Source organism: Lissotriton helveticus, chromosome 11 (assembly GCF_964261635.1).
Source record: "Lissotriton helveticus chromosome 11, aLisHel1.1, whole genome shotgun sequence".
NCBI lineage: Eukaryota > Metazoa > Chordata > Amphibia > Caudata > Salamandridae > Lissotriton > Lissotriton helveticus.
Genome location: NC_136072.1, coordinates 488,629,209 through 488,917,566, shown reverse-complemented (window position 1 = coordinate 488,917,566; position 288,358 = coordinate 488,629,209). Strand labels below are relative to the sequence as shown.

General features: G+C 44.9%; 1 protein-coding gene and 1 pseudogene across 1 annotated transcript; one reads left to right on the top strand and one right to left on the bottom strand.

Annotated features, from left to right (window-relative positions):
• The first annotated feature begins 77,395 nt into the window (after positions 1 to 77,395).
• RBP1 (retinol binding protein 1) lies at positions 77,396 to 234,201 on the top strand. The gene is made up of 4 exons (XM_078666101.1): positions 77,396 to 77,915; positions 148,852 to 149,030; positions 193,413 to 193,514; positions 233,888 to 234,201. The coding sequence occupies exons 1-4, from the start codon at positions 77,843 to 77,845 to the stop codon at positions 233,939 to 233,941; spliced, it is 408 nt and encodes a 135-aa protein (XP_078522227.1). The 5' UTR covers positions 77,396 to 77,842; the 3' UTR covers positions 233,942 to 234,201.
• Positions 234,202 to 242,960: 8,759 nt separating this feature from the next.
• LOC144790827 (xaa-Pro dipeptidase pseudogene) lies at positions 242,961 to 243,724 on the bottom strand (annotated as a pseudogene).
• Positions 243,725 to 288,358: the final 44,634 nt, after the last annotated feature.

Below are 288,358 nucleotides of genomic sequence, written 5' to 3'. Positions count from 1 at the left end.
ACTGTTTGTGCTGTATCCTGGTGTGTGAGAGAAACAAGCAGTGCTGTTGTCAGTGCTAGAATATTCAACATGAAGGAAGCTTGCACAGCTGCTGCCTGTGTTGTAACAGTTGTCTATGCAGAGAATGGTGTTGGGGTGGGGGGAGTGTGTGTGTATGTGTGCATGCACACCCTGCTGCTGTCTGTGCTGCACCAGTTATGTAAGGAATTCTTGCACTGATGCTGCCTGTGTTATATCTGTGTGTGTGTGTGAGTTTGAAAGAGAAGAAACAAGTAGAATTTCTGGCTGAGCTTTACATGTTTTATGTGTGAAGGAAGCTTGCATTGCTCCTGCCTGTGCTGTACCTGTTCCATGTATGAGGGACGCTTGCACTGCTGCTGCTTGTGCTATACTTGCTCTGTGTGTGAGGGAAGCTTGCAGTACTGCTGCTTGTGCTGTACCTGCTCTGTGTGTGAGGGAAGCTTGCACTGCTGCTGCTTGTTCTGTACCTGTTCTATATGTGAGGGAAGCTTGCACTGCTGCTGCCTGTGCTGCACTTGTTCTATATGTGAGGGAAGCTTGCATTGCTGCTGCCTGTGCTGCACTTGTTCTATGTATGTTGGAAGCTTGCATTGCTGCTACCTGTGCTGTACTTGCTCTGTGTGTTAGGGAAGCTTGCACTGCTGCTGCCTGTGCTGTACTTGCTCTGTGTGTGAGGGAAGCTTGCACTGCTGCTGTATGTGTTCTATGTGTGATGGAAGCTTGCACTGCTGCTGCCTGTGCTGTACCTACTCTGTGTGTGAGGGAAGCTTGCACTGCTGCTGCCTGTGTTGTACCTGTTCTGTGTGTGAGTGAAGCTTGCACTGCTGCTGCCTGTGCTGTATGTGTTCTATGTGTGATGGAAGCTCGCACTGCTGCTGCCTGTGCTGTACCTACTCTGTGGGTGAGGGAAGCTTGCACTGCTGTTCCCTGTGCTGTACCTGTCCTCTGCATGAGGAAAGCTTACTTTATGTGTATGTTTATATGTAAATTAAATGTTTGTTTTTAGCATTTACAAAAGCTATTTCTTACAGTTTGTTTGTGTTAAGCGGATGTACTGTAATCTAATATGTTTATTATCATTTTTTTACAAACTATGTGATGTGGAGAACTTTTTTGAAGGTGGGAAAAGAGGCAAGTAAAACGGAAATAATTGCTAGCCCTTAGAACTATATTTTTAAAGAGGTTGTCATTTAATTTAAATGAGAAGTTAGGTGGATGTTTTTGACGTGTAAAAGGTGAGAGCTGTTGCGTTTGAGGTAGCGTGATAAAGCAGGGTAACCTTATGTTGTTGTGAATTTGATATTACGGAGATAAGTTATTATTTGTGAGTTAATTAGTAGCGAGAAAGCAAAGGAGTGAGTAATGGAGAAGTACAAAATCTAATGTTTGGAGTTACACTAGCTTGCTATTTGGTAGGGTTATTAGTTTATGGCAAGGTATTATGTTACTCAAGATAAAAAAAAGGAGTAGGTGTTAATGACTGGGAGTACAAAACGACTTGCAAAGAGGGAGTGTGTGTAATGAAAGTAAATGGTAATAGTGGACTAGAGGCAGCTTGTAAGTATTGTAGAGTTATTAATAGTTTAAATGTAAGACTGTTTGCTGTTGTAATAAAATAATATTAGAGTGGCTAGTAACGCAAGTAAGAAAAGGCATCAGGAAGTTGTAAATAAGAATAGCAAAGCATAGTGCACAGAGATAATGTAGTAAATAAGAAAGCACGCTAAATGAATGGCAGTCTTCCAAATATAATTGTAGCAGGTAATAGTTAACGTATTTGTATAATTTACTATGCAAACAAAAGTATTTTACAGCTAACTCCAAAGTACATTAATGTTATTTGAAAGGCATACAAATGTAAATTTGCATTACTTTACATACTAATTATTTACATTGCAAAAACAATAATTTGAATGTATTTTCCAGTATTTTTTATTTGCATAACGCAGCATGTACAAAGTGCGACATAAGGTGAATGGATGTGCGGGCTTTGTACGTTGTAATATGTAACGTTAAGAAATAATGATTGAAAAAAAAGGGTACTAGGCAATAGGGGTGGGTTGTATAATAGTAGCTGGAAACGTAGAACGAGGCGCAAGAAAAAGGTAGATAATGCTGTGCAAGTGAATGTTAACAGTGGGCGGGGGGCAGACCTCTGGAGCATTCTCATTATCCGGCTGAACTGTGCCTCAATTCATCAACACTGAAGGATGAAGAGCCGGGTAGGCCACATCCTGCAGTAGCCAGAGGACACGCGGATCTGTGTAGGTGGGGCATTAAATACCTTGGCTAAATTCAAGATTAATGATGGACGATCTTCAAATAGGCATTGCACCGACACTGCATACGAAAGCGGTTAGGAAACGGGTTTTGCTCCGGCCGTTTTTAATGCTTCCGTTTGAGCACACACACTGGTGCTCGCCGACAATTGCACCTTGCACAACTCTGTATACACTGCAGGCCAAGCTTCAATGGAAGCGTAACGCATCCATATTTACAAAGCTCTGAGGCGTTCCCAGTGTGGTTTGTGACTGAGCTGTTTTCATAGCAATTAACCATGGAGCGTTCTCATTATCCGGCTGAACTGTGCCTCAATTTATCAACACTGAAGGATGAAGAGCCGGGTAGGCCACATCCTGCAGTAGCCAGAGGACACGCGGATCTGTGTAGGTGGGGCATTAAATCCCTTGGCTAAATTCCAGATTAATGATGGACGATCTTCAAATAGGCAACTATTTCCCTAAAACATTCTATTATTAAATTTAAAACAGAGACAGGCGAGCCTGCCATTACTAGCAGCTGCCTCATTTACGTCAAGTTATGTGAAAACCAATGCTTTAACATTTGTTGTGCGCGATGCATATAATTTGGTGCTGTTGCACGCGCAACTGTATTTTTCAACCTTTGAACATTACATTTTAAAGAAGCAATAGTATTAGATTAACACCCCCTTCGCATTACGACATTTTTGCACGAATAAAAAGGAAGCTAATTTTTAGAACTGCGAAGAACCCGTTTCTGGAGTGCACACGTAAATGGCAAACTGAAAGTAATGTAGCTAAAGTGTTAAAAATAAGTGTAAAATATAGTAGACTGAAAAAGATAACTAAAAGCAATGGGTAAATTAACTAAAAGCAATGGGTAAAAAGGTAGAATTTTGAGGACGTAAATAGCTATCGTACATGTAGTTTCCCTCAGTGAAAACAGCAATCTAAAAAACTCTAATGTGAATATTTCTGCAGTAGTTTAAAAAACATTGTATACTTTGTTAAAAAAAACAGGAACAGGTATAGATTTTTGAAAATAAATTATTTCAAGTACAGAGAGCAAAGGAAGAAGTACAAAGAAATGCAAACACGCTAATACGAGAGCCTATTTTCTTTTACCAAGGACAAAGTTACTTACTGTTTTAGGTAACACGAATAAGTCCGCTGTCCCGAAGTATACCTGGCGGTGTCCTTTCCAGAAAGGTTTCCGACGGTTGCATTACAGGTTTAAATAGTGTGAAATGAAAAAAAATGTCTGTTACTTAAATTAAATAAATTACCAACAGCTGCCTCATTTACGTCAATTACGTCAATTAAGGTGAAAACGAATGTTTTAACATTTTGTGGTGCGCAATGCATCCTTAGCGATAAAAATGCAGAAAGCAGACAAAATGCAGTGTTTAGCACCTATTCGACACCACCATGTTACTTTAAAGGCAACAGCAGAAAACGAAAATAATGAAAGCCCCAAAAAGAAAAAAAGAAAAAAGCGCATGTTCATTACTAGGCACCTTTCTGACTCTGCACGCTTTTCCCCCTCCTGAGGCGGAAGCCGGGAGGTCTCTTGCCTATCCTCTGTGTTTTTATTGATTTTAATTGCAGCATCTTGCATTTTGCACTTCGCCTCACCTGAGCTGAATAGGTGGGACTTTTATTGTACATTTGTGCTTTGGACCACCCAGCGCTCGTTGCGCTTCAAGTCTCCCTCTCACCCCCTCCCCTCTTGCACCGGACCTGCTCTCGGCTGAGTATCGACGCCGAGGGCAGAGCACCGGTTTTTGGCCGCCATCTTGGGTAGGGTTGGGCTTACTGACGCGATTTCAGCGTCATAAAAGGGACGAGAGGGCGAGTGCAGGTAATTCTGACTCTGCACGCTTTTCCCCCTCCTGAGGCGGAAGCCGGGAGGTCTCTTGCCTATCCTCTGTGTTTTTATTGATTTTAATTGCAGCATCTTGCATTTTGCACTTCGCCTCACCTGAGCTGAATAGGTGGGACTTTTATTGTACATTTGTGCTTTGGACCACCCAGCGCTCGTTGCGCTTCAAGTCTCCCTCTCACCCCCTCCCCTCTTGCACCGGACCTGCTCTCGGCTGAGTATCGACGCCGAGGGCAGAGCACCGGTTTTTGGCCGCCATCTTGGGTAGGGTTGGGCTTACTGACGCGATTTCAGCGTCATAAAAGGGACGAGAGGGCGAGTGCAGGTAATTCTGACTCTGCACGCTTTTCCCCCTCCTGAGGCGGAAGCCGGGAGGTCTCTTGCCTATCCTCTGTGTTTTTATTGATTTTAATTGCAGCATCTTGCATTTTGCACTTCGCCTCACCTGAGCTGAATAGGTGGGACTTTTATTGTACATTTGTGCTTTGGACCACCCAGCGCTCGTTGCGCTTCAAGTCTCCCTCTCACCCCCTCCCCTCTTGCACCGGACCTGCTCTCGGCTGAGTATCGACGCCGAGGGCAGAGCACCGGTTTTTGGCCGCCATCTTGGGTAGGGTTGGGCTTACTGACGCGATTTCAGCGTCATAAAAACGGGCAGGGATGACTCCGCGCAGCGGACGCGATCAGCGGTCGCGCCGGATCCGTGCCGGAGTCGTGCCAGAGTCCTGCCCGTCTGCGCCCGTCCGCGACACGGCAGCGGTCGGCACAGCGGCAGGCTCTGTACTTAGGCGTATGTACTCTGCTGAGGATCTGCTCTCATTTAACCCTAACACCGCCACTTGTCGGTATGTGTTCCCCGGCCGCTTTAAAGGTAAATGCTGCTGCCCAGGTTGCGGTTGGTATCCTAACATTTACCGGGCTTCTGAGGGTTCCCGGCCATCCCTGTCTAATCAGTTTAAGTGCTTACTACTTAACACCCGTTCATTGCATAGGCACGCCTTGGACATATTTGAGCTACTTACCTCTGAGAAACCACTCTGTCTCATGCTCACAGAAACATGGCTCTGCGATTCGTCCAATCCAGACATCGCGGTAGCCTTCCCGCCAGAATATATTGTTTACAGACAGGATAGGACAGTGGGAAAAGGTGGTGGTGTTGCACTTGCAGTCCTAAAATCTTTTGCCTGCTCAATAATTCCATCTCTGTCCATTCCTGGCTGCGAATCCCTCGCCTTCTCCATTGTACTCTCCCCGCATCAATCTTTTACTGGGCTTCTTGTTTATAGACCTCCGGGTCTGCGGGGTTCCTTCTTTGAGGACCTTCAATCGGTTATCACTTCTCTCTGCTTGAAGGTGGAAAACTGCATAATGTTAGGGGATTTTAACATCCATATGGACGTCGAGTCTGACAGTGAAGCGATTAAAATCATGGACATTACTGCTCCTCTGGGTCTAATTCCTCACATCTCAAGTGCAACGCATAACAAGGGTCACACGCTTGATCAAGTGTTTTCCACCTTTCCCCTTGTTATGTCCCAGCCCACCCCTGTTCTCTGGTCTGACCACACATTGATCAGTTTTTTGATCCAGGGCAGAAGTAAAACTACTTATACTAACTCAGACCACCACAGACATCCCAGAAGACCCCTACATAAAATTACTCCTGAGAATCTGGCTCAAACGCTCCAGGATTATCCCTGTATCCAATCCGGCCATCTGGAGAGGGACCTTGAAACCTTCCATGAGTGGTTAACGGACAGGCTTGATGATCTCGCGCCTCTCTCCACCCCTTCTTCATCCGTCAAGCGTAGTTCGGCCCCTTGGTTTTCTAAATCACTTGCTCTAGCACGCCGTAATTGTAAGGTAGCCGAAAGACTCTGGCGGAAGCATTATGATCTAGAAACTAAGTTTGCTTATAAACTAGCTATTAAATCCTACCATTCTGACATTCTCGAGGCCAAAAAAAACTATTTTTCAGATAGAATTGAGTCTGCGGCAAACTCCAGTAAAGAAATTTTTTCCATTGTCAAAGAATTTACCTCTCCTAAATCGAGCATAGTCCAGCACAAGTTCTCTGAACCCTGGGTTAGGGAGATGGCCATTTTCTTTAACACTAAAATCAAATTGATTCAAGAATCCTTTCCACCTGCTGTTCCAACTGCTTTAATGTATGAATCTAATTTGATGTCTTCATCCCCTGACCCCTGCCCCACTCTATCGGAGTTTCCTCCCTTACTGGAATCCAATTCTCTGGATCTTTTACTCAAAATCAAATCTGGCTCCCCGCTTGATCCTTGTCCGGCGAGCTTTTTAGCTAGGAATGCCTTGACCCTGAATCCCATAATCTCCCCCATTCTCAACCTTTCTCTGTCCAGCGGCACTGTTCCACCAGCCTGGAAGAAGGCTATGGTTGTTCCCCTTTTAAAAAAAACAGGCCTCGATCCAGAGATACATGCCAACTATAGGCCCATATCTCTCCTACCCACCCTGGCTAAGATCGTCGAGAAGCACGTTCACCTTGTGCTGTCTTCCTTCCTTGAAGATCATGGGTTACTCCACTCCACCCAATCTGGCTTCCGCTCCAATCTGAGTACTGAGACCGCTCTTTTGGAAGTTAGCGAAGCCATCAAGGAAGTCCTCGATGCAGGCGGAAGAGCAATGCTGGTGATGCTGGACTTGTCGGCGGCCTTCGACACCGTCCCGCATGAGGCCCTCTTGAGAAGACTTCACGAGATCGGTCTCAGAGGGACGGTGTTGAGCTGGCTGAGATCTTTCCTAGCGGGTCGCCGTCAAGTGGTCTGGGCCCCCCCGTACTCTGCTGAAGTTCCGCCCATGGATGTCGGAGTCCCGCAAGGGTCGGTGCTGAGCCCGACCCTTTTTAACATCTTCATGACTCCATTGGCGGCCCTGGCGGAGTCAATGGGTGCCCAGATCATATCATACGCTGACGACACCCAGCTACTCTTCACCTGCAAGAAGGGCACGGAGTTTGACGGGGAGAGCATCCGTGGTTGCCTTGGGGCTGTCTTCAACTGGTTTCAGCGAAGCAGCCTCAAATGCAACCCTGATAAATCTGAGGTGCTCTTCTTCGGATGTCCGGCAGAGCCGCCCTGGCAGGAATGGTGGCCAGCGAGCATGTCCCCCCCTTCCTCCTCTTCTTCGGTTGCAAAAAACCTGGGGGTTAAAATTGATAACACCCTTGCTTTGAAAACGCAGATCACAGGCCTCACAGGTACCTGTTTTGGTCTGCTAAAAATGATTCGTAAATTCCTTCCTATGCTCCCCGCTGCCCATAGGAAGTTGACAGTACAAGCTCTGATTTGTTCCAGGCTTGACTATTCTAACATCCTCTACCTGGGCTTGCCGGATTATCTTTTGCACAAACTCCAGGTTGTGCAAAACTCTGCGGCTAGAGCCATCTTCGGCCTACCCCGGCAAGCCAGAGCTTCTGAGTTGCTAGTCTCCCTGCACTGGCTTCCGATTAAAAAACGAATCATATTCAAAGCCCTCACACTGGCCCACAAGGCACTCCATCTGGTAGGGGCTTCTTACATTAGGAAACGGCTTTCCTTTTACAAGCCCACCAGATCTCTCCGGTCAGAAAATCTTGGCTTGGCAATGGTGCCTCCCATTAAGAAAGCCAGAATTGGTGGACGTTCCTTTAAACATCATGCCCCCAGACTATGGAACTCTCTTCCCGTTGGTCTCCGCCACATTTCCAATTTGTTTTCCTTTAGAAAGGCCCTGAAAACGTGGCTTTTTAATCAATAATACTGTTATGTCTGTTATCCTTCTTCTTTTTCAGTAATGGGTCAGAAAGCGCCGGGACACTCCTTGGAGTAGCCGTGCGCTATATAAGTTACCCATTAACATAACATAACATAACCTTGCAAATAATTATTTAAAGACTGCTTTGGAAATCATGCAAATATCGAGCATGTTATTCAAAAGCCAGATTTACCGAAAATGTTAACAGCAAGCGTGTTCATTGTAAGCCTGCCTCGGGAAAACGAAACTAATGAGAAGCTAATTGTAAGCCAGCCTCGGGAAAACGAAACGCGAAACTGACACTGCACAAACAACAAGAAGCACGTTCACGAGGTGAAAACTGAGCTACTCTCCGCTCATGCACCCTTCCTGTCCACGTTCACGAGGTGAAAACTGAGCTACTCTCCGCTCGTGCACCCTTTCCTGTCCACATTCCCGAAAACGGGCGACATAAGGTCTTTCGCTAACGCGAGACCTAAAAAGGCAATAGACAAGACCCGGTGTTCTATCGTCACATATAACTTTTAAATTACCTGGTTAAAGTCGTCGGGCGCATTATGATCGAGAAACTTCAGGATTGGGCAGAGGAAAACAAAGATATCTCTGAGCTGCAGTTCGGGTTTCGAAAGGGACTGGGACCCATAGAACAAGGCTTAAACCTGAATGTTCTTATAGGGAAAAATACCCTCGCAAAGAGGGGCAGATCGTTTTTAGCCTTCGTCGATCTTACAGCAGCATTCAATTGCGTTTGGCATGAGATGCTCTGGTGTATCCTTAGGGACATAGGTGTGGAGTCCAATATTATACTTTTTTAAGACAATTATATAGTAATGCCAAGGCAAGTGTGCGCTATGGAGTGAATGGAGAATGCACGGATTTGATAAAAATTAAGAAGGGTGTAACACAAGGCTGTGTGCTGGCCCCCTTTCTTTTTAACCTTTATATAAACAAACTAGGACATAAATAAATGTCAAGACCTCCTCCAAATAGAAGGGGGGACCAATACCACCTTTACTCTCTGCGGATGATGCCACCTTGATGGCGCGCACCCAAGTGGGCTTACAAAGAATTCTGAACAACTTCTCGGCCTCTAAGCATGATTTAGGGTAAAGGGTAAATGCAACAAAAACCTTCAGAATGAGATGTGGCACTGGCACTCAAACATGTAGAGAAATGAACATAGATTAGCAAAAGATAGATTTTACAAACAGATTTAGCTATTTGGTCTTTCTATTTGACCAAAATGGTTCCTGGACCCATGCGGTGCAAGCCAGAAAACTGGCTTTGATGAAATCAAAAGCTGCCTTAGCTAATTTTGCAAACAAATTGGGTAGGAGACCCCCGCGTGAGCTATTACGAATATGACTTGTTACCAGCCGCGGCCGGTAGTGGGAGTACCTGCCGGGTGGTGACGTGGGGTGGGGGGTAGTAAAGTATGGATTACGGACCTTAACAGGTAAGTAAACATATAAATAAATAAAACAAATTTCATTGCGTGCACTGCATCGCATTTGGTGTTGCAGTGCACGCAACAAAATTTGTTTTATTTATTTACTTACCTGTTAAGGTCCGTAATCCATACATTATTACCCCCTACCCTGCCCCTCCCCCTCCCCACATCACCGCCCGGCAGGTACTCCCACTACCGGCCGCGGCTGCTGGTTACTACGTGAGTCATTACAGCGACCGCATTGTTACCATGCAATGCCATTACTACGCAAGTCATTGCTTGCAGTCGATGGCGTGCTAACATTAGAAATGTATAATTTACTATTCCAACTCCAGCCTACGCAACAGTAGGGAAGGTGCTGGAATAGTAAACTATGCTATTTCTTATGTTAGCACGCCATCTACTGCAAATCGATGTAATGACTTGCATAGTAATCGTATTGCGTGTTAACAACGCGGTTGTTGTAACGACCGCGTTGTAATGTCATCGCGGTGTAATCACTACGATGCAAAGATGTTTAAGGCTAAGAGTGTGTCGGCTGCCTTATATGGCCCTGGGATCTGGGGACATTCAGAAGTTGCGGCTCTTCCATCTGTTGAAAATATGTTTATACGATTTATACTGGCAGTCCCGGCCAGTTCCGCATCATATGTTTGCCATTCAGAACTGGGTGTCCCTCATATTTCTGATGTAATAAAAGTGAAACCAATCTTGTTATGGCACAGAATAGGGTCTTCTGCAGAAACTACCCTTAACAAAGATATTTTAAATGACAGTCTAAAATTGGATGGCGCTTTAAGAATTCCATGGCTAAAATATGTGCGGGATTTAATGAATGATTTAGGCCATTCAGAGTTTTATACTAAATCATGCACAATGGACACTGACAAGAAAAGAGCTGAAAATGATATGTCTAACTCACCCTGAAACACTTAGACTAACAGTGGAAATGCAAAAGCCCACAGTATTGTACAATCAAATGATTCTTACTAACAAGATTTAGACTTGGGATACTGCATAGGTTAATGAGTTTGTCAAAGATGAACGATTGGTCGAAAGAGTTGCAACCATGCCTGTGTGACAATCATTCAGTGCAAACTAGACTTCATGTGGTTTTATTCTGTAACTTTTATCAAATGCAAAGAAAAAAATGGATTTTACCCTTTTTGAAAAAGTCTGGCTTTTGGCAATGTCGTCCCACCTTTTTAGCACTACAGCTTTTAGATCATAAGAATATTGTATGGCTTATAGCAACGTACTTAAAGAGCATAATGAATTGTAGGAAATCCATAATAATGTGACTGCCCATAGGACCAAAATCTAAGGCTCCAAAGAGGTTCGAAATAAGTGATTTTCAAATGTATGTGTATCATCGGAAATATAGTGCACGAAGCTTATGCATTTTTATTTTTTCTTGAAGTTCGACCATGTATATAATATTGATGTGATTTTATTTGCTTTAATGATTTTCTAAAAATGAATCGAATAAAGGTATTTTTTACTTTACTTTGACACTACATTTTGTGGTTATTCTCAGGCATAAAAATTGATGGTTTGTGTTCCAAACGTTTCTGACTGCCATCTGATGTATACTTTGCTGCTGTATAGCACAGCAAGACTGCTAGCTGCGCAAGGGGAGAGTGGGGATCAATTTGGAATTGGAAATGTGGCATGCCAGCCTGTGACTCTGATGCAGAACACTCCTTCACAAAGAATTTCTGTGTATGTGCGATTGATAGATGTGCAGCATGGCCCCATGAAGGTCAACAAGTCTGATGACATGGTTGTTAAATTTTGAGGCCTACTCCTAGTTGATGTATACCGGGACTGTGACATAAAAGAAAAGACAAATAATGGATTTTGGGCCAGATGTAGGTGTCCAAAAACCGGTCGGAAACGGCCGAAAATACAGATTTTCGGCCGTTTCGGACCGGTATTTGGACATTGGTATGTAGGGGCATGTAAAATTACAGAATCTGTAATTTTACCGAATCTGTAATTTTACCGAATCGGTAAAATACCGAATTGGTAAAATTACGGATTGTGTAATTTCAGATGTAGGTAGCACTATTTTCAGTGCTACAAGGGTTTAAGAATTCTTAATTTACCACCAACTAATAGTTGGTGGTAAAATAAGAAAACTATTTAAAAAGCATTTTTTTGCTTTCTAAACAGTGCCATGTTGCAAACACACATGCCCTAAGGGCATGTATGCCAGCAACATGTGCACCCATGCGCAATTCAGGTGTCAAAGTGACACCCTGCCACCCTTCAATATTTCCCCCAATTACCGAATCGGTATTTACCGATTCGGTAATTGACATTGATTCCTATGGGCCTCAAGGCCCATAGGAAACAATGGCAGTTACAGACTCGGTAAATACCGATTCATTAATTACCGAATCATACCGATTCGGTTATTAATTCGGTAAATATACCTACATCCCGATTGCCAGTCCTTTACTACCGAATCGGTATGATTCGGTATTTAAGAATCAGTAATCGGGGATTACATACATCTGGCCCTAATACTTTTATTTGCATGTTGAACCTTCATTTTATGTTACTTCATCCTCCTTCACAGTACATGTGCTTCAGGCGAGAAATGTTGTGCAGCGTGTTTGCATCGCCTGTTAGCAGCCACTGTATTCTGGATGTTTCCACCATCCTCCTCCTCCTCCATTGGATCCTGCTCTTGATGGTCCCCGTCCCCCAGGACATTAGTCCACACACAGATATTGTTTAGAATGTCAGAGACAAGTATCATCTTGCACACCATAGGGGGCGAGTAGAGCAATCTCCCCCCTGACATGTCCAGACATCTGAACCTGGACTTAAGCAGACTGAAGGTTCACTCAACAATGTTGAGGGTCTTGCAGAGTGCCTGATTATAATTTTTCTGAGGCTCAGTCTGGGGATGTGCCTATGGGGTCATGACCCGTGGCTGGAGACTATATATTTGGCTGAAAGTTAAAAAGAAAGGACAACTGTCAATGCTTTTGCTCACTGTTAAAGCTACATTCCTGCCCATGTGTGTTATATATAGTTAAGTAGTCATTCGCATTGCTGATGGTATTTCACAATATGTGTTACTCATACAGTTCGTCATAGGTTTACGTGTTTCTTCCATTACTCTGTGTAATGATAAAAAGCTGATCATGGCCTGATACATCGCACACTTCTATTTCATGACGCTCATAGTGATCCAGTAGCTTTATGCGATGGCTATTTGGAGATGCTCCTGACCACTCTATGGTATGTGCTCTCTTACATGTTTGAAGTGACAGATTGGTGACCAGATACTTGGCTAGTTGATCCTCCCTAGGTAGGTAGTGACATTGCCTTCATGTTTTACACTCACACATGCATATGTCCATGGTAATCCACAGATGCTGTTGTTTGCCTACATGACATTGGCACAGCAGTTTCATTGTACACTTACTTGACTATGTGATTGTGGGTCATACATGTGGTGCAATTCACACATGTCACATTGACTGTTATGCTATTAATTGTCAGTCTTCAACTATTGTTTTTGGCAGAGAAGTGTTCATGGTGCACTTTGCTTAAAACATCTATTGCAATGTGGGCCATGTTAATTTGGGACACACTGATGTTGTTACAAGGGGCTGTGTACTACAAAAGTGGACACAATACATTTGTTTGTTCACATGTATGTGTAGGACTTTAACTTGTAGGGGCTTGTGTAGTTGTATGCCTTGAATTTATCCTCATTGCTGTTGCAAATGAATGTTGAGATTGTCATCCTGAGTACATTGTGGTGCATTGTCCAGGTTGGATATTATTCTATGTTGATTGACTGTTTTATAACATGTTTGACAGCGTTGTGTTTGACTTTGTGAGTTTCACATTGCTGGATTCATACGCTTTTCCTTTGGCCTACTGACTACACAGAACAGGTGAACCATCACATTGCTGACATTCGTAAATGCCTCTGTCTGCCTACATGTACTTGTGGACATGGACAGTCAGTTTTACTGTAAGATATGTTTGTTTTGTACTGTTGGTGTCACAATGTTATCCAGGATTGATATATAGACTTGTCTGGGCCCTACACTAAAATAGCATGCCATACATTGCATTTCCACATACTTCATCCTGTGTTGCTCCTGAAACTGTGGTCAACATACAAGCATACTGCCATGTCTAACACACCTGCTGATTTCCACAGTATAATCCCCATCGGCTACCAACCCTGTGCCAATGACACCACAGAGAATAGCTTCAGGTTTGAGATACTTCAGGGCAAAATTACTATTATTTCATGCCGTGCAGTGCAGCAAGCTTGGTTGCTGCTCAGCGATGCATCAAGGGGGGAATGCATAACAGGGCTATATTTACAAAGGTATAGTCCTGCTGTTCTCTTCCCAAGTGCTGTTGTACAATCAGCCTGCCTAGCTCCACACACCACAGATCTTTGCACCTTACCCTTCCAGTACAAAACTCTATGCTTAGACTAACTTTAACACTTTTCCCACTTTGTGTATGTGCTGTACAGTGCAGCACACATGCAAGGTTTGAAAACTTTAGAGAAATAAAATCATTTTTCCTACTATGTGCCTCCGTTGAGGACACTTGTTTCTATACGCAAAGCCCTGCCTACCATTGTTAGGAGATAGAGTTTTGCTTTAAAAACCATGAGTAAAAGCATGAGAATGTTCCTGCACGCGAGATGGCCGCGTTTTAGCTCGGCTCCGTTCACTCTCCTGTCTGCAACGAATATCCTGTACTTTATCCTGCCCTGGGAAGTATTCTACGATGTGCAGTGGAACGACGATACCTCGCAGGCACTTACCGTTTGCTCCGGTGGTTCCTGGGTGTCACGGATCCTGAGTTACGCCCCTGTCTGCTTCGGAGCCTCCGGAGCGGCCGGGCCTGGCACTCCTTGGCGGCGCCCGGGCTGGACGGGGCGCGGTGGCCGGCCCTTGGTGGTGGTGTGGAGTCGGTCGGAGAGGCCGATGTGCTAATAGACCGATTGCGGCCCCCCGGGCCTGGTCCGGCGGTCCTGCGGCCTGGTGTTGGGGCGCTGCCTTCCATGGACGGGGTTAACCGTACATCGGGCTCGTCTCCCCTTTGTTCTCCGGCCCGGCCATTTTGAGTTCCTCCGCCCGGGCTCGGAGAACGGTGCCGGCGGCGTGTGGGGTTCTTCTGGTGGCCCCCCCTTCCTGCCCTGGTGGCACCTCCGCTGGTGGATGCCGGTATCCTGTTTTGCCCCGCTGGTATCCGGGCGGGGGTCAGTGTTCGCAGCGGCCCCGCCGGGCTTCTAAGATGGCGGCCGGCCCCATGACTCTCGGCCTTGCTGGGACTGGCGATGCGGGTCCGCCACACGGCACGTTTTCTGAATACTGCAAAGGTGAGCCTACGCTTGGCGACATCCTCGCCGCCCTGCGCTCCTGGGGGGCGCCCATGACCGCACCTATCGCTATCCTGGAGAGAGGTCCCTTGGCTGGGCCTGCCGGACCCCCCCCCGGTTTGTGCGGCTTCATCTCTGTTGTGTGCTGCTGGAACTTTCCTTGGGGTCGTGGACATGGAGGCTGCTGTTGGTGTGGATATACGGAAGTCTGCTGCCCTTCTTCATCCTGTGCCTCCTTCTGCTCCGGAGGTTCGCCAGCCGGACCCCGTCTGGACCGACCTCGATGGGTCTCCTTTTCCTCTTTTGCCTCACATGGCCGAACGAAGATCCTGTGACTGTGCCGCTGGACCGGCTTTCTCTGTGTTCTCATCGGAACTGTGCCTGCTCTGCCTGAGGTGGTTACCGTACTTTCTGGATCATCCGGATCGCGATCGCTATGACTTGAGTGTATTTTTGATTCGACTCCCTGTTATTCACCTCCGGCTCCATGTGATCTGGTTCCTGGTTCGTTGGACTACTACAGTTTGCGAAAAACGAGGACAGGGTTGAGCTGATCTTGCCTCTGTGGACTGTTATTCTGTGGTATGGTTGGGTGATCCGTTTATAATTGTATGATTATGTTTGATACTTCTTTACGTTCCTGGAGCTTATCCGTGTGTTTACTATCTTCCCGTGGGCTCTGAGTATTTTCGGGCGGGGGGGTGGGAGCTTATGGGGTTTTGATTATGCGGCTCCTCTCCCGCTGTTTTTCCCTGTTTTCCCTTCCCCCCCTTTTTTATCTAAGTGATTCTTTCTTTCCATATTCTTCTATATTTCGGGTTCTGATTAGGGCGACAGGCACGCTGCTAGGGGGTAGGCCATAGCCTTCTGCAGGGGTGCAGGGTGGGCTGTGCGGGGTGGTGGGGGGGTCTGTTTTATTGTATCTTCCCTTGTTCCTTTTTTGGTTCTATGGCTCTTATGTATCCCCTTATTTCGTGGCGCGGTGTCGGCACGTCGCCCCCCGGGGTGTGTGTGCTGGCATGGCCCTTTTGGTATGTCTGCTGTCACGGTTTACTACGCATTCATTTCTCCTGTTGCCACTAGTTCCTTGTGCCGAATTAGTATTGGGTGCTTTGTTAGCCGTGGGGGGCGTGCACTGACGCTGCGCCCTCACTTTCCCCCTCCTTTTTTCCGATGTCCCCTTCCTCCCTTATTTTCCCTTTCCCCCCCCCTTTTTCTTTTCCTCTCTTGGGTTGTCGTAACGGAGGGCTTTTAGTTTTGTAAGCGTACTTTTCGCTGTTTTACTATTATGTGCCATGGTGGTGGTGGGAGGGCGTTGAGCAGCGACTGTGATTGTAATTGATGTGGGACTCACGTTCTGCCTTTGCCAAAATGTGACTGTTCTTTTGGTCTTTTCCTGTATTCGAAACTTCGGCTTGCTCACGGCCCACCGCGGCCCTCTGGACTTTACAGATTGTCATTATCCTGCGAACCCCTTTTTTCTATTATAAAATTAACCTACTCTTATCCTGTCCGTGATGGCGGCTCGAAGACTTGTTACCTTTGCCTTCATATGAGCTATTTAGAAATCCTGTTGTCACTCCTGTATTGCCTCGTATGTCTCTTTATTGTGGTGGCCGGCCCGATGGGTTGTAGGCCCGTATCTGTGAGCGCCTTTTGTACAATAAAGGTTTTAAAAAAAAAATAAAAAAAATAAAAAAAAAGAGAATGTTCCTGCACCACGCATGTGATACCCCCTTGACATGAAGTAATACAAGGCAGCGCGTACTGCTACATTGTGTTTACACTGCATAACTTATTGATAAATCTGTCCCTTTCTCTCAACCCCAGCCCTGGAAGCATCTGTACCCTTCAAGCAGGAACCTCTTTCCCATGGGTACCTGCTTCCAACACAAACCTCATGGTATTTGGATAGATGTGCTTTAGAATATCTACACCCTACTCTCAAATGTATATTGCTACTAGGTTGAATGTGAGCAGGCCCTCTCAGTTCCACTCACCCATATTCAAAGTACTGGGTATTTATTTATTTATAAAGTTTTGTATAGCGCGAACATGACCCTAGGGGGTATCAGAATGCTTTTCATGAAGGGGAGGTAGGGTATGATTGTGAAAACAAAAATTAGTCACATATATGAGCGAAGAACAAAACATTGAGGATAGACAGAATAATAAGCCTGACCTCTAAGGTATTCTGCAATTTAGTGGTCAGATATCATAAATGAATAGCAGGCATGAATACAATCAATAAACACAAAGTGTTATCTTAGGGCAAAAACGTATTAATCAGAAATGTTTTTACTTATTTTTTGAAGGAGGCAGTAGATGAAATTAGGCAATTATATGGAGGCAGCAAGTTCCAAATCTTCTGGGCGACATACAAGAAAGCTCTGTAGCATGCTTTCTTTTTAAGGAAACATTGTGGTTTCAGTGGTAGGAATCTATGTGAAGATCTGCAACCTTGGATATTTCTAGCTTTTGAGCCACATATCTGGGGGTATTTAAATGTAGGGCTTTATGAGTCATGGACACAATCTTTAGTTGTATTCTTGCCTCTTAAGGGAGCCAGTTCAGGGATTTTAGAGCCGGGGAGATGTTATTATTTCTTTTTGTTCCAGAGACAAGTCTGGCAGCAGAGTTAAGGGAGGCTCTTAGAGGGGCCAGCTTATACCTAGGTGGCAACTTTGTAGTCTAGTCTTGGCAACATAAGAGCTTGCACAGCATACTTGAGGTCGTCCTGTGGGAGGAAGGGTTTAAGTTTCGGTAAAATGCTCATCTAGTAATTCACTTCTTTAATGACCTACTGATGTGATCCTGCATATTCAGGTGTTTGTCTAAAGTAATTCCTAAGGCTCTAGCAGAACCTTTAATGTGAGGAGAATAGTTGAGGGCTGTTGGATGCTTCATTCAAAGATTGATCTTGGAAAATGTTTTTCGAGGGAGTAATTAGTGGGATTTCTGTTTTGGCAGCCTTGAGCTTGAGATGGTTGCTAGTGAACCAAAGCTGCGTGTTTTGTAAAGTCGAGTTGAGGGATATGATGTCTTCGGGGGATGAGATTTTGAGATACAATCGAGTGTCATCTGCATACATGTGATAATGAATGTTAGCAGATTTCAAGGAGTCTGCTACAGGTTTCAAGAATAGATTGAAGAGAATGGGTGAGAGGGCTGATCCCTATGGAACACCAAGAGTGACTGCCGAGGGCTTAGAAAAGAATTGATTCATCTTGACTCTTTGGGATCTGTTGTGGAGGAATAAAGTAAACCATTACAGGACGACCCCTGATAAGCCCATCCTCCATCAAAGTAGGTTCAGTAGACTGTGGTGTTTAACAGTGTCAAAGGCAGAAGATAAGTCAAGTAGTATCAGAAGACATGATTGATTTAAGTCCAGTATTTTTAATATGTCATCCGCAATGTGTGTGAGTGCTGATTGAGTGATGTGGCATTGACAGATGCCTGATTGGTGTTGGTCAAGGAGTTGAAAGTTGTCTATGTGGTTGCAGAGTTGGATCTGGACACATTTTCCCAGAAGCTTCGCAAGAGTGGGGATGTTGGAGATATGGCAGGAGTTGCTGATATCTGAGCCATCTGAATTAGGTTATTTTAAAATGAGGTTACCAGTCCTACTTTTAGTCAGTCGGGGATACTGCCTTAAAGTAGCAAAGCATTTACAATCTTAAGCCATTAGTGGAGAATATAGGCTTTGATCTCTTTGAAGATCGTCAGAGGTAGAAGGTTGATGAAGTGATTAGATCTGTTTAAGGATGAAAGAATGTTGTAAATGTCACCTTCATTGATTGGTGTGAAAGTGTGCCAGGAGGCGTTGTTCTTGGGGGCCTGCCCTGGGGGACCATTTGATTCAACAGTTTGGGAGGAGCGTGGAAAGATGTGCAAGGCAGCCGGAAGTCATTCTCTCACTGATTGAAAGTCTGAGAAGAAGGAAGCCAACTCCTCACAGTTTGGGAGAGTGAGGGACCCAATGCCATGTGGGTTGGGCACTCTGCGTGATTGAGAGTTTTTAAGATGGATTTATGGATTGGTCAAGCTGGGTTCTAAAGAAGTTGGCCTTCGCCTTTCTGACACTTCTGTTGTATGCGTTCCTCACTGATCTTAAGAATTTTATCAGTTCCCAGGAGGGTGAGGATGTCCAGTCTCATTCTGCTAATCTTGGATTCCATCTTTCCGAGTTCAATTTGTCATTGAACCAAGGTTTAGAGACTTTGTTGGATATGTTTTTTTGTTGAAGGGGGTGATCGAGTCAAAGACGTCCAAAATGGAGGTATTGTAGAAGTCTGTGAGGTCATGGACATCAACAATGCCAATTTGAGGAGTCAAGGAGTTGTTACAGCAGGTAGATAAGTCATTAGGGTTTATGTCTCAAAGATTCCTTTTCCTTTGTTTTGTTTTCTTTGGTTGCGCTCTCTTCGGGGTCACCACCAAATTGATGAGGAAGATGCTATAGTAATGAACTGTCCAGTCACTGGGGCTAATAGACTCCAATGTGATGTTGTCCATCTTGGCAATGATCAGGTCCAGCATCTCACCCTTGTTGTGAGTCGGGCTATAACAGATTTGGGTCAACTCCTGGTCTGATAGAAAGATTTAAGGCTGTGTACTGCATACTCATGCAGGTCATTCCAGTGGAGGTTAAAGTCCCTGAGGAAGAGCTAGGTCATTAGAGAGTCATCATTAGTTGTGATGACTTCCATGATTTGTTAAATGCATAGCAGATTGTTTCCAGGAGGGTGGTAGAAGGCGTATCATTTACAACTGAGATTAATTTTGCTAATGATATTGATGGAAAGATATTCCCATGCAGTCTGGGTGGTAGATTCTGACTGAAACACAGAGAGGGTGTTGCTGTAGATGCAGGCTATTCCCCCACCAGATGTTTATCTAGTCGAATGATCCCGTGACTAGGAGGGACTAGTAGGAGGAGAAAATAGGAAGAGATGAGCTGTTTAACCAAGTTTCTGTGAGGATAACGATATTGAACTTTTGGGTGAGGATGAGGTCATAAATATCGTGCACATGTTTATTTGCCGATCTGCAGTTGAGGAGCATACACTTCAGTTGGCTGTTGATGTGAGGAGAGCATCCAAAAGATATGCTAATGCACTTGAGGTTGTTATTGTTTACATCTCTGTGATTGTAGCTAGGTTCTCTGTAAAGTTTAGCCTGAATGGCTTTGATTTGATCCTGAGCTGCCTTATTAGTACTTTTCATTTGTGAGTAAGAGAGGACGAGGTTGTTGATATCACTGTCAGATAGACCATCATTCGATCTCCTAGGTCAAGAGGAGGTGTTGTGGAAGTGTACTGTTTTCGAGCTAAGATGAGAAGTGTGAAGGACATGTGATGGTAGCATGTCTGTTTGGGAGTCGGTCCGATTCCTCATGGTACTATTGGGTCTATGAGTGAGCAGTAGCTCTGAAGTGATGGATGTAAGTCTCTAGAAATCTTCCTTGAGACGGAGCAGGCTAAGAGAGATCTCATCAAAGTGTGCCTCCCAAGAGGTATGGATACAGGTAGCTATAAGTTCAGTGGTGAGGCCCAGTTAAGGGGGGTGGCCACATAAGAGGCAAAACTGAGGGGATAGGCCGTTAATGCAGGCCTGGGGTACTTGTGAGTCATGTAGAGGGCCTGACTGAATAAAAATGGATACAAGGGGAGGGGTAGAAGAAGGGGTGATTATGAGCTGGGCGGGGGACCTGGTGGGCTTATGGGTAGTTAATTTATTGAATATTGATTTTGAACAGGTAACACTTCTGGGCACAGGGGGACACTGTGGGAGCACCTGGAAGAACCTCGCTAGAGAGCTTAGAGGAAGGGAGCGAGTGCGAATTCTGAGGGAAAGGGTCAAGGGATGAGGAAATCTATGCTTATAGGGGCAGGGGGAGCAAGTACACTGGGTCAGCAAGTCACAGAGGTAGAATGAGTTTAGCTGGTACAGGATCTAGCCGTTGACAGTTCATTTTATAGTATAATTTCTTGTGACATCTAAAACAAGTAAACCTTTTTGGCCTAGAAGCAGATTCATATCCTCCACTTTCCTTGTGTTAAATCATTGAACCATAGCTCCCTCTTTACCTATGTCCTCTTATGGACCCTTTGGAATTGGTCACGGATTTGTGAGCAACCTGTAGAGTTGCACTGCTCCAGACTTTTGGTAACCTGTTGGCTAACCGCTAGTCAGACACCACGGGAAGCTTCTCTAGATCCTCCTCTGTCAAGGCAGAGAGATATTGCCTAAATGGCTCTTGAGTCACTCTTTCACCATTAACTGGTTATGGACATGAAAATCCTAGCCCTGCATTCCTCTCACCCACTTATTCCAAAATCCAACAGACCATGAGTCCAAGTTTCAAATGGGACTCCATTGCTCATTTGCTTTGTTTGTTGATCCCAGTGCTTACCTTTACAATATAAGATACGTTAGTCACACAGCATAATTTAATACTACAGTAAGCTCACAACAAAAATAGTATTTACATTATATATTTAATTGAAGTGAAATGAAATGCAGTGATATATAAACTTTGGATGTATTTACATAATGTACACAGGATAAGCATGCATCACACCAAAGAGAATATCAGAATTTCAAATGTCTAATTACTTTACATATCAAATATGGAAATGCTATAAAATGTTCAAATTATCTGCTATTTTTTCAAAAAGATATACATTTGGAGTTTTAAAAACTGTACACTTCTAAACAGTTTTAAAGGCCTAAAACTTCCTTTTATTAAAGAAGCCTATTGTTAAAAATGCCTTGTTGAATGCAAAACATCTAGAGATGTCTAAAAGTTAAAGTTACATTACCTTAGTCACCATAGTATGAATCCTTTTTCCAACTATCATATATGAAACGAATAATTTTTCAAGTATATCTTTTTGATATGTTTGGATAGTACACTACAAATACCACAATGCATCACAATAGCAATTTTCAGGCTAGGAAGGTTTAATAACTAAAACATTTCTGAAATCCCGGAGAAACAGTAATATTTTGCTGGTTAGTATGGACCTTTAGCAAGGCTGTCACCATTTTAAGCTCCAAGCTGTTGGATTGTGTATAGCACTAAGAGATCCTTTCAGGTTAAATGTATTGCCCTCCATATATTATGATAGATAAACATGTTTATAACTACTTTTAAAATCTATCCAGATTTTTTTTTTAAATATACTTAAAAAATTCCATTTATCAGACACCCGTCATTCTAAACTTTGATGAGGGGAGTAAACCTCTACTAAAGATGACATCACAAAAATGGAAAGGAACGTCTTATAGGAATGTCCATATCAACAATTTATTATTGTATTTCTTCAGCAAACAGTCAGCAGGCCCAGTTCCAATAACATATTCCAATTTGTGTTCCAAAATTGTTGCAGATGAATCAATATGTTACATATTCATGAAGTCTTTTCAGCCTACGTGTTTCGTCCTATACAGGACGTCATCAGGGCTCTTCATTCAAATACTACAACCAGTATTGATAGATTTCAGTCTGAATATTCATTCAGTTGGTTTCATCTTGTACTCCATTCAATTAAGTCTAAATGATGAACAATTCTAATTATATGCATTAATCTTTAATTATTCGGTGAAACTCTTCTGGCTCTCCAGACAATTCTAGCCAGAATAATATTCAATTCTAATGAATAGGTGTATTAGCTTATACTCTATTCCAGCTTCCTTGGTATTCAAGTCCAAAGAGCCTCAATATATACACATAAATATTCGGTCTATGCAAGTAGTTTCCCACATTATCCACGGCTCCACGGTATCTATTCGTTCCTAGTTTTGCATTATCAGCTAAGGCCACGATAAGCCTCCTCCATGAACAGCCCGTCCGATAATTCATGCTGTCACGAGGCTTTAAAAAGTAGTTATTCAACATGCGGCACAATCTAAATGACATTTTGAATCATTTTTTGTACAGTCAAAAAAACTATTTTCTGATAAAAAACTATGACCCGTCCGTACCTGTCGAACTTTCTCCAGATTGTCAGTAAAGATTAATATATATAATTAGAATTGTTCATCATTTAGACTTAATTGAATGGAGTACAAGAAGAAACCAACTGAATGATTATTAAGACTTAAATCTATCAATACTGGTTGTAATATTTGAATAAAGAGCCCTGATGACGTCCGGTATAGGATGAAACACGTAGGCTGAAAAGACTTCATGAATATGTAACATATTGATTAATCTTCAACAATTTTGGAATATTTTATTGGAACTTGGCCTGCTGAATGTTTGCTGAAGATATTCAATAATAAATTGTTGATACGGACATTACTATAAGACGTTCTTTTCCATTTTTGTGATTTCATTTTGAGGGTTGTGGCCAGGAGCGGTGGGCTAGGGAGAATTGAGCGTCTTCTTTGGATACTTTGAAGAAAAGGACTGAACAGTGAGTATAGTGCACACTTCTTTTTGTCCTCACCGCCTTGCTTTTGGTACTCTTCTAAAGATGTTTTTGAATTGCAAAAAGTATTTACCAAATGAAGTCCTCAACCTCTCCGGTCCCCCAAAAATTGTACTTAAATTCATTATATGCATTTTTAGGTCTCACCTGCAGACCGCTTTAGTTGTTTGTTGTAAAAAAAAAAACTTCTAGTGTTCAGCACCAATGCTTAGAGTGGGCTTTAGGTCAATCCTTTGATTATCATGTTTTGTCCCTTCAAGTCAACCTCATTTGCCATGAGTTGTAGCCTTCCACTGCTTACAATCCGGGAACCACTTTTTATTTTTGTTTCAGCACTCCATAAGACTACATGTTTTTTTTCTTTATTCTACCCTGTGTGCTTGTTTTGTTTTATATTTCTGACATCCTTTTTGCTGTGTTTGTTGACTTTCCTTCATTTCCTCCACAACTGTCCCAGTCCTTCCCGCTTTTTTGAATGCATTTCTTTTTCTTTTTAGCAATCCATGGAAGCACGTATTTCATTGCGCTCCCTCGCCCCATCTGCTTTTTCCACCCACATCCATGCATCTGCCTCCCACCTCCTCTCATCCATCCCTCCCCCACACAGCTTCATTTTTTGCTTTATTTAAAATTTTCCTTTTTATAATAAAAATACACTTTTTCTCGGAGGGCTCAGAAGTGGCACAATAATACAGGGTTATTCACTTCTTTTCTTTTTACTCTCCTGTGCAGCTTTTTTTTTTAAAAAACAACAATTTAATTTCCCACTGGAAAAATGTCTGTTGGTAATCTTCGAATAAAGAATATACTTAACAAGAATAAGCCAAAATAATGGCGAGTGCGTCACAACAAGGGTGCAATCATTACTCCATCACAACAGATGCACATACACTGGTGGCCAGCTTGAAATGCATTATATTTCAGAAAACACATTTTAAGATCGCTGCTGTGCATCACAATATATACACTAGTCATGACACAACAGCGTTCATCTTGGAACAGATTTTGTTTAACCAAAAAGCATTACAATATGGACTCCGGAACATGCAAATGCATTGGGCTTCCAGTGACCCTTTTGGGAGAAAAAATATATATGTATTTTAAACAGTGCTTTGGAAGCAAGCATTGGCAAGACCAATAGATTGTGCACTTGTTAGAATGACACCTTTTGCCTTTACCAATGCTTGTTAAGTCTGCCAGTAGCCAAGAACATTTTCTTTTAAAAAAAACATTTAAAAAAACACACATGCACATATATACATGCAGGTGCTTTCACACAACCCTCTGCATCAGTGGTATATTTCAGTGCCATTCACATTTTGTTTCCACTCACCGTAGCATAACTCATGGAGAACAGGGAGGCCCTCTTCAGCCACTGCTTGCTTCCTCTGTGAGTGACAGAATTCTGCCCAGATATAATATGTCATCAACCACAATGTGTGTGTATATATATATATATATATATATATATATATATATATATATATATATATATATATATATATATATATATATATATATATATATATATATATATATATATATATATAGCTTTTTAACACTATCTTCCTTGTGAGAGGGCCTGGTAGCTCTCAGACACTAAAACTGGGCCCATGTTGCTACATGCAGTGCTCTGCATTCTGCGAGTACACTGCTAGTTGTCACCAATTTGGAAGTCGTTTTTGTCATGATGCACAGTGACATTTTATCAAGATGGCAACTGAGGCACGTGCAGGTGTGCAAATATGCGCACCCTAGATGCAATTTTTACTTGATAAAATAAACAATCCAATCTAGCCACCCATGCATTTGCATGCACGATGGAACTTTTTTAAATAAAATGTATTACAAAAACTTTCCAAGATGATCCCTTGTTATATGCACGTGTGCAGACGAACAAGGTGGGCGTATCTTTGAATAGTTCATTTAAACTTTATTACAAAAACCGTTCCAAGATGGTCAGTTGTTCATGCACATGCCTTTGTTCATGTGGTCCTCTTTAAATTATTTTGGAATGACGTTGTATAAAAGCATTTCCATTGGAAGGAAACACTTTAGCAAGCAAATAGGTTTTCAATCAAATCCAGACCTTCTGGTTTTGCAAAAGCCTGTTTAACAATGTCACTGCCCTAAGGTGTTTTAAAGTGCATAATTTTCCAAAACATTTCCAGATTGTGAGAGGACTACGGAGAACCTCTCATTCTGTAACAATCTATCCAGTTTTAAAAGCTGTTTATGGACCATGGTGTTTCACATTTACCATGCTTTGGTAATTTTCCCAAATAGTGTGTTAGGCTAATACCAGCAATTGATAAAAATGAGGCAAATGTTTTATGCTTTTTAAATGTTCACCATATTACATAATTGTGTAAAAACAACTTGATGTAAGAAACCAGTACCACTTACCAAACACCCTTTTTAAGATGTCAATCACAAAAGCCTTACTACGAAAACATACCCTGCTGTCTTCGCACCCTGCCTATACACTCAGGGCCCAGGGCTCAGGGAGAAGCGTGGCTCAGTGGTTAGAGGCGGCAGAACCGGAAGCTGAGATCGGCCGTGGACCAGGGTTTGATTCCCCACCTCGGCGCGTCTCGGGCTCAAAAACAAAAATTCCACGGACTCGATAATTCTCGTTCTGGTGCCTACTTGACTCACAGGGTCACACTCTGCGACTCCGGGCAATAGCTTGCTTAATCTCCACTACGACCTCTCGCGGCAGGATGCCTGGCTTTCACCTTGTGGATACCCTGCCGGGTTATCTCACAGGGGAATACAAGGACAGGTTCCCTAAGCAAGCGCTTAGATACCGTGTCGGTGGTTTGCGCTATATACATACATGTACATATTTACAAATGCTTTATGTACGGTTTGCGTTACTTTTCTAACACAAACCAGATGCAAAGTGTACTGGTGGGATCTACGGTCCAACGCAAATCGTGATCTGTTTTGGATAGTAACCCAAAGTAACATGGAGTTGTGCACTGCCCTGCCTTGTGTTACTTGCCTCAAGGGGGAGTTCCATTGGTGGTGCATGGGCATGCAACCAGCCATGAATTTTGATTCAAATCTCTATCTAGTGTGGGGTCCCTCAGGGCTCCTCACTGAGCCCGACGCTCTTTAACATTTATGTCGCTCCTCTCGCCAAGTTTATAAGATCCTTTGGGCTGGAAGTTCTTTCCTACGCCGACGACACACAGATTATGGCCTCCATCTCCCAATCTGTGAGCTCCATTGCGCATAACTTCAAAAACTGCATGGAGTCGGTCGCCGGATGGATGGTCAAGAACTTCCTTAAACTGAATGGCGAGAAAACTGAGGTCCTTGTTTTTGTGGGGAAAAGTGAAATTTGGTCCTTGGACTGGTGGCCGTCTGTTTTTGGGGCTTGCCCTGTGCCGACGTTCTCTGCCCGCAATCTTGGGATTATTTTGGACACCTCCCTTTCCCTGGACAAGCAGGTTAGTAGGACTGTGTCCACCTGTTGCAATGCCCTGAGGATTCTTAGAAAGATCACTCATTATCTCTCCCCTGGGGCACGCAAACAGGTGGCAATAGCAGTCATTACCTCCAGACTTGACTACTGCAATGCCCTTTACCTCGGCATTAGCAGCGGTCTTATCCAGCGCCTCCAGACCGTTCAGAATGCGGCTGCCCGGTTTGTTGTAGGTGCCCCTAAACGTTCCTCGGGCACTTCCATCAGAAAAGACCTGCACTGGCTTCCTATGCAGGCAAGGATCAATTTCAAGGCCCTATGCCTTACTCATCGTGCCCTGAATCAATCTGGACCGGAGGCAATTCGTGCCCTTGTGGCCCACTATGTCCCCAGTAGAACACTGCGCTCATCCAGCAAAGGCCTACTCACTGTCCCCCGTATTGCCAAAGCCAGATGGGGTGGAAGGTCTTTTCGCTTCCTTGCGCCCAGACTCTGGAATACGCTCCCCAATGACCTCAAGGGGATCTCTTCTCACATACATTTCCACAAGGCACTCAAGACGTGGCTATTTCAAGAAGCCTATCTCTAACTCTTCCCTGGCTGATATTTGAGCTTTCTGGTTTTCCATCCTCAGCGCCTTGATGCCTCCGGGTTTAGTTGCGCTCTTTGCATATAAATTCCCTTTAATAATAATAATAATAATATCTACAAAGAGTTATAGACAGAGATTTGCACCCAAATTCTATGACTCCTCAAGGCAGGCACAATGAGGAGAAATGTGTCATTATTTCTCCTTTTTCCACTTTGCCAGTGTACTACATTGTGCAGCACAAATACATTGTGGGAAAAGCCTCAAAGCACGTGTTTTGTACTGGAACAGACTGCGCCAGGAGAGAGCAGAACAGTGCCACACCCTAATGGATATGGCACTCTTCTGCTTTCTCCTATTTACACAACGCAGTGCAGCACGGTTACTTGAACCCTTGCTTTGTATGACGTCTTGATAAATTTGAGGCCTAGTTAATACCTTTATCCCACAAGAGCATGCAGGGCCTCATTCCCAAAGGTAAACTTATTCTTTTGTGTAAGTTTACACTAGCTGTAGTAGCTTTACTGTTGTTTTGTTATTCATGAACTGTGGCCTCATTCACAGAGGTAAACTTGCATTTCGGGCTGGACTGCTCCTACTGGAGCAGGGTCAAGACTGATATGCACATGGCTGGGTCCAAACTTAGGTGGCATGTTGTGCAAAATAACAATGGATTGGGATGCGGCCTAAATGATTACCAGTGGTTGAGATGAATTCAAGCATTCCATCCATCACTATTTTGTATACTTATTATTTTGCCCTAAGTGGGAGGGGTATGCCCAGATGTGGGCCACATGACCACTGTGTAAAGTAAAGTAAAGTCCACATTTGTAAAGCGAACAATCACCCGTAAGGGTCTCTAGGCGCTGGGGGCCATCGGGAAGATTAAGCGAGCTATTGCCCAGAGTCACATGGTGCTGGGCTAACCTGCCGCCGGAGCCGGGGATCGAACCGTGGTCCCCAGATTCCAGCGTCAGTCGCCCTGGCCGCGGCGCCACACCTCTTCCCTCACTGGAACCAAGCTGTACCCAGCTGATGAGCCCATAACTAGGGCAAAACCGGTCCTGGGTTTCCTGTGTTCCGGTTCAAGGAGGACCGGGCTTGGAAGTTCGGACTGGACTGTTCTTATTGGACCAGGTTCAAGACTGATTTGTATATTGCTGGGACAAACTGAGGTGGCATGGTGTGCAAAATAAGGATGGATTCATCAGCACCAGTGATTACCAGTAGCTGAGATTATTTCACGTGTTTATCCATCATTGTTTTGTATACTTTTTGTATTGGCCTAAGTGGGGCAGATATGCCCAGATGTGGGGCCCGTGAACACTGTGTCACTAGTACCAAGCTGTACCCTGCTGACAAGCCCATAACTAGAGCAAAATTGGTCCTGGGTTTCTTGTGTTCCGGGTCGGGGAGGACCTGGCTTGGTAGTTCGGGTTGAACTGTTCCTATTGGAGGGGGGTCAAGACTAGTTTGCATATAGCTGGGTCCAAACTGAGGTGGTATGGTATGCAAAGAAACAGTGATTTGGGATGTGGCCCCAAGTGATCGCTAGTGGCATGTATTAATTCAAGCATTTTATCTATCACTGTTTTGTAGACTAAATTTCTGCCCTAATAGTTGTGGCACTGTCCTGCTCCCTCCTATTCAGACAATTCAGCACAGCAAGTTTACTTGTAGCCTTGTGTGACTTCTTAATACATTTGTGCCCTAGCTAATACTTTTATCCTACCAGTGCATGCAGGGCCTGATTCACAAAGGTAATCTTATTTAAGTTTACACTTGCTGTTGTACTTTTACTAGTTTTTGGTATTCACAAATTAGGAGTGTAAGTGGTAAAATTACACTCTATGGGGCATATTATCAAGGACGGGTGTTAAAATTATCGCCGCTTTAGCGGCAGAAAAGTGCCGCTAAAGCAGCGATAATGGGCTTGATAATATGCCCTTGAGAATTCCAATAGAAGCCCATGTTGACACCACAACATGGGCTTCTATTGGAATTCTCAAGGGCATATTATCAAGCCCATTATCACCGATTTAGCGGCAGTTTTCTGCCGCTAAAGCGGCGATAATTTTAACGCCCGTCCTTGATAATATGACCGATAGTGCCATACTCACTAAAAGTAAGCTTACACTTTTGTGTAAGTTTACACTTGCTGTAGTAACTTTATTATTGTTTTGGTATTCACAAACTGGGGGCCTGATGCACAAAAGGAAACTTGCCCTTTTGTGTAAGTTTACGATTGTTTGCTATTCACAAAGGTATTTTACTAGTAGTATCATAACGTCTGCGGAGTCTTCACATGTAATACGATAGAACTTTCATATCTTTTTATGGCCGGAGACTACAGTCGTAAAGAAACCACTAGTAAAACACCGTTGTGGATAGGAAACAATTTTAGTGTCGCTTGCTATTTTTGCAGGTAAGTGTTTTGCGCCCCGTAGAGAGGTAGTAAACACTTAACAAATGTCACATGCGATACAATACTATCTGACTCATTTTCAAGTTACATTTCAAGTTTATCGTTTGCTGAACAGTGGGAAGGAATAGAACGTGGGAATGTGTTTCGAGGTCACACATCACGAACAACAAACATACTGTTGTATCAGTAAAGACTCTCTTAACATAAATAAGACGGATACTTTTGAGCCAGAAACTAAGCTTCTTATCTACTTGGTATTGCAAGCTGTAAATTTTTTCTTAATGAGCTACTGACCGATTTGAGGAAGGGACGTTTGAGGGCCTTTTTGCTAAGTTCAAGGCCTACAGAATTAATGATCAGAACAAGGCAGAGATTAGATGTGGGAGCACAAAAGTAAATTCGCTCGGTTATGCAATTTCCTGCAGATTCACAAAAACCCCTCTGTGTCCTTATGCTCCTGTCACTCTTTGCTGCAATAATTGCAAAAAGCACCCAAGTAAAAAATTACTGTGAATCATGGTATCTTTTCTTTACTTTTTTTCCACCCAACAGAAAGTCTATTCATATAGAAATTGAGGGGGCATATTTATAAAAAGTTCAAGCAACACAGGTCAGCGAGCAGAGTAGATTCGCTGCACGGCATGAACAGAATACAACTCCATTATCTATTAAGATACAACGCTCCTCAGCTCTATTTCTACCTTGGCGCACTTGAGGTTGCCTATCGCCAAAGCAGGCACTCTTACACCATAGTGCAAGGATGCCTGTGTTACTGGTAGGATTGTTTTTGTTCAGAAAGCAATACCTTCCTGCACAAAAATAATTCTAAGAGTCAGTTTCCTCTTTCTATGTGTGATGTACAATGCATCACACATAGAAAGAGGAAGTGACGAGGAGAACTAAACGTTACGCCATGGTTGGGATGGGGTACCACTTTTGGGCAATACCTGGTTTTCTGATTTCATTAACTCTGGGACTGTGCCAAATTCAATGGGTAAATGCATGGGAATGCCCATGCTCGACCCATGGAATGGTAACGCCGACGAAATGTGACGCAACGCAGTGCAAGCCGCAGATTTGCATTACATCTCTTTACCAAGTCACAAATGGTGGCTCAAATCGCCACTTTTATGGCTTTGTATATCCTACTTAAGCCTTTGTGCCGCCTCGACTTGGGCCAATGCAAGGACAATTCAAAGGCTTATTAAATATGGGCCAAAGTATTCATAAATAGTTGTGCACGTTTTTTTTTTTTAACCAACAAAGCTGTCATTTATTACAGCCGCTCAAATCAAATCTTTGGCATGGTGTCAGGCCCGGACTGGCCGTTGTGGGCACCGGGCAATCCCCCGGTCGGCCGCAAGGGTGGGGGACGGTTTTGGGCCCTGGGGGCCGTTTTTGTTGCAGAGCCGTTTTTGCAGCATAGCTGCAAAATCGGCCCTGTAACAAAATCGGCTGAAAAGCGGCCCTGGCAAAGCGCTCGCCCCCCTCCCGCCCAGGGGGGCGGGGGGGGGCGGCCGAGCACTTTGCCAGGGTCCGGTTTTGGTTCCCAGTCCGGCCCTGCATGGTGTATAGTGTTTGAGGGCATGAATTCTACTACTTAGTGGCTTTACGAGCTGTCCCTTTTGAGATGAAAGAGGCTTATAAAAGTGAAAATCTATTCAGAAATATAAGTGGGTAATAAAAGTGAATACCTCTTGCATGGCTTGGTTAAAGGGCATAATAAATATGAGAGGTAGAACGTTTGTGCTCTCCTTTCCCCAGCCTGCTTTTTAATATGTCTCAACGCAGTCATTACATGGCAACATCCTTTACAACGCATGTCACTACAATACGTCCATTACATTGCATGTCACTACAATGCATGACAATACAATGCATGTCACTACAGCGCAGGCATTACATCGCATGTCATTACAACGCATACCATTACAACGCATAGTACCCCTACACTATCCAACACTTACCCTACTGTGGCACCCCCTGGAGTTAGAATAGTAATTTTTACCCCTACCTTAAATGCAATGTAATGGTATGTGTTGTAATGGTATGCATTGTAAAGGTATAATGCAATGTAATTGAATGTGTTGTAAGTGTACTTTTAAAACATTTGTTGTAGTGGAATGCGATGTAAATGTATGCATTTCAAAGGATGTTGCGATGTAAAAACTGCATTGTAAAGGCATGTGTTGTAACGTCATACATTCGAATGTACCACCTCAGCCATCTGCATTATTCAAGACCTATATCATCTATGATGTTTAGAAGTGAAGCTGCAGGTACAGATGGGATTCTCATGGTCCTCCACATCAACACTTCATGGGGAAGGGGGCGTGGCCAAGATGGCAACTGGAGCAATCTCCTGATCACGAACTCCATTTGAGCCCTCGTGATATTCTGCCTCATCCTGGATAAAAGATTCCTGTAGACCCTAGTGGGGTTGTAGCACCTCCCCCATGACTATTACAGCCTTGGGGCTCCCTGGTGGTCAGGAAGACCTTGCAGTTGGCAGCTGGTGGCGTGTCTGTAAATGCGGCCATGAAGGTGCTAAGATGGCAGCAGCAGTTGGAAGCAGAGAGGATCCCCAACTTTGGTGATGGTGCTTGGGGGGTCCCCATAGTTCCTGCGATGCCCTCCTGACACAGGGAGTGAGACCCGGGAGCAGGCCAGGAGGCCCCCGAGAGCAACATTGCGGTGAGTGGCCCATGGAGGCCTTGGAGTGCTGACATCTGGGCCCTTTGGAAAGGGAGAGGCTTCAAAGATGTCATTGTGTGGGTTGGGGGCTCAGTCCCTGGGTTTCCCCGTGGATCTGCAGGGGCTGGAAGTGTGACACTGGGTGCCCCAGGTACCCAACCTTCTTGACATCCCTCAAGAGTGTGGGCTAAAGACATCAGTGGGAGGACACTGAGGTACAGGGAGCCCCTGGACATTATTGGTCCCTGGGGCTAAGCCCCTGAACGAGGCGCTGCGGACGGGGACCTGAAGAGGTGCTGCTAATCATAATAATGTGGACACAGTGAGTGGCGGGGGGAATGCCAATGATGGTGAAGCCTTAGCCGCTTAAGACATCCTCCCTGCCTGAAATGGGCCCTGCACCCCAAGATGGAGGGTTAGCACAAGCTGATAGTGTTCTGCCCCATCTGGAAGACACCCTAGACAGACATTCAGGGCAGTTTGAAAAGTTATTGCAGGCCATACTAGACACAAAAAGCACCCTGGAGCCGAAGATTGATGCTGAGTCCCTGGATGTGGGCTTGCTCACACTAGATCACTGGAAAATTGTAAGCATGGGCGGATTTTGCGGATTCGCAATTCGCGAATTTGCGGATTGTGAAAATCCGCAAAATCCGTGAATTCTCGCGGATTTTGCAGATTTTTTTGGGGGTGTGTGTTCGCACTGGTTTCTGCAAGTTCGTGAGGGTTTTGTACAATTTCGCAAATTGCGAACTTACTTGTCGGGTCGCCAGTTTTGCGAACTTGTTGTTTCTAGCCTGTTTGCAAGGCTTTCTTCATTACTGCCACCCTCTGTCACCACTGGCACTCTCTTTGTTCACCCATGCCACCCTCTGGCTCACCCATGTCACCCTCTGTGTCATCACAGCACCCTCTGGTTCACCAGTGTACATTATTGGGGCAAAGCAAAGCTCTGCCATCCTCTGTCAACACTGGCACTCTGGTTCACCCATGCCACCCTCTGGCTGGCACACCCATGCCACCCTCGGTGTCATCACAGCACCCTCTGATTGACAAGTGAGTGTACATTATTGTGGCAAAGCAAAGCACACCTGCTAAGTGCTTTAAGTTTTGCAAACAACAACACCTGCCCTACCCCAACTGACATTAATGAAGGCTGGCACCTGCTTGTCTGCTCCCTTTCCTTTTTGTTGCAATGTAAAAAAAATTTAACAGGATGCAATGGCATACTTGTAACTATTCTGTGACTGTCAGAGCAGGGTCACACAATAGTTGCAAGTAGGCAACCGGATTCTGGAGGGCCCCTTCAGGAAGCACTACAGGGAAATGGTTACAAATGATGAGCTCGAACTTTTGCACCTGCTCGTTGGTTTTGCTTTTGCAAAAATCATTTTTCGGTAATTTCGCCCTATTCGCGAGGCGCGGCGTCGTGCGAACGCGACCTTGGAAGACGCGAACTCGTGCGAGTTACCCCAAGGTTGAGTACGGGCGCCGCCATTTTGTTTGCGTGACGTATTTTCGTTTCCGCCCGCTATGTGTAATCTCGCGGCATAAGCGCCTTGCGAATGCAAGTTCGCGAGAGAAATCGCGTGCGAACTTACTTACGCCCACGTGATCGGTCCGCCATCTTGTTTTTCATTCATTCCTATGTGTCTGGGCATGGTGTTTCTTTCCTCTCTATATCTCCGCCATCCTTTGCTTGTTTTAATATTTTTTTTTATCTATTTAACTTTTTTTCTATCCCTCTAGTTTTCTAGGTCTATAATTTTGTGTTTTAGGCTACTTTTGTTTACTTTTCAACTACTTTTTTAACCCTTTAAGTGCTGCCGTCGGCCAACGGTCGTCACGGGCACTACCTTCCCAGTGCTGCGTGCGACCGTTGGACGTCCAGTTCAGCACTGGATAATGGACAGCGCAGCACTGGGGAGGTTTATTTACGAAGCTCCTAAGGTGTTAAACTTTTATTTTCTTCTTCCCTAGTCTTATTCTTTTTCATTTTGTCTCCTTGTTCCTAACACCTGCCCAGACCATGGTGAAGACAGCTGTGAAGCTGACAAGACGGGCCCCGCAGCCCGTGCCCGGCTCCCGTGTGGCCGTTTGAGGGCGGAAATGGTGGTGCCCAGGGAGATCTTCAGCCCTGAGGAGGTGGGCGCACTCGTTTTCTATGTACAGCGCCGCCTCCCCAGGACCATCGCGGCAGGCGGCAGGATCGCTGGTGGCTACACCAACCGCCAGGAGCGACGGAAGCGGTGGGAGCAGGTGTGCCGGGCCCTGTTTGACATCTCAGGGGTCCAGCGCACCTACAACCAGGTGACCCACCGCTGGACCGATATCCTGGACCGAGAGCGCGACCTGCTCGACCTGCTGGGAGTGGAGGTCCCCGGGCTTGGTGAGTAGTAGTAGCAATTTTTTCATCACTCACTACTCTGTTTTTTCTCCTGCTCTGTGTGTTATATTGCAAATGTTTTCTTTAACTTTTTTACAAAGAGCAATAATGCTGCCGATTACATTGATAGGAGAGGTAAATTAATATTTCAACATTTTCTGTGCATTTCAGGTGCACTGCTCTCCTTCTCTGTGGCGGTGCCACTGCTTATTTGTTTTCTATTTTGTGTTCATTTAATTGGGCTGAGTAATGTATGAGTGTACTTTACAGAACTGCGTAATGCTAGACACAAAGGGGCAGATTTACAAGCCCCTTGCGCCACGTTAACGCTGCCTTACCTGACGCACAGCGACGTAAACGTGGCGCATCCCTGCGAGTCATGTACAACGTGATGCATCTAGGGAGATGTGCCACGTTAAGGCCTGGGCCTGCGCCACAATGGGTGCGTTCCCACGCAGGGGGGGGTGGGGGGTGGCGGTCAGGCAGCTGTGCGCCTCGCAAAAGTGCCTGCGTGAAATCTACAAGATTTAACGCAGGCACTTCCGCGACGCTGCTACGTCAATTCTTTATGCCTGCTTGCTTGAAGCAGGCGTAAGGACTGATGCGGTATGTTGAGTATTGGGCAGCCCTGAGCATTGCTAGAGTTGCATCGCGCCTGCGACGCGACTCTAGAGATGCGCCCCTCTTTCGTCACGAGATGCGTCACGCATCTGCCTACCCTTGCGCCAGGGTTTGCCGCATTGTAATTGCGGCGCATCTGCCGTGACGCAAGGTTAGTTTTGCGTTAATCATTTTTTCTGGTGCACCTCTGGAGGTGTGCAGCCCAGAACTCGTAAGTATTGCCCTAAGTGTCAGATTAGCAATTACCTGCGCATCCCTGCAAAGTGTGCGGCACGCCAGCACCACCCATGGTGCGCCGTATTTACAATGCGGCACACCATGGTCCCAAAACGTCACCGAAGCGTTACGCATCGGTGCCGTAAAGGCGGCTCATTGATGGAGTTGCGTTGCAACGATGGCGCAGCTCCAGCAATGCTGCGTCAAGCCGTACGTCTGCTTCATGCAGGCGCAGGGTTTCAGTGACGCATCATTGTCCTAAATGACTGATTGAAATTTTATATATTCCCCATAGCCACTTTTAGCATGTGTTCCTGCGCAGGAACGCCCTCCCTTGCGCTGGAACGCTCCCTTATGGCGCAGGGCTTTAGAATGGGATGCATCTCCCATATGCGTCACGTTGTTGATATACGCCACACCATGGCGCCTCTCTTGTTGTGGCGCTGCGTCACAAAAGTGACGCAAGAACGGAGCAAAAGAGCTGCAAGGGGCTTGTAAATCTGCCCCTAGAGTAGAGGCTCAGGTGCAGTCCTTCCTTTGTAGCCCTCTTTTTGGCTGAAATAGTTGGTTCTTGTTCTTTCTAAATGTTTGATTTGGTTGACAAGGACATCGACAAGCAGCAATCATCAATGTTTTCTGTTCTTTCTTTCATGTTGTACGTCAGGTCCGCCCAGGGGCAAGCGGACGGAAAAGGAAGATGCTGTGGCTTCAAAGGAGGAGGATGCAGGCCAGGGCGGCGAGTGCTCCTTTGCTGGCCCCAGTAAGTTTTCATTTAAATATAGAGGACCTATTGTTGTCCAAGCGTTCCTAATTTAATTTTTTCGAAATAGTGTTTAGATAGGAGCAAAATCCATAATACTACTGTTGCAGGGACAATTCTCCACAAACCGAACTATGGACACCAAAGACCAGAGTAATAATATTTCAGAGTGGCGTGTTTGGCACACTGTATAAACCTGGTAGTGTCAGCGGCACGGACTGCTCCTTGCAACAATTGCAAAACCTTTCGCTCAGTCACTCTAGTCTGGAGGACCAAAAACCACAGAGTCTATTCAAGTTTAAAAGCTTTATTAAAAGTTAAAGTAAACACATATATTAAAATAAAGTTAGCTGGGAAATGGAAATGGAAAAGTGCTTGGTGCTGAGTTGATGAGTAATGGAACACATTTCTTGTGGTCGAGCCGAGCTTTCACCTGGTTTGAAGTTGATGTTGCTCTTGTCCTTAGAAGTCCAGCTTCTGTCTGTTCAGAGAAAAATGGTGTGTGTTAAAATTAAGCAAGCATTCATCAATTGTGACAAAAAAGTGCAGCAAGACAACAGCCTTCCCTGGAAGGAGGGACATTTTTACTTTAGACTAGAGTAGACAGTCAATTACTTTTTCTGTTGTTTTCACATTCTTCATTCCTAGACCAAATACTAGTGAGTGGTGTAATCTAACATTCTTAAATCTACTTTGTAGGTGGAACATCTGGTGGCGGGGCCAGCTCGGATGTGGTAATAGTGATCGACTCCGAGTCCGAGGACCACTCTGGGGAGGAGGCGGCGCAAGAGGCCCAAGAACATACTGTGAGGAAGCAGACAGTGGTGGTGGCGGGTACAGGTAAGCTGGATCATGGTACTATCTGACTCTTAGATAGCATATGATGTGTATCTACAGAGAGTAGACGGTCACTGGATGAACTACGAACATACTATGAAATGTTTCCAGGGGAGGGGTGCAACATCATCACCATCTCCTGAGTCCTACTCCTGACATGATTGAGCACAAGTATTAAATACATTTTTTTTAAATCTAACACGACATAGAGCCTAAATAAACAAAGAACCCCATAGGGGGAAGAGAAAAATCTTGTGCGGCACCACAGCAGACGACCTGGCAACTACATTAAAACAGAGGGAAAAATAAAAAATTGCCAGAAAAAAACAATTCAATCTAAATCAGGAGGATGTGGTTATAGAGCATGGGTCCTCACAAACTTTCTCTCGGGGCCAAATTGACAGTGTGGTTTGTGGCCAAGGGCCGCACCGAAGGGGGCAGGGTCAGTGGGGGAGGGGGGTGGATCTAGAGCAACAAAAAAAACTATGACCATGAGGTTGAACTCATGCCCCTCCCTGCGGACGCCCATGATACTGGCCTGAATAGTTTTGTACTGCGCTGGCTAGTTGCTAGTTGTACTGTGACACAACTTCCTGCTGAATCATTTTGTGTTAATCATATTCTTAAAGAGCATTGGTTACAGATTATGTCTTTCTTTCTTCATATAGTTGGTCATACTAAAACATCAAAACCTACAAGGAGTATGCAGGCTGTACTGGCCCGGCAACGGAGGCTGGATGCTACTGTTGCCCAATATCGGCGGCTGGTGGAACTGGAGGGGGACGACACACAGTCCAGTACATTGAATGGGACATCTGCATCCTCCTCCGTGACCCCACGTTCTGCCGGTCATCGCAGTGCTCCGGCGAAACGGAGCCGTGCTGTCAGACGCCACCGCCGAGCAGCAAAGGCTGCACCTCACAGTACTGTAAAGGCTCGCTTGCGCCGTGCAATCCACAGAGTGTGCGACCTGGAGGCGGAGGTCCGGAAATTGAAAGAATACCAAAATTTGTTGGAGGGCCTCCGCTTAGATCACGCCACCCTCCGGGAGCAGTACGATGCCCTGGCCCTAAGGCATGATGCCCTGGAGGCCAAAGTCAACACCATGCATCCTTAGAGTGTCCCTTGCCCCTTTTTTAGTGACTTTTGGGGGGTGGGAATTGGGAGTTGGGGTTTTTGGGGACTTTTGAAGGACTATTTATTTGTTGGGGTTAGGGAGGGTCTTGCGGGAGTTTATTTTGTTAGGGATATAAAAATGCACTTTTTCAAACTTTATCTGAGCATACTTGTTTTTTACTACTTTAGAGCCTGGTGGGTGGTGGTTTTGCAGTAAGTTCGTTTTACTGAACACTGTCATCGTGTTGGTTCACGTGTAATTGGCCAAATGTTTTCCAAAGTAAATGCCTTTCACAGAGTTTGTTAATTCAAGAGTCCTAGGACTTTACTACTAGTACCACTGTCACTCTCTCGCCTCTCCTAATACTCCATTATACTACCTCCCTTCCAAACGCTTATCTTACCTGTAATTTGTGTTTGAGGGCTGGCTCCACCTGGAATTCACATTGTCCTAAAGCGTTCTGCAGCAGGGCCCCAACTGGAGTTTCCCGGCGTGGATTTTCTGCAAAACAAAAGCAATCAACATTATAAATGTGGCAGCGGTGCTCACTGACCCCAAAAACCTACAAGCCCCACAGACAGCACCCCTAAGACAGGCAAGCGAGCAATAATACCACCTAAACGTTCACGTGTAAATGACCAAATGTTTAACAAAGTAAATGCCTAACCAATTTCATCCCTTAATAGACCTTGCCAGCAATGGCCCAGCCAAGACCCGTAAACCCAAGCGCAAACAAGTTTGACACCCCCCAAACAGGCAAAAAGCAAATCGGTGAAAAAAAGTCACACTTAGCAAAATGTATTTAAATGAGGACTCACTACTTCCAGTCCCTCTTTAGGGGACTCGTCAACGTAAGTTTCTTCATTGTGCAGAATCCAGGCATCAGCATTACGGGAAACAAATGGATAGGGTGAGTCTGGAGGAGGAGGATAGACGACCAAGACTGAGTTGTCAACTAACTGTTGTGAACCTGAGGAATGCTGCGGCATCAAAATCAAGACAGTTCTGCTGATGGGCTTGTTGTTTGATTGGGTGATGACAGTTTTGTTGTGAATGTGATGAAGCACTTGCTAAACAAAGAAAGACAGACACACAGGAATAAAAGTGAATAAGGACGAAAAATAAAATTAATGAATCATTGACTCATTTTCAGAACTCGCTGTCAGGGAAGCAGAGCTCGTCCTCAAACTCTGCAAATTGAGTCGGTAGTACTTCTGGTAACTGATGAAAACTTTCCTCAGGTAGGTCGGTGTCCTCTTCTTCCTGCGTGCATTCTCGTACTTTGTAATCTGGTGGTATGAAGTGCTGGTTCATCTTTATCATGGTGAACCGCTCCACATTTGCGGGCAAGAGGCGGGACCTTTTGCAAGTCACAATACCACCAGCAGAACTAAAAACACGTTCTGAAGACACGCTTGCGAGTGGGCAAGACAAGTAATTGATAGCCAGGTTGGTGAGCTCTCGCCATATGTTTCTTTTCCCATGCCAATACGCCAATGGGTCCTCAGTAATATTGACCGCTGTTGAGTCATCCAGATAGGCCTGCACCATTGAAACAATGTTCTCCCGGATTCCTGTACTTTGCACTTCTGTGTCCTTTCTGGGACAAGGAAACCCTAGCTCACTTAGCCAATCCGCTTCAGACATATCGCCTGTGACTGGTGCAGATGATACGGTTGCTGGTGTGATTAACGGCTCAGAGGAAAAGTCACTCACTTCTGCCACAGGCACAGATGCAGAAGTGTTTTTTTGGGACGCCTGATGGCCTGCTGATTCACTAGTAGTACTGTCTTCAAGTTCTCCTACAGTTTCCTTCCGCTCTCTTTCAAAACGAATGGCTGACTGAGCTAGCCAACCTTTGTACTCTGTAACATCTGATGTTTCAAAAGGAATTATTACTTTGCCAAACAATGGCTTTTTGTAACGTGGATCCAGAATAGTAGCACAAATGTAGTGCTGTTGTTTCTTGATATTTACAAGCCGTTTATTGCTAACTAGGCGTTGTAATAATCTCTGCGCCAACTCATATGCTTCATTCTTTCCAGCATCTTTTAATTCTGAAGACACCACATTGACTTGGTGCTCGAGCTTCAGCAACAATGGGATAGCTTTGCTCAAAGAACAGTCCTCCCTGCTGACGTCACGCGTGAAGACCTCAAAAGGACGAAGCATGTCTGTCAGGCTTTTAACTAGCTGCCATTGCTCCACCGCTAGCATCATTTCTGTTGTATCACCACCCAGGTTGTAGAAATACTCATTGACTACTGGAAACAGCTCATGCAGATGCTCAAGCATGTAGAAGGTTGAGTTCCAACGTGTTGCCACCTCCTGGATAAGTGCTTTCACTGGCATTCTACGTACATTTTGCTGGCGCCTCAGCTCCTTCCGGGCCTTAAAAGAATGGTTGAAATGTGTGCATATTCTTCTGCAGATGGTCAGTATTTTGTCGACTGCAAGTTCTTTTTTCAAGAACTTTTGCACGACAAGGTTCATACAGTGCGCCAAACACGGCACTCTGAAATAGTAACCGTTCTCCATGGCCTTAACTACATTGCTGCCATTATCAGTAGAAACATAACCAACCTTGCAATTTCTTGGGGGCAGCCATTGCGATATTTTTTTGTTAAAGTCATCCAAAATGTTGGCTGCAGTATGAGTTTTCTCCATGCCAAACATGGCTAATGTTGCATGTTTACGAGCACCCTTAAAAATCTCGACCAAGTCACCACCTGCATTTATCTGTTTTGCAACCCCTGAAAAAGAGACCCAGTGTGCAGTGATGCACATGTAATTGCGATTCTCATATTTACATGACTAGAGAATCTGGATTTCATTAAAGACTCGGAGGCTGACATTATGCATACATCTTTAATGCAGATCCCAGCAGCCGCATCATAATATAACAGTTCCAAAACAGAACAAAGGCAACAGCTAAGAGCCATGAGCCAACAACACACAGCCTCTTTTACATGAGGAAAAAAAGTAGAAAAGTTCAAGAAGAGTTCAAAGGCTTGAGTAGAAACTCCACAACGATGGAAGGCAGGACATCACGAAACTTGACTGTAGAAGGTAGAAGGAAGAAATCCAGGAAGGATGTTCCAGGAAGTTCTCTTGAGAGACGTATTCAGGATCAGGCAACATCTGAAAGGACAAAGGAATTAGTCCAAGAAGCCCAAACGAAACAAATCCAAACATGTCATAAGAGGAAAAACAAAGGCAGTAAGCATTGCAATAAATTACAATAAATTGTACATGGTAAAATGCAAAATTGAAATGCCTCCGGTGGAGGGAGGGGGGGATAATGTCAGCCTCCGAGTCTTTAATGAAATCCAGATTCTCTAGTCATGTAAATATGAGAATCACAATTTCATTACAAGACCGGAGGCTACATTATGCATGTTGGAAGCTTCCTAAAACAGCATCAGACATGTGTTGGATAGGTTTACAATAATGACGAGCAAAGGTACCGGCATTGGACCAGTCAGCAGCTTTCAAGATGTCATCCAACCTACCTCCAGACCAGAGTGATTTGCTAGCCATAGCACCTCTAAGGGAGTGAGCTTGAAATTTGGTCAAATCCACTCCAGCTAAGCTCATAACGGATTTAATCCATCTAGCAATAGTGGGGGAGCTAATAGCTCTATGAGGTCTAACAAAGGAAATAAGTAATTGATTAACGCCGACTGGATGAAGTCCAGACATTCTAAGGTCATACTCTTTCATGCAGTCGACAACGCAGAGTTTAGGATGAAGGTCAAAACGAGGATAAAAAATTGAGTCAGACATAGTTTTTGTCCTCCTGTGGACGTCAAACTTAACGCCAAACGGGTTATAAGAGCGATAAGTAATATCCAGGGAACGAATGTCTGAAGACCTTCTGCAAGAAACAAGGCATAGAAGGGTAGCCAGTTTAAAAGAAAGATTCCTCCTGTTAAGGAGAGAGTTAGAGGGCCAGTCAGAAAAGAGACGAAGAATCAAATCAACGTCCCAAAGGACGTCATACTTGGGTCTAGGAGGCCTTTTGATACGAATAGCCTTCATGACCCTACAAATAATGACATTTTTACCAATTGACCTACCATTAACAAGGGAATGGCCTGCAGAAATTGCAGATCTAAAACAGTTAATGGACCTGTAACTAAGACCTTTCTCGAATTGCTCAACCAGGAAGTTGGTCACATCAACAATAGGGGCCTCCAAGGGATCCAGGTTCCTTTCCAGGCACCAACAAACCCAGAGTTTCCAGATTCTATTGTATCTATAATGGGTGCCTGGGGCCCAAGACTCCCTGAGGAGGATTGAAGCTGAGTCCGAAAGGCCTGAGATTTCGTTAGATCTCCTGACACCTTCCAGGCAAGAAGGGATAAACTCCGATTGAGGATAAGAGGGTGAGTGCGACCGTCCGAATCTATGAGGAGATCTTCCAGCGGAGGGATCAGGAAGGGAATGCTGCAAGTCAATTCCAGAGCAGTGGGAAACCAGGCCTGGGAGGGCCAGAAAGGGGTTATTAGAAGGAGGAGACACTTGTCGTGTCTCACCTTCTGAAGTACTCGCTGAATTATTGAAAAGGGAGGGAAGGCATAACCCCGGATATTGCCCCAATGTTGGAGGAAGGAGTTGAATGCCCGAGCACCCGGGTCGGGCATCCAGCTGAAGTAGTCTGGAAGCTGGTAGGTGAGTCTGCTCGCAAAAAGATCCACCTCCAGGGGGCCCCAGATCTGATTCAGGGCCCTGAAGACACAAGGATTCAGCTTCCAATCGCTGAAATCCACGAGGAAACGTGAGTTCCAATCCGCGGATGAGTTGGCAGCACCTGGAAGGTATTCTGCCCTCAGAGCAATCTTGTGTTCTAGGCAGAACATCCAAAGCTTCTTGGCCAGGTCCGAAAGGTCTGCAGACTTCGTGCCTCCAAGGCGATTGATATAGGCCACCGCTGACATATTGTCCATCTTCAAGAGGACAGACCTCCCCTGAAGAGAATTCCTGAAGCTCATAAGAGCATAAAGATCGGCGGTCAATTCCAGGAAATTTATGTGGTGGAGAGATTCCTCCTGAGACCAGAGACCTCCTGTGTTTTGATTCAAGAGGCAAGCGCCCCAGCCGTGCAGGCTGGCATCCGATTCCAGGACGAAATCCGGGGAGGAGCCAAAGATGGCTTTCCCGTTCCATGCCTCCAGGTTGTTCAGCCACCAAAGCAATTCTGAGCGAGAATCCGAATCCAGAGAGATAAGGTCCCCATACCAGAGACCTGATCTCAGGGCTCTTGCTTTGACCCTCTGAAGAGCCCGATAGTTGAGTGGGCCTGGAAATATTGCTTGAATTGAAGATGAAAGAAGACCCAGGAGTCTGGCCAGGTCCCTGAGGGAGAGATTCTGACGGCTTAAAGCATGCTTTATTTGCTTCTTTATTTTTGAGATTTTCTTGGAGGGAAGAAGGAGGAGGCAACGAGAGGTGTCGACTGTGAAGCCCAGAAACTCTATTGATTTTGAGGGAGTCAGAGAAGATTTCTCCTTGTTTATGATGAAGCCTAGGCTTTCTATGAGTTTCATAGAAAAATCCAGGTCCTGAATTAAATGCACTTTTTCCTGCGCCATAATGAGAATATCGTCCAGGTAGATAATGAGACGAACGCCTCTTGATCTTAGGTGAGACACAACGGCCCTCATAACCTTGGTGAAGCACCATGGTGCGGAAGAAAGACCAAAGGGCAGAGCTTGAAACTGGTATAAGCGATCTTTCCAGAGAAACTGGAGGAAACGCTGATGAATCTTGGCCATGGGAATGGTAAAATAGGCGTCTTTGAGGTCTACCTTGACTAACCAGTCCCCTTCCAGAAGAAGGTCCCTCAGGAGGTGAATACCTTCCATCTTGAAATGTCTGTAAGAGATGAATCTGTTCACTTGGCGGAGATTTATAACCGGCCTCCAACCCTTGTCCTTCTTTTCGACTAAAAAAAGCTTGCTTACGAAACCCATGAGATCCATGGGAACCTCCAGTATTGCACCTTTCTGAATCATTGAAGAGATTTCCTCTTCGATGATGCCTTGTTGAGCCGGGCACATGGGAATACTCATCGGGAGTGAAGTCTGGACGGGTTCGGACTCGAAATCTATTGTAAAACCTCTCACGGTGCTCAGAACCCACGCATCTTGAGTGATGCATTCCCAATTTTTTAAGAAATATTTCAGTCTGCCCCCTACCTTTAAGGGGAAAGAAAGGGAAGGAAGGGGGTGAGCACTCACCTGAGGGATTATTCTGGATGCTCGATCCACGAGATCTGAAGCCTCTGCCACGCTGTCCCCTACCTCTCTGGGGGTAGAATTGCGGGCTTGAGTATTGTTGGTACTGCTGAAATTGCTGGTATCCTCTGCCAGTTCCACGTGTTCTGAAGTTGGGCCTCTGGAAGTAGCGGCCGGAAGGTTGGCCTCGTCTTCCGGCCCTTCCGAAAAGGTTATTGCCTGAATTAAAAACTTTCCGCATGTTTTGTTGTGCCCTGTCGAGGGCCGTAAAAGTCGAGACATATTTCCCAAGAGATTTAATTAGATCTTCTCCAAAGAGGAGTCCTTTCTGGTTTTTAGTAGGTTCTTTATCGGCAAGATCACTGAGCTTAGGGTTAATCCGAGTGAGAACCACTCTACGCCTTTCGGCGTTGATGCCTGCGTTCGCATTTCCCAAGAGGATAATGGCCCTTTGGCTCCAGCCCCTGATTAATTCGGCATCGAGGCGAGTGCCTTCAATGTGGCTCTGTTCTGCAGAGTCGAGAATCCTCGTAAGGGGGCCAAGGACGTCGAGCAGACGATCCTGGCAAACTTTCAGGGATTTCTCCATACCTTTCCTGGGGTCACGCCCCAGTTTAAAAAGAAATTTAATTAGATCAGGGTCGAGATTAGGGGTGTAGCAGGACTTATCACCCACAGAAGGTCTAGCGCATTCTGCTCGTAGAATGTTGCGAGTCTCATTCTCCAAGGGGAATCTGATCCATTTTTTAACAAACTTCGCAACGTGTTCCTGAGGGAACCATTCAGAGCTTCGGGGGTGTTTTAAGTTTTGAGGAGAGAGCATCTCCTCGCCCAAGGGGTTACAGATCACATCTTTCGAGGAGGGTGTTCCCTCTTCAATAGGGTCTCCGAAGTCATGATCCTCATCATTAAGGTCGAGGACATACTCGTCAAGAAATTCGGAGTCATCCGATCCAATATCATCATAGCTATCGTGAGCATCTGTTAAGCGTGTGTCGCTTCGGACACCTTGTTTCTTTGTGCCGCCAGGGACACCCAAAGTCTTTGAGGTGCAAGGACCTCTTTCACTCCTTGAGGTGCTAGGACCTCCTTTATCCAATGAGGTGCAAAGACCCTCCAAGCTCAATTCATTATAATTATTTTTCTTCTGTCTCTTGCCCCGGGCTGAGCTGTCTTCTTGAGTGGGGCGCTTAGAACTAATGATCTGAGAGAGCCCCTCCCCCAGACAGGTTTTCATCTCCCTCTGGAGCATTTTGTTAAATTTGATGTTGGCCAGGTCTTGGGGGGGGGGGGGGCGGAAGCCTCTTCTGAGCCTGAGCTAGACATGAGGCTAAATGATAGTATGGTCCTAACAGGAATAATATGGTTCCAGCAACAGAACCAAATATATGTAGGCAAATAACCCACAAGTAGTGTGCTTGACTGAGGCACAATAAGTGAGATTCGCAGAGAAAAGGGACTCGGGTCCAGTAATCCAAATGTAATGTTTGGCTAAGTATTTGAGGAGAAGGGGAAGTTCGCCGACAGACAAACTGTCACTCGCGCTAACGAGCGAAATGCGGAGACGAGGGGTTGCCAAGGAAACTCCAATGTTACGGAGCGGAGCATTTCCAAGAAAATGCCCTTGGCAACGCGACTACGCGGCGTCGCGGTTGCCAAAGGTCATTCCTCTAAGGCTCCGAGTCTCTCGTTAAGAGCGCGAGAGACTCTGAAATGCGAGAGTAAACAACTACGGGAATAATCAACTACGGGAATAAACAATTAAGAACACCTAAAGAAAACGATGGTCATCGCCAGAGGAGACGTGCGAGGCACGTTAGGGGTGAGTCAAAGACATGGAGAGTCTAAATAAAAAGGCTCTGTACGAAGGTCTCACGCATCGCGATAAGCGCCACCCACACTCGGAGGAGGGGGGGGGTCGCGAGGAGGGGAATTTCCATAGATTGGAAATTGGTGGGAAAGGGTGTGAGGTATTGCGGGGAAAGGAAAGTACCACGCTATCAGAGCACACCATACCAAAAGGAGCAGCTAATACAACAGTAGCTAACTAGAACAGTTAAATACAACAGCATAGCGATAATATTAACAGCAATATAATAATAATTACAAGTTTAAAGTCTAAAGAGAGATAAGACAGAGACAAGCTAAAGTAAAACTTATCTGCTTGGGAGCCGCATTTAAAAGAGGCTGTGTGTTGTTGGCTCATGGCTCTTAGCTGTTGCCTTTGTTCTGTTTTGGAACTGTTATATTATGATGCGGCTGCTGGGATCTGCATTAAAGATGTATGCATAATGTAGCCTCCGGTCTTGTAATGAAATCAAGGGCTTGGCAACTGGTCCACATGTCTGTTGTCAGGTGTATAGTGTGAACAGCACTCTTCTGCAAAGCTGCCCCAACCAACTCAAGCACCTCTTTATGTAGTGCTGGAACAGCAACCCTGGCAAAATAGAACCGGCTAGGAACCTTCCATTTAGGGGCCAGTGTTGCCACGAGTTCAAGAAAACCCACACCTTCGACAAACGAAAAAGGGAGAAGGTCCACCGCTAGCATTTTAGCCAGCTTAGTGTTATACAGGCGTACAATTGGGTGGTTGCGTTGAAATTGCGTATCTGAGGACAACATTTTTATAATGGTGCGCTGGACAAATTTACTGGATGATGCTGATGCCTTCTTCGACCCACTTCTGCTCAGTGTTGACATTTTCTGCATTGGTGTGTCTCCCAGACTCTCAGTGTGCCTCCTATGTGTTCCGGAGGGTGTGGTGCTGCCAGGGGTACTGGGTGCAACCGGACAAATGTCTGACGCTTCTTCTACCTCCCCGTCATCTTCAGATGAAACACCTAGTATGGGTATATTTTGGCCACTTGCCCTTTGGGATTGCTTTCCCTTGATGTTTGCTAGGTGCGCAAACCATTCGACAGCGTGCCTTCTTTTAAGATGACCTATCTGGCCTCCGGTTCCATAGTTGGTACCAGTCTTACCACGGCTAACTCTAGTCTTACAAATGCAACAAACGGCTATGTTATCATACTTTGCATGGACACTAAAAAAGTTCCAAACTGGGGACTGGAAACTTCTGGTTTTGCCGCACGAGATGATACTGCCAATGCCAGATGAAGCAGGGGTGGATGAGCCTTGCAGACATCTACTGGGTTGTGCAATTATTGCAGCAACCCTACTTGAGGGAGTCGAGCTGGATGGAGTCCCCCTCTGGGGAGAAAATATGGGAGCTGTAGGTTTTTTTGAACTTGTTGTACTACTTGACTGCGTTGGTGGTGCTACCAGTGCCACGTCGCCAGGGTCACGCTCTGCATGACGTCGGGATAGGGTATAAATGTCTGTCTGCTGCATGGCCGGTGTGGCTGGAATGACATGTGTGATGACTAGGTCATTGCTGTCATCCTGTTCATCAACATCAGAATGCACCACTTCATCAAGTCCGGCGTTCGGATCCATAAGTATGAGCTTTCCGGGGCCCTTCCTTTTAACATTTGATACCTTTCGCAGCGAATGGTGTGCCTCCCTCTCAGACGTCGGAGATGGTTGTCAATCTAGATCCAGATCATCTGATGAGGCGAGGCTTGAAGAGGAACTTCTACACACACTCCTTGATCTTTTCCTTGCTGGGGAGCTGGAACAAAATGAATCATCAGGAGGAGTGCCTTTGTCTTCCTGACATGATACCCCGGCTCCAAAGTCAATTTCCTCCTGTGCCCCTACTCCTGGAAGAAGAACCATTGTGGGCACTTGCACCGCTCCATGCGCCGCTACATGGGCCTCTTCACTGACCTCTACTTGCAACTCTCCATGGACCTCTCCTTCTCGGCCTTCTCCTTCTCGGCCTTCTCCTTCTCGGCCTTCTCCCTCTCGACCTTCTCCCTCTCGACCTTCTCCTTCTCGGCCAGCTCCTTCTCGGCCAGCTCCTTCTCGGACAGCTCCTTCTCGGACAGCTCCTTCTCGGACAGCTCCTTCTCGGACAGCTCCTTCTCGGACAGCTCCTTGCGCATGTACTTGTGCTTGTACTAGTAGCCCATGCAGTTGTTGTTGCAGCTTTGGTTGTTGAATAGTACTTGTGAGATGAGTTACAACCTGTGTTGATGGTGTGCTGCTACTTTCTTGCGATGAGCCAACATCACTGGTCGTTGGTGATTGAACCACTAAACAGGCTACCTGTGCAGCACTCATGGTGGGCCTTTGTTTTTTCCACAAAAATGTAGTGGTCGAGCCACCAGTCTCCTTAGTAAGTGGTGCCACTTGCTTCTTCTTCTCCTTAGTAGAGACATCTTTCTTGCAAGAGGAACTACGGGCACCTCTTTTTGGAGCCATCTTCTTCAGATGTCGGAACAGCAGGCCGCAGCAGGACTTCTTCCTGGCACTGATGCTCAACGATGATGCGGAGTTATTGACTTTGTGCACCTAAAAGCAAACGAAGACAGAGGAACATCAGTAAATATATGTTGCATATGTAGCGCTTCAATAAATAGTTTGCAAGTAGGCATTTATGAATACACACGTGCACACCACACAATATGGAAATTTCAAAATTAAGAATTGCTAAATTTTTGGGAAACAGGAATTTAACATTGATCCAAGATAGCACACACACAGAGGGTTATAGTTTCATGTACCACTGACTCCCCCTGGGCACAATGGGTGAAAGCAAGGCAAAATGGGTGCAGGCCTATAGCACAAAGCTCACTGCCTGCCTTCAAAATGGCCGCTTGACCCCCATCCACATGGCCAGGACCATGCCTCAAAATGGCCCCCACCAACATAGCCAGCCCCCAACCCCTACTCCAAAAAGTCAAAAAACACAACACCAATCAAATCACCACAATCCAATGCCATCCATCAAGTTTCAGAAGGTTTATGCTGCCTGCTGGTGGTTTTCTGGTGCAGAATTGCAATTTTTGCAATTTCGCGAGTGCGAGGTTGTTGCTTCACGACGCGAACGTGGCGAAAAACCAGCAAAATCCGCGAACAGACCGATTCTGGGCCCCCTGGGCATGATAAAATCACAGCACACTGGGTGCAGGCCTATGGCCTAAAGCACACAAACTGCCTTAAAAATGGCCCCTAGACCCCCACCCACACAGGACCAGGCAATAAAATGGCCCCCACCCACATAGCAAGCCCCCAACACCACCCCAAAAAGTCGTAAAACATACAAATATCACCACAATCCAATGCCATCCATGCCCTGTCCAGAATCATGTTAAAATTCAACAAAACAGTTGTATCATGCATGCATCCATAACTAAGCCTGGTAGTTTACAACTCATGTGCAGAATTGTAATTTTTACAATTTTGCGAGTGTGAGATTGTTGCTGCGCGGGACGCAAGCAGTGCGAACACAGGCAAACATTTTTTTTTTAAATCCGATTTTCGCCTGGGCATAATGAAAAAAATCAGAGCAGACTGGGTAGCCCTAGGGCACAAAGCACACTGCCTGACTTCAAAATGGCCGCTTGACCCCATCCACATGGCCAGGACCTGCAGGACCATGCCTCAAAATGGCCTCCCACCAACATAGCCAGCCCCCAACCCCACCCCAAAAAGTCGAAAAACACACACAAAAATCACCACAAACAAACAACATCAACTTATCAACTTACTTGTGAAATCAAATTTCGAATCCAAAAGTAATCCAAAAGGCCTCAAAGCCAAATCTCCAGCAGCATCCACAAAAAGTAATCCTTCCCAGTCAAGATCGAATTCAAAGTGGCCAGGAAATGGACTAAGCAATGGGAGGAGCTTGCTGAACAGGAACAGGAAGTTGGAGACTGGGCCACTTCCTTCACCCCTCCCCAATTGTAATTTTTGTAATTTCGCGAGTGCGAGATTGTTGCTGCCCGCGCCGCGGACCGCGAGCAGTGCGAACACAAGCAAAAAATCCGCCGCGCGCGGATTTGCGTATTTTCGCTACATCCGCGAGAGTTCGCGGATTGCGGATTTACCGAAAATCCGAAAAATCCGCGAGCGGAACGGATTTTACGCCCATGCTTAGAAAATTGTTTGCAAGGGTGGACGACATGGAGTCCGCTCTGACCTCGATACACCCCACGGTGCATGACTACAGTCTCACATACAGAGGATGCGTGAGGACATTAGTGCACTGCAACGGTAGGTGGAGGACATTGAGGGCCTCTCATGTCGTAATAACATTTGCTTTCTGGGCTTCCCATATCGGACTAGAATTAGTACTTTGATTTACACCTGTTTGCAGTGTTCAGAATGTTTGTACAATGGGTGGACACTACTCGCTGCCAAGACAAGGTGGGTGGTAGGGGGGGTTTCTTTAATTGGTTCATATATTGTAGGAGTTACACACATGTCCTACGCTGACTGACACTGACACCACTGCGCGGACATACACCTGGATGGAGGGAAGGGAGGTTGACACCGATGCACACATATCATGGCTGCGCCCCAGTGTACCCTGACACCACAATATAATATATGCTGTCATGGAACGTGAGGGGATGGCTACCCCTACCAAGAGGTACAATATTCACTCCTACCTTAAACAACGCATTCACACACATAGTGCTGCTCCTACAGTAAACTCACATAATGGCAACAGAATTACACATACTATGCACAAAATGGAGGGGGGCAGGTATACGGGTTGGCATCATCAGCTTATGCAACTGGAGTACTGATCTGGATCGCACCTGGGGACCTATTCGAGGCGGTAGCACACAAGGTGGACCCCGAGAGAAGGCACATGGCAGTGGAGGGTCACTTGGATGGCATGCCCTTTGCTTTACTTTCTATTTATGCCCCGAATGCTGGCCACTCTGCATTCTTAGATGGCCTCACTCCGTACCTCGCAAACGAACGACACACCCCCACTATCTTAGGAGGTGACTTTAATTGTGATTGTTAATTCCCTCGTTGTGGGAGCAGGTTGTCATAAAACGAACCAGCACTTTCAGGGATGGCTGACGAATAGTAGATTATATAACATATGTCGCCTACATTACCCTGAGGACAGTACCTCTCCTTCTATTCCCCAGAGTATAACCTGCAGGCTAGGCTATATCTTTTTCTATGCTGCGCGGCGATCAGCCTTATGATTCCTCGACTCAGTACCTAGTACGGACCTTGTCTGATCACTGCCCGCTCATGCTGACCCTGTGGTGGGGGTAAGCTTCTACTCCCATCTGACTGCAGACAGAGGCCTCCTCGGATGTCCCCTTTCATGGTGCATTGGCCGCACACATTACGCAATGCGTTGGTTAAGAGGAGAACACCGCTATCTTGAAGAGTGGCTGGGGAAACTGAATTATAACTTATAAGTAATACTGGGCCCTCTTACACGGCGAAAGAGATAAAACATCTGCTGACGAGGCTGTTCTGAGACGGTTGCTCATGTGCTCCGATGAGATCTTTAAGGCTGGAAGTGGGACATACTGTCAATACTCAGGAGGACATAATTGAAGCCTTTGCCGGTTTCTACCAGGCCCTGTATGCGCATTTGCCACACTTTCTGCTGATAAACTAGGAGACGTCTTCCGTGGGCTCCCCCTCTCCTCGATTAGACCACTGCAATGGACGAAGCTTGATGCTTTCCTACAAGTTGGAGAGATCTGTCTGGCGACAGTGCAGATAGCTCCCCTAAGGCCCCAAGCTCAGATGGGCTTCCTACAGATTATATTATGCTGCCTTCAGTGACACACTGTCTCCCAGACTGCTAGAGGTGCATAATCAAGTGTGGGAGAGGGCACTCTCACAGACTCCCTCTGAGAGGCCCTCATAATGGTACTCCCCAAACCAGGCCAGGATCCGCCAGACCTACAGTCCTAATGACTGTTGTCACTCTTGAACATCGATTACATAATCCTAGGGAACGTTCTGGCGAACCAGCTGCTGCGTTCATACATGTGGAACAGAATGGGCTCATCCCACCTTCCTCAACATCTGTCGCCTTTTTGGGCTGTTGGGGGAGCCCCCCCCCCGTGGTGTAGGGGTTCCAGTGGTGGTCTTTATTGATATTGAGAAATCTTTTAACACCTCGGGGTGGGGATACCTATGTTTGACTTTAGAAACGTTGAACTTCTGAGGTGCTACTTGTTCCACATGGACAACCAATGGTGTGGGTCAAGACAGGGCAGCTGATATCAGATGGTTTTGACATACAATAGGGCACTCGACATGGGTGCCCTTTATCACCAATGATCTTCACTTTAGCCATGGATCCACTGGCTTTTAAATTATGTTTGAGCACACCATTGTGGGGAATAGAGCCACATGGTCTCCACCACATAGTCTCCTTATTGGCTGAGGATGCCCTTGTCTACCTGTGCAATGTTGGAGCCTCGTTCTTGGACCTGATGGTCCTACTTTAGGAATTTGGGGCATTATCAGGCCTTAGAGTGAATTGGCCCAGGTCTTGCTCGTTCCCCCTCACCCGATTCCAGAACAGGAGAGGGGAGACTGCCCATTTCTGGACCTAAATCGCAGTTCAACATATTTAAGTATCTTGGCATATAGGTTTTCCACTCTGATGCAGATCTCTGTGACGGAAATTTGGGCAGGGCTCTGAACTCCAGCCGAGGGTCCTTACCGTTCTGGACTTCGCTGCCTCTCTCCTCTGTGAGTAGGGTGCCATTATCCAAAATCCCATGCCTGCTTTACTTGTCCGCGGCACTGCCCCTCGACCTTCCCACCTGCGTCTTTGCAGGTCTTAATATCATATTGGTGGAACTCATTTGGGGAAATGGCAAGCACCAAGTAGCGCTTTCTGTGCTCCATAGGCCCATGCAGTAGGGGGGGGGTGTCTAGGCTCCCGTAATTATGAGATTTATTATGCTGCGGCCTAGTTGCAGGGGCTGCTGCGAGGGCTGGGGACTGCCCCTACTCAGAGTGGGTTATGGTGCGTGGCTTTCTCGATGGGACACCTATGTACAGCTGTTTCTCCTCGCTGGGACCTTGGCCCCCTAATGTGACGTGTCAGATGCAGGTTGCACATCACTGCTGGCAGAGGCACCTAGGCTGCAAGGTGTCTTTGCTACCATACTCCCTACTGCTCCCTCTCTAACAAACAGCAGCGCTTCAGGGGAAGTCCTCCAAACCATGAGATACAGGGCTGGCGTGAGATGCTTGCAGTGAGTCCGCAGGCCCTATTTGGGGAGGGGAAATGTTTATCCTTCCAGGAACTTTGGAACTCCCGTGGTATTCTGGCAGGTCCTGACATACAATGCAATATACCTTGCAGTTGCTGCACACTGGGAGTGAGCCGAGCCGTCCACAGCTCTCCCGCTACACACAACCCTATCTCACGGGGTGCACTCCGACTCATAATGGCCCTTTACACGCTTCACCAACTCAACTGTGCCATCCAGGCACTCAGGTGCACGAGCAATGGGAGCTTGATTTGCAAACACCCCTGACAGACAAGCAATGGGATCGAGAAGTGCAGCAGGTTCGTGGGACATCTTGTAATCCACATCTCCGCTTCACACATGTTAATTATGTAAACCAAACATACCTTACACCACAACGTATCGCATACATGTTCCCCGAATGACTCACCTGCATGCCACCGGTGCGGACTGTTGGACCCGGCTTCATTTACATGATGTGGGAGAGCCCATAGCTGCCAGGGACATGTGCAGATGTTGTTGGGATGACCTCGTTGCTAGTGGACGGAGTGGTGCCGATTATTTTTGAATCACACTTATTGGGTGTATGTCCCAGGGTCAAAAGGGACAAACACCTACACAGATCTGGCACTTGTACTATTCAAAAGCCAGACTGACATGTCCTTGAAATCACGAGCCCCCCCCCCCCCCCCCGTAACGCTGTGCTGGTTTTGCACGCACATGCGGAGGAGGATGTACTTGCTGAGGCCCACAGACAAGGTGGGCATCAGTGGCGTAACGATAATTGAGGGGGCCCCCCTGCAAGGTTCGTGGAGGGGCCCCCTCCGGACTCTATTAAGAGCTCTCCGGCCGAAGTGCAGAGCTGAGGTGGCCCCCTTGAGGGCCCCTGTGCTCATCCATGCTGAGGGCGGCAGTGAGAACCACAGACTTGAGTGAACGCAGCCGCAGACATGCCCAGAGACCTCCGGAGAAAGCCTTCTTTGAGGGCAGGGGCCGAGGCGAAGAATGCGCCCAGAGGGACGGGTCGCCGGCCCAGACACTTGAACTGGCAGGAATATCTCCGAAGGTGGTGGGGGCATCAACTATGAGGGCAGAGGTTTCGCTCTTCCCAATGGCCATCTCAGACACCCAATTAATCAAAAATACCGCCAGCTTTCAGTTTTCATGCCCATGAACGCACGGCCTTGGGGAAGCGCCTGGAAAACATTTTCCTTTGTGGAGTGCATAGCACATTTAATGGCGCGCTTTACAGTTATTAGACAGATACACCAGTTTGTTTTCCTCCTCTTTGTTCTAATCTAAGTGAATGGTCAGTGGGGCTTTGGGACTTCTCACTTTGACCTCATGACCTTGACCTTCAACATATCCGAAATGTACTCGGTCACTGACCCTCCCCCACGCCCCCCTCCGCGCAGCTACAAAGAGGCCCAAGAGCTGCCTCTCTAAGGGGAGACACTCCACGGCGCCAGTGCTTTGAATGGAAAAAAGAAGTGCTGGCACTCACCAAACGTTGTACGATACCAAGATGAGGGACATTTAATGGGATTGCCAGGTTCTCTCGGTGTGCAGGCTCATTTCTGATGCAGCTGAACTTCAAACTCATTTTACTCGTGTATAAGCATAAGGGCCGGTTTACAATCATCTTGTGCCCAATAATCCTCATCAAAGACGCCCCCATGCCCAGAATCCCTCAAGTCTTACTCTGCCGTGCCACCTCTCCCCCCAGCACAGAACCTTACCTACACCTGCCACCCACACCACTAGAAAATGCCACCCAAACGGATTATACTGCCCCAAGCCAGGCACAGTAACACCTGAACTTTCATTGCATTCTGGTACTTGTATCATGCAAACAAATAAAACTACCACTACCAGAATGCCAAGTGGAATCCACGGGTGGAGGAGGGCCGTTGTAGAAAGGTGTATGTGCTTGCTGCGCACAAGTTCCAATGCCATTTATATTGCTTATTTATTTTACCAGCGACAGAGAGGGGCAACCTAAGTGGATGGATTGCAGCAGCATTAAGAGAGTAGTGGTGGGCTGCATGATGACTCGTCACTTTATTTATTTATGCGTTTTTGAGCGCGGACTTTACCGTAAAGTTCGCGCTCAAAAACGCATAAATAAAGTGACGAGACATCATGCTGTGTAAGGCGAGCGCTTCACAATAGGAACAAAACTGATACATGATGAGCGTGCGTTACACAGTACGTTTGAAGTGCCTTAACACTCAGAGCTGGAGAACGCACTCACCTGATCTTAGAGGACTGGGGGCCTGCTGGGCCTGGCGTCGCAAGGCGTGCTGGAGGCGCAGATGGGCAGAAGGCAGGCAGGGCAGCTGAGAGGGGAGGCGGGGGGCAGCGCAAGCCTCAAGGCTAGCCAGGTGGTAGGGGGCGGGCAATTTAAATGAATGCAATTTGCAAATAAAGGCCCCGCCGGAGATGAGTCCTGACGTGAGCGCCAACGGTCAGCGTGGCTTCCTTTGTCTTGTGCTGCGCGCCCCTGATGCCACACCTTACAGTAACGCGCGTATTACGTGTGTCTTGATTAGCTCATTGCGCAATGTGTTGTCCCTGCCCCCTAACAAATGTAATTAGGCCATTGGTCACCAGCCAGCCCCCCCCCTGCCCAGTGTCCCCGCGGCGCGCATACGCGTCCGGAAGGCCGGGCGGAAAGGAAAGTGAAAGTCAGCAGGACTTGGAGAATGAGGAGTAAACAACCCTGTCCCGCCGCCATTGATCCACCCACCACCATTAAGACTACTGCTACTAGTAGTCACACACCGTGTCACCCGGCCGGGGCCCGCCTACCCATTTGTATCAATTTCAGGGGCCCCGGCAGGGACCCCGCACGCACCATTCATTTCATCCTCAGGCTGCAGTGGCTCTCAACAACACTTCAAGAGGCAGCAGAGAGCCGAGCCTCACGGGCGGCGGGCACCATTCCTGCTGCAAATAATCTATCCGGATTGTCTCACACACACTCCGGGCCCGGCCGGGGCCCCGCCTGCACCATTCATTTCCTGCAGCCAGCCAGTGCTGCAGCTGCAGCCTGCTGCCAGCCTCGGCCCACCATTCCTGCAGTGCTGCCAGTCAGTGGCAGTGCCAGCCGCAGCCACTCACGGACGGGCCCCGGCCGGGACCCGCACATTCTTGCAGTGCTGTGCTGCTGCAGCTCAGCTGTTGCCAGCCAACCTCACTCTCGGGACCCGGCCGGGGCCCCGCACCATTAGTGCGCAGCGCACTAGCTAGCCACTAGCTCAAGTCAGTAGCAGTAGTCCCGGCGCTCAGCCTCAGCTGCTCACACGCCACGGGGGCCCCACTGCCCGCACCGCACCGCACCATTCTGCCTGGAGTGCCTGCTGCAGTGCCAGCCCGCCGGCGCCCAGGACTAAGTCCGCTGCCCCCCCCCCCCCCCCCCCCCCCACCGCCGCACCATTGATTCCAGTCAGGCAGGGCAGGCTCAAATCAAGAGGCAGAGAGCAGCAGTCAGCAGAGCCGCTCAGCCGCTGCCAGCCACACGGGCCCCGGCTGGGGCCCCGCACCACCATTCCTGCTGCCAGCCTCGCTCGCTCACGGGCCCCGCACCATTCTGCTGCCAGCCTCATGGGCCCCGGGTCCGGCCGGGGCCCCGCACCACCATGCCTGCTGCCAGCCTCGCTCACGGGCCCCGGCCGGGGCCCGCACCATCTACTGCCAGCCTCATGGGCCCCGGCCGGGGCCCCGCACCATTCCGTCATCAATGTATTACAGTGAGGGGCCCCGGCGGGGCCCCCTGGAGCGCGAGGCCCCCCCGCAACGCGGGGGTTGCGGGGGCTTGTGTTACGCCCCTGGTGGGCATGAGACCGGGGGCATGCTCCAGGGCCTGAATTTCTGAAACCTGGAGGAGAGAGATGACTTGCGCTCCTGAATATCCCAGCCACTATCTACTGTTTTAGTTGGACATGTGCATGATGATTTCCATGCATGTGATACAATATTGCATTGTATGTTGCTGACACTTTTGGTTGTTTGCTGATTATGGTACAACTTGTTAACTGTGCAACTCTGATGTGTTTGTATTCAGGCCCAGTTTGGGCATCAAATTGTGTGGTGTTTGCAACACAATTTACGGTTTTATTTGCTCTGTGTTTATTGAAGAATAATAATGAAATGGAAAAAAACACTCCATTGGGGAAGAGTCCTGTTATTTTGTTTGGCATGCATCTAAGACTCATTAAGACAGGTGGAAATGCTTCAGGGCAGCTGAGTGAGGTGGAGGCATATACCTTAGCCAGTCTGAATTTCAATTTGCTGGCAACCTATTCTACTACTCCAGATGCTTCTCGTCTGTAACTACAAGGGAATTTTTGGTCGATCCCAAGAACTAGACAGAACAGCTCCATGATATAATTTTTTAATATGATTCAAAAGAAACAGGCAGGCCAAAAAAGATAGCAACTGTTTTAACCAGTAGAGGGTGGTGTGCCATTAATCGCAGGGGCGGGGAGGGGCAGGGGGGGATGAAGAAAATTGTGTAATAAAAAGTTTTAAAAAATGAATTACCTGCCACATTGCGTCCACCGAGATGCCGGTCATCTGTTTCTTCCTCTCTGCAGCACTGGCTCCCAGCCTGCCTTGCGGCCAATCCTGATGTTACTCTCATGCATGAGAGCCACATCAGGATTGGCCTGAATGCCCTCGATTTGCGCTCCCAGGAAGACTGGGAGCCTGTGACTGCTGTCTCCAACAGAACAATGCAGCTAAGGTTCGAGAGAGCTTCACTGCGCAAGATGCTTTGTCCGACCTGAGAAGGCCAGCCAAACCTTCATGCACACTGAATCACATTTGCGATGGCCCCGTCCCAAGCCTCATTCAATGCACACCCTACCATCTCAGTTTAGACCCAGCCATATAAAAATCAATCTTGGCCCTGATCCAATAGGAATAGTCCAGCCCAAACTACAGGGCCAGGTCCCCCCAATACAGGACACTAGCAACCCTTTACCAGTTTTCCCCTATTCAAGTCTTATTGGCCACATAGACTGGCACACTAAAGCATGCAAAAAAGCGATGGATGGAATGCTTGAATCAATCGCAGACCCTGGTAATTACTCGGGCTTCAACCTAGTCCAGCATTATTTTGTACACCATGCCACCTCAGTTTGGACCCAGCCATATGCAAATTAGTCTTGACTCTGCTCAGATGGAAACAGTCCAGCCTGAACTGCCAAGCCAGATCCTCCTTGTACTGGAACACAAACAACCCAGGACCGGTTTCACCCTAGGTATGGATCATCATCTTGGTATAGATTGGTTCCAGTGTCAGAATGTCCACTGGGGTCATGTCTGGGCATACCCGATCCACTTAGGATGACACACTATAGTATACAAAAAAGTGGTGGATGGAAGACTTGAATTATAAACTCTTCAGCCAAAGTCTCCATTTTCTCATTAATCTCACAAGTTTGTCTAACAGCTTCCTTGTTTAGATATCTCAACTCAGTTACATCATATGTATCAAACTTCTCTCTTGCCAATAGTACCTTTTAGAATCCCTTCATACTCGGTTTTCAATTTGACACATTCATTTCTTTGGCTGCAGGTTCTCTCTGGATGTACGACATTACAACGCATGCTTTTACATCGCATGCTTTTACAACGCGGTTTTTACAACGCATACCATTACAACGCATAGTGCTTTTGGGCGCTGGATAGTGAATAGTTTAATTTACTATTCCAACTCCAGTCCCCGTGGATAGTAGGGAAGGTTATTGGATAGTAAATTAACCTATTCCCTATCCTAGAGCGCCCCCAGCGCAATGCATTGTAATGGTTTGCGTTGTAAAAGTTGTGATGTAAAGGCACTGCGTGGTAAAAGTTGCGTTGTAAGTGATGTTTCCCGTTCTCTCTGGGTAGGCTGTGATTCTCTGATTGCAACACTGGTGAGAGTAGATGTTGCACTCACTCTAGAAGATGTGGATGCACCTGATGCACTGGGAGTGATTTCTTTTTGTCAAGGAGTACTCAGGAATGTGGCTGTACTCACTCCCTCATTTATACCTAATTTCTCAGTCAATGAACCTTGTAGTGCTGCACTACAATCAGGGTCACAACAGGGGTGGCTGGTGACATTTGAAAGTGGTGAGGCGTAAAAGTTGGGTATGACTTTTATGTAGCGAGCAACTCGAGCAAGCTTAATGGACAAACGTGGTGTACAGATTGGGTCCTCCTCCCGATTAAACAGTTGAAAAAAGATTGGCAAATGGTACATTTGAAAGGAAATGAACTTTGTGATAAAGCAAGGCTTATCAAGCAGTGGAAATGTATAGTCTCGAAATATTAAACACATTAAAAACTGCCCCATATCTTACTGCAGTAATATTTTCAACAGTTAATGTAACGAGCAAATTGTACAGCGCAAATTGTACAGTGCGACGTCAGCCCGTGTGTGCTTGTCTAGTGTCTTGCACTGCATGTGGATTCAAATTTGGAACAACATGCTCTAACCAGGCTTCGGGATGCACCAACAGCTTTTGGTCTTGCCTTGTAAATATTTTTACATCTTGGTTCCCCTATCACACACATTTCCACAGAATTTCAATTGCAACTGGAATACTTGACCATTGTTCTAAGTGCTCTGCAGCGAGGCCAACCCACTGACAGGCACTTTGCTTTGGCTTCAGCCTTGGCGTCAGAGTTCTCAATCAAAGCACCTCATAAACACCTGGCACACTCAATGTATGCACTATGCAGGAGGAGCAATAAGATGTACAAAAAAAATACAGAAACACAACATAATAAAACAGCTAACACTCTTGGGGAATGCAAGATTAAATAAGAGGAACTAAATAGTTGACATGCATCGCTCTAACGTTTTTAACATTCATTGTTCGTAAATCAACCCAGGTTTTTGGTATTAATGTTAAGAGCATGAAGATAGGGACAGTTGTATTGCCATTTTCAAAGTCAGTTTTTATTTACGGCTGCGTCCAATTGAGGCGCATTAGCAGAATAGTTTGTACGTTACAGTGTTATAACTATTTGGGTCTAAGGAAGGAGGTGTCTTGGCAGAGCTGTGTGAGTTCTAGTGCCAAAAAGTATGGGGTGCGACTTCTATTAAAAATTCCCAACCGTGCATCTATTAAAGATTCACAGAAATAGTTACACTGGCTGACTGTCGAGACAAGAATAAAGTTTAAGTCACTCTGTATGGCCTATAGAGCCATCAATAAAAAAGGCCCACTAAAGCTTACACAATTGATGTCCAGGTACACTCCGACAGACATTTAAGATGTTCCCAGCAACAGCTCCTCAGGACAACCAGAGCCAAAAGAGCTAGGTGGGGAGGCAGATCATTCGCCCTTCTGGTGCCAAGTATGTGGAATGCTCTTCCATTTGACGTCAGAACCCTACCTAACGAAAACTCTTTCAGAAAACATCTTAAAACTTAGCTGTTTCCCTTGTAGGTACCAGATAGACAGAGCTCTGTAAACAGTACTCTCTAGCGCTGGGAAGGCTCTGGGCAGCCATGCACTCTACAAATCCTAAATATAAACACATAAACATCTGTCTCATCTTCAATGACTGCTTGTGCTTGATGGCTCACACATCCGTGACAGAGACTGCTTTGGGTTGCTCCACAACAAGTAGATCCTGAGGGGCAAATGATTCCACGTGTAGCTGCAGTTTAAATTGGGGATTTGGGTGGGAGGGGAGAGTCTGCCCCCGGGTTATATGGTGAAGTGGAGCAGTCAGGTGACCGCTCTGGAGTTGGGCTGTCTTTGGGCTACTTTTGTAGCCCATTGACATTTAGCCAGTCATTTTATTGTGCCAGCCACCATTTTGTGGGTAACATGGTGGCTGGTATTCAGGCAGCTTAGATTTTGCAGAGTGGTACTCAGGTGAGATTGTGCAGTTAGTTAGGATTTAAGTACTTGCTGCTTACTTACTGAACGATGGCTCTGTGGCGGGACAAAATGATGGCCCGGCCATGCGTTTGTTGTAGGCAGCAGGTCCCATGGATCTGCTGGTGGAGGGGGGTTGCAGCAGCAGTTATGGTGTGTTCCTTCCAGCGCCAGGCCCCCAGTCGTATTGGTGTGTAGGCAGGCAAGCGGGCCGTGTCAGGAAAGTGGCCCCGGTAGTGAGAGGTTCGGTGGGCGGGCAGCGGGAGGCGAGGGCCGGCTTGGCTGGCATATCGGCTGTAAAGCCAGGGGAAGAAGAAGTGTGTGCTGAGTGAGCTGCCCCAGGGGTGGGGTGCGAGACCTCAGTGAGCCGGCATGAGGCCTCATGTTTAGCAATAAAAGGCAGGGATGCTGTCCACGCGAGTGCGACATCAGGCAAGGGGAGGGGGGAGTTCAGGAGCGTATGCGGCCAGGGAGAGGCAGGCATTAGCGCGTGGACTCACACTGTAGGAAGAGGATGCCGGAGGGGAGAGGGGGGCCGTAATGGGGGCTGATGCAGGGGAGATACTGGAGGGGGAGGGGCGTGAAATAGACTTCGGAGAAGTCTACAAGAAGTTGTTGAGGGAGGGTGGGGAGGATCAGGTGCATGGCAAAGGGCATGGGGAGGGGGGAGCATGGCCTAGGATAAAGGTTGGGGTGGCATCCACAAGGTGAGGGGGCTTGGCACAAAAGCTGAGCGAGAGAGGGCCACCCTAAAGTGGGCCTGACTGCAGTGGCAGCAGCAAAATTAGTTGGAGCGAGGATGAGGGGGAGGACACAGGTTGGGTTATAGAAGAGATTTTTGAGCCTTGCACATGTTGGGCGAAGGGTGGAGAGGGGTCTCGGCCCCTATTGAGAGTTTATGGTAGAGCAGGTCAAGTGAGGGCTGGGCAGGGCAGTGAGGCAGGTGAAGCGGTTTCTAGCAGGAAGGTGTGCAACGAGAGGGAAGGGTTCAGATGGGAGCGGAGCCTGAGGGAGGGTCAGGGTGGTCAGTTGTGGAAACATGGCAGCACACCAGCCCTACATTTTCACTTGCAGGTTACCTCGGAGCCTGGTGGTGCAGATTCTTATGAGCTTCGTACGACTCAGCAGCCTACAGGATAAGAGAATGCTCGGCACCGTTCGGCTAGCTGGAGGGCCTCACTGGACCGCAAGATCACCATGCCAGAAAGGTCTGCTACAATCTCAGTGGTGCAACGGGCAGGACAATTGAACTGAAACCCGGAGACCACTACCCTAAAGAGGAGTAGGTCTGTGTCGGCTGAAAGGCTGGGAGGGCAGTACTTGGCCCCTCAGCATTGGTGCTCACAAAATGCAGAGGTGCAGGAAACTAGTGTGTTGGATTTTGATGACGAGAGTCTGAAAGAGGGTGAAATGCGTGTCATCGAAGAGGTGCAAATCATAGAGGAGGAGGGAAGGTAGCAACAGGAGGGTCAGGGGGTGCCACAAATAGTCCTGGCTATAGTGTCTTGCAGGTGACAGGTTTCTGGCACGCTCAACATGGATGCGGTGGAACCCGGTGAGGACCGGATTTGGCGAAGCGGGCGGGCCCCTACAATGGCACTGACTTTGGCACCAGGTAAGACACCCTGCACTACATTTGCCCCCGAGTTGGTGTCGAGGATGTGAAGGCTAAATCGCAGCCGGGCAGCGGGGAGGCCAGGTTGAGTAAAAGTCGCTACATAAGGGATACAGGTGTGGGCACACACGACCACTCATGGGACACAGGGGCTGCAAGCGCAGGGGTGCAATGCCAGGGGAGTTCTGGAGGGGCAGAGCCAGTGGAGTCTGGCAAAGTTAAGGCAGGGCTTCCTGGTAAAGGGCCTGGCAAAGAAGCAGCTGTAGGGAGGGAGATTTCACAGGAGAACAAGACAGAAAGCGGGCAAAAACAGATAAGCTGGAGGGCAAGGAGATGAGACTTAAGAAACTCTTGTATATGGGAACCTCCAAACCTTTAGGTGCGCATGTAATATGGAATATGGAAAATATGGAAGCGCAAGTACCTTGAAATGATGAAGTTGCTGCACAGGGAGGTATGGTCAAAGAGGGGTCTAAGGAGAAGGAAGTTGAATTATTAAAGTGGCCCAAGGTCTCGGTCACTTTCAAGAATTCTACGGCAGCTTTCCTTATCTATGCTAGCGGATAATGCGCAATGTTGAAATATTTGGATTTATGGTTTGTTATTAGGAAAGCGCACATTAATTAAGGCAGTTATGCATGGGTCCAGTACGTTGAGGAGTTCAGGGCCCGTATGGCATTCGATACAGAGGCACAATGGGGCAAACTTGCCATGGATTTGTGGCAGCACACAAGGGGCCCTGCCAAATTTGGCAAAACCATTTTCGCGGCAAGTATGTTACTGGTCGCTTATCGGCCCTTTCAAAGGCACCCCACCTAGGGAGGGGTGGGGGGAGCAGGGAGAGGTCAGGCCAATGCCTTCGGCACATGCTGGGATTTTAACAAGGGGAGCTGCATGAGAGAATACTGCAAATTCCGTCATGAGTGCTCCAAAAGTGCAGGCAGGCACGCCTTGGTTAATTGTTTTGGGGCAGGGGTTGGGCAAGCCTCAAACTGGCAGAGTCAACAGCAGGGTTACTGAGGGGGGCAACAAGGGCAAGCAGGTGGTTAGAGGGCAGGGAAGGGTGGTCAGGGACCTGCAGGGAAATGCTTGTGTGCTCATTAAACTAGACAGGCTGGGTGTTTCGCCTTTGACATATGTCAGAAGGGATGATGCTCGGGTCTTGTTACAGGGGTTCACTTGGGGTTTTAGACTGGGGTACCAGGGCCCAAGGATGAGACAGTGGGCAGACAATTTGAAATCTGTCAATGAACATAGGCCAGTCAGTAAATGACTTTATTGCTGAGGAGCAAGGTGTCAGTCACTTACTCATCGGTAGACGTGACCTTATCCCTGGTGAAAAAAGTGGGAAGGGGCACTGATCGCAAAGAGTGACATTAGGTCGGCCTTCCGTTTATTGACAGAACACCCTGCCGAATTTCAACTGTTGGGCATACAGTTTGAAGGGAAGCGGTTTGTAGATAAAGCACAACCCATGGGCTGCTCTATATAGTGCACCCTGTTTGAATGCTTCAACACCTTCTTGCAATGGATGTTTACCAAATCTACGGGCCATGTCGATTTGGCACATTATCTTAATGATTTCTTTTTCGTGTGGAGCCCCGCGACCATGACCTGTCAGCAAGTGCTGGCAAGGCTCCAGGAGCTGATGGGGGATCTGGGTGTGCCATTGGCACCCGAGAAACTGTGGGCTCCAGTATAATGATCTCATTCCTAGGGGTCGAAATTAACTCTGTGGGGTTGGAAGCCAGGTTGCCCGAAGATAAGAAATGAGCCATGCAGCAACTGCTGGGCACGATACTGGGGAAAAGGAAAGTGACAGTTAAAGAAGTGCAGGTGATTTTCGGACACTTACATTTCCTGTGGAGGGTGGTGAGAGCAGGGAGGACTTTTTGTAGGAGGTTGGAACTGGCTCTTTCAGAGCTCCCACTGTCTGCAGGGGTGAAAGAAGACCTGAGGATGTAAAGACTCTTTTAATGGGATCCCCTTGGCGTCCTTGACAGAATTCAAATGGGATGCACACATTTTCTCTGATGCGCCGGGTGCAATTGGTTTTGGCCTTTACTGGCAAGGGCATTGTGTGCGGAGGAATGGCTGCAGGCCTGGAAACAAGGTGGCATCAGTACTGCCTTTTTGGAATTCTTCTCGTTGCTAGTGGCAGTACTGCTGTGTGGCAACCAATTACAGCGTAAAAAAAGCTGTTTAGGGTGGATAACATGTCAGTGGTGCAAGTCATTAACAGGCAGTCCAAGAGGGTATTTGTGTTGCATTGCCTATAGCTTGATGTGATATTTAGAGCAATGCATGTGCTAGGTGTGGACAATGACATTGCAGATGCTTTGTCTTGTTCACAGTGTTCACAGTGGGAGAGATTCCAAGGACTGATCACTGAAGCAGATAGTGTCAGGACCATCGGATGATAATGGTGTAGAAGAATTTGAAAAGAGTTTACACACGAAACAGTATACACGACCAGTTGCTGGCGAATATACTAAACATTCTCTGCAATATTTTTCACCATTAGCCCATTTGGGATAGAACAAGCTTTTCGAGCAATATCTGTCTTGGTTTGCAAAAAGCTTCTTTGATTTTTCAAATGAGCCATTTGAGTGCTGACATTCTGACGGACCTTTTTCTACCCAGTATAAAATCTCATCTTTACTTAAATCACCCCATACCCCAACATCATTCTGTTTGTTTTTTGATGCTGAATCTTCTGTGCTTGTACTACTCTCTGGTTTATAAATCTTAATATTTGTTGCTTCATTCGTTGAAGTACATTCTATACTACTAGATGTACCAGGCTCTGTATCAGGAATAGGGTGAATATCCCGTGACTGACTCACTGTGGTAGAGGCTTTTGGTTCATCAGGCCCCATATCTATCTTCTTCTTTGTTAAGAAACTATCTAATTTTGTTAACTTGCTAAACTCTTCTTCAGCTCTCTGCTTCTTTTTCCTCTTTTGAGCTCCACTTTTATAACTTCTGGTTGACATCTTGAAAACTGTGGGCAGAATATTTAATATAACTATAAACATACTACATTTAAAAGTAATATAATGCATGACATTTTTTTTTCATGGAAAATTTCCTGTGATATTACCACTACTTACCAGCAAGCGATATTTTTATAATAAATAAACATGCAAAGAGAAAATTAACAATATCCTCTCAAGTTTTAATATTAGTTTAATTAATTAAATTAACGAAGAAAAAAAACAATTAACATATACATTAATACTTCATTTAATACAATCAAAACAAAATAATATGTATTTTTTGATGTGCAGTTCTTTCAAATATATATTTAATAATAACAAATTGTAAGTTTATATATTAAACTTACAATTTGTTATTATACTGACAAAAAAACGTTAAAAATATATATGCTATATAAGAGCAGGCAAGCACTTTGGATTTAACATTGGCGGCCACCGTGTTAACGGAAAGTGCCTGGCTGTAAGGACCTTTGATGTTAACGTCTGCTTCCACCATGCTTTATTCCTTAACGCAAGGCAGCCGATGTCAAAATCCATGGTACTTGCATGCACTGAGCCGCTTTCACCGACTACTACGCAAAGGCAAATGAAAGCGTGGTTAAGTCAGTGAAAGCGGATTCGTGCAGGCAAGAAACTTGCATTTAACATCGGATGCCCCCCAGTACCTAAAAGGACTTTTAATTTTAACGTTGCCTGCCCCTGTGCCCTATTACTGAAGGCAGATCTAAAGCGCAGAGGCAGCCAACGTTAAAATCAAGGGGCCTTTCAGGCATTCTTTCGATTTTATCAACGCTGCTGCGGCTGAGTTAGAGGCCCACTTACCTCATAACTGCCCGATTTTACAGACTCTGAAACTACTCGATTAGGGGCCCACTTAACTCACAGCTGCTCCGGGAGGCCCAGATCGAAAACAAATGCGAAGTGCGGTTCCAGGCTGCGATGTACTGTTTCAGGCTGCAAATCGCGGTGCCAGCCCGGAAATGACAGGTGGCGCATGACTAAGAGGAAGAACATCACGTTCTTCAGCCCGCCCAGCCCCAGCTAAGCTCACTTCAGCCAATTGGAGCAGCTGGTTTATGTGAGGGTGGGCAAGGGCGATGATAGCTGTGAAAGACAATGAAGGATTACAAAATACAATGCTTATAAAGCCTTATATGACGTCTCAATAATTAGATAGCAGCGCGAGCTACTCTCAGAGGGTCGGCGAGCTACTACCGGTAGCTCACAATCGACCAGTTGGAGTTGGAGACCCTGCCCTGCCCTAGGCAAATAGCGCTTTGTTCTTCGAAAAGACGCGCTAAAAAAATTGGGTGAAGAGTATGGGACATCCCGGACGTGCAGCATTGGGACTAATAATATTTTTGGGGGGCCCCAAGCTATAGCTTGTGTAGCTTATACGTAAATCCTGCGCTGACTGTGTACCACTTATCTCTACTCTATTCCCATTATTTTATTTTAACTATGGCATTAGTCGTTATGCAGAACGAACAACTTAGTAAAAGCAATAGTGCAAGCGTTAGCACGTTAACACACAGAGTAGCCATCTTAGTTCTAGTGCGCAGAAGCAAAGATTTCCCACCAAGCAGAGAGAATACGTCATGTCACATGAGTATGACAGACGCATGCGCAGAAAAATTCCTGCGTTGTGGCGGCCATTTTAAGTTTATCGCGTTCAGGTCAGTAAAAGCACATAGGCGAGCTTCCCCTAGATATTAGAACTGTCGTGTGGTGCAATTATTAGTAAACAAACATGTTAGTTAGTATGTTACAAATTATTTTGAGAGGGCTGAATACAAGCAAGTCGCTTTACGTGAGCAACCTTGCTCCATCAATCCCCTCTTTGATGATATTTTATATCATCACAAATTAATGAAACAGATGCCAACTTTCACATTTCTCCCAACTCAATTTCTTCAAACTTTCTGTTATGCTTCTTTTCAATATTCATGTGAAAGTTTTTCACTTTCTTGTACAAATTTCCATTCAACTCTTCTAATTCAATTTCATTAATATTTCTCTTCTTTCCTTTCTTATTTACTGTATATGTCTTTTTATGCTTGCGACATTTTCAACAAAATATTATCTCTAAACTCAGCAGGGCTACTCCCACCATTGGCTCAGGATTCTACCTACAAAACTTTTTCTTACGTTAGAGAACCAACTACCTATAGAGGAGAGACCATCTGTAAGTCTCTTCCATGCACTATCAACCTCCAGTGGTTTGAGTTCCTTTTCCAAATGTGTAATATTCTTTACATACCCCCTTAATTTCAACACTTTTGTCAGGTATGTAAGTGCAATAATGTTGCGCTTTCAACATTCTACAGACTCCACCCTCTTTTGCCAATAATGTATCAAGAGCAAGTCGATTTTGTAAAACCATTGATCTCATCGCAACCAATTCGGTATTGATCATCAGAAATCCTCCAGCAGTGTCAGTCGATAAGCGATCCACCACTGTTGACAATTTGCAGATTCTTTGAGTATTCAGAACCACTCCCACTGAAGGTATCAATGCACTAAATATATATCCTACTATTTCAGAAAAACTAGCTATTTTACTACGTATTAATCCATTAGTTTCTTCATTGCTCCCAGTGATTTCTTTTATGTGGTATACCGTTGGGAATACTATTCCAAAATAGCAACTCCCATATCAATGATCAGGCAGTTTATAATATGCTTTGTTCCCACATATGTAATAGATTCCAGGAAATACCGGTTCAGTTCCATCTTTGAAACCCCAACCCCCAATTACCTTATAATTGTGCTCACATTCACTGGAACCAATGAATATATTGTTATAATAACTCGTTCTCTCTCTATGGAGACACAGTTTCCCTTTCTTTTCGAAATCCAGTAACATAGCAGCGTGAGTCTTGCCATTTAAGGTGTACTCTTTACTTTCTGCCCATTTAGAAATCTTTCGTTTCTGTTCAGTGGCTTTTCTTTGGAAATCCTCTCTTTTTCTCCACTAAATTTAAAAATATTTTCTACTTTTCATGTAAAATGCATGTTAAATTGTTCTTGTGTGCTTCAGCTATATCTATTGTACCTATTGTTAGAAAATATTCACCCATATAACGAGTTATGTCACTTTTAGTATGTACAGGATTCAGGTTACTACGTATAGGGAGTTCAGAAAAAATTACATCTGAATTAGAATAGTAATAGTATAAAGGTCCTTTCTTATAAAATAAACTAGCTAAAACACTACATGAAATACCATATGTCAGGAGTAAATGGTGGTACGTAACACCCTCGGCTACAGATGTGGGTAATTTCATACACACATAACAATCACTTATTTCCATAGCTTCTACATAATGTACTAACAGGTTAGCAAATACGTTCAAGTGTGTTCTATTTCTAACTCTACTATCAGTCCTAGCCATATTATGAGTACTATCACTATACTACATGTGCATATTCTACAGCATGTTTTTAGGCAGTTTCTTTTCGGTTTACCATTAACAGTATGATCAGCCATTTCTGATTATGGAGACTTAGCCCCTCTTTGAGACTTTTTTTCACAGAATTTTAACCTGCAAATCTTTTTCTCAAGTTGGTCTCACTTCTTCATCAGTTGGGTCATCAATCAGTTCGTCATCACTTTCATCACTTAGTTCTAAATTTTCAAAATCTTCAAGGATGACATAGGTCCATTCAGGGCCTCTGAATTTGTTATTCAGTCTTTTCAGTCATGGACGCCTCCTTCTTGGTTGTTCTGTGGAAGGCCCAGCTTGACTTGATATCTCCTTTACTTGTTCTGGTTCTTCATTTATGGTTTAAAGGCGAAATTTCAATTTTTTTTACAAAACCAGACCACTTATCTCCATTTCTGAGTCTTTTAGCTGGTACTGTGCTTTGTTCTTCTTCAAATGTTCTTTTGTTTTCATTCAGTCGTGGCACAATTTGTACATCTTACAAGAGTTAATAGGCACGGCGCACTGCTGGGTTAATGGGTTCAAAAGGTGTATTAGATTTCAAAGGATTTGTAGGAAATTTCTAGGTGCACCGGCAGGTGGCGTTACTGTCCAAGAACGCTGGGTTTCAGATTAAGGGGTTGAGTGCATTACCTCTCGTGTAAATGCATCCCTGCGATTGGGCACACTAATGATGGTTCGTGGTTGAAAAAACAACCGACTCCAAAAAATGTAGTATTGCTGATTCACTGTTTAATAATAAATTTTTGATTTGATAACTTCTCAATTTTTCAAAAATATGTCCATTTACTCATGGTGCATGGTTGGTTATTCAGTTCAGGTTAGCCATGCGAGCTCTGATGCATTTCGGGCTGGGATTGCCCTTTGTCAAGGAGCACTGTGAAATGATACAAAATTACGGGCTCATCAAAGATAGGCATATGCACAAGTACTAGTTCAATTACATTGCATCATCCATGGTAGTGCTGGTGATATAAACATGTGAAAATGTGACGTGCAAACGGGTGCGCGTGTGAGTTACAGATGTGTGAGGTTGGGGACAGGGTGAAGGGTGTCTAGGGGGGAGTGCGTAAATGGAAACAGTTATGTCGGGTAGCGGTGAGATCAGAGATAGAGAGCCGGATTATGAGTGTTAGTTCAGTGTGGATAACCAATAAATCGGTGAAGTGGGCCATGCAACACTTAATAGAGCAGGGGTGTTTGAAGTGTGGTGATACGCTAAGTGAGTGACTACGGAAACAGTAAACTGTGCCTCGAGTAAACGAGACTTACGTATCAAGGCTGGGTCCCAGTGTACGGGAGCCTAAAAGCGAGAGGCAAACGTTATTTATTGAACGTAACTGGGTAAACGCATGGATTGGGTGCTCAAAGGTGGTAGTAAAACACTTACGATTGAAAGAGGTTAACGTCGCGTAAGCGGGCGTCTTCATCTAGCGAGGTTGAGGACGACGGAGTCCATGTACTCCGCACAGAATCAAGCGGAGTGCTCCGAGTGTACAAGCTAAGTGAGGAGTGAAGCTAGAAAAGGGACTAGGGACTAAAGCGTTAGGGTGGCGGCCATTTTGGAGTGGAGTTAGGTGAATGGGAAAGAGTGAACCAAGTGTCAGAGTTAATATAGAAGGGTTACGGATCATGCGAAAGGATCAAGCCGTTACGGGTAGCAATGTGTATGACATGTACCAAGGAGGTACTATAAATAACAACTAAATTCAAGGCGGTCGTTAAGACCATAAGGCTTCATGGCTTGAAGTCTGTAAATCCAGGATATTTCTCTCTGTAGTAGTGTTTTATTCAGGTCTTTTCCTTCCAATTTAGGTACCATCTCTTCACAGCGACATTGCGGAACAACTTCAAACTTTCCTAATGGAACTGATGGTTTTCACCCTTTACCACAGCTACTTCTCACATGAACAGAAATGGTACTTACAAATGTCAGGGATGGCCATGGGAAACTGCGCAGCGCCGACCTACGCGAACATCTATATGGGTGAGTTTGAATTCAACTTCATTTACTCAGACAGCAATTGGACGAACAACCTTAAATTCTATGCTCGTTACATAGACGATCTTTTTTTCGTCTGGAAGGACTCACGAGAAAACTTGGAAACCTCGTTAAGAACATTGAATTCTAAAGACAATCGAATTGAACTCACTTGGAACATCAGTAGTGACGAAATAACCTTTCTTGACATACTCATTAAATCAACCAACCAAGGCCTACAAACAGACTTATATCGAAAAAACACAGACCGCAACAACACTTTACATTTTACAAGCTTCCATCAGAACTCCCTGAAAAGGCATCTTCCCTTCAGCCAAATGTTGAGGATAAAGCGCATAGTTTCAGATCCGGAAACAAGCAAAACACAAATGGAAATCATGTCAAACAGATTCTCAAAAAGAGGGTATCCCAAAGAGGTTATCGATGAAGCTCTTACAAACGTGTCTATCATCCCACGATCTCAAGCCCTCCAGGGCACCCCAAAGTTGGAAAATAAGAGAACAGTAATTGTCAGCAAATACTCTACTTCCAGTCAAGCGTACAAAAAAATCTTCATGAAACACTGGCGAATCCTGGCCTCAGAACCTGATTTCGGTGATCTATTCAAAGAAACTCCAATCTTCGCTTATACTCGAGCTCAAAACATCAGAGAAACTCTATCGAAAAAAACTATGGAAGAATGCACATACACCGGCACCCGCCCGTGTCATCATTGCAGTAACTGCAACAACATCATAAAAGGGAACACCATCAACCATCCGATGAGGGGTTTTGATATAAAACTGAAAGTGAATGCTACATGTGACTCATGCAACTTAATTTACCTGTTGAAATGCCCTTGCGGCATGATTTACGTAGGCAAAACATCCAGGAAAATAAAAACTCGTATCACGGAACACAAGTCAAACATCAGAACCAAGAACATCAAGTCGAACATTGCTAATCACTTTGTTGAAGCTGCCCACAACATTGCGCAATTGAAGTTTCTCGTCTTAGAGATGGTACCTAAATTGGAAGGAAAAGACCTGAATAAAACACTACTACAGAGAGAAATATCCTGGATTTACAGACTTCAAGCCATGAAGCCTTATGGTCTTAACGACCGCCTTGAATTTAGTTGTTATTTATAGTACCTCCTTGGTACATGTCATACACATTGCTACCCGTAACGGCTTGATCCTTTCGCATGATCCGTAACCCTTCTATATTAACTCTGACACTTGGTTCACTCTTTCCCATTCACCTAACTCCACTCCAAAATGGCCGCCACCCTAACGCTTTAGTCCCTAGTCCCTTTTCTAGCTTCACTCCTCACTTAGCTTGTACACTCGGAGCACTCCGCTTGATTCTGTGCGGAGTACATGGACTCCGTCGTCCTCAACCTCGCTAGATGAAGACGCCCGCTTACGCGACGTTAACCTCTTTCAATCATAAGTGTTTTACTACCGCCTTTGAGCACCCAATCCATGCGTTTACCCAGTTACGTTCAATAACTAACGGTTGCCTCTCGCTTTTAGGCTCCCGTACACTGGGACCCAGCCTTGATACGTAAGTCTCGTTTACTCGAGGCACAGTTTACTGTTTCCGTAGTCACTCACTTAGCGTATCACCACACTTCAAACACCCCTGCTCTATTAAGTGTTGCATGGCCCACTTCACCGATTTATTGGTTATCCACACTGAACTAACACTCATAATCCGGCTCTCTATCTCTGATCTCACCGCTACCCGACATAACTGTTTCCATTTACGCACTCCCCCCTAGACACCCTTCACCCTGTCCCCAACCTCACACATCTGTAACTCACACGCGCACCCGTTTGCACGTCACATTTTCACATGTTTATATCACCAGCACTACCATGGATGATGCAATGTAATTGAAATAGTACTTGTGCATATGCCTATCTTTGATGAGCCCGTAATTTTGTATCATTTCACAGTGCTCCTTGACAAAGGGCAATCCCAGCCCGAAATGCATCGGAGCTCGCATGGCTAACCTGAACTGAATAACCAACCATGCACCATGAGTAAATGGACATATTTTTGAAAAATTGAGAAGTTATCAAATCAAAAATTTATTATTAAACAGTGAATCAGCAATACTACATTTTTTGGAGTCGGTTGTTTTTTCAACCACGAACCATCATTAGTGTGCCCAATCGCAGGGATGCATTTACACGAGAGGTAATGCACTCAACCCCACAATTTGTACATCTTCATCACCTGTATCCCTCTCTATCTGACTTGATCCAGTTCTTGTTTCTGTTTCTTCTGCCTGGATACTAATCTGGCCTTGTTCAGGAGTGTGCTGAATTTGACTTTGATGTTTTTTTGGTTTGCCTTCTTATTTCTGAACACGTTTTTCTACACCTATCTGGTCCTGCTCAGGTATCTCGATCTCTTGTTTTTCTTCTTCCTGAGCCTTCGCCCTAGTACATATCTGTCCCTCCTCAGACTCTGGAGCTGTGACAGGTATCTTGAATGTCTGAGTATATTGATCTCTCCTTATCTCTTCCTCCTCAGAATTACTATTGGCTTTGATTTCTGTAATTTGAGTATGTTCCTCTATTCTCGACTCATCCTCACTATCACTCTGTCTATCTAGATAGGTTTGACTTCTGGTTCTCACAAAATCTGCAAGAATGTCAATCACTGGAATCCATTCATCCAGACTGGTGCTCGGTTGTTCATCACCAACTACTTCGGGATCAACTTCCTGAGACTCCTCAGCTGCACAACCTTCAGCTTCTGTTTCATCAGGTTCAGTCACTCTTTTGGTGTGACTCGCATGGATCCAATTCGGAATTCCCTTGCACTTCACAGCTGTGGTGGTAACCAATATCACTTGATGTGGCTTTCCCCACCTCGGAGCTGGGCAAGATTCTTGAGTATGTTCCTTTATCACAACCCAGTCACCTGGAATCAGATCATGTGCTGGAGTTGATTGTCTGGCGACAGCGTCTTCTCCAACCTGGTGAGAAATAGAACGCACTTGGTCAGACAGTTCTTTGCAGCACTCCAGTACTAAGTCATCAGATATATTTCTCAGCTTGTATCCTGGCACCCATGCCTGCCTCATTGCTCTTCCCATGAGACTCTCATGGGGACTCAAGCCTGTGTTTCTGTCTGGGATGCTTCTGAGTCCCATCACAACGAGAGGTAAAGCAGCAGGCCATTCTAATCAAGTAGATTCATATATCTTTCCCAATCTTGACTTGATTGTGCCATTCAGTTGTTCTACCACTCCAGAAGCCTCTGGGCGATATGCACAGTGCAGCCTTTGTTCGATTTTAAATGCTTCACAGATTGACCCCAAAGCCATGTATGATTGTTTTGCAACCACAAATGCAGTCGCAAAACACTCGCAAATTACCACCCTCTTCAAGAAGTTGGTAATGCACTCGCTAAAGGGAAGGAGTCCTAGGGGACTCCTTCCCCTTTGCAAATGAAGGGGGAAATATTTTTTAGGGGCAGGCAGTGGTCCCAAAGAAAACGTTTCATTTTTTGTTTTTAAATGCATCCTGTTTTCCTTTAAGGAAAATGGCTGCATTTTTTTTAACTGCTTTATTGAAAACCAGTCCCAGACATGGTGGTCTGCTGAGCCCAGCAGGCCACCATCCCTGGGAGGGCCAGCCATTCCCAATGGGGTCGCACATTTTCATTAATATTCATGAGCCTCGCATTTTGCGGCCACATTGGGAATCGCTAACAGGTTCTCTTACACTGTTGTACATTTGCTTTTGCGACTCGCAAATTGCGACTATCAATTTTTCACAATTTGCGAGTCGCAAATGGTCATACGTCTGGCCCTCAGATTGCTAATGTATAGAAAAGACCAATTGAGATTATCAGATTCTTATGTTATTGTTTTGTATTGCAGCAACAGAGTTCCTTGTTTGTTTTATTCTTGTTCGCCTAAACTTGGTGTGGTATCTTCATGTCAATGTCATGCATTCTCTCCTTAGTTACATGTCCCCTGCTGCTCAGCCAGTGTGAGTGTGAGGTATTAGAATGCTGATGTGTGCATGGTTTGAGTGAGTTTTAGTTGGAATGCGTGGTCTGAGCAGCAAGGATGCTGCTCCCGTGGCGCCTTCCTGCTTTCTTACTACCATCTTTGCCTGTAACCTGATATTCCTACCTCGAGAATAAACCTTATCCTGTTTCCCCTATACAACTGGCTAACGTGCATCTTCATCTACCACACTTGGCCTCCATGTTGCTATCTTGTATCACTACAGTATGGCATTGAGTGATTTAATTGAACTTAATTAGTAATTTGTAATAAACGCCCTTGAACTTGACTACCAATTTCTGGTCCTCACTGTGTAGCCAAATTGGTTGCACTGTTAATTGAAATTGAACATCATTGATCAGACAAGAAAAGCTAACTCTTTTTCCTTTCAGTGTGACTTATGAAGATCCATTCAAGGACCAAGCTAGGAAATAAGTAAATGGTTTAGTGATCCAGTAAAGGAGATAAAACCTAAACTCCTGCCACGGGTCCTGAAATGCTGGATCACATGTAAAAGGTGGATTTCTCAAGAACACTGCTCTAGTATGAATTCTCGTTGTCGAGTCCTCACCGCCCCCGCTCCCAGGTTCTAAATCTTCTGAACAACCCCCCTTGTAATTCTGTCTTGACAGCTTGAGTTCAACCAGCGGTCATGCCATCACAAAACAAAGCATAATATGTAGAGGAAGGGCTTTAGGTCAGTTCCCTTCACCCTCTGTTTGAGTGAGGCACCATCAAGCTTTGACTCTCTGGGGTTTCTGTCAAATTTTGGTACAGTCCGCTGCATTTTACGAATATTTTTCAGTTTTTTACTGGTGTCTAGTTTCTAGTCATTAGTCAGCAAGGCACATTGAAAAAAATAAATACCACTCATATGTGCAGCAATTCAATTTTACAACGGCAATCCCCTCACCTAAAATGGCCACGTGATTCCTGCTGTCCAGTGGGTCTGGCATTAATGCTACTAGCACTTGCATACACAACATTCACTCATGCTATTTACAAAGCTCGTTTTTAAAAGGCACTTACCAAATAACCTCTTGGGAATAGGATGTAACAATATTTAGCAATTCATAATCAGACCAGGAATTATATTAATCAGAGAAATAAAAAATAGTTTCTAAAAAGCATTCCCTAAACGAATAGGTCTGGGTTATACCTGAAATTGTAAGCATGACTTGTTGGCTTTGCCGCTGTTTGTCTTTGAGGCCATGGACCTGAGTTTATAGGAAAATCAAACCTAATCTCCAAAGAGTAAAATCGGTATTTAATACATTTTTGGGGGAAATCTTATATAGTGCAAACTCAACCCGGAGAGCTTTACATCAGCACCGGTTCCATTACACAAACGTCTGATTTATTTGTGTTTCTTTTTAGATAAGGGAAGAGTAAGTGAGTTGCCTAGAATCACGGGATGCTAACGCCGAGACCCCACCCGAAAATATTGGAGAGCTTTTAATCAGCACGAGTTAAATTGCACAAAAGCCTGACTTATTTTTGTTTCATTTTAGATAGGGGAAGAGTAAGTGAGTTGCCTAGAATCACACGACGCTAACGGCAAGTGCCTAGACTCGAACGTGGTACCTCCCTTGCAAAGTCGGCACCTCTAGCCGTAAAACCACATCCTAGGCAGTCGGCCAAGGAACAGTTAAATTCCACTTTTTTTAGGCTGGTTGCCTAGTGCTGTCTCCGAGCGACCAACTATTCAGTTTAGTCAGCGGATTTCAGTAAACAACGGCAAGATGGTCGGATTAGGAGGGCTCAGAGGAGAGCGCACGTATAAGATTCGAGAGAGCAGGCTGCGTGAAGCAGCAGAGCTGAACGCCGAGCTCAAGAAGCGTGAGCTCGCCTTGCTTTCTTTCCACTTCCGCTGCTAATTTCGGCCGCTGAGAGCCTCTCAAACCTTCGCTCCGGTTCTGTTAGGAGCCTGACACTCTGTACTTCAAACACCCCTTGTTATCAGCAGCCGCGGTTTTGCACATTTTAACCTGCAATCCCGCAGTCAAGGCTTGTTACTCCTCGGTGGACCTGCGCCACCCACCCCCTTACTCTTTCTTCCACGTTTCTCTCTATACACCACGGACTAAACCCGTCCATTCTCGGAGTCTGGACACCTGCAGTCCTGCATTCCCGTTCGCCTGGACTACGGTATCCAGAGCACCAGGGATTTTGAGTTTTTGCGCCTTGCTCCCACAGCCTGCTTCAGCCCCAAACCTCGCTCGCCTGCCTCTTCGGCCATTTCGCTCCAGCCCTCAACAATGCCTACAGACTTCAATGGCTACTGGAAGATGGTTAGCAATGACAACTTCGAGGAGTATCTAAAAGCACTAGGTAAGACGTTCTGGTCTGCGCTAATAACAAACAATACTGCTAGCTTCCAGGGTGCTGACTGACGCAGCCTTTATGTTTCTGGCAGCTTTGAAGTCCTAGTTTATCCTGTTTCATTTTGTAGTATTAGCGGGTTTATAATGTCTGGGTGTACTTCAAATAACTCACGAAAACACATAATATTTAGACGAAACCTTACGTTTTTGCAGTTAAACAGTATATATTATGCGGGCTTTAAGTGGGATGAAAAAACTGGGGGGGGGGGGGGCTCTCAAAGGAGCGTGGGTGATGTACTTAAGGGTGTGGCTTAAAAGATGTAGGCTAATAAATGATCTGTGATTAGCATAGCGTGCCTCCGGCTGTTGTGTTGGTGCTTCTGACATTGCATCCAGATCTATAATACAACACGTCGGGGTCGGATTGGTAAGGCGGGCACTCTGGCAATGGCCGAGGGGCCGGAATTTCAGATACAGCTGTGGGCTACTTTTTTGGGCAGCCTGGGGGGTGGGGGGGATTTTGATGTGTCTGTGTTGTTCGGATGCCACCAGCGGGTGCCTGAGTGGCCTTTCTGGAGGTGGATGGGCCTCCATTACCTCCCTTTTACCAACGGGGAAGAGGTGTCACTCCCTTTCGCTCACTGGGCCAGACCATTAATGTATGCATATTGCGCAGGGAGCCTGAGCAGAAGTGGCTTCACTTGTTTTCAGGTGTGTCCAGAGTGAACTAATCTGTGCATTTTTTTAAATCTAAGTAAAGTTAAGAAAATATGCTTCTGTCAGAGACTCCCCTCCCCGCCCCCTTTTAATAAATTTTCGCCAAAGCAGTGTTTTGCGGAAAGACAATATGCAAATGTGGGCCACTTTATTTTAGCGTACCCGAGATGATTTTTAATCCCAATCCAACCCTGCAAAACGTAACGTACTTCCGTTCTGAAATGATGAGACTGTGAAAGAACTAAGGGGCATATTATCAAGAAACAGCGTTAACATTATAGAAAACTGCTGCTAAAGCGGTGATAATGGGCTTGATATTATGCCATAGAGAATTCCTGTGGATGCCCATGTTCTGGTGTGAACATGGGCTTCTATGGGAATTCACAAGGCCGTATTATCAAGCCCATTATTGCCCTTTTAGCAGCAGTTTTCTGCCGCTAAAGCGGCAATAATGTTAACGCCATGCTTGATAATATGCCCCAAGTTTCTTTAAAGTTGCATCAAAGGCAGTGAAGGGTGGTACTGCTGAACAGATTTTTTTTCATCCCGAGGGTGAGGGCAAAAATGGAGAGCCTGATAGACCTGTTTCAGCACCTGTTTTTTAGAGCCGTGGGTGCTAAGCACCGGCCGGACCCAGCCCACTTAAATCCCTGGCTGGACATATCTTTCCCTCTAAATTCATGCGTTTATCTAGAATAGGTTCAAGTAGTATTTTGTGGGCTGCTTGGGTTAGGTCAGCTAGGCTCAAAGTGAACATCTATTAAAACTAAAGACGAGATGCCCTCGGCTTCAGCTCATCTAACTCAAATTGTGGTGAAGATGAGACCATCTCGCCCTTTGCACTCAAGGTGCTTTAACCCGTTCCGTGGTCTTGGCCGACGCGAGCACTACCTTCTGGGTGCTGTGCACATCCATTGGCCGACACAGCCCCGCCCACTCTGTAGAACGCCCGCACCCCCGCGGTAAACGGGTTAATATGTCAGTTTCTGGTTTCTTGCTAAAATATGTAATAATAATAAACACGTGACACTTAGGGGGTCATTAGGATGGCGGGCGGACTTAGTCCGCCCGCCATCCTATCGGTTATTGGGACCGCCCGCCATAAGGGCAGGGGTGGTATTAGGATGCGCCCGCCACTGTGGCAGGCGCATCCTACTTTTTTAGCATTGTGGCGGGCGGTGCTCTCAGCACCGCCCGCCACAATGCTAAAAATGCACGTATGCATTTGCATAAACAAAGCGGCAGGCGCGGTGCCTGCCGCTTTGTTTATGTAAATGCAGGGGGGTACCACGGGTACCCCCGTGTGCACCCCCCACCTCTCCTTCACTCTGGGGGCCCACAGGGGGCCCCCAAAGTGAAGACCGCATGCCTTTCCGTGGTGGCATTGCCGCCACGGAAAGGCATCTAAAAAAGCCAATGTTAATATGGCTGGCGGTGTCTATTGGACACCACCACCATATTGGACCTTTTCCGCCCCGGTCTGACCGGGGCGGAAAAGCGGCGCACGGTCTTTCCATCCGCCGCGGCCCCCCCCCCCGCCATCCTAATATGGCGGGGAGTTATTTAGGTGAGGATGGCGGGCGGATTGCCCCTGCCAGGCCGGTGGCGGCTACCGCCAGCCTGGCGGGGGCAATCCGCCCGCCATCCTAATGGGCCCCTAAATACTGTACCTGAAAACGCCAGTAAGCATTTGCTGGCGAAGTATATGAAAGATACTGCCCTCCCCAAGAGTATTATGAGTTCCCATGAATTCATATTGTAAGCAATAATGCCCCCATTCTACGACCAATATGTTGTCTTTACACGTCACTAAATAGTCTGTTTATAAACTTAAAAATATAGAAGTTAGGTGCACCCTCTTCAAAAGTTTAGGCTCGTTCTTCAACGTCAGGAAGTGTGCTAAACCCTGGAGGAATAGACCCTACCCACCGACCTGTATTCAAATGTAGCATGAACTCCTTATGTTGTGTTATCTAGCATTTGTGTAGCAAGTACATGCCACTATTGTGGCATGTACAGGTCTGACAGACAGACCTGTATATTTGGTTGGAGAGGTGTGTGGTATTAAGTATGTACGAAGAGTTGATTGAGCTGCATGGGACCCTGACATGTTTTCTGGGTGTGTTGCAGTGACCTTGATGTTGCTGGTTTGCACACCTGTCTTAACATAGGTATGTGCATGGAGTAGGGTGCACTTCATACAGCATTTATTTTATGCACCCAATTGAAAGGTGAGTGGCATGACAGATGTGCAATCCCTTCCATGCTCGGTTGGTGGTGAAATCAGGTGAGTAAAACCGAAAACATACATGCAAAGATACCCCATTCAGTTGGGAGACAACATTTTTAAGCCAAAAAATTGCTTTCCTTTAGCTGTCTCCTGACTAAAATTGTCTTTACTTTCATGTATGTCAATGAGGAAAATAAAGGACCCTGATTTTTTTATTTTTTTTTATTCAATATCTCCCTCTTTCTAGTTTTAAAATGTTGGCATGTAAGAGCAAATCTTATGGGCCTATGAGCCTAAACCCCTACCTTTTCACTGAAGTATGAGGTGACACTCAAGGAAGTCTGCATGCACCTCAGTAAAGTATCTATTGGGTCTACGCAGAGGTGGTGAAAGTGCAGCTCAGGACACCAGCACTACACTAAAAGATCTATGGGATCTACCCTGAAGCAATGAAGATCTCACTCAAGGAAATCCACAGACCCCTCGGTCTATAACCCCATCAAGGTAGTGAGAGTTGGACTGGATGAGATTCAAGAAGCCAAGAATGGGCAGAGGGGTGCATCAGTAGAATCAATCAATCAGGGGTTTATAAAGCGTGCTACTCACCAGAGAGGGTCTCAAGGCGCTGAGGGGAGAGGGGATGCAGCTCCGGATCAGTCGAAGATCCAGGTCTTGAGGTTCTTCCTGAGAGTGTGAAGAGAGGGGAAGCATCTGATGTTGACTGGGAGCTCATTGCAGGTCTTTGCTGCGAGGTAGGAGAAGGCTCTTCCGCCTGCTCTTGTTCTGCGGATTCGTGGGGGCTCTGCCAGGGCGAGGTCAGGGCAGCAGAGGTTCCTTTTGGGTACGTGGAAGGAGACTATTTCTTTGAGGTATTTGGGTCCGATGTTGTGGAGGGATTTGTAGGTATGGGTGAGTTGCTTGAAGGTTACTCTCTTCTCAACGGGGAGCCAGTGGAGGTCTCATAGGTGAGGGGTCATGTGCTCGTGTTGTGGGGTTCCGAGAACGAGTCTGGTTGCAGTGTTCTGGATGGTCTGGAGCCTGTGTAGCAGGGTTTTGTTGATTCGGCATAGAGGGCGTTACTGTAGTCCAGTCTGCTAGTTACAAGTGTGTGGGTGATGGTCTTTCTACCTTCGTGGGGGATCTACTTGAAGGTCTTGCGAAGGTCCTGCCCACTCTCCAATTGCATTAAAGAGATTCCTCTCCAAAAGAACTTCCTGTTTCTTTGTCTTGCCTCCTGATTGGAACAGGAAGTAGGGTTCCTATCCAGCTTGGGCCTGCATTGGTCACACCCAGGATCCTTCTGTGCTGGGGTCCGGGATATACCAGCTGCGCTACGCGTTTGGCCACACGCTGAAAGGAGGAAGTTGCCCTTGGTGTAAGGAGGATGGTTCATTTGTGGGAGTTGGTTGTCTCTGGAGGAACAAAAGAAGAATCCTAAATTCTTCATAATCCCCTTAAGTGGTTGTTTTAGATCATGTTTTCCAAGCGGCATAATTCAAGCATGCGCAGATTATTCAATGGTGTGGCTGTACAAGAAGCAATTACACCCGGGGTTCACGCTTGTATGGTAGAGGGAAGCTTGCTACTAATGGCGGGCGTTCATTTTCTTTTTTAATGTGGATTTCCGTGTCGGTATGTTGTGTTTTCACAGAGTGTTCTCAGCCAGCTGGGATACATTTAAGTAAACTAATCAGGATGGGCAAACATGATAGGAAGAGGCACTATGTGGGTCATCTCTTGTGCTTTGTCCCTTTCTCCTCCCTGAAAAAAGGAAAATGAGAAAGTGGGCTTTGAAGGATGTGGTTTTGCAGTAAAGATTAGGAATGTGTTACAAACCTCCGTCCCGACTGCGTAAATCTCCAAGCACAAACCTATTTGTTTTTGTAGTAAACATGGGAGGGATGGGGGAGTGACTGGAAAAGGGGGCAAACTTATGTCTAAGTAGGTGGTTAGGGAGGAGTAGGGAGTTGTTTAGGGAGGGCTAAATAGCAGATGTGGAAGAGACATTCACCCGCACATAAAAGATTAAGTCTATTCCTGTTTACACAATGCACTTCTAAAACTATTGCACCCAAAACATTCCCAAAACAGTTGTAAATGTACTCCAAATCAGACCTGGAGTAAGTCCAGCACCACACACGGTGAGCCACTGGTACTGCAACACCCTCCTAGAGATATAGTTACATTTTATATTTAAATGAAAGAAAGGTTATTAAAATATTGTATAATTAATTTTTATTTATTCATGAGTTTAATATTAAATTAACTTCATAAATATGTCTACAAAGTAGAAATTCATTATTTTATTTCAACATTATTTGCTATGGGATTCTATTTTAAGTCCCTGCGCTCCTATTTTCTATTTGAATTTGTGTGTTGCAGTGCCTGTGAGTGGGCAAGTTTGGCGGTGGATTTGCTCCAGGGAGTGCCTTTTAGACTGTTGTAACTTTGAAAGTATAGGTTGGTAATAGCAGTGGGCTTATTCTTTTGGGGATGGCTGTTTATATTAGCATGTCTATCTCTAAACACCTCCTTACCCTTCCCAAACCCCATTTCACTCTTCCCTAAACCCAGCCTATTTTGTAGAAGACACCCCCCCCCCCACATTTGTTTCTACGTGGTAAACTTGCATGTGTGGAGATATGTCCATAGAAAAGATTGAAGAAGAGGAGATGTACAATCGTACGTCTGTAAAATGAATTTTGCAGTAAGTAATTAGCACTACAGTTGTACTATTTAATGTACTACAAAATGCAGTTTATAAATTAGGCCCAAAGTGTAAGAGCAAATGTACACATTTAGATGTTCTCACATGTAAATTTACCTTTGTTAATAAGCTCCTCAGTCTTCTCTGTCAAAGTGGTAGCAGAAATGTGATATGAAATCTCTTCTTTAAGATACTTTGTTCAATGCACCAATGTGAACTTTTATATAGTTTCTTTGTATTTGATAGCGGGGGATTTGCTTACATCGCTAAGCACCAATACCACTAGTTGGATATGGCCACTTCTTTGCAAGAAACTGCTAATTGTGTGCATTTGTGTGTGTACAATGATGAGGTGTTGCGTGTACAATACAGGGTCTGAAAAAAAGCATGCCAGATTGTTTGAATTATATTTGTTACATTCAAAATATTTCTGATACAAATAGAACTGTTCTGGCATGTATATGTTAACAACTAGTACTTATAAACATCACATTCAGTCAATAGCAACAAAACATGGGCATCTCAGCCATTAACCACCACAGTGATTACACATCCCATTGTGTGACCAGAGGAAATACTAGCACCTTGTATTAAATACGCTGTAGTCTTGCAACATATGTATGGGTGTACATGAAGTGTAGTAAGTAACCACGGTGCCCAAGATCCTGTTTTGCAGAAAAATGGGCCCTGAATAGAGATGCCAGCCAAACATATATCAAATGTGTCAAAAACACTGCATTTGCTGCATCCACATAGACTAATTCATTATTTCTATATGAGTTGTTTAATAGAAAGATTCTGTAGCGCTTTTAGACAACTGTAGCTGTCTGTCGGAGATCTCATGTTACCTATAAACATACACATACATATTTACAATAAAGAAAAGTGGGTTTTAGTTCGGTTCTCTTCAGCAATTGGCTGTTGGCTTTTTTTTTTTTTTTAAGTTGGCATTGGCTGGATGGGCTGTTCTTAGAGCCATGGCATTTCATGAAAGCTTACATGGGGCTTTGGGGCGGTAAGTAGTTTCTTGTGATAACCTCTCCACTATGTCGCCTCCCCTAATCCCTTTACCCTTCCAACCATCGTTCAACGGCTGCGACTCCTGTTGCCTCCCCTCACCCCACCTCAACCTTTGCGCTTTACATGGCACAAGCTCACTTGTATTTTGGCTTTGTGAATACTTGTTGAATTGCAATTGCTGAATACTAGTGAACGTGTATCTCTGTTTTCTTATTTACTATCTCTTCACTCTTTTCACCACCATGTTTTATTCTCCCTCCTAGTGTCTTATGTTCTCTTGCTCAAGTCCCTTTCCTGGTTTCCTTTTATCTCATTCCTTCTGTTTATGTTTTTCTCTCCCTCCACATTTTCTGGCCTCACCTTGTCACTGCCCCTCTACCTCTATCTAGGGGTATTCATCCCTCCCTCCCTCATATTTCCTCTGCACCCCAGTCCTCCTCCGTCCACTGTTTTATGGAGTTTGTTTCCTGTGCTTCCCACTCTTCTCCTCGCCCCCACTTTCCCTCCTGAACTGTCGCTTTCCTCCAAGCGGTCACCTTTGAATGATACTGCACAGTACCTCTGAATGTCCTCTCCACTTTCTTCTGTTGACAACAGGAAGAAACAATAAGCACATGTGGGTTCAATCCCGTGGGTGCCAAGTTTTCTGCTTGCAGATGTGTGACATTTACATGTTTTTAATGTACATATGAGTGACATGTCAGTAGCTCTGTCTCAGGCACACAAGGCAGCCGAAGCAGGAGGGAGAGCAGTGACCAATGCAGAGCCGGGATCTATCGAGAGGTGACTGGGTGCATCAGTGCACAAAGATATGTGCGGTTCTTGAGTGTGAGTGCTGCCGCCTTATCCCAATTAAAGGTGACTCAACTTCCCTTTGAGAACCTACAGGGCGTCTCTCTACATCTCCGGTATTTTGCGGTCAATTGCTACAGATATCTTTATCCATCTGTCGCAGACACAATGTTACTGGTATTTAACGTATATTTAGAATGGCCCTGGGGCTGCGCCACTCTCATGACTGAATGGCTTTCCTACCTCTTTCAGTTCCTGCTCCTGATGTGAAGGCTTTCCTGTGTTTTCTGTTTGTCAAGCTCTGGAGCATTTTTTTAATCGCATTGTTTTGATTAGATCAGTTGTGCACTTCCACAGCTGACACCAGAGGACTACTTTTGCTTTTGCATGTTGTATAATGCTTCACTTTTAGCACTCCTAGGAGCACATGCCCCACTTCTTCCTCTAACCCAAACCCCTTTGTGCCTGCACCGCGTTGCTACCTCTCGCACCTTCCTTCCTCCCCCCTGTTCCTGTCTCCTGCTCTCTTCCCACCCTCCACTTCTCCGTCGTTTCGCAATTGTGTTTTTTCTTCAGTCCCACATACCCTTCGTAATCCCAATTAAAAAAAAAAAAAAAAATACGGCAAGATTCCCGTTATCAATGCTTGTTGAAGTTAGCGAGTGTGACGTGCTTGTCACTTGATGTTGTAGTTGCTACATTTTATGGCTCAATCATAACTTGGGCACCCGGTTTTATTGTATAACTTTATATTTTAACATTTCCGTCTGTATTTACCATATTTAGTTGTTGGTCCTCTTATTGGTGTTTATCCATGTTAATATTGTTTTTAGAGTGTCTTGAGTTGTAAAATTGTATTTTTCCACATTTATTTAGCATGTGCTTATACTTTGATGCTTGCTGTGTTTTGGCAAATTAAGCAGCCACATTAGTAAAACACTACGCCTACAGGTAAATATCAGCATTAAACTGCAAATACATGTTAACAAATTCCTGTGTTTATGGAAATCTTAAACAGTTTTTTAACTCCCCATGCGGTCTGTCTGCTCCAGTGTTGTCTGGAATTCACGAGAGACCGCTTGGAGAGCCAGTCACAAAAAGCACAATTTTTGTGCATTTAAAAATAAATACAGACAGGAAACATATTGTTTCTGCCTGTATTTATCTGTAAAACGCAGTAAAAACGGAAAACTGGGAACCTGAATCCTAACTAGCTCTGTTTATCGAGTAGGTGAGCCAGCCCCCGTCTCCTGTCCTGATGCGATGCGTTGTGGACACAGGTTTAGAAAGCATCCCGTTTCTTACAGCTAGCCACTCTGCTGGTCGTCGGAGACGTCACCAGCACGGCTGCTTTGATTAAGCATTCATCTAAGAATGGAAACCATGGCGATGGGCGCAGCAAGGGAGTGAGAGAACTGCTCAAAATGGGTATAAAGCAGGGAAGCAAGCGACCCTCTCATAGCCACTGTAAGATGCACGCATTGACTTGGTCAAGGTTGGTTGCACTAGCAAATAATTCTGTCCAATGAGGAAACTTGTTGGGCACATCTCTCCAAGTACAGCTGTGTTTATAAAAGAGATACGCAGTTCTCCAAAAACGTGATCCCACTTCACAAAAGCACGCCAGCAGCAAATATTCTGCAGCCTACTAAGTGCTTTTTAGGTCTCGCCTCTCAATGCGCATGCGCATTGAGCGGAGCGAGACTATAGCGGCTTAAACAGAGGTTTAATTAAACTGGCGATTTGATGCTGTGCCCGTGCGCTTTTAGGTCCATGCGCAAGCGCATTGACCTAAAATGCGCGTGCACAGCATCAAATCGCCAGCCATCTGTTCCCCAGCAGCTCTTCCCGCTCCGCCCCACAAGCTTCCCCCAGCGTGCGCTCTGCCTCAGCCGCACTCCTCCCACACCTTTAAAGTGAAGCTTAGCTTCACTTCAAAGGCCCCTGCTGCTTCACACTATTCACGGCCGCCAGGTGTGTCTCTCCCTCAGCGCCGCTCTCCCCGCTCCGCCCCCTGCTGCGGCCGTGTCGCATTTCTCCTCCCCCTCCCACAGCAATGCCCTCCTTCTTGTTTGGGATTATGATGTGTGGTGATGTACCTTTCGTCTGTGCTAATATTTGAAAATTAATACATTTCTTAAATCAAAATAAACCACCCTCTTTAAATCCCGAGCTAAAGTGGGTACCAATCGGGGCACTTAATCCATGCCCTCGCAAAACAGCCGATGCAAAAAGGCCAGTTTTGAATAACAGAAATGATAGAAAGAGTATCTCAGTCACACGACATAGCTGCCTGAGTGTCCCTGATCCATGCGTGACTAGATCTGCCATCCATAGGTCATGCGTGACAAGTTAGACAAGTCTATTTCTTAGCATTCTAGGACTTGCAGTCCTGGTTTTAAACTGGGTTAACTACGACTACAAGTCCCAGAATTCTAAGAAATTGTGACTTGTCTAACTTGTCGAGCATGGACCTATGAAACATAGCTATCTACTGCAGGGAGGGACAGCACGTCACCCACTGTCATGGCAACGCACGCAAGCGACACTAGGCGGTGTTACCGTGGTGTCTGAGTCCCGTTGGGAAGAAAGAAGGGACGGATGTGATACGTTCTTAACGTAGTGTACAGGCCGAGTGGCTCAGTTGCGTGCACTGCAGGAAGTGCAGGTAGGGACCGTGGGATGTGAGACGCTTTCGATACCGGGTGCAGGGCAAGTGGCTCTCGCAAGCTTACGTTTGCTCGTCTGGCTTTAATACTACTGGCAGCAGTACTGTCTGGCAGGGTGGCTCTCATCGGCGGACGTACTCTTCTCTCCATTACCAGTACTCTTTGCAAAAGTGTCACGGGTGTCAAACTACCCCTGGTGCTGTTCACCGTCCCTGCGAGACCGGTAAAAGTTGCCCACTGTTAGGGTAGGGAGCCACGCAGTTGACGGACGTTAGGTGGATGCGCAGCAGGAACTGTCTTAGGTACATTTGACTTTCAAGAAGGAGAGAACCAACAAACTCAGTGGTACGTTTTGGTCTGTCTCTCGTGCCAACACTGCGAGATTAGCCTGTTCTGACATTTTAGCCCACCCCATGTTGTATTGTGAGGCATGTCGTTTTGTTGTTAATGTAGTTAGTTTCGGATTCTGGGAATGTGAACTGAAGTGCTCTTGGCTAAACCGCCATGGCTGGTTGAAGAAGCCACATATGAATCATCCACTTGGCAGCTATGCATGGCTTAGTTGTTAAAAAAACTGTGCATAATCTGAGGTGTTCGGTGTTCCTTTTCCAGAGCGCTGTACATCGATATTTTTGATACATCGTACTTGGGGTTACCAACTAGCATGGTGCAAATTCAGGACGGTCAGTGTAAAAATTCAGGACAAAGGGTCAAAATTCAGGACAAAAATTCAGGACAGAAGGTCAAAATTCAGGACAAAAATTTGGGACAAAACATAAGTTTTACAGACATATTGGAGGAGGTGGCACACTAATATATAAGTAAGTAAATAGACAACCAAAATAAATACAAGTGAAAATAAGTTTATATAAGGCTATTGTCATTATAAATTACAACAGCTTTTAGTTACATCGGGAGCTCCTTTATATGACAACTTTATAGTTGAGTTTAAAACAAATGCATATATTAAAATATATATTTGTGTGTGTGTGCATGCTCGTTTCAATATATTTTAATTATGTAAATGTGCTACTGTATTATTATATTTTACTTTAACATTATTTTTAGTCCCGGGGCTGCTCAAAGCTACACAGTGCACGCATCAGGCCTTTGCAATGCACAGTTCCAGTTGTGCTAGTCTAGCTTCTGTGCAGCGCTTTTGTAGAACGTCTGTGAATTAAGCCTGGGTTAAGCACTACGCTACGCTCGCGTACTTTGCGCTACTTCGCGAATTGCACGTAGCACAGTGCAAACACGCGTAGCGTAGTGCAGCGGTCATTTTTTGCTTGCTCGCGGTCCTCAATGTCAAGTTGGTGACTGCGAGCAAGCAAAATGACATCCCGGCGAGACTTTTTCCTCGTTTGCAATCAGCAACATCAAGTTGCCGATCGCGAGCGTGGAAAATAAACCTCCTGGCGAGCTTCTCAACGCGGGGAGGTCAGGTTTCTCATTGCGAGTGGTCGCGTACACTCGCGACCGCTCGCGATGGGAAAGTACCAGTCCACATTTAGAAAGCTGCTGTTCAAGTAAAAATCTACTCGAGCGGCAGTAAAAGATAGCTCGCACTGTGCAAGATGCTGTTTTCAATGATTGCACAGTGCGGCCAAGCATCCGGCACTGTGCAATCATCGCGAACAGGGCACTACGCAGTTCCGGTAACGCTACGCGTATCTCGCGTAGTGCACTTCGCGTAGCTATGCGTAGCGCTACTTCGCAAACTACGCCCAGGGTTACTGTGAAAGTATTCATTCTACTCCTATCAATTGACCAACACTCCCCTTCCATATCAAATAAGTGAGTGCTTCAAGACTTTTTGTCAATGCTTTAGAATGATTTTTTTATTCAAAACGATTGGCAAAAGTGCAAGATCAAGGCTGCTTCACTCCTAAAAGGTATACAACAGTTATTACAGAAAGCAACTATATATGTGTAGTCACCCAACTGGACGAAATTCAAGAGTTGTAGTGTTTTCTCATGTAAGTTCAACCTCTTCAGTTTTGGTACCTTTCAACAGACTAACTTAAAGTAATATCCAGTGATGGCACTACTCTCGGATTATTAAAAGCTGTTTCAGATGGCAGTAGTTCATTGATCAGGATACAATGCGGTATTGAACATTATTTACAAGAAAAGAAAGATGTAAGACAGTATCTTCCAGTCGTGAACTTAAAAACCGTAGAAAAGATTACCCTCTGCCAATACTTCACTATGGTAACATTTTGCTGTCCATCCTTCCACTGATACATCCTTTAGACATTTAGGTGTCACAGGATCTAAAAGACCTGCACACTTCGATCTATGTGACACTTCTGGTTTTTAAGTGGGTCATGCAGGAATCCCTAAATTATCAATACTTAATTTTTCCTTCCAGCCTAGTTTCTGCATTACAGGTGTTTTAGTATCAGTAATTGGAATACTCCACAAGAAGGAGGTAGAAAGTTGACATGTTGGCATGATGAAGTTTGGAGATATTAGCTAATCCGGCTTATGACTTATGTAAGAGATGTCTCTCAAATGCACAGACATTGAGTGTTTTAATTCAGACCAAAAGTAAGGACAAAGTTGGATTGAGATCTTAAGTTCCCAGAAGAATGTGCTCCCCCAATGTTTTCTTTGGATACTTCTTCCTCTCCGGCATGTGGAAAGGCCACAATGTCAACTCCTTGGCTAAACAGTCTCAATTAAGTTATTCCACCAATTCCCTTGCTGTTCAGGGTCCTCAGAAAGGCCAGAGGAGAAAAAATGAAAATAATCCTTTGTTAAGAATAGGGGTCTCTAGTTGGCAAGGGTTTGCACCTTTGTCCAAGTAGGGACCCTTCTTCCTAGGCAGGATAAGGGAGTTACACTCCTAAAATAACCCCTGCTCACCCCCTTGGTAGCTTGGCAGGAGCAGTCAGGCTTATTTGCACATAACCGACAGTAATACAGTGTAAGCACTACAAAAGGACATCAGACCAGTTTAGAAAAATAGCCAATATTTTTATATAATTTAAGACGAGACCAAAAATGATAAAAATCCACAATACAGTACTCAAAAATCTACAGTTGTCAAAATTAAGTTTTAAAAACTGTCCTTGGTGTTGATAGCTCCATCCGGGACTATCACAGTGTCGTGAGCAACAAATCCAAACAGATCAGGCTGGTCGCGGCGTCGTGGACCAGCTACGGTGTCGGAAAGAGCCGCAAATAGTACCTGTTAGAAATGCAGTGTGTCAAGGCCCTTGAAGTCAGTCACGTTGCAGGTCGAGCTACTTTCTGCTGGAATCAGGAGTGCTGGTGTCGGTAGACATTGTGTGCTGCGGTGCGAAGTGCAGCGGTGCGGCGTGCAGTTCCCTCAAGTCAAAATGCGAGCAGCGGCTCGGTGGCGGCGTCAGATGGCATCATCGGGTAGATCAGGGCCGCGGTGTGAGATGAGGGAGGTGCTTGTCACGGTGCTAACAGGTCACAGTGCAAGCAGCTCGATGTTGCTGAAGCGCTGTCATCGGCTGAGGAACTGGATTCGATGGCGCCTGCGTCGGTAGGTCAAGGCTGCGGTGCGGGATGAGGGTGGTGTGTCGTGTAATTTTACAAGTAGTGCCCTCGAACCACAGTGCAAGCAGCAGCGTCTATCTCGGCGTGTAGCGGAGTCGTTGGGGAGGCCAAGGCGTTGTAGTGAAGCGAGGTGGTGCGGAGTGCGGTGCATACTGGTCGCGGTGCGAGCAGCGATTCGGTGATGGCGTCAGCAGGCGTTGTCAGTGAGACCAGAATCGCGGTGCGGCATTGTGGCGGTACCCCCTGCGGTGCTGTCAGGACACCGAGTTGGCAGCGGCATCGTAGATGTCGTCTAGTTGCTTTTTCCTCTGTTACAGCACAAAACACACAGTCCCCAGTGCGGCGGGCAGAAGAGCTTGAAGTTTTTGCTGTTCCTGAGACTCCGTGAACAGGGTGCAAGCTCTACCTCAAGCCCTTGGAGAGATTCACAAATTAGGTTGCAGAAAGTCCCGTCAAGGCCTATCACTGCCCATGACAGGAGCAGCCACTGCAGGTAAGCCCAGCAAATCACCCAGCAAAGCAGCCGTTCCTCCTCACAGCTTCTCCGGCTCTTCTTCTTGGCAGTCTTCTTGATCTAGATGAGTTCTAAAGTTCAGGGGTCTGGGTCCCAATATTTATATTCCAAAATCCTTTGATCTCTTAGGCAGAGAGTGTCTGTGCCTAGCCAGAGCCAGTTCTGTCTTCTCTGGTGGGATTTCCTGGCAGGAGGTGGAGACGGAATTGTCATAGACAGACCAGGCACTTTAAGGTGCAAGGAAATCTCCTCCCCCTTCCCCCATCGCAGCTCCGGTCTATTCAGCCCCTTTCCTGACCTACCAAACTATCTGGAGCCACTCCTGCTCCCCAGCCTTCCTTCATCCAAAACCAGACAGGCAATCCACATTCCAGCAGAGGCGCACAGGATGACTGAAGCAGAAAATACCTACTTTCTAAAAGTGGTATTTTCAAACACAGAATGTAATCACCTTCACTAAAAGATGCATCTTTAGATTCTGAGTTCAGGCATACTACACTTTATTTTCCTACCTAAATCCCAGGGCCAGTTATGTTTACAAGATGTTATAAACAAACTTCCCATTCTGTCCTATAGGGAACAGGTAGCCTTGCAGAAGCAAAAAACGAAATGGGCTCTAATTCGCTACCAGGACATGCCACACACACCAGGGCATTCTTTTTTAGTAGTTATTTGTTACACTACTATTGCACTGTTTTTATTGACTTAGGAGTGGGAGGGTGCATATTAAATTCACCATCTTTTCAACAGCTCGTACTGTCTTTGTTTTGATCTCGTTCCATGTGCTAGTGTTCTTGGCCTTGGTCTCAGGAATGTTTCTAACGGAAGCGGAGAATATCATAGAAAATGCATAGGTAGATCCAGCATAGCCAAAAGGGAGAGGGATAAAAGGCATTCCTCCATGTACGGAATGTGGCATTAAACCACAGACCCAACAGTTGGTTGTGTTAACAACCATTTGGGGGTCGATTCCGATCCGGTAAAATGCGCTCCGAATCGTCGTACGGAGAGTTCTTTCCCCATACGAATCGTACCCGTAGACGTCCTGTACGTACGACGAAGTACGATCCGTACCAGGTGCCAAACTCCGTACGAGTCGTATAGGACTCTGTACGACTCAAATCTCCGTACGAGTTTCACTCGGAACCGGCTGTACGCGACATCACTACGGTTCGCGGCTGGTTTTTACAACCCAGCAAGTACGATTCGTGTCGGGTACGCGCCGTACGACCCTTTTCCTACGGGAGCCGAAAACAATCGTAAACGCAGAGTTCGCGCCGAAACAGGTACGGAACGCCCCCCCCCCCGGGTACGGCACGTACCCCCCATGATCGTACCCCTGTGATCATGCGGGGTACGTGCCGTACACCCAGCGTACATGGGGTACGCACCGTACCCCATGTACGGTGGGTGTACGGCACGTACCCCATGTACGCTGGGTGTACGGCACGTACCCCGCATGATCACAGGGGTATGGCGTGTACCCCTGCGATCATGGGGGGTAGGCGCCGTACGGTGTGTAGGTGATCGTGCGCTTTTCCGTACGAATCGACGTGTACCGTACGAATCGCGTCCGGGTCGGCCGATCGGGATCGGAATCGTCCGGTCGTACGGCGTCCGTACGAGTCGTACGGAAACGGCTCCGGATACGATTCGTACGGACGGGGATTTTACCGGATCGGAATCGACCTATTGGTGTTGGTGGAGTGTGGAGATGAATGTGTTATTGAAAAATTATTTTCTTCTATTTTCGAGATGTGGAGGAAGATCTACATGTGAATGCATAGCTGTGTTGTTCGAAAGCTTGCGGGAAGAAGGTGGGAAAGCTAGATGAAGGAACCAACCTAGGTAAGCCGTGATGCAAAAAGTAAAAATCATCAGGGATAGAAAGATCGAAACTCTGTTATGCAATAATTTTACACATTTAGACACATTTTCCATTTTTGCTGCTAGTCTGAGTCAATTATGCATACATGACCGGACACTTCCCAGCAACCGCTTCACCAAAACTACGTCTTGGACTTAATTAGCTGCCGGTAGGTTGAGGTCAGATGCAATGTCTCTAGCTTGTTTCTGATGGGATCGCAGCCGCGATCTGTACTCCTCCTGAGGGGAAAGTTCAGGAAGGGGTGAAATAAAGTCTGTTGTTTCAGTGTCTATATTCTCGGGATCAGCAACAATGTCAGTAGGAGTTGGTCCGAAGAATTTATTACAATGGCTTGCATGGAGCCACCTTTTTCTTCCTTCCACTTTGACTGCAGTTCTCGTCGTGAGTAGCACCAGCTTGGGAGACGTCCACCTTCTTTCCAGTGGGCTGGCGTGGTCAAAATTCCTTATCAAAATCCAATCCCCAGGTTGGATGGCGTGTTCCTCGGGCGTTGTTTTGTCTGGAAAGGCTGCAGCCACCTGTGAGCGACAAGAACGTAGTGCAGACATCAAGGAAGCTAGGTAATCTGTCAGAACATTAGAGTCAATATCAATTAACTTTCTAGGGGATGGGACACCCCAGATATTCGGAGGTCTCCCATATGTGACCTCGTATGGCGACCGACCTGTCCGGGAATGTGCCACCATTCGCATGTAGAAGAGAGCAACCGGAAGAGCTGTAACCCAGTCTATTTGCTTGTCAGCACATATTTTAGCTAGTTTGGTTTTTAGAGTCTGATTATGCCGTTCAACTAGGCCTGCTGCTTGGGGGTGTCGAACACAGTGGAATTTCCAGGTGTATCCTAACAGTAAGGAGACAGCCTCCATTAGTTTGGAGGAGAATGGTTGTCCGTTGTCGGAGTAGATGACTCTTGGCAACCCATATCGAGGAAAAAATTCCCTCACCAATTGTTTAGCTGTCATCTGGGCACCGTAGTCTGGGACGGGGTATGCTTCAGTCCATCGGGTTAAGGTTAGACATGAGTGCAAAATCCGTTCCGCTCGCGGATTTTGCGAATTTTCGGTAAATTCGCGATCCGCGAATTTACCGAGAATTCGCAAATCCGCGAGCGGCGGATCCGGGGGCAAAAGTTGAAGCCTGGCCTGTTGTAACTATTTTACGATGGCGCCGGCAAGCTGCCAGCGCCATCCTAAAATAGTTACTAAGTTAGCTTCAACAGGAAGCTCTAATAGATAAAATAAAGCAGGTGCTCGAGCACCTGCTTTATTTTATCTATTAGAGCTTCCTGTTGAAGCTAATTTAGTAACTATTTTAGGATGGCGCTGGCAGCTTGCCGGCGCCATCGTAAAATAGTTACACCATGCCCTTTGGTGTCGAAAATCAGCTGTGATGCTGGATAGAGGCCTTTGTATCCTTGACTTTCACGAGCGCAATCCCTTTGCTGTTCCTGTGACCAGGAGCTTCTGTCTCTTCATCTACTGCTCTGATCGGTCTCAGACGTTTTATACACACAAGAGGCATGTGCACTCGCATGGAAGCCCCGCCCACACACTCGCGGTGTGCACCGTCTTCCCGCCATTGACCCACTATGATGGACAGCTCACCCAAGGGACCCCTGCGCCCCTCGGGGCGATTGCATAGTAACACACACATGGTCGCTGGAACTAGTTGAAGCTCAAATTCAGTGACTCATTCATCAGCCCAAAAACAATCGTGCGCGTCATCGAGGCTGGGCAGGTGTGCCTTCTTCCCAAATCTACCGTCGAAAATCAGCTGTGATGCTGGATAGAGGCCTTTGTATCCTTGACTTTCACGAGCGCAATCCCTTTGCTGTTCCTGTGACCAGGAGCTTCTGTCTCTTCATCTACTGCTCTGATCGGTCTCAGACCTTTTATACACACAAGAGGCATGTGCACACGCATGGAAGCCCCGCCCACACACTCGCGGTGTGCACCGTCTTCCCGCCATTGACCCACTATGATGGACAGCTCACCCAAGGGACCCCTCGGGGCGATTGCATAGTATTAGTAACACACACATGGTCGCTGGAAATCCGCAGATCCGCGGATTTTGCGGATCCACGATCCGTAAATCCGCGGATCGTGGATCCGCAAAATCCGCCCATGTCTAGTTAAGGTACAGACTACTACGAGGACATACTTATGTCCCCGACATCTTTCCATTTGTATATAGTCCATTTGGAGGACTTCAAAGCGGTAATATGGAGGGTGGAACTCTCCTTGTTCAACCGATACACTTTTCCCCGGATTGAACGGACAGCAAATCATACAGGTTCGTACTTTTTGTTTGGCCGCTGAGCGCAGATGTTTGTTATGCCATACCAAATTTAGACTGTCCAACATCCCTTTTTCTCCGAGATGTGCGGGACCGTGGGCAGTTTCTATGATTACAGGAACCATTATGTCAGGGAGAAACCATTTGGACCTATCCTTTGGTTTTTTTTTTTTTTTTTTTTTTTTGGTTATAAACTTTTATTCAGTGACAGTACAGACACACAGCTCTATGCCTACAACCCTTAGGCAGGCAGCAACGTAAATGAACATCAAGACATTGGACCTATCCTTTGTTATCCAACCCTGATCTGTGTGAGAACCTCCCTCTTCTTCCCATTTTCTCTTTTCGGTCTCTGTAGCTTGGTTTTGGATGTCTACTACAACTTTGGTAGGATCGATAACTGGATAAACAGTCCTGATGGAACTTACAGTGTTCCTGTCTGAGCAGTGTGTTTAGCTGTGGCATCCGCCAGAGCATTACCTCTGGTGACAGAGTCTATGACTTTTGTGTGTGCGTTGCATTTCAGAATAGCTACTTCTGCTGGCCTGTGTATGGATTCTAGTAGCTGAAGAATAAGATCCCCATGCTGTATCTTAGTTCCATGAGAGGTCTGAAAACCCCTCTCCTTCCACAAAATTCCAAAGTTGTGGACTACCCCGAACGCATTTTGCGAATCGTTGTGGATGTTAACCCGTTTTCCTTTTGACCACTCGCATGCTTGTGTAAGAGCTATGAGTTCTGCTGCTTGGGCTGAATGTACGGGTATTCTGGCTGCCAGGAGGACTGTATTTTCTGTAGTGACAGCATAAGCTGCTGAAAGTTCGCCTGCTGGGAGGCGCATACAGGAACCATCTACGAACAGTGTGTGTTCTGGTGCACTTAAAGGTACATCTACAAGATCAGACCGGGGCTTTGTGACTAGTTCGACTATCTCTAAGCAGTCGTGAGTTTGGTTGTCTACTGGAACAGTGGGCAGTCGCGTAGCTGGGTTGAGGATATTGCATCGTTTGATGATAATGTGGGGTTGGAATAATGTAACTTCATAACCTGTGAGACGAGCTATGGTCAAGTGTTGCGTCTGTGTCCTATTCAAAAGTAATTCTACTGCGTGTGGGACTTGCACTTCAAGAGGATGTCCTAGCACAATGGAGTCACTTTTTCGAATTGCCAGAGCCGTAGCTGCAACGGAGTTTAAACAGGCAGGCAAGCCTTGTGCAACAGGGTCGAGAGTACTGGAGAAATAAGCACAGGGACAATGTTTATTGGCCTGTGTTTGTGTGTGCACTGATAGGGCTGTACCTTCCCGTTCCGTGACGAAGAGGACAAAAGGTTTGGCATAATCTGGTGTGGCTAGGACAGGTGCAGAGCATAATGCTTGTTTAAGGGTGTCAAAAGCAAAGGTATGATCAGGTGTCCATGGCAATGGAGAAGAGGTGGCAAAATCGGAGGTCGTTAATTGTATCAGGGGTTTAGCCAAATAGGCGAACTGGGGGATCCACTGCCTACAATAGGAAGTGAGGCCAATAGAGGACTTCTTTCTGTGTCTTAGGGACGGGAATGTTAAAAATGAGTTGGATTCTTTCAGGTGTGAGTGGCCTACCCTCCTTTGACAGCAGGTGTCCTAAGTATGCCACCTGCTGTAAACACAATTGCAATTTAGAGGGTGATACTTTGTGGCCATGTTGTGCAAGAAACATTAGGACAATTCATGATGCTTGTTCGCATTCCTGTTCAGAACGTGCGGTGATCAGTAAGTCGTCGACATATTGTAACAATGTCGTATTGGAGGGCAGAACAATGTCATCCAACTGTCTTTTAAGTGCCTGACTGTAGATACTGTGACTTTCTGTATACCCTTGAGGAGCTCTTGTGAAACAGAAACTACGACCTTGTAGTGAGAATCCGAATAGGTACTGACTGTCTGGATGAATGGGTATACTGAAGAAAGCGTTTTTAAGGTCGAGGACGGTAAAATGTGTTGCATCAGGATCTATAGCTGTTAGCAGAGTACTGATGTCTGAGACCACAGGGTATTGTGGTACCACACATTTATTGAGCTCACGTAAATCAACCACAAGTCTCTAAACTGGTGGTGCACCGTCATCTGCTTTCTTTCGCACTGGTAAAACTGGCGAATTACATATGTTGGAAGGTACCTCTCTGACCACTCCCTTTTGAATCAAGTCATCGATAATATGAATAAGGGCTTGTTTCGTATCTGGGGGTAACTTGTATTGGCGGACATGAGGTAACACCTTCCTTTAACGTGACTGTGTGTGGTGTAATATCCATGAATGCTACGTCAGTTGGATCGGTGGCCCATAATGTAGCAGGAATGTCCCTTAATCTGACATCTAACTCTCGTGTGGTGAAATGACCTTTGAAATCTCGGAGGAATAGTCGGACCCCTTCCGGGGAACCGCATATCACAGCACCCAGTTCCTTTAATGTCTGGATGCCAAGTAGATTTTCAGGACAGGACTTAGTAAGTACCAAATCGGTGGAAGCTGTAAGAGGGCCAACCTGAAGTGACACTGGTTCAGAAACTTTGTTGATGACTGGTGTACCTGAAAAACCCAAGGAAATACTATTTGAGCCAGAGAGGGGTACCTTGGGAACTTCGTCGTGTTGTACTGTCAACCTTCTAGCCCCGGTGTCAATCAGAAATTTTGTTTCTTTACCTAGGAGCTTAGCATGTACATAGGGACCCTTTTGGTCGACCGGGACCGGGAACAGTCGACGACTATCGTGTTCCTCCCAGCTGTCTCATGAAATCGTGGGGAATTCAGGATAGGATGATACTGGATACTGATAGAGTTTAGTGGCTAATTTAGTATCAGTTGGGGCAGTTGATGTTGGAGCAGAGGGACGAGTGGTATAGGTGCGAGGTAGTGTCTTTCCAGTAGCAATATTGTGTTGTAAGACTGGACTGTCACGTAAAAAAAGGCCAGGCTTTTTGCAATAATTACAGGTAACCCTTTCTTGTGGTACTGGAGGTTGCTTATGGGTCTGAGGAATTGCATTGGTCTGTGCTACCAATACCTTCATTTTAGTATCTTTTGTCCTTCTTTTCTCTTGTTCTTGTTCGTCCCTAATTCTGTTTTGATGGTACTGGAGCATCTGAAGTGCTTGTGAAGGGGAACTAGCTTGCCAAGTGCTTTCAACTTTTAATACTCTATTTTTGATCATAGGTAAGTCATTTTCTACAAATTTTTAGACAATCGACTATAGGTGTCTCCACCTGAGGAGAGACAGCTATTGATAAGAAAACATTTCTCTATTCTTGTATAATAGTCCCCTATATCCTCATCTGGTTTTAGTTTGCATGCAGAGATAGCATCCCAATCTTCCTTTTTAGTGGCCAACAACTGGGAGAATATTTTTGGGAGAAGGCGTGGGAGTTCCAGAACCAGAGGTCCCAGGCCTTGTCCAGGATCACAAGTAGTTTCTTCTGTCTCCAAAGCTGCCCATGCTATCTTTTTCCCTTCAACCTCCCTGTCAGAACCCCAAGTTTTCAGATTGGGTTGTTAGCGTGGTCTGGCAGAAAAAGCAAACAGAAGTGTTTTCAGAGAAGTTTGTGGACTCAGTTAGTTCACCAATGGAGTCTACGATTGGCCACTGACGCCCAGCTGGGTCAGCGGTCTAGTTTTTCCCCCACAGTAATTATCGAATGCTGGTGAGGCGCGCGAGGATGGGGAACTGCGCACTTCACCAGAGTCCTAGCCCGAGGAAGAGCGTTCTTAGTCTAGAGCCTGAGAGACCCAGAGTTTCCCTGATAAGTTTCCCTATCCTTGTATTTATTTTCCCCTAGCGTTAGTTAGATAGAGTTTCCCTCTTTTCCGTTCCATTTTCTTCCCGTTCCGCTTCCCTTTTCCCGTCCCTCTAAGAACTCGCCGTTTCTGTCAGTTGGCAATACCAAACTTAGTATTCATTTCCCCTTCCCTTCCCTTACTAACCATTCGTGCCGTGATAGAAGTCGGCAATTCCTTTCCCTGAGCTCCGTCCCGTTTTGTAGTATCGGTGTTTCGGAACAGTGCCGTTTCAGTGAGTCGGCACAGCTGAGACCTCTAGTGGCGTTGAGGCGACGTCACGTGGGGCAATCTTCACACAGAGATTTCTTGAGCCCAGCAGAAACGAGAAATACGGAAGAAGAAGAGCTAAGTGATTTAACAAGGCTATTGTTGTGGCGAAGCTTTTAGGATTGGTTTAAATAATTCAGTGACAGCCCTAGCACCAGAGACTCTTCGTTTTGATTGAAAAGCTAAAGAGAATTATACAGAGGACAACACAGACCCCAGAAATAAGACTATTTGAGGACAACATTAAGTGAGTTAAATATAAATAAGCTATTAGCTAGTACAGGAGTAGAAGACAGTAAAGGTAAATAATAATAGCAGGATATCTAATTTTAGCATACCAGAAGACATCATTAGAACACAGACAAACAAGCAACACAGTGCACAGAAGAGGAAAGAACACAGAAGGTTCACTAAGTAAGTCGAGGAAAAGACTGGATAGGAAAAGGTCAGAGAAAAATGGGTTCACAATATTAAACGAGTTTGTATTTTGCAGAAAGAATCACTAGTGAGCCAGAGGCATACAATTCCTTATGAAGAAAGGAGTAAACCAGAAGAGAGGCAGAGTTCTGGAATAGACATGGTAGGAAGAACACAAGAGTAAACCAGAGAGATAGAATACACGGTTAGAGTGCAGGAGTATATTTTAACGTTGTACATTCTTGCAGGTAACCTTCCAACTGAAATCTGCTGGACAGACTACAAGAGGAATTGCCAGAACTCTCTCTTCTCTCTTTTATTATTTTATCCACTACCCCCTTCCCTTGGGGTAGCATACCAGGAGACTTGTTGGCCCAAGCTCCGGGCTGCTGCTCAAGGGGATTTGGGAACTAGCATCTCTGTTCCTGTGTACTAATACAGTAGTACTTGGAGTTCTGACAGAGTGAAGTGCCCAAGTTGCATTTTACACCCGAGCAGAGATGGCAGAGGGGATAGATTTACAGAGTCTTGGAACTATCTTAGATACCATCCAGAAGGAGTTGAGCGCAGTCAGAGAGAAGAACCAATAACTTGTGCATGTATTGTGGATCAGGCGGTCATTTTGTTAGAAACTGTCCAAAAAAGCCCAAAACCATGTACAAGCCGAAGGAAAACTAGAAGCACCACCCGTTGTCGGAGTTGAACGGGTGGATGCAATTCAGAAGAAAACTCCCGAAGAACATCGAGTAGCAAACACATTGCAATCGGCAGCCCCTCATTTAATCTTACAGATGGAGGTGAGGTTTCGAGACGTCACCTTGGTTGGAGTATCGGTGATGATAGATTCTGGAGCAACTGGAAATTTTTGCGATATAAGATTTGCAAGTGAAATGGGAATTCAATCAATTAAAAAATCAAAAAGCGAACCAGTTAGAGCTGTGGATGGGACTAATTTGTCATCAGGTCCTATAGTAAGCCACACAGAATTGATCCATTTAATTTCGAATGAGGGACGTGGGGAGAGAATCCAGTTTAATTTGATCGATGCTCCCCAATTCCAGTTGATATTAGGACTACCCTGGCTCACAGAGCACAACCCCACGATAAACTGGAGTACCCGGACCATTCGAATGGAGTCCAGTTATTGTCAGGAAAATTGTTTTGGAATACCGGAAAAGAAGCGAGAAACAAATCCTGCCCACTCGTTGTGTCTAGCCGGAGGGTCAATCTGTGTGATCCATGTCCAAGAGATTCCGGAAGAATATCAGGATTATAAGGAGGTCTTCAATGAAGTTGAGGCGGAACAACTCCCTCCACATCGGACCTACGATTGTAAGATCGAGTTCGAACCAGGTTCAAATTTACCCTGCAGTCGAGTGTATGCCCTTACTGAAAAGGAACACCATCATCTTCGGGAATATCTTGACAAGTATTTGGCCAATGGGTTCATCCGACCCTCTAAATCCCCAGTATCTTCCCCTTTGTTCTTTGTACCGAAGAAGGAAGGAGATTTGAGAACTTGTATTGACTATAGAGCCATTAATAAGATCACAAAAAAAAATCGATATCCATTACCACTCATATCAGTGTTATTGGATCAACTAAAAGGAGCCAAGATCTACACCAAATTGGACCTGAGAGGGGCGTACCATCTGGTGAGAATGAAGGAGGGCGATGAGTGGAAGACGGCGTTTCGAACTAAATTCGGACTATTTGAATATCAAGTCATGCCCTATGGTCTCTGCAACGCCCCGGCTGCTTTCCAGTATTTCATAAATGATGTTCTAAAAGAGTTTATTGATCAGTGCGCCATCGTGTACATCGATGACATACTTATTTACTCTGAAAACGAAGAGAAGCATCAAGACCAAGTCAGAGGAGTATTACGGAGATTGAGAGAAAACCGACTGTTCGTGAAATTAGAGAAATGCGCGTTTAATGTCAACCAGGTCGAATTCCTGGGTTTTGTCATTTCACCTACAGGAATCCACATGGACCAGAAGAAAATCGAAGCAGTAATGGATTGGAAACCCCCGGAGAGTGTAAAAGAGGTCCAAAGTTTTATTGGATTCGCCAATTTTTACCGAAGGTTCATCAGTGAGTTCTCACATAAGATTCTACCTCTCACCCGATTGTTAAAAAAAGGCCTCAAGTTCGAGTGGACAAGAGACGCAGAACTTGCCTTCCAGTCACTAAAGAAAAGCTTTACAACCGCCCCAATTCTACAACATGCAGATCCAGCTGAGCCTTTTTATGTGGAAACGGACGCATCGGATCAGGCTGTGGGAGGAGTCTTGTCTCAGCGAAATAAGTTAACTGGCCAGTTGCACCCGGTAGCCTATAGATCGAGAAAATTAACTTCGGCTGAAGTTAACTACACAATAACAGAGAAGGAACTATTGGCTATAAAAGATGCTTTCAAGGAGTGGCGGCACCACCTAATGGGAGCGCAACACCAAGTAACAGTCTTCACCGACCACCGGAATCTGAAGTTCCTGAAAACGGCCAGAACACTCACCCCGAGACAATTACGTTGGTCACTGTACTTTTCTGAATACGATTTTGTGATTACTTATCGACCGGGAGCACAAAACGGAAAGGCAGATGCTTTGTCCAGGTTAGACACCGAAAATCAGAAGACTCCCTTAGAGAAGCAATTAATCATTCCCAGTGAGAGAATAGTTGGAGCGGTCACTTCCATCCACCTTGAACAAGGAATACTAGAAGCAATGGATTCAGAGGCAGTACAGAATTGGGTACAAGAAGGAGAAGGCAGGAAGATCCATCATCAGTTGCCCTATTTTCAAGAAAGACTGTATGTGCCCACCAAAGAATTGCAACAACAGGTTATTGAAGAGTGCCATGACACAAAATTGGCAGGTCATAAGGGTGAGGTAAAGACCAAGGAACTGATTAAACGACATTATTGGTGGCCGAATATGTCCAAGGAAATTGAGGAGTACGTAAAAACTTGTGAGATTTGCGCTCAGGGAAAATCAGAACGGCAGGCACCAAAAGGTTTACTCATGCCCTTACCAACACCACCACACCCATGGCATACAGTTACCTTAGACCTTATCACTGATCTACCACTTAGTCAGGGACACAACACAATACTGGTAATGGTTGATTCCTTTAGTAAAATGGCACACTTCTTGGCGCTGAAGGGAGTACCAACGGCTAAGCAGTTGGCTGCTCATTTTAGTAGTCAGGTAGTGAAGATTCACGGAATCCCAAAGGTAGTGATAACCGACAGAGGTCCACAGTTCATTTCTCACTTCTGGAAATCTTTTATGGAAGGGTTAGGGAGTGAAGCTCGGTTTTCCACTAGTTACCACCCAGAGACTGATGGTCAAACCGAGAGGGTGAACCAGGAGCTAGAGCAATATTTGAGGTTGTTCCTTCTCAAGCAGGAAGGGAATTGGTCAGATTACTTATGGGCAGCAGAGTTTGCACACAATAATGCTAAGAATGTCTCCACAGGTTATTCACCTTTCTACATGAACTATGGGAGACATCCAAACTCCACCATTAGACAAACTGATCTTTCAGTTCCAGCTGTTGAGGAGATAGTTACCCATTTAGATCAGGTACACCAAAGTGCTAAAGAAAATTTAGAGTTAGCAAAACAAAAATACAAGAGTTATGCAGATAAGAAAAGGAGAATGGGCCCCCTGTTGGAGATAGGGGATCATGTTTGGTTAAGCACTAAGAATTTGAGATTAAAAGGCAACCGAAAGTTTCAACCAAGGTTCATAGGTCCATACCCAGTGGCAGAAAAAATCAACCCAGTAACTTTTCGAATCACCTTACCACCCAAAATAAAGGTTCACCCAGTTTTTCATATTTCCCTGTTGAAAAAGACCCCTAAGGAATTACGAGTTAAATTACCTCCTAAACCACTTCAACTAGAAACGGGGGCAGAATTTGAAGTTAAGGAGATATTCGACTCAAAGGTGCAAAAAGGAGAGCTATACTACCTGGTAGACTGGAAGGGTTATGGACCTGAAGAGAGATCATGGGAACACGAGACAGACGTTCACGCCCCAAGATTAGTTAGGGTTTTCCACCAACGTTGCCAAGCCAGGGGGGAAGAAATCTGCCTTGTTGGGGGGTACTGTCAGAACCCCAAGTTTTCAGATTGGGTTGTTAGCGTGGTCTGGCAGAAAAAGCAAACAGAAGTGTTTTCAGAGAAGTTTGTGGACTCAGTTAGTTCACCAATGGAGTCTACGATTGGCCACTGACGCCCAGCTGGGTCAGCGGTCTAGTTTTTCCCCACATTAATTATCGAATGCTGGTGAGGCGCGCGAGGACGGGGAACTGCGCACTTCACCAGAGTCCTAGCCCGAGGAAGAGCGTTCTTAGTCTAGAGCCTGAGAGACCCAGAGTTTCCCTGATAAGTTTCCCTATCCTTGTATTTATTTTCCCCTAGCGTTAGTTAGATAGAGTTTCCCTCTTTTCCGTTCCATTTTCTTCCCGTTCCGCTTCCCTTTTCCCGTCCCTCTAAGAACTCGCCGTTTCTGTCAGTTGGCAATACCAAACTTAGTATTCATTTCCCCTTCCCTTCCCTTACTAACCATTCGTGCCGTGATAGAAGTCGGCAATTCCTTTCCCTGAGCTCCGTCCCGTTTTGTAGTATCGGTGTTTCGGAACAGTGCCGTTTCAGTCAGTCGGCACAGCTGAGACCTCTAGTGGCGTTGAGGCGACGTCACGTGGGGCAATCTTCACACAGAGATTTCTTGAGCCCAGCAGAAACGAGAAATACGGAAGAAGAAGAGCTAAGTGATTTAACAAGGCTATTGTTGTGGCGAAGCTTTTAGGATTGGTTTAAATAATTCAGTGACAGCCCTAGCACCAGAGACTCTTCGTTTTGATTGAAAAGCTAAAGAGAATTATACAGAGGACAACACAGACCCCAGAAATAAGACTATTTGAGGACAACATTAAGTGAGTTAAATATAAATAAGCTATTAGCTAGTACAGGAGTAGAAGACAGTAAAGGTAAATAATAATAGCAGGATATCTAATTTTAGCATACCAGAAGACATCATTAGAACACAGACAAACAAGCAACACAGTGCACAGAAGAGGAAAGAACACAGAAGGTTCACTAAGTAAGTCGAGGAAAAGACTGGATAGGAAAAGGTCAGAGAAAAATGGGTTCACAATATTAAACGAGTTTGTATTTTGCAGAAAGAATCACTAGTGAGCCAGAGGCATACAATTCCTTATGAAGAAAGGAGTAAACCAGAAGAGAGGCAGAGTTCTGGAATAGACATGGTAGGAAGAACACAAGAGTAAACCAGAGAGATAGAATACACGGTTAGAGTGCAGGAGTATATTTTAACGTTGTACATTCTTGCAGGTAACCTTCCAACTGAAATCTGCTGGACAGACTACAAGAGGAATTGCCAGAACTCTCTCTTCTCTCTTTTATTATTTTATCCACTACCCCCTTCCCTTGGGGTAGCATACCAGGAGACTTGTTGGCCCAAGCTCCGGGCTGCTGCTCGAGGGGATTTGGGAACTAGCATCTCTGTTCCTGTGTACTAATACAGTAGTACTTGGAGTTCTGACACTCCCAATCCTTTCCTTTTGGTTTGTCGTATATTCCTTGGGGCAGCAGGACTTTGAGGAGAATATTGAGATCCTTATGAGTAAAGGAGCCCATTTGAAGAATATCCTTGAGTTCCCTATGGAATCCTGTAGGATCCTTTTCATGAGAAGGGACCATTTTCTTCATCTCTAATATTTCTAGTTTTGTCAAGGGAGTATAGACAAATGTTTGTTGTAACTTTCCTGCAGATTCTACAACGGGGTGTACTTCTCGGAGGGGAAATTGACCTTGGCCGTACTGAGGGGGATTTGAGTCATAAACATCAGAAAGGTATAGAACATAGCGTTGGCGCAGATCCAAGAAAATGTTGAGAAATTCTTGTCCCCTTGCCACCCATCTCCCTTCTAGACAATCTCGTAAGAGTGGATGTAACATTTTGGGCAGGCAGCCAGTGTCTTCGTACAATGTAATGAGGTGTTGAACCATATATATACTGGCTTGTCTTTGAGATGTCATAGGGAGCGATAAAAATATTTGAGCGACTATGTCAGGGCCGTATATAGAGTATTGGGACACCCAATGGGTGCTTGATCGAGCGAGTTCTTTTTCTTGTGTGGTGAGTGGAGGTTCGTCGTCCATCCAGTCATCCAGGGCTTCTTGTGTTTTTTGGAACAATCTATCTGAAGAAGCTGACAATTTTTTTGTCTTACTCCTGAGTTGTCCGCTACCTTGGGAACGAGGGATACGGGAACGTACTGCTCCTTGAAAAGCAGTTCCTTCTTCCCTGTCTTCGTCTGTACCCTCATTCTCGGTTTCCTGGGTAGGAACATTTTTCTGGAGTGAGTCGGAAACCTTACTGGTAAAGAGAGGGATGAAAATATCTATTTATTTTATTTTATTATAATTTCCCGCTACCACTGCTTGATCTAGCTGAAGTAGGTAGTCGGGAACCTTTTTCCCAGCACTTGAGATCATATGGATGAAACAGGTAATCATAAATCGTGAGAGGCATTTTCTATGAGCGATAGGTCTATTTTTAATAGCCTCTTGTAGGACTTCTAAATTTTCTCCTGTTCGGAGAGCCTCGTAAATTTTATTCAGACAACTTGTGATATTTGGTACCTCCCGTATGCCCTCTAGAGCTTCCCATAAGCGTTAGGAGACATCTGCTTGTGGACCTTCCCCTGGAGTCGGGTCATATCCACACTCTAACATAGGTAGAACACCACCCGAGGTGTCGGGATGGGTTCCGTCTGGGTAATTACTCGTCTGGCCACTATTTGATTAGTATAAGCAGGAGGTGGTTCCATTAAATAGGTGGTAATGAAGTCTTCGGGCACGGAAGGAACCTTAGGACGTGGAGGTGCTGTGGGGACGTTAGGGTCTGAACTACCATCGGACTCTGTCTTTTGCGAGAAGACGGGATATATATCCGTCATGGAGGCCGAGACCTCCCTTTTCTGTTGTTCAAAATTAATATGATCATTCTGATCCTGTAACTTTCTCATCTTACTTTCTTCCGACATTCTCTTTGCTTTCTCCACTTTCCCTTGCTCTTTCTGTTCCCTTCGATGTGCTTCCTTTCGCCATATTTTGACACTCTCTAACATCGAGGGTCTTGCTTTCTTTTCCCAACATTTCTTTTCAACTGCCATGATACAATTTAAATCCCATGTGCCACTCTTTGGCCATCTGATCGCAATTTCTAAATCTTTAGTGTAACCTTCCCAAAGATCCAAACACAAGATGACACTAATTCCATATTTCGTATACATGAAGTAACCAGGAGTATCCTTCGGGGGGACTGGTACAGGTTGTTCCAGTAACCCCTTCCGGGTACCCAGTTTACACAATTTGGAAAACAAAGGCATTGCGTCAATATATATATAAAAAAAATCTACACTTGATAACTTGATATACCCTGAGTATCAGAGTACAAACATACCGTTTTCTAGAAACCTAGAACCCGTCTTGACCGTGTTCTGAAAATCAGAACCTGTCTTGATACACCCCCAGCAGTACTCACCGAGGTGCAGAAAACGTGAAGACCTTGAAGACCTTGTCACTGGACTAGTTACGCTGCGCTCTTGATCAGGGATTTGTCGGGGTTCGGAAGACCTCGGACTCGGCAACTTCACAAGGTTCGGGCTTTGGGTCGAGACTTCCGCTGTCGTCCTCACCGCCTCATGTGGATGGTCAGGCCGCGGCACGGCCCCTCTTCGACACGAAGGAGTTCATGCAGGAACACCCTGCAGTGTGCACTTTGAAGTCCGTCGGTGTCTGGAGAGACAGGTTCGGGTCCGCATCACCGGTGCGTGGGGAGAAAGGGAAGTCCCTGTTCGGGTACCAATTTACTGTGGTAAATATTTTATTAATTTACCTTGATCGGAATTTCTATAATATCAATAAGGTCAAGCATGAAGAGCAGAGTACGTGGTGGTTAGAATTCAGGGTCTTTATTCAGTAACTCGAGTTAAGGGAGAGCTCCGTCACCTAAGGAGGCTCGGGAATAGTCTCTACTTTAATCAAAGAAAACATAGTATTTATACATTTCTGGACATAGAAAAAAGGAAGGAGCTTCCCTTGAACAAATTTCAGTTACTTGTGTTGTAATCATACAGAAGTCATGGCAGAAGCGACGTAACTGTGTCATGATCGTGAGGAAGTCACGGCAGAGGCAGAGTGTTGGGAAATAACCCAAAGCTGGTTCCTTAGATAAGAGAGAGAAATGGTTGTGACAGGATGTCTGGTGTCATGTCTTGGCAAAAAGGGGCTTTTTTCTCGGAATCGGCCTGACCATAAGAGTGTGTGGTTACAACAGGGGCTCGTTTCTTGGAATCGGTTTGGCCATAAGAATGTATGGTTGCAGTTAGAGGAAGAAATGTGTTGTGTGCAACCTTACGTTTATGTGCCCGGGTTTTTCTAGTTTCCATCATGATGAGCTTGGGACGTGAAAGAGAGGGTGTATAATGGGACATAAATAACGAAAAATATACATTTTCCACAGGAGGATGCAGAGGGTTTTGAAGCAGGTGGAGGCGACAGCATTGATCTGTCGGGTCATGGTGAAGCAGGAGTTGAGAATGATGACGAGGTTCCAGGCGTGGTCTGTAGGGGTGGGGGGCCTTCAGAGGGTGGTGGGCCACCAGGTGTTGTCTCATGCAGAGGGAGAGGGTTAGAGGATGAGGACTTCCGTCTTCTCCGAGTTAAGCTTCAGGCAGCGGCTGCTCATCCAGGATGCAACGACCTTCATTGTTTCCTGGAAGCTGAGTCTGGTGGTGAGGGAGTCCTTAGTGAGGGAGAGGATAAGATGGGTTTCATCGGCATAGGCTACTATGCTGAGTCCATGCTGACTGACGATTGTGGCAAGGGAGGCCATGTAGATGTTGAAGAGTGTGGGGCTGAGTGATGATCCTTGGTCTTCTCCTCAGTTGATCTCTGTGGATTTGGAGAGGAAGGGCGGAAATCTGATTCTTTAGGTTCTGCCGGTGAGGAAGGTGCAGAGCCAGTCGACTACGGTTCCCTGTATGCCGGCTTGTGGAGTCTGGCAGTGAAAGTGCGATCGGAGATGGTATCAAAGGCTGCAGAGAGGTCGAGTAGAATCAGGGCAGCGGTGTGGCCTAGGTGGGTGCGGATATCGTCTGCGTCGGCAAGTAGGGCGGTCTCGGTGCTGTGGTTGCTGCTGAATCTGGATTGGGAGGGGTCGAGGATGAAGTTCTATTAGATGAATTTTGTTAGTTGGCCATTGACGATCTTCTCTGGCGTTGGCAGCGAAAGGGAAGAGAGAGATGGGTTGGTCGTTCTTGAGGTCCGTCGGATCTTCTGAGGGCTTCTTGAGGAGGGGCTTGACTTCTGCGCTTTTCGAGTCGTCAGGGAATGTGTCGGCTTTGAAGATGGCATTGATGGTGCGTCGTAGCTCAAGTGCAATGATGGCGGTGGCTCTGTGGAAGATGTGCAGAGGGCAGGGGTTCATGGGGTCTTCTGAGTGATTGCCTTTCATGGTCGACACTGTGTCTTCGGTGGCGACCGCTGCTGGGGGGAGGAGTAGAGTGGGTGTCCTTAGTCTGTTCATTGAAGTTGTCGTAGAGGGATCTAATTTTCAGGTGGAAGCAGCTGTGTTTTTCGCAGAGGTCCTGGGAGGGTGCACATCAGTAGCTTCACTGAGGGGCTTGGAGAATTCCTGAATGATGTTGAAGAGTTCCTTGGCATTGCTGGTGTTTGTGTGGATTTTGTTTCGGATGAAGGTCCTTTTGGTGGATATGATGAGTTGGTTCCATAAATGGGAGTATCAGAACTGCAGTGGGTTAGAGAGGGGCACACCTCCCAAAAACGTACACATCAATGGATTTTTCCCTTACAGGAACCTGTTGCCATGATTAGTGACCCACTAAGATTGCTGACCTAATTGCAATAATTGTGCGATAGGCCAGGCCCCTCTGGGCAAGTTCAGAAAGAAAATTCAGAATATACACTTGATCCACTCCCACGGAATCCAGATTTCTTCCCACTCACCAACTAGGCTGTATTCGCAAAGCCGAGCCATATTGTTTGGCTTCAGGTCATAAGGCTGAGTGACCCATTCATCGCAAGCTGATGGAAATTGCATTTGGACTCTGTCAACATGGACAGACTCTGGGGAAGACGGATTGGAGAATCCATACATAGAAAGTTACAGAGGAACTGGAAATCAAGCATGCAACCTCCACATCGGAGTCCAGAATCTGTCTGCGCACCTGCGATATGACCCTGGTGATCATGGAAAAAGACAGGAACGTGTAGCCCTGCATCAAGCTTCATTCCTGTGTGAACGCGTCCGTCGCTATGGCCAAATGGACCTGCATCCAGCGTAAGAAATAAGGGAGCTGGTGGTCCCGACTGGAATGCAGAAAGTCCACCTCGCATGGACATAATTTGTCCTTTACCAACCTGAAACTTTGGGTACAACCTCCAAGCGTTGTAGTCCCTTAGATATCTGGAGTTTCAACCCACAATATGTTTTAACTTGCCATGGAGATTTACAGGCATGACCGCAATATTGCTTTCCGGGCAAAAATGGCAGAAACTTTTTGCTAGCTCTGCCAGAGCCCTCAACCTTGCACCGCTGAGATGATTGATGTAGCGAACTGCCGACACACTGTCCATCTTCAGGAGGATGGAACACAGCACCTTGTCTCTTGTGAAAGATTGCACTATGAAAGAACTTACTAGCAGCTCTAAGCAGTTGATATGCAACCCTCATTCCTGCTTGTACCAAGGGCCACCAGTGGTGATCTCAGTGCAATGCGCAACTCAGTTGAAGAAGCTGGCATTGGACTCAATGACCACTTCTGGTACAGACTCGAAGATGGCCCTTTTGTTCCAGGCCATCCTGTGGCATAGCCACCATTGCATTTCTGTTTTTGCCTCAGCTGACAGCTGCAGCAGGGCAGAATAAGAATAAGGCAATCTTTTCCTCAGGTGAACTGCCTTGAGCCTCTGAAGAGCAGAGCCCTGTAGTATAGTAAGTCTATGAAGATTGCCTGGAATGATGATGCTAGTAGTACTACTATCTGAGCAAGGTACCAAAGAGTGATGTACTCCTTTTCTGTAATGCATCTCAACTCCTTTCTAGAAGAGACAGTTTCTTGTGAGGATAACGGAAGACCTGTTGAACCAAATCTATGACGAAGCCCAGGAAACCTAGTCACTGTGAAGACAGAATTTCAGATTTCTGATTGCTGATAATATAGCCCATTTGTTGTAGAAGACCACAGGACCACTCCAGATGCTGTGGAAAGATTGGCCGATCCTGGTGCATAATAGTGATATCGCCATAGAGATACATCTCTGCAGCGTATAAGTTCCACTACCAGGAGCATGACCTTTGTGAAGTACTACATATTGGAGGATAGACCAAAGGGTAATGCTAATAACTCGTAAACTTAGTGATCGCCGGAGACCTGTAGAAATCTGAATTGTGACAGGAAGATTGCTATGGTGAAGTAAGATTCCTTGAGGTCTAGATGCACCTTCCAATCATTCAGAAGGAGGATGTCCGTAGAAGGTGGCAGCCCTCCATCTTAAAGTGGTAGTAAACCAACCATTGGTTGAATTCCCTCAAGTTTAGAACCATCCTTATCCATTTGTCTTTCTTTTTGACCAAGGACTGATTGCTGAGGTAACCCCTGGGATGCAAAGTTGTGGCCACGTTCACCCCTTTGTCCAAGAGGGAAGTTACAGTCTGAGAAATCAGTCGAAAGCCTGCATTGGAGTGGACCATAGGTGAGGGTCTTTTGATCTGAACTGGAGTCTGGAAGAACTGTTTCCAGAACCTCATCACTGTTTGCAACACCCTTGTTTCCCCTGTCTCCTCTCGCCAAGCATGGAGAATTAGACGTAAGTGCCCTTCAATTTTTGGGTGAGGGAAAAAAGGTAGTTTTTACCTGATACTGCACTTGGAACATTTGAGCCTCCATAGAAACTGCCTCTATCTGTCAGACCCTTTCCTTGGGGTCGAGAAGAAGCCCCCAAGCCTTGTCTGATCCTCGTACTGATAGTGTTGCTGGTGGCCATTTGTGAATCTCTAGGAGGCTGGGGAAAAAGAGAGGCCCAAAAAGTGCCCCCTGCCTCCGCCACCGTGCCAATCTCGGAGTTAGCCAATTCACCTAATGTGGGGTCAATATTTATGAGGAGGGAAAGTCGTCTTTCAGATGATAGAGCACAGTTGGCATTCCCAAGAAAACATATTGCTCTCTGCGCCCAGCCAGATAGAACTTCTGGGAAAATAAGTTTATCAGTATCCTTGGCCTCTTCAGTCATATCCAGAATCTTTGTTAAGGCGCCCAGATTTTCAAATAGGATCTGCTGGCAGGTCTTTCAGAAATGGAAATCCCCTTTTTAGGATCCTTCACAAATGTGGTTATAGAGGTGGCCATCTTTCTGTCAGTTTCTGGTGTAAAAGCCACTTTCCCGTCCAGGCATCAGCTAGGACATTCCATCCTAGGGCAACCCCTGAACTCCTTATCTAAAGGCTTCCTTATGTGATTTGCCACATATTGTGTCACCCTATGTCCTGCTGTCTAGACTACCGAATGCGAGTGATAGATATCATCTGGGTCTAACATGCCTTCTGTGTCCCCAACCCCGGACACCCCAATAAAAAGGCTGTCCAACCTAGGATGCTCAGGCCTGCCTTCCGGTCCCCAAGGTCTACTCGGCCAAGGTCCAGTATTCGAGTTGTCATTTCGGTAGAGTTGCCCTAAGTCCTGCCTGTCATCAATCCTCCCATCAGGGAAAGCTTTTGGTCATCGACGGGTGTAAGCTTAGGTTGTTCTTGATCATCGTAATCCAAGGGGTAAAGGTTCGGCATTTCAAGAATGACTGAGCTGTTTGAAGGCGTCCGAAAGTGGGGACACTCAGGTCTTAGCCTTAACTTAGTCTGAAAGCGTGCCCACCTTCGGTGGTCCAGCAGCCTCTTGAGGTTCTAATGGCCTTCAAGGAGCCGTAAATTCCCCCAAGGGGGGTACATGCTGTGCTGATCAGCCACTAGTAGGATCTGTCCTCTCAAGGGCTGTAGGACAGGTGACATAGCACATTTCAACATAGCACCCACAGCATCAACAAATTCATCATCCAGGGGGAACTGCTCCTTTCCGCTCTCAGACAATCTTCCCTCCTCTGCGCCTACGATGACTGATCAGGGTCCTGTGGTATTATTATACTGACTAGGTATTATAGTAACAGCAATAAGGAGGGCCTTACAAGGCAAGGCCTCAGACTCACCCTACAACTATGACGAGCTGCTAGTCAAAGGAAATAAAACCTTAGTGGACATCCAGCTATGCTGCGCCCAGTCCAGCAATCAGAGATTGATGGATTGCAAACAGGGAAATGTTCACCGCACGTTTAAAACAGCCGCCGCTCCCACTCTCAGCCTCATGTAGCGCCACCGAGAGAGAGAGAGTAAATGGAGTTTGAATGTCCCTGAGGTTGCGCCTTCCTCTGGCCGTGTGCCTCCAGCACCACGTGAGTTGGACCTGTGAAACTGGGCCTGAGACGGTGTGACAGTGCTGTACCATGGGTGGCTCCTCTGCTAAGGCGCCCATGGTACAGCACCCTTCCATTACACAAGATAAGCAGAGGCATGGATCACAGCCCAGATATTCCTGCATTCTTTATGATCTCTGCTTTTTTCAGGATGATGCATAGGCAAAGATATTGGTAACTCCACCTAAATAGAGGAAGAGAAGTCCACAAGCTTTGCTGAGAAAAGTGAGAAATGGAGCACAAGCTTAGGCATTGCCTTCTTAGCTATCAGTGGAATAAGTGCAGGCATTGCTGCATAAGCTCACCTCCATGAACAAACAAAACTCCGAACCTCTAGAGCATGAGAAGATCACTTAGGACACAGTCTGCTGTGTTTTTGTCTTCTGGCTGTAGTGCTCAAGACCCTCGTGTGTGCACCCTGAGGTCTTCTTTGGCTAAATTGGGCACTGTGGTCTTGAAAAGTGCACCATGCATGCCTTAATTAGAAAGTTTGGGCCACTGTCCCAGTGCACATTTGTGTTCTTGAGTAACAGTGAGTAACAGTGTGCAGAACAGTCCTTTTTCTAGTTCTTTGCTCTCCTCTTGCTAAAGTATAGCCTATTTTCTTGTCGCTAGCCTCTTTGCTCCTTCCTTTTTGCCTCAACAGCATATGTCTTGTGTAGTATATGCCCGGGCTTTGTGCACTGTGTCAATGGGAGTTTAGTTTAAGTGGAATTCATCTTAGATTGCCACTGAAAGCATGTTGTGCAAGATGGAGATTAAAGGGAGCCTGCCAGAATGGCATTATGGATTGCTAGCGTTCATGTAGTTTTGTGTAGCATTAAATGTGGGGAGGATAGGAATAAGGTTTCCTTTAGAAGGACAGAAATTACCTTATGCTACGGTATGCCTTTAGTTGCTTCTGAGACCACTAACATAAGAAAGGATGGAGATTGAGTATTTTAAAGATGACAGAACCTCTCAAGTGCAGGCAAAACCTTTTGACAGGGCCTGTCCATTTTTGCAAAAGTGCTGCTTCAGAAAGGCTGTCTGGTGTCAGGGTTGAAGGCTTCTCTCATCTTTGTACTCATGCCATGGGTTTCTCCCAGAGTAGACTGCCAGGCTGAATCTCTACTGCTTGCCATCACTTGAAGTTGAAGTGGGTGTCTGCATTGGACACAAAAATGATACAGCAAATCAAGGAAAGATCTCAAATAAGTTCCAGGGCAAAACTACATGAATGCAGAGACCAGGCCCTGTTCCCGGCTCTCCATGGGTGTACATCCCCTACTGTGTATGGCCTTTGGCCGCACGCCTTGTAGTTTATTGCAGGTGCTGGCCTTGGTTAAGCTCTGCTCTCATCACTCTGTGGGCGGACAACGCCCGCTGCATTTGGCCTCCAGCCATGCTCTGTAGTTAAGGTTGCTGCAAGGCCTGTACTGCAGCCAGTCCGTGCTCGCACTCAACTGTGTGTATATATAGACACACACCCACACACAAACACAAACATATAGTCTCTGAAAACAAAACCTAAAAAACACAGAAATTGGGCTGTTATATTTCAATGAACTAACCATATCTTGTACCCACAACATGCACTGCTTATGACCTCACATATTACATCACTCATGACATGTTAAATGACTGAATTGAAGATATCACAGATGATATCTGAGTTGAAATCATGGACTCTGGCCAGGCCCTCTGCCCCACCCTCCGTGGCTGGTAGACCCCAATTGCACAAAGGTGTTGGTCATGCACAGTAGGGCCCCCTTCCGGAAGCTAAGGGTTTGATTTATATTTTGGTGGAAGTAATATTTTTACAAAACATTGGTTTGGAGTTAGTTATTGAGTGTGTGTTCCTGTCTTGTATGAGTCTGTACAACAAATGCATTCATACTACCTTCTGAGAAGCCTAACTACTCAGCCCACCTACCACTAAATTTAGAGTAAGGTATTATCTACTTTAACCTCTGCCATACCTTTGGGGACTCACAGGACTCTGTGCCCACTATACCTTTTTGGTCTAGTATATACAGAGCAGGCTTCCTACACTGACTTTGACAATGTGCAGCCAGGGGCACCCAGTACGAGAAAAATCCCTGACAGTGGTCTACTGGGTTGAGTACAGCTTGGCAGTAACCACCTTTGCCCGTGCACAGCTTACATCTGTTTTGGTGGTCGGGTGTACTGGAAAGCATCATGGTTCTGCCTTTTAGTGATTTAACAGCCGGGTTCTATAGTCTGTGAGGCTTGTCCTGGTATTTGTGTTTTGATGTGGGAGGGAGCTTGGCAGTTTAACCTATTGATTGCTGCGTAGCTGGGCCCTTCAGTGCATTAAGCTTTCCCTGGCATTGGTGTTATGTGGAAGGGGAAGCTTGGCGGTTCCGACTTTCTGGTGGTTTCCCAGCCAGGCCCTTCAATCCATGAAGCTTTCCATGGCACTGGTCTTCCAAGGCGGTGTAGCAACTTGCCAGCTTTGCCTTTTGGGGCATTCACAGACCATGAAGCTTGCACTGATGTTCGTGTTCTGAGGCTGTGGTAGAGATAGATTGACCATTTGGCTTTTTGGCGGTTTCACAGCCTGGCTCTTTAGTCTGTGAACCTTGCTCTGTCATTGGTGTTCGGGGAGATTTCTCATTTGGGCGCTTCAATCTGTGATACTTGCCCAAGTGTTGAAGTTCTTGGGGTGGCGAGGATTGATAGTTCAACAGTACCTGGTGCATGACAGGCCAGTTAGAAGTAGATACAAGGGGGGAAATGAGGGGAAAGTCTGGTGTAGTCACTAGAAATGATGAGGGCACTAATGTAGATCATTGGGCACTTCTCTTGGGCTATAAGGTGCTCTGTATTTTGACTAGTGGTGAAGGCTCACAATTGGGTGAAGAAAGAATGGTAGGTGGTGGTCCCTAAGCGCAGTGCACAATTGGTGGCAATTGTGCAACTAGTTATATATGTACGGCTCCGTAGGGATTATGTTATTGGATTCCAGGTCATGTAAGGTGGAGTGTGGTCTTGAATTGTGGCAATCCTGAAGAAGGCTTTTCTCGCCAAAACGCGCATTGAAGAGATTTACTCTAAGCCACAATAGAAAAGAAAAAAATGAGCTTTTGCCATCTGTTTAAATTTATATAGTGGAAAAGATGTATCAAGAATTTTTTTTAAAGTATAAATGAATTAATGTATTAAAATGTTCAAGAACTAGATTGTCATTTCTCCTAGACAGCATTTTAGTGTGTGTATAGATGTATGAAGAACGTATTTGAATGGAGTAAGCATGTGGTATTAACGTTAAGTATGTGGTATGAATATATAGGTAAATGTGTTTTTATATTGAATAAATTATACTTCCTTTGCAGGCCTAGTTTGAAAATATTGAGGATAAATGCATATAAATAAGCTTTCTTCATGGAACAATATTTGATGAAATTAGCAATTGATGAAATTCTATAAAAATGACTGAATATATGTTAGAAATGGGGTTTCTTATTGGCTAGGGTATGCACCTAAGCCAGGCAGAACACACCACTCTAGTTAGGGCAAGTAAGTTGCACACCAAAGATAACCTGAACTCACCCTCTGGTAACTTGGCACAGAGCAGTCTGGCTTATCAGAGGCAATTAGTAAAGCGTTTGCACAACACACTCCCACAGAAGCAAAATGAATACACCACAAAAGAGACTTCATACAGGATTATATAAAATATATTGTGCCAGTCGAGCATAAAGCCCTGCGTGGGATGACCTAACCATGTGCCTTGTGTGTCACCAGAGGCATTTCAAAAAGCTATGTGATGCTGCTTTCATTAAATCCTAGATTACCTCGGGATGTCTCTATAACCCTAGAATGTCTTTTTAGATGGACATAGCAATTGCATTTTATTTAAATACTGCTGTGATAAACTGTCTTCTTTTTTACACCTCCCTTTTAACCAATGTATACATGTCATGGAATGAATTCGTAGAAACTTTCATGTACATTTTTTAGGTAAATGTTTTTAATGATACTTGTTTTATGCTCTGTAATATATTACAAAGCCTATGAAGCTGTATCAGCATATTACTAGTGAATCTCTGCACGCAGTACAGGTTATTATTTTATTGTATATTTGTCGAAGAATGCTTTTATGATACATGTTATCAAAATAAAGCTATTGATTGATTTATATTATGCATAAAAGAAGACCAAACCACCATGAATCATAAATACTGTGCAAACAAGGCAAATCCTGAGATAGTACTTGTTATCCTGACAGTGTAAGAATGAAAACTACATACATTATCTATCAGGGCATGAAATGGAGGAGTGTATGAAATAAAAACACATAACTATATAAAAGGGAATTTCCAAAGAATAACCTAGGAGAGGAGGAGGCCTCACAGCAGTGAGAAACAAAATAGTCTGTTTGTCACAACCCGTACATGCAACGCAATGCCCATAGGGCTATCTAGGGCCTACCTTAGGGGTGACCTATATGTAATAAAAGGAGCGTTTATGGCTTGGCAAGTAATTTTAAATACCCTGTTAAAGTGGCAGCAACTCCGCATGCAGGCCCTGCAGTGGCAACCCTGAAATAGGTTTGAAAGGCTACCTCTGTGGGTGGCACAAGCAGGGCTGCAGGCCCACTAGTAGCATTTCATTTAGAGGCCCTGGGTATTTGGGATAACACTTTACAAGGGACTTGCAGGTAAATCAGATGTGCCAAACAGGTGTGAACATATACCATGTTTTAGAAAAGAGAACACATGCGTTTCAGGATTGATTAACATTCGTAAAGTACCTAGAGTCCTAGAGTCCTGAAGCCAACAAAAAGAGGTTCAGAAAAATAGGTGGAGGAAGGCAAAACATTTGGGGATAACACTGCAAAAAGGGCCAAGACCAACAATCTATAAATAAAATGAAATAAAAAGTAAATCTAAATCTTTTGGGCCGTACATTCATGTGTGGATGTGAGACTTATGAGCTTTGATGGAAGAATAAGGTTGCCAAGGGACTCTTGTTTCTATTGTTAGTTTTCCCCTGCCCCAGAAACCACATATATAAATCAGGGGGTTCTGTTCTAATACATTAGTTAAGCTTGCCCTGTCCTTGGTGTTCCAAGGAAAAATCCACAGTATGACCCATAAACCAATTGAGATCTGGGTAATAATATAACAACACGCAACAATATCCCAATCGGTATCAATGGCGGAGGCAGTTAATTGAGTATGTAACGTACATTATGAGGAAGGAAAGAGGGAAACTCACAAAAAGTTTTCAAATGTGCACCGGGCATCATATATTTAACAAGCATTTACAATGCAACGGTTTCGCCTTTGTAAAAGTTTGAGCTATTGGCATTGTAAATGACAAATTTTGTATTTATGTGTTTGTTTTGAAAGCAGATAAATAAATGGCATTGTCATTTACAATGCCAATAGCTTAATCTCACAAATGCGAGACCTATTGCAGCTGCATCAGACCCCACTACACATCTATCCAGCACTACAACACACGTGCAGCTGTGTCACCATTAAAGTGTTACAAAGCACCATAGACAACTTCACCAGCCATCGCACCCTGAAGGAGCCCCAGTCAGCACCCCCCAGCTATGCACCAGTGTTCTTCCACTGCACGACACCCCGTCTGTGCACTAGTGCACCAGCCATCGCACCCTGCAGGAGCCCCAGCACCCCCAACAGCTGCACCAGTGTTCTTTAACTGCACGACACCCCATCTGTGCACTACTGTTCACACGGAGTGCACCAGCTCTCCACAGCTGCACCAGTATTAATAAGCAACAGGCGCCAGTAACCCCATGGCTGCACCTCTGCCCTCGAGCCGACAATGGCTGCCTCTCCCGAGCTACACGAGCTCACACACTTCTGCTCTGGTGCAACCAGCGTTGCACACCTACTTCCTGGTTCGCGGGGAGTAGGAACGCCGGAGAATTTCATCTTTAAAACACGGAGCACTTAAACATCTAACGCCCCATGATAGCGGGTACACGAGCTCCCAGACGAAGGGTACATTAACCCGAAATGCATTGGAGCCATTTCGAGAATGCATAATATGTAAAGGAACCTAACCTTTTGAAACCAATGTTGAAACACGATTAAAGTACATCAACAACCTACCACTTGAAAGCTCGTTTATATGAGCACCTACGGTGTGCACAAAAAACAGGGATGCCACCAAGCTATATGGTGACACAGTGACCACTCATATTATAGACGCACGCCGGACGGACGCGCCACCTGTATGTAGCACCCAACCTTGGAACACCTGATTGAAAGAATCTTACAAAAAATTGCTGTGCGCCCTCCAACCAAACATTTTCAGCAACCAGCGTTGCACCAGTGACACCAAAGCACTACATCAATACATCTTCAAATCTTTCTTTTCCACTATTCGCATCAGCAACCCCACTGCCTGCACCAGTCTCCTCCAAGGGCTGCACCTATATAAGCCAATTTTCGAACAATATTTAATACAAAACACTAATTGAAATTGATCAAAACTCTCCATAACAAATGTTACGAAACTAACTTGCCCGCTTAAACCAGGTGCACTCCCTGCACACTTAAGACATAACGAAGAAAGTCCCAGGCTTTTCACAAAATGGAGTACTAACAGAATCTGACTTGGATGTGTACAATATGGAACCCGGAAAGATGACAAGTGCAGGAATTCACAAACTAGTTACAATGCATGTGTGGGCACTATGCAGCCATTCTGTTATGCGCACAAGTCGATATTACAAGTTGCAGTCGTGATGCCCCCCCACCCCATACTCCACCAAAGGCGCCCACACTGTGTTGCTTCTAAGTACATTTCTTACAGTTGTATTCGCGGTAATGTTAAGTAATATTATTGTATTGGCCCGCGTGAAGCACAGGCCTGGCTTTGGAATATGATCCAGTTATCCCGGGGGCCCTTGCAAGGACCTGAAATGCTGCCCGCACCCCCTTACCGCCGGCCCTAACCAAAAATTCACATTTACACTACTTAATGTACATTCATGGAAAGAAATGTAGAGCCGTAGATATCACCACCGCAAACACCGGAAGCAGGCAAACATGGATGACGAGACGCGCCTGCCCATATTTATAACAGATGAAGGCAATCCATCGGGAAAAGTTTTCAGTGGAGTTGAGTTTGTAATAACCAACAGCAGGCTCTTCATAATAATAACCAACACAGCACATCATGTCACCAAACGTGACATTAAAAGGAAGTGTTATGGGTGTATTCCTTGGCTTGTGTGAATTTAAAGCACACCTCTACTGGTGCACGTCTGTACTTTGCATCTTTCTAGTAGTTTCAATCAGAGACCCTGATGGGTGGGAACGGACAGCGGGGGGGGGGCGGGAACGGGCACACATGGACAGCGGGAGGGGCGGGGGGCAGGAAGGGCATGGACAGCGGGAGGGGGGCGGGAAAGGACAGCGGGAGGGGGGGCGGGAACACGAACAGTGGGAGGGGGGGCAGGAACGGGAACAAAAGCACTCACCTGGACCTGGACTTCCTCCGGCGGCAGTCGGCCGCGGAATGACCAAAAGAAACATGGACGAGCAAAAAAATAAACCCCGCCCACCGCCGCACTGACGTCCTAAAAGGGGCTGGATGAGAAAAAATCTCAGGAACGCCCACGAGTCGCCTCGCAGAATGACGGACGCCTCTCTCTTCCAATGGCTAGCTTCCATTTATGGAGCTAGCCAATGGAACAGAGAGGCGGGAATAAGCCACATACTGGTAAACAAAAGTTTTCGCCTGCGCCGAAAAGCTGCGCGGCGCAGCTTTCGACGAGGCGAAACCTAAAAAGGAAATATTGAGGAAACGGACGGTACAGTTGTATCAGCACTGTAGGTATGAATTGTATAGACAGCTCAATTTGGACTTGGTGCACAGATGTGCTTGTGACACATATAAGTGGCGACGCAGGTGACAAAGTAAAAGACAGTGAAAGGCACGTAGTGACAAACGGAGAAAGTATGTACAAGTGACTGTGTGGTTCAGAACGAAATGATTTACAATAGTTGCATAGAAATGGATGGCGTGATTTAAATAGGATAATCACACACTGCACCTTTAAGAAACGAGCTCCTCGCGTCTCTGTGACCTCCCCTTAAAATACTTCCGGGGTCCAGCTTTCTCAAATCCCGGCATGAGAATCTTCGTACACACGTCGGAACCCGTCTGCACGTTTACGGTAAGCCACACACTTTTCTGTCACCAGATTGCACGTTATGTGAAAGCACTGCGGATAATATATTTTTCACTTCACCTTGTACTTTATCGCGAATAACAGCCGCGCCCCGCGCTATCCTTCCCCGAGCCTGCCACCCATCTTAGCGGGGTAATTTGTGAGCAACTAATTTTCATTGTAATCAAAGGCACGACTGAGCACTTCACTCATTACCATTTTAAATCACACTTTCACCGACCTCTAATTTTAACTGCACGATCACTTCACCAAGTCGTGACATATGTGACTAGCCTTCATTTCTTTCATTCAATACTTAGAACACAATCGTTTTCTCTTCATTAACAGAACATGTCCCCAGAAGAAGGCATGATTTAATTGCCGAAATGCATTGGGATAGTTTGAGTGCATTCATTGAACCATGATGACATCATATATAATGGCGCTCCGGCCTATGCCATCCACCGGCTGCAGCTAGTGCAGAACCAGGCTGCCCGCCTGATTCACGGCCTGCCTAAATATCACCGCTCCACCCCTCTATTGCAGGCACTGCACTGGCTGCCAGTGAGAGAGCGAGCCTTATTTAAGCTTGGTTGTCTTACCTTCCAGGCTAAAATGGGCACTGCCCCGGAGTTTATCTGCTCCGCTGTTAAACCCTATGTACCGGGCAGAGAGCTCCGCTCTACCCATCAGGCACTCCTCACCACTCACCGGTTTAGGAAGAAAAAGGCGGGTGGAACCAAATTTGCAGTCCTTGCCCCTATGTTTTGGAACTCCCTCCCCGCGGAACTTCGCATGACATCCCTTTACACTGAGTTCCGTAAAGGCCTCAAAACTCTGCTTTTTTCCCGAGCCCACGTTGTTTAAATCCTTCTCCGCTCCTGCTGCCTTCTCGCAATCTAAAAGCGCCAAGAAACCGCGTGGTAAATGTGCGCTATATAAATGTTTTTAAATTCAAATTCAAATGAAATGTATACTTGTGAATACAACGAGATGCATGAAGAATATTTGATTAAAAATTAGAGCATTACTGCCGTCTGAACTTTGCAATTTATTCTGTACTTAACTCTAAAAGAAACCTTCATATAAGGACTTTTCAGGAGCCCGGAGGACATTTCTCAACATTGAGAGTGCTACCCCCCTGTTATTACCCACGCCTCCAGTCAGAAGGTGATACTCTGGAGCACCTTACAAAATAAAAAAACAATTTAAACAGCTGTGCGCCCAGTTACAACCCTTTTTGTGATTTAAATAGAACCACTCGGAATGCGGGCGCCTTCAATTGCGCTGAGAGGTCGACATCAATTAACTGCCTCCGCCATTGATACAGATTGGGATATTGTTGCGTGTTGTTACTTGGTGTTCCAAGGCGGGTGAGACCATGGCTGTTCTGCCTTTTGGTGGTTTCCCAACTGGGCCCTTCAGTCTGTGTGGCTTCCTGTTACGTGGCGCAGGAACTTGGTAGTTTCACCCTTTGGCTGTTTCGCAGTCTGGCCCTTCAGTCCATTATGCTTGGCCCGGTATTAGTGCTCTGGGTCAGAGGGAGCTTGGGGGGACTCATCTTTTCACTGCTTTGCAGGCCATCAGTTTGGGAAGCTTGCCCTGGTTTTCTGAATAAGGGGAATCATGGCTTTTCTGCCATTTGGTGGTTTCCAAGCCCTTTTCTTTATAAGCTTCCCCATACATGGTATTCCTGGGCTTTAGCAGTTTCACAGTCCGACCCTTCAGTTCGTGAGGTTTACTTGAGTGTTGGTGGTGTTCCAGAGGAAGTGGGAGACAGCCGCTCCCTCCTTTTTCTCGATTTTTGCATCTGAGCCCTTCAGTCCATGAGACTTGCCATTCAGTTGGTGTTCAAGGCCAGAGACGGATCTTGGTGGTTCCATGTTTTATGGCTTTCTTAGCTGTGCTTCAGTTCATGAAGTTTTCCCTTGCATAGGTGTTCCCGGGGTAATTGGAACAGAGGCTGGCGGTTCTGCATTCTGACAGTTTGTAAGTTGAGCTATTCAGTCTATGAAACTTTCCCTAGCATTGGCATTCTGGGGTGCATCAGGTAGATTGGATGTTCTGGTTTTCAGTGGATTCTCAACCAGGGCCTACTGTCTATGAAGGTTGCCCCTGAAGTTGATATTTTGGGATGGGTGGAAGCTTGAAGCTTCGCCTCTTGGAGATTTTGCAGCAAGAATGTCCGTTCATGAAGCCTACAATGGCGTTGGTTTTCCAGCACTTCATAGTTGGTGTTTTCCCTCTGCGAATCACCCGGGTCAGGTGGAGGCTTCTCCTTCCACATTTTGGCAGTTTCGCAGCCAGGCCCTTTAATCCATAAACTTGGCTGACGGTATTCTAGGATGGATGGAGCTTGCCTGTTCCGCCTTTCCGCGGTTTGGCAGCCAGCCCGTCAGTCTATGAAGCTTGTTCTAGTTTTGGTGTTCCAGGGCACGAGAGATTGAATGTACCACATTTCTGCAGCTCCTCAGCTAAGTCCATTATTCCGTGAAGTTTTCCCTGTCATTGGTGTTTCAGGACAGGGGGTAGCTTAGTGGTTCTTCCATTGGCTGTTTCACAGTGGGCCCGTCAGTCTATAACGCTTGTACTGTCAGGTAGTTCCTCATAATACATAACATTTGCGCATTTAGACAACATAAACTACGGGATTGGTGTCCTGACGGAATCCAGAAACCCCCAAAGGATATGTTAGCCTGTAGACCAGCTAGCTCACAGTGCCACTATAGGCTACCTAACCTTACCAAGGAGCTAAAAGTGTCTAGCAACTTTCGAACATAAAAACCCTTGATCCTTCAGTCATTGTGGAAAAAGTGCAGTACTTTTCGCTCAGTCACTCGTGCTCAGTAGGTCTGAGAGGAATACACTGAATATAAACGATGGGGACTTTTTCAATAAGCATGTATTGAAACGGCGGCATTCTAGTATAAAACATGTTTTCTGCGAGAATCATTAGACAAAAACAAACGTATAAGATTACAAGCACCAACAGAGTAAATAAAAGGTAGAATTCTACCATGGTGCTAAAACAGTGAATATATTCAGGCATATAGATACATGGCAGTAAACAAGTGTACTCCTACTATACGAACCCTATCTAAGTGTACCAAGAATGTATGTGGGTGTAAAGCCAAGAATTCCCTAGGAAAGAGCCAACCGCATTACCTGATCGGAAAGAACGAAGGACCCTGTCTTGGTCATGAGTTGGACACCCCGCAAGGGATGTCAGACCACTGCTTGCTGGAGCTTCTGCAGGCCGGTACCTCAGTGTCTTGTGTCAGCGTATAAACATCTCCTCTCATATATCTAGTGTTCGGTATGGTTCTTTTATACCAAAAAGATAGGCTCTGCGTTCCTTACACAATGATGTGTACTCGATGTGTTGTGAGTACGATTATGTAAATGAGCCTAAATCAATACATGCATTTATGCAAAGTAATTCTTTCATCATAGTATGAAGATGACATGACTTTAACGCAGAGTATGTTCATGCTGTGATATACGTCGTGTGAAGGGGACTTTTCTGAGTATCATGCATAATAAATGAGGCTAGTTTCCAAGAAATTGATCGACATTTATTCAGCACATAACTGGGTAATAGGTCAGTGCTAGAACCGTTATGCAGAGCAAGGTAGTAAAAAAAATGTATGTAAAAGGTTGTGTAGCTGCCTAGGCCTAGATTAGGTACATTGGGGTTCATAACACCCACTCCTCATCCGAAGGTTCATAAGGTCAACTAATGATAAAATATGCCTGGTAAAAACATTTTCATAAAAATCAGTGACTAAAAACATGGTATATGTAAAAATGATGCTTGATTAAAAAAAAAAAAATAATAATCCAAGTCCACAAAAAAGTCAATATATGATCAGACTGACTGAACATGCTGAAAGCATGATGCTCAGTGGGAGCAGAAAATGAAATGAAAAATGCACTTGCTGAGCGCACCGCTACCCGAGGAAATCCCAGCGCTGGTAACGGCAAGCAGTAGAGAACCAACCAGGCTAAGGGAAGAGCCAGGTTTTTAACAGTTTACGAAAGGGAAGATGGTTACGTTCCTTGCGCAGATGGAGAGGGAAAGAATTCCAGTGCGTAGCGGCATTGTAAGAAAACAGTCGGCCCCCGCTTCTAGCTTTGCTATTCCTAGGAACTGCGGCAAGGTGTAGGGTGTCAGAACGAAGGCGGCTGTTGAGACGGTAGGGTTGGAAAATAGAGTGATTGCTGGAGGGGCCAATTCCGTCTAACGTTTTATGAGCAATGCACATAGCCTTGAAAGTGACTCTCTCCATAATAGAGAGCCAGTGGAGGGATTTCAAAGCAGGCTTTGCCGATTGGTGTTTTGGAATATCCAGAGCAAAATAAAACGAAATGAAGTTAGTCATTCCAATTTGGCTTGTTTTGTAAAAAAGGCAGATTTTTTCCCATCACACGGAGAGCCAAATATTTGTGTCCTGTGTGTGAGACGCCCCATCACTGTCACTGGCATTCGTGCACAACGGTCCCTGTAGCACCTCTTGTATCAGGTCAATGGAGCAAAGGTGATCAACTCCAGATCCCACACCAGCCGCTGAGGAAACACTCAATACCTGTGTGTCTGTTGTAGAGCTGGTGTCCGTTCCGACAGGAGCTGATGCATTCTGTGGAGACTCTAAGAATGCCGTCACCAGCATGAGAATACGCTGAGGACACTATAATACGTGGGCCTTTAATGGGTCCAGTAGTACGTCTACTGGGTGTCCGGCAGTGCAACTGATGAAAGAGTCAGACATATATCCAACTTGTTGGAACGTGTTGGTGTTCTGGGGTGCAGTGGAGCTTTGCGGATCTGCCTTTAAGTGATTTTTCATTTTGGCCCATCAGTTTGTGAAGCTTGTCTTGACTTTTGTGTTTTTAGGGTGGGGGAAGACTGGCGGTTCTGGCTTTTAATGATTTCTCAGCTGACCCCTTCACTCTGTGTAGCTTGCCCTGGTATTGTTGCTCTGGTGTTTTGGGAGGAATTGCCAACTTTGTCTTCCTGCGTGAACTCCGCCCTTAATCCTGTCAAGCTTGTCCTGGTGCTGGCTTTCCTGTGTAATGGAGGAGCTTGGTGGTACCCCTATTAGCGGTTACACCACTGGGCTATTCTACTAGTGAAGCTTGCCCTTGCGTTGGTGTTCCCAGTGTGTGTGTGTGTTTTTTTTGGGGGGGGGGGAGCTAGCTGTCTCACCTTTTAATGTTTTTTCAGCTGGCCCTTCAGTTCAGGAAGCATGCCCTGGTGTTGTTGTTCCAATGTTTGTGGGTTGCTTGACTGTTCTGCTTTTTAACGGTGTCACAGCTGGGCTCTTCAGACTGTGAAGCTCGCCATGGTGTTACAGGGTAGGGGAAGCTTTTTGGTTCCACCTTTCAGTGTTTTCGTAGTCGGGCTCTTCAGTTCACGAAGCTTGTACTGAGGTTGGCGGCAGGTTTGGTTGTTCTGCCTTTTGATCTGAACAGTTCAGCCTTTGGCTGTTTCCTAGCCAGGCCCTTCAATATTCAGTTAATGGTTTACCGGTTTGTTGGGAAGCTTGACATTTCTGTCTTTTGGTGGTCTTGCAGCCATGCAATTCAGTCAGAGAATCTCGCCCTATTGTTGGTGTTCTGATAGGGTGGAGAGCAGCTTGGTACTTGCCCTGTTCAGCCGTTTCTCAGCTGTGCTGTTCAGTCCATGAACCTTTCCCTGGCATGGGTGAAATTGGCGGTTTCACCTTTTGGTGGTCTCTCCACCAGGCCCTTTAATCTATAAAACATGCATTAGCATTGGTATTCCGTGGTCCGTGGGAGTTTGGCTGTACACCATTTTAGTGGATTCTCTGCCAGGCACTTCTATCTTTGAAACTCGCCCTTGAGTTGGGGTTTCAGGTGGTGAGAGCTTGGCTGTTTGTTCTGCTATATTGGTAGATTCGCAGCTGGGCCCTTGAGTCCATGAGGCTTGCTTTGTTGTTTGCCAGTGCAGAGTCGGGTGGCACTCCTTGTTCCATGTTTTAACTGTTTCTCAACCAGACATTTGAGTCTATGAAGCTGGACCCAGCATTGGTGTTTCGAGGTGTGTGTGTGTGTGTGTGTGTGTGTGGGGGAGGTATTTGCAGTTCTGGCATTAGGCAGTTTCTCATCTGGGCCCCTCAGTTGGCAATAGTTTCCATGGCCTTGATGATCCCAAGATATTGGGAAAGATTGACCTTTCCACCTTTCTACGATTTTGTGTTAGAAGTTGGCAGTTCCATCGTTTTGCAGACCTTTATGGAGGCAGGCTTTTAGTCTGTGAAGCTTGCCTTAACGTTCATGTTTCTGGAGTGGGGTATAACTTGGCAGTTACCCCCTTTCAGTGCTTTCTTTCATTGATTTTGCAGCAGGCCCCTCAGTCTGTGATGCTTCCCCTATATAGGTGTTTCTGGGGTTGGAGAACTTGGCAGTTTTTCCTTTCAGTGGTTTCGCAGCAGGCCCTTCAGTCCTTGAAGCTTGCCCTGGCTTCAGTATTCCCATTGTGGGGGTTGGGATTTAGTCAGTTCTCTTTTTGATGTTTTTTAGGTTGGCCTATCTGTCTCTGAGGCGTGCCCCGGTGTTGGTGATCCTGGGTTGGAGGAGCATAGCTGTTTCACCTTTTGGTATGCTAGCAGCTTCGACTTTCAGTCCTTGAGGCCTGTCCTTTCATTGGTGTACCAAGGTGGAGGGAATAGGTGGGTCCACCGCTTGCTACTTTCTCAACCAGGCTTTTGAGTATGTGAAATGTTCCCTTAACATTGCTATTCCAGGGTGTTGTGGCAGGTTGGTGGTTCTGGGCCCTTCAATGCCAGCACAAGGTTCACAAACTGATGTGTCCACGGTGTGTGGGAGCTTGGTGGTTTTGCTTTTCATCAGGCATTTTTGGAGTTGAGCCTTTGCTTTTGTGAAGCTTTGCCTAGTGTTGCTGTTTTCAGGGTGGGGAAGAACTTGTCGGTTACCCCTTGTGGTGGTTTTGCAGCAGCCCCATTAGTCCATGAAACTTACCCTGGTGTTCTTTCAGGAAATGGGGGGAGCATGGCATTTCAAACTTTTAGCACTTTCACAGCAGTGTGGGAAGCTTTCCCCAGCATTGGTGAATATTTGGATAGTGTATATAACTTAGCAGTTCTGCCTTATGGTGGTTTCGCAGCTAGGCTTTTTATTCCCAGAAGCTCGTCCTTGTGTTTCCAGAGTGGGGTAGAGCTTGGCAGTTTGAATTTTCAGGGGTTTCCCAGGAGGGACATTCAGTCTATGAAGCTTGTTCAAGGCTGGTATTTCCGCAGTGGAGAGAGCTAGGTGGTTCAACATTTTATTCTGTTTTGCAGTCAGATCCTTCAGTCCACAAAACGTTTACTGGAGTGGTGGGGGGTCAAGGGTGAATATGGTGGTTCCACCATTAAAACTTGGCTGTTCGTCCGTGGACATTTGTTTACTACAGGGCCCTTTAGTCCATGATGCTTGCCTTGGCAGAGGTGTAGTTTGTGAGGTGGGTGGGGGTCGAGGGGAAGCTTGACTAGCCTGCCTTTGGCGGTGCTTAGCTGGACCCTGTAGCTCTTCCTGGCATTGGTGTTCCGGGGGGTGGAGTATAGATTGCCGTTTCTGACTCCGAGTGATTTTGCAGTCAGGATCTTCGGTCTGTGGTGCTTGACCTGGCACTGGTTTTTGGAGATGGGTAAGAGTGTGCTAGTTTTGTCTTTTGCAACCACACCCTTTAGTCCCCACATCTCGTCCTGCCAATGGTATTCCAGGGTGAGGAGAGGGTGGGGGTTCCACCTTTTGGCTGTTTCAGAGTCAAGCCCCTCAGTCTATGACGCTTGACCTGACGATGATGTTCAGGAATGTGAGCGAGTTCTCTCATCCTCCATGAAGCTTACCCATGCATTGATTTTCCAGGGTGGAGAGAGCGCTTTGTTTCCACCTTTGGTGATTTTGCATCCTGGGATGGGGAAGAGCTTGGTGGCTCCACCTTTTAGTAGTTTCATAGCTGGGCCCTTCAGTTCATGAAGGTTGATGTTTCGGGGAAGAATTTAACGAGGATGCCCTTGATATTGTGTAGCTTGCTTTGGTATTGGCATTCTGGTTTACAAGATAACCTTGTGGTTCAGTCTTTGGCCTTTTTGCAGTCGGATCCTTCAGTTTCTGAAGTTTGCCCAGGCAGTGGTATAAAGGGTTGGAGAGATCTCGGTATTCACGCCTTCCTGCGGGTTACCCAGGTGTTGGTTATCTGGGGTGAGGCAAAGATTGGTGGTCCCACCTTTTGGTGGTTTGACAGCCAGATCCTTCTGTCCATGAAGCTTGCCCTGGTGTTCGTGTTCTGGGTGGGGGAGAGATTTCACAGCAGGGTTCTTCAGTCTGTGAAACTTACCCTGATGTTGATGTTCCGGTTTGGAGAGACCTTGGCAACTCAACCTTTGCCATTTTCTCAACCGAGACCTTCATTCTGTGACCCTTGCCCTGATGTGGGTTCTCCAGGGTGTGGGAAAGCTTGGTAGTTCCACAGCCAGACTCTGCTCTTCTGTGATGCTAGCCCAGGGATTGGTGTTCCTGGGTAGGGTAGAGCTTGAATGTTCTGTCTTTGGCAATTTCTCAGCCTGGCTCTCCAGTTTATGAGCCTTGCCCTGTTGTTGGTGTTATGAGGTGCAGGTGAGCTAGGCAAGCCGCCCTTTGTCAGTTTCTCATCCAGTGCCTCCAGTCCGTGATGCTTACCCTGGCGTTGCTGTTCGGGGGTGGAGGATGAACTTGGCAGTTCTGCCTTTCAGCACTTTAGCAGCCGGTTCTTTAAGACTTTGAACCTTGCCTTAGTGTTGATATTCCAGAATGGGAGATAAATTGGCATTCCCATCTTGTGAGATTTCACAGCTGGGACATTCAGTCTGTGAAGCCAGTCCTGTTGTTCATAATCCAGGGATTACAAAAGCTTGGCAGTTTCATCTGTGGGGTTTCACAGCTGGGACCTCCAATCTGTGAACCTTTCCCAAGCATTGGTGTTCCGGGCTGGGGGACAGGTTGGAGAGGGGTCTTGGCGGTTCTGCTTTTCAGCAGTTTTGCAGTTGGGCTCTTTAGGCAATGAATATTTCTCTGATGTTGGTGTTCTGGGATTAGGGAGAGCTTTCATAGTGCGCCTTTCAGTTTGTGAACTTTGCTCTGTTTTGTAGGATCCGGTTTCTGAGCGAACTAAGAGGTTCAGCCTTTGGCAGTTTTGGTGCCAAACCCTTCAGTCTATAAAGCTTGCTTTGGTGTTTGTGGTCTTGGGTTGAGGAGGAGTTTAGTGGTTCCACTTTTCAGCAGTTTTGCATCCGGGCTCTTCAGCTTGTGAAACTTGCATTGGCCTTGGTGTTCCAAGGTGAATGAGAGCATGGCAGTACCAAAGCCAGTCTCTTTATTCAAGCTTACTCTGGCATTGGTAATCCAGTGTAGGAAGTAGATTGACGGGTCCCCCTTTGGAGGTTTTGCAGCCAGGCACCATAGTCTGTGTAGCTTGCCCTGAAGGTGGTATAATTGTTTGGTGGGGAGCTAAACATCCACTTTTTGGTTGTTTTGCAGTCGCACCCTTAAGTTTGTGAAACTAGAACTAACCTTGGTGTTCCTGGGTGGGTGAGAGCTTAGCAGTTCCACAGCCAGTCTCTTCAGTCCTTGAAGCTTGAACTGGCATTGGTGGTCTGGAGTAGGAGTGAGCTTGATGGTGTGAACATTGCAGGTTTTCAAGCCTGTCACTTCAGTTTGTGAATCTGACCATGGTGTTCGTGTTATATTTTGGCGAGACCTTCGAAGTTTAGCCTTTAGCAGTTTCTCAGCCAAGCCCTTTATTCTGTGAATTGTGCCTGGTGTTGGTTCCGGGGTGTGAAAAAGCTTGGTAGTTATGCAGCTGAGCCCTGTTCTTCCATGAAGCTAGCCCTGGCACTGGTGTTCTTGGGAAGGGTAGCTCTTAACTGTTCTGCCTTTGACACTTTCTCAGCCTGGCCCTTAAGTTTGTGAACCTTGCCCTGGCATCAGTATTATGAGGTAGGATGTCCTTGGCGGAATGTCCTTTGGCAGTTTCACAGCCAGGCCCTTCAGTCCGTGAAGCTTTCAATGGCAAGGGTGTTCCAGGTGGACGTTGAGCTTGGCAGTTCCACCCTTTGGCAGTTTAGCAGCTGGTCCCTTCAGTCTTTGAACCTTGCCCTAGCGTTGATGGTCTGGAATGGGGACAAATTGGCATTTCCTCCTTTGTGAGATTTTGCAGCTGGGACGTTCCGTCTGTGAAGCCTTCCCTGTTATTCATATTCTGGGGGAAGGGGGCACTAGGCAGATACATCTGTGTTGTTTTTGCAGCTTTTATCTTCAAGATGTGTGTAGAGTTCCCTATCATTGGTGTTCCAGGGTGGGGTGGAGCTTGACCGTTCTGCCTTTCAGCATTTTCGCAGCCAGACCCTCCAGGCCATGAGTCTTTCTCTGGTGTTTGTGTTCCAGGATTGGTAGAGCTTTCAAAGCTGTGCAATTCAGTTTGTGAAGCTTGCACTGGTTCGGAGTTCCGCTTTGTGGAAAAACTTGATGGTTCTTCCTTCGGCAGTTCCAATGCATGTGAATTCAAACAATGCAGACCGTGGAGAAACATTCAAATAGAGCCTTTCTCTACCCATTTTTACATCTCACTATTGGAAACCACCCACATTGACAAAGCCGCTAAAGACTTGGAAACCGCAATCAGCAACACCCTGGAAATCATCGCCCCAACAAAAACTACCAAGTGTCCTGCCAAACTCTCGCCTTGGTTCACCCCTGACTTAAAGATCGATAAACTTATTGCCCGGAAGGCAGAACGCAAATGGTGACAGTCTCAAAACGAACAAGACAAACAACAGTACAAACAACTGCACAAAAACGACATGGGTCATATAGCCTTAGCCAAAAAAACTTACTTTGCTAGCAGAATAGATCAAGCTTTCAATTCAAAGAAGGAACTTTATAAAATAGTCAAAGAATTTACCAGTCCCTCAGCATGTCAAACTCCTCTCAAGGCCTCCCAAGCGTGGGTTGATGACCTATCATCTTATTTTAAAGAGAAAATAGATATAATTTACAGTCAATTCCCCTCCACCACCACTCCCCCACGAGAGAATAGCATATTCCTCCCCCTGTCCACCTCCTCTCTCATGCACTTTTGCATAATAGGAAGAGGTAGGCCTAGCCTTGAACAAGATAAAATCAGGATCCCTCGTCGACCCTGCATCCGCCCAGATTATTTCTAAAATTGCTCCAGTCCTTGTCCCACACCTCACGAACATCTTTAACCTCTCTCTCATACAATTCACGGTCCCTAAACACTGGAAAGAAGCCACTATCCGATCAATTCTAAAAAAATCCACGGCCAACCCAACTCAACTCACAAACTATCGCCCCCTCTTCCTTTTACCCCTGTTTGGAAAAACAATGGAGTCATTGATTAACCGTCAGCTCTATCAATACTTGGAACAAAATAAACTTCTTGGTCCATCCCAGTCTGTCTTTCGGGCATGCTATAGCACCGAGACTGCCTTCCTCGAAATTGTGGACCACATCAGGCTCTCCCTTGATGCCAAACAGTCCGCGATCCTGATCCTGATCGATCTTTCTGCGGCCTTCGACACCATCTCCCACAGTACGTTGTTATTACGCTTGTCAGAGATTGGTGTCGGAGGCCCAGCTCTAGGCTGGATCAGGAGCTACCTGACTGATAGGTCCTCCAAGGTCCAAATAGGCCCTTTCGTCTCCAAAAAAACGAACATCGACAAAGGAGTTCCGCAGGGCTCTATATTGAGCCCAACACTCTTTAATCTTTACGTGTCTCGATTAGCAAAAATCATCCGTAACTATGGGTTCGACACAGTGTCATACGCTGATGACACGCAACTCCTAATAATACTCTGGGCAGACGCCAGTGACACAAAAGTCCGATTTACCCCCTATATGGCATCGGTCAATGACTGGATGGCAAACAACCACCTGGTACTGAATGCCAGCAAAACAGAAATCCTCCACTTCGGTAATGCGCAGAAAATATGGAACAATGACTGGTGGCCATTAGTCCTAGGCCCTTGTCACCCCCCCCCCTAAAAATTCAGCACGCAATCTAGGTTTCATCATAGATGACAAACTTTCTTTGGCTGAGCACATTAACACCACAGTTCGCACCAGTTTTGGCATTCTTAGAACCCTTACATTTTTTTTACGTGGATTCTTCTTTCCTGTCGGATGCCCCTAGTCCAAGGCCTCATCATTAGTCGTTTAGACTATTGCAACGCGCTACTTGCAGGCATCAATGAGGAACACTTGTCTAAACTCCAGGTGTTGCAGAACACAGCAGCCAGAGTGGTCCTTAATCTCCCACCTCGCTCTCACTCAGCCCCTTCTCTAAGGGCCCTTCATTGGCTTCTCGTGAAAAAGAGGATTAATTTTAAAACCTGCTGTGCGATTCATAAATCCCTCAACAGCAATGGACCCAGGTACTTAGCCAACAAACTGATAAGGTATGAACCAGCCCGACTCCTCCGCTTCTCTAGCAAACTTATTTTAGCCGTACCCAAAGTGCGCACAATCAGAGCCTGGAGGCAGAACATTCTCCAAACTCGGTCCAGAAACCAGGAACTCGCTTCCCTTTCATGGTTGCGCTGAACATAACCACAAAAGTTTTCGCAAACTACTGAAAACATGGCTTTTCCGGCTCGAATGAGTTAACTACTACAGCCGTCCTGTACTCCGCTGGCGCTGCGAGACCTACGGGTGATACACGTGCCTAACAAATACCAAATACATACTTACATACAATGTTGAACCCTTCAGCTCATGAAGCTTGCCCTGGCGTTGGTGGTCTGGAGTGGAGGATGAGTTTTGCTGTTCGGCCTTTCAGCAGTTTCACATCCGGGCTCTTCAATCCATGAAACTTGCCCTGGCTTTGGTTTTCCAGGGTGGATGAGAGCGTGACAATAACACAGTCTCTCTTCAGTGCTTGAAGCTTGCCCTGGTATTGGTTGTCTGGGGTAGGAAGGAGTTTGACAGTTACCCCTTTGGAGGTTTCACAGCTGGGCACTTCAGTCTGTGTAGCTAGCCCTGGTATATTGGTTTGGTGGGAAGGTAGAAAGCTTCACTTTCTGGTGTTTTTGTAGTCTGGCCCTTTAGACGTGCAGGTTGCCCTGGTGTTGCTAATCCAGGGTGCGAGACTGGCTGTTCTGACTTTCTGTGGTTTCCTAACCAAGCCCTTCGGTCCCTGAAGCTTCCGTGGTGTTGTCATTTCAGGAAGGAAACAGATTGTCATTTTTGCCTTTTGACTGCTTTGTAGCTGGCCCTTCAGTCTATTAAACTTGCTGTACCCTTGGTGTTCCTGGTTGGGGGAGAGCTTGGCAGTTCCACAGCCAGTCTCTTTAGTCCCTGAAGCTTGCCCTAGCATTGCTGGTCTGTGGTAGGAGGGAGTTTGACAGTTTACGATTGGAAGATTTCATAGTTGGGTACTTCAGTCTGTGTAGCTTGCCTCAGAGGCGGTATACTGGTATGGTGGGGAGATAGATGGTCAATGATTTTGAAGCTGGACCCTTCAGCCCATTTATATTGCCATGGCATTGGTGAGGGAGAGACTGGTAGTTCTGCCTTTCAGTGGTTGCATAGCTGAGCCCTTAAATCCTTGAAGATTGCCCTGGTGTTGGTGTTCTAGGATGAGGAGAGATTAGTATTTCTACATTTTTGGCGGTTTTGCAGCTGGCCACGTCAGCCCATGATGCTTTCCCTGGTATTGGAGGTTATGGGAGATATTAGCGGATCTACCCTTGAGTGGTTTTGCAGCCAGGTCCGCCAGTTTATGCCACTTGCCCTACATTGGTGTTTCAGGTTGGGGAAGAACTTGGTGGTTCCACCTTTAGCAGATTTGCAGTTTGTGGATCTTTTTCTGGTGTTCCGGGGTGTAGTAGGGCTTGGCAGTTCCTCTTTTGGTAGTTTCCGAGCAGGGCCTTTCAGGCAATCAAGCTACTCTTGGCAGTGGTGTATCTGAGTGAGGAGGAGTGCTTGATGGTTCTGACTATGGCGATTTCACAGCCAGGCCCTTGAGTCCTAAAACTTGCGCTGTTATTGGTGTTCTGGGCCCTTCAGTGCATGAAGCGTATATTGGGGTGGGGCAACTTTGGTGGTGCCACCTTTGGAGCTTGGTGGTTCTGCCTTTGGAGCTTGGTGGTTCCGCCTTTGTTGGTTACACAGCCAATCCCTTCAGTTCATGTAGCTTTCCCTGGTTGTGGTATATTGGTTTTGAGGGAGCTTGACAGCTCCAGTTTGACAGTTAGGTCGTTCAGCCCTTGTAGCGTCCCTGGTGATGATGTGTCAGGGGCAATGTGGGGTGGAATGGTTGATGGTTCTGCTTTTTAGCAGCCAGGCCCTCCAGTCCTTAAAGATTGCCCTCATGGTGGTATACATAGTTGGGAAGAAGTTTGACGGTTCTGCTTTTGATGGTTTACAGCCAGAACCTTCAGTTGGTGATGCTTGCTTGCTTTAGAGTTAGTGTTCTGACACAGAGGAGAGATGAACTGTTCCATCTTTTGGGAGTTTTTGCAACCAAGCCTTTCTGTGCATGAAGCTTCCCTGGGGTTGGTATTCCGGATGGGTTGAGATTGGCTTTTCCTCCTTTCTGCGGTGTTACATCCAGGCCCGTCAGTCTGTGAAGTTTGCTATGGCGTTGGTGGTCTGGGGTGGGGGAGATATTTGCAGTTTTGGCTCATTGGCTAACTTTTGCACTTCTGATTGGCACAATTGTTGCAGGTAAGGTCTGACCCACTCCGGTTATAAATGTTGTTCCCTGTCGATTCTTATTTTTGATCTTTTAGTCGAATTTCAGGCAGATTCTACAAATATGTTATTTGCGTTAATGGTGTGTAATTTCTTCCCGTAAAATTTGCTATTAAACTGTAAATTACGAGCTTGTAAGTGCTGTTTTTGTTATTCATTTTCATGTAAAATGGCCCATTTTCTAATTACAGTGTTCTTGTGATCCCAGCTAAAGTTTAATATATGGACGGCCTTAGCTAACCTCCCCTTATTAAGAATTGCTCCGCTGGGTGATAGTCTGATTTCTTCCCTGCCATGTATCCCAGTGCTGCCTTTTCCAGTGCTGTTTACGTTTGGGTTTTATTATTGCCATTGTCGCTGCCCGCTGCCTGGTTTATTTATAGTTTTACTCTACATTTTTTCCAGCGTTGCTTGTAAATAATATTTGATGGATACAGCCTAGCCGGTGAAGGGGTGATGAGACTGGCTCCTTCTATATTAATCAACAAGCAGCCATCGAGGTGGGGGGAAACGATACATATACGCAATATTAAAATACAGTATCAACAACCTTTCTCCATTTTGTGCATTCTAAATATGTTTTGGAGACATTTGATTGGCTGATTTTTTTTAAAGAGCATAATAAATGTGATTGTTTAGGTTTTATTGCATTAGAGTGTAGGGAATTTAATATGTCATGGTTTAAAGTGCGTCTGTTAGATCTTATATCACTAAAATTCTTTTTTTGATTAATTATCACGTATAAAAGCACTTCCAGATATATAATTTCAGACTACAAGTTGTACAAAATAAACACTTGAAATAAGTACTTCTCAATACAGTGCTATAATGTGCCTATTAGTGTCACAGCTTCTTTGTTAAAAGATATACACTCTTTTGAATTTTGAAGAGACTTTCTCAAATTTTCATCAAATAGCACAGAAGCCCAGCTTTGGGTGTGTGTGTGTGGCCATTCACCAGTGGCACATAAAGTAACAGTAGATGTTGTAGCACCCATGATAATGTGCTGCATAGCTAAATGCTGATAAGGTCTCAAAGGCGAGACCTATTCGCTATACCATGGGTACTCGCAAACATTTGCCCAGGGGTCGCAAGTATTATCTGTAGCAAGCCCGAGGGCTGCATTGATGCTAACCGTGCGAGGGTCAGGGTGATAAAAGGTGGGCATGGGGGGATGCGAAGCAGATGCATGATGTGGACAATAAACCCAGCCTTCATGTGACATCTGTCTGCCATCAACCCTCTTCTCATGTACCAAGAAAGATAAGTCAAATCATTAACTTCTAATGTAAAACGTGAGCGGGAAAGTGATACTCAACTGGTGGCTGAATTGCAAAATTTGAAACCATAAAACCTGGTTTCAGTCCTGGCTTCCCCATGTGATGAAATTGTGTGATTCTAGGCAATTGGTTAACTTCACTTTGCCTCCTATTTCTGCATTACCACATATGGGAGCCCATTAAAATATACGAGTTCAGGATGTGTGCTGTACAAAACCTTTACTGGTGTTTTATTTAATAAACTGTAATGTTGTTCCAATTATGTAACAGCCAAGGCTACACACATAGTAGTTCCATCGGTACGCCTCTGCCCACAGCCTCCCCAAAACCCAAATAACACACAGACAAGTATATTGGGATAAAGAAGTTGCAGGTTTATTTGTAGTACAAATAACAGGATGGGTTAACTGACAGGCGATCCCCTCCACCCCGCAACCCCTTGTTGCAGGGAGCCTGAAGTTGAGCCAAAGAAACAGACACCTGCGGCCATAGCCCGGTGTGGTACCTGGGAGGATATCTCCTCCCACCGGCGGACCTAACGTCCACCCACCCCACCCTCTGGACTAGGGAGAGTTAACTCACACCTTCCCCATCCGGGCGGGGCGCTATCGGCAAGCCCCCGGTTGCTCAGGCTTACAACCACCCTAAGGACTAACGGGGCGCCGTCGAAACCAAGTCCCCAAGAAGGGCCCCTTGGATTATGTATGACTCTGCACGGTGCGTTTTGCACTGGGGCTTCAGGTCCTGTTCCTGCGCCTGTCCTGTGTGGGGATCGCCTTGTACCTCTTCCACAGCCCTGGGCGTGGCAACCGCTGCGCCCAGAGCCCCCACTACCTAGCTCCCTATTCTCCTCTATTTGCATCCTGCTGTTTCCAGCGCTTCCCCTAAATCTAGTAGGAATATCGCCATGCCTACCTTGGACAAATGTACCCCGTCAGATTCCCAGCAACCAATAGACTTCCCATGCAGCAGGCCGTGCCTGATGAAACCCACCCCTCGCATTTCTGCAAATTTACGCATGGCTGCATTTACGCGCCTGCGGGTCACTTCCAGCGCTTCCTGCGAAATCGCCCCATGCCATATAGGTCTGGGAGTTATTTCCGACCACCATACGCTGCATGCTCCCAGCTCACTGCTCAGGATGCTCAGGTCCTTCCTCATTGCATCCAACAGACGCCCTTTGCCTAATGCTACCAAGTCATTCCCCCCTAGGTGCACCACTAAGATATTTGGCGGCTGTCTATTCTCCCTCAGTGTCCTACGCAGTGTTGCTAAGAGTGCAGGCCAATGCAGTCCGGGGAGGCCAAACCAGGATATACTAGTGTTGGTGAAGCCATGCTTCCAAGTGACTGCATTCACCCATCTTGCCAGTCTTGTGACATAAGAGTGCCCCATCACCCACACCTCTGTTCCTGCAATAAAACACAATGGTTTGCAAGATTATAGTTTATTTAAACACTTCAAACCACTGCAAAGTCAAACAACCACCAAAACGTGGCAACTGTAATTTATAATTCAAACAGTACAACATAACCAGACAAGGCCACAAAACCGTGGCATATGTCAACATATTTTTCCTTGCCTAATTATTCCCTACCTCATTTCTGATAAAAAGGCGTATTGCACTCAATGGTCTTACATACCTTTTGTAGCAGTTGGAGTCCCATCGCCCTACCCTCTTTATGGCCTCGGCCGGCAGACCTTCCTTGAAAGCTGTGGTGGCCGCCCCTATCCTGAAAGAGTGGGAGCTGAACTTGGCCCCCTTTGTTGTGTAACCTGCCAAGAATAGGCACCCCTGCATCACATGCTCCACGTGGTATTTCGTGACCAGGGAGCCGTCTAAGTGTATCAATAGCAGCCCCTCTGTACATGGGCGGCAGGACAAGAAGGCGGCTAGCAGGGCCACCGGGCAGTAGCTGTCATTACCCAGGCGATGCAAGGAGATGCTCCTACCCCTGCCTGACTGGTCTGTCTTCGAGAATTGTAAGTATATCTCCACTGATTCAGCTGAAAGGCGCACATCTTTCATCTGCAGGGCCCGAGAGTTCTTCTCCTTTTTGGAGCGGGCCACCAACTCTCCTATTCTAAAGGCTCCAAAAAACGCTAAGCTGAATGTCGCTGTGGAGAGGGATGCTTCGTAGGCTGAGTGGGTGACCGTGGGGAGGGCGTCTAGCATACTTTTTAATGTCTCATAATCAATGGGGGCCCTATGGTCTACTGATGTAGGCAGCACTCTTGCCCAACCTTTGAGCGCTGCCCTGGTCGTAAATGATGTGGTGGGGTCCTTCTGACCCAACAGCCTGGCATGGTGCCCTATGGCCGACAGGTGTCCAGCCATCCACGAGTGCCTCTTCCCCATATCTTTTGCCCAAATCATGAACGCTTGCGCCCTGTCAACTTGTATTGAAGCCTCCTGCTCCCAAGGGCCCATAGTTTCACAAAATGTTTTCACGCAAGTCTGATATCTTCTCATGGTCCGGGGTGCCAGGGACAGCTCGCCTAGCTCTCTAATGCGCTGCGCCACCGCAGCAGGTGCCAGAGCTGGGTTGGGAAAGGCGTCATCTCCTCCCTCGCTCTCGGCCATGCCTCTCGAAACCGCTGCCAATGAAAGCGTGAAAGAGCGTCAGCAGCAGTGTTCTGGACTCCTGGGATGTGTCTAGCTCTACATTCCACGATATTGTACAGACATACTTTGACTAATTCCCTAAGTAAGCACAATACAAGCGCGCAGGAGGCTGACTGGGTGTTGATGGCTTGGACCACAGCCATGTTGTCAGACCACAGGACCACCCTTTTCGCAGTTAATAATGCTGGCCAGAGGTGAAAAGCAACTACAATCGGAAAAAGTTCTAAGACAGTTATGTTGGCTGTTATCTTTTTCTTCCTCCATGCGTTGGGCCATTTCTCTGCGCACCATTCCCTGTCCAGGATTGCGCCAACACCCTCCCTGCCCAACGCGTCTGTAAACAGCGTCAGCTCCTGGCTGCTGGTCCAGGGGTCCCTCCATATGACAGAGCCATTGAACTGCTCCAGGAAATCCCCCCACATCTTGAGATCCTCCTTAACCCCCAAGCTCAGCCTCACCTGATGGTGTCTGCGTTTTATTTTGGCAGCAGTCCTGGCTAACCTGCGCGCAAAGGCTCTGCCCGCAGGAATTACTTTAGTAGCTAAGCTTAATCTGCCATGCAAACTTTGTATATCGTCCAGTGATACCTTATCTTGCCCCAGTACTGTCCGGATCTGAGCTGCCAGTTCGATGACTTTATCTGCTGGAAGCCTAGCCTCCCCTGCCTTAGTGTCTATCTCTACGCCTAGGAAAACTAGTACCTGCGCTGGCCCCACTGTCTTCCCCGGGGCCAATGGCACCCCCAGGTGTTCAGTCACTTTTTGGAATTTTATTAATGCCTCTGCGCAATCTTGTGTCTCTGCTCTACCTACAAACAGGAAGTCATCTAGATAATAAGTCACGCTGCCAACCCCTTCTATCTCTTGGAGTACCCACTGGAGGAAGGTGCTAAAGGCCTAAAAAAATGCGCATGAGACGGAGCAGCCCATAGGCATGCACCTGTCATAATATATTCATCACCCAGCCTAAAACCCAGTAAGTGCTGGCTGCTGGGATGTACAGGCAGGAGGCGGAAAGCCGACTCTATGTCAGCTTTAGCTAACCAGGCCCCTTTGCCGGCCCTACGTACTAGGTCCATGGCCACATCAAATGAGCAGTACGAAACGGAGCACACCCCTTCTTCCAAGTTGTGGTTGACCGACTCGCCTTCAGGGTATGACAGGTGGTGTATTAGTCTGAATGCCCCAGGCTCTTTTTTGGGCACTATCCCCAGGGGGGAGACTATGAAGTTGGTGAGCGGTGGCTGCAAGAAAGGACCTGCTACCCTCCCCAGCTCCAGTTCTTTGCAAACTTTCGCTCTCACCACCTTAGGATTATCCTTAGCTGATTTCAAGTTTTCTGAATCTCGTGCCAGTGGTGCCCCTGTGTAAGGTATGACAAAACCTTCAGCAAACCCTCCCAGTAGCAGTCTCCCGTCCAGTCTGTTTGGGTATTTATTCAGCAGGGTGATCAATCGATACAATCTTATTGGTGAGGGCCCTTTCACTGCACTGATCTGTTTGGCTAGCCGGCTGTGGGGGGCAGTACTTGGGCAGTTCAGAGCTGGTGAAGGCTTTTTCGGCGGCGGTTGGGGGTGTGGGGGGGGGCCTCAGGCGCGCCTATGCTACTTGTTCTGACAAGACCCGCCCCTCCCCCCGTGCTGACCACCCTGCTTATGCCCTTTGGATGTCCTGCATGTTCCTGCCTGGTGTTGCCCTCAACAGTTGCTGCATGTGTGTGTGAACTTACAGGATTTCCCCCAATGGCAATGCCCGCTGTTGAACAATCTGCATGACCCAGCCAGGGACTTCCCACCTCCCCTTCTGACCTCTCCCCCGTTGGCCACCCCGAAAGGGCGGAGTGCTATGCTCGGCGTGAAGCGTTGTATTGCTCTTTTCAGGTGTCGCTACTTGCGTGTCCTGCCCTTTGCTGTTTGTCGCAACCCCTTGCAGCGCCCTGGACCCCATATGGTCCATCCACAGCTGCACTTCCTTATGATCCCAGCGCATGTTAGGCGATCTGGACATCTTCTTCCTGAACTCCCTGTCGTAATTCAGCCAACCTACGCCCCCCCACTTCTTCGCCTCGTTATGAATTAATCTGCCGTATTGGACCAAGGCTGGTCCTTGATCTGACATTTTTTCCATAATGACTGAAGACAGTATAGCAAAGGCTTCCAACCACGTGTCAATCGACTTTTATGGCCAGGGCTGAAATCTAACTTTTTTGTCGTCTTCTTTTATCCCCGCCCTACGTACGTCTGTACCTTGTTGCCCTAACATGAGTAGTGAGAAAATATCGATGAACTCCCTTTTCCATATTAATTCTTTTGCCGCCAGCGGGACCTCCCAGGACAAGGAAGATCGCCCCGACAACAAAGGGGCGTCCAGCACCACCTCCTCCTCACTAGGTGGAATCAGTGCTGACAGGGGAGTGGGCACCGTGTTCGGTGAGTTTGGCGCCGGTGGAGCTGGGTGCGCCGGTAGTTCCAGGGATATGGGAGAAGTAGCAGGTGATGGTGGCACTGCTGGCAAAGGCGCCTGCGGAGGGGAAGGCAGTGGGGCTGGGACAATACCCTCCTGGTCCGGGTTGGCAACCGGTACTGGTAGTGGCCCCGCCAGCACTAACGGTGCCACCACCAGGCGGTTCCCTGGCGGTGGGCCTGTCGCTGCAGGCGGGCTAGAAACAGACCCCCCAGTTCCCCATACATTCGTGGGGCCTACCCCTCCCCCACCGCTGTTTGACACACTTTCCCTCATCTCCTTCATAAACACTTCTAGGGTGGACATGATCTTACCAAGATCGCTTTTAGTGGAGTATTCCACCGGCGGTTGCACAAGATCGTGCATGCCTGATGGACCAGGCACCTCATGCACCACTGCGACTGTCGTTTTTGCTCCGCCCTTCTTTTTTGTCGGCGGTGGGAATTCTTTGCTCGTGGGAACCCGTAACCTTTTTGACGCTCTAGGGTGACCTGCGCCCCCTGTGTCATCATCATCCAAAGCTATAATGTCATTGTGACCACAGGGTGCCGGGGTGCTGGCGTTGAGCAGCTCTGTGGCCCACGCCAGGCCATTAGTCTTAACGAGTTGTAAGAAGATCGCCGCTTGCGCCGCTTGTGCGTCCGAAACCGACCCTGATCCTGCTGCTGCTGTTCTCTGTTCGGACATCTTGTGTGGCCTCAACACCCCTGCAAGAAAAAGTAGTGTTGACCATCCAAACGAAACCTGTTGTGGATCCGTAGACCCATTCCCTCCCTTCTCACTGTTGGCGCTCCAGTAACCATTCTTACTTACTTGGTGCCTCGGGGCCGCGGGTTTTATATGGGCGTCACTAGCCTTCGACTGTGGTGTGATGAATCCGACTGGGCGTCTCGCTCCTGTATCGATTGATATGAACATAATTTAAAGTTTGCCCCACCTTGTGTCAGGTACCCTAACGAGGACCCAGGGAGACCGGACCAAAAACACCGATCCCCCCGGATCGCTAACTGTGTCCCCTTTTAAAACGGCGAGACGCCCACCTCAGAATCTTGTTTCTTACCTTGTGAATGTGCCTTGGCACCGTGCTCTCGCTGTCCTGAATGGCTTGCCTATCCCGGCTCTTGCCTGTAATGAGGAACACGCATTATACATGCACTGAGGGCGACGCATCATGACTTACAACGAATAGCGTAGCGCGCATACAAATTTGCAACCTCACTTAAAAGGGTTGCGTGGCTATGAGGACCGTCCAAATGTCGTGTTCCTGAAATTCGCCTACAAAATATAAGCACACACTGCCCCGTCTAATTACCAAACCTATGTGCCAAACGAGTATGGCTGCCTGTTGGGGCCTAGCTTTGCTGCGAGTTATTTGCTTCTGTTAATAAATCGCTTATCTTCACTGCGCGTGCGTGATTCCCTCCCCATGTTCATAATGCGTCCATGCGAATTGCATTCAGGGTAGGGCCAATCCTGTGAAAGCCGCCCTTTCAGTCCTTGCGAGGGACATGCTGCCGCGCCAATGAAACTCCCGCCGGCCCCATCCGCCCACGCGCCACGAGCGACATCTTCGGACCCAGCAGCCGAGTCTGCACTGGAGGCCGATATAAGCGGGGGGCGACTGGATTTTGAGGGACCCTTTCCTTGATACCTTGCACTGCTCGAAGCAGGGGCTGCGTGGCGAACCCACACAAGCCTGCTAGCCCGACCCCGCGTTCCCGGCCCCCACTACATCCCAGAAGCCGCATGGGCGCCACACATTCACAGACGCAGGGTTCGCGGTAGGCTTGTCCAGCTGAAGCAAACGGACACTTGCACCTCACATGGCCAGCCCCTCGTACACCTCCCGGACACCACCTGCCGAAGAGGGGGTTGGGGGAGTCCGGGGGAAGGACGACCGCTCTACAATCGTGGTCAGACACCACCCAATGCGTACCTAGGACCGAACCGCAGGCCGCAGAAAAGCCACGGCCCCCCACCTCATAAATATGCCTCGACGCAAAATACCTGACGGCCACGCGTGTAGGGAAGGGTGTACGGAGATGCGCTCACGACCCACAATGAACTTTGGTGTGGGGGGGGGGGGGGCTTTCCAGCGATGCAGTTATTTTTTTCTTTTGATCGTTCTTAAATGAGCCTCGCTCAGCGTGGTGTTGTCGTGGTGCAGACCAACGACCGCCGCCATGCTGGGGGAGGGGGGTTGGGCGGGCCGAACAATGCCAGGAACGTGGCGCCGCTCCTGCTGCCCCTATCCTCACAGATAGCCCAGCCCGACTCGCGGGATCCTCTGCCCGGTGGGGGAAGGTGCCCTCGTGAAACCGCACAAACCCCAAAGGCAAACCTGCCGAACGGCTGATGATAAAAGACCCGCCCTCACGGATGATAGAAGGCATATTGGACATAGCGCGCTGCCAATAAAGGCGAAGCTCCAAAGGGTCTACGGCATAACACCGCCTCGGCCGCCCGTAAATACAATACGGAACCTTAATGTACTCCCTTTGCTATCTTCAGGTGCCACCCACACGACGCTAGCCACATGGCTGCATAACAGAAGCTTACAGCGGCTGACCGATAGCTTCAAGCTCGAGCAGTAACACACCCCCAACAACCTGCCCCAGCCACATCGCATGAACACGGACCTCGTGCCCCCCCCGTGGACATAGCCACGGAGCCCTGTCGACTTGGGTTTTACCCAAGGACGGGGCCCAGGGGGAGGCATTATAATCCGCTTACCTTAGATAAGCTGAAAAGCGCGGGCCTCGCGTCTGACGGGAAGGGGGGGCGGGGCAGCCTACGACCCTACTGCTGGCGAGGAGCAGCCAGGGGAGCGACTAGCTTGTGAGGGGGCAGCAGCAAAGAGGGCGCGTGATAGGAGGGGCTACCCTTATATCCTAACCCTGGGCCCACCCCTCCTCCCGCCCCCCTTATCCGGTGACGCCCCACCTACCCGCCCCCGGAATGGGCGGCCGGCTGCCCACGGACCTACTACGGGGTCTGCCCTCCTATGGGGTCCCCTGCAGGGACCGCGGGCATCCTGCAAGGTGCACCCTTATAAACAACTTGCCTTCTAGTTCATTAATTGCATTGTTTTCAGAATGGGGCAGCATGAATGAGTCCAAGATCGCGTTTGAAAACTATTACTGCTAACAAATGCATCTCAATGCACTGATACAATCTGGTCTACTAAGGTAAAACACTCATGAATGTTAAAAAATAAACTCTCTGCAAACTGCAAAAAACGATATCATGTTTTTACATGTTTAGTGCAAAATGACTTTAAAATTAAAGAGTTCCTAAAGATAAGTTTTCTTGGACTGCTTCATTTCTTCTTTACCATCGCTTTAATTAACATGTAAATAAAACTTGCCCGTTTATTTCTCAACTTTTATAATGTTCCTGCTCTGTCAAGGGAGCAGCAGCCCAGTGCTGCTGTTCACCAGGAGGCCGCAACTAAAGGTCAGGAGGACCGCATGCGGCCCCCGGGCCGTACTTTAAGTATCCCTGGGCTATACCAATGCTGAAAATATTGGCATGGTAGTCATAGCTGAGAGTTCAGTGAGGTTTATGGTTCTTAAATATTGTAAGGGGACTTGCAGTCAGTAAGGACGGACAAATATGAAGCTCTAGGTTGAAACTGTGTTGCCTTTGAATTATACCACTCTTAGTACTGCATACATTTAAGATCTCACTGGTGATAACTGTATCTCAGCCTCAGGCAAGTATTAGCAACGCCAATAGGTCTCATCCATGAAACTAATTGGCTTTGTCAGTGCTTTTTGTATTTTAACGGATGGCTACAACAAATGTGGGGCCATTTTTCAATGGGATTTTAGAAGTAAAATAAAACACATTCAAAGATGGACATCACAGATGTACACTCGTCCCCAGCAGCAACCTTTAAAGATCGATTTTATTTTTACTATTCCTTTCCAAAGATGGCCCCTTTAAAAGCATTCTATGTTTATGAATCCTCTTTGAACATGGCCACCGCGGAATGCCTGCGCATCTTCTTCAACCATCTTTAAATGCGATTTGTAAAACTAGAAAAAATATTTGAAAGAAGCTCTCTGAACATTTGCTGTATTATTATTGAGATAGTCAATAAACATTTTAGGATGTTCGAATGCTGTAAGGATGGTGGTCAGACAGAAATGAATGAACGGGTTAGGGGGCAAGAGAAGAAGCAAGATGAGGCTAGTGGGTTTTTCAAAGAGGGGGAAGAGGGAGCTGTGACCCCCTCACCGCATTGCAAGGTCTGCCATCAGCAGGGAAAGAACGCCTCAACCAATCAATACACGGTGACACTGAAAAGCTTATAGACAGGACATACGAAGAAATATGGAAGAAAGCCATCAAATCGGGAGCAAGGAAGTGAAATGGACAACAAAGCCACCTAATCAGTAGCAAGGAGGCGACTGGAAGCCCACTTAAAGGCACATATCATGTATTGGAAAGAGCAGATCCGGTCCACAGACCGCTAAAGCGAGTTATAAGTGAGTTCTAAACACTAGTGTTATTGTTATCTGCTGAAAGAGTAAACTTTATTTTGTGGTTTTCCTGTTTTGTTTGAAAGCAGTGTGGTTAGAAAATGTTAGGCTTCCATTCACACGTGCAAAGGCGCAGGCCGCTACTGGTAAGGAGTGAGATAATTTCTGGGTGGTTTGATTAAAGTTTGGATGCTTACAGTTTGTTGTGAATATCAACTTATATTGACTCAGTTACAATTGTTGTGTATTCTTTTAGCAAATGTTTTAACTCTGAAGCCTCGTGTATTGTTCTGCACAGCCCTGGTGCAATGAATGAATTGCCATAATATTGATGCTTAATGCCATTTTTATACCATCACTACTGGTGCAGGAAGCTTCCGCCTGTAAGATTGCTGTAATTTGTGTCGATATGTGCACTCATTCACACTTTCATCCAGTCTTCCATCCGTCTTTTGACTCATTATTCAAATATTCATGTACACACATAGCCGTTCGTCAGATCACTCCCCTCACTCACTCATTCATCCATCCACTCATCCGCCAACAATTAACACATTTTTCACCTTCACTCAATCAGTCACGGATACAAAGCTGCCTGCCAGTCAGTGAAGAAGCACTTTGACTTTTAAATCGTTAGACTTAATGGCTTTGCCAATGCTTTTTCTTAAGTGGGTGTTTGACCAAACTTCTTTATTACACTTGCAGATGTCAATGTAGCTCTTCGAAAAATTGCCACCTTGTTACGACCAGACAAAGACATTGTTCAGGATGGAGACCACATGATCATAAAAACCCTTAGCACCTTCCGAAACTATAACATGGATTTCCATGTCGGGAAAGAGTTTGAAGAGGATTTATCTGGAGTAGATGATCGCACTTGCATGGTAAGTATTGTCACTTTGACTATACTATGCAACCATTATAGATCAAGAAGAATTTTCAGAATATGATATGAGGATGGAAGTATTTTTGTCACTCGATAGGAAAAGGGAATAACTTCTTATACTAAAGGTAGCAGGCCTGATTCACAAAGTTCAAACACTTTTCAGTAAGTTTACACTTTAGAGTAAGTTTACTGCTTTTGGTATTCACAAACTCTGAGTATAGATTTACTACAAAAGTGCAACATGCATGCCTCCACCCCTTAGGTGAGGGGATGGAGTCTGGATAGTCATTAATTACAGTCATTAAGCTGCGACATCTAACTTACAACCATATTTTACGACTGACGGAGACTCCAGGCTCATTGCGGAGCTTCTGCGCTTGAGGTGTAGAACTCCCCACATTAAAAAGATAGGACCGGCAGAGGAGTATACTCCACACGTAGTTTGTGAATACCAATTAGTAGTACGTTTTGTTGCATTACAAAACGTACTACAAACTACAGTTAGAGAATCAAGCCAAATGAGTGACCATCTGCATGCAATTGCAGCTTCAGTAAGTGTTGGTAAACTTATTCTGTACCCCCGGCTGTTCCCAATCCTAACGAAATAAAATCGATCATATAATCACCGTATAGTGACTGTGCCTTCTAATGGAAGTAATGGCACCAATTGAGGTACACTGTGCAAAGGGAAAAAAGCAGCTTCATTTTTAGTGGGGTCAGGGCTGTACTGCAGTTGTATTTCATACTATATGTAACTGTTCATTATTGTTTGAATATGAGACATTCTCATTCTGTGTGAGATTACCTCAAACAGTATGTATCATTCTCATCATGCTTCTACATACTGTTCACCCCCAAGATGGTTATTTATGAGCTCTTCTTATCAGTATTGAACATGAACTCTTTTTGTAATTGTCGAATATAGGCTTTCTGGTTTTCAGGTTCTATTTGTGGCGAATTATGGTGTTTTTTTCCAAGTGATTTCAGTACCTTAAAAAACAGTGGTTAAACATTTCCACCCCATTAAAAACAACAAAAACATTGTTTTTCTGGTGTTTATGGAATGTTTTGCTTTTATTTTTGTTTGCTTTCTACATTGGTAGTGCACGGTATATAGACAGTGTATGTACAGTGTATATGAGGTCCAAATAAAATTTTACAAATCAAACATATTGTACTACAACATACAATTCTTCTTCAGTGAGTCTTTAGTCATGCGAGATCACTCTTTCCTTCCCATGTAAACTTTTATCTTTGAAAAGGTCCTCTCAACATGGGCACTTGAGAAGGGCAAATCCACAACAGCCAGTACACAATTTGCTAACTTTGGCCACCTACATACCTTTCCATGCCAATACTTTTACACCTGAAGATTGTGATTCTCTGGGCCAGGTTCTGCAACATATGCATTGAACTGGGAGCATATGCCCTCAGAGTTATTGAAGAGGTCAAAAATGAAGCAGTACTTTTCAAGAATGCAGTAGAGTGTACTTTTTTCCCATCACTATCAATATCCGACTGAAGATCCTCACATTCCGAGCCTTTGGCATCATTGCTAAGCAAAGATTTTGTAAGCGGTCGCCACATGGATGAAAAAATCATTCACAGCCTTTAGGAATGAGAACCACTGGCTAAATTACAGAGTTGGGATGAGTCTTTCTTTGATGCCACACAAAGCACAAAATGAGAAATATTAGCATTTTAGTTTCAGCGCATAATGAAATTATGTACCAAAATGGACTACAAAGTCAATATCATTCTTCATTAACTCTGAAGATTGTAAATATGCTTTCAGCATACTATATAGCAAGTGGCAAGGATCTCTTACAGGAAAACATTTCATCTCCGGTTTCGATTTTGACAGGCCGTCACGCAACTTTTTCATATACATAGCTAAACCATTGCAACTGCAAACAATGTCAATAGCACTCAAATCTTTTTTGAATTTGGTAATATCGTTTTGCAGCAGAATTCCTAGTGACACTGTGTCCTATGTTTTCCACAAGTCTGGTGCCATGTTTTCACCACTAACCCTGATGCTTGGTGACAGCACTCTTTTCGCATATACCTGTCAATGCACTGTGCATTGAATGTTTAAAGCCTAGGGTATTTGGCAATTCACCTACTATCAATAATGACTCCCTAGAAAAGGGGGCTGATGTATTAAAGGGTTTCACCCATTATCTTTTTGTGGGCAAATGTGATGATACATATTAAGAAAATTCTTATGAAGCCAGCCATTTTACCCATCAGTGAAATAATCAAACATAGCCAAAATATCAAATATGATTTTGATACTACCTGATTCTCACAAATGTATGAAATAATCAAATCTGACCCAAAACATCCTTCTAAACCCTGCAACTTTTGACCAAAGACCACAAAACTGAAAAAAGCAAATGTGACCCCCCCCCTAAAAAGCACACCTCATGCAGAATAATGTTAGCCCAGCCTTTCTTGCTTCTACATTGCATAACAATATTACATTGTATTGGCCCCATCAGGAAGAAATGAAAATGACTCTTTTCCACTCTCCTTTTACTTTCTTTGAATGGCATTTATTTTCCGGTTCTGCAGGTGTTGTCTCAGTATTTATAGGTTTACACTGGTGAGGGCTATTTTCCCTTTTGGTGGGGTTTTATAATTTATTATAGGTTTTAACCTAAAACAGGATAACCTACTTGTATATAAGACTGCAAAGACCCTCTCCCTTGTCCTGTTTATCTGAGAGCTCTGATCATGTGTATATGGGCCTTCCTCAACCTGGTCACCTATGAGATGTTTAATTGTTACATACATTTTCTCCTCATTGCAGTTACATCTTAGCTCCCATCATCATCGTTGCATATCAGGCCTCCTTGCCATACTTATGAGCTGTCTCCTTGCCGAGGTTATTGTGGTCACCATTTAATGGGTCTTAGTGAACTTCCCTCATCATGATCCTATGAGAGTCGTCATCAACATGGGTATCTATGATCCCTCCATGTCCAGGTTATATGTCGCTCTACTTCTGCTTTGTCTTATACCTGAACTTTCTTCAGCATTGTTGACTGTGAGCCATGCTTGTGGAACAATTTAGCCAGGCACACTCTTAGTTACTTAAAAAGCATTACTCCAACCTATCCCATTGGTTTGTTATCTAACGCAGACATTTCCAAAGTGTGTACACAACTGACACGTTGACTTGATGCATTGGAGATTTCATCCATTTCAAAGGCTCTGTTTAAACGTCCAAGCATTGTCTTGTACGTAGTCTCCATGTTCAGAAGTACTCCATGAAATATGTGTACAGTATGACTGACTAAGGCTAGTGGAAAGATACTCTAAGTACAGAAACTGTTCAAATAATTCTGTTCTATTAGGCATGTAAAAACACTAAGATCGCACTTTTATTCTCTGAGCATAGTTAGGTATTTTTTTTAATATTGCATTCCCATTAACTTCTTACACTGAATCAATGCTATGTGTGGAACTAAATTAGAGGGTGCCTATAAGAAAACAGGTGTTTTGCACATGTCTCCATTTCTTGCCCTCATTTGGAATACTAGATGCCGGTTTTCAACTCTGAAAGTGCACTGAAGATTGCTAACCAGACCCCAGTGTCTTTTCCCCAAATTTGATGCATGTGAATTGGCAACCCTAATTGGAAAGGACTTTAACTCCATTATACTCTCCTTGGAAGTGGTACTAGTTGTATGTTGGATCCACTCATGTGTTAATCACGCCTGCCTTAATAACGTGGTCCAAACAACAAATGCGTCTTTACAATGCATTCCGTTACCACACAAGTCATTACAACTACTTTCCTTAGGGAAAGCGCCGAAGTAGAAATAGTATAATGTACTATTCCAACTACAATCTGTGCAGCAGTAGGGAAAGTGTTGGACTTAAAGTTCAACATCAATCCAACAACTCTTTCCTTAAGGCAAGTCATTTTAATGACTTCTGTGGTAAAGGAATGCGTTGTAAAGATGCATTCGTAGTTCAGACCGTGCTGCTAAGGCACAGCAGTAAAAACAGCCCGCCTACAGCTCCTGTGTCCGCACCAAGGGCAGCTAGGACAACTCTTCAGCTGGGCATCTCAAGCCAGGTAAAATCAAACTGACAGCTGTGGCGTGATCCTGGTCCTGGGAACTGTATCACCTTAATCCCCAGTGGGTTCAACGCAACTCGGCCTGCAAGTGACCGATTGTCACTAGTGCTTTTTACCATTGACCGCAATGCTAAAGTGTTGCAGTATTGACTTGTACTTATTTATTTTTGCTTCTAAAAGCCTGACTGCACTTTGCCACTCTACCAGGTCTGAGTTAAGGATTTATTATTGTGCATCCAAGGACCATCTTTGGGGTTTTGTGAGAGTATCACTTAGTGAAGCCTAACCAGCCTTACTACATAATACTCCACTCTCCTACAGTGCCTATTTGTGTTGTTCGTAGGGTGACCAGGTCTTCAAAACCGCAACAGGAAAATAAACTTAGGGCTCACTTATAAATTGCATGTTAAATTATGGCAAACCTCTGTTTGCACAGGTGTCTGAATTATGAAAATGCCAGATAAGTATGACAATTAGAATTCCTACATGACAGTTTTAGGAGGCCAATCCTGTCGAGTTTAAGCAGGTGAAAATAAGAGGACATGCTGGTCATGTGTACTCAAGAATTTAGAATTCATGGATTATCTTCCTGACTAGATGCATTGCTTTATCTACTCTATATCGTATAGTCTTGTAAAGTGTGAACCAGGCCTTGTCTGACAATAGTGAAAGCTGTGGGCCCGAGTCACAACCTGCATTTTTAGTACATGAATTAGTACAACAGTAGGCCTACTTACTACATAGTGTAATTCACAAACCTACAGATGTCAATGCCCATTTTCCCTCTTTCTATCTTTTCTATCGGGAGATTCTTACAAATGTAAGTTTGTTACTCATGCCCTTGTTCCGAGTTTGTCAGAGTAATAGGTACTATTAATGCCATCTGATAAATAAAGATTTCCTGAGGTACATTATTTATCTGATGAGATCTCTAGGGACTAACGTGGATTTTGGTGTTTAACTGACCAAAATCTACATGTTACGATAAATACTGTACACTTTTCCATTGTTAAATTCCAGCAGGTTTGACCGGCTGAAAGTTAACAAAGGGTGAGGTATTCAACAGACCTCATAACTACCAGGTGCATTAAATAAAACCCAACTCAGAATTCTGACCCCTGAGCAAACAGGAGTTTGCACAGTGGTCGGAAAACACCGACCCACTCATAATCAGTGGTTTAGTCGTAAATGTGGGAGTGGCCCGCCGGACCCCCGGGTTGCCGGCTGAAGGGCTGTGTTTACACAGGACAGATGTTTAGTATAAATGTGAATAAGGCGGCCGGCCCTTGAGGTTGTAGGCTTAGCGCTGTGTCTCTGAAGTTCGTGCCAATAAAGGTTTAAAAAAAAAAAATGTGGGAGGGGCCAGAAGAGTGCCTGAAAAAGGGGGCTTCTTACTACTAAATGGGAGGAGGTTAGGTAGGAGCAATGAGGGGTTTAGGGAGGCACATCCACCCAACCTCGAAAGAGTAAGCCCATTCCATTCACAAACTGCACTTTTAAAGGTATTACAGCAAAAAAGGTCCCAAACATAAGTGAATGTACTCCAGCTTATTGCCAGAGGAAGTCGCCGCACATGGCATACCACTGATACTGCAATACCTTTCCAGAGAAAATAATTTAGACAGACTTAAAATATAATCCCATAGAAAATAATGTTTAATAGTAAAATATTTACAATAGTTTTAAAAAATCAATAATTTTCATTTAATGTTAAAATATCTCAAAATAATATTCACAAAGGGAAAGGGGTCCCTTTGGGACCCCTTATGTTTGTGAATAGATTACCACCTACTTGAAGTAGGCAGTGAAATAAGAATGATTTGCACTGCATTTTGGTAATAAAACATTTACACATACTACTGCAAGTCGCAATAAAGAAGGGACGCCCTTAACACTCCCCTTCTAATACCGAATGACTAACCCATTTTGTGATACAGTACTAGGTTACTGAACTTGCAAATTGGGGTTTGGTACCTAGAAAAAGGCTTTTTTTCAGGTAGCAGGCGGCCCGATTCTGCAAACATGGGTGTTTGTGCTCTGAAAATAATCTATGTAGATCTGGCCCTAAATATCTAATTCAAGGTAATTGTGCTGCATCATTGTTTTTTAGTTTGTTCTATATTTAAAAATAGATATATAATATTAAATTACAATAATATTTAACATACAAATATTTCTACACAGTTTTATTCAAGTTTAATACCCTTTTTAAATTTTCCTTGTACTTTATGATCGAGAGATCTCCCCTCTGGTGATGAAGCTCCCTCTATGGGAAAGTGGAAGGGAAAGTAAAAAAGTTTATTAAACTTGACAACAACTAGTAAAATTACATTTATTTTAAATATCATTTAAATATTAAATCAAAATACATGTATTCTAAACCCTAAAAAATTACATAAAATGTTATAGTACTTTTTACCTTAAGTGTAGATTAAATAATTAATTTTAAACCATTTAATTAAGTTAAACTAGATTTATTTAAGTATTAGTCTTGAAAATGATGTAAATATGTTCTACATACAGTTCCCTTTTAAGATTATTTACTATGTATTAAACAATTAAAAGTAATGAGCAGAATTAATAACACATATGTCAAATTAATTATTTATCATGCATTTAAACATTAAGGGCTTATTACGATGTCAGTGGGAGTTGCCTCTGACCGACACCGTCTCGGACTCGAGACCAACTGACCCGAGGTCGGCTGTTCCGACCACCTGATTATGATGCGACCGAACACTGTTCGGTTGGATTCCCACTATTCTCTGTGGGAACTTGTGTTACGGGCGTGACCCGCAGAGTGCTCCATGATTACCTGGTATGGGAATTTGGTGGTTAATGTTTTCGTGTTTCGTGACTGCCGCAGTCATGACAGAGGCATCCGCCTGCAAGCTGTTCGGCAGCATTTGTGGCATTTGATGGAAATATATTGCACCGAAATCCCCAACAACTTTTCGGCAGGGAAAACAGAGCCACTCCAATTGCTGCTGTAAGTAGTTTTCAACTATTTTTAACGGCAAAAAGACGTGTTTCAACATTTCTCGGGGGTCATGGTCACATGACCAGTTCCTGAATCCAGGAAGTGATATAGAGGTCACAATCAGCACGACGCAGCTTGTGTGATTAACAGAGTAAATAGACTGTATTCCTGATGGTTTACATAATTCATATAATGGTAAAAAACAATAAACATAACAGTGTTGTACAATTAAATCATTGTAATATGATTAAATGTTATTATCACATTTAATAAATGCCATTACAGTAAACATTTCAAGAGAGTATCTTGTTGAGTCCGGTGTAGTGGATTGAGTGGTTCAGGCTGTATTCCCCTGGATGTGTTTGTAGATATAGTGCAAACGAAATAGTGACTGTTTATGTGATAAACTACTGATCAAGGTATAGTACCTATAGATATTAGTTCAAGAATTGCCATTAGTACATGTGTTGCACTATGTGTGGTGGCGACATTACTATCGTACCAGTAACTCTTGCAACTGAAAGTACAGGTATGGTACCCCTTACCCACGAACTGAATTTTCCCGTGATTAACCAATGAGCTGTGGCTCGGCTAAGAAAACGGATATCCGCCGCTTGTGCTCTTAATCGTATTAGTGGCTATTTTTTACTTCAGTGGTATCCCCGGCATTCTGCGAAAAATAAGTGGAAACATAAAGACAAGATAATACATAATAATTCATGTACCTAAAATTCATATTTATACATTGTCACAGTTACATTTTGCATCACTAGTTAAACTGAATTGATTAGCCTCTCACAAATATAACATCCAAATGCCACACCCCACTATATTACAATCAGTTATATATCAATCCTCATATACTGTAATTTTATACAGAGGGCAAAAAGTATATTGTGAAGATCAACCTAAGCATTTGGTACAGTCTATTTTGAAAAAATGGGAAAGGAAACTGTTAAAATACGGGGTTTCTATAGACAAGTCCTGAATTCATGTTCAATTCGGTCTGGGTATAGTTCGGCAAGTGTTATAGGTGTTATAGCAAGTGAAATGGATTCAAATAAACGTGCTTATTGAAAAACTTCGTGTGGCAGTGCTTCGCAAAAGGCTACCTGTTCTGATTGAATATATATATCTATATATACATCTATATCTATATATATATTACCTACTGGCGGTCGCCAGTAGGTATATATAGTTAGGATTTTTTCTCTATGGGATTTTTGAAAATTCTATGTCTAATAACTTTGGCGTTTGTGGACGGAATTGGCTGAGATTTTCAGGAAAATGGCACATTTTGTTTCTGAGCAGCCCCTGAAAATTTTGTAGGTCTCAATATATGTGCTTCAGTGGATTTTGAGAAATTAACGTTCAAAAAAAGATATATATCTGTAACAGCGGACCGGGCAGCGCTCCGGTTCGCGGACTTTACGCGGCACGGAGCTTTGTGAAGCGAAGCTGATTGGTTCTCCGGCGTCTGTAAACATTCCAAACAGTCCGTAGCGGCCGCCATCTTGTCTCTCGGTAGGATCGAGAGACAAGCGGAGGCCAAACCGAAGGGGCAAATGACCATAAGGGGGCATAGTAGATCCTCCCTGACCCTCTAGGTTTGATGTGGAGGTTTTAAAAGGGCCCCGCGGGGCAAAAAAAAAAAATAATAATAATAATGGAACGGCTGAATGGATTTGCACGAAATTGGCAAGATTGTAGGGACTGGTAGCCCGATGTGCCTTTGCTAGGTCTCAATATATGTGCTCCAGTGGATTTTGAGAAATTAATGTTCAAAAAAAGATATATATCTGTAACAGCGCTCCGCTTCGCGTACTTTTCGCGTTACGGAGCTTTGCGAAGCTGATTGGTTCTTCGGCGTCTGTAAACATTCCAAACAGTCCGTAGCGGCCACCATCTTGTCTCTCGGTAGGATCGAGAGACAAGAGGAGGCCAAAGCGAAGGGGCAAAGGACCATAAGGGGGCATAGTAGATCCTCCCTGACCCCCTAGGTTTGATGTGGAGGCTTTAAAAGGGTCTCGCAGGGCAAAAAAAAAAAATATCGTTTTTTTAGTTTTTTTGCGTGGAGTGCGCCCGGTTCGCGAACCGGGAAGCGTTCTGGGGAGCGTACTTTCTTGAAAATTAGTGAAAAAAGTTAGAGTAAAATAATAATTGTGAGTGATCAGATGTAGGGTAGCTCTGAGAAGAGCTTTTGGGTTTATGGTACATTTAGGTACTTATAAGTAGGTACCAATGCACAGTCTTAAATTCAGAGTGAAAATTCTGTTGCCCTCATCTGAGAAGTGAACTCCATCTCCTCTGTAGATATCTTGCATGTAGTAACGCAAGTTATTGTTGTACAGGGAGCCCATTCCATGGTCTCTCATGTAAGCTGAAACAGATTTGTTTACATGCTTCCTCGATTTCTCAATTTGTGGACAAAATTGGTTCAACCACCTCCATTTCTGTCTTTGGCATATATTTGAATATACCAAGGCAGTCTGAGGAAAAAGTGCCATCAATTGCTCAAAGGTGTCCTTTAAAAGCATTTCCAGACCTACCCCAGTCAAAGTGCCCAAATCATTACCTCCACAGTGCACAATTAACAGGTCAGGTTTTGGCAAATGCATAAAGGTTTTCACCAATGGTATCAATTGGTGACATTTTAATCCTCTGTGGCCAAACCACTTAATTTCCACATCTTGTAAATTGAGGTTAGGTAAATTCCTGTTTTCAGCGTACCTCTGAGCCCAATAGATGTAACTATGTCCAACAATCCAGACAGAAAACATGGCGAGAGAAGGTTCTCCTGCAGTCAGATGAAGTGTGGCAATGAAATGGCAGTTGAAAAAATGAGAGTGTAAAATGAAAAAAACTGAGGAGTTTCTGTGTTAATGAAGCAGTAAGAGTGATTGGTGGATTTTGATTGCTGAAAACAGAAAGTTAGGGTGCATGGATGAGTTCGTTGAAAGATGTATTTTGAGTGGCGAAGAAAAAATCATTAAATGAAAGATTGCACTGGATATGCAGGTGCACTGAGAGTTCAGAGTTCAATTGCAACATTGTTGTGTGAACTTGGAAACACCAGAGGTCTTGCAAGAGGTGGTTGCTATGCAGAAAAAGCAGAGAGGGGGCAGAGGGGGGAAGGGTTTTGATTTGAAAAAAAGTGAGGGAAGAGTTTTGATTGGGTGACATGAGAGATATGTGTGAAGAATTACAGCATTTCTGTGCTTTTGATAGCTGCAGACTCTGGAGTGCATACCTTTTGCTCTGCTGAAGACAAATTGGTGTGTTTCTGAGACTGTTTTGAAACTCAAAGTATTTGCTAAGGTGAGAAAAGATTTCTTTAATTTAGATAGAAAATAGTGTGCTTTAAGGAGAAAATTATGAAGAGAAGTTGTGTTTTTCAAATGTTGCTTTGTCTCAAGTGTTTTACAAATAGATTTTGTTTCTTTGAGAAATTGTAATTGGAGAAAATGTGAAGTATTAGTACTGACAGGGTTTTTATGTGCATAGGAGCTGTGGAGTGTTTTCAAATTATGACTTGTAAATCGTTTTTGAGAAAAAGCAATGGTTTTAATATTGATGACAAGGACATAATGGTGTCTGCTTCTTTATAAGGTAATTGAGAGTCTCTGATGTTATTTTTCCCATTTCAATGTAAGAAGTTTGTCTGTGGAGCAAATTGCTTGTAAATATGCTCCCACCTGTGCATGGCAAATTTAGATTTTGAATGTTTGCGTTACATAGGCATGTTAAAGGTGACTGAAACATGCTGCAAAGGCAATCAAAAAACGCTTTTATGTGTCTTAAGGACATTTTAAGTCATTTCCCCATGTGCAGTGTTTTCAAATTATGAGTTGAAAATCGTTTTTGAGGTAAAGGAATGTTTTCAAAATTTATGTGCGCCATATGCCCCCAAATTTCTTTTTCAGGGGTGCAGCAGGGTGTTCTTGAGACACCCCTGCACCCTCGGAAAAATTCGTAATTTGCGATGAGGTAATTGCTAATCGCAAATTGCACCTTCATTCCTATGGGCCTCCTGCTGCATGGAAATGAATGGGTAATTTGTAATTAGCAAATAGCTCATCGCAAACTAGGAATGGTAAAGCATCGCTATTTATTCCTTAAAGTTCGCTATTTAGGAAATGCAAAAAACGTTGATGATACATATGGCGGTTCATCTCTAACAAGATAAGAAGCATAGGGATAGATTTATGATGACTGGCGCATCACCAGGGATGTGTTAGTCATTCTGTGCCGCTGTTCCGTCACCTATGGTGTGCTGCATTTACAATGCGGCGCATCATGGGGCAAAAACAGCACAGATGCGTGACGTATCTGTGCCGTAAAGGTGGCGCATTGCTGGAGTTGTATCGCAAGTGTGATGAAGCTCCAGCAAGGCTCAGGGGTGCCCCTGTCGCAGGGTTTCTGTTCTCGCACAGAACTGTGGACAGAGGATTGGAACCTCGGCGAATTAGGGTGCCCCAAAACTCACCTTAGTAATCAAAAACCCCTTAGCAAGCTAGGTACAGTGTCACATTGGATATAACAAACTCTCAATGTTTAGACAATCCAGAATATGAACTTATAGTACCTCAGGATACGTGGAACTCATGAACAGTCGGTCGTTATATATTTCTTAGAAACCAGAACATGGAGTTAAGAAGAACACATGTGTATTTGAAATGTTTATTTACTAATGCCGTCTTCTCAGGCGTAGTATCTTAGATAATACAAGTACACATATTCTCAGTAGCAAAATTACCAGCATAGTTACTAGTACATAAAAAGCGAATGGTGACAGTATGTTAACATGCTGTAAATGAATAAGAGTTAGCAACACTTATAAGCAGCCGCGGGCCGTGGAGGGAGTTACGGTGGGGCAGGGAGGCGGGGAGGGGGAGGGGCAGGGTGGAGAGGGCTCCACCCTGCCCCTCCACCTCCCCGCCTCCCTGCCCCACCGTAACTCCCTCCACGGCCCGCGGCTGCTTATATCTCACCCTCCCTAATACACATATTATATTATTTGCTAAGAGGTCTCTTTGTGTTGGTTTAGGGCGTGCCCATACTTTAGTGTCTTAGATTTGAAGGAATCACATCAGCATACACCAGCTCTCTCTTCATGTGAACCGCATCAAGTGTTGTGTATGTGTGTTCGGCAAAGCAATATAAAACCCGCCTCATGCCCAGAATTGGCAGAAGCTGCACTTATGTTATGAGTATGAAGTCGTGGAGATCAGACCTCATAACAATTCTGTATCGTGTTGTTCTTGAAACTTCAGCACTCGCTGTACAGATATAGTTTAACAAGTAAAGCAGATAGTAGAGCAATAACATATTTTTCTCATGTAAATCACGATGAACTATTAGGTTGAAAGCTAAAGCAACAACTAAGTGTCGTGTGCAGAAGTTGCAAAAAAGGAAAAATGGCGTTTAAACCGGTAATGAGCCCATGCTAACTTAACACGGTGTAAAGATATCCAGGATCTAGATGACACCTCCCCATGATCCGGAAACGAACTGAATAAGATAATAGAAGTGCCAGCTCATGAGAGCAGATTGCAACTTTATATGTGGACGGTCCGCAAGGTAAAACATTAAAAACTAGGAAAATTTAATGCTAAAGAAAAATAAAACAGCCAACTACTTTATCGAGGCTTAAGCCAATAGGCAAGCTAAATAATAAAAACTTGACAAATAAGTCAATGAATTGTCAATGAAATGCTAGTACTCAGCATATCAAACATGAAAAAGGTCTATGACATAACTGTGTATGCAAAATAAGCTGCAACAGCCTCTAATAGGAAGTCACCGTCTTCATCCGAAAAGAGTTGAGCCATCCAATTTAAAAGCGGAAAAGAACATACGTGCTCTCCCAGCACCGGATCCTCTATCACCATCAGAGGACAGCTCGGTGGGTTTTCAAGAAAGCTCTGTTCCAAGAAAGACTGTGTTGCCGCCAGTAAATTCCAGGGACCAATTAGTCCATGCATCAATGCCACAGCCATAATCCTTTCGCCAGGACAAACCAACTCGTGAGTAATGATAGGAGTCATCAGCTGATTAAAGTCGACGTCCGGAGAAACCGGTCCGCAGAGACACAAATCAATGGCCCAATCGAAATCACAGGTCAGGCAGTGAAATACAGGCTGGACACAGGTGAAGTAGGAGAATCGAAAAGATAATCCATATGCCGTGCTTAATATCGCCAACGGCATTGTGCCATAATATTCAAGCATGCGATTGCGGAACAGCGTCAGCAGCTGCAGGGCGGGAGCTTGCACAGGAGGGACATCCATATTTAAAAATGTAAAAAAGCACAAGAGCGTCCGTTGGTAATGCAAGTAAAAATGGGAATCCACCAAGCACAGTGGAAAAAATAGAATGAAAGAAAGCAGGGATGACTCCAAAGATTTTCTCAAATGAAGTCACGAGACCACTGGTAACAACTTTAAAAAAGTGCGCCAGGCCCTTTGTGGAGGACGCGTTAAAGATAGTCCGAACCATCTCGCTGAAATGCAAAGGCGAATCAGTATTTAAAAGGGTCTGCACCTCTGTACGGGTGTTCGCTATGTGAAGCACGAAAGTTTCACGGGCCGAACTCAAGGCCACCTCTCTCTGAGACAAAAGAGCTCTTATTCTTGCCATGCCGTTGAAATGTGCTCCCAAGGTTGGTATTTGTGGCCAGATTGAAAACTCCCTATGTTCATGTGTGGGAGGAAATAGAACATTTCTGCAGCAAATAACCCGTTCACTTACTGTTACGATAAAAGGAATACTTTTAATTAACCCAGAACAATCTTCATTATTGAGCATCAAATAACTACCATTTTCCAACAACTTGAACGTGGGGATGATAGCAGGAACTGGCGTGCCTTGCAACACGCAAGCCATATTTGGTCGGTGTTTGTTGCATGAACCGTGTAACTGTATGTGCCTACACATTAGTGAATGATCTGGCGTCTCAGTGCATTCCTCTCCATTCAGATAAACTTCTTGATCATCTTTGAAAATCTGTATGTGTATGGAAGCGACCAGACCTCATGAAGAAAACCACTACCTAAAGGTTCATAACGACCTATTGGTATATATTTCATACAATTTGAAAACTTATATAAAGCAAAAGGCAGCGTTATTAAACCGCACGTTGCCAAAGCAGCCAACCTTTTGGATTTATACTGGAAATGTTAAAGGAAGAATTACGGAGTAGGGCCTGTAAATCTTTAATGGACAACCGAGTAAAATTACTCCAACCATCATATTCCTCTAACTCCGGGATAGTAGGGGTGTTTAATTTTTTAGAAGTAGCCAATCCAAAGCATTTGGTCTGGGAAATTGTTTCATTCACAAACAACATATGATTTGGGATGAGACATGCACGGTGCAAAGCCTCAGTGCCTTGTACCTGCCAGGTTCGTGAACCCCAAACTGATGTAGATCCTGGATATCTTTACACTGTGTTAAGTTAGCATGGGCTCATTACTGGTTTAAACGCCATTTTTCCTTTTTTGCAACTTCTGCACACGACACTTAGTTGTTGCTTTAGCTTTCAGCCTACCTGCGTCAAGATCTATGCCTGCTTCAAGCAGGCGCAGGGTTTTGATGCAGCTTTGTCCTATCTGATTGTAAATGCGGCACACCGTGGGTGGCAGAGCAGCGGTGCACGTTAACTGGTGCATCCCTGGGGATGTGCTAGTTAATATAAATCTGCCCCTTTACATTTAATTATGTGCAGGGGACACAGAGTCGGTGAGGTTTATCCAAGGTTAAGAAGAGATGAGTCCTGTTCAGTGAAAAATTGGAGATAGGCTTCACCTCCTCACAGCTGCGGGCCGTGGAGGGAGTTACGGTGGGGCAGGGAGGCGGGGAGGGGGAGGGGGAGGGGGAATTAATTATTCAAACGAAATTCGTAGCGCGCACAGCATCGCATTTTGCGATGCTGTGCGCGCTACGAAATTCGTTTGAATAATTAAATTGTGTACTTACCTGCAATTATTTATATGCCAGTTTTTAGGTCCCTCCACCCTGCCCCTCCCCCTACCCGCCTCCCTGCCCCACCGTAACTCCCTCCACGGCCCGCGGCTGCCTCCTCAGCATCATTGGACATGGTTAAATAATAGCTGCAAAATGTTACTCTTGTTAAACAATTTTACTATTATAATCTCTGAGATTTGTCTCTTACTCTGCAACATCTCATTGTTGTTATCTTTCTTTAAAGATAAAGACAACATCAACATGAGCGACAATCAGCAATCAGTTGATTTCGACCTCATCATTGAACTCGTAATTGAAACATCAGTGAATGTTGATCCCTTGGATGATTTCAATCCTGAGGATGAAGAAGAACGTGATGAGGATGCAGATTTGTCAGAATTGTATGACATAGGATGGGAAGCTGACGTGCTTGAGCCTATGGAACTATAAACATTTATTTTATAAATTTATAATAAATAAAAAGTAAATATTTAAACCGTTTAATTTAAAAATAAAGACACCTTCAAAAACAGGTTATGTGTAGTGTCTTCAATAAAATATTAAAATATGGTCATAAAATTAGATCAGATTCATATATAAAACAGCACAGGTAAAATGAATATAAATTCCATTTCTTTTCTGCTATTTCTGTATTCTAAATTTGCCATGTACAAAAAAATGTTCTATGTAAAAATGTTAAGTAATGTGTTAAGTTTTTGATGACTGTTATTAATTTACTGTTGGGTAATAGTGGTTAATAACATTTTTTATTATATTTTACCACAGATTCAACTGCAGATTATTTCAAGATTTTAGGATGCCAAGCAAAGAAAGAGTGAGAAAGGCTGCAAAACGTCAAAGACAGCAGGTGAATGAAAAAAAGCAGCAGTCCTCTAACAAAAAGATTTGTCAAGTCACCAAGAAAGCACCGGGTAAGAGTACAAAAACATTCATAAGAAATATCTGTAGTAAAAAAAATATTACTACAGAAAATGTTTCAGTCCAGAAAAGGAGAAGCAATTCAAACGGTAAGGAAAGGCCAATGAAAAATGTTACTGCTAGAGTAAGAGATAACTCTATGCATGAAAGTAGAAGGAAACAACAGTTTAGGGACATTCGTAAACGAATGTTCCGCAACAGGATAATTGGCAATTTGTTAAAAAATATTAAGAAAGGTCAACAGAAAGTGGTTTTTTATAAGAGAAAAAAAATAGTTGAGAAAGTTATTGATCAGGCATTTGAAATTAAACGTAAGTTATTTATTTTGACAATCAATAGAATTAGGAAGCTAAACAAGGCAATTTATGATTTCAAAAGAAATAGTAGATGGAAGAGAATAGTTAATCGTAGTAATTTTTGTGAAGTTTTTTCTGGAGAATGGATGCATAGTTCAAGCTCTGAGGGATTTTTTAATGAGGAGAGTTATTTCCAGGATAATGATTTGGTGCATGCAGTTGACACCAGTGGTCGAGCTTATGAAGTGAAAGATGGTTGTCCAGTTGAAAAAGAAAAACTTGTGACAACAGAGATAGAAGAGGTGTTAGGTAATGAGGTTTTAGGGAGACGTCCTAAGGGTCCTGTGTACACCTGGAAGTGTAGTAGTATTTGCAGTGTACGACAGGATTCCATCAATTTGCTTTGTGATTTTATACGGTCATTTAATAGGAAAAGTTTGAAGCAGAAAATGAAGTTGTTGCAAGAATTAGATCCTTGCAGAGTGAGAGAAGTGATAGGTTTGCATGGTCATTCACTGGCTTGTCTTTCCAGGAGAGTATGCCAGAGTGTTTTTCATCATTTCAGGATGCTAGCAGTGCATCATAATAAAGTGAGGAAATTAGTTAGAATGTTGTATTATGCTAAGAGTCCAGCAATTATGCTTAAACAATTATGCGCTGCTCTTTTGCATGGTTCTGAAATAGATGTGAAGAATATATGTGAAGAAATTGAGTTTTGTTACTTTGGAAGTAAAGAGGAGAATGTTGAAATTGACCAAGAAGAAGAGAGTAATGTGGAAGATAGTGTACAGGTTTCCAGTACAGATAATTTCCAGAGGGAAATTGCGACGTTTGAGGTGAAATCAAGTGAGAGGCCAAATTTCACTTGTGTGTGTTGTCGACGCACTTATTATAAGAATCAGACTAAGTTAGTGGATTTATATGGAAAAAGTGAAAGGGAAAATAATAGTGAATGGAAGGATTTTACAACATACTTGATGGTAGAAAATTGTTTTGATTTGGGATTGGATCAACGTGTGTGTACTTATTGTTGTAACAAATTAAATCAAAACCAGATGCCTGCTAGAGCAGTTCATAATAATCTGGAATTGGTTGAGATTCCTTCTGAATTGAAGGATTTAAATACTTATGAATCTATTTTGATTCAAAGTATCCATCCCTTTCAGGCTATTGTAAGAATGGAGCCAAAGACAGGGAAATTGCCTCCATCAGATTTACAGAGAGGATTAAAGGGAAGAGTTGTTTATTTGCCTCTAGATTTGAAGAAAAACATTAACACAATTGGAGCAGAAAAAGTGGAAGAGGAACCTCTTGTTATCTTAGTTAATGGGGTTCCGACAAAGAATAAGAAAATATGGCAAGATTTAGTAGATGTTAGGAAAGTCAAAAGGGCAACATTGTATTTGAAAAAATATAATAAATACTATAAAAATGTATATGTTGCAGAAGAGGAAGTAAGTGAGGAAGAGGATAGCGATTTGTGTGCTGGTCAAATTGAGAAAGTAGAACCCTGTACTAGTGAAGAAATATATGAACATTATAGTGTTCATCCTTTGCATTCCAAGGAAGTCATGGGGAATGCTATTGAGTTGTTTCAAATGAAACAAGCGAAAGGGAGTCCCATTAGTGTTTGGGAGGAAAGTTTGGAAGCTCGGTGTTTCCCACAGCTTTTTCCAACAGGTCAGGGAGGAAGATATGATGAGCGACCTCATCAAATTCCTGCTTCTGAATACCGGACTTTGCGATTGTATGCAGGAGATCCTAGGTTTCGACAATGCATTCCTTATTTGTTTCATCTCCTGTTTGAAAGCGATCTGTCTGGACTGTCATATGCAGTGAACCACATCTTGAAAAGTGGTATACACATGCAAAACATCTCGGCAAGTGACTTTATGGATAAAGTCAATGTCCAAGACAGTATTTTGGATTCTCACCTGATTAATCTCATGGCGTGTCAGCGTGGTACTAATGAGTACTGGTACCGTCGTCATGGTGATTTAAAATGTATGCTGAGGAACTTAGGAACTCCCACATGGTTCCTCACTTTGAGCTGTGCTGAGTATGGCTGGGAAGACTTACTTGAATTTCTACGAGAGGCAAATGCTAACGTAGAAAACATCGAATTCAAGACACCCGGAGAACTGTGCTCTTTGGATCCAGTCAATGTATGTAGGTACTTCAATCATAGATTTGAAGGTATGATGTCTTTCATCATGAATAAGAAGAATCCACCTCTTGGAGAGGTGTTGGATTTCTTCTGGAGGAAGGAGTACCAAGCAAGAGGTGCTCCTCATATACATATGTTGCTGTGGATCAAGGATGCACCTAAATTTGGAACGGATGCAGAAGACTCAGTGATGAGTTTCATAGAACAGTATTCTACGTGTGCTGTTCCAAACGCAAAGGAGAAAAAAAGCCTAAGAGAAAAAGTTCTACGTTTCCAAAGCCATCGATGTGGAAAGTACTGTCGTCGTAAATTCCGGAACAAAGACAAGTTCTACACCAAATGTCGTTTCGGCTTTCCACGACCGGTGATTTCTAAAGGAAGAGTGAACAGTTTGATGTCTTCGCTGCGACATAATGTGATGAAGAAATCACCTAAAAACACATACAATTTGAAGAGGAACGAAAAGTCTAAGTACATCAACGACTACAACCCGGTGATTTTGTCCATGTGGAATGCTAACATGGATATACAGTTTGTGGCTGATAACTGTATGGCTGTGGCTCGGTATGTGACATCTTACATCACCAAAAAAGAGAAGACAGAATTGAAGGATATGTGGGAGGACATTTCCCATGAAAAGAGCCTCAGCAAGAAGTTGTACAGTTTCAGTCTGAAGATGTTGTCGCATCGAGAAATTGGAGCTTACGAATGTTCTAACCGGTTGTCTTCAGCAAGTCTCTATGCCAAGTCCAGGAGTATCGTTTGGGCGAGTGTTGGTCTTGCTGCAACGCGTAATCGAGTTCTCAAACCTGTGCGGGAAATTGAGTATTTGGCGGAAAAGGAGCCAAACAGTACCGACATTTTGAAGAGCAACATGTTGGATACATATTATCCAAATCGAAGCAGTCACCTCGAGAATGTTTGTCTGTATGAGGTTCTGCAAAATTACATATTCAAGAGGAACATCAAAGAAGATACTGAGAAAGGAGTGTATGCTGTAATAGGAAGTGAGGGATGTCTGGTCAAGCAAAGAAAATGCCACTTGATAAACCATCGAAAATTGAGTGGCGAATCTCCTGAAAAAAAGGAGTTTTTCTATTTAGCACTTTTGCAACTTTTTAAGCCTTGGCGTGCAGAAGAGGAACTGCTTGGAGATTTCCTTTGTTACGAAGACTCATTCAATGCTGCCAAGGAGACCATAGAATGTCCTGCTTTTCCCAAATATGTAGAAATGTTGAATGTGGAAATTGAGCAGGAAGCAACGATTGCAGCCGAGATTGCCAGAGACAGTTCTCAGGACAGTCAGAGTTCTGCTTCATTGAGTCAGGATCCACTAGGAGGACCTCTTATCGAAAATGAAGCTGCCACTGCTATGAATGAAGTGGAAAGAGCCATGGCACATGCTCAGGAGGATGCGGTTAACTTAGAAGAGTTGGAAAGACAACTCAACGTTGAGCAGAGGAAAATATATGACGAACTTACCATGCAAATTGATCATGGATTAAGTCATGACAAGAAAGAGTGCTCATGTACGTCGTTGAAGCCTGTCCGACTGTACTTGAGTGGAGAAGCGGGAACTGGAAAAAGTTTCCTTATTAAAGCAATTTCATGTTATTTGCAGGAAAGGACAGAGTCATCGCTGTCTTGTGTTGTCACCGCTCCAACTGGACTGGCAGCACATAACATTAAAGGGATTACTTTACATCGTTTACTGATGCTGCCAGTGGAGCATGACAACAAATTAGAATATCACAAGCTATCTGGAGATGCTTGTTTTGAAGTTTCAAGAGTCTTGAGGAAAATGAAACTTCTTATCATTGACGAAGTAAGCATGGTTTCCAATGTCATGCTTGCCTTTGTGCATTTGAGAATGCAAGAAGTTCTCAAAACAGAGTATGATGTGTTATTTGGTGGCAAACACATCATTGTTTTCGGAGATCTTCTGCAGCTGACACCAGTGAAAGGGCAACCTGTGTTCAAAATGCTCACGCATGAAGATACCAGGAAGTGCTTAGGGAGCATTGGCAACGTCAATATATGGTTAAACTTCAATTATGCTGAACTGCATGAAAATATGCGTCAGGCAAAGGATGAAGTTTACAAGACTATTCTACAAGATGTTAGAATTGGAAAAGTGACCGAGCATGGGAAAGAAGCTTTACATGCACGATTACTGACACATTTATATCCAGACGAAGATGTTGTGCCTGAGAATATTTTTCAGAAAGTTACTGAGAAAAAATCTGGAATATGTTTGATGCCAACTCTTGCAGAATGTGCCAAATTCAACAACAAAATGTTGCATTTAGAAAAGCAAGAGATTGTGAAACTGGAAGCTATTGACAGAGTAGAGCATATGGGATCAACAATTATTTTGTCTGAGAATCTGAAAACAAAATTGGATTCATTAGAGAAGAGTATATCTAAAACTGCGGGTTTTGAAAAGACTCTGAATGTGTGCTTGAACTGCCGTATAATTTTAAGAAGGAATTTACATGTTGAAAGAGGTCTGGTAAATGGATCAATGGGTAATGTTGTTGCTTTTGTGAAATACAGAAATAGAGATGGAATTGAATTTTTAAAAATTAAATTTGATGGCATTGAGGAAGTACAGCTAATTGGTCGTTGTTCTGCTAGATTTTTGCTTGTAAAAGACTTATATGTTCGTCGTAAGCAGTTTCCTGTTTGCTTGGTATATGCGGTGACAATCCATAAATCGCAAGGTTTAAGTGTAGACTGTGCATTGGTGAATATTGGCAGTTCTGTGTTCAAGGAGTGTATGGCATATGTGGCATTGTCACGAGTTAGAACTTTATCGGGATTGTACTTGATTGAGTGTGATGTCACGAACATTTGTGCGGATCTAGATTGTGTTAAGGAATACAATAGGTTAAGAAGAGAGTATGCGCCACATTTGCCTCAGTATCCTTTGTTTGAGAAACGTGTGGTAGGCCGGAAACGAAGAAATGTGACCAATACTGGGGAGGTTGTAGCAAAAAGACGAAAAGTCGATGAACCTGAAATTATAAGCAGAAACAAAAAGGATTCTGTTGAAGATGTTGTTGGTTTTCAATTTGAAAACAGTTCTGGTGTCAACTGCTATGCTAATGTAGTGGTTAATGTTTTGTTTTCTCTAGAAAATGTAAAAGAAGAGATTGTGGTCAATTCTGATCAAAGATTTTGCAGTTTGTTAAATTCTGTGTTAGAGAAATGTAGCACTGATAGAAGAAACATAGAAAGTGTGTCTGAAATTCGAAATCTGTTAGACAGATGTTCAGGCCAAACACAATTCTCTCAAAATAGTCAGCAAGATTGTCAGGAGTTTTTAATGTATATGCTTGATGTATTGCATGATGAAGGTGTAGATGTAGATCACCTGTTTGGGCTTTCTTATCAATGGCATGACTGCGAGAACTGTAGGGTATCAAGTAGTACTAGTGTAGACTCAGAAAGATTTATATATTTAACTTTGCCAGACAGTAAATCAGTCTCTTTTAATAAGCTAGTAAAAGCAGCTGATCACAACATGGAGTGTAGCCAATGTAAATCTGAAATGATGTCCACATTATTTATACGAACATATGGCCAGTATGTCATTTTAATGTATCAACGATGTAGGCCTGATGGAACAAAATTGACAACTTTAATTAAACATTTTGTGGCTTCACAGTTGTCAATATCAGGAAGGACTTTTGTAACTGTAGCAATTATATATCATGATGGTCCTTCAATAACATCAGGACATTATACAGCTTATTTAAAGTGTAGAAATGGCTGGTCATTCTGCAATGATTCTGTTTTAATTTTCAAAAAAAAATTGCCGTATGACCTTAAAAACTCTTACCTGGTGTTTTTAAAACCAAACTTTTAGGGAAAGAATCTCGGGATGTGCTCTGAGGAATTTCAAGAAGTTCTAATGGCTCCTACACGATTTGGCCTTGAGGATAAGTGTAGTACAGAGACATAACTTCTTACCATAACACTGGACGTCATGGAGAAATACGTGCACTTTGAATGAGTTCAGAAAAACTGTTTCTTTTTATAAGCTAATTGAAGCAGCCAATCAAAACATGGAGTAGAGGGAATGTAAGTCTGCAATGCTGTCTACTGTTTTACATTGCTTTGTGATTAAAAGTGATGTAGAGAATTAAATAATTGTACTAGTCATAAAGGTAGTGTAAGTCTGCTTCATAGTAAGCAGTATCAGTGTGATAGGAAATGTAGAACATGATTGAGCAAGAAGGGGAAGATATTAGTAGTCCAGGATTGTGAAAATGATCTTCAACATTTTAATTGTGAAAGTTGCGGGAATACAACATGACGGGATTGGCTTAAAAGAATTCTAAGAGTTATAAATGGCTCAGACACGATTTGGCCTTGTGGAAAAGTAATAACAGCACAACAGAGTGTAAGCTGTTCATAGGACATCCTTGGCCGTCATGGAAAGTAAGTTAACTTTAAGGAGTTCTGAATTCTGATTTGTTATGTTGTATGGGTTTTTTAAACACAATCATTTTGATTGTGTTTTTTTTTCCCCGCTGTTATATGATGAATACCTTCAAGTCACTGTTTTAGTGAAATTTGATACATTCTGAGAACAGCAAAAATAAACCATTTAACATGTATAATTAATTCTGTTCTGTTTGCATTTATGATGTACATGTAGAACTGTGTAGGAGGCATGGAGAAGGTGAGGCTTCTGTAAGTGTCAAAGTTGTTGCATACAGTGCTCATATTCTACGTAGTCTTTTATATTTCATTACTTTCACTGTTTCTGACTGATCTAAAATTTTTTTTTTAAAAAGAACAGTAAGTATAAGGGAAGGAAACAGACAGTTATGTTAAAAGAAAGACAGCTATAGGGAATAAACTAGGGATACTGTTACCCGCAATCCTCTGCTGATGATGTCACTGAGCATGTAATGGATGATGTAATATGTGACATCATCAGCAGTGGATTACGGGTAATAGTATCTCTAGTTTACTCCCCTATAGCTGTCTTTCTTTTAACATAACTGTCTGTTTCCTTCCCTTATACTTACTGTTCTTTTTTGAAAAAAAAAATGTTTGGTTCGCGTACCGGTGAGCGAACTGGGAAGCGAACTAAGAGAAATAGAGGTTGGCACAGTTCCAAATATTGTACCAATTTTTTAATAACGGGGAGGTAGTTCTGAAAAGAACTTTTTTTTTATTGTTTTTGTTGTTGTATATTTTTTTTATTATTTTTCTGAACATTTTTTTACTTTTTTTGAATTTTTCTGAACAGTTTTATATTTTTTTTTGTTTTTTTTCGGAGGGGGCAACGAAAACGATTCATTGTAAAGGGCTCAACAGGAGCAACAAAACAAAAAAAAAGAATTTATTATTTGGGGCGTTTCGTACAAACTTGCATATGATAGTCAATAGCTCTGTTGATCAGAGTGATGCTACTTTCTCCGTAGCAAATGAATCCACTGCAATGTACGCAGACTTGTTTTACTTCACGAAATCTCGTTTGTATATTTGGCACCATCTCCCTGCCCTCTGGTCCCGTTACTTCCGGTACAACAGATCTTCTGGCCATAATAGGGAGATTATCTAGGTCGTTACGAAACTGTGCAGCACTGTAGTTGTTAGGATGCCACCTAGTCATATGGCGATGCATTGTGTAGTTTCCGAAACTGTATTTTTTGTCGGTCCCTCTGGACAGTCTATCTTGACATATAAGGCAAGTTACGTATCTTGCATTTACTTTTTTCTGACCTTTGGGAATTTTAAAAAATTGCCAAATGAAGTTTTCTTTCCGGTGAGACGTCCTGGGCTCCTCAGGCAAAAAGTGCCTCTCTTCGTGCTCTTCCTCCTGTTCCTCTTCTTCCTCTTCTTGCTGAATTATAACTTCAGCAGGTGGTCCACTCTTCCTTGGATGTGGTGGAGGTGGTGGGGAAGCACCAGCTGAAGCTACTAAAGAAGCCATTGCTCACTGGTAACAAAGGGTCTTTCTCTCACAATGATGAAAGTCAGAGTGAGGAAAGAAGGAGGGATTTTCATCATTTGGGAAAAACAATAGTTCTCAACCAATGAAAAGTGTTCATTTTAGATTATATGACCTAGTCTTACATCATTAGGAAACCAAAAGTGAAATGAACCAATGAAAAGTGTTATTACCAAGTCACATGACCTGCTGTGTTTACGTTACGCGCTTTGCAGGGCCTCCCGGTTTGCTTCTAGAAACCTGCGCTTTGCGCCTCGGTAAGCGTACCAGTTCGCTAACGTAGCACGTCATATGACGTATCACGCGACAACGCGAAACGTCATGCGGACGGGAGGCGTCACGATGTTTTCTAACGCGGCAGTTGCGGTAAAGGAACGTTTACCGGCTCGCGGTCTATTTCGCGGCATCAAGGTCAGCTAACGGGAAGCTTCCCGATTCGCGAAGCGGGAACGAAGAAAAAAAAATATAAAAAAAAAAAATTATTAATAAACATATAAAATATATTTTGGGATTTAAAGAAGAATACATTTTACAGCTACAGATATTAGCTGTTAAAAAAAACAATGAAATTCACTGAAAAAACCATAGGTTATAGACCATATATAGTTAGGAATTAGCATTTACAAAACCTTGAAAACTCACTGAAAAAACCATAGGTTATAGACCATATATAGTTAGGAATTAGCATTTAAAAAACCTTATTTTACTCACACAAAACCATTGAAATTCCATATATAGTTAGTTGCACTAACTATATATCGCGCACCCGCAATCCACTGCTGATGATGTCACATATTACATCATTCATGACATGGTCAGTGACATCACTGATGACATCACTGATGACATCTCAAATGACATCACTGATAACATCTCAAATGACATCACTGATGACATCTCAAATGACATCACTGATGACATCATCTAGTGTCTGTGTGTTTTTGTAAAGTTTAAATACGTTTTACATATTGAAGAATGAGTGGATGTATGGAAGACTGAGTGTGTGTGTGGCTGGCTTGGAGGTGTGTGACTCTGTGCATATCAATGTGTACTTGTATCAGTGATTGTATAAGAGAGTAAGTATGTGTTAGTATATGTGTGAAAAGTATGGTGTTCTGTATTTAACTATAGATGAGGAAATCGAAGTGTGATTGATTCTTCACAGGACTGACTAGGTGTATGAGTGCATATGATAGTGTTGTAATAATGAGTGACTGTATGTATGAGTGATTGTATGGGTGAATGAGTGAATGTGTGTGTAGACGTAGGAATCAGTGAGTGCGTATGTAGTAACTGGTATTGGTGTGTCATGATGTCATCAGTGATGTCATTTGAGATGTCATCAGTGATGTCATTTGAGATGTCATTAGTGATGTCATCAGTGATGTCACTGAAGTATGGTGTTCTGTGTTTAACTGTATAGATGAGGAAATGGAAGTGTGATTGATTCTTTACAGGACTGACTTGGTGTGTGAGTAACTCCATGGATGAGTGGCAGTGTGTGACTGTCTGCATAGGTGTATGAGTGCATATGATAGTGTTGTAATAATGAGTGACTGTATGTATGAGTGATTGTATGGGTGAATGAGTGAATGTGTGTGTAGACATAGGAATCAGTGAGTGCGTATGTAGTAACTGGTATTGGTGTGTCATGATGTCATCAGTGATGTCATTTGAGATGTCATCAGTGATGTCATCAGTGATGTCATTTGAGATGTCATCAGTGATGTCATCAGTGATGTCACTGACCATGTCATGAATGATGTAATATGTGACATCATCAGCAGTGGATTGCGGGTGCGCGATATATAGTTAGTGCAACTAACTATATATGGAATTTTAATGGTTTTGTGTGAGTAAAATAAGGTTTTTTAAATGCTAATTCCCAACTATATATGGTCTATAACCTATGGTTTTTTCAGTGAATTTTCAAGGTTTTGTAAATGCTAATTCCTAACTATATATGGTCTATAACCTATGGTTTTTTCAGTGAATATATATATATATATATATATATATATATATATATATATATATATATATATATATATATTACCTACTGGCGGTCGCCAGTAGGTATATATAGTTAGGATTTTTTCACTATGGGATTTTTGAAAATTCTATGTATAATAACTTTGGCGTTTGTGGACGGAATTGGCTGAAATTTTCAGGAAAATGGCACATTTTGTTTCTGAGCAGCCCTTGAAAATTTGGGGGGGGTTCGTCAAGGGGGGGCCGAGAAACAAGGGGGGTCCCAAAACGTGTTTTTAACATTGAGTTTTCCATAGGGCGGTTGGCCTCACTTTTAGCCCGAACGGCTGAATGGATTTGCACGAAACTTGGCAAAATTGTAGGGACTGGTAGCCCGATGTGCCTTTTGTAGGTCTCAATATATGTGCTACAGTGGATTTTGAGAAATTAACGTTTAAAAAAAGATATATATCTGTAACAGCGGACCGGGCAGCGCTCCAGTACGCGTACTTTTCGCGCAACGGAGCTTTGTGAAGCGAAGCTGATTGGTTCTCCGGCGTCTGTAAACATTCCAAACAGTCCGTAGCGGCCGCCATCTTGTCTCTCGGTAGGATCGAGAGACAAGAGGAGGCCAAAGCGAAGGGGCAAATGACCATAAGGGGGCATAGTAGATCCTCGCTGACCCCCTAGGTTTGATGTGGAGGTTTTAAAAGGGCCCCGCGGGGCAAAAAAAATAAATAATAATAATAATCGAACGGCTGAATGGATTTGCACGAAACTTGGTAAAATATTAGGGACTGGTAGCCCGATGTGCCTTTGCTAGGTCTCAATATATGTGCTTCAGTGGATTTTGAGAAATTAACGTTCAAAAAAAGATATATATCTGTAACAGCGCTCCGCTTCGCGTAACGGAGGTTTGCGAAGCTGATTGGTCATTCTGTCACTGGGCTATAGTTGGGCTACATCTGGCTGATATTTGGGCTACATTTGTTTTTTTTGTCTCTGGCGGCCATCTTTGGGCTACATTGGGCTTCATTGGGCTTCATTGGGCTACATTGGGCTACATTTGGGCTCCAACATATATATAGGCCAATGTAGGCCAATATATATTTTTCAAAGTTAATTTTCGTAAAAACCACTGGAGCATATATCTTGAGACATAGCAAAGGCACATCGGGCTACCAGTCCCTACAATTTTGCCAAGTTTCGTGGAAATCCATTCAGCCGTTCGAGCTAAAAGTGAGTCCAACCGCCCTATGGAAATGAAGGAAATGAATGGGTAATTTGTAATTAGCAAATAGCTCATCGCAAACTAGGAATGGTAAAGAATCGCTATTTATTCCTTAAAGTTCGCTATTTAGGAAATGCAAAAAACTTTGATGATACATATGGCGGTTCATCTCTAACAAGATAAGAAGCATAGGGATAGATTTATGATGACTGGCGCATCACCAGGGATGTGTTAGTCATTCTGTGCCGCTGTTCCGTCACCTATGGTGTGCTGCATTTACAATGCGGCGCATCATGGGGCAAAAACAGCACAGATGCGTGATGTATCTGTGCCGTAAAGGTGGCGCATTGCTGGAGTTGTATCGCAAGTGTGATGAAGCTCCAGCAAGGGTCGGGGGTGCCCCTGTCGCAGGGTTTCTGTTCTCACACAGAACTGTGGACAGAGGATTGGAACCTCGGCGAATTAGGGTGTCCCAAAACTCACCTTAGTAATCAAAAACCCCTTAGCAAGCTAGGTACAGTGTCATATTGGATATAACAAACTCTCAATGTTTAGACAATCCAGAATATGAACTTATAGTACCTCAGGATACGTGGAACTCATGAACAGTCGGTCGTTATATATTTCTTAGAAACCAGAACATGGAGTTAAGAAGAACACATGTGTATTTGAAATGTTTATTTACTAATGCCGTCATAAAAAGCGAATGGTGACAGTATGTTAACATGCTGTAAATGAATAAGAGTTAGCAACACTTATAAGCAGCCACGGGCTCCACCCTGCCCCTCCCCCTCCCCGCCTCCCTGCCCCACCGTAACTCCCTCCACGGCCCGCGGCTGCTTATATCTCACCCTCCCTAATACACATATTATATTATTTGCTAAGAAGGTCTGTTTGTGTTGGTTTAGGGCGTGCCCATACTTTAGTGTCTTAGATTTGAAGGAATCACATCAGCATACACCAGCTCTCTCTTCATGTGAACCGCATCAACTGTTGTGTATGTGTGTTCGGCAAAGCAATATAAAACCCGCCTCATGCCCAGAATTGGCAGAAGCTGCACTTATGTTATGAGTATGAAGTCGTGGAGATCAGACCTCATAACAATTCTGTATCGTGTTGTTCTTGAAACTTCAGCACTCGCTGTACAGATATAGTTTAACAAGCAAAGCACATAGTAGAGCAATAACATATTATTCTCATGTAAACCACGATGAACTACTAGGTTGAAAGCTAAAGCAACAACTAAGTGTCGTGTGCAGAAGTTGCAAAAAAGGAAAAATGGCGTTTAAACCGGTAATGAGCCCATGCTAACTTAACACGGTGTAAAGATATCCAGGACCTAGATGACACCTCCCCATGATCCGGAAACGAACTGAATAAGATAATAGAAGTGCCATCTCATGAGAGCAGATTGCAACTTTATATGTGGACGGTCCGCAAGGTAAAACATTAAAAACTAGGAAAATGTAATGCTAAAGAAAAATAAAACAGCCAAGTACTTTATCGAGTGTTAAGCCAATAGGCAAGCTAAATAATAAAAACTTGACAAATAAGTCAATGAATTGTCAATGAAATGCTAGTACTCAGCATATCAACATGAAAAAGGTCTATGACATAACTGTGTATGCAAAATAAGCTGCAACAGCCTCCAATAGGAAGTCACCGTCTTCATCCGAAAAGAGTTCAGCCATCCAATTTAAAAGCGGAAAAGAACATACGTGCTCTCCCAGCACCGGATCCTCTATCACCATCAGAGGACAGCTCGGTGGGTTTTCAAGAAAGCTCTGTTCCAAGAAAGACTGTGTTGCCGCCAGTAAATTCCAGGGACCAATTAGTCCATGCATCAATGCCACAGCCATAATCCTTTCGCCAGGACAAACCAACTCGTGAGTAATGATAGGAGTCATCAGCTGATTAAAGTCGACGTCAGGAGAAACCGGTCCGCAGAGACACAAATCAATGGCCCAATCGAAATCACAGGTCAGGCAGTGAAATACAGGCTGGACACAGGTGAAGTAGGAGAATCGAAAAGATAATCCATATGCCGTGCTTAATATCGCCAACGGCATTGTGCCATAATATTCTAGCATGCGATTGCGGAACAGTGTCAGCAGCTGCAGGGCGGGAGCTTGCACAGGAGGGACATCCATATTTAAAAATGTAAAAAAGCACAAGAGCGTCCGCTGGTAATGCAAGTAAAAATGGGAATCCACGAAGCAGAGTGGAAAAAATAGAATGAAAGAAAGCAGGGATGACTCCAAAGATTTTCTCAAATGAAGTCACGAGACCACTGGTAACAACTTTAAAAAAGTGCGCCAGGGCCTTTGTGGAGGACGCGTTAAAGATAGTCCGAACCATCTTGCTGAAATGGAAAGGCAAATCTGTATTGAAAAGGGTCTGCACCTCTGTACGGGTGTTCGCTATGTGAAGCACGAAAGTTTCACGGGCCGAACTCAAGGCCACCTCTCTCTGAGACAAAAGAGCTCTTATTCTTGCCATGCCGTTGAAATGTGCTCCCAAGGTTGGTATTTGTGGCGAGATTGAAAACTCCCTATGTTCATGTGTGGGAGGAAATAGAACATTTCTGCAGCAAATAAACCGTTCACTTACTGTTACGATAAAAGGAATACTTTTAATTAACCCAGAACAATCTTCATTATTGAGCATCAAATAACTACCATTTTCCAACAACTTGAACGTGGGGATGATAGCAGGAACTGGCGTGCCTTGCAACACGCAAGCCATATTTGGTCGGTGTTTGTTGCATGAACCGTGTAACTGTATGTGCCTACACATTAGTGAATGATCTGGCGTCTCAGTGCATTCCTCTCCATTCAGATAAACTTCTTGATCATCTTTGAAACATCTGTATGTGTATGGAAGCGACCAGACCTCATGAAGAAAAGCACTACCTAAAGGTTCATAACAACCTATTGGTATATATTTCATACAATTTGAAAACTTATATAAAGCAAAAGGCAGCGTTATTAAACCGTGGATAAGGCACGTTGCCAAAAAACCCGCAATCCTCTGCTGATGATGTCACTGAGCATGTCATGAATGATGTAATATGTGACATCATCAGCAGTGGATTACGGGTAATAGTATCTCTAGTTTACTCCCCTATAGCTGTCTTTCTTTTAACATAAGTGTCTGTTTCCTTCCCTTATACTTACTGTTCTTTTTAAAAAAAAAAAATTTTTTGGTTCACTTCCGGTTCGCGTACCGGCGAGCGAACTGGGAAGCGAACTACGAGAAATAGAGGTTGGCACAGTTCCAAATATTGTACCAATTTTTTAATAACGGGGAGGTAGTTCTGAAAAGAACTTTTTTTTTTATTGTTTTTGTTGTTTTATATATTTTTTATTATTTTTCTGAACATTTTTTTACTTTTTTTGAATTTTTCTGAACAGTTTTATATTTTTGGGGGTTTTTCTTGGAGGGGGCAATGAAAACGATTCATTGTAAAGGGCTCAACAGGAGCAACAAAATAAAAAAAAAGTATTTATTATTTGTGGCGTTTCGTACAAACTTGCATATGATTGTCAATAGCTCTGTTGATCAGAGTGATGCTACTTTCTCTGTAGCAAATGAATCCATTGCAATGTACGCAGACTTGTTTTACTTCACCAAATCTCATTTGTATATTTGGCACCATCTCCCTGCCCTCTGGTCCCGTTACTTCCGGTACCACAGATCTTCTGGCCATAATAGGGAGATTATCTAGGTCGTTCCGAAACTGTGCAGCACTGTAGTTGTTAGGATGCCACCTAGTCATATGGCGATGCATTGTGTAGTTTCCGAAACTGTATTTTTTCTCGGTCCCTCTGGACAGTCTATCTTGACATATAAGGCAAGTTACGTATCTTGCATTTACTTTTTTCTGACCTTTGGGAATTTAAAAAAATTGCCAAATGAAGTTTTCTTTCCGGTGAGACGTCCTGGGCTCCTCAGGCAAAAACTGCCTCTCTTCGTGCTCGTCGTCCTGTTCCTCTTCTTCCTCTTCTTGTTGAATTATAACTTGAGCAGGTGGTCCACTCTTCCTTGGATGTGGTGGAGGTGGTGGGGAAGCACCAGCTGAAGCTACTAAAGAAGCCATTGCTCACTGGTAACAAAGGGTCTTTCTCTCACAATGATGAAAGTCAGAGTGAGGAAAGAAGGAGGGATTTTCATCATTTGGGAAAAACAAGAGTTCTCAACCAATGAAAAGTGTTCATTTTAGATTATATGACCTAGTCTTACATCATTAGGAAACCAAAAGTGAAATGAACCAATGAAAAGTGTTATTACCAAGTCACATGACCTGCTGTGTTTACGTTAAGCGCTTTGCAGGGCCTCCCGGTTTGCTTCCAGAAACCTGCGCTTTGCGACTCGCTTCGCGTACCAGTTCGCTAACGTAGCACGTCATATGACGTATCACGCGACAACGTGAAACGTCATGCGGACGGGAGGCATCACGATGTTGTTTTCTAACGCGGCAGTTGCGGTAAAGAAACGTTTACCGGCTCGCGGTCTATTTCGCGGCATCAAGGTCAGCTAACGGGAAGCTTCCCGATTCGCGAAGCGGGAACGAAGAAAATTTTTTTTTTTTTTTTAAATTATTCATAAACATATAAAATATATTTTGGGATTTAAAGAACAATACATTTTACAGCTACAGATATTAGCTGTTAAAAAACCAATGAAATTCACTGAAAAAACCATAGGTTATAGACCATATATAGTTAGGAATTAGCATTTACAAAACCTTGAAAATTCACTGAAAAAACCATAGGTTATAGACCATATATAGTTAGGAATTAGCATTTAAAAAACCTTATTTTACTCACACAAAACCATTGAAATTCCATATATAGTTAGTTGCACTAACTATATATCGCGCACCCGCAATCCACTGCTGATGATGTCACATATTACATCATTCATGACATGGTCAGTGACATCACTGATGACATCACTGATGACATCTCAAATGACATCACTGATGACATCACTGATGACATCACTGATGACAACATCCAGTGACTGTATGTTTCCGTAAAGTTAAAATGTGTCTTACATATTGAAGAATGAGTGGAAGTATAAGTGTCTGGACAAAGGATTTAGTAGGTGCATGACTGAATGTATGAGTGAGTGATTAAATGTGTCTCACTGAGTGCATGGGTTAGTGACTAAACTGTCTTAATTTGTGCATCATTATGTCTGTTGTTCTGTAAACTGCTGCATGTGTTGATCAGTAGCTATATGATTAACTATATGGGTTACTGATTGATTGTCCAAGTATTTGTATGGGAGACTGAGTGTGTGTGTAGCTGGCTGGGAGGTGTGTGACTCTGTGCAGATCAATGTGTACTTGTATCAATGATTGTATAAGAAGGTAAGTATGTGTTAGTATATGTTTGAAAATGTAAGGTGCTCTATGTTTAACTGTATAGACAATAAAATGGAAGTGTCATTGATTCTTTACAGGACTGACTAGGTGTGTGAGTAACTCCATGGATGAGTGGCAGACTGTGAGTGTCTGTATAGGTGTATGAGTGCATATGATAGTGTTGTAAAGATGAGTGATTGTATGTATGAATGATTGTATGGGTGAATGAGTGAATGTGTGTGTAGACATAGGAATCAGTGAGTGCGTATGTAGTAACTAGTATTGGTGTGTCAATGGTTTCAAAAATTATACTCTGTATTTAACACTGGGTGAAACAGAGGTTATATTAAAATGTGAGGAGATGCATTGTATTGTCACATGAATGATATCATCAGTGATGTGGTCATTGATGTCAAATGAGATGTCATCAGTGATGTCATCAGTGATGTCATTTGAGATGTCATCAGTGATGTCATCAGTGATGTCACTGACCATGTCATGAATGATGTAATATGTGACATCATCAGCAGTGGATTGCGGGTGTGCGATATATAGTTAGTGCAACTAACTATATATGGAATTTCAATGGTTTTGTGTGAGTAAAATAAGGTTTTTTAAATGCTAATTCCTAACTATATATGGTCTATAACCTATGGTTTTTTCAGTGAATTTTCAAGGTTTTGTAAATGCTAATTCCTAACTATATATGGTCTATAACCTATGGTTTTTTCAGTGAATATATATATATATATATATATATATATATATATATATATATATATATATATATATATATATATTCACTGAAAAAACCATAGGTTATAGACCATATATAGTTAGGAATTAGCATTTAAAAAACCTTATTTTACTCACACAAAACCATTGAAATTCCATATATAGTTAGTTGCACTAATATATATATATCCAAGACAAACAGGTAGCACCAAAAGAGGGAAGCCACTGGAATCTCAAATCATTCGTTTTTCTTTATTGCCAAACACCTTGCCAGCATTCACATTCGCCAAGATAAAAACATCCCAAAATAGCTGCCAGACGCGTTTCAGGATCAAAGTCCTTTCCTCAGTGGCTGGATGTATGAGTAAAATTCACGCTGCAGACCGACAGTTTCAATCTTAAACACCTGCCACAGTGGGCGTGGCACTCCCAAAGCCTTCTGGTGTTTGAAGTCCGTCCTAATTAAGCCCCAGTGGGTGCGTGTCATTTCACTGCAAATGTACAAAATGAAATCCCATGTGGGTAGATGCAAGTCTTGGCGCTGTAAGTGCCTTGCTTTGTAGGTATTTGAACACGAACCTGTGCAAGCTGCAGCCCCTGTACTGGAACAAGCACTTCTTCCACCCCTGTGTTCCAGCTACGATGTTGAGCCAGAACGGGCCTGCCAGGCAGCAGTGGGCTCACCTCAACGGCCGTGCAAAGCCGTATATTTCCAAGACAAACAGGTAGCACCAAAAGAGGGAAGCCACTGGAATCTCAAATCATTCGTTTTTCTTTATTGCCAAACACCTTGCCAGCATTCACATTCGCCAAGATAAAAACATCCCAAAATAGCTGCCAGACGCGTTTCAGGATAAAAGTCCTTTCCTCAGTGGCTGGATGTATGAGTAAAATTCACGCTGCAGACCGACAGTTTCAATCTTAAACACCTGCCACAGTGGGCGTGGCACTCCCAAAGCCTTCTGGTGTTTGAAGTCCGTCCTAATTAAGCCCCAGTGGGTGCGTGTCATTTCACTGCAAATGTGCTTTGAGCTCTGTATGGCAACTATAAAGCGGGGCAGGCGTCTACCAGGACGGCAATATCAAAGACTATGGATTAAATTGCATTGAATGTCAGCGCACCCACTGAGGCAATATCAAACGCGCACTACGCATTCCACAAGGCCACAGTGAAGGCCACGCCTACCAGGTTGGGATGAGGATATTAAGTGTGGCGTTCCAGCGCCTGCATTTGTGCTGATAATCACGCCGCTGAGGAAGGGATTTTGCATCCTGAAACGCGTCCGGCTATTATGTGATGAACTAGCCATCCTGAACAAGACTTTTGCCAGCAAGCTGCCATATTGCAAAATAAAGAGCATATTCTTCATTTTCTGTGGTCTCCTTCAAAAGTGTGGTTCCTGGTTGTTGGATTTGTAACGGCTTGCCCAAGTCGTGAAGGAGACCCGCCGCCGCAGGCGGTCCCGCTTCGAGCATCACGCTGATGTCGGAATTGGGGAGAAAACATCGATGCCGGCGCTTTACAGGGAAGCGCTTGCTTTGAGCTCTGTATGGCAACTATAAAGCGGGGCAGGCGTCTACCAGGACGGCAATATCAAAGACTATGGATTAAATTGCATTGAATGTCAGCGCACCCACTGAGGCAATATCAAACGCGCACTACGCATCCCACAAGGCCACAGTGAAGGCCACGCCTACCAGGTTGGGATGAGGATATTAAGTGTGGCGTTCCAGCGCCTGCATTTGTGCTGATAATCACGCCGCTGAGGAAGGGATTTTGCATCCTGAAACGCGTCCGGCTATTATGTGATGAACTAGCCATCCTGAACAAGACTTTTGCCAGCAAGCTGCCATATTGCAAAATAAAGAGCATATTCTTCATTTTCTGTGGTCTCCTTCAAAAGTGTGGTTCCTGGTTGTTGGATTTGTAACGGCTTGCCCAAGTCGTGAAGGAGACCCGCCGCCGCAGGCGGTCCCGCTTCGAGCATCACGCTGATGTCGGAATTGGGGAGAAAACATCGATGCCGGCGCTTTACAGGGAAGCGCTTGCTTTGAGCTCTGTATGGCAACTATAAAGCGGGGCAGGCGTCTACCAGGATGGCAATATCAAAGACTATGGATTAAATTGCATTGAATGTCAGCGCACCCACTGAGGCAATATCAAACGTGCACTACGCATCCCACAAGGCCACAGTGAAGGCCACGCCTACCAGGTTGGGATGAGGATATTAAGTGTGGCGTTCCAGCGCCTGCATTTGTGCTGATAATCACGCCGCTGAGGAAGGGATTTTGCATCCTGAAACGCGTCCGGCTATTATGTGATGAACTAGCCATCCTGAACAAGACTTTTGCCAGCAAGCTGCCATATTGCAAAATAAAGAGCATATTCTTCATTTTCTGTGGTCTCCTTCAAAAGTGTGGTTCCTGGTTGTTGGATATATATATATATTTATATATATATATATATATATATTTATATATATATATATTTTTATATATATATTTTTATATATATATATATATATATATATATATATATATATATATATTTATATATGTATATTTATATATATATATATATATATATATATATATATATATATCCGGAAACAGTCGCCTCCACCAGGTAGACAACGAGGAACTCAGCGGGCAGTGGAAGGTAATTGTGAACAGAGATTCGTAAGGCATGACGCTTTTCGTGATTCGTCTCTCTTCAGATGCCTGTGCTCCCCTCCTGACTCCTTGCTGCAGTCCCTTTTGAATGTTGAATGCATCCTCCTAATTGGTGGAAAGATGGTGAACTGCAATTACCAGCATCCCTAGTGGTGGGATAGTAGTCCAGAAGGGGTCGCACACTGCTCGTCCTACCAGCGTGTTACCCCGAAGCATGATGGTCGATGAAGTCAGTATGAGCGGGTGCGCTTCTACCAGAGTCTTGAGTCTTGAGTATAATCACTGTTGTGCTGGCCATCCCTGGACACGTGTTTCGAGGTTGTTACCTCTCATCAGCAGGGAATAGGCGTGTGTATGGGGTTGCTGCGTAGGCTGCCAAAATGTTCACAGGTCCTGATACCTCTCGCGGCACGCAGGTGCGTAACCCTGGGCGATATCCAAAAGCCCGGGACATGTATCGGGTCTAGAGATCATCAGTTCAACAAGTACCTACTTGCACCCACTGGGGTGAACCACTCGAGAACTCCATGTACCAGAGTCCCTAGGGGCGATCCGGAGAAGGGCTAGCGGTGTGCGGTCCATTGCGATTGTATCTACAAATTGGCTCCCTTGAGCTTTGAGCCGACGGGCACCTGGACGACGCACCTGCTTGCTGGTTCTGGCATCGAGGCCTTTGACGGTTGCTTGGCGGCCTTCTCTTCCACCCCTAACTATTTTCTCTACTGATGAGGGAAGTTATCCCGAAACCCGAGCCATGTCTCGGGCGATATCCCAAAACCCGGGACATGTATCGGGTCTAGAGATCATCAGTTCAACAAGTACCTACTTGCACCCACTGGGGTGAACCACTCGAGAACTCCATGTACCAGAGTCCCTAGGGGCGATCCGGAGGAGGGGCTAGCGGTGTGCGGTCTATTGCGATTGTATCTACCTAGTGGTGGGATGTTTGGACAGGCTGCCAGGATTCTAAAAAGTTCCGCTTGGGGCTGTAACAATTCACCCCCACTGCCCAAAGCCTTCTGCAGCCTCCGTTGCGGGCAAATACGGTGAGTCCGTGGCAATACTCCGGGCTACACCGCAAAGTCGCGGTCCCAACAGGGCCCAGTATACACCCTCCCGTGGCTTGCAGCGCTCCAAGCATATATATATACAACTTTCTGACGGGCATCTGTAGAATATTTTAGTTATATTTAGGACCATGTTTCCATAGAAAATGCATTTTTTCACTTGCCTACATCTTTGGCGCTGTTTGATGAATCTTCCCTATCTTCTTTTTTTAAGTGAGTCAGCGAGTCCAGTTGCGCATGGAAAGTTTCGGGGTGACACGTCAAGCGGGGGCAGAGAAAAGGGAGGGTTCAAAATAAGTGTGTTCCTCCTGATAACTCTCATAGAAGCTCTGAACACTACTATAGCCTAAACCGCTGGAAGGAATTTGACCAAATTTGGCAGAAAGGTAGCTTGTGGTCTGCGGATTGTGCTTTTTGTTTTTTGGTGTAAATACATTCAGTAGATATTGAGAAAATTTAAGTAAATACAGATTTGTATACCTGGGACCATGTCAACTTCACGAATATTAACGAGCTTATGCAGGTCAATGCAGACCTCTGATTGGCTGCCAACACTTCAATCAGGAAGTGTTGGCAGCCATCTTGGGACTCTGCTTCAGCCCAGTACCAAAAAAAGCATCAAAATAAAAAAAAGGAGGCAGGGTAGAATATCCTTACCCCCAAAGCCTTGGTGTTGAGGTCTTCGAGGGACACCAGCAGATCAAAAACGCTTTTTTATTAAAAGAAAATCAGTTTGCCGCAGGTTCCCTGCAAAAAAAGAAGTAAAAAAAACAAGCGTGGGCTCATCACGCTTGTTTTCAAAAGGGCCCCCGTAGGGGGCCAAGTCCTGGCGGCATTTCGGGAAAAAAGGTGGGGGGCACACGGGCCCCCTCCTGAGGCTCTTGAGCCCCTGGAGCCACCACCTCCCCAGGGTTTTTTTTAAGATAAGTGATGTCATCAGTGATCTCAGTAATCATGTCATGAGTGATGTAATTTGTGAACTCATAAGCAGTGCATTGCTGAAGCGTAAGTTATAGTTAGCTCAGGCAACTGTAACTGCTAAATTTCACTGGTTTTGTACAAGTAAAATGTGAGCCTACCTATAATGTCCCTTTAACCTATGTTTTTTTTTCAGTGAATATATATATATGTAGATTAAAAGTAGAAATTCATGTAATTTTTTTAATATAACTTTCTATGGGGTTAATTTTATGGTCATGTCCAGTATTGCAGTACCTGTGGGTGCTGGACTGGCCCCAGGGCTGAGCTGCAATACATTTGCTACTGTTTGGAGACCTTTTTAGTTGTAGTAGATTTAGAAGAGTAGCTTGTTAGTAGCAAAAGGTTTACTCTTTTGTGCAGGGGTCTCTGGGCCACTTCAAACCCCTCCTGGTTACTCACATATTTACTGATAAGTAGTAAGCTTACATAAGTGAGGATTGCCACATGGGAAAGATAGGTGGAGGTGGCAATTTATACTCATTGGTTTGTGAATAGCATTTTTTAGGTATTTAGTAGTACTGTTGTATTGATTGCTATTAAACATACTCCAAATTGCAGTCTCGTTAGTTACTGATTAAATAGCTGTCAAAAAATATTGCCTTTCTAGCGTAGTCATCTTGGATATCTGTAAATCCTAAGGAGAAAGCCCCAGACGTGATAATTTGTGTCCCTATCACATAGAGCCTAATGGAAATTCTCTGTATACTAGAATCTGTTGGAATGTATATTCTGTTATATCCTATATCTAAAAGACATGGATTAATGGAAGTGCTTACTATGTCATAAGTGGGCCTATTACAATCCACAGAGGTGAGAAAGTTCTGAGTTTTATGTTTTACACTCTGGCAAGAAGGAGGGTTCTAATTGGCTGCAAGCTACCATTACAGTGACAAAAATACAGACCCAAATTTACTAAGATGTTGCGTTACTTTTTTAAAGCAGTGCTGACGCAAAATCAATTTTGGTACTTACTAACCCACGCAAAGCCCAAGTTGCATAGCTTTGCATTACTGTGTGTCAGATATGCGTTACTTGAGTGGAGTACAGGCGTTACCGTGTATTCACCCATGCATTTTATGCCTACCTGAAGCTTGCTTAACAAAATATATATATATATATATATTACCTACTGGCGGTCGCCAGTAGGTAGTTATAGTTAGGATTGGCTACCATAGGAAATCCGCAACATTCTATTGGGAATAACTCTGGCGCCGGTTGAGGAATTTGTGTGTAATTCTCCAAAATTTTGGCCAGCTCCGCTCTGTTCCTTACCTGGAAGTTTCGGGGGGATTAGTGAAGTGGGGGCTGAGAAAAAAGGGGGGTCCCAAAACGTGTTTTCCCCATGTTAATTTCCATAGGGCGTTCTGACACGGCTACAGCCCGAACCGCTGAACGGAATTACGCCAAACTTTGCAAAATTGTAGGGACTGGTACGCAGATGTGCCTTTGCTATATTTGGTGAAAATGCCTCCAGTAGTTCCTGAGAAAATCAAAAGAGAAAAAATATATATATCTACAGCAGCTTACGTGTAAGCTTACTGTAAGCTTACCTTTCCGAGCATGAGCTGCATTCTGATTGGCTGCCAATGTCTGTCAACACTCCAAACCAGAAAGTGTTGGCAGCCATCTTGTGCCTCAGTAGACTGAGGCACAGGAAAGCAGAAAAACAAACGTGTAGAACTCAAAAAGGGGGCAGGGTAGAAGCAACCTGACCCCCTAGGCCTGCTCAGGGGGCCCCACAAGGACCTCCAAGGCAAAAAAAAAAAATTGTTTTCAAAATTCAAATTCTTCATCCAAGAAGTGTTGGCAGCCATCTTGGGACCAATATACACTTCCAAAGCATTTCCAGACCTACCCCAGTCAAAGTGCCCAGGTCATTTCCACCACAGTGCACAATTATAAGGTCAGGGTGTGGTAAATGCATGAAGGATTTTACCAATGGTATCAATTGGTGACTCCTCAATCCTCTCTGTCCAATCCATACAATGTCCACATTTGGTAAATCAAGGTTGTAACAAAGTAGTGCATCACAATGTTTGCATTTGATTGAGGCCTCATTAAAAACAGGCTGAATATTTGGGATCAGCTGTTCTGGTCGCCCCCTCACCGATGCAGTTGCTCCTCCAGTTGAAGTAGAGGCACCATCCCTTGGAGCCTCTCGTGCCAGAGCCCTGACACTCTCCCGGGCATAGTTCTGGGGGTGCCTCCTCTGGACGTGCCGAATCATAGTTGAATTACCAAAACTGTACTTCCTTCTGGGGTCTCCTCGGGAAAGTACAGTATGGCAGATCTTACACTCCACCTTTGGAGCATTTACTTTTAAGTCCCTCAGGTATAGAATTTTTTTTCCAAATGAAATGTTCTTTCACCTTCGGCTGAGGAGGCTCTTCATCTATGAAACCATCTGACTCCTCACTGCTGCTGGATGCTCTGGCAGCCATTCTATCCACAAATTGTTAGCACAGAAAAAAAGAGGTCTTGCTCTCACCAAAGTGAAAGAAGAAGTGAAGGAAAAGGGTGGGGTTTTCATTCTTTGTGAAAAAAAACTGTTAGCAACCAATGAAAATTGTTATTTTAAGGTCACATGACTTGACGCACTTACGCTGCGCGCACCGGAGTGCTTCCGGGGCGCGAACGTAGGCGCTTCCGGGGGCGCTTACGCGGCGCGCCCGAGTGCCGTTTTGGTAGCTTTACGGAAATGCAAAATCATTTTCATTCGGAAAATCAAAAATACTGCTTTTATAAGTATGGTACTGAATGTCTTGCATTATTATTTAGTTTTCATGCATATTTTTTTACGAATGCAGAATTAGCGCTCTCGCTGCGCTCTCGGGAGAGCTTACCGGTGCGCGCACCCTGAGCGCTCAAACACAAAATGATACGGGTAAGCTTACCGGTGCGCGCACCCTGAGCGCACCAGGAAAAAATTATGAAAAAAAATATATACATCGAACAAATAAATATAATTAATAGTTGTAAAAAACAGCTAATAAAAAAAAATAATCGTAGGTTACAAAGTCGATATACAAAGGAATTAGCTTTTAAAAAAACTATGAAATTCACTGAAAAAAACATAGGTTTCACAAACGTTATAGTTAGGAATTAGCATTTAAAAAACCTTTGAAATTCACTGAAAAAACCGTAGGTTTCCCACTCGTTATAGTTAAGAATTAGCATTTAAAAAACCTTTGAAATTCATTGAATAAACCATAGGTTTCACACCAGTTATAGTTAGCTGAACATTTTACTCATACAAAACCATTGAAATTCCCACGCTATAGTTAGTTGGACTCACTATAACTCGCGCGCCCGCAATCCACTGCTGATGATGTCACATATTACATCATTCATGACATGGTCAGTGACAGCACTGATGACATCACTGATGACATCTCAAATGACATCACTGATGACATCACTGATGACATCTCAAATGACATCACTGATGACATCATCCATGTGAAAATACGATGCACCTCCTCACACTCTAATCTAACCTTTGATACACCCAGTGTTAAATACAAACTACCATTCCTGAAATTATTGACACACCAATACCAGTAACTACATACGCACTCACTGATTTCTAGGTCTACACACACATCCACTCATTCACCCATACAATCACTCATACATACAGTCACTCATCAATAGAACACTATCATATGCACTGATACACCTATACAGACACTCACACGCTGACACTCATCCACAGAGTTACTCACACACCTAGTCAGTTACGCAAAGAATCAATCACACTCCCATTTCCTCAACTACACAGTTATACACACTAAACCTTACTTATTCAAACATATACTGACACTTACTTACTCTCTTTCACAATCACTGATACAAGTACACATTGATCCATACAGTCACTTATGCAATCACAAGCTCTCATGTATAGTCATTTATATATGCCAACTCTCACATGCACTGTGTTTTACATATGTACTTACTTGGAGCACTGAGATAGCAATTCACTCACCAGCACACCCATGCACACAGTCAACCACCCATACAGCTCTTTCCACGTGCACTCTTGAACCCATATGCAAGTGAATCAACTGCTCACACATATATGCACAGTCACACACCTCCCAGCCACCCACACACACACTCACCCTCACATACAAATACTTGGGCAACCAATCAATAACCCATATAGCCACTCATATAGCTACTGATCAACACATGCAGCAGCTTACACAACAACAGACATACTGATGCACACATTCAGACAGTTTAGTCACTAACCAATGCATTCAGTAAGTCACATTTAATCACTCATACAGTCAGTCACGCACCTACTAAATCCTTCATCCAGACACTCATACATCCACTCATTCTTCAATATATAAAACATATTTTTACTTTTCAGAAACACACATTCACTGGATGATGTCATCAGTAATGTCATCAGTGATGTCATCAGTGATGTCATCAGTGATGTCATCAGTGATGTCATTTGAGATGTCATCAGTGATGTCATCAGTGATGTCACTGACCATATCATGAATGATGTAATATGTGACATCATCAGCAGTGGATTGTGGGCGCACGAGTTATAGTGAGTCCAACTACCTATAACGTGGGAATTTCAATTGTTTTGTATGAGTAAAATGTTCAGCTAACTATAACTGGTGTGAAACCTATGGTTTTTTCAGTGAATTTCAAAGGTTTTTTAAATGCTAATTCCTAACTAGAACGTTTGTGAAACCTATGTTTTTTTCCGAGAATATATATATATATATATATATATATATATATATATATATATATATATATATATATATATATATATATATATATATATATATATATATAATTTTTACTCGCTACTTCCTTTTTGCATGTGTGGAGCATTCTGCAACACACAAATAAAGAGGAATACGTTTTTAAACACAGTTGACACAGGACGGTATCCCTTCCAACACAAAAACTATTTGCAGTACAACGCAGTCACACTTGCGACATGCCCGAAGAGTGCCTCAGTTGGCGCTAGGCAGCCACTGCACCATTTCATTTATAAATATGGTGCAGTTCTTCACTCGCCCTTTCAGTCAACGCTGTGTAGCAACTTCCCTTGCTGAGCTGTGTTGAGTGTAATGTTAGTAAATCTGGGCCACACACTTAGTACTGCACAAGGTATCCTAGAATTAATTCCAGAGAGGAATACAAACACAAGTGCCTCTATGCAGCTCCATATAAAAAAACTTCCAGCGCACTGCACAGCTGCGAAAGGAATTCAAATTGTTCATGTGGAATAGTGTGCATACCACGTGCGATTTGCCCCTGCCATCCATAGCGCCATAGTATCCCATTTATTACTCTCCCCCACAAAGCAAACCAGGCAAGTAGTTGGTCTTCACTGCGTAGTCTTTATTAAAATTAAGATAAACGCAATCTTTACTTTGTTGATGCACAGTCAACTCTCAACTGTCACTCTGGACCGGAATTGGGGTTGGCTCCCAAACGAAATGCCACTAAGGACCCCCACCGCTAGGTGTGGGGGGTGGGGGGGCTACCATGGTTCTGATCACTGTCATGACGACCTTATGAGGCGCAACGGATGGAAAGATGCTAGAACTCCCTAACTCAGACCCTTGTTGCTACATTGTTAGTAGCATCCTGCTTTCCAGATGCCGAACCAGGACTGCAGGCAGTGTCTTCCCTGAAATTAGGATGACTGGGGTGCTGCTTGTATTGCAAAAAGTTCCGCTCTAGCTTGAGGAGAAATTGCCTGAATGAGAGATTCAATAGGCAGCTTACAGCGAGAGGAGCTCCAGCAAAGTCAGTAGCATGTCTTATGAACCTCCACCGTCCAGCACGTTCTCTAACTAAAGAACTGCTAGCATCAAATCACAATTACACACTATTAAAATATCTAGCTTATTTTGCTTTATCCTTAACCAGTTCCTTGTTTTTTTTTTTTTGCAGACCACGGTGGATTGGGTTGGAGATAAGCTTGTCTGTGTACAGAAAGGTGAAAAAGAAGGCCGCGGATGGACCCAGTGGGTGGAAGGCGATGAGATGCACTTGGTATGGTCATAGAAATAAACACAACCTTATCTGCTTTTTATTTCATAAATGAGCAATTACATTGGGTACTCCAACCAACAGCAGCATGATAACTTATATATACCACCAGCTGATGAGTGAAAGTCATTGTTTTCGGTCATCAGACTCCCTAAGATATCTGCCAAAGGGTAGAACAAATCTGAGGTGATAGCCTTCTGCCTTTGGACACAGGCCATCGCCTTCAGCCATGTCCTGCCCGGAGTGTCCTATGGGCTCAGCACTATTTTGGGATGCCCTGCTCAACAACACTTATGACTGTGCTGATGGACTTGACCTTCTTCTGTGCCACGGAGCTCTAAATACAGTGCCTGGCCTTGGGCTCAGCCGGCATTCACTTAGGACATCTGCCCTATAAATCCAGTGGGACGTGGCCATCTGAAATGATTTGATTGGTTGACTCTGTGGCTGGGTCAGACTCTAAAACTAGGACAGTCACTGTGCTGAGCACCTATATCACAAAAGTAGCTTCAGTGATCTCATTGATGATGTTGGTGTTGATGTCTGGGGTGATGTTGCACAGGATATCCTATGTTACGTCATGAGTAGTACCCTAGTGGATAAATGTTTGTGTAGCTTGCCCTAAATGCCAATTTTCCGTGGTCTTTAAGCTTTAGATTCTAATCAGAACATCCATTAAGCTGACGGGGTTTAGGATAATTTATATTTTTTTAACGGCAGATGTTATTTTTGGGTCGGAGAAAGCACCAAAAAGTACCTTTTAGCAATGCCTTTTAACTGAATGTTTTTGTTTTGTAATTAACTTTATTGCTCGACTTTAATCGATTTTGGTCACGTGAAGCAGGTTTTTTTGGGAGGGTGTGATGCACTGCCCCTCTCTTCCCACAACCCACTTTATATGGCATTCACAAGCACACAGCGGGATGGGGGTGTGGAGTTACTTGCTTTGGCCATGGCCTTTTCACATTTCACTCCTACATCCAATTGCTGTCCACTCTGAACCCACTGTTTTCTGATTCCTTACATTCAAAATGGGCTTAGGGTGTAGCCTTGTGCCAAATCGTACACCCTGTCCTGTGCCCAGAAAAACCCATTTGAAAAGTCCATCTGCTAAATAGCTGTGGGACAGAGCATGGTCTTCACACTGTGCCTTTTTTCATGGCAGTAGAACCCACTTGACGCAGCCTTTAGCCAGGTCAGTTTTCCAGCTTGCCCAATCCCATAACTCTAGAAGAGGGTTCTCCAAAGCCGGTCCAGGAGGACCTGATCCTTGCCAGATTTTTAGCATATGAATGTAGTTATCTAAAAATCTGGCATGGATCTGGCCCTCCAGGACTGATTTTGGAGTACCATGCTCTAGAAGATGCTGTGCATAGCCTCTAAGTGATAGGTTCCATACCCTCCCTCCATTGTTTGTCCCAGAAACAGAAACCCACTACACATGAACTTTGGCCATGTGCTACAGCCTTTGGGAACACAGAAAGTGCTCTGTGGTCACTGTGAGATCCCTAAGAGCCAATGGATACATTCTTTGTACCTGAAAAGTGCAGTCCATATTTCATTTATGAAAGCTCAAACTGCATATATTTATAGTTTTCCTGTTGAAATATAGACACTTTACATAGTTTAATGGAAGAGTGGTGAACTTCTACTTTCTTTCAGGTCAACAGCAAGTGGTGGAGAATTAGTGGTTCTCATGAATGTTGTTTTTTGATTTTTTTCTAGTGCTGGCTATTCTGATTTTATGTTGGTGCTGTATTGTCATGTTGTTTGACGAGTTCCCGTGTTGTGATGTTATGTTAACACATTTTTATATAGCGCACATCAGCTAGTCTTGTGGGACCCTAGTGCTTTTGGATGATTCTGTGAGATCTTCTAATTTGCTTCTGAAATTCTCTTATGTCGAAGTCAACATAATGTGCATGTTTAGAGAAGATTTTCACTGCTCTATGAACTAGTTAAGTACGATTAGCGGTTCCTGTTTTCATTAATCACTGTGTGTATTTTTTGTTTTTCACAACATCTGAAAATCATTGGGTATCAGTATTTATAAATTTCAGCCCCACAACAATATGCTGTAGATTGATATTTCAATGTTTACAAAATACATTCAAATATGACCTTTTTGTTGTTCAAGGGCCGGCCATCTGTACCAAGAGATCACACACTTAAGAGCTTGCAGTTGCTTATTTCTCTTTTTTTTTTTTTTTTGAATATTTTTATTGATCATTGCAAGAGAGACATACATAAGAAAAATAAGAAGAAAGACATAAGAAATTCGTAAAGCGTTAAAATCTTATACAATAGTCAATGATACAGAGGAACATATATAGAAAATAAATAAATAAATGAGTAAGTAATGATTTTGGCCAGCATTAGCCAAATAATAATGTTATAAGAAAGGTCTCCAAATTTTCTCTCTTTTCCTTAGAGATTGAGGTCCCCTTAGTTTTGCTAGTGAAAGTTCCATCAACTGTATCTCCTTGCTTAAAGCCCACCATTCCGATATGTGCGGGGGATGAGGAGAGATCCATGCCCTAGCTATGACCAATCGTGCACAAGCAATTAAGATAGTAATGAGGTCTTTGAATATGTTACTTGTATCCTGCAAATCGAGTAGAACCAGCTGTGCAGTAAGTTTTGGGCTAATTATTTGTTTATGGGAGAGTGTGTCTTCTATTTTTCCCCAAAATTCAGTCTAAGACGGGCATGAAAAAAACATGTGAACTAAATCGGCAGCGTGTAATTCACATTTAGGACACTTCGTACGGCTACTGACATCATTGTTGCCTGCCCAGCTAGATATTCACTGCGGCGTGTAGTAGAGTTGACAAATAGTTCTATAGTGCTGTAGTCTTAAGCTAGAGGACTGGACAACCTGATTGATTTGGCGTAATGAACCAGAAATTTGATTTGGTGTTATATTTATACCCATCCTATTGGTCCATTTGATGGCGAGTTTGCTACAGTCGTCCATTTTTAGATTTATTAGACATGCGTACCCCTCACTAATAATTGATTTAGTTTTGTTAGAATACAGACAATTTAGAATTTCTGATTGGCTAACATCTTTAATTTTCATTTTTCTCACTAGAAAGTCTTTCATTTGTATGTATTTAAAGTACATGGCATCATCCAATTTATATATAGTTTTTAATGACGTGAAATCTAAAAAGCCCTCATGTCCGAAAAGGTCTCCTAATGTACGAACCCCACATCTAGCCCAGAAAATACCTGCCCCATCAGAGAAAATTCCGGGAAGGCCTGGGTTGTCCCATAATGGTAAATTTAAATGAAAGAAAGAAAATTTCCCATAATTCATGATGGTGTTCCAAATGGCGATAATTTCTCTAGCGGTCTTAAATTTAACACGTTTGAAAAAATTGGGATCATGGACCCTTAATAAAAAATGGCTGCTATCAGAGCCTAACATGAACTCATAATAAAAAGGTTGAGGTAATTTAGTGGTGAGCAAGCTTCGAATACGAGAGAAAAAAGTAGCAAAAAAATATAGTTTAAAGTCAGGGAACTTCAGTCCACCTTTCTCAGTGGAAAGTTTCAATGATTGGATAGATCTGCGGGCTTTCTTATAGCCCCATATGTAGCTACTGCATAACCCATCAAGTCTTTTGAAAAAAACACTGCTAAGTTGCTTATTTCTCAAACAATTTGGAAACATAGAGCTATGATCTTAGGTTCTTTAGATGGTAATCGCCTCAAGATTCGACTATTAAACGTAAATATTAGCTAAAATTGTCAAGGTGAAGTAACTAGCTTGGCTTTGAGTGCTAAAATGACTAGTTGGAGCACAAGTTTTCACACCAGCTACTGTCTTGACAATTAAATTCCTCGTGTTTTGGTAAAATAGCATCTTAATTTACCCAGCACTTAAGTATTTCACATATTTTTCAAGATTAGCACTATATTACACTAACTTGAAAAAGCCACTAGCCATCTCAGGTAGTGCTATCCCGTACAAAGCATGCATTTCTCACGAACAAACTTTCCGATACTGTCACTTATCATTACCTTTTAAGTGTTGTAAAGCATGCTCTTTTACAAAAATGACAAAAAACTGCCTGATTTACAGATGGTGAATACAAATGAACATAAATACTTATTTAAAGAGTTATAGATTCCACATGCATAGTTATTTATGGAAACTAAAGTTTATCCATGACATAAAGGAAAATCATCAGTTTGCTGTGACTTGAGTGTGTATAAACTGGCTTCTCTGACCATCTTTAGAAAAACAGTTTCAGGTGGATCACCTTTATTGTATGGGGGGAAATGCAGGTAGTGTCCTCCAAAACCTATGTTCATAAGCATGCCTCTGGTGAGGTAGAAGATGGGGGCTTGCCCAACCTGACAGACCACCAACAAGGGTTTTATGAATGCTACATACTGCACCACGGTACTTTCTAAAAGAAATGATAAAATACATTTTATTGATCAATGTATTATACCTCATTTAACCACCTCAGAAGGATGGAAGGCTGAATCTGCCCTGCTGGGATTCAATCTCCATAACATCACATTTGCAATTGGGAAGCAAATAGATGGCTACGCAGTTGCACTAGCCTCTACGCTTACTAATATCCTTACATTCAGCTATAATCTCCTGTTCCCTTGGCTGCTATTTCAACCTCTTTTCCATTTAAACCTCCCTTTCTTCTAATTTTACCTGCCTCCCTCTCCATTTATTTGCCTTGCATCTCTCTACTTCCTTTTCCTTCCTGTTATTTCTTTTTATAAGATGGATCATGCATCAATGTCCGATTGTTTTGAACTGAGTGAGAATGGGTATTGCCATCTCCACAGCCTCTAACTTCCTTGCTGCCCGACTTTATGGCAACCATGGCTTTTGAACCTGGTGCACAATAAATAGTTGCCTCCAAGGCGATAATGACTTAAGAACCAATACTAAAAGCACAATGGTGCATCGTTGAAAAGTGTATTGGAGAAGAATGGTCCTAAAGCAGTTTTTACCTTTGCCTCACACACCTTTGCTATTCTCTCAATTTGTGGAAGATGCAGTGGTTGCAGTTGCTAGAACACAGATAGAGGAGGCATTAGCGACACAGGTATCTTTGGTTCTTCTGCAGTCACTGTACTGCTGCCTTGAGTTTCGCTTCATTTAATGCTGCTGCAGTCATGACTTCCTTCAGACCAATTCCTGTCAGGATCTCTTACAGATCCGAAGTAAAATGTTTCCCTTTGGGTGAGACAAAGGGATGGCCAAGGGTTCTACCTCATATTGCAGAGTAAGAAAGAGTGTAAGAGATTGCCTGGTGACATTCTAAATTCCCTGGGCCTCATTCAGTGCACAGTGCGCTTAGTTTGGAAAGTAATTAGTGATGATACCTGAAGCTCGGCTCAAAAACCCGCTGCCGGGCTATTGAATATCAACGCGCAGACTACTAAGGCTGCTTAGTCTTAAATCTACCTCATGCGCCTTTAGTCGACTAGGTAAAATAGTGCAACCCCAAAAGTGAGTACCAGATGACCCCACCTGCAATCACTGGCTCAAATTAAGCCCTGTCTTTGCATTCTTACCTATTCAACAGTGATGTATACTGAGCAAAGATGTGAATTAAGGCTCTTTATTTTGTGGGTGATCGATACTCTTTATATAAAGTCTTGTTTTCAGGATCTCTTTGAAAATGACACATTTATTTATTTTAATTGTGAAGCCTCCCAAGACTCTGTGAGAGGTAATTCAATGAACTACTGGCAGCCTCACTTAACTGACATTTTTACCTAACTATAACATCACTTTAACCTTTATTTTTTACAGTGAATTTCTACATTTTTTAACGTAACTTAAGATATTATCACCAGACCTAACAATAACGCCACTTTAACCTCTGAGTTATTTCAGTGAATTTCTTGTATTAAAAAAAACTTAATGGAAGAAAATATTACAAGACTTAACTATAATGTCACTATAACCTTTGGGCCCAGATTTACTAAGGGCTTGTCGCCTTATGCTAAGCAGATTATAATGCATGTAAACTAGTGTTCCCACTCTTGTCCTAATGCATGGGTAACATATAGGTATTTGCAAAGCACACACTGTATTATGTAGCAGCATGCAGTGTACCGCACTGCTTGAACGCGCCAGAATGCTATGCATGGTCCTAGCAGGTGCAAAAAGTCATGCAATTACATCAGTATATCAAAAGTGGTTAGAACTAACAATCGTTCCCAACTATTTCCAGCTATGGAGGTTAGAGCCAACATCTGGTATAGAGAAGGAGGAAGACATTACAGGATCTTTCTCCAGAGAGTCACTCTCATTGATGTAAGGGAGAAGGCCATCCAATTGTACCGATTGAAGAAGGAGAACATCTTGCGTTTGTTGTAGAAGATTGGTCTAAGTTTGCATTTATCAACTGGTCTTTCACATGCCATTCCACCACATGACAAACTAGTGGCAGTACTTCATAAATTGGCATCTGGGTCCTTTCAGAGTACTTTTGCCAGGTTTGCGGGTACTTCAGATAGTGCATTTTCTTAAGTTTTGCAACCTTTCATGGATGCCATTGTTGCTCGGATATGAATTTACCTTAAAGAAATAAAAAGACAAGAGGTGTTTGGCAAAACAGGAACAAGTTGGTTTAATTAAACGCAGTGGCTGGGTGAGTCTTGGCAGAATACGTCTGAGGAAGGTCCCTCGGTGTACAAATTTTTGGCCGACATTATATACATCTGTGACGTACAATAAAGTAATTTCTGCATTTATGAAAAGCACCCCAGCCATAAATTAACAAGTTTGGTCATCTGTTAAGGACAAGATGGTTCTCAGCCTTGGGGAAAGCTAGTGTGGGCCAGTGTGTATGTGTCCAGATGTCCTGCATGAGGAGCGTGTGATTAATATGTGTGGTGTGCAAGTTGTGTCCTGATTGGCTGAGTGTTCTTATCTACTTGTGGTATTGAGCTTTGTGTTGTTTTTGGGGAAGACAAACCTTTGGCCAAGCTTGTTTTTTTGGGGCCAACTTCCTCTGACCTGTTTGTGGTGCAACTATCTATCTGTGCGATCAATCATATTTGCTCTGGGCTTGCGTTTGAGTAAGAGTTAAGAGAGGCCCCACCTGTGACCTGCTACTTGATAGGCATGGGTGTGGGTCGCAGGACCTGCCTGGACACATATCACTGACTCAGGGTTGATGGGGAGTTCAACTTGGCTAAATCCTACTGCAATGAAACAAGTTCACTGGAACTCGTGAAAAGAATGTGGCAGTCACTGGTGTCATTTTTTTTTACATTCCCAACACTGTGCGTACAGTTGTCCTAGCGTACATCGATATTGTCTTTACTGATATTGACATAGTTATGCATTACAAGATCATAGCATACAACAATGTTGTTTTGACTGATAACATTGTCATTTGTACATGGATTATGGCATACATTGACATCGTTACTGATGGTATCAGCACGGTTGTGCGGGCACAGGTAATGGCATACATTGACATCGCTTTTAATGGTAATGCAGTTGCTGGGATTCACATATTGACCTCATATTTGCCCATTCCAGCACTCCCCCCTCTAGGTGATTCCTGAACTACTCCATTTACCTCAAATGGCATGACAGGTATATTATTCAAAATTGTGTGTGTGTCTGTTATGTATTCCCTAACTATGTGCATACTACCTAATTTGAGGACTACGTTTTTACAGCAGGAAACCCCCACTTGTATGAAACCACATAACAGAAGTACAACAATAAAAACGCATCAGTGACATGAATAGTTTGGGCACCCACAGGGAGATCCACGAAAATGCTATGCAACCAGTCCTGCCCTGAGCCACCTTCCTCCTTCATGTCGGATTGCAGACGATACAGTTCTTAGAAGGCACAAGCTGATGTCCCATGTCATTTCTGAGATTAAAAGTACAACCGGAAGCACCATTCTTGGGACACATTCCACCCTCCATCGCTGTCCTCAAGTCCAACACATACCATTGTTGCACTACCATAAGGCGGGTGGCTCTCCTTTCTTCCTTGAAAGTGTTTAGGCCGAGCTCAGTATTAATTATCATCTTCATCAACTCCCGCCTGGTTTTTGGTCATGGTGAAAAGAGTATTGACCCTCCGGCGTTTACTTGAGTCTCTGTGAACAGTCTAAATTCTTCTACAATGTCCTTATCCTGATCCCACTCAAAGTAATCAGTAGTTCTTTGCCTTCAAAACGGATGCAAAAGAGTTGTTTTCTTCTGTAATGGATGTTGAGACAACTCAGACAGATCTTTTCCAGGAATGACCTGGGGTGTGAAGGCTCACGAAGGTGCAGAGGACCCACCATCTCTGGATGGGTTTGGTGTAGGCAAGGTCATAGCTTTGCCAGTAGAACTCCATCAGTGTGGAGGTGCCCCATTGCAGGTCCGATATGTGCAGTATCATGTCACAGTTTTCATCACTGCCCAACAGTATAGTTCCTTTGCCTCTGAAACATAAAGAGTATAGTGTAAGTTTCTATACAATTAGAGGGTGCCCCTTCCCCTCCCAACATGTGTACCTATTAATCTCGCTATCCCAGGTTTCATGGCATGGGTTTTCTCTGCTGGCGTTGGACCCCCTTCCATGGGATTCATATCGCCTAGTGTGATTGAGGTAAGCTGCCCTAAACTGGAATCCCATGTCCGGCTCCACTTGTCATTAAGGAAAGTGGCTTGAAAGATGTTAAGGGCCACCCTGGGACTGCAGTCGGAGGCAGGAGCAGACCTATATGTGCACTGGTGCTGTGGTCTTGCTACCTCCAAAAATCTCTTTCTTCGAAATCCCGGGGCCAAACTATGTCCTCCCCTATGGTGTGCCTTCTGCATATCTGGTCTAACTCGGATTGGATGCCGCTAGGCTCGGTCAAGAGATATATTGCTGAGGGGTTATTCTCATATTAGGTGATGTTTACTATTGTCCTGCGGGGTTCTACTCTGATGGGTTTTATCTTAGCCCTGATCCTGCATAGGTACAGATGGACGAGGCCCTTTGCTCCTTCAGGGGCTATCTCCTGGGATAAGTAAAGCCTGTCTGCGCCTACAGTGTGGGGTATCAGTGAACCTATATAACATGATCTGTTCGTAGTTTGAGTGCCCTCGGTGGTAATGTGTTAGTACCAGGTGTTGTGCAAGAGTGCGCTGTGTAGTACATGAGGAATACTAGTGTTTAGTTCAGTGTAAGTGTATGTGAGGTGAGAGAGGTCTCTGCACATGCATGGCAAGAATGCAGGAGTAGAGTTTATGAGATTAGGTATATGTTTAGTTCCGGAGGGGATCAAGAGCACCCCGGCTAAATAAAGCTGGTACAAAATACAAAAGTACATAACTTAACTTAAAGAACATTTGTAGGCTGTAGAGTAGTCTTCGGGTGAGGTGTCTGTCGTCTGGGCACCCATAGGTGTCTTATCTTAGTGGAGTGCAATGAAAAAAAATGTCTCTCAAAGGGTTGTTGCGAAAGTCAATTGGTTTCTTAAGATATTGGCTTTGTGAATGCGAGTCCTTTTGAAAGCTTTGGTCGAGGGAATGGTGGGCTGCGCCACTGTTGGTCCACTTTCAGCTCAATCTCAGACCTGTAGGATAAGATCTGTGGTTTGTAGGTTAGCTTAAAAAAACACACCCTTAGGCAGTTGTCGGAAAAGTACCTTCATTTACTTTTTACCGATGTGCTCGATGCAAGCAAATGTTTTGAACTTGTGAGCAAATTTTTCCTAATGGGGTACTGAAAAGAAAGTGTTATGGTTTCAGGAGGATGTGAGTTTTAAACTGTTTGAAGGCTCTTTTTATTTTGGCCCCCCCACCTCTCCTAGCTACGGTGGGGACAGTACTCTTCCTGTGGTCTGTTGGAGAACCCTTTAGCTGTTTGGTAGTTAGTCTGGGAATTGCGCCATGGCTCATCACTTGGGGGGTACATCAGAGAGGTGGATGCAGGCTTCCCCTCCTTCCACCTCGATGTTGCAGATGTAGACTTCTTGCCCTGGCTGAGGTGTTTGGTAGGGTAGGTTGGTGTCTGCCCTAAGCATTTCGGTGGTGGACCTATTTGGTCAGGAACTTAGCAGTCTTAGTTAGTTCATTGAGGTAAACACACAGCTTATCCACTAGTACCGGAGACCTCGCTTCGGCGCTTGGTTTTGTCCTGGTCATTGGAATGGGGGTCCCCATTAGTCTACCTGTCAGCATTCTGGTGAGGTGTGAGGTGGTGATTGCTGATGGGTGTATTCCTTAATTAAGAGAGGGTTAGGGGAGGTATGCACTACCGCTGGGTATGATATGGGGTGTAATTCGGAACATTAGGGAAAAGTCAGACTTTGGTGAAATAAGGCATACATTGTCTCTGGCCATGAAGCTGATAGTTGTCGGGTTATTCCTTTCTGCACAAAGCTCTGCTTTCTTTGTCCACCGAGCTGACAGTGACAGACTATCTGGCTCAATTAGCTCTGTGTAGTACACGGAGCATCTACTCTCCTCGGGGTGTAGGATGTAGGATGTTGGAGGGGTTACATATTTTTTAACACATTATCTTTTTTTTCTGCCAACCTCTCTTATACTCTTTTAGATTTTTCCATTTTTATGCATTTATCTATATTGTATAGCAGTTATATTTTGCAATATGTTGCATGTCTAAATAGTCGTGGCCCAAGATAAATAAAGCTCCTTGGGCCAATCAGAATGCTCTATTCTTAAAATGATGTTCCAGCAAAACTCTGAGACTTTCGCAAGCCCAACTGTCAAAATATACAATAAATTGTTATCCTTTATTTCTCATAAACAACTGAATGGATTTACAACAAATCACAAAAAGCACAATCTGGGGACTAAGATCTAGCTTCCTGACAAATGTAGTGTAATTCCGTTCAGCAGTTTTTGCTGTAGCCAATCTTGAAGAAGTCTATGGAAAATGCATGTGGATTTTGGGACCCCCCCCCTTTTATTTTCCTCAACTCCTGCTTGACAGATCACCCTGAAACTTTCCATGCACAAATTTGTCAAAAAGTAGCACCTTTTTGTAAAGTTAAGTGGACATTCATCAAAAGGGCTAAAGTTATTAGCAACACAAAAACACTTTTCCTATGGAATAGCAATCCTAACTATAACTACCTAGTTAGGACCAACTTTTCCCATAGACAAAGCTTTTTTTGTTTTCCTTATAACTTTGGCGCCATTTTACGAATTTTCACAAATTTTTCAAAACTAGTTTGCCACTCAGTTCAGCTTCTATCGGTGAAGTTTCGGGGTGATCCATCAAGCAGGGGAGAAAAAGGGGAGGGTCCCAAATAGATTTTTCCCCATGCAATGTCTATCGGGATTTTGCAGTTTTAGACATGGCTACAGCTCGAACCGCCAAACAGAATTAGACCAGATTTGGCATAAAGCTAGATCTTGGTGTTGTAAGGGAACGTTTTGCAATTTGGTGTAAATCTGTTCAGTAGTTTAGGAGTTTTTAAATAAATAAATAAATAGATATCTAGGAACAGGGATCCTTCATGGATCCACCCATGGGGAACTGCGGAAACCCGCAAGGGATCTGTGGGTCCGGCGGCAAAGTGAAGCCCTGATTGGCTGACCGCAACCTGACAGGAAAGTTGTGCCTGCCATTTTGTTTGTCACTTGGCCTGGGTGCATGTGGGGAATGGGTTACCCCTACCATGTGCAGCCAAAGGCCTGTGTGGCGGTGATTGTATTAACATACAGTAATTAAATATTACCTTACGTTAAAAAACTATAGAAATTCTCTGAAAAAAACAAAGTTTATAGGGACATATTATAGTTTGGTTCATGTCTTACCCCAAAAAAACCCATAAAAACTCAGCAGTTATAGGTTTAGTTATACTTATCTGAAGAAACTATCATTTGTGCCGTTAAGTAACTTTAGGCAACAAGTCATAGTTTTTTAACATAATTAGAACTATAACTGCCTATTTCTATGGTTTTGTCTGGGTAAAATGTGAACATAACTATAACATCCCTGTAACCTTTGTTTTTTTCCAGCGAATATGTATATAATATCCACATATATATATTACCTTCTTAAAAAGCTGTTTTTGATTTGCCAATAACTTTGGTGAGGTTTGATGAATCTTTACAAAATTTTCAAAACTAATTTGATGCTCACTTCAGCTGCTGTTTAAAAAATTACGGGGTGGTCCATCAAGGAGGGCCGAGAAAAAGGGTGGGATGGAGGTTAAAAACACTTTTTCTCCATGTTACTTTAAATAAGAAATGTAGACACTGCTACAGCCCAAACTGCTGAACAGAATTGCAGCACATTTGGCAGAAAGGTAGCGCATGGTCCAGAAGACACTCTTTTTAGGTTTCGCCTGTCGAAAGCTGCGCAAGCAGACTTTCGCGCAGGCGAAATTTAATGACTTACACTGTGTGGCTTTGTTCCGCCCTCTCTTTCCATTGGCTAGCTCCATAAATGGAGGCTAGCCATTGGAATAGAGATCTGCTCGTCATTCTGCGAGCAGATTCGTGGGCGTTCCGGCGATTTTTAGGCTTTTCGCTACGTCATGCGGCTGTGGGCGTGTTTTTATTTTTTTGGGGAGGTTTTTTTTGGTCATTCCGCTGAAAGCCGCCAGAAGAAGTCGTCCTTGGTGAGTGCTTGCTGTCCTGTCTTCCCCCGCCCCCCCTCCCGCTGTCCGTGTGCTCGTTACCGACCCCCCCCTCCCACTGTCCATGTGTGCCCGTTCCCGCCCCCCCCGCTGTCCGTGTGCCCGTTCCCACCCCCCCCTCCCGCTGTCCGTGTCTCCGGCATACTTTTCAAATACTGTAACTAGTTCTGTACTGTATCAGGGTCTGGGGGCCTTAGCGGAAGGATAAAGTGTCAAGTATGAACACTTCGCTCAAAACACAGTGTTTGTTTTTCAGCAACCGTGTTTCTTACTCTGTCCTTGTATGGGGGAAGCACACACAGGGTCTAGGCAGATCGTGTTTGGTGACTGTGCCTTGGAGCAGGCGTCCTCTTTATTTCTGCAATGGATGAGAAGCAGCGGTTGCACTTCTTGGTGAAGAGGCAGAGGCCCTCCCAGCTCTGGAGAAATAGAGGAAAGCACAGAGAGAGCGAAGTCACATGAGCCATCATGTTTTTGTTTTCTTTTGCAGTTTTATATAGCGCAAACTCAACCCGAAGGTATTGTTACATTACAGACGGACACATTCATTTTAGGCACAGATTAAGTATTTTACCCAGAATCACAGTGTTGAGCAGACGCCGATACGCCAGAGTCGGCAGCTCTGAACGTTACGCCATATCGACTTGTTATTATCCTGGCTCTGTTTGCTTTTGCCTCAAGGTCGCTGGATTGAGGAACAAACCGCCTCCATCAAGGAAAGTCAACACGGACAATAAAAAATTCCATTCCAACTCACGCCACACATCGCCACGCCAAGGCGGCAGAGTTCAGCGTGGGAATCGCCTGTGCGGGGACCCACAGGCTGCCGCTTCACACCTCGCCCCGGCGGGATGGGAGGATGCACGCGATAGGGTGACTGGCCGGCCCTCCCAGCCCCTCCCTGCACAGCCATTCCAACCCTCCCGCATCGCCACAAGCATGGCCTCTGCCGGCACGATGCAACACGAGTCTGGACACTTGTTTCCACCAAACGCTGCCCCAACTTCTGGGCACAAACACCTTCAGATCTCATCCCACCTGTCCTCTCGAGTACCACAAGTCAAACCTCTGCACTTGTCAACAGAGGTGGCTGGTGACATTTGAAAGTGGTAGGTTGTAAAATTAATGTCGTACTGCACTACGGGGAGCTAGCGTAGCGAGTGATTCACAACTCTTCAGGCTGGCATGGCATGGAAACAAATACTGAAGGTCCAAGACTTCCACCCTAATTAACCGCACTCTGTGCACACCCTTGCACGTTACTGAAAATATCAGGCACTTGTCACACTTTTACGTGACACAACGATAAGAGCAAGACAGCAAACATCTTCAAATGTATATTTCCGTCTTCAAATGTTGCCCTTATTGGTGGTGAGGGACAGGCAGGACGCAGGCAAATTGCCTGTGCCAGGCTACTTGTGATGAATGTTTGTGTACGGATTCTAAAAACAACAGGCTAGTTTATAGAATCATAATTTTATTTCAGGATTCCTCCTCTCTCCTGTCTATGCTTGCCCCATCCGCAAATCCGTTCCCTCTCCCGTCACTCCTTTAAACCCCCATTGGCCTTTGATGTCCAGTGTTTCAAACTGCTGGCTCCGGGCAGCCATTCCGAGTCTCTGTGCGGACACGTTTAGGGTCATAGCGGTTGGATGTTTTCCAGCCTTACTCTAGACCCAGCTGTGGGCACCTTCATGTTGAAGATCCTAACAGTGCCTATTTCCAAGAGTGCGCAAGGCTACAAAGTCGTCCCCGATAAGTGTTCACAGTGCTGGCATAAATGTTTAATAGGAACGTGAGGCTCCTTCGGCAGATGGTGCCCTTTCGTGGAGTCGTGAATCCTGGTTGCATAGACCACACATGTCGTGACTGCGTCAGATTCCCAGATCATCCCTGTGCAAATTAATTATATTTTCAAATTGTCAACTTGCTCCTAGGTAGAGACCCCCGTCCCCCCTCCCGCTATCCGTGTGCCTGTCCCCCCTCCCGCTGTCCATGTGCCCGTCCCCCCTCCCGCTGTCCGTGAGCCCGTCCCCCCCTCCCGTGCTTATCTGTTCATTTGGTAAACACTATTTTCTTTCTTTCCTGCTACTGTTTATACAAGCTTCACTTTTTCAGTGGGGGAGTGGTACTTCGTGGTTTTGTTGCTCCTAGGTAGAGACCCCCGTCCCCCCTCCCGCTGTCCGTGTGCCCGTCCCCCCCGCTGTCCGTGTGCCCCCCCCCGCTGTCCGTGAGCCCGTCCCCCCTCCCGTGCTTATCTGTTCATTTGGGAAACACTATTTTCTTTCTTTCCTGCTACTGTTTGTACAAGCTTCACTTTTTTTAGTGAGGGGGTGGTACTTCGTGGTTTGTTACTTTTGAACGCCATCATGTTTCCCCTTATGCTTTTGTGACCGCTAAAAGACATTGTTCTTCTCCTTTATATTTAAATATTAATTTACATCGGAAAAGAGCATGATAGCGCATGTGCGCGTTTAAAACCTTTTCCCCCACCTCCTCCCTCCTGTCTATGCTTGCTCCGTCCGCAAATCCGTTCCCTCTCCCGTCACTCCTTTAAACCCCCATTGGCCTTTGATGTCCAGTGTTTCAAACTGCTGGCTCTGGCAGCCATTCCGAGTCTCTGTGTGGACACGTTTAGGGTCATAGCGGTTGGATGTTTTCCAGCCTTACTCTAGACCCAGCTGTGGGCACCTTCATGCTGAAGATCCTAACAGTGCATATTTCCAAGAGTGGGCAAGGCTACAAAGTCGTCCCCGATAAGTGTTCACAGTGCAGGCATAAATGTTTAATAGGAACGTGAGGCACCTTCGGCAGATGGGGCCCTTTCGTGGAGTTGTGAATCCTGGTTGCATAGACCACACATGTCGTGACTGCGTCAGATTCCCAGATCATCCCTGTGCAAATTAATTATATTTTCAAATTGTCAACTTGCTCCTAGGTAGAGACCCCCTTTTTTTTTCTTTTTTTTTCTGTGGTTGAAGATATGTGCACATTCATTAACTGCATAATTCAAGTGGAAGCAAGTCCACTCTCAACTTGCTTTCACGTGACCTCAGCAGTATAAGCACTAATGGGGAGTACTACCTACCAGGCACTCATATTCTTGGTTTTAACATCACTGCTGGCCTGCCTAAGGCTGCACTGAACAGAATCTGCAAACATGCTGAAGGGCCCCCCTCTGAGCCTTGATGTCACCGGTACAATGAATCCTCGACTACCTAATTTTTGTGCAAAAATGTGATTTTACTAATCTGCTCCTTTCATGCAAAGGGCTAACTTGTGTGTGTTTTTATAAAGCACCACCCCTTTGCAGCCCTGTGCCTCGATGTAGCCCCAAATCTAAATGTGATTTTACTAATCTGCTCCTTTAATGCAAAGGGCTAACTTGTGTGTGTTTTTATACAGCACCACCCCTTTGCAGTCCTGTGCTTGCTCCCCTGCCCCCTGGCTGTGCTTGCTCCCCTGCCCCCTGGTCCCTGGCTGTGCTTGCTCCCCTGCCCCCTGGCTGTGCTTGCTCCCCTGCCCCCTGGCTGTGCTTGCTTCCCTGCCCCCTGGCTGTGCTTGCTTCCCTGCCCCCTGGCTGTGCTTGCTTCCCTGCCCCCTATCTGTGCTTGCTTCCCTGCCCGTGCTTGCTTCCCTGCCCCCTGGCTGTGCTTGCTCCCCCGCCCCCTGGTTCCCCTTCCCCTGGCTGTGCTTGCTCCCCTGCCACCTGGCTGTGCTTGCTCCCCTGCCACCTGGCTGTGCTTGCTCCCCTGCCACCTGGCTGTGCTTGCTTCCCTGCCCCCTCGCTGTGCTTGCTTCCCTGCCCCCTCGCTGTGCTTGCTTCCCTGCCCCCTCGCTGTGCTTGCTTCCCTGCCCCCTCGCTGTGCTTGCTTCCCTGCCCCCTCGCTGTGCTTGCTTCCCTGCCCCCTCGCTGTGCTTGCTTCCCTGCCCCCTTGCTGTGTTTGCTCTCCTGAGTGTGTGTGTGGCTTTGGGTGGGTGGGTGGGTGTGGCTCTGGGTGGGTGTGTGTGTGTGTGTGGGTGGGTGGGTGGGTGTGTGGCTCTGGGTTTGTGGGTGTGGCTCTCGGTGTGGGTCTGGGTGTGTGGGTCTGTGTGTGTGTGGGTCTGTGTGTGTGTGGCTCTGGGTGTGGCTCTGTGTGTGTGGGTCTGTGTGTGTGTGGCTCTGTGTGTGTGGCTCTGTGTGTGTGTGGGGCTCTGTTGGCGTGTGTGGGTCTGTGTGTGTGTGTGGGTCTGTGTGTTTTTGTGTGGCATTTGCCAGAGATTAAACTATTGGCATTGTAAATGACAATGCCATTTATTTATGTTTTCAAAACCAACACATAAATACAAACTTTGTCATTTACAATGTCAATAGCTCAAACTTTTCAAAAGGCGAAACCATTGCATTGTAAATGCTTGTTTGTTAAGTGGTGTAAATCTGTTCAGCAGTTCCTGAGAAATTTAAAGATTTCTCAGATATACAACTGTGGCTCACAATAGATCCATGAACTCTCCTGATCTCTTCAAACCATGAAATATTGGTAGCCACCTTGTCACTCTGTTGAACCGAGTCACAAGAAAAAAGATTGTAAAGAAAGAGAAGGTGGCAGGGTAGAAGCACCCTGACCCCCTAGGCCTCTTGGGGGGGAGGTCCAGCAGGGACCACCCAGAGCCAAAAAAGAATTGAAAAAATATATATATTTTGCGGGATTTGTACTATGTTAGAAAGGCGATCCCCGGGGAGACAGAAGATGTCTGACTGACCCCCCCCCCCCCCGAGACCCACTTCCCCTTATGGAATTTGGCCGAGCGCCGTCGAGAGGCCTCCTTGGCGAGGCTCCTCTCCTAGAATCGTAACAGCAGAGCAATCACACCACTACAAAGGGATACCACACAAGAGGGTAACTTCTCAGAATCTTTATCAGCAATAACGATTGGTTCTTTCGGCAATATGTACAAACGGATCGAGGGATCCTTAGAGTCTCGGTAACTGGGGGAAAAGGGTAGCGGGACAGTCTTGGTACCAGTCTGGCTCAGGGGTACCCTACGCTCAGCTCTCAATCCTCGAGCTGGGGGGGGTTCCGCGAGGTCGGGCTGCGGCAGCGCCAGCAGGCTCCGAAGATGGTTTCAGCGAGGTTGGGCCGCGGCAGCGCCAGCAGGACCCGAAGATGGTTTCAGCGAGGTTGGGCCGCGGCAGCGCCAGCAGGCTCTAAAGATAGTTTCAGCGAGGTTGGGCCGCGGCAGTGCCAGCAGGCAACGAAGATGCTTTCAGCGAGGTTGGGCCGCGGCAGCGCCAGCAGGCTCCAGAGGTTCAGGGTTCAAAGTAGCAAGTTCTTCTCAGGGTCAGCCGCGACAGCGTCAGCAGGGCTCTCGACTCCAGGATACAACTGCTGACCCATTCCAGAGCTGCCCCAGATATAGGTCTGGAGTCCTTTGATGTCCAGACCCTCGCGCCTGGGGGTCAGGGGGCCGGGATGAGAGCGTCCAGACACCCAGCAGGGGGGTGGAGCCAGCGCCCAGGGAGGCCGGAGGGCAATCGAAACCAGGCGTCCGGGGACGGCTGAAGGCCCATCGAAACTCCCCTCCTCCTGGATCCGTCAAGTGGCCGCTTTACCACCTGGTTGGATCTTGGTGCCTCGATGTCGGGGCTTCACGGGGGCTGTGGCCGAGGTCGGGCCGAGGCCACGCGGTCCGGACGTGGAGGGTCCAAGATGGAGTCGGGGCCTGAAATGGTGGCCCGGGATTGTGGTAGGATCCGCAGAGTGGGGCGAGTAGGGGTCGCCGGGCTCCTAAGGGGGAGAGCCGGGGGTCGCCAGGGGTGGCGGCTCTCGTGAAGGTTGGAGGGGATAGCTTTAGGCCGGGGGACAGGGGTCGATGCTGTCCGGGGCCCGCCAGCCAGGAGAAGTGGGACCAGGCCACGAGGCCGGGTCCAACACACGTCCCCCCCAGCTGAAGGCGGGGAGAGTCACCCATCTTCTTGGTGGTTCTCCTCGTCGAGGCGGAAGAAGCGGGACAGGGCGTCGGCGTTGGCGTTGGCGTGGTCGTTGCCGGGGCGATGTTCCACTGTGAAGTCCATCCCTTGGAGGGAGATGGACCATCGCAGCAACTTTGGGTTTTCCCCTCGCATTTGCATCAACCACCGCAAGGTTCGGTGGTCAGTCTGCACCCGGAAGTGGGTGCCGAAGAGATAGGGTCTGAGTTTCTTGAGGGCCCACACTACGGCGAAGGCCTCTCGTTCAATGGTGCTCCAGCGTTGCTCTCGGGCCAGCAGACGTCGGCTGATGAAGGCCACAGGTTGATCAACTCCTTCGGCGTTGAGTTGGGAAAGGACCGCCCCGACACCGTGCTCCGAGGCATCTGTCTGGACCACGAATTCCCGGCTGTAGTCAGGGGCTTGGAGCACGGGGGCGGTACACATCGCTGTTTTCAGAGTCTCAAAGGCGGCCTGACACTCGGGGGTCCAGTGCACCTTCTGGGGCTGCTTCTTGGAAGTGAGTTCGGTGAGGGGGCCAACAATGCTCCCATAGTCCTTCACGAAGCGCCGGTAATACCCAGTGAGCCCCAGGAAGGCTCTGACTGCTGTCTGGGTGACCAGGGGCTCCCAGGCCATGATGGCGTCGATCTTGGGTTGAAGGGGAGCCACATGGCCGCTCCCCACTTGGTGTCCCAGATAGGTCACGGAGCCTTGGCCTATCTGGCATTTGCTTGCTTTGATGGTCAGTCCGGCCCGTCGGAGGGCCGTCAGGACCTCCCAGAGGTGTTTGAGGTGCTCGGCCCAGTGGAGGCTGTATACCGCAATATCGTCCAGGTATGCGGCGCTGAACCCTTCTAGCCCTGCCAATACCTGATTCACCAGCCTCTGGAAGGTTGCGGGGGCGTTCTTCATCCCGAAGGGCATTACTCGGAAGTGGTAGTGGCTATCGGGGGTCGAGAAAGCGGAGCGCTCTTGGGCGCCCGGAGAGAGTCCGATCTGCCAGTAGCCGGATGTTAGGTCAAAGGTGCTCAGGTAGCGGGCCGCCCCCAGGCGGTCGATCAGTTCATCGGCCCGGGGAATGGGGTGTGCATCGGTCCGGGTGACGGCGTTCAATCCCCGGTAGTCACACAAAATCGCAGTTCGGGAGTGGCGCCAGGGGCGGCGGCTTTTGGGACCAGGATGACTGGACTGGCCCACGGACTGTCGGAGGGTTCGACTACCCCCAGGGCCAGCATCTTGGAGACCTCCGCTTGGATGCAGGTCCGAACTCGGTCGGGAACTCTGTAGGCCCGGTGTCGCACAGGCGGGCTGTCCCCGGTGTCGACATCGTGGACGCACCACTGGGTGACTCCGGGGGTGAGGGAAAACAAGTCTGCGAATTGACCCAACAATTTCCGGCAATCCTGGCGCTGTTCTGGGGTCAGGGCGGAGGAAAGGGTGACCCCCTCGATGGAGCCGTCTTTTTCGGAGGTGCTCAGGAGGTCCAGTAGGGGCTTGGAGTCGTCTTCGGCCCCACCATCGGTAGCTATCAGCAGGCTAAGCTCCGTTCGGACAAAGTGCGGTTTGAGCCGGTTGGAGTGGAGGACCCTGAGGGGGTTCCTGGTGGTCTCCATGTCCACCAAGTAAGTGACAGGGCTCTTGCGCTCCACCACCTTGAAGGGCCCCGTCCACTTGTCCTGGAGGGCACAGGGTTCGACCGGGGACATGACCCAGACCTGTTGGCCCGGCTCGAACTCAATGGAAGAAGCGTTTTGGTCATACCAGCGTTTCATCTCCTCTTGGCTGGCCTCGAGGTTGGCTTCTGCAAGTTCCCGGAACTTCAGAGTCTGATTTCTGAGGGTCACGAGGTACCGGTAGACGTCGGGGGGAGCATCTTGGACTGTGACCTCCCAGCCTTCTTTGACTAGGCTGAGGGGACCCCGGACGGGGTGTCCGTACAATAGTTCGAAGGGGCTGAATCCCAGGGACTTCTGAGGGACCTCCCGATAGGCGAAGAGGAGGCAGGGCAGCAGCACGTCTCAGTGGCGACGCAAGGGCTCCTCCAGGCCCATGATCATCCCTTTGAGAGTTCTATTAAAACGTTCCACCAACCCATTCCCTTGGGTGTGGTAGGGGGTCGTAAACTTGTACGTGACCCCGCACTGGTGCCACAGGGATTTCATGTATCGGGAGATGAAGTTCGTACCCCGGTCACTGACGACTTCTCGGGGGAAGCCCACTCGGGAGAAGATCCCCATCAGCGCCCGGCCCACCACGGGGGCCGTCGCAGTTCGGAGAGGGATGGCTTCGGGATAGCGAGTGGCATGGTCCACCAGGACGAGAATAAACCGGTGTCCTTGGGAGGTGTGGGGCTCCAGAGGCCCCACAATGTCTATTCCCACCCGCTCGAAGGGGGTGCTGACGACTGGAAAGGGTTGGAGGGGGGCCTTGTGCTTCCCTCCACTCTTCCCGCTGGCTTGGCAGGTGGGGAAAGTCCGGCAGTGATTGTTCACATCATTTTTCATTTTTGGCCAGTAGAAATGGGTCACCAGGCGGCTGTATGTTTTGTCCTGCCCCAGGTGCCCGGCGAGGGGCACGTCGTGTGCCAGGTTCAGGAGGAAGTCTCTGAATCGGAGGGGGACCACCAGCACCCGGCCGGCCCCCAGTTCGGCAATCTTTTGTTCACTGTAGAGGAGATTGTGGTCCCAATAGACCCAGTGGGACCCCGAGGGGTCTCCGGCGGCTTCAGTGCCGGCTTGCTGTCGGATTCCCTCGAGGGAGGGACAGGTTTTCTGTTCTTGCCGGAACTGTTCTCGTGTGGGGCCACCTTCTTGGCGCCATTGGGCTAGTTCCGGGAGGTTGCCAAGCTCAGCAATTTCTTCACTGTTGGGCCCCAGTGGGTCGGGTTCTGGGTCGTTGTCTTCGGATACGCGGGCGGCGGAGGTGCGGGCCACTCTGGGTCTTCAGTCGGGGCGGCTTCTGTCGGGGTGGTGGCCCGGGCGGCCATGGATCGGGTGGTCACGCAGGCCCACTCGGGAAGGCCTAGCATCCCCAGATGCTCTCTCCGTTCAACGCCGGCCCAGGGGGAACTTTCTAGGTCGTTCCCGAGGAGGCAGTCCACGAGGGCATCGTCCCGGACGGTCACTTTCAGCATGCCCGACATCCCTCCCCACTCGAAGGGGATACGGGCCATCTGGCACAGGCTTTCGGAATTGTCCGCCGACCATACGGGGCACAGCACATTGGGCAGGATCTGGTCAGGGGTCACCAAGTGGCATCCGACCGCCGTCACGCTGGCTCCGGTGTCGCGAAAGGCCTCGGTCTGGCACCCATTAATGGTGACCCACTGGCGGTACTTCTGAGTGTTGCCCGGGATCGGGGCCCGGGGGATCATGTCTCTTTCGCCCAGACATACCAGGGACATAGCGGCGGGCTCCCACTCGGCCTGGTCGGGGTCATAGTCCTCTTCTTCGCCCTTTTCTTCTCCCAGTGCGGCGGCGGCGATCTGGCGGCTTGGAGGACCGGTGGTGCCGGGTCGTTGGTTCATCGGGCAGAGGGGGTCATTGGCATAATGACTGTGCCGCTGGCATCTGTGGCAGGTAACGTTCAGGCGGGGCCCCGGCGGTGCTGGGGGGGCCCCTCTTCTGGCCAGAGATGGTGAAGTGGAGGTCGGGGGAGGCCCCGTGGGGGAGTCGCGGTTCCTGTTCGGGCCCCACCCGCCGCCTCGCGGGCGGAGGTTCCCTGGGGAACCTCGGCCGTAGTCTCCCATCGGGCTCCGGGGGACCCGGGTGCTCACCCATCGATCGGCCTCGACGGCGAGTTTACGTGGCTCGGTCAGTTTGCTGTCGAGGAGATGCTGCCGGAGTTCGATAAAACAGTTTTGGAGAGGTGCTCCCATACAATGAGGTTGAACAGTTGCTCGTAGGTGGTGACCCGGCTGCCTTTGATCCATCCCTCTAGGGCTCTACTATAGAAGTTCACGTACTCCACCCATGTAGTACCAGGGAGTTTTTTACAGTCTCCGAATCGCTGCCGGTACATCTCGGGGGTGAACCCATAGCGAGTAAGGAGGGCGGCTTTCATGTGTTCATAAGAGGTCATCTCTGCATCTGGGAGCTCTAGCAGGGCGTCTCTCCCTTCGTTGACGAACTTCCCCCACAAGCCGGCACCCCAGTCTTTCTGGGGTATTCAATGAGAGGCCATGGCTACCTCGTAGGCCTTAAACCACTGCTGGATGTCGTTGTTTTTATAATATTCCTTGACGACATCTTTGGAGATGTGGACCTTCGTGTCCGCAGGAGGAGGTGGGCTCCGATTCCCGGAGGCGCTGGCCTCCCCCGTCTTGGCCTTGATCTCAAGTTCTTTTAAGACACGCTCGTGCTCGAACGTGAGCTTCTTCTCCTCCAAGTCTCTCTGCCTTCGTTTCTCCTGTAGGTCTCCTTGCAGCCGTAGTTGCTCAAGGGCTATCTTTGTCTCGGCCAGCTGTAGTTCTCCGTCCAGACGGAGTCGGGCGAGCTCCAATTCGTGGAGCCGGCTCCTTTCTCGCTCTCGGGCGTCTTCGTGGGAGAGGCCCGTGTCTATGTTTGTAGGTCTTTCCCCCGCTGGGGTTGCGTCGGTCTCCGGGTGCATGTTCGGAACCGTGTTGTCTTCGCTCTGGGGTGGCGTTGCTCCTGCCTCCACCCATGTTTGTAGGGCCTGCTTTAACTCCTCCTTGGTGCTTAGTCCAGTGGTAGCGATGCCCAGGTCCTTGCAGAATTGTTTCAATTCTTTGTGGTTATATTCTTCCAACCGTTCCTTCTGGAACTCTGCTGTCGGTCTGGTTTCTTTGGTCGTCATGGTTGCGGTGTGTTACTGTCAGTAGTGGGTGAGTCACTCTCTGTACGATTTGCGTCGGCTCGGATCCCACCGCTGCCACCAATGTTAGAAAGGCGATCCCCGGAGAGACAGAAGATGTCTGACTGACCCCCCCCCGAGACCCACTTCCCCTTATGGAATTTGGCCGAGCGCCGTCGAGAGGCCTCCTTGGCGAGGCTCCTCTCCTAGAATCGTAACAGCAGAGCAATCACACCACTACAAAGGGACACCACACAAGAGGGTAACTTCTCAGAATCTTTATCAGCAATAACGATTGGTTCTTTCGGCAATATGTACAAACGGATCGAGGGATCCTTAGAGTCTCGGTAACTGGGGGAAAAGGGTAGCGGGACAGTCTTGGTACCAGTCTGGCACAGGGGTACCCTACGCTCAGCTCTCAATCCTCGAGCTGGGGGGTTCAGCGAGGTTGGGCCGCGGCAGCAGGACCCGAAGATGGTTTCAGCGAGGTTGGGCCGCGGCAGCGCCAGCAGGCTCCAAAGATAGTTTCAGCGAGGTTGGGCCGCGGCAGCGCCAGCAGGACTCCAAAGGTGGTTTCAGCGAAGTTGGGCCGCGGCAGCGCCAGTAGGACTCCAAAGATGGTTTCAGCGAGGTTGGGCCGTGGCAGCGCCAGCAGGCTCCGAAGATGGTTTCAGCGAGGTTGGGCCGCGGCAGCGCCAGCAGGCTCCGAAGATGGTTTCAGCGAGGTTGGGCCGCGGCAGCGCCAGCAGGCTCCAGACGTTCAGGGTTCAAAGTAACAAGTTCTTCTCAGAGTCAGCCGCGACAGCGTCAGCATGGCTCTCGACTCCAGGATACAACTGCTGACCCATTCCAGAGCTGCCCCAGATATAGGTCTGGAGTCCTTTGATGTCCGGACCCTCGCGCCTGGGGGTCAGAGGGGCCGGGATGAGAGCGTCCAGACACCCAGCAGGGGGGTGGAGCCAGCGCCTAGGGAGGCCGAAGGGCGATCGAAACCAGGCGTCCGGGGACGGCTGGAGGCCCATCGAAACTCCCCTCCTCCTGGATCCGTCAAGTGGCCGCTTTACCACCTGGTTGGATCTTGGTGCCTCGATGTCAGGGCTTCGCGGGGGTTGTGGCCGAGGCCACGCGGTCCGGACGTGGAGGGTCCAAGATGGAGTCGGGGCCTGAAATGGTGGCCCGGGATTGGGGTCGGATCCACAGAGTGGGGCGAGTAGGGGTCGCCGGGCTCCTAAGGGGGAGAGCCGGGGGTCGCCAGGGGTGGCGGCTCTCGTGAAGGTTGGAGGGGATAGCTTTAGGCCGGGGTACAGGGGTCGATGCTGTCCGGGGCCCGCCAGGCGGGAGAAGTGGGACCACGCCACGAGGCCGGGTCCAACATACTATATCGGTGACTCCCACAGAAATTTGAATAAAACGTAGTGTAGGTTGTAACATCCAGCTCAGTTTCATTTTCGGTGGCATCAGGGCAAACATAACCTTTGCGGTACACAACCAAATCTGACTGGGCAAATACTTTGTTCTAAAACCGTAAGGACCGTACTCGACTTGGACACATGAACTTCAGGAACAGTAGCAGCTGTCACTCGAAATTGCACGTCCACCTCTCTTCATTGCCACTATTTCTACTTACAGGCCTTAAAAGTAGATTTTGTCAAATGTAGTGTATTGGGTACAGGGCCGGACTGGCCATAGCGGGTACCGGGCATTTCCCGGTGCGCCGCACGAGTGGGGCACTTTGCCAGGGCCGGTTGTGGTTCCCAGTCCGGCCCTGTTTTTCACACAAACGCGTCCTTTCGCTTCCCTGGGCCCTTCCATTTTCTTCCTGGCAGGTGTGAGATTTGCCGCTGCTCCTCTGGATTGACTGGACGTTACCGGCCTCTTGGTGCAGGCCTGCTGCAGCCCTGGCTTCTCACCTCTGGCCTACGTCCAGGGCCAGCCGAGCCAAGGCAGCTGCTGCCAGGGAGATGCAATCACACTAATCTGCACATTGCTCGCGTGGCTCTAATCCCATTAGCACACCTGAAATAACAGTCTCGGTGACAAATTGCCTCTTGTTTCTGCAGCTTTGATGACAGTCCTCAGACAGAGTATTGCTAACGCTTCCGTGAGGGCTTATAATCATGGATTAGAGAGAGGTACAGTAGCCTTAATAATTCAGAGCCCCCCTCCGACATTATGTGCACCCCATACCTCCTGTGGGGCTGACAAGAATGTGAGAGGCAGCACTTGCGAGGATCGGTGCTCACCTCTGACAGCTGCTCTCCATTCGAACATAACAAAGATGGTGTCAGATACAGCACCTTCAACTAAAATAAGCTTTTATTTTAGCTTATCTGCATACTACTTCAAGTGGTCCATGGATAGGCCAGCCGTGCTAGTTACATTATGTGTTTGTGTGTGTGTCTATGATGTGTATGTGTGTGCATAAGTGGATTTGTGTGTGAGTGTGCTCAAAAGTGTTCATGTGTGTGTATTTGTGGACTCCCATGTGAATGTGTCAGTAGTTTCGTTCATGTGTGAGTGCACGTATGTAAGTGCCTGCATGGATTGGTGCGTGTGTTATCTGGGTTCGTATGGGTATGTACGTGTGTGCGTATTCATGTATGCTTGAATACGTGTGTGCACGTGGGCTCATGTGCAAGTCTCAGTTCGCAGATTTGTATGTGCAAGTAGAAATAGTGAGATGTGCAGATTCTTATTGACAAGGGTTACTGGGAAAGTAGAATGCATTGAGAAATGCGAACCTTTGGTGCAACAAAATGAGAAATTTCCAGTCACAATAAAGAAATGTTAGTGTGCAATTTCGAATGACAGCTTCTACCATTGCCTAAGTGAATTGGTGTGTGTGTTTGCGTGTGGGTGTGTGTATTTGTGGATTTATGTGTGCATGCATGAGTATGTGTCTTCATGTGTAAGTGCATGTATGTAAGTGCCTGCGTGAATTGGTCTGTGTTATCTATGTTCATATGTGTATGGTTGTGTGTGTGTAGTGGTGAATGCTGGACTACGTTTTACCGCGTGTGCTCATGTGGTTGTGATCAAGTCTCTGTTCGCTGATGTGTACATGTGTGCCCTGCATGTACATAGAAAGATGCATGTTGTAGGCATGGACTGTCATGATCTTGTAACCTCACAGCACTGATTATTCAAGAACACTCTCCCAGGTGCCTGTGAACACGTGATAGCCACACAGAAACCCACAGTAACTAGGCACCCCTCACCTAGAGGAGGGGCGCCCTTAGTCACGCCATGAAACCGAGCTTCAGTTGAGGGGCTGGTTTGGGTGGTCAGATTCCCGATGACGTATGGGCACACATTTGAAAAACGAAACTTACCTGAATTTTGTTATATAAGGCGACGTCCCTGGGGTCTCCTCCTCTTTGTCTCCTTGGACCCAGGGAAGCCGCAAGAACGTCTGAAACCACCCTCTCACCTGTCTCTACTGCCCTATCCCGCAACGTATGGACTGTGTGGACTATTTGCGAGGCTGCCTGTGTTCAGGTACCTCGGTGGGCCGGTGCGCTATGCGGTGCCCTGCATTTCAAGTAATGCAATGTTTACTGTAGCGCGTTGGGGCCTGCCGGCACAATGTGCACAGCTGAGTGGGTCGGCATAGTCGGCAGACAAATTTAAGTACATGTGTATGGCGAAGCTGAAATCAAGTATAATGTTATGCCTAATTTCCTTACTGCCCTTGACATGTGGATGTCGCAAAAAGTCTGTTACTGTGAATATTGATATATATCCAAGTAGTACTTTACTCCTGTAGTGGTTGTGTAGATTTATATAATTTGATGTGAATAAAAGTCTACGCCTTGGACACAATAACCGATTTTCGGATATTCTTGGGCCCAGTGAGCACTGAGGGATGTCAGAAGTGAGGGCTGAGTGTTTCATTGTGCACGTACTATATGGTCCACACTCCTAAACACAAGTTTCCACCAAGCGCTCAGTGAGGACCAACCAAACAAGTCACTTCACAGGCCAGTCTGTCTGGTGCGAGGTGTCACCTTGGGAACTTTGCACATGAAGCCCCAGTTAACAGCAACACACGGGTATTCTCCGCTCTCAAATTAGGTATAAGGGGGTCCACAACCCTCCCCTGATCGAGGAGTTGTGGGAAGGAAGATAGGCACTGTTCGCATGCACAAACTGATGAATGTTGTATCATGTACACGTTTAGGAAGCTATCTCCTTAAGACACTTGAATACTTCACCTCCTGTAGGTCTTAAATCTCCACAATAACAGGAGGGCACATATTCTGGTACCCAATACACTGCGTTTGACAACATCAACTTCTAAGGGCTGCAAGTAGAAATATTGGGACTCGTCGATTCTCATTGACCAGGGTTACTGGGAAACAAAATGTGTTGAGAAAGGCGAACCTTTGGAGCGATAAAGAGAAGTTTACAGTTGCAATATAAAGATGTTGGCGTGCAAATTCGAGTGACAGCTGCTACTGTTGCTTAAGTGGTTTTGACCATGTCCAATATGGCCCTCCGGTTTTAGAACAAAAATGTTTCCCGTCAAATGTGGTTGTATCCTGCAAAGGCTCTGTGTGTGCGCTGACACCATAGAAAATGTAACTATGCTGGATGGCACAACCCATGCGTATTTTTCCCCTCGTTTTTTTGTACCCAATCGGGGCCGGACTGGCAGCTGAAACCGGCCCAGGCAAACTGCTCAGCTGGCCCCCCCCTGGGGGAAGGAGGGGAGCAACCGAGCTATTTTCTATGGTCTGTTTCGGCCGATTTTGTTACAGGGGCCCGACATTGCAGGCCCCCGGTAACAAAAAAGGCCCCACAGGGACATAAAAACCGGCCCCCACCCTGGCGGCCCACCGGGTAAACTCCCGGTGCCCGCTATGGCCAATCCGGCCCTGCTAGCTGGAGAAGCATGGAAGGTGAAATCCACCCTGCTGATGCCAACTTGTGATCTGGAGATCAGCGTCTGTTTCAGCAGAGAATACTCAAATCACACAGCCGTCCCGCCACCTCTACAATGATGTTGTAAGTGGACAAGGAGTCCCGTACCCTAATGCACGCTTCACATATGCACAGCACATCAGCATGAAAGATAATACCTGTATGAGGCACTTAATGGGCACACATTATATCTGGCTTTTATAATACCTAAAGAAAATATTTTGTGTTTGCTGCCATCTGTCTACCCATTAGATAGGAAGCACAGGGCTAAATTTACTAATTGTGTTGCGTGAAAGACCAGAGCAGCGTCGTATCTACTAAGAAATGGGATTGCATCATTATGGGCTGTGCTGGCTCAGCAGGAGGTGAGCACTCATATTTATGTGCCTGCATCGTATTGTGTATTCATTTATTTAACCTGACATTTCTCTGACTTTATTTTAAACAGCATAGTTCAGAAACAGAAAGAGGCAACCCCTGTTAGTTGTTTCTTAGTGCTACTCTCTAAAAATCAAGTCATAACACAGAGAAATATCTTGTTATTTTACACTTTACACACGTCTGAGACGTAAAAACAGGTGACCTGCTCTGCGGTAAGCCAATGAAATCCACTATGATATGGCCCTTGGCGAGGCGCGGTGCGTCCATTTGGGCGTTGGGGCATTGCCCGCCCATTCCCGCAGCCCCGTCGGCGTCTCTGAACTTAAGTAAACTCAGTTTACTTAATTTCAGGGGACGCAGAGGGAGAACTGACAATCATGTCAGTCAGCATGACATCGGACCGCCCACCCCCTTCAGAGTCTGAAGGGGGTGGGAGGTCCGGCGTCATGTTGACTGACATGCATTGTCAGACCAGCCAGGGACAGGCAGCAGCAAAAGTGCGCATGAGTGGGGAAGGCCAGCAAATTTTTCGCCCTTGCCCAGTCATGTGCACTTTGTGTTTGCACTGGCTTGTGCATGCCCATTAGGAGCCCCTCGGTCTCCTAATGGGCAGGTGGCAGGCAAAGAGTAACCGTGCCCTAAGCCAATCCTGGCACTGCTGGAGCAGCACCAGCAGGGCCAGGAATGGCTGAGGGGTTGCCACTCCAGTGCTGTTCCTGTCTGAAGAGGTGCCAAAGCGGACCAGGAGCAGAGGATGTCAGATAAGTTTTCTAAATGTTATTCTCCCTCTGCCCCCCACCCCCCACGACCCCTCCCTCCCACGAGTACTGCGAGTCGCAACTGTTTATCATGCCCAGTGACTTCATTGAGTCCTGCTCATGTATGATTATTTGTACGTCTCTTGAACTTTACAGCTCTCTGTCTTGAATCTGTTCCCAACAATCACTCAACTGATGAGAAAAGTGTCTGTTAATTTTGTTGTGGAAAGTGATAAAAATAGCACCACGTGGATCAATAGCTAATTCTGAGGAGGTGAAAGGCAACATTTCCAAAATGCTTTCCAAGAGATGTGCTCATAAAAAAAACTATTATCTTCTCATCAGACTCTCCGCGGGGAGAGGGGGGGGGCTGGGAGGGATCCGAGCAGAAAGATTGCTTTTTTGCTGATCTCGTCAGAGTACTTGTCTCTAGCATGAGGGAGCAAAGACTGAAATTAGCATTTGTAGAATATTTTGCTGCAAAACGTGTGTGAGATTAGTATAATTATCATAGCTGGGTCTGGTGGCTCAGTGGACTAAAGTATCCACTGCAGGGGCCTGTGTTTGACCTCATGGTCGCAGGTTCAAATCCTGGCGGGGCCACTCAGCCTTTCATCCATTTGAGGTCGATAAAATAATTACCATTGAGTTGGGTAACAATAAACATCTGTTATTCAGAGCTAGGACACCTTTGGGTAATCGTGCTCTTTACAAATACACCTGTTATGATATGTTATAATTTGTGAAACATATGGGGCCTTAAACTTGTTTGTGCATGAAGGGCATTTGTGTCAGGAAGGTCAACACGGCCATAAATACATGGGATACGATTCTCAGAACCATGAGATAGATGTTCGCATTGCAAAGCAAACGAAGGCATTAGAAATACAAATAAATTGTTTGAAACCAATAGTATGCAGATGAATATGATGAGCATGCATAGTTATAACAACCCCTAATTAAAAATTACTGTTTATGCAGGGTAGTAATTGAGAGTTATGGTGAAAGCTAACGAGAAAAAAACACGTGCTCCCAAAACGGCAGCACTTTCCATAAAAATCAAGATATATTTTTTTGGGGGAAAATAACGTGATTTATTTGTTCATGCCTGGATTGATTAGCACTGACCACATACTATTTTTAAGCTATTGTCATTTATTGAAATATTTAATTATTGAAGAAACTGCATTGTAGTATACTATGAATGTTTAAATACAATCGAGACACTTATGAGTTTTTTGCTTTTTTGTTGATATATTTCAAGCACTTTATCATTTGTCTTTAAAACCTAGACTTTGATGTAAAATATATAGGCTACAAATAATGTAAACACCATTTACAGGACACGAAGAACATAAACTTCAGTTTTTTTTCTACAAGAGGAGAGGGGGGTGAATGTGTGAGAAGAGAGTGCATGTTTAATTCTCGTGTTGCCTGCAGGTGTTGTGAACACTGGGATGTCAAGTGACATTATGGACATCTCGCAATTTACATTTTCTGGCTCTTGGAACTCCTCAGGGGAAAATTGGCATATTATACTTATTTAATTTGCAATGCCATTGTGGTATGCATTTAAGATTGCTTTAAAACGTTTCCCCACAATGGTTACAATAGTAGCCCCATGGCCTGGAAATGTTTCTGTTAAAAACACTGGTTCTTCAAGGCATTCAGCAGTTTATTTCATAGAGAAAATCCGACATTTTGTTAAAGCAGAAGAAATGGCTGAGGCCTTATCGGTTTATGGAACGTTGATATGGTTGTGCCTGCCTTTTTTTTTTTTTTTTTTTTTTAAGTTGATGGATGGATGTATAAATTGATTGATGGATTTATTTATCTTGGTCAGCCTAATTCGGCCACAGCCTTGCCTGCGTTTTTCATGCTTTGCCATTGTTTGGATGGACTGTCTCTCTAGGCTATGGCACTTTGAAGATGGTGACAATGACCTACTTGTGTTTCCATTGGGTTTGAGTGATGTGGGGACAACCTAGTCCTGGTTCTCATTTATCTCCTGTGCTCATTGATTTGTTTTTGCTATTACTATAATACCTTAAACACACAAGAATGTCAAAACTTGATGGGATAAACAGAACTTTTTCAATTAAAGCATTTTTGGGCATAATTCTAATATAGAGTATTTTTTAAAGCAAGTTGTGTTGCATATAGTTTTCTGAAAAAGACCCTAGAAACGGGTATTTGGTCTAAGTTTCACTCCTATTGCCCCCTTATGATTTTGCTTCTTCTGTCATTGCCTCCAGATATATAATACGAGTGACATTAAACCTACAACTAGCCAGGACTATAGGCTTTGTCAATGGTTGTAAGTTGCATAAGATAAATAAGAACAAACTGCAGCATTTTCATTATTATATACTATGAAAACCTAGGTGGTTCAGAGATGTGTTACAGGTGGGAAAACACTTAGAGGGCCTGCTTTCGTTGGTTGTACGTGCTTGGCTTGGGGGTCATTTTGCAAGCAGACCAGTTTGAGGATTTGAGGATTGGGCACATTATTGATTTGATTCCATTGATTTCTTCATACTTGTGCTTCAAAATGCTATAATTGGATCCCCCTTTTTTAAAAAATGTGCAGTAAATATGTGGTGTAAAACCCACCATTGGAATCCATTTTTTTTAACATTTTCTTGCAGTTCATGCTTGCTTGCTTCGCTCGCTTATTACATTAGGGTACAACATTTTTCGCCCACCACTTTCAAAACCCACAGCTGCCACTGCCCTTAGCACTGTATATCTCTCTCCCTGCGCTGGTGCACTTTAGGAACGAGCAGAAAGAGGCAGACTAAAGGTCAGAAGGGAGCAGAGTTCAAGCAAAATAAAGGTCAGAAACTAGCAGAAAGAGGCGGAATAAAGGTCAAACGAGCGGAAAGAGGCAAAATAAAGGTGAGAAACAAGGAGAAAGAGAGAAAATAAAAGTTAGCAACAAGCAGAAATAAGCAAAATAAAGTTGAGAAACAAGCAGAAAGAGGCAGAATAAAGGTCAGAAACGAGCAGCAAGAGGTAAAATAAAAGTGAGAAATGAGCAGAAGGATGCAAAATGAAGTTCAGAAACAATCAGTAAGAGGCAGAATAAAGGTCAGAAACGAGCAGCAAGAGGTCAAATAAAAGTGAGAAATGAGCAGAAAGAGGCAAAATGAAGATGAGAAACAAGCAGAATGAGGCATAAAAAAGGTCAGAAACGAGCAGCAAGAGGTAAAATAAAAGTGAGAAATGAGCAGAAAGAGGCAAAATAAAGATGAGAAACAAGCAGAAAGAGGCAGAATTGAGGTGAAAAACGAGCACAAAGAGGCGCTCACCTCATGGCGCGCTTTTGGTTGGGGGATGAAGTCCCCTTGGCTGCTGAGGGCCCTTAGTGGCCAACAAGACCTCCTGTTACCTCCAGTAAGCCCCACACAGTGGGATTGCTGAGAGGTGGTCAGAGGCCATGCCTACTTCTCCACCACTCTGCAAACGTGCCTCCTGGCACACTACTAGTTGGGTGATGAAGTCGCCTTGGCTCCAGAGGGACTTGTTAAATGGTGTAAATCTGTTCAGTAGTTCCTTGAGCAATTTAAAGATTTCTCAGATATATAACTGTTGCCTGCTATCAGATCTCAACAATCCTGCTGTATGGGACTTACTGGAGGTAATAGGAGGGGTAAGTGGCCCCCAAGGACCCTCAATTGCAAAGAGGACTTTGTCCCCTACTAGTAGTGCGCCAGGAGGTGCATTTGCAGAGTGGTGGAGAAAAGGGGCATGGCCTTTGAGATCTCAGTTATCCTGTTGTAATGGAGGGGTAGTAGGCCCCCAAGGACATCTTCTGGGCCAACTACCCCTCCTGTTACCTCCTGTAAGTTCCACAAAGCAGGATTGCTGAGAAGTTGTCAGAGGCACGCCCCCTTTCTCCACCACTCTGCAAACGTGCCTTCTGGCACACTACTAGTTGGGTGATGAAGTTACCTTGGCTCCAGAGGGACTTTGGGGGCCAAGAAGCCCTCCTGTTACCTCCTGTAAGTCCTACACAGCGGAATTCCTGTGAGATAGTTGAAGGCCCGCTCCTTTTCTCCACTACCCTGCAAATGTGACTACTACTTTGAAAACCATAGAACCACACTAAAGAAAACAAAGGCTACAGGTATGTTATAGTTGGGGTCATATTTTACTCCTACAAAGCCAGGGAAATTCAATTCAGCCATTATAGTTAGCAGAGTTAACTATAACTCATGCCACCATAATGCACTGCTTATGACCTCACGTATTACATCACTCACGACATGGTCAGTGACATTACTGATGACATCATCCACAGCATCTGCCACACCCACTCACACCCCTATCGAACCTTTTATATACCCGCAGCCACTCTAACTCAAACATTCACAAATCCATTCACATAGCCATCCCAGTACTTACACACCCAATCACTGATTCATAGATTTACACACATATCCACTTGCTCACCCATACTGCCACTCATACACACTAACTAATACAGCCATTGTAATATTCACTCGTATACCAATGCAAATACTCACACACTGAGTGAGTCACCCATAGAACTACTCACTCACCTTGACACTTACCCATACAGTCAATCACACAGCCACTTACTCACCGGAACAGTTACTCACATACTTACTCCTACAAATAGTAACATGTAGTCACTCACCTATATATTCACTGACAGAAGCATGCCCTCATTCAGATAGCCACTCTCACATTCACTCACGCATAGTCTTTCATATACCCCATCACTCACTTATACTGCCTTTCACATACCCAGTTACTCACCCATACTGACATAAGCACTCAATCACCGACTCAGTCAATCAGGCGATTGTTAAGCATGCTACTCACCCATGAGGGTCTCAAGGCATTGGGGGGGAGGAAGCAACTGCGTTCAGTCGAAGAGCCTGTTCTTGAGTATCTTCCTGAAAACGTTCAGGGAAAGGGTGCAGGGAAGGGGTGTGCCTGATGTTGGTTGGGAGCTCATTCCAAGTCTTGGCCGCGATGTAGGAGAAGGCTCTTCTACCTGTTCTGACTCTGCGGATGCATGGGGTTTCAGTGAGGGCGAGGACAGCTGATGGAAGGTTTCTCTTGGGAACGTGGCAGGTGATACTCTTGTTGAGGTGTTGGGGTCCGGTGTTGTGGAGGCATTTGTAGGCATGGGTGAGTATTTTGAAAGTTACTCTACTCGATGGGGAGCCAGTGGAGGTTCCACAGGTGTTGGGTGAAGTGTTCGTGTTGCGGGGTGCCGAGGATGAGTCTGGCTGCGGTGTTCTGTATGGTCTGGAGTTTGCAGAGCAGAGACTTGTTGATCCCGGCATAGAGGGCATTTCCGTAGTCCAGTCTGCTGTTTATGAGTGTGTGGGGGATGGTCTTCCTTGATTCGAGGGGGATCCATTTGAAGGTCTTTCAGAGGACGCTGAGGGTGTCGAAGCAGCTGGAGGCCATATCGTTGACCTGTCTGGTCCTGGAGAGGGCAGAGTCGAGTATGATGCCAAGATTACGGGTGTGGTCCTTTGGAGGTTGGGGCCTGCCGAGGGCAATGGGCCACCAGGTGTTGTCCCATGCAAAGGGGGAGGGTCAGATGATGAGGACCTCTGTCTTTTCCGAGTTGAGCTTCAGGCAGCTGTTACTCCTCCAGGATGCGACATCCGTCATTCCTTCCTGGAAATTGAGTCTGGTGGTGATTTTGTCCTTGGTGAGGGATAGGATGAGCTGGGTGCCGTCGGCATAGGACACTATGCTGAGTCCATGTTGTCTGACGATGGCGGCAAGGGGGGCGATGTAGATGTAAAAGAGCGTGGGGCTGAGGGACAATCCTTGGGGTACTCCGCAGTTAGTTTCTGTGGGTTCGGAGAGGAAGGACAGCAGTCTGACTCTTTAGGTTCTGCCGGTGAGGAAGGAGCAGATCGAGTCGAGAACGGTTTCCTGTACGCCGGTGTTGTGGAGTCTGGTGGGGAGTGTGCGCTGGGAGAATGTGTTGCACGCTGCGGAGAAGTCGAGTAGGATCAGGGATGTGGTGTGTCCTTGGTTGAAGAGGGTGCGGATGGCATCAGTGGCAGCGAGTAGGGTAGTTTTGGTGCTGTGATTGCTGCGGAATCCGGATTGGGAGGGGTCGAGGATAGAGTTTTCTTCGATGAATTTTGTTAGTTGGGTGTTGATGGTCTTCTCGATGACTTTGGCCATGAAAGGGAGGAGGAAGATGAGTCAGTAGTTCTTGAGATCCGTCTGATCTGCTGAGGGCTTCTTGAGTAGGGGTCTGGATTCTAAGCGTTTCCAGTCAGCGGGGAAGATGCCGGTCTCGAGGGTGGCATTGATGGTGCGCAGTAGTTCCGGAGCGATGGAGGTGGCTGCTCTGTGGAAGATGTGTGGGGGGCTGGGATCTGTGGGTGCTCCTGAGTGGATGCCTTTCATGGTTGACACGGTCTCCTTGGTGGTGACTGGGGTCCAGGGGGACATGGTGGGCTGGCTGCCATACACTCACTCACCCATACAGCTTCTCTCAAATGCACTACCTACCCCATACAGCCACTGACTGACTCACCCACTCACTCATTCATACATGCAGTCACACCCCTACTCACCCACAAACACAACCATAGAGGTAGTCAGACAACCGATCAATCACCCATATAGCCACCCATGTACCCACTAACACACGTATACACCCACTTAGACATCAACTGACAGACAGATACACACATTCACACAACCACTCACTCACCCATACATTCACTGAGACACCTAATCACTCACTTATACAGTCATTCACGCACCCAGTCAGTCATCCACACAGTTATTCATACACCCACTGTCACTGGATGATGTCATCAGTGATGTAATTTGAGATGTCATCAATGATACCATCAGTGAAGTCGGAGACCATGTCATGAGTGATAAAATATGTGAGTTCATAAGCAGTGCATTGCAGGGGTGCCAGTTATATTTAACTCTGCTAACTATAACGGCTGAATTTCTCTGGTTTTGTATGAGTAAAATCTGCCCCTGACTATAATGTCCCTGTACCCTTTGTTTTTTATTGATTTGCTAAGATTTTTTTTAATGAGCAATCACGTTTGCAGACTGATGAAGAAAGGGGGCTGGGCCTCCGACCAGAAATTCCACTGCGTAGGACTTACAGGAGGTACCAGGGTTTCTTGGCCCCCAAGGTCCATCTGGAGCCAAGGGGACTTAATCCCCCAACTAGTAGTATGCTGGGAAGCACATTTGCAGAGTGGTGGAGAAAGGGGGCGTGCCCTTTGACAACTTCTCAGCAATCCTGCTGTACGGGACTTACTGGATGTAACAGGATGGGTAGTTGGCCCCCAAGGCCAAGTGTCTAGGTGGGCTGTCTCAACAATACCTCTCCCATAAGAATCAGTGTTCCAGTGCTGAGATATGCCCCTGAGCACCGATTCAATTTGGCTCATTTTACTTTTAATTTTGTAAAGTTATGACGTCAGCAAGCCCTGTCTGCTGATCTTCATTGTAAACAACAACAAAAAAGCTCAGACTGCTCGGGAAGCTATTCCCGAGCATCTTGAGCCTTAGTGGAAAAAAACTGAGAAGCCTTTCTAACCTTCTCCAGTGTTGGCGAGTGCCTGATAGACACACTGAGGAGGGAGTGTAGCCATCGGTCATTACCGACGGCCGCACTTAAGGGGTTTAAGATTTATACCCTCATACCATCAGTGTATAAGGCCAGTTTATCAGGATGGTTCCCAAATCGTACAGCCTGTAGCTACTTAGGATTCGAGTCCGGAACCTGGATCCTAGTCCGATCTTATTTAGTATACCCAAAAGAGCAGCCAAAGGACACAGTCAAAGTTCTTTTCTGCGTCGACCAACAGTAAAAAGGTAGGGTACTGAGTATGTTTGTTTTATTTAGCAGGTGTATTATTTGTTTGGTATTATTGCTACATCCTCTCTCTGGAATAAAACCTGTTTGAGCCAGTCCACCAAGCCTTGCACATATGGACTCGGGCATTGTGCCAGGATTCCTGTGAAAATCTTAGTGTCCACATCCAGTAATGATAGGAGACAATAGGATGAGCACTGCTTGAGATCTTTCTCGGGTTTGGGTATAACCGTGTTGACCGCTTCACATATAGTGAGTATGTGGGTGCCATTGCCGGTGAAGGTATTGTACAGCCGTGTCAACAGCGGGGCATATTCAGAATATCTTATAGAAGGTCACCGTAAAGCTGTCAGGGCCTGGTGCTTTCCGAGTGGCAAGTGGTGCAATTTCTGAGATAACTTCTGCAATTGCGATTTTTAGCCTCTAAACTGTGGTCTGATGTGGAGTAAGGGAATGCAGAGGGATGTCGTTAAGATACAATTGTATATTAGCGAACTGTAGCTCTACCGCTACATATAGGTGTGCGTGAAAAACAGCAGAACCTATTAGCTAACCTACATTAACCCTTATGGGCTCCATCGTGTGTGTTGCAAGTCACTCTACTGAACTTTCTGCTTTTTGCCCTGCATTTTACAAGCTAGCAGTTGCCCCCTCTGTAGTATTATTGTTGAAGGTAAAGGAAGGCAAGTGCAGCCCTATACATATCCTAAGCTTTTAGCAGTAGTTGGGTGAGAAAAAGTTGGAACCAGACGTATCAAAAGACGGATTACTGGTGGGCCCCTTCGATGTCTCCAACCCTCTTATCCAGTTCTCACTTTTTATTCCATCATTTCCTGTTATAGTGAAATGAATATCACCCGTCACAGCTTTCAATGTGTCCCATAACAGTGAAATTGGTGTTCCAGTTGTGTTAGTGCCTAAGTAGTCTGTAATTATATGTTTGACCATCTCTATGAATGTCAATAATTAGACCAAAAATCAGGGCCCCTGGGCACCGAATGTACAGGCAGAAAATCAGGAAAAACACTACATGTATCTAAAGAGCTAACAGACTGCCTGTAAGAGATTTATTGGTGGGATATCTCGCCGTAATTAAAGGATGCTTACCACGTCATACACAGAGTCTTAATGTGTGTATATCTATTGCACAAGCAGTATTTTCTTATCAAACTTAAGGCAAATCAAAAATAACTTCGTCCAGAGGAGGACCATTTTTTTGTAACAAAAGATATATACATTATTTATTGTAAATGTATAAAAATACATGTGTCTTTACATATCACAGTGTATGACATGATAGCAATACTAAAAATCACAAAAAGGACGATATACCATAAAGTTTGGCACCAGATCAATGGCCCAGTAATGCTCAACTTTACATGTCCAACACCTCTCACACATTCATTGACACCATTCTCTCAACCATACCAACAACTAACTGAAGAAACCATTTGTTGACTATATGCATGCAAAGAAATTGAACCTTGGAAAATACTTCACTGCCAGATTGTTTGCTTCATTTGTCTATCTATCATTATATTTTGCCTAAAGTTATTTAGTTTTATTCTCTCTTGTCTTCTTCATCGGTCGGTTGTTGGTACGGTTGAGAGTATGGTTTGAATGAATGTGTTGAGAGGTGTTAGGCATGTAAGAGGCACACACCACAGTCCAGTTCCCTGAAAAGCATGAGTGGTGCTACAAGCTTTGCTGGAGTGACGAGACCTCCAACATTAAAACTCAAAATCTTTACCATGGGGGGGGGGGGAGGTATTGTTGTTATGAGCGATGTCATCCCACCACAGTATGTCCCTCAAGTATGAAGTCCCAGTATCTGCATCCTTGTTAAAATAAACTGTAGGTTCTATTGGAGTGTCCCAGCCCCAGCAACAACAACATACCAACATGTTCACAATGTCTCTCCCTCCTCTGTGGAGTGCCTTTACGAGAATAATGACTGCCAGTCCAGCCCAAAGGTTCAGTCTTTGTGTCTGTTTGCGTGGACATGTACTCCCTCCTTCCGCACCTGCCTGTCAATCCTCCATGACCACTTGTATTGTCTCTCATTCCTCCCCCCTGGACTGCTGCTAGTCTGGCATGGTCACCTTTGACCTTTGATTTGTTTAAGCTTCAAGTCTTTGGCCATGCTGGTGGCCCACTCCCGCATGACCAAAACTGTGGTTGCACCGCCCGCCAGATTACGAGTTTCCTCGTGTCTAGTGGCCTGTTTTTGGCAGTCCCACAGCATTGCCTCTGAAATTGGGCACTGCAATGGGAATGCTAAAAACAGATCCTGCACTGCATGAAACTGGGGTGCATGCCCATAGGGGGACCCATATTGTGTCCCCCTGCATGCATCTCCATGCTTATGGGCAGCAGGGGGCCTTGTAGGGCCCCCTTTGTTTTAGGGCTGCCAGCCTTTTCATGGAAGAAAGACCACCATGTCACAACTGGCGGTCCTAAAACTTGTAATATACATGGCTGTGCGTTCCCTGGTGGCTGTGGTGGCGCAATGGCTGCTTGACCACCAAAGGCGTAATTGGGCAGCTGCACCACCACTGCTGCACCCCTGAAGACTGCCAGTCCTCAGACGATCAGATTCGTAATTTGGCCCTTAGTGTCCTTGGTTACAAACCCAAGTGTTATTTTGTGACAGCATAATGCTAGATCATGAATACTCACTGAACATTCCTGATGGACTCACCAATTCAAGTATGTGGCATAATCACAGAATATTTAAATACTCTTGGATTCAAATCGATTGTACTAAAAAATATCTATTAAGTACTCGTTGTTCAAGTTATTTGGGCACAATTCAGCATTGGGGAAAGTGTTAGATGACTATATTTATATGAATGGGCTGCAAGGATGCTCTAACACTCATAAGCTAGGGTAACTTGAAAGGCACCAGAGAGATCTGGAAATGAATTGTGTGTCATAGTATACTTTTCTGCAAGTGGAAAAGATGCAGAATCTGATTAAACTAATTCTGTATTTGTAATTTTTCTGTTGAAAACAAATTGTCTTAATTTTTATGTGGCACGGGTCTGAACTATTCTCATTGTAATTGCTATATTTTTTAGGAACTGCGAGCTGGAGATGCTGTGTGCAAGCAAGTCTTCAAAAAGGTCCAATGATGCCTTGTTGAACAGCCTGCTGTTTCAGAAGGTAGAAGAAAGGCTGCAAAAGATGACTACCAGACCATCTGCTGTTGGAAATGAACAATCTTAAGTGCAAAGAGAACTTCAACAAATGCCCATCGTCTTACATGCGATCATATCTCTTCAACAATCGCTTGTATTTGTATTAGAATGCTTTTTTTTCCCAGAAAAACAAAATGTACAACAATGGTTTAGAAATGAAATATATAATAACATGTGCTAGTGCTAAAACACCACTACGTATGGACGTGTGTCATTTTACAACATAGAATAAAAGAATATGGATGCACAGGAGGCGTGCTTAGATCAAGCTAATATGAAGTTACAAAGTTTCTAGACATTTACATTCACTTATTTCATTTTTTCTAAAGGTTTTATGAAGAAAAAAAACTCTACCCCCATTAATACAGATACAATCTTAATAGGAGGAAATACTACTTTTAAAAAGCCACAAAACATGTCTTCAAAAAAAGTTGTAAAAAACATAAACCCTTCCTGGCATGTGAAACAATAGCAGGAATGAAATAACAGAAATTAAGCCAGACAGGCATGCAATAGGCATCGTCATAATACATTTTATTTGATTCAGACGTCAACTGAGGTCAACAAATACAAATACATAAATATAGAACATATATAATTGTATTTTTTAAAAACGACTTTAAAAACTCTTTATAAGCTTAACCAGGTTATAGCAATTTGGGGTCCGCAAGTACATAATACATGAGTTAAAAAACTGTTAAATGTGTGCACTTTTTGAACTGTTTTAAAAAACTCTTTAGAAACTTAAACAAGTTATTGCAAACACATTCATTTGGGGGAGACTTACACACCGTAATTAAATCTTGAACTAAAATACCATTGTACCTTAAGCGGAGTGGCTTTATGAATCATCGCTGAGCGTCTACAAAGATCGGTTTGGACAAATTATTAATACGTGAGAAAGATCTTGTGATCCACTGTTACAAAAATCACAATTACCTGGATAATTTTCGGGGGACTTCCATCTGGCGGAATATACTTTTAAAGGGAGAATTCTTAATCTCAGAAAGAAGATACAGTGCCTTACTCTGTGCTCTAACAGGAACTGTAGATAGTGCTCGGGTGTTTTATATACTATGTTTTCTGCAATTTTTTATTCTCGGTGTCATATGTTTTAAAAAGAGCTTGAGCATACAATAGAGAGGCTACAACAAAAAAGAGGTTTAATGGAGATAATGGAAGATGACAAGACAGCCACTTTGAGAAAAGAAAGGAAAGGAATCAATTAAGAGTTGTAAGTCAAAGTCAATTTTTCAAGTGGGTTGACGAATGTATTTGGAGGAGTATGTAAAGGGAAGATTATTTAAACATGCCAGCTCGAGTGTGCAGATCATTTAAACTTTAAGCCAGATTGTGTGTGCCAAACCTAGGGCGGCCCTTATAAACCCAGTACTGGGTATCCAAAGTTTGGTAAACGGTCTGTGTAGAGACTGGGGGGGTGAGACTGACTCATTCTTTAGGAAAATTACTGCTATAATCTTCCCTCACTGGCCTAATATCACTGGCTAAAAAGTTATTTAAAGCCCTAAAAGTGAGTTATTTGGCACTGGCTGAGAGCATCTTGCCTACATGCAGTCAGGATGTTACCTAATCCCAATTTAGGTGGTTTCTACTGCAAAGACACAAAGGTACCTACAGCTAATATCCCAAGTGTATGTTGTACATATTTGTACATGTAGCTCTTATGTTCCATACATTGTGTGTAAGAATGACCCAGACTAATGGAGGCCTCTGGGTTACATGTGGGAGTTCTAATCCTATTCTTGTTTAAAAGATGTTAGTGAGGTTGTGTTCCCAGACCTTGTAGATGTATTGCTGATAGTCCTGAGCTGGAGGGAGGATACCTAGACATAGAAGTGAGGACAGAGGAGACAAAGCCCCTGTAGAAATACAAATGGACCTTTCAATAAGAGGAGCTATGATCAGTCTTCCAGTAGCAGTCCCATTTGGTGGATGAGGGTGGGGTGGGGCAGAGGGCGTCCAAGGGTGCGACTAGAGTGCCAGTTGTCATGGTGTGACGGGTCCTTTAGAGGGTGATTAACCTTTTGTCTCTTTCCTGGTCACTGTCAGTGTGGATGTTGATAGCCAGGTGCAGATTGCTCACACATCTTTGTAACTCTGTTGTGTGTACTCTAGGCTGTAGACTACCCTGGTTTTAGCTCTCCACTCTACACAAAGGCTATCTCTGGGAAACAGCCTGGATAGGACACATGAAAGAACTACCCCAAACCGGGTTCTGTGTATCTAAAATATAATCATTCAAGTCAACCCAACCAAAAAAACAGACTGTAGAGAACTGTGGCAGACCATCCCAATACAATACTAAGAGGGAAAAAGGAATTTGGGAATAGAGAAAGCCATAAAAGGAACGCAAGTAACTCCAATGCACAAAGCCCTACATATGTGTCAACAGACCTACCTTAGGTAGGAGAACCCGTTTTTGAAGCCAGAAATTGGCTCATTTTAGATGTCTACGTATAAAATTGCATCTTCTTCAATATAAATCAATGGGGAAAATCCCTTCCCTGTCTTTTTTTTCCCCAGTCTCCCACTTACCTGTTCTTCAGTGTTGGAATGTATTGCACAATTATATTCAAAATATACAGACTGAACCAGTGGTCTTCAAACTGTTGGCCTCACCCCATAGGGCAAGGAGGGCAAAATTCCATGCGCCCTCAGGGTCATGCAAGTCCCACAACAATGAAACTCAGTTGATTTCCTTTGGGGATTTTGAAATGTATTTTTATGGTTGTGTCTTTTGGCTTATTTTTTTAAAGTCATTTGGGCTTTTATTGGTTTTCTTTTATTCTCGATGGGTAGAGAGGCCAACGCATTGTACTGGGGAAGAACTTGGCAGTACTTTTTACAGGTGTCTGCAGACGTTTTTTTTAAATCTGGTTTTCAGGAAAAACACAACACAGTAAGGCATCAGAGAGAACAGTGAAATACCATGTAGAGCCTCTTACGCACCCAATTCCATGGTCTGTGTCTCAGGTATTCACACTCCCGAATAGTGGTGAGACAAGTGTCCAGTCAGAACCATTAAGAGCTGAAGTCCCACTTCTGTTATGTGGCAACAGGATTAACAGTCCTGCTTAAGTTCCATACCAAGCATAGTGGAGAGACGGTATATGGTGTTATGACTTAGCTCCCTATATAGCCTCTCTTTGGGTAATGGACTGACAAGAGTTTGATAGGTTTATCCATGGCTCCTATTCCTCGATTGCTGTGTGACTAAAGGGCAAAGCACCCCATCATGTCCATGACACTTTAGTAACCTATAGAGAGAGTCACCAAAACAAAAACAACCAGCCAAACCAGTTAAAAACATGTTTGCATTCTTTAGTGTGATGCATGGTGTGAGAGACGTGGTAGCAGGGATACCAACTGTAGTTGATGCCCGGATGAAAGCTTTGTCCCATAAGGGCATATGAGAAGGCTGAACATGTAGGCAAATTCGGAGTCGAGGGATAATTCATTGTATCTCATCTGACATCCACATGATAGATATTTATTTATATCTGGGGTTTCCCACCAGTAAAGTGGATTATCCAATAGGGGTACACCCCAAAGTATTTTTATGAGTAATCTGGATCACTGCAAATGTCCAATTGATTTTTATCAGAACTCCTACACATTGGTACCATCTGCCAAACTTGTAGCCACCTATTTTGGTGTGGATATGGCACACATGGTGAAGCACAGGGGCGGTGGGTGACATTTGAAAGTGGTTGGGCGCAAAGTGATTTGCATACAGCACCGTAGCGAGCGAGCGAAGATAGCGAGCCCGAACCCCAAAAGGGTGGTTAGGGGGGATAACCCCCCCCCCCCCAAGAAAATTTTGAAAAAAAATCGTGCATTTTCAAGTAAATTTGAGAAAGCAGGAAGGTTAATAAAGCAATTGTGAAAGTGCAGCTATTACATTAATAGATGGCATAACATAGGTAGCTGCTTATTCAGTATAACCACACTTCATACATTCACACTTGTAGAAGCCTCTATTGTCAGCCATGATGTCTTGCCTAAGGCGCAAACTGGACTGATTAAGGTAATGCATTTTAAATATAAAATGGAAATGTGAAAGGAGTGTGTAGGAAGACTTCATGGACATTGTTGGTAATTTAAATACCATTATTCAGCTCGTGGATATGTTCTAATAGTTATGCGTGGCAGCTTGCCTCTCTAAAGGCATAGAAAATCCTCTGAAACATCACACATGATGCATTCTAAAATGTTACAAGTCATGCACTAGGCTGCCTTTTTAAGTACATTAAGCATGTACAGGGATATTATTACAGAGTAAAAATATTTGATGTAAACAAGGGAGTAGCCAGAAAAAGAAAATATGCCCCAGACAGGCTTAGAGGGAGAGCTCCCCCTGAGGGAGTTCTAAAACATATTTCCTGCCCCATCACCCTTTGCATAACTTCAACACTCTGAAACACGTCGCTTCATAAACATGGGCAAGAAACTTGATGGAGCTGTGAGGTCCTGCGACAAAGGCAGCGTTACTCTTCCTATAAGCCGGGAAGCTTAGTGTTCCTGAATGACATGCATACATGTGTACCTAAAGTTGTGATGTACCCGTCAATAAAACAAGGTATATAACGCATGCTTAGGTAAAACATACTTTCACCGATGGCTATCTTAACGCGGAAAAGCGGATGCTATTGTTATCCAACTCAACGGTATTTATTTTATCGACCTTAGAAAAATGAAAGGCTAAGTGGGCAAGCTAGGATTGGAACATGTGATCATGGAGTCCAACAGAGAGCTATGACATAAATGCTTTAGACCACAGACCATCGCTGTTTTGGAGATGTGTTGGTGGGAGGGGCAGAGAGGGCATAGCCACAGATTACTACTGGATAGTTTTGTATGTCGTAAATCTAAGTAATACTGCAACACCTAGAGACAAGGCCACTGGAATTATGCGGCAGGGAAGGACCAAAGTATGTGGCAGGGTTGGCTAGATTATGCATCAAGAAAAGTCAAATTGTGCAGTGTAATGTGCCACACTCTGTGATAGTATTACTTCATAACTTTGACAGTTTTACACATGGTAACGGCGTTAAGGCAAATATTTAACCTTACTAATCCCCGATTATGCGGAAAACGCTGCGGCAACAGAATCGCATAATTCTGGTAGCCTTGCCTATAGGTGTGAAACAAACTAGTGATGCAGAGACCTTGTCTGAATGTTGCAAGTGACCTCTAACCTTCAGAGCTCGCAGTGTCACTTGAACTTTGCCAGAGACGTCCAGCGCATTAAGCCTCTGACAGTGACGCATAGGCTTGGCATTGGCAGAAATCAAGCAACGTTCTTTAAAACTGGAAGATCTGGCTACAGAGGCGGACTAGAAATAAGTTAGTTGAAAAGTTGCAGAACCGCCATGATCCTAATATTCAAGTGATCTACATTTTGAGAAACCTGTAAAAAATGCAAAATTGATCCCTCTGCTACCATCGGCGCAGCTATCAAACTCAGCTTTCATGTGAACTACACTGGACGCCTTCTCTCAAAGTCAACACATACATGATAATATTAACAAATAACAATTCATGCCTTTTTGCAAACGCGTCACATAACCCACACAGCAATAACTCCTCCAACAACGTTATGAGTGCTATCAGCAGAAGCAGCCTATCCAGATGAACGTGATTATCGACAGTTATTCAAAGAAAGCAGTTACACAGAATGCATAGTTTATATCTGAATCACCTTAGAGGGATGATCATCTTATAAAAACAGATATTCAGTAATGTTCACATTGTAAAAATCAGCATTTGCATTTCACCAATTCATGCGCTCTTGCATTTCAGAGGTTGCTGAAAGGCTGTGCATAGGCGAAGTTTTCATCACAATACTTTAGCGCTGCAAGAAACGCCAGACACAGACGGCTGCTCAGAGCCAATGTCTGAATCAATCTAGCAAGTTTAGAACTTTACACTGGCAATGGGATTGTGCGGGGTCTGCCAGTGCTTGGTCGAGCAAGTGATCAATAAAGTAAATTCCTGGTTCAATTGTTAGCACTGTAAGTAAAAAAGGGGCAATCCCTGGACACTATTTTTCAAGAAGCGAACTCTTGCCACCAATACCTTGTCATTCACTCATCCCACACACGCAGAAGTGTCAGCTAAATTACTGGTCACAAACTAAATCACAATGTTTACAATCTATTTTATTAAAAAAAGGAAATATTTTCCAGTTAAAAATTCAGTAAAGATTAACTGAATACATCAATTTAAACACATCTCATGAAGACATTATCAAAAACAGGCCTATTATTAAAAATAAAAAAAACATTTTCATGCAAAGTAGAATAAGGAAACAATGTATATCTATTGAGCAAGACCACAGTACATTTGTCAAATCCACAAAGATAGTTTCACAGTATATCACAATTTTGACATCGTAAACAACATAACCCCTCTGTAATCAATGAAGCTCTTAATGGTGCTACAGATTAATTGATTAAAAAAAAAACCTTGTGTAAATAACTGAGGTGCTTCTAGTACAATATAATAAAAGTATCTCAGGAGCCCCCTAGGTAAATTTGAATTCTATGCGGAAATTGCGTCGACGCGTTTCGGTGTTGTCGCCCGTTGATATGGTCACACCTTCCTCAGGACAATGTTTTATATATTGGGGTCTTCTAGAACAAGACTCTGTATCCTCTCTGTGTAATAAAAGAGAGTCAATGAGTACCTATATATATTTCCATGTCATTCACTCAAAAGGTACACCATTGTATATTCTCACATGCATCTTTAATTTAAGTAAGAGTGTTTCTTAACTACCACAATGTAGCTCACTAGTTACTTTCTATTACACGCCTTTGTACCCTTGCATGTCAGATCTAGAAATGGAAGTACTGACAATTTTTACGTGGCAAAAAATCATTTTCCACATCTTTCACATATCTCTGTCTCGTGCATATTTCTCCTATCATGGTCACTATATATTCATGTACTATGGTTCTACATTTACTTTTGCATCTTTGTCATTTATTAATTACCATGTGTCCCATATAAAATCACAATTTTCTCCATTTGTATCCTATCACATCCCTCCATTGTGGTTTAGAGAGTGACCTGTTGTACTCTATAGACATGTCATTGTGAGAAGGTGGGTCAACTGACCTCTAGAGTATATTGTCTGGGTTCCTCACATTCACCCGATCCTTCACCACTTCGTACGTTAATAAGGATAATACCCTGTTAAGCGGAAGATTTAAAATTAGATCTAAACTATAGTTGCGCCTTCATGTTTACATATAAGGATTTGAGTTGACAGAAATTTTTTTTACCTCTATGTTTCAGGCCAAACCGAGTTAAATGTTCTAGTCCTAAATTGGTTGCTTGTTAGTCGCTGCAAAATTCATGTTCCTGTAAGTACACCTTCTAGGTGAATCATGTGGGATCCTATTTATCAAAGAGGGAGTAGTTTTTATTATTATATCCATATAGGAAAATAGGATATAATAATAAAAACTACTCCCTCTTTGATAAATAGGATCCCACATGATTCACCTAGAAGGTGTACTTACAGGAACATGAATTTTGCAGCGACTAACAAGCAACCAATTTAGGACTAGAACATTTAACTCGGTTTGGCCTGAAACATAGAGGTAAAAACATTTTCTGTCAACTCAAATCCTTATATGTAAACATGAAGGCGCAACTATAGTTTAGATCTAATTTTAAATCTTCCGCTTAACAGGGTATTATCCTTAATAACGTACGAAGTGGTGAAGGATCGGGTGAATGTGAGGAACCCAGACAATATACTCTAGAGGTCAGTTGACCCACCTTCTCACAATGACATGTCGAGTACAACAGGTCACTCTCTAAACCACAATGGAGGGATGTGATAGGATACAAATGGAGAAAATTGTGAAATTGTGATTTTATATGGGACACATGGTAATTAATAAATGACAAAGATGCAAAAGTAAATGTAGAACCATAGTACATGAATATATAGTGACCATGATAGGAGAAATATGCACGAGACAGAGATATGTGAAAGATGTGGAAAATGATTTTTTGCCACGTAAAAATTGTCAGTACTTCCATTTCTAGATCTGACATGCAAGGGTACAAAGGCGTGTAATAGAAAGTAACTAGTGAGCTACATTGTGGTAGTTAAGAAACACTCTTACTTAAATTAAAGATGCATGTGAGAATATACAATGGTGTACCTTTTGAGTGAATGACATGGAAATATATATAGGTACTCATTGACTCTCTTTTATTACACAGAGAGGATACAGAGTCTTGTTCTAGAAGACCCCAATATATAAAACATTGTCCTGAGGAAGGTGTGACCATATCAACGGGCGACAACACCGAAACGCGTCGACGCAATTTCCGCATAGAATTCAAATTTACCTAGGGGGCTCCTGAGATACTTTTATTATATTGTACTAGAAGCACCTCAGATATTTACACAAGGTTTTTTTTTAATCAATTAATCTGTAGCACCATTAAGAGCTTCATTGATTACAGAGGGGTTATGTTGTTTATGATGTCTAAATTGTGATATACTGTGAAACTATCTTTGTGGATTTGACAAATGTACTGTGGTCTTGCTCAATAGATATACATTGTTTCCTTAATCTACTTTGCATGAAAATGTTTTTTTTATTTTTAATAATAGGCCTGTTTTTAATAATGTCTTCATGAGATGTGTTTAAATTGATGTATTCAGTTAATCTTTACTGAATTTTTAACTGGAAAATATTTCCTTTTTTTAATAAAATAGATTGTAAACATTGTGATTTAGTTTGTGACCAGTAATTTAGCTGACACTTCTGCGTGTGTGGGATGAGTGAATGACAAGGTATTGGTGGCAAGAGTTCGCTTCTTGAAAAATAGTGTCCAGGGATTGCCCCTTTTTTACTTACAGTGATACTAGTACCATGTTCCCTGGAACCTGTGGGGTCTTCTCTCATGTTTTCTCATCAATTGTTAGCACCATGCCTTCCTGAAGAATCCGTCCAGTACGCAAGCTTTTGAGACCAGGCTCCGTACTCCGTTCAACTCCCTCTGGGTAGCCTCCAACATCATGCACGTCAATGCCAAGAAAATGTCCCAGACCATGTGGCATAAATATTGCACCCAGATGAACTTTCACCATGTCATCCACGTTGCCTTTCAAAATGCCAATTTTGGTCAGTTCTTCCAGATGAACTCTGTCTGCTAGACAATGCATATCTGGCCAGGCAACACCTGGTTTTACTGCCTTCATGACAGCACGTGATGAATGAAGCACAGCTTCATAGATGGCCTTCTGATCAGGAGTGAATTTTCCATTCGCAGGGTGATGTCTGACCCATAGCAGTGATATTCTCCTCCCATATCAAACAAGCACAAATCGCCATCAACAACGGTCTTGTCATTTGGGGCTCCAGCATGCCCGTAATGCAAAATGGATGAGTTGTCTCCACTGCCACATATGCAAGTGTATGACGTGTGCCGCATGCCTCCACGTTTATAGCAATAATGCAGGAACAGGCTTTCCAATTCGTACTCTTTCATCCCCAGTTTAGCCGCTTTCATAACCTCTTTATGGGCCTCGCTGGAGATCCTGTTACTGTAGCGCAAGACTTCCAACTCCAAGTCGGTCTTAATTACACGGCACTCCACTATTTCTGGATGAAGAATTTTGTTGTTCACTTGAAATTGGCTAATTCCTTACAATGAAGCTTCTTTGCAGACATTTCCACCATCGGTATTAATGCCACGCAGAGTACGAAGAACAGACGGGTTCCTTGATGCCAGGACACTGGAAATCTCAACTGTATAGTGCACTTCATCCACTTCATACTTCTTTTTGAAATAATCCCGTGGGTGAATCTTTCAATCTTTCCCATCCAGACTGCATAGCTCTCGGGGAGTTTGGGAACAAAAAGTAACGATTTTCATGTTTCGACATCAATAGCACCATAGCAGTCTGCTTCTGTTACTCCAAAGGTCCAATGAACGAAAGACTCCTGGCAAAAAATAATCCCAGTATCTGTGCAGTATCTTTGGGTCTCTTCCCCTCCTTGCAGCATAACAATGGAATTCTTCTGGACATCTTTGTTCGCTCTCAGTCTTGCTAGAAGCCGGTTTCTGTTTAGTGCAAAGAGCGCAACTGGAACCTTATGGGTTTCATTCCCCAGCCAAAAGTATGGTCCTCTACACATGGTTGCATCTCATGCCAAACTCGGAGCCCCTATCTTCGTATCCACAGCGGTGCTTAACGAGACTCAACAGTTAATCACAGCCAGCAACATGAATGCTGTAATCACACAATTACTGTCTGGAAGATTCATTTGGCAGGCAAAGGAAACTTATTTGTTGCATTTTTTTACACTGCTCTGAAAACGTTCAGGGAAATTGAGTTTCTCGCACTGCAATGGCTGGGTACTGATACCCGAATGGAGAACTTATTTGTTACACAGTTGGCGTCATATACCACTATGAAAAGCAAATTTCAGAATATATCCTGCTTAGCCCTAATTACAACCTTCTTGGAGCATCTAACTTGTTGTGGAGGGTAAAACGCTGTGTATTCTGCGACCCTCACAGTAGTCCATGATTCAATACATTGATTACAGGAGACATTTGACATCAGCAGGCTGAATTTACTACCTAGTAGAATCTGCAATGTTCCCGAGTGGAAAAGATGAGAGGGTTAAGGCATCTGGAGCTCTTGGAAAGGATAGGGTAGAGTGTGGGTTCAATGAGGAACCCCTTCGCAAAATGTTTACTTTGTCTGTTTTCAGAAATCATATCCGTGATTTTGACATCAAATTTTAGGCACCTTTATGCCAACCAGAATAGTTAGTCACACAGCGCACATAATACATAAACACAAAGGAATTTAAGGAGCACTGACAAGACCCAATAAGGCTCTCTGACAGATAAGTCTGCAGCTAGCACTGTGTTTTTTGGCTGGGCTGCAAAAGAGGTCACAAGTGGTTCTGCTGCATTCTTTTGCCTAAAGCCATTTCAGTCGCTGAGGATTCCCTAAGTGGAAAAAGGAAAACCAAGATCTAACAGGCCGCGCAGGTCCATCCTTTTCAGAGAGCTGCAGACATACATGCACACCCCTCAGAAACCAGGTGGCATTTATAAGCGACCAACAAAAAAGCTAACATGCTCTCAAATTATGCATTCCACATATGTGCAGGTGCTTGCGATAGCTCGGCTGGTAAATGCATCTGCTGTGAAGCTCAGCATACAAACAACAGGGTTGAAATGTTGGTGGGAAATACAGCCTGTCATCCTTCTAAAGCTGATAAAGTAAGTATTGTGAAAGCTGAGTATATTTTATGGCAGCTGTTAACAGCGCTAAGGAGCAACAAGTCTGTATGTTAACAGTTGTCATGTCTCCAAGCGTAACATAAAACAGCAATTTGTAATTATTTCTGCTACATCTGCTGTGGGACTCAAAACCGCTCCAAAACGGTCACTGCTCAGGGTTCAAAGAACTCACGTGGGCTCTCTTCCTCCGTAGGGTTGATGAGGACGTTACCATTTTTGCCTGCTTATGCCGGCTGTAAAGCCCATCTGTTTCCTGTTACTCATTTCTACAATTAACATGCACTCATCACCAGCTCGAAGAACACACTCATGAACCCCCTGCGTAGGAGTTTCGGACTTCGAGAGTACCCCGATCACAAGTTAAGAACCACTGCCCTAAATCATTCACAAGGCCTACGGCGCTAAATGTCTGGCTACATCCAGTAATTGGGACATTTTGACCAGAAACCTGCACTTTGCCTCTTATCGCCTGTCCCCGCCACGAGCCTCAAAAAGAAAAAGCATAGAAGAAGATCCATCAGGGTTCAGGGACTGGAAGTCTGGAACAACCTGGAAGCACAACTCACAGAACCGTGGCGGCGTGGCTGAATAAATCTTCCTTTAGTTAAGTAAATCACTGCTAAATGACCTCTTCACATTGGTATTTAATTGAGCACCTTCAATAGCAAATGAAGTTACTGGGAATACTGAGAAACTGGCTGTTTTTTACTTTAATGTGTTCTCTGCTGCTCCACCATCACAGTGAAGGCAATATTTGCAAAAAGCCACTCTCCTGCTGACACAGAATGGTCTGCTGCACCAGCCGGGCATAGTTAGACCTTGCCCTGCCCGTTCTCTCGCTACTGTTGGTCTAGTGGAGACTCGGATATTCTGGGAGTTTCCTTGGCAGTTGCCACGCGCGCTCTCCGGATCGCCTCGCTTGTCGCCTGTCTGGTGATGATGACACGCATACAGACTGTGCCCCCCTAGCCAATCCTGGCGCTGCATGCAGCCCCAGGATTGGCTAGGGGGGCATAGTCTGTATTCGCCCTGAATCGCCCTGAATCCTCCTGGCACTGGCGGCCTGAGCAGCACCCCTGGGACCCGCAGGTACAGTGCGCTGCGCATGCTCGAGCTGATCACAGCCCTGTGTCACTCAACTTGAGTCACACAGGGCTACACCAGCCCGAGACTTAGGATGCCGGCCCGCAGCTCAGCCGCCCCCACCCCCCCGCCCCACCCCCTGGCTTCAGCGGCATGACACACTGGCAAATGCAATTGTATTTTGCCTGCTTAGCGGACGGCTAAGCAGGCAAAAATACAATTGCTTTTATTTTGCCAATAGCGTGCGTGCGTCCATGTGGCTTGGTGGGGCTACGCCCCCACGCCCCAATGGACGCACCGCGGCTGGTGAAGCATGCCACTATAATGAGTAGGTCAGGTGACCCTTACATTTCCTTTGGAAACCTGCAGTTTACTCAAGAAGTGAGTAGGCTGTGCACTTCATTGACTTAAACGCCTGTTGTGTGTTATGTTCTTGTAAGGGAGGTCGTACTTGGGTATCTATCCTCTCTCTTGGTATGATTATCAGTGGCGGCTCCTCTATGGGGGCTTTTGGGCGCCGCTCCCCTGCTTTCTCGCCGTGCGAGAAGGCAGAAACAAATGGTAGTTATTACCGTAACGTAACGTCGAGAAAGCAGAAGTTCCTGGTTGTGGGTGGGCGGTGTTACTCGAGGGCAGGGGGGAGTGGCTTGCCCACTGTTGTCTGAGGCCGCCCTTACAGACCGTATTAACAACAGTGGGCAAGCCACTCCCCCCTGCCCTCGAGTAACACTGCCCACTCTCGCTGTTCTCTCTGTATGCTGCAGCATACAGAGAGAAATTGATGTGGGTGGGGCAGCGGACTTACCAATAAAAAACGCTGCGGTGGAGGGCAGGGAGGCTGCCTGCAGCCTTCCTGATGACGAGCACCCTGGGAATTCGAAACCAGGACGGCGGGAGTCTGGAGTCTCGGGACTTAAGAAAAGCGGGAAGGTAAGTTTTACTTTTATTATTTATCCCGCCTCCCCCCCCCCTATCCCCTTCCGCGGCACGACAACCCCATTTCCACCCGCCCGTAATGCTGGCCGCGACTGCTTGATAACATGGAGACACCTGTGCGTTTTTTCTTATTTAGTAGGTCACAATGACACACAACCCATTTAAACTATGTTTAGCGTTCGGTTTTAGAACAGTTTATAATTACCAACTCAACCCATGCTTGTGACACTCAAATGCGTTGTCTCACTCTAACCTCGTTGTATTCTAAGATACTGCTGTTAACTTGTTTTGAAAAAGGTGACTTTTCATTGAAAGCATGTGTTCGGTAATTTTACATATTTAGTAATGACGCACGAGAAACTATTTAAGTTGTTTTGGCAAATGAGGGACAGAAGATCAGGAAGTTCATGTGGTCAGGTAAGTTTTCTAAATGGTATTCTCCCTCGGCCACCCAACCCCGCGCGACCCCCCCCCCCCCCCCCCCCCCCCCCCAACTGCGAGAGAGGTCACGCACCCTTCTCTGCTCGCACTTCTAAAGTTTTCATGCAGCCGCCGCAAGCCCTGACATGCCTCCCTCATTGATGAAATACACTCAGTGTAACAACAGAAAAGCACGCACTTTAGTTGTACACACAATGCTGTGTTAGCCCTCAACGTGCTGTGTCATAGTGATGAGTCTGATGGCATTCCTCCAGAAACTCTGCATTCTAGCTCTCCAATTAAAAGCACACCGCGTTTTCGTTCCTGTGCGAGGCACAAAACAATCAAGCTGAGAATGTGCAGAGATGCTGTTTGAAAAGCCGGTGATGTGCCCCGGTATGGCAGATCATTTTCAAATGACAGCACGAAGCTAAGTAAGCTTGCGCTACACAAGCCATGGTAAGGGGCAAAGCCTGATTATGCATTTAATATGTGTAGCGCAGTGGCGGTCAGAGCACTGGCACTCGTAAAAGTGGTCTCCACAAACAGTTTTATTAAAAAATGTACTTACCACCCTTTGCTATATAAAAATGTTAAAGTCCATTCAATTCACCAAATTCCGTTGAACCACAGAAACGATGCACACATGGTTCGGCGGTGGATGCCTCAACTCGTCTACAGGAGTAGTCAATAACACTAGAAGCGAGACTGGTCGAAATGTCAAACCGTCACTAAGCAGACACTGGTGGGCCAGCCCGTGTACCGCTGGTCACTTGGTAGGAATTCAGTGGGGCAGCAGGTCTGGTAATGGTGGACTTCAGGCCTGCTAATGCTATCCATCGCCATCTGTGTATTTTGGTGTTGGGGAGTTACAACAATCTAGGGCCCCAGACAAACCCCAACTTAGACCACTGATGCAATGTGATGACACTGTTTACAGCCACTGTTATTACCATCGGCGCTGCTTTGTGTTCTGGGTTCTTGCATGATCGCCTTGTCTCTGAGAGACCAGATGTGGCAGTGGGGCATGTTGGTGCTGTTAAGAATGTGCGTCTGGCTAACACCAGAATCCCGGCGAACCCCCCCCCCTCCCCCCCTCCTTTGAACCTCCCCATAGGTTGTTCGGTCTCGCTCGCTCGCTCACCACGGTGCAGTACGACAGTCCTTTTATGCCCTACCACTTTCAAATGTCACCAGCCGCCACTGATGATTATACTTAGCTCCTTATCCCAATTCACCTCAGCTCCCCTCTCGTCCTTTACCCCTGCATCTTCTTTTCCTCTGTCAGTCCTAGCTCAACAACTACCACACTCCTTTTCTTGCCCTAGTTTACCCCTCCCTCCTTTATCCCCACCTTTCTTTCTTCCTCTTGACTCTTCTGCTAGCGGGTGTACCAATCATTAGTTCAACAGTTCCAGTGGCACAAGGGCCCATGGAATGATAAACTGCTGTCTAGGGATGTGCTGCAAAATTTGAGTAATTTGCTTTTGGGCAATTATGCAACATTACGGCACAACTATGTGAAATTACATGTAATTATGTGCAATGCACATCCATCATTTCAAGCTATATTTTAGTGCAATAACCGTCCTCAAGTCAATTTTTGCTGTATGTAAGGGCACCACAGACAGCAGCCACTCGTGTTTTGTTATTCCTATGCATTCACTGTAATTTGTTACTGCAAATTGCACTATTTGAGGTAAATTTTTACCCCAAATGGTGCTTAATTACGTGAAGTGGCATAATCGCATCATTTCGGGAATTTTAAGACACCAAGACGAACAAAATTTACCGGAGGATTGCGGAGATATAGATTTTTTATTAAATCGTAAACCAATGTTTAATGCACAAAATTGCAACAAGCATTGGTACGCAGACATTTAAAACAGTTTGTAAAGCTTTTGTAAAGTTGTGTTCGGCTATTCCAGCCCATAATGGGTGACCAGCTATGGCAGGGAGTAGGTCAGTGGGGCCAGTAAGGATGTGTAGAGCAGTTACCTTGTCACCAAAGCAGTCTCAAGTCCAGTGCCAGGCTCTATTGAGGAACCTCCATAGACTTAATATGAGTGATCCTGATTCAAGGGATACAGGATGCTTAAAATACTGTAAGATGCGGAGGATGCTGTGTGGTTGACGGAGGGCTGCCTGGGGTAACTCCTCAGTCTATTGTCTTTGTGGGGCAACTTTGGCAACTGGGGTCAACATCCCTAGAATTCCTCTTTGGTCCAGCAAAAGTCCAGTTGTTTCTGGAATGCTGGTCTCGAGTCACATGCAAACCATTGGTTTCCTTTGGCAAATGCTAGTGTCCACCTAGGGTGACCAACCTGTTCTCCGATGACTACCCCAAGTCCAGCAGACTTAGGCTCAACTATTGAGTGTTGGGGTTCGGGCTCCTGCACTGCACGTCAGCAGTCAGTCAGCAGAGATCAAGCAACTGTGGCTAGTAAATTGCCAAGGCGGGCTCCTTCAGTATTTGTAGCCCTGATTCTGTAACAGGAAGTCAGCCAACCTACCCTTGGAGTTCACTTCCACAATATGGGATTCTGTATTGACTATTTCATGACTGAGAAACCAGAGGCACAGTCTTTTCTTTGGTAGCCCAAGGATCAACAGGTGCAGTCCACTGGTTGGTGCAGCCTCTCTTGCCAGGTGCAGGAATCAGCAGGGTGGTCCTTCTTCAGTCCTCTCTCCAGTCCAGGTGTGGTCTGGGAGTCAGGGGTGCCATATTTATGAATCTAACCAGAGGGTACAGTTCCTATAGAAAGAGAAGCCTAGTTTGTAGGACAAGACATCAAAGGTAATTTGCAGGATTGTCTCTTGTTGCCCTTCATTATTTTTTTAGTTTTATAAGCATCCCATTTTCCTTTAAGGGAAACGGGTTGCATTTTAAAAACCTGATTGCTTTATTTAAGGCAGTGACGGCTGGTGACATCTTTAAAGTGGTGAGGCATAAAAGTTGTAGATTCATGTTGCTTCACGAGCAAAGCGAGTGAGCACAACTGTCATATGGGGAAATCAGGGGTGTTCTCCCCCGAGAATCTGTTTTAAAAAGAGTGGGAAAATCATGCATTTTAAAGCATATTTGATGAAGCAAGACTGTTTATAATGCCACTGTGACAGTGTTGACTTGAAATATTTCAAAACATTGAAAATACTCCATATTTTACAGAATTAAAATTGTTTAGTCACTGTAGTGTGCAAATTTTACAGTACAGTTTGGCATTTCATACTGATCACAGTTTGTGTCCATTTTCTCTTGATAGCTCAGTTTTGTTTACACCAGCGAGGCAAAAACTGGACATATGTTCCATCCAATGCCTGAACTCAGTGGCCAGGAGAACTCTCGGAAGTTGGAGAAAGGGGCAGCACTGCCTTGTACAGGGGAGGGGAAGAACATGCGATGAAAGGATGAGATTGAACTAGCAGGAAGTAGATATGAGAGAAAGAAGGTGTATTAAAGGAATCAGAGGAAGCTAGATATGAAGGACAAAAGGAGAGAGTTTTGAAGCAAGGGGAAAAGGCATGGAGAGGGCAGAAAGATATGGAGAGAGACATTGGGAGAGAAAAGGAAATGTGTGAGGTAGAGGCATGAAAGTAGTACAGGAAGGAAGAGAATGATAGAGGCATGAAGGAGGGAAAGAAAGTAAAGGAGAGACAGATGCATGGAGGGAGGAAAGTAAGCAAGAGAGGGGTAAAGGCTTGGAGGAAGGAAGAGAAGGAAGGAAGAAGAGAAGGAAGCATGGAGGATGTAAGGAAGCAAGAGTGATACCGAGGTTTAGGAGGAAAGAAAGTACATGAGACCACTGGCGGCCCTTGAGATTAGATGCCCAGCATGAACAGCGGAGACCCGTGGAAACAATTAGCACATGGGACAGGATGGACTCGCTATTCCACAGGCAAAGAGAGACCACAGCAAATAATAACATGGCCATGCAGGCTGCAACGAAGGCCCGTGGAGACCATTAATTAACACATGGGACGAGTACAATAATACATTTGGAATGAGAGGTGTATCGCTCAAGCCCCCAAAGAGGAGCTTTACATAGATGGGAAATCATCTCTCTGGCTCACCACAAACAGAAAGAAAATAAGGGCTGTTTGTGGTCATGCCTGCTTGTATACTCCATGCCCGTGCCCTGTTTTTGACTCCTGAAACATGTAAAAGGTTTTTTGTTCTACGGAGAACATGTGCCATTTTTATGACCATTCTTTTTATTACATTTTGATTGCTAGAAACAATACATAACCACTGTCCACCAGCTAGTATTAATAAATTCCATTGTCACAGACAGAATAGGTCCTATTTAGTGCAACACAAAACATATTTCTGCTTGGCGCAAGAGCAGATGATGAGACAATGCAGTGGCTGTCCCCATCTCCAAAGTCCATCCATGGGACAAGGCCCTTAACAGGCCTATATAAGTTTAAAAAAATGGCTGCCTGGGCCTTACCTCGTGAACTGCCAAAGTCCAGAGTTCACATAACGACATGCACAAGTCCTACTCAGGACAGCAACCTGCAGTGCTGTGCTCAGTAGCAACCATTGTGACTAGCTGCTGCCGGCACTGCAGTAATGTTGAATTAGACTGCCTCCAACAACCATGCAGTCCGACTCAAGTTGCAGACAGTGTTCATAAAATTGCTTCCACTCCGGATTGACGCTGCTGCAGACGCACACGTGGGAAGCAGTCTCAGGTCGAGTCTGCACAGACTTGATTCCTTGGTGCCCCACCTGCCACACCCTTTCCCAACTTGTCACAGTGTGGGCCCACCCTGACAAGCTCTCCACTCTCTGATTGACGCAGAGGCTTAGTGATACTGGCCGTTATTTAAAACTCCCTGAGCTAACTTTACCTCCACGTCATCAGGGACTGGGCCTTGAAGCTAGGTCTTTGCCGGGCTGATGACCTCACAGGCTTCAGGGCTCTCATCTCATCGGCCTGGCAAACACTTAGGCTTCTTTGGGCCTGGCCAAGGGGCAAGCAAGTAGAGCCATGTGACAGTGTCCACATGGTCACTGTACAACGGCGGTGGTGTCAGTGAGTGGGGAAGAGAGTGCTCTGTGTTCTGGTAGTATTCTAGTCGTAAGTAGACTACAATGCAAAATAACATATGGGATTATTTTTATTAAAACAAAATATGAGCATTGCTATATTATTGTTGAATGTAAATGGAACAGAACCTGCCACTGATTTAAAGGCAACCACAGACATGGTGGTTTGCTGACCCCAGCTGGCAACTATTCACGTGATGACAGGGAATCCTAGTGGGTCACAAAATACAGCCTACCTCATTAATATTCATGAGGTAGGTCTATTTGTGACCCTCTAGAAATCACTATTTATGGAATAGGGGCTAAATAACTCCTATGTAAATACCTTATAAACATTACCAAATGGCTAGTCATAAACAAATCGCTATATGGTAATCGCTATTACTGTTGTTCGTACATCTAGACAAAAAATCCCCTTATTTGGGTCCCAAATGGCCAACATCTCTATGTTCCCCTCCGCCGCCAACTTCAGTTGCTAAAAATCTTGGAGTCAAGTTTGATAATTAACTTTCCTTCCAACCTCGGGTACCTGCAGTGGTAGGCTCCTGTTTCGTGCTGCTCTGCACGTTAAAAAAATTATTTTCCTGCTCCCACTTCACTCTAGGAAGATTGTGGTTTGTGCACTGATAACTCTCAGATTTGATCACACCAATAATCTCCACCTCAGGCTGTCTGAAGGCCTGATTAGGACCTCAAGTAGTCCAGGATGCAGCAGCTCATCTCATTTTAAAGCTTCCCTGGTGTGCCTCGCTTTCCACTCATCTTAGTTCTCTTCATTGACTGCCAATTAATAAGAAAATAATCTTCATGTCTCTGGTCCTGGTTCAGTGGGCTCTCTCCTCTTCAGGTCCTCTGCATTTTTCTGAAAGATCTCAGGGGCATATTACCAACAATTAGCGATAATTATCGCTATGTTGGCTTAGCGGCAATATTTTTATCGCCGTGCTGCGGCGATTTTTATCGCTTAGGAACCTTGCCTTTATCAAGGTTTATCTCCTAAGCGATAAAAATCGGCCGAAACGCATGAATATCGCTGAAAAGTCAGCGATATTCATGCATTACCGAGCTAATGCTCTTAGCCATGTTATCCACCTACCATTGGATAACATGGCTAAGAATTGCTCAGGGGCAGGTGTTAGCTTTTGGAGATATTGGCGCTTAGCGCGAATATCTCCAAAGGTTGGTAATAGGAGATAGCGATGTTAGCGACTGTTTCCAGTCGCTAACATCTTGGCACGCCCACTTTGCATGTCATTAGTGATAAATTTCACTGACATGCAAAGCGGGGCCCAAGATGGTCGCTATCTCCAACTAGCTGTAGCTAACTGGTGTTAGCGACAGCTAGGTAATAGGGAGATACTTTTATCTCCGCTTTCTTGGCTTTTAAAGCCAAAAAAGCGGAGATAAACACCCTTGATAATATGCCCCTCAGTTCCGTCACCCGTTAAGAGACTTGTGCTCGGCAAAGGCTGCCCTGCCGGTTGTGCAGAGGATCAGGCAGATGAGAAAAGGGGCTGCTCTTTCTCTTTTTTAACATCCAAGGCCTGAAATCAGCTTCATTTTGAACTCCAGACCCTGGGCCCGCATTCACTATTTCACTGGAAACTGAAAATATGGTTGTTTTCATATCTTTAATGGTTATAATGTTTATTTCTCTTCTGAAATCTCCAGTGCCCACACAGTCCTAGGAGTAGCTGTGCACTTTATAAAACAACCTCATTCATTAATTCTAATAAATCTCAGCTCCACTCTTTCCAAGACCCACTGTTATTTCAACAGATAGATTACACACAGCTTTGCCAATGCACTTCAGTTCTAATCTGTAGGCCTCCTGCTACTCCAGCAGTGACATCCACATTAAGCCCTGCTGGCATACCTCAAGTCTTACTTGGTACACCCTCTGCCATCCCTTGCTATTCCTACACTGGAACAGGATACCCAACTCTACTGCCAGCACTTTCCTCCGTGTGTTACTGCAGAGATGATAAAGCCATGGCCATTGTCCTAATTTGTTTGACACAGGCCAGGGCCCTGTGAGGCTCACAACCTCACACAATTCCAATAACCAGTCATACCCACCCTCTCGCCCCCAGAAACAAAGGTACATAGAAATAGCTACTCAGTTGATGGCAATAGCTTCCCACAGCAGACTGTACATAGCATGTGAGAACTGCACAGAAGTCATATATGCCTTTGCCTTGGCACATGATTTTCTTTCCCTCTCCCCCCAGCTATTTTAATGTTGCACCCGCCTCATTCTAATTTACAACAAGGTGTCTCTTAAAGTGTAGCTTAGAACATATTGCTATTCATGTGATGCATTTTAAAGCTGGTCTCTGTTTAATACTAAAGATCACTTTGGTTAGTATCTTGTAATATGTGCAGCACTCCAAAAGTAAGAAACACTGAGAGAAAAGAAGAGCGAAAAAAAGGGTACCTTATTTCTTCTCTTTGTTGTTACTTTCTCAGGGAGAAAGAGAAAGGGGTAAAGAGAGCAAGAAAAGGCAAGGAGAGAAATGAGGAGTTATTGGGGAAACTGGGTGAGGTATTCTACAGTAACTCTCCTTTATGCAAAGTGTCCCCCCCCCCCCCCCGCACATACCAATGTATCCAGTATTAATAACTCCAGGGTAGGGAAGGGTAGAATTACCCATTAAAATTCCGTCCCATTTCTGATCATCTCCATAATGGGAAAAGGAAGATGTGAGCATGTATGTCTCAAGTAGCTGAACATTCTGTCCCTTGCACTGTCCTGCATTCTGTCTCCATGAGCTCTGCTGAAGTGCCTGTGAGTAGTCTCCACTTATGTACATGGTAGATTGGGAGGAAAAAGCTACAAAATCAAATGTGTAATGCACAATACAGATGAAGAAACATGTGGATCTTTAGTGAACCTAAAAATGAGGAATATGATCACACGTAGTAAAGCACCCTAAACTGTCTGCCAGGTTTCCCTCAATATCTTTAATGGAGCAGGCCATGCCCTCATAACTACAGGCTTGTGTGAAGGTGTACCCTATCCATCAAACTGAAGGTCCACTCACCTGATATGCAGGCAAGCGGAACTTAAGTATGTCTGCAGCAAAGCTTGGCCCAGCTCTGTTACTCACATACTTCTCTGACGGCCCGATAGAGAACGGGCTATTGGAGATTTACATGTAACACCATACACCCTTTTTAGTATGGATGTGTCATACATATTTATTGCAGATCGTCACCACCAGGTAAAACCTGGCAGTGAGGGATAGTAAAGTATAAAAATGAAACCCACAGTGTAGGAGACAACTTCTATGGGGTTGGCACAATTTTTTTTTTTCTTTCAAAAACAAAATCCGGCTTCGGGATTTTGTTTCTAAAAAACGCAAAAAAGTGAATAAATTTGATAGGCGCCTGTCAATCTAATGGTGCCCTCTGTGAAATGTTAACACAGACAGTAACCGCCATAACAGCAGTTCCTGCCAATGACTAGCGATGTCCGCAGGGCCAGCAGACATCTCTAAATGCAGAGTACAGGTACTCAGTCAGAGTGACAGAGTAGTTTACTCCGTCGCCTTGATAGAATAAAAACAATTCTGTGCAATCTAAATTAGGCCCTAAGATTGTGTCTGGACCTTGGCTCATGAAGTATGTATACTCCCATTTCCAGATTTGTGCCTGAACTTCCATTGTCCTGGTAAAGGAAGGTTGTATGACAAAAAATTGCCCACAAAAATATGACGCGAGAATATTGTTCAAAAATATTGTCACCAAAAGTTTTGAGTCTACATAATTTGTATAGGATCCGCCTAAATATTGAGAAAAAAAATATTGTGGAAAAGAATATTGCTAGAAAAAAGGTAAGTATATAAAAATAAATATAATTATATGCAAATTATTTCAAATATTAAAATACCAAATAATATATTTAAAATAAATTACTGAACCTATTGGGGTACATTAAAGTATATAAAGGTATATTAAAAAAAATATCAACACAATATTTAAATATTTAAAACAATGACATTAAAAGTATACCAAAACAATACATAAAACCTATTTTTAACAAATCAAAACATAATAACAAATATAATAAACAACTGGAGAAAGTGTTGGACTTTGAACAAGTCAGATTTACTACTGTAACTCAAAAGTAAGCAAAATCTGGGAAAGTATTGGACTACAGAGGGGTCCAAGGTATTATTCCCACTCCAATCTGAACAACAGTAGGGAAAGTGTAGGACTTTGGAGGGTTCAGATTTACTATTCCCACTTCAACCTGAGCAATTGAAGAGAAAGTGTTGCATTTTGGAGTGGTTTTATTGACTATTCCCACTCCAGCGTAGGCAAAAGCAGGGAAATGTTAGACATGCTATTCCCACTCCACTCTACGTAACAGTAGGGACAGTATTGGGCTTTGAAGGGGCTAAATTTACTAATCACTCTCCAATCTATGCAACATTAGAGAACTTTTTGGACTTTGGAGAGGTTGGATTTACTATTCTCACTTCAAACATATCAAACATAGTAGCAGTAGGGAAAGTTTTGCACTTTTGAGGGGATAGAGCTACCATTGTAGTTCATAAAGTAAAAAAAAAAGCATTTAAAGGCATAACAATACAAATATTGAAAGAAAGCAAATTTCATATTACAAAATTATTTTAAGAATTTTAAAACAAATTAAAAACATTGAAAATAAATCCACTTCCCTCCCTACTACCCAAATGTAACCTACCAATAAACAAAAAATAAAAAGGTATAAATAAACCATTATTAATGTTTAAAATTAATTATTCCTTAAAACAATTCAAAGGAAAAAATAATAAATACAAGGTAAGTTTTCAAAATTGTTATTCATCAACAAATTAATCATTATTACAAACAACAAATAGTAAAAGTAACAAATATGTATAATTTAAATAATGTATATAATTATCAAATAATATTTTAAATAACTTAAAAGGGCATTAAACTTAAAACGCAGAAATGTACTTTTACAATAATTTCCTAAACCTACCCCCTAAAAACTCAGAAATACTAATACATTAAATATTACTAATTAAATTAAAAGCATTGTAAATTGCACGTTAAAAATTGCAAACTATGCTACAATCATTAAAATAACAATTATATATTTTACAAAACTAATTACCAGATAATTATTTAACATAAAAATACTTAAAAATAAAACATCAATAATTATATTTTAAATAACTTCTCACCCTTATTATTTACAAGTCCAACAACCTGCTATTAAAGTGAAAATTACTGAACAAATGAACAAATAATGTAAATTACATATTAAAACATGAGAAACTATTAAAACTACGAAAACTAAAAAGGTATTATCATAATACTAATACCTAATAATAATAATATAACAAACATATATTAAATACAATAAAATAGATATTTAATAGAGCTATATAAAAGTAAACAAGATATAATATTTAACCCCTTCCGTGCTCCCATCGGCCGTTGGCCGACGGGAGCACTCCCTCCCCAGTGCTGCCGTCTGCCAACGGCTAACAAAGCCCCACCCACCCTTTAGAATGCCCGCCGCGTTTAAGGCGTTAAAAACCATTTTAAAGACCTACAACATTGTATTTGTACGTTCTGTATTCTATCCCACAGTGTTTTTAACACAATGTTCTAATATCACAATATGTTTTAATTGATATTTTGGTGGACTTCCTGAAGACTATCCATACAGAGGTGCAGGGGTGTAGCTTGATCATTAAGATGGGGGGCTGAGCGTTAGATTTTGCATCAACCAGGCTGGCATATTAAGTTAAAATAAATTATGCGACAAGCAGGGCACAAGTGAGGGACTTAAGAAGCAGTGAAAAGTGTGAGGAATAGCAGATTGGTAAGAGTACTAATTAAGAGAAACACAATGGGCCTGATTATGATGTCGGGCAGAAAGCCATCCAACAGCTCATCGGAGGCTCTGCGCCCGACATCATAGGTGTCCATCTGACGCCATACCATGATACTGGTGGTCAGAGGGAAACCTGTGGGGAATTTCGCACCCCTTCAGATGGGCTCAAGGAGCCCGTTTGAGCATCAGAAGGACAGATAATCCCTAAATAGCAGCAGTGCCTGCTCAGTTACCACTGTTGGGATTATAATGTCTGTTTCCCACAGCCTTTCCAAGTCGGCCATTCCAACAAGGAAAGGCTGTCATAAAGTGACTTTCCCCTGGCCCTCCGCTATGGGGTCTAGGGGGACCCCTAAACATCCCTACACCATGTGACAGGTACTGCATGGTCCCTGCCACACAGTAAAGTAACGTTTTAAAAGTGTATATTTTTCATTGAGGCTGGGGCTGCAACCTGCAGCACAAGCCTCAATAGAAAATATACACTCTCCGAACGCTAGGAAGACAGTCTCATCATAATTGTGGAAGCGGGACCGCCGACTCCTTGTCAGGCGGTCTGTTTCTGCTACAATGTCGGTCGGATACTCATCCGACCGACATTATAATTGAGGACTAAATTTGGTAAAATAATCAAATTTTTTAGGGCCTTCAAAACAAAGGTGAGAGAGAGAGTGTGTGCATGCATAAAAATGGCTACCAGAGCAATCCAGGCTCAACAGAAGCAGGCCCCCGACTATGACTCCCGCGCCCTCCTAGAAATCGACCCTATCTCGCCCTAATACAGAGATCTTCAAACTTTTGCAGGTTGAGCCCCCCCAGCTCAATTTTTTTAGATGTTGGGCCCCCCCACCACCTAACAGAAATGTTGGTAATCTGGTACACTATTCAATCAACCGCCATGCGCATATCATGGGCCATATCTGGCAAGTAATGTTCAACACAATAAGAGTGTTTAGTAAACTGCAGGTTTGTGATCTAAAATAAACTTTTTTATGGTTGTTACATGAAACTAACACATTTCCCTGCAAATAGTAATACTCTCTCTTACATCAATCACATTAAAAAGAAATTAAACAAAATGGTATTTACAAGAATCTGTTTAGGAATTATTCCAGGCCATCAGGGCAAAACCAGAGCTGCCTCTATCAAGGGGCCCCCTGAAAGTCTGGATTGCAGTGCATGTAACAGTGTCCTTTTGTAATTTAGGACGAAAACCTTGATGGGTGACGACAGGCCATACTTGTGTACAGGGGCGTAACTAGACCCGAACTTTAGGTGGGAGCTAACACTTCCAGCCATGGCTGGCCCTAGCACTGGTCGCACACAGTGCAACTTTCTGTTTTGCCAGCCCCCTCCTCCATTTCCTCCTTCTCCATGAATTCCCTCACTGCCACTCACAACAATGCACCTCATCTCTCTATAGCACCTTTCTGGCAAACATTTCATGTTTTTTATAGCACTTCTCATTGTTTACTCACATTCAGTTCTTTAATCTGCATAGTATATGTTCTTTGTAGCAGGCACATTAATCCTCTGTGCTTTGTAGGTGGCAAGAGTACCCACGTGAATGCACAGTGACCCATTCAACAGTGTGAGAGTAGGGTAAGAGGAGTGACTGCAGGGTGAGGTGACCATATGAATTTGGGAGCAGATGTAAGTGCAGAGTGGGACGAATGAATGCATGGTTAGTGATGGTCTTATTTGAGTGAGATTGCAGATTGGGCAGTGGGAGGGACAGGTGAGTGAAGTGTCACATGAGTGCAGGGTGAGTAGTGTGCTTGTGTGACTGCAGGGTGAGATACAGGGTGACCAGCGCAAGTGCATTGTGAGTGCAGAGTGATCACTGTGAGTGCAGGGTGAGCGGGTGAATGGCGTGAGTGCATGGTGATCGGTGTGAGTGCATGGTGATCAGTGTGAGTGCAGGGTGATCAGTGTGAGCGCAGGGTGATCAGTGTGAGCGCAGGGTGATCAGTGTGAGCGCAGGGTGATCAGTGTGAGTGCATTGTGATCACTGAGTGCAGGGTGAGCGTGTGAATGGCGTGAGTGCATGGTTATCGGTGTGAGTACATTGTGACCAGTGTGAATGCATGGTGATCAGTGTGAGTGCATTGTGATCACTGGGAGTGCAGGGTGAGTGGGTGAATGTTGTGAGTGCATTGTGATCAGTGTGAGTGTATTGTTATCACTGTGAGTGCAGAGTGAGCGGGTGAATGATGTGAGTGCATTGTTATCAGTGTGAGTGCATTGTGATCACTGGGAGTGCAGAGTGAGCGGGTGAATAATGTGAGTGCATTGTTATCAGTGTGAATGCATTGTGATCACTGTGAGTGCAGAGTGAGCGGGTGAATGATGTGAGTGCATTGTGATCACTGTGAGTGCAGGGTGAGCGGGTGAATGATGTGAGTGCATGGTGATCGGTGTGAGTGCAGGGTGAGCGGGTGAATGGTGTGAGTGCATGGTGATATGTGTGAGTGCATAGTGATTAAGCATGGGCGGATTTTGCAATTTGGCAATCCGCGAAATTGCGTATTTACGGATTCGCAATCCGCGAACTCTCGCGAATTTGCGGATTTTTTTTTTGTGTTCGCAAGGATTTCTGCCAGTTCACGAGGATTTTATACCAGTTCGCAAACGCGAACTTACCTTTCGGGTAGCAACGGTCGCGAACATGTTGTTTCTACATCTGGTTCATCACAGCACCCTCTGTTTCACCACTGCCACCCTCTGTTTCACCACTGCCACCCTCTGGCTCACCCATGCCACCCTCTGGCTCACCCATGCCACCCTCTAGTTCATCACTGTAGATTATGGGTGGAAAAGCACACCTGCCCTGCCTCAACTGACAAATGAATTAGGGGCTGTTTAATGTGTTACTGAATTTGAACTTCCTGGCTGGAACCTGCTTCCTTATCTGTAATTGCTTTCTCTGAGCCTTCTGTGAGGGTCAGAGCAGGGTCATAGAATAGTTGCACGTAGGCAACTGAACTCTGGAGGGGCCCCTCAGGAAGCACTACAGGGAATGGTTACTAATGATAAGATTGAACTTGTGCACCTGCTGAGTGCTTTCAGTTTTGCAAAAATCCAAATATCCAGCAGCATCCACAAAAAGTAATCCTTCCAGGTCAAGATCCCTGGCACCTGCTTCCTTATCTGTAATTGCTTTCTGTTGCAGTGTAATTTTTTTAACAGGACCTTTGTTGTATACTTGTAGCTATTCTCTGAGCCTGCTGTGAGGGTCAGAGCAGGGTCATAGAATAGTTGCAAGTAGGCAACTGAACTCTGGAGGGGCCCCTCAGGAAGCACTACAGGGAATGGTTACTAATGATGAGTTTGAACTTTTGCACCTGCTGAGTGCTTCCAGGTCAAGATCCAATTCAAAGTGACCAGCACATGAAAAAGCACTGAGAGGAGCCTGCTGGACAGGAACAGGAAGTTGGAGACTGTGGGGCACTTCCTTCCTCCCACCCCCCCCCACCCAAAATGGACTCCTTGCAAAAAAAAACTGCAGGCAAATGTCAACCTGAGGAGTTATTCTAATAAAAATCATAATTTTCAAGGTTTATGCTGCCTGCTGGTGGATTTCTTGTGCGAAATTGCAAATTTTGCAATCTCGCAATTGCGAGATTGTCGCTGCCCGCCTCATCTACGTTTTCGCGAGTGTTTACTCCCGCGAAATTGAATTGAATTGAAATTGTATAGTATTCTAGTTGGCAAGTGCGACCAAGCAAAAAAATCCGCTTCGCACGGATTTACGAATTTTTGGTAAGTTCGCGAGAGTTCGCGGATTGCGAATTTACCGAAAATCCACGAGCGGAACGGATTTTACGCCCATGCTTAATAGTGATCAGTTTGAGTACATTGTGATCGCTGTGAGTGCAGGGTGAGCGTGAAAGTGAAGGGCGACAATGAGGAGGGATTTGTCTGAATGCAGGGTGCATTCCCTGACACTTGAGGTAACTCAGCATGTTATTGACTGCAGCGTAGGGTTTCAGATATAAGCTAAAACTATTGCTATTATGGCATTAATCAGGGTGGAGGAAATAAATGTGCTTATCTTGTAACAAACTTGGGGGCATATCAACAAAGGCCTTATCTCTGCTTTTTTTGGCTTTAGAAGCTAAAAATGCAGAAATAAAACTATCGCCCTATTTACAAGTGGGTGCTAACATGCATTAGTGCATGTTAGTGCCCGTTTTCCCGATGCCTCGCTTTGCATCTCTAATGAGATGCAAAGAGGGAGTCACTGGGCAGTACTGCTTGTAAAATATTGCTGATGTGCACATCGTGATATTTACAAGGAGGCCCACGCATTTTGGCAGATGTTGGTTTTTGGCGAAAACCACGGTTTTCGCCAAATACTAACGTCTGCTAAAATGCTGACTTACCTATACTTTACATTGGGGGTGGATTATGCTGATACGACCACAGGGTCTTATCAGCAAGGTTAACGCAGTTTTCCATGGAACATCGCTGGAAAACCAGCGATGTTCCATGGAAAACACCGCTATCGCTGGAATAATTATCGCCATTGCGCTATGCGTTGCTAATACAGTGCTAGCATGGCAATAATTTCCAGCGATAGCCGGCGATAACAAATCTCACGCTAAGCGCGGCCAGTGATAATTATAGCTGCCGCTTGATAATATGCCCCGTCCAGTTTTATAATTTGGGTTGCCAGGTCATTATTTTGATGTCCCAGGCGATACAAAAATAAGCAGTCACCTAAAGCTGTATTGTCAGCACTTGTCTGTGTATACTTGGAACAAAACATAAATAGAGAGCACTTTTAATTGTATTCTAGGGCTGCCTGAATGATCCATGACTGATGATAAAAGGGAACAAAGACAGAAAAGTCACATTACAAATTAATACATATTTATTTATAAGCATATTTAATGTCAAGACAAGTATTTGCAGGCTGTTTCAACAACACATGGCTAGCTGGCATGTTGCTTTTGGCAACTTGAAGCCCTTTTAGCGCTGTGGGTGTTGAGGCGCCTGCCTGTGTAATTTTAAAAGAAACTTTGTCTCCTTTCTGCTAAGAACTAACCCTCCCAAGACGGGGTTAACTTCATAGAGCTGAAATGCTTCCGCTGCAGTGGGAGGCAGGATGTCTCCTCTGCTGAAACTGAAAGAAAGTAACAGTGACTTTCAGCTACAGTGGAAGGCAAGGGTTATCTTCTGCTATGAAATCTAACGCAAAGGAACAGGACTGTCTGTTCATTTGCTTTCCGTTTTTTGCAGACTTCCTGCCTTCCACTGCAGCTGAAGTATTTCAGCTCTAGAATTAACCCCCTCCCAGGACGATTAGAAATAATTGTGAGCTCTTAACATGACAAAGAAAGGGCACGTCGGGCCCCATCTAACTCCCCCTCCCTTTCACCGCAATTTTGTCATGTTTACTTGTCTCCGGCCATAGGGTCTGCTTATGATTTGCACACCGGTAATTTCTACTGTCAGTCTCCCCTCCCCTCCACTATCAACACTTCCTGGGGTCAGAACTTGAAATTGCTATGAGCAGGATGGACGGAGATCCCCTGGAACTTTGTGTAGGCCTCACATGCCTCATCTCTATATTTTTTTCCAATTAGGAACTCTCTATTTAGGTGTTACTTCTCAGTGAATCGGACATTTTGATTTAAAAACGGTCTATGTGTGGCATAGACGGAAAGCCTTCAAATTGGCAGTAAACTGCCCTGAAATGTAACACTATCAGAAGAATGCGAGCAGCTGGAAATGAAAGGGGTACATTCCAATCGTTTTTTCACGGGGGACAACAGACACAGTTTTGGTCTTTTTTTCATACATTTCTCCAGATTTATTCCTTCCGAATCCTTAGTTATTGAGTGTTATTAAGGGGATTCCCAAACTCGTGTTTTTGCCGCCCTCCCCCTTCTGCCGCCCTAGGCAGCCGCCTAGGCTTGCCTAATGGTAGAAACGGCCCTGCCCTACCTCCCCCCTCCAACCCTCTGTTACTGGAGTTCTCCCGGGGAAACATTTCCATTTGAAGTGGTTTGTAGACTTGTGACGCAGGACAGTTAAAGAGCAACAGAGTTAAGGTTTTATGGTGGAGTGCACGCCCCCCCCCCCTGAGATGGTGTTGCCCCCCCCCACAGATTGAAGAACTCTGCCCTAATATGTCTGAACAAGCGACCAAAAAGTTTGCTACTTACAGGGTACCTCAATTGCTAGTGACCCAGCCGTTGACTGTGAAAGTGATCGCCTGCTGGGTCTCTGAAAGAAGGGACACCTGACTTTCTTTACAGCATGTTTCTTCATAGAGAATGTGGAAAGAGAGGGTCAGCTCCTGCTCCCTGTGGCTTATGTAGGAGAGTATTATGATTATTAATAAGTATTTGGTAGAGCGCATGGCTACCCTTAGGCTTCCCGTGATATCAGTGAAAACCAAAGCAAAAAGGAGATTGACTGATTATGGCAGACTCCGGTCGAGCCAGGTCTTCAGCTGCCTCCGCAAGTATGAGGATCAGCAGTGTTTTATTTACAAAGTGATGTGTTGGGTATACATTCTCACACAAGGGAGCTTCTAACTTCAACTGCAAGTGAACTCGCCGCTGGGCAGCAAAATGTGGTCATTGACAGTCAGGTACTCAGGACCTGGCTGACATAGCGCAAGATTGAAAGCTGGGAAGTGGTACATGTTATCATGACATGTCGGAGTATACTCCCAGAATATTTTCAATGCTGGTTAAAAGCTAGTCTACTCATGTGTCAGTGAATCAACCCACCCGAGGGTGGTTTACATTTTGGCAGATCATCGTGTGAACAGGGAGGGAACCAGATTTTCCCCATATCATCTTAAGGTAAGTGGAGAGCTAGTGTCTTAACTCATAGCTTCTGGTTTCAAAATCTACAAATCAGCCATGATACAAGACTACCTCCAAATGCAGCTGAAGAATCCTTTCTTCCACGTCATTACTAAAAGCAGAGAAGTATAAGCTGCATGTGAAAAATAAACATCATCATAACGCATGGGTGTGACGAATGGAAAACAACTTAGCAGGTCAATAAAACAGCTGCAGAGTTCACCTAAAAATTACATCTTTTTCAGACCAGACTTCCAGGTTATAGCACCTGGCTACACCAAGGTTTCAAAATTAGGAGTAGCACGCCATTATTAAAATTGAAAGGTAGAAAAACACAACAATACATCGATCGAGATATTAATTAGTATGAGATGTGTCGTTATTTACTGCTAAAAATAAAGTGCAACTAAAAGACATAAAATATTCATTTCACAATTTTCTTCAATCATTTGTTCTGTTGCAGCCAATGTCTTAAAATATTTTTTTTAGTAACATGGTTTATGGTAGGTTTGCTGGGTCCATTGTGGCTGTTACTTAATTTAATTGTGCTATCTCATTAAATACTCAGAACAGTACGTTTGCCCGGAAGAGTACACAACAATATCACGAAGCCCCTTTGTCTTGTAGTTTGACATTCTTCTGCATTGATATATCATGGTCCTCTTAAAGAATGCAGATCACACTGTATGCCAGAAGTGCCACTTGGTGATGAAACTTGACTCATATTATGCTGACGCGGTTCAGAGGTGACTGCACCTGAGGAAATATGGCCATTGGGCCTAACTCCTGCGGCTGCTAATAATGGATTTCTACATATCATCACTCGCGGGTGGCTTGGGATAAACAAGATTGTTATTATTGGTATACTTGAAAAGAGACACACAAGTTGTAATGGCCACTGTCCTGTGAACTTGCCCAATCTACAATTAAGAACTGTTCCTTAGTACACGAGTGGAAGCACATTTGTGGAAAAGAATGTGTTGAAAGATGTATTGTATATTATAGGCATGTTCACAACATTATCAGATATTTTACCATACAGTGTCTATTTGAGGCAAGATTGCATAACTGTTTATTGAATATTGCACATGCTGACATTGCGACCATTGATTGAGGAATACACTTGGGTCGTCAGTCATTCCTCAATATCCACATTAAGTTCACCTATGGGAGCTCAGCTTCATGAATTTAAATGGAGCTGTGATTACGTGTTGTCATGGATGCAATGAGCAGTGACAAAGGCATGGTTGCAGAAACACATCTACTCATGCTTATTGGAGAAATACATTTGTTTGGAGTCCTCTGGGGTGCCTGACCTGCTTTATGAAGGTGTGTGTTCGTGGATGTATATATATATATATAAATATATATGTATTTATGTATATTTATGTAAATATATATATATATATATATATATATATATATATATATATATATATATATATATATATATATATAGTTATTACAAGAGACACGGCACTCTGGAGTCAAGTCTGGATAGATTTATTCAGCAACACTCTGGTAGAGTGTTGTTGAATAAATCTATCCAGACTTGACTCCAGACTGCAGAGTCTTTTGTAATACATGTGGCCCCCTTGCTGAGCACTATCTGGTGAGCGCACTGAGTTTCTGGATCACATTGTGAAGAATAAAAAAAATATATATATATATATATATTTTGTCACTAACAAACAAAGGTTGCAGGGATGTTATAGTTGGCTGACATTTCACTCATACAAAACCATAGAAACTTAGAAGTTATAGTTAGCTGAGCTAAGTATAACTTGTGCCCCCGCAATGCACTGCTTATGACCTCACATACTACATTACTCATGACATGATGAGTGACATCACTGATGACATCATCCAGTGACTGTGAGGTGTTTTTTTTAAGTTTGTGAGTGTTTTCTAAAAAAGTGCATGTGTTAAATACATATATATATATATATATATATATATATATATATATATATATATATACCTTCACTTGGCAAACGATACTCTGGCTTGCAGCAATGAAAAGCACACACGGAGTTGGTTATAAAGCTCAAAATGCTTTATTCGGTGCTTAAGTCCTCTCCCCCCCCTTCCCTATCGACAGACGCGATAAAAAAAAAATATATATATATAGGATTATATGACTCATGAACCTGTGGAGGTTGTCAGCTGTATATTAAGATATTGCTTAGTGAAGCTGTTTTTAAATTATAAGACGGGTTTGTATATGCTAAGATCAAGTTGACATATGTGTTTTAAGCTTGTACTAAGGCACATGTGCAGTATGAGGCTGCTAGGCATAGATAAACGTGCACTGTTTAAACATGGGTCAGCTTAACTTTGCATGTACCATGTTTTTATGAAGTGCTAAATGCTTGTTTTTCAAGTAATACCTGAGCTGTGAGATATGATGTAGATATGCCATAAAGTATAGTCTTTTCTGCTTAAAAAAGTGAAAGTTGTTATGCATTTTAACAACCTAATTATGCTAGCACACACTCCTATTGCAAGCACTACTATGCTATAGCACTCATAATGTAGGTGAAATTATAAAACAGAAAATATAAATAAATAAATAAATAATGTTTTCAAACCATATATGGTCTCTCTCATCCACTGACAGACCTATAGTCATAGATGGAATTATACATTTACTAACGTACTTACAAACTAGTAATATATTCAATAGACTACAGTAGCACCGTCTACCGGATGGGGGTGGTAGGGCGGGGGCTAATTAAGAAACAAATAACACTTATCTTTGAACGGCCGCCATCCCTTGTGTCCTCTTCCTTCTTCTTTTCTGCAGTCTGGCCGGCAGCAGGAAGCACCCGGGCACACAGGCTCCCCTGAGACAATCACAACGCTGCAATTCATGTTGTGATTGGTCTAAGCTCCCTGGTTCAGCGCTCAGACGACAATAGGGATCCTGTGCATGTTCCTCACAGGGCTTGTAATGCAGCTTGGTGTGGAACAAGCAAAGTGCGCATGAACTGTTTGGTCGGCCCATGGGGGCCGGCCAAACAGTTCTTGTGCCCTTTGGGAGTGCAAACCACTCAGTCCACTGACTGCATGCAAACTGCTCGAGAAAAGATGGAGGAGCAGCAAGATCAATGCAGACAACGCCTTCACATCCACCATCACCGCATACCACTGCCTTATCAGAGCAAGGAAGAAAGCAGCCATCGAGGAAAAGCATCAACGCCAACACACACAATAGCAGAGAATTCTTTGCAGTGGTCAAAGAATTTGCTAAACCCAGCACAGAGACAGCAGACATCTCCCGTCTCAAGATCTCTGTGACAACCTCACCACCTTCTTCTACCGCAAAATGAATGAGATCTAAAACAGATTCGCACCCAGGACTCACCCACCTCGCCCACAACCACCACACATAATGGCTCCAGCCCCCAGCAGACCATGACCAACTGGACTTCCCTCACCTCTGACGACACCCTCAGAATCATGAAGAGCATCCACTCTGGAGCACCCTCAGATCCCTGCCGTCACCTCATTTTCAACTGAGCCAGCACCTCCATTGCACCCGAACTCTGCTGCACCATCAACTGCTCCATCAAGTCCGCAACCTTCCCAGAAGACTAGAAGCATGCAGAGTTAAACCCCCTGCTGAATAAACTCTCTGCCGACAGACCTGAAGAACTGCAGACCCATCTATCCGCTTTCCTTCCCAGCCAAGTTCATCAAGAAAGCCATCAATAACCAACTCTCCGAGCTCATCTAAGTGAACAACATCATGGTCCTCTCTAAATCAGGCTTCAGATGACATAAGCACCCTCCTTGACTGGGCGAGACCGCTGCCCTCATCTTCCTGAACCTCTCAGCCACCTTTGACACAGTCTCCCACCACACCCTCTGCGCAAGACTCCATGACGCCGACATCCATGACAAAGACCTAAAATTCATCTGCTCCTTCATTACCGGCCAAACGCAGAGTGAGACTTCCACCATTCAACTCAGAACCCACAGAGATCAGCTGAGGAGTGCCTCAGGGATCCTCCCTGAGCCCCACCCTCTTCAACATCTATATGGCCCCACTTGCAGCCATCGCCAGAAGCCACGGACTCAATATTGTCTCCTACGCCAACGACACCCAGCAGTTTCTCTCCCTCACAGATGAACTCACAGCCACCAAGAGCAACTTCCACAACGGGATAAAGGCAGTCGCCACCTTGATGAAGGACAGATGCCTCAAGCCTAATTCAGACACGGCTAAAGTCCTCATCCTGGGCTCCTCCCTTTCTGCCTGGGACAATTCTTAGTGGGCCGCAGCGCTCGGAATGCCTCCTTCATAAGATCTTCAAGTGGAACCCGACTGAGTACAGAAAAACGGTCGCCCATGCGCTCATCATCAGCAGACTAGACTACAGCAGCGCACTCTACAACGACACCACCCAGAAATTACAAAAACAACTGCAAACCGCCAGAACAACTCCGCCAGACTCATCCTGAAGATCCCATACTGCAACCACATCACCAGCCACCTGAGACCTTCAGTGGCTACCGGTCAACAACATAATCACCTTCAAGCTTCTCACGCACACCTACAAAGCCCTCCACAACACCAGACCTGCATACCTCAACCACAGTCTCTCCTTCTACACTTCCACCAGACATCTCCGCTCTGCCCAACTGGCGCTGGTCCCTATCCCACGGATTCACAAGATCACGGCTGGAGGAAGATTCTTCTCCTACCTCACTGCGAAGACCTGGAACTCCCTGCCTCTGCACCTCAGGCAATTATCATTGCTGCCGCGATTCAGGCAGGAAATCAAGAACTGCCTCTTTGACTGAACTACACCCCCTTGCAGTGCCTTCAGGCCCTGACAGCTGAGGAGTTGTGCTTTATAAGATTACTGATTGATTGATTACATACTCTCCCTTTCAAATGCGGTCTTTTGTCATCAACATCAAATGGGCACGCAGCAGCATACTAATGCCCATGTATGGCAACTTCTTTGCTCTCTGTCTTATCCCCTTCACTGCTCTCTAATGCCTTGTCCACAAGGCCCCAACCTTCTCCTTGCGATGCCTTACTCTCCCATTTTTGTCCTTCCCACTCTTGCCTGCTGTGTCTGTGCATGTTCCTTGATCCTGCACATACATAGCCCTCAATACCCTAGGGCCAAACTCCCCTATGTCATGCGATTCTGATCCCACTGCCTGCATCCCCACCTAAACACTCCCAACAGTGCCTGCTGCTCAAAGCTTCTTACCTGGCCTCAGAATTAGGAACCCACACCAAAGTTGTCTGTCCTGATGCTGGCCTTGCCTCGGTTTGTACAGACACTGCCTTTGTTGATGCCTTCCCTGTCACTGGCAGCTGCAAAACACCAATGCCCCCCTCAGGTAAAGTTCACTGCGCCCTTGCTGCACATCATGAGTTGCCTCCCACTAGCTTCTTTCATGCCCCTCATCCTCCACAATCTCTCCTTAATCCAGTTCCTCTTCCCTATAATCCAACACCAACCTGTCATTCCACCACACCATTTCTACCAGGCACAGCACCATCACCCACACCACCATCACTAAATTGTGCATCATACATTTCTTGATAGGAGTCTATAACAGGCAATGTGGACACAGGCAAGTTGGATGCACACTCCGATTCATGACGTGCCAAAAAAGTGTCCTGTGCTCTCCCAGACACTGCCGCAAAGATATGAACTCTGTCTTCGAACTGGGGTACCCAGGCTGCACCAGACCCTCCCTCCTGTCCAGAAATCGCTGCCACCACTATACCTAAGTCAAACACCTGGTGGCACTAAACTGTCTCTGTCCTTCCTGTCCATCCCCTCTGAAAGGCTCCTCATGGCACCACACCCACCTCTCAGAACCCCCATGCTGGAACTCCTCTACAAGTTCCACTCGCCACTGTGACCATGATCTTTCATTTGCTGATCGAAGGCAAGCAAGCCATAACGGTTGCCGCCACCCCCCAGCCAACCTCCTTCTCTGCCTGCTGCAGGCCCCTGGTGCCAGCAGGTCTGCTCTGCCCCCCCTCCTTCAGATTCAGGAGAGCCTGCAGCACGCTGTCACTTAATACCATGCCTACACTAATGAACCAGACCTGGGGACAACACTGAAACAAGCATTTCCAATGCAATAGGTCTCGCATTACTGATAGTTTGCGGTATTGGCGTTGCAAATGATAATGCAACATCAATAGCTCATGCTTTCAGTAATGTGAGACTTAGTGCATTGCAAATGCTTGCGTAGTGAATTTGGAAACAGTCTATAGCTAAGTTGAAGAATGTCAATAATTAGAATGGGTGACATAAACTAGAAATAGTAAAAAGAAATAGTAAAAAGAGCCCACAGGGAAAGGACTTACCACCAAATTGATTGAAAATTTCTTTACATTTTATTGATTAGATATTTATTTTTTGAATAAATTTGCTAAATAAAGTTTATAGACATAACGTTTGAATTTAAAGGAGTAATCCACTATTTACAAGACAACATCATAAAAACTCCTAAAAGACATAATAGACATAGACATGGCATTAGACAAGAAAACGATGGCGGCAATGAGGTAGATAGCCAGGAACCAGCATTGTATGTCTCAGTGCAGTACCATAAGCTGGTCCTAGAGGTCCCTTCTGAGCAAGGCAACAGCACTGCATGTCTTGGTGCAGTACTGTAGGCTGCTCCTAGAGGTCCCTAGTGAACAAGTCACCAGCACAGCATGTCTACAAAGTTGGAGCTATTGGCAATATAAATAGCAATGTTTTTACCTACCCATGTTGCAGGGTACAGTACCATATGTGGCCAAAAGGGGACCTCTGTTGGTCAAATATGGTACTGCACCCTGCAGAAGTTATAGCAAATCCACCCTTCCCATAATGCAATGCATGCAAGACAGTACTACGAGTACATTCAAATAGCTATGTTCATAAATACAAATAGTAGCTTTAAAATGTGACAAAAGATTAGGTTGTACTCTGTGTGCTGCTGATAAAGGGAAATTTATAGACGGCATTATATACATGTGAGATGTTCCAGTGAGTGAAGTAGCCACAGCCAGACTAGCTGAGGTCAAGTGTGTGTCCTGACTGAAGCCATTTAAGAAAATAGTGCCTTGAGGCTGTAATTAAAACCTAGGGAGTAACAACACATGTAACAGGGGGTGTCCTCATGGGAGGTTACAAGAAGAGACAAGACAAGTATAAGGAGGGACTACTAAGCCTATTGACCAAGAAAAGTGGGCGTAGCTTTATGCCCATATCCTGAATACAGCATGTCTCGAAGAGACCGCGTAAGCGCTGCCTAGGTGAGACCTAAAAACTTCAAAGAATGACTCACTGGCCCTCTAATGGCAAATTTTGCCCCACTCCCTCGCCTCCCAGCCAATCAAGCTGCTTACCATCCTTGGACTGTACCACTAGCCTGAAGATCCCGGAGGCTTAGGACATTCTGCCAAGGGAGAAATACCTGTGCTGTTGGTCGCAGGATAAATCCTAGCTTTCCTTGCCTGCGCCCTGTATTGCTTTGTCATCAAATGAACTGTGAGTTAAAAAGAAGAAATGAGGTGCAAGTTTGGCAGAGGAGGTTGGGGATAGAAGGGGAACAAAATCCAAATGGAGTACTTTTGAGGGTACTGTGGATTATAGCCATTAAAGAATTTTGTAATAGGTTTAATGCCATACTAAAATCAAATTTCAAGCTCATTCTAGATCATTTGGTTGATATAGAATCTAGCATTGTGGCTTTCACACTCAGTTAAACAACAGATGCCTTCCCTCCAACCCTAAAGAACCCCCCTCCCACAAGTAAGAGCAGAATGTACTGCCCACATGTTCATCTGCATGTTCGTACATGCCAGTGTTGGCCAATGACCCAAAGCTTAGATTTGTTCAAGAGTCAAATGATTGGCTAATTCGCAAGTTGTTATACTGGCTATGTAAACACATGGGCTACAGTACAACAAGTAGTCAAATTGTTATGGCAAAAAGGTTCCACTGGGTGTCCTTTTCCCTAAAGTCTTATAAACTGTGTTTCTGCTAATGGTACATGGCCTTTTAGCATGGACACATTTTTCAGTATCCAGGCAATAACATATTATACATTTACTTCTAGGCTATTTCTATAAGCCTTCTCATGTTGTATGTCCCCAAAATTTTAACTCCAGGTGTACTCCGTCTCCTGTCGTGAATATGTTGCAACCAGCTCCTCTTGCTTCTGTTTCCCACCCTCTAACAGATTTGCAGTCTTCGATTGCTTATTAAGTGCAGCGGGGCATATTAGCAAGAACCTCGTTAAAATTATTGCTGTTTTAGCGGCAGGAAACTGCCGCTAAAACGGCGATAATGGGCTTGCTAATATGCGTTATAGAATTCCAATAGAAGCCCAAGTTAGATTTCCTGCACATCTGACCTGGGCTTCTATTGGAATTCTATAACGCATATTAGTAAGCCCGTTATCGCCGTTTTAGCGGCAGTTTCCTGCCACTAAAACTGCGATAATTTTAACGAGCTGCTTGCTAATATGCCCCACAATTACTAACAGATTCACTCAAGGAAGGGCAGAGCCTGGCAGGGGACAAGGCCCCATGGGTAGCTCCTTACGACTCAAATGATATTGATATTGTAAGTTGGAACATTGCCGGTCTAATGCCAAGACATACGACTCGGATTAATTATATTAAGCGTCTTAACCTGTTCTATCTTTAGGAAGCCTGGGAGGTGGTCAATGCTTTGTACTTGAATATGCATCCTTTTTTTTTACAGGCTATTGCTTCTTCTTCTGGCAGAGTGAAAGGTGGTTTATTTATTTACACTCTACATTAATTCCCTTGGTAAATCACTAAATTTAGCCACCTTGGACGTCCCGCGTATGGGAGGGTCACCCATTCCGGTCCTCCTGTACGCGGACGACGCCGTCCTACTAGCACGAACAGGCACGGGCTTACAAAGACTGCTAGACCATTTTGGACCTTTTATGGAAGCTCTGGATTTAAAGATCAATATATCAAAATCCCATGTCATGGTAACTGGCTCACGCAGGAAAAGCATGAGGATTAAAACTTTTAGATGCAACGAAACACCAATCTCTAGGGTACCTTTCTTTTGCTATTTAGGCGTCACTTTTGACGAAAGAGGATCCTGGGGACCTCAGCTAAAACTGAAGGGCAACGGAGTTGCAAGATCTACTACAGGCCTTGTGAACTTTTCTAAAAGACTAGGTTCGAGACCCATGGAGGCCATGATCCGCATCTATAAATCCAAATGCCTAGCAATCGCATCCTATGGGGCTGATATTTGGGGCTATGTTTCATCTCCAGGCATCCAAATTATAGAAAATAATTTTATACGAGCTTTGTTGTCACTCCCAAAGTCATCTCCTACATACTCAATTCATAGTGAAGTGGGTTTGGGACATATTACCGACCTTCTAAAAATGTCCCCCCTGCTATGCTGGGTCAAAACCTGGACAAATGAGGAGATCACGTTGAACCACCTCATACTCAAAGACTGTATGGCCTTAGATAAAGCGGACAGTATTCCCTGGCTTGCGTATGTTAGAGCGGCATGCGTGAAGCTGGGGCGTCCGGATATGTACTCTTTACCTCAGGGCCTCAAGAAAGAGGATGTAGGGTGGGTCAAGTTGCATCTCCGGAATCTGTTGGAGTTAGAAAGGGAGGAGGTTGAACTTAATAAACCAATGGTGAGAACAATATATCAACTATCTATCTCCCCAGTCATGGAACCCTACCTAAAATACGTGACTAAACCATACCATCGTTTTCTTCTATTGAGATTTAGGTTCAACCTCATTCATTTAGTGCTTGGTACCCATATAAAGTGGGGGACCTTAGAAAACACCCCACCTTGTACATGTGACAGCTTTTCAATACAGGATACGCTTCACTTTGTGATGTTTTGCGAACACTATCTGGCGCCCCGAAATTTTTTTTTATATCCAATCCTGAAGGAACTCAATTTTGTCCAGGTGAGGCCTGCACTTTTACACTTGCAAATGCTTAACTCTGTGCAGGTCACATATGGTGTAGCCAGTTTTTTGGTAGCGGCAGCTCGATTAAATAAAACAAGCGTTACCCAGACAAATACACAACTAGGTTGATATTTTGTCAACTTTGTTCTGGGGAACTGCACCAAGATTAGTGGGATACAGAGGTGCCTGTTTTTCCTGGACCTGATTTTGTATAGTATCTATTTCTTGTATCAAAACTTTTAAAATTGTTTTAGGAATGAACTTAGGAACTGCAATCAGGTGTACATTCGTTTAATTGTAAAACATTTTAATGTATGGATATTTTACAATGAATTGTGTATTGCTTTTATGGTTTTAACTAACCGAATAAAGATATTTGACTGACTGACTGAAAGGTGGTTTGATTATCTTGGCTTCACTCAATCTCAATGCTAAGCTTGAGGAGCTATGTAGGGGTTCGTCCCATATGCAGGCTATTTTAATTTGTTTTTTGAAAGTCTCTTAATTGTTATTTTTTATTTTGTCATGATGCCAATCAGGGTGGTAGCAAGTCTGTTCATCTGAACTCTTTGCATTCTTTTATTGAAGGTACAGTGGAGGGTAACCCTGCTGGTATGCACTTAATGATTTTAGGTGATTTTAACATCCATCTCTACGGGTGTCCATGCCCCATTTCCCCAGCTACAGTTTTTTGTGCCTGCTTGCACCCTGCAGTGAAGCACTGCAACAAGTGGGAGTTTAATAACAGTTTTCTAAAATAATTTCACCTAATACTATCTTTGGGCTGGATACCTTATCTCTCAGTTTTATATGCTATTCATCAATAATTCATTTTATATTTGTGTCTTCCTTCATTTTTGGTCTAATTAAAGGATTTACAGCCAGATTCATCAAGCCGAAATCGGCTCGCAAAGGGCCAGATTCTGAGAATCTTGCCCTTTGCGAGCGCTATTTTTGCATTTGGGATTCATCATCCCAAATGCAAAAATCGAAATTATAGAAATCGCTAAATTGCGAATTATTGCATTTAAGGAATCTCAATTTGAGATTCCTTAAATGCAATTCATGAACCATTTTAAAATTGTGAATTCGCAATCTGGGGCCGCTATTTATCGCGAAGTCTAACTAAGTGGTAAATAGCGAAAACTTAGAAAAATGCACTTCAGTGCATTTTTCTAAGTTGTATGTTACACACACACATGTCCTTTGGACATGTGTGTGCGCAACACCAGTGTACCTTACCATTTCAGGGGTGCTACAGGGTGTCCTTTGGACACCCTGGCACCCTTGAAATCGCTTCCTTATTTGCAATTCGCTAATTGCTAATCGCAAATAAGGAATGACTCCCCATTCATTCCTATGGGCCTTTAGGCCCATAGGAATGAATGGGAAAGACATTCCTTATTTGCGATTAGCAATTACCGAATCGCAAATAAGGAAGCAGTAGAAATCCCCAAAAATATTGCGATTTCTACATGCATCCCGTTTTGCGAGTCTTTAATAGCGATTCTTTAAAAATCGCTATTAAGGACTCGCAAAACGGGACTTTGATGAATCTGGGGGCTAGTATCCCTCAGTTAGAATTTAGTGACTGTAAACCCCCTTTGATTTTGTTGTGTTAGGGCAATTCTAGAAGGTGTGCATAAGATATTATTTGTCCTATAGTGTCTCCCACATCTCAGGGGCACAGATTAAAGACGAAAGGGGGCAAAAAATGTGCCAACTGAATGCTTGTTAAATCTATTCCAATCAGGTGCTTCTAATTTTATTTGCCTGAGTTATGATCCCTCCCCAATCAAGATTTTTGGGGCTTTTTCCTCTCTATCACAGAATGTGTCTGATATATTGATCCACCCTATAAATCATGTGACTGCGTAAGGCAGCAGGCGATCCAACAGGAATAGTTCTAAGGCACACTGAAATTTGATTAATGTACTTTAACTCAACTCAGGGACATAGTTTTGCTTGCTCATTGCCATGTGAGATATCAACAGGAGCTAAAATGGCCTAAACGCTTTTTGATGCAGGATGTTTGGCATCCGCTTCATCAAGCGAGCTGCTTGAGAGACAGCTCAAGGTTCTGTAGGATTTGTAATCATCCTTTATTTTTCCTGATTAAGGAGGGGTTTTTAGTTCTCACATCCCTCCAGAAAGTTGGGTTCAACAATTTGAGGGAATATACAACCAGCCCACTTTGATTTCAGATAGAGATCGGCGATACTAGTGTCGGAGTTTCAAAATTGGCCCTTACTTGTGATGAAGTTTTAGAGGGCATAACTTGGCTATTCAACAACAAAGCATTGGGCTCTGATGAGATTCGCCCTGATCTCTTGGAACCTGAGGTCTGGGCACCTATTCACACGTGGGAAATCAATGCTGCTATTGCCTGAGGGATGCCTTCTTCTTGACCTTCCATGTACAGGGTCAGGAAATTACCAAAGTAAACTCTTTCTCCTACCTTGGTGTGCTGTTACCGATAAGGAGGGAACGAGGTGCCCTCTATTAAAGGCAAAAACAAAATCAGTTTTTACATATTAATGATTCAGTGTCTGATTCTGCCTCTAGATTAGGAAAAAAGAATCTGTGATGGCACTCTTAGCAATCTACTAAGCAAAATGTGTTTTCTCAGCGGTGGCCTATGGCAGTGATATTTGGGGCTACTCTGATTCCTTCCTGCTGCATGTTATAGAAAATAAATTAATTTGGCAATTATTGAACATTCCCTAGTCTACCCCTGCATATATAATTCATCAAGAACTGGGGTTGTGGTATGTCTCCAATATCTTGACTTCACACCCCCTCTTGCATTGGATTACTGTAAGAAATTGGGTTGCTGGTTGAATGAGTTGTGAGCTCTGATCAATCAGCATCCACAATCCTTGTCAGGATGAAGGCACAAGCCAACTCTATACTAACTTGTGCTGAACACTGATATCTTAGCACAGAGGAGGCTTAACTTAGAGGCAATGTGTAAAGTATTTGGGCCACAGTTCAAACTGTAATAAGGTGAAAACACCAAGCAAAAGGGATCCCACACCAAGTTAGAACATTTTGACTTCCTTTTAAAAAAAAAAAAACAAGACCAGAATGACAAAAATACAATCAGTAGATACAGGGATATTTAAGTTTAATGATTTTAGTGAAAATAGTGCCAAAAACCACAAATCCCAACTGTGTTTATCTGGTTGTGCTAGAGAAGAACAAAAGCTAAAGGTTCAGGCCTACTGAACAGAGTTCTTTAAATCCTGACTTGCAGAGTGTTGAGAGGATCCAAAGTAGTGCATCTGTCCCGAGATGCATAGAGGCTCCTATGCAAGGGTCATCATTGTTGTTAAGGCCTCCAAAATGACGATGACCCTTGCATAGGATCCCATCACCAGGGTTTGGGATGCGAAGTCCGGCACCGAGTTGGCGACAAATAGCTGTTGCGATGTGGCGGTTCCAGAAAGCTGCGAGGCTGCGATGTGGAGTCCATCGCCGAGGCTGGCGTTCATGAGGGATGAGATGACCTGCACCGAGGATGAGTCACACAGTGGTAATTCTGATGGGGCTGTGGTGATGAGGCGAGTCTCTGCGATGGGTCCAATTCAAACAGTGGCAGGTATGCGTCAGTTCTGCTCAGGTTTGCGCCGCACATCAGTGGAGATATGTTGGTTCCACTGGATCCATAGAAGATGGCAGAGCACCTTAAGCCCACCTCCAAGGTTCCAGAACTAGGGTTGCACCACTTGGCAGGGTAGATTCACAGATGGCAGAGTCCAGTTGCATGTGCAAGGTTGTTTGAAGCCTGTTATCTTATGTCCCAGATCAGGAGGCCAACTAACTAGTCTTAGAGTCACTCTGGGTTCTGGGTTCAAGAGATGCAGATCCAGTCTTTCTCACCCAGGCAAGAAGGCAGCAGGAAGCAGGCCAGCACAGCAGAGCAGCAATACTTCAGACCAGCACCCCAGCAGAGTGGCACTCCTTTTAGGAGCAAAGCAGTCCATCTTCCTAGCAGAGTATCCACAGGTCCAGAAGTGTACTGAAGATATGGTGTCTGGGGTCCAATATTTATACCCAGTTGTGCCTTTGAAGAGGGGAGAAGCTTCTAAACGCATGCGTTTAAAGTCCACAGGTACCCTGCCTTCCTGGCACTGGCTACAGATTGACTACAGGGGGTATGCAGTCCTTTGTGTGGAGGCAGAACAAAGTCTATTCAAGTGTAAGTGTAGCTGTGCTCACTATTGTATGTGGCTGCCTAGGAGGAACACACAAAGGCCAGCTACACCCAGTCATGTGACCCAGAGACCGGCTGCAGTAATCAAATGGCTAAGGCACTAAAATGTCAACTTTCTAAAAGTGACATTTTCAAAAGTGTAATTTTAAATCCGACTTCACTAGAAGTTAGGATTTTTAATTCCGACTCCAGAGACACAAATATGAACTGGGTACCGGTTACCATTTGGAAATTTCACTTATAAAATGTAATAGGGTAAGTCCAATGTTATCCTATGGGAGAGGTAGGCCTTGCAAAAACTAATGTAAGGGTTTTTCAATACTAGGACATGTAAAGCTTAACTAAAATGTATTAAGGCGCCGGGTTCCACATTCTAGATCTGCTCTGAAACCCCTGGTTGATGGCTCTTTTTATCATCATGAAAGCGTGAAGCAGAGAGAAACCGTTAGCAAGTCAATCATTACAGTTCCAATGATTCTGTGACTCCAAAGAATCACAGACTCCCGATCAAGTTTAGTTAGTTTATTACAAAGCCAAAAACAGCTGGACATACAGGCACCTCAAGATGAGGGTGTAGAAGTACATTGGAACTAATACAAAGCCACACCTATGGGTGAAGTTAAGGTGGTGCAGCATGCACAGGGTAATCAGTTTGAGTACCAGAATACAGAAGATGACAGCACAGACATCGAAATTCTCCTTCATTGGAAGTTTGTTGGTATAAAGCATAAGTCTGTCCCTACACTACAATTAGCATGACATCCCTACCTAGCATTTCCCAAAGCAAGATCCATTAAGGTGTCAGCGTGTGAAGTCTTGCTAAGAAGTCTCTTCATGTTTAGATGGGTCAAGTAGCATAAAGGTACAGAGCTTATTCTAAGATGCTCTTTCTCTCAAGGCAAGGCAGAAGTTCCCAGACACTCTCCCTGACTTTGTACATCAATACCACAGATTGTATCCCAAGATGCATTGCAGCATTACACCATCCGGTTAAGCCACCTCCTCGTAGATGATTTTCCATTAGGCAGCGATGCTCCCAGGCCTTGGCAAGATGACCTTGATTCTCAGGCTTGCTCCGATGAGAAAGTACAACAGTTCTACATTATCAGTATCAATGTTCAATGTATCCTCTTCTCCCGAAGCCTAACTCCTAAAACAAAGACATTATTCTAACTAACAAAGATGAATTCTCTACCTGCAACAGAAACATGAGAAAGAACAAATCCAACATGCATATGAAATTCACTTTTAAATCTAATGCGAGAGCTTCTAGGGGAAAAATACAATTCAGGCCTACAGAAATTGGCCAACTTAGGAAATGGTGCAAGGCCTCATGAAATTACACATATAAAATGAACATTATTTACTGAGCCGATCTAAATTAGCACATTACATAAGCACATCAAATATGTGAATAATTGTCAGCAGCATGTACGAATTCTGCACCTTAATGCTTTCAACTAAACACATCAAATTGCAATGTAAATTTCTTCATGTTCACATTGAAAATATCCCTAATACCTCATCCTTATTGCATTTCACATTCTAATCTAATGAATACAACAAAGGATGATATGTGGGTGCGGACTACCCATGATTATAATGCACCTCTACAAATGAAAGAGCAAATTTGCCCTACATCATGTACATGCCCTACTTTTTAAATATTTTCCACCCTTCCCGGTGGGCTTGTTATGGGCCGGCCCTCTGGGTGACATATGTTTTAAAAAAGAAGGCTTGGGCCTGGCAAAGGGTTTACTTTGTCAGGTCAAAATGGCAGTTTAAAAATGCTCATACAAAAGCTGCAACAGCATGACTGAGACATGTTAGAATGCTTCTTAAATGGTGGTACAATAAGTACTACAGGATCACTTTCAATCTATTTGAGATGTCACTCTTAGGCTTCACAGAGTAATGAAAAATGTCCTCAACATTTTTCCAAGTGAATCCCTTGTTGGCATGTTTACCTACCTTATAATAGTTTCCCCAAATCTACAAGGGAATATAGTGTTGTCCTTTGGAATATTATATATATGTCCCCTAGTAGCATTTAATTTACAGGCCCTGCACACAGGTAGTGACATGTTACTAGGGACTTATAGCTAAATTAAATATACCAGTTAGGTTTAAGCCACTTCTATCATGTTTTAAGGAGAGAGCACACACACTTTAGCACTGGTTAGCAGTGGTAAAGTACACAGAGTCCTAACGCCAGCCAAAACGAAGTCAGCAAAAACAGGAGGTCTGGAGGAAAAATGTTAGGGGGAAAACCACGGCAAGGGTGCAAGGTCTAACAATTAGTATGTGATTGAGTGAAGAAGGAAAACATAGTCAAGCTACAATACAGGTGGAGCTCATTCCCTGGCTTACAAAGCTAGATAAGAGGCTTACACAATTAGGCCGTCCGGATTTATTTTTAAATCCTGAGAAGATTACCAAATCTGTCTGAATGGATTAGAGCAGCTTATATATAGAGCCACCAGGCCGATAGGGAACATTCAGAATGGTCTAAACGCTCAGTGAGAGCATATATTTTACTTAAGACTGTACCTCATGCCAAGACTTATTTGGTTTTTTTTATCACTAATTCTAGTCATCGTTTTTAATTAACAGGTTTTATGCTGAATTTAATACAACGGTCTTTGTCAATTCAGAAAGGTTGGGTGGGGGGATGTGCTATCCCTTCAGAATGTGACCGTGTGTCCCCTCAAGTTCTGTTAAATATTTTTTATGTTCTGTATTTTTTGTACTGGTCCACGTAAGGCTTTTCTTATTACACTTTTGAAATCAAGAATTTTAAACATGCTGATCCTGCCTTGTTGTTTTGCCACTTTTAAACAAGGATTTAATATGTTACAGAATTGCATGGTTTTTATCTGCTTCTATGGTTATTAGAAGTTGGCTTGGTTATTGATTATAGGTATGCGTGCCAGTATTTAGCTGTTTCGCAGCTCTGGCTTCTTTATGTATCCATTTGATGTTGTTTTTTTCTCTTGTTTTATAGTTGCCTATGGATGATAGTATTATATCTATGTCATTATTCATTGGAGGGTGGTTCTGTTCGCATTGAGTGTCCCCAGGCAAGTTATATTACCAGGTGCCTTAAGTTGTGATCAATTGTTTGTTTTATAATGTTCTTTTATTGTTTGCATGTTAAGGGCATATTTACAAGCCCCTATCACTTAGAACGATTCAGTCAGAGTGTAATGTTATCCTCTGTGGAGATTTCAAAGATAAATTCAATTTTTGCAACATTGATTCAACTGCTCTGCTGCAGCCACAACTGCTCTGCTGCTTTTTTTTTTAAGGAGGGGTCCTTTGAGTGTAGAGGCATTAAACTGGGTAACTACATTTTGCTCCTGACTTGATCGATTTTTATGAGATTGAGTTTAGTGGTGAGTCAAAGACTGCCACTTTTCATGGTAGAGCATGTGTTTCCATTGTAGGAGAGTAGGGTCTGCTTCCTTTGGTTACCCCTACTTTTTTCTGGGATTCTCTGGTTTTTCGACTTTAGTGTGGCATTTACTTTAGGTACATACCAGATTGGTTACTGGGTCACCCTTGTGAGCCCCTGTATAGTGTACCATAGGTACCCAGGGCATAGGTGCAGCCTAAGCCTACCAGGGGCTGCAGCATGTTTTCTGCCACCCCTGGTTTGCCTTCCAAACTGACACCCCAGGTCTGTTCACACAGCCTTTGTAAGGCGGTGTAAACACCCCTTACTTAGATATAGTATACCTATATCTATATATACATATAGACACATATACACCTATAAGTCACTCCTATGGCAGGCCTTAACAATCCTGGAAGCAGAGTGCTTGGTTTTATGTGAGAGGGTGCCCTAGCATGAGCTGAGCCCCTCTCCAACTTTCGGAACCATTTCCTTATAGCTGTTCAATGATGTATCCATACCATATACTCTTAAGTGCATTATAATCCTTGAGGTTAATGCTAACTTTGGTTTGGCTGTATCAAAACATGTCGTGTAAGGGGTCAAACACTTTGGAATACTACCCCCCCCCCCCCCCCCGCCAGTCCTGGTGGCAGGGGTAGCATTCCACCCTTCTAGAGGGAGAAGACATGTAGTTACTGGTTTACCCGGTGAAAGTTAAACAGAGCCTCAGCATCGCAAAATGGATGCTGCTGCCACAGACACGAGTCTGCCCTCCTGCTGCTGGACAAAACTCCCGCAGGGGAGGCCTGGACAATAGATTTCCTGCCCAGGGAGGTGCTGGCACCTCCCCAGACTGGCTCTTTGTGTATTGGGGCAGGGAGGGCTGCATTCAGTGAATGCTTTCCAGACACTGCCTGGGACACACTATGTGCTCCATGCATTTCCCAGTTCAAACCGGTTGCTGGGGCACTCAGCCCCAGCTCTGGTGCGAAACTGGACAAAGGGGAAGGGGTGTAGCCACCCCGACCCCAGGTCCACCCATAGGAGGGACCTTAAAGTTAGTCCGAACCCTAAACTTAGTATAAGTATAGGATCCCAGTCCCTAGGACTTTAGATTACCCTGGACGAAACTCTGAAACATATATCCTGGACCTTCGACATTCCATTTCGACTGGAAGACGGAAGACATCTCCCTTGTGGTCAAGGAGTGACCACCCTTTTCAAACAGGCACCAAAAGCATCTTTGCCAGTCTGCATTTTCAAGGCTCCTGCCGGATCCTGAAGAATCTGTGACACAGTACATGGACTTCCAGACATCTCTGACCCCGACCTTCGCTCATGGCAAAGCTGAGACCCGTGGCGGACACGAGAGACGTGGGACCGGAACTCCTGGACATCCTGCATTTTGCTACCTGCATCAACTTCCCGAGGTATCTAAAAGTTGTGCATTGGGGTGCTTAAAACCCCAGATCCGAGAACCTTTTGCAGCAAAGCTCAGAGCTCCACACTCCATGAGTGGCCCGTGGGCTTGCTTTGTGTATTTCCGCAAGATGTGTCTTTGTGGTTCCTAGTCCGTTGGCTAGTGAGGCCCGAAGAAGACAATCCTTTAATCTAACTTGCTTTCCTGATTGCTCTAGGCTTGCTCCAACTTCCCTGCAAAGGAGAAGTTCCACAGACCTTGCTGATCTGCACCAAAGCCAATCTTGACATCCTGCATGGGTTTGATTGTCGAGGCTTGTTGGGTTCAATCCGATACTGACACCGCAGTCAACTAGATCCTTTGTGGTACAGCTCAAATCCAGCTCCTGGTTGTCGTCAACGCCTCCTGGTCCTCGTGGCTCGAGAGACAAACTTCACCTTTTTTACCTGCAAGCACCCGACATCTGGTGGCATCTTTCTATCGCCGCCCTGGTCACTGGCTAGTGGCCCAGACTCTGTCTCCTCTGCTTTCAGGTTCTTCAGTTCTTAAATCCACCCTTGGATCCACCTGGACACTTTTCCTCTGGTCGCCTGCAGCACTTCTTTGCAGATCTCCATTGAAAACGCCGACGAAACCCGACACGAAAAGGCACCTATGCACCCGGCTTCCCTGGGTGAGGTAACACGAGTACTCTATTGCTCCCGAGGGTCTTGACTCTCAAGGTGTCCTAGTTTAAAAGGGTTCCATCGTAGTCCATCTCGAAGTGTCCTTAAAGTGTAAATGTGTAACTTGTTCATTTCCCATTGAAAGCCAATGGTAACCTGTGGCTGTGTTTAGACACTGCACACATCTCCCGTGGGCCTTGTACTTCCTAACCGTTGGTTGTTTAGAGTAGCCCCAGAGATTCCACAGGCCCCAGGCCTGCTTTCTATTCGAGATGTGGTTCTTATACCACTATTTTAGTATATGGTTTGTGAGGCCCCTAGGGCATAACGTATACTGTGCAACTTATCGTATGCTAATTGAGTAACTTGTATTGTACTTTTACCTCTGACCTCATAAAGAGTGCAGAGGGGTTGTGTTTAGAATAAATACATGTATATTTGATATATACCTTGTCTGGTGTGCTTTCATTTGGTACTCAAGAGATTATAAATTGTAAAGCAACTGGCCTAATTCACTTTCTGAAGTCTTAGCCTGAAGACTGCTCACCATCACTAGGATAGCTTTCTAGAAGGTTGACTTTACAACCACCATCAATACGGGTCGATTAGACTGGTGCAAGGTGCCCACTAGAACTAGTGGACATCATATGCCAGGCTAACTTCTCACATCCAATAACTGATTATTTTTACTTCACAAGGCTTGTCTCAGAGGTTGGTGAAGAGTGAGACACTGGATGTCAATTGTGGTGACCATACACCTCCGAAAGCCGCTGTTGTCTTTCCTTTGAATCTCACGAGCTGTCCAGCTGACATTGTTATTCAGCCGCAGCCACAACATAATGGGCTCAGGTTAGCAAGGCATTTAACCAATCCCATTCATTTTTTAGACTCTTTAATCAAAGTTAATTTAAGTAATTGTATATTATTAATGAACTACCACCAACTATACTTACAGTGATTAGGAAGAGAGTCTCTTAAGGACACACCATTATGAACAACCGAGAATGCATTCTCATCCTTCACCGCTAACATCTACCAATTGGCAGTACTAAGAAAAAGTATTCTGCAGCCCTCTGCAGCAACACAAAAATTGGAAATTTAAGGACAGTATTAACTCCTCTTTTCATTTTTTCATATGGAGGTACCCTCCCTCCAGTATTAGGAACATTAGCAGTACAATTCCACTGTGTGCAAAACAAACTAGACTCCAGCTTGTGTACATTAACATGCAGGAGGGTTTCAAAATGCAACCCAAATGCCTTGTTCAATCTCGTAACCTCACACCTTTTCCACAGCTGTGTTGGATAGGTCACACACATACAAATAATTATACATATGCAGAGATGGCACCACTAGGATCGCTGCTTTGCGTCAAAGGGAGAGAACAGAGCCACACCATATCTACTAAGATACAGTGCTATTTCTCTCCTACTGTGGTGAGCACTTTAGGCTGTTTGCACTAATATACTCATGCTTGCACCACAGAGCTAGGGTGTGTGTGTGTGTGTGTGTGTGATGTCAATCATTGGTTTTGCCCTGGCAGGGTACTCATCCAAGACAAAAACTATGTTTAATCATAGTTTTCTACCTTTTCCACTTTGTATGCGAGTTGTAAGATGTGGCACACATGCAAAGTTGGTTAATTTTAGATAAAAGAAAGATTGTGTTAAACTTTACAACTGTCTTGAGGTGGCATACTTTTTGAGGCAAAGTCAGCTTTCTAATACGATGAGGTTTTTCTTCAAAATCCATGGTTGGTTACATGGGAACGGCCATGTAACCTTCAACCTAAGTAGTGCAAAGTATCACCATCTGCTGTTTTGAGTCAATATAGGGCTATGTTCCCATTCAAATCAGTATGTGAGCTGGTGAGGAAATCCAAAATCAACACTTTATACTGATTTGTGTCACTGTTGTGATGCAAACCAGATGCAAAGTGTTTTATAAATCTGTCCTCAGATTAGCATGAGTATTGAGCCCCCCACCCCCCACAAAAGTTATGATTGTGTCTTCACGGTGTGCAGCGTCAGTGCCCTCAATTTTACCAAACTTCTCTAGTCCTATGACTGCTGCCACCTGTTCCTACAAAGTACTCATGGATTTCTGGGTGTCCACCAGTTTGCATTGCAGTCCTTATGTTCTTTACAGCTTTTCTTAAATCCTGAGCTTGTAATGGAATACTATGCATAACTGTCCTTTCAGCCAGCACCAGCACAGAAATTGGCGCCTAGTGCCAATGCCAGTACCCTTGGACCATGGTGTAAGGGGATCTATGTTGTTGGCATGATTATTCCAGTGCAGAAGGAACACTTTTCTGCACAAAAACAATCAATGGAGGCGTATTCCTCTTTCTATGTGTGGTGCAGCACACAAGGGAAGTGGAAAAAACGAGGGGAAATTAAGTTATTTTTCCTTGTTATACCTCCCCGGGAAGGTGCACAGTTTTGACGCTTTGCCAGGTTTACAGATCCCTATAAATCTGAGAATGTGTTAAAACCCATGGGTGTTGCATAGGGAAACCCACTGTAACTCCTTCTTGATGTAGAGTAAGGCAAGGCAGAGCTTTACCCCATATCTATCAGGCCATGTAAAGGCATGCAGGGTGGCTTTGCTTCACCTCATAGATATGTTTCAGAGGTCTGGGACACCGCAAACTCATAAAAAGTGACACTCTGGCGGCGCAGGCCTCTTGTCAATGAGGCGTTTTGCGTCACAGAGCGGCAAGGTGCATTGCACCATGTTAGCTATGATGTTTAGTGAATATGGCACTGCCTATGTAGAAAACATTTGCACAATGCAGCACAACTTTTTTTCATGCAACACAACTCCATCTGGCTGTTTGTAAATTTGGGGAAAACTGCTGAAGCATGGCTGTGACAGAGAAACATTGTGTAGAAATACAGGCTAGTTTTGCACTGGACTGGGACAGGAACAGACTAATTTGCATATAGCCAGGTTCTGAGCTGGGATTGTGCAATGAGCTAAAAAACGGTGATGGATTAAAACCATGATCTCTTGACTTGGTAAGAGTATTCTGCATCATTCAGAAACTCTGTCCATCACCACCCCCTTTTTCCAAAATCGATTTTATCCACACTAAGATTAGTTTTGTAGGACTCCATTGAGTACTTAGGTGTTGGATTATAAAAAACACTTGTATGTAAAAATAGATCTTCATTAAGTAAATTTTTATTA

Bases quoted from the DNA above. Each gene is read 5' to 3' on its own strand.
- RBP1 (XM_078666101.1), top strand. From the start codon at position 77,843: ATGCCTACAGACTTCAATGGCTACTGGAAGATGGTTAGCAATGACAAC. The intron at 149,031-193,412 runs GTAAGTATTGTC...TTTTTTTTGCAG, and splicing joins TAGATGATCGCACTTGCATG to ACCACGGTGGATTGGGTTGG. The intron at 193,515-233,887 runs GTATGGTCATAG...TATATTTTTTAG, and splicing joins AAGGCGATGAGATGCACTTG to GAACTGCGAGCTGGAGATGC.